At 38.1% G+C, this 261032-nt stretch overlaps 11 protein-coding genes, 3 non-coding genes and 1 pseudogene across 15 annotated transcripts; 12 read left to right on the forward strand and 3 right to left on the reverse strand.

Moving 5' to 3' along the window:
• Positions 1-14348: 14348 nt before the first annotated feature.
• LOC131991738 (U2 spliceosomal RNA) lies at positions 14349-14535 on the forward strand. The gene has a single exon (XR_009396170.1). It is a non-coding gene; the product is annotated as a U2 spliceosomal RNA (small nuclear RNA).
• A 2628-nt stretch (positions 14536-17163) lies between these two features.
• Positions 17164-17350, forward strand: LOC131991739 (U2 spliceosomal RNA). Its single transcript, XR_009396171.1, has one exon. It is a non-coding gene; the product is annotated as a U2 spliceosomal RNA (small nuclear RNA).
• Positions 17351-76298: 58948 nt separating this feature from the next.
• si:ch73-91k6.2 (alpha-1,6-mannosyl-glycoprotein 2-beta-N-acetylglucosaminyltransferase) lies at positions 76299-80451 on the forward strand. The gene is made up of 2 exons (XM_059356770.1): positions 76299-76390; positions 76495-80451. Exon 2 carries the CDS (start codon positions 76772-76774, stop codon positions 78029-78031), a length of 1260 nt encoding a protein of 419 aa, XP_059212753.1. The 5' UTR covers positions 76299-76390; positions 76495-76771; the 3' UTR covers positions 78032-80451.
• Positions 80452-83281: 2830 nt separating this feature from the next.
• Positions 83282-95076, forward strand: brox (BRO1 domain and CAAX motif containing). 2 transcript variants are annotated; one of them, XM_059356812.1, is made up of 13 exons: positions 83282-83420; positions 83932-84033; positions 84323-84429; positions 85511-85607; positions 86084-86179; positions 86301-86373; positions 86598-86703; positions 87814-87903; positions 89251-89336; positions 89468-89549; positions 91148-91298; positions 92283-92442; positions 93226-95076. In XM_059356812.1, the coding sequence occupies exons 2-13, from the start codon at positions 83933-83935 to the stop codon at positions 93307-93309; spliced, it is 1233 nt and encodes a 410-aa protein (XP_059212795.1). In that variant the 5' UTR covers positions 83282-83420; position 83932; the 3' UTR covers positions 93310-95076. The 2 variants fall into 2 exon arrangements, with proteins under 2 accessions (XP_059212795.1, XP_059212796.1); XM_059356813.1 differs by having other exon boundaries at positions 83343-83420; positions 83914-84033.
• Positions 95077-97332: 2256 nt separating this feature from the next.
• Positions 97333-100799, forward strand: LOC131991203 (protein FAM177A1). Its single transcript, XM_059356536.1, has 5 exons — positions 97333-97615; positions 98153-98314; positions 100063-100117; positions 100230-100324; positions 100407-100799. The coding sequence occupies exons 1-5, from the start codon at positions 97595-97597 to the stop codon at positions 100617-100619; spliced, it is 546 nt and encodes a 181-aa protein (XP_059212519.1). The 5' UTR covers positions 97333-97594; the 3' UTR covers positions 100620-100799.
• A 317-nt stretch (positions 100800-101116) lies between these two features.
• trnas-gcu (transfer RNA serine (anticodon GCU)) lies at positions 101117-101198 on the reverse strand. Its single transcript has one exon. It is a non-coding gene; the product is annotated as a tRNA-Ser (tRNA).
• A 12379-nt stretch (positions 101199-113577) lies between these two features.
• mep1a.1 (meprin A, alpha (PABA peptide hydrolase), tandem duplicate 1) lies at positions 113578-119560 on the forward strand. The gene is made up of 14 exons (XM_059356691.1): positions 113578-113637; positions 113720-113744; positions 113830-113874; positions 114004-114044; positions 114677-114752; positions 114879-114996; positions 115173-115348; positions 115453-115674; positions 116438-116584; positions 116688-116903; positions 117949-118413; positions 119058-119231; positions 119306-119388; positions 119464-119560. Exons 1-13 carry the CDS (start codon positions 113578-113580, stop codon positions 119353-119355), a joined length of 1815 nt encoding a protein of 604 aa, XP_059212674.1. The 3' UTR covers positions 119356-119388; positions 119464-119560.
• Positions 119561-121291: 1731 nt separating this feature from the next.
• On the forward strand, positions 121292-134935 carry mep1a.2 (meprin A, alpha (PABA peptide hydrolase), tandem duplicate 2). Its single transcript, XM_059356928.1, has 14 exons — positions 121292-121354; positions 121450-121474; positions 121562-121615; positions 123615-123652; positions 123722-123797; positions 123900-124017; positions 126017-126192; positions 126660-126881; positions 127096-127242; positions 128702-128917; positions 129989-130435; positions 131094-131267; positions 133175-133379; positions 134443-134935. Exons 1-14 carry the CDS (start codon positions 121292-121294, stop codon positions 134591-134593), a joined length of 2112 nt encoding a protein of 703 aa, XP_059212911.1. The 3' UTR covers positions 134594-134935.
• Positions 134936-134955: 20 nt separating this feature from the next.
• On the reverse strand, positions 134956-156946 carry adgrf3b (adhesion G protein-coupled receptor F3b). Its single transcript, XM_059356929.1, has 18 exons — positions 156840-156946; positions 153106-153171; positions 152036-152048; positions 151560-151706; positions 150452-150604; positions 150300-150361; positions 150134-150192; positions 148399-148523; positions 146727-146948; positions 143038-143277; positions 142708-142848; positions 141747-141937; positions 140850-141035; positions 137655-138980; positions 137066-137107; positions 136837-136866; positions 136684-136754; positions 134956-136306 (listed from the first exon to the last, which is right to left on the reverse strand). Exons 2-17 carry the CDS (start codon positions 153157-153159, stop codon positions 136692-136694), a joined length of 3054 nt encoding a protein of 1017 aa, XP_059212912.1. The 5' UTR covers positions 153160-153171; positions 156840-156946; the 3' UTR covers positions 134956-136306; positions 136684-136691.
• A 5172-nt stretch (positions 156947-162118) lies between these two features.
• Positions 162119-203890, reverse strand: LOC131991475 (uncharacterized). Its single transcript, XM_059356930.1, has 22 exons — positions 203813-203890; positions 180530-180617; positions 179948-180054; positions 179735-179786; positions 179495-179641; positions 179217-179396; positions 176530-176586; positions 176095-176250; positions 175776-175943; positions 174176-174205; positions 171883-172055; positions 170762-170771; positions 169437-169511; positions 169033-169248; positions 168422-168619; positions 167828-168009; positions 166662-166832; positions 165210-166577; positions 165055-165096; positions 164524-164574; positions 164359-164425; positions 162119-162292 (listed from the first exon to the last, which is right to left on the reverse strand). Exons 1-22 carry the CDS (start codon positions 203888-203890, stop codon positions 162246-162248), a joined length of 3663 nt encoding a protein of 1220 aa, XP_059212913.1. The 3' UTR covers positions 162119-162245.
• A 3706-nt stretch (positions 203891-207596) lies between these two features.
• Positions 207597-208598, forward strand: LOC131991476 (trace amine-associated receptor 1-like; annotated as a pseudogene).
• Positions 208599-214626: 6028 nt separating this feature from the next.
• LOC131991477 (trace amine-associated receptor 1-like) lies at positions 214627-215589 on the forward strand. Its single transcript, XM_059356931.1, has 2 exons — positions 214627-214915; positions 214988-215589. Exons 1-2 carry the CDS (start codon positions 214720-214722, stop codon positions 215587-215589), a joined length of 798 nt encoding a protein of 265 aa, XP_059212914.1. The 5' UTR covers positions 214627-214719.
• Positions 215590-231776: 16187 nt separating this feature from the next.
• Positions 231777-232778, forward strand: LOC131991478 (trace amine-associated receptor 1-like). The gene is made up of 2 exons (XM_059356932.1): positions 231777-232104; positions 232177-232778. The coding sequence occupies exons 1-2, from the start codon at positions 231777-231779 to the stop codon at positions 232776-232778; spliced, it is 930 nt and encodes a 309-aa protein (XP_059212915.1).
• A 4712-nt stretch (positions 232779-237490) lies between these two features.
• LOC131991480 (trace amine-associated receptor 1-like) lies at positions 237491-238492 on the forward strand. The gene has a single exon (XM_059356933.1). It carries the CDS (start codon positions 237491-237493, stop codon positions 238490-238492), a length of 1002 nt encoding a protein of 333 aa, XP_059212916.1.
• A 10062-nt stretch (positions 238493-248554) lies between these two features.
• Positions 248555-249547, forward strand: LOC131991481 (trace amine-associated receptor 1-like). The gene is made up of 2 exons (XM_059356934.1): positions 248555-248873; positions 248946-249547. Exons 1-2 carry the CDS (start codon positions 248555-248557, stop codon positions 249545-249547), a joined length of 921 nt encoding a protein of 306 aa, XP_059212917.1.
• The last annotated feature ends 11485 nt before the right edge of the window (positions 249548-261032 follow it).

Here is a 261032-nt window from a genome sequence, read left to right on the forward strand (position 1 = left end):
ACAGTTCTGGCTGGAGAGTCCAAACCTGCAGAAGCTTTGATAGCTTATTAGCTGTGTGGCACCATACACTTTCAGTATAAGCCTGCTCCACAATAGTGCAATATTCTGCTAAGACTGTCATATCCCACAAAAGTGATCCCATAGGTTGTTTGTACAACATCGGCAGGCCGATATATCGGGCCGATATTTGCGTTTTTTACTTGTATTGGCATCGGCCAATATGTGCGTGCGTTCGCCGATCAATTAGCCCATTTCACTGAGCCAACACCAGGCAAGGCTTGGTGCAACATCTGTCATTCTCTGGTCAGCTGCTGCTGATACTGGAAAAAAGAAAAACACATAAAATATGTGGACTCATCAGAGCTGCACCACCTCGAGGCCTAGAACAACATACACATTGTTTGCTATCCAACTGTTAATATGTTGTGTTTGTTTTGTTAATAAATGTTTCTTTTTTGTTTAAATTGAGACTATTGGCTTCAAGAATCGGCCCAAAAAAATTGGCAGCACATTTGGGGATCGGTTAAGACTGATGTCAAAATAATTGGTATCGGCATTGGCCTTTAAAAACCCATATCGGTCGACCACTAGTTGTTTGTACAAACAGCTGATTACAACCCTCATGTAGTGTTTAATTTAGGCCTCAAGTGGTTGCAGTAATTACAAAAAGGAGCAAGTCAGGTGACCGGACAAGACTAATCTCAAACTTGCTATTATATAGCTTCACATAAAAAGGCAGCAAGACGAATTTCAAGCTGGTCTTGTTGCTGTTGGACTAACGTTAGTAGGTAATATTAGCTAGGTTGCTATGTCTTGTGGTGCTGCACTTGCTTGATGTTTGGCTTTGTTGAGTAATTTTTGATAATAAATAACGTTATCATAACACATGCATGTGTACTGTTGTTCATATTTTATGAAAGCATTGTTGAAATTAATTGCACTCTGAAACTGTACTAAATCACAAAATGTAATGTGTCTTTAGTTATGTAAAACATGTCTTTTTAAAAAAACATCGGTAATGCTTTATAATAAGGTCCTTAATAACCATTAATTAACAAGTAATAAGGCATTGTTCTCGCTTTAGATCCGGTAGTTGCAAAAAGCATAGTTAACTTATAGTTAACTTATAATAGATGAGCGATAAAGTATATTTTAATATCAATAAGAAAACAAAATAAGATTAATAAAGGCATGGCAAAAACATAATGGGTGGCTAATGGGTGTTTGTAAAGCCATTATTAACACTTATATAAGCTTATAAACACAATAATGTTAATAAGCATCTTGTAAGGACTTACAAGGGCCTTATTACTTGTTAATTAATGGTTATTACAAGGACCTTAATACAAAGCGTTATCAAAACATCTTTTACAGAGGTAGTGTTGTGCCAAAACCGAACCAAGTTACAACATTAACCACATATTTAAACTGCACTTACTATGCTTAGGTGCTTAGGTTTGAGGACATGTTGATCTCCTGCTAACTGTAGGAGCGCTAATTTGGTAGGTATATAGGAACAAATGACAAATGGCCTATGTGCTTTGATGGGCTGGTCTTGTTGGGGCTACAACTAACCTAACCTTTCAAGTAAAGTTTCATTGTCACCATCTAAGGAGGAAAAGGGAGGTGCTTCCATGTCCTGGATGAGGATAAAAGCAAGGAGAGCTGAGGTTAATTTTCCAGTGGCCTTATGCACACCTACATTCATATCATCCTATCTGCACCGACAGACGCAAAGAACATGTCCGGCATGTGAAAAAAGTCAAACACACAGACAGACACAAGTGTAATGCTTTAGTTTACTGCCATGTGCCACCCACAGCCGGAGGAATTGACTGAGCTCTGTTACTCATGGGTGGTACCAGTGGACAGATATAGAGCACATGCCCATCCAGATGACCTTTCCTATGCCACACATCCTCTCTAGGGAGCGGTTGCTCACACACACACACACACACATACTGAACACTGAAACTTACGAGTACAATTTATGAGTTTCCATAAAAAATTCACAACTTTCTGTTAAATGTCCAAAAATGATTTTAAAATTGCAGCTATTCATGTTTTGTTTTTACATGTTATGGTTTATTTAAGGTTTGAATCATTTTGTAAAAGTTAGTTAGGCCATGTGTCTATATAGAAAAGCTCTATGACACAATCCTACTTTATAAATGCCTTGTACACACAGGTAATGTTTCTTTTCCATTTTCACGGCATCACAACGCAGCTCGTGTCTCTGGACTGAGAATAGCTCAGGCTGTACTTATTAACAGTTCATATAATATCCAAATTAAATGAAATGCACTAGAAAATGTTGTCTAGTGAAAAACCATGTAGGTCCCTATAGTGCAGGCCGGATGTACCAAACAAACCCTGTGTTAGTGTCCCGTGTGTTTGGTCGAATGCTTGTCTGTCAGTCCGTCTGTCCGAGGTTAATCCCTCATACTGCTGGAAAAATCACCCTAATACTTCTTGTGCACATTCATGATTCACAATATTTGAAAAAACGGTTTTGTTGATTGTTTGATGTATGGACTGATTGTTGACTCTTAACTCCAGGGCCACAAAGGATCAGCTTGTTACACAGCAAATATATTTCTGGCAATCAGAGATACTAAGCCTTACCTAGTCTATTTCAGGCAACACTCTGCCCTCTGCAATGCACATGCACACATGCATTACAAAACCTCATGCTTTTCATTTTACAGCACCCACTTTGACTGAAGGATCATATTTGTGTTTATTCATATTTCTCCATGACACGCACCAGTGTAAACAATGTCGTCATTAACATTACTTTCTGTCATCAACCAGGGACGAAATAAACATATTAATAAATAATAAACAGTATTGCTGCTTTTCTGAAGTCCCGAATATTTCTAAATACCCCAAGCTGCCATGATTGGATTATGATACAATAATATAATCTGAAAGTTCACACAGCTCCACACACAGTTCCTTCTCCAGGAACTGTGTGTGGATGACTGCCAGTATGATGCTACTTTAGCAGTATGAACCCAAAATAAACTGATTTTGCTGTGATTTAAATGCAATAAATTGAACAAGGATGCCATAATAACAACATCATAATGCAGATGTGTAAAAACAGATTTTTTTTTTTGTCATGTCTGTCCGCAAGACAACAAGCAACTTTAAAATGCTTGTTTTCTGAACAGACTTCAACTGGATCAGAACAATGCTATGCAGGATATGTCAAAATACTTTGGCCACTCTTCAATCCTCTCTCAGCTAGTCCTCGTTTTGAAATTCTGGCAGTGATGCGTCTTGCTTTCCCTCCCCGACCCCCGCTGACCTGCAAGGAACTTGCTGTGAGGATATTGTGTTTCACCATCTGAGACACACAGATAAATATTGGCAGTGTAAATCATGTCCTTGTTGGGGCGCAGGGGTAAAGGTAGATTCAAAGCCTCAATGGCAGGAAATGCCCCCTCGGGACTCCTCCTGGTGATATCACAAACCTTCAGGTTAAACAAGCAAAATAACATATTTGTCATCTTTAACATCTTTGTTTTCATTCCTGATTGAATGTGTTTGGAACATGAACTACAATGAAACAAAAGACCAAACAGGAAAACAATTATAAACTCAAACTTTATTTATGTTTTTAAGGAAACTTCAGTTTCATTCTTATAATCACAATTATATTATTCGTGCATTGACAGATCATTTAAATGCTAAAAATGAATTAAAGTGTCAGGATTAAATTCTCTGTCCTTGTATGAATGACAGTGATGGACTGTATTGGCTTCAGAACAGAGGCTATGCCGGAGGTTATGAAAAATATTTTGAGCAGAATACAGGAAATTACTGCATGGAAATATCTAGCTTGGGTTTTCCTGTAAAGGTCAAGTTGAGGGTTTTGTACCCCACTCATCATTTGTAATTAGTTACAAAATAGTGACCTAAAAATATATTTGAATGATCATTAAACAAACAAACATAAACCATTACAGGTCTGATTTTAAACTCCCTGTTTTAGATGTGTTTTGCTGTAATCATCGCTGCAATATTTCCCCTCACCTCAGGCACGAAAATTTAAATCTGTATTACATGACTATTAACCTCACAATGGCAGCTCAACCAACTTTAGCTAGGTCTCCATCCAAATGTATCACGATTTTGAGAAAATCCACACAAAAGGCAAATGAATACTTCTTTTTATCCACTACTGTTATGTGGATATTAGAAGGTGTTTCATTGAGATAAGCAGTAGGTGGGCCAATTGCCCTATCTGAAAACCAATATACTGTTGTAGAGGATTACCAAACTGTGAAAACCAAGAATCTATTAAGAAAACTGGATACAGTGATGGAGGATCATTCCAAAGGTTCACTTCTGCGAATTAAATTACTCAGATCATCTTTGGCGCTTCCACACTGTGGGACCCTTAGCTCTAACTTCCTTCTAACTTGGGAATGAAATTATTTAATTGTGTGGCTCTTCTCAACTTTCCAAATACTATTAGACAAATTGATTCAAATTCAGACAGCGGATCCACTGATTTAATGATGTCTCATGTCACAAAGTAAGTCTATGGGAAAATGTCAGTTTGGGCCCATGGGCATCATGTGATGGACCCGGCAGTTATAATCCCAGAACTAAAATTGGCTCCAAAGCCCAGTGCCCCTCCTGGGGGTTTAGAAAAACAATGCAGAAAAGTCAATGGAAATAGGACATTCTTTTTGTATCATGCATTATTGTGTAAAAATGTACATCAGATCTGGATCTGAGGAGACTAATCTGCTGCTACTTTTTCAGCCTCAGCCAATCTTGGAAACCATACCTAAACCACACTACCACATAGGTCATTTGTTGCTGCCCTCTACGACCCACAGAGTGTTTTCTCCGACCTAAACGCAACGCTTTACCATTTTAAACATGTGGTTAATATGTAAAAGGTGAAGTTTGATTAGATTGAGGCAACACAACTACTTGGATAAGTTTAGGAAACAAAACTACATGGTTAGGCTTAGGAAAACAAAGTTCGGTGTAGAATAACTATAGTAGGACATGCAGTTGATGTGCGTTAGGTTGTAAGTTACATAGGTAATGTAAAATGTGACAAACAATGTCATTTAGCCACGCAGGGAAGTTAAATTACATCGATTTTTGGTTTCACATAGGACATGAACACCGGTGTACTGGGTGAAAGTCCCTTGCTGTGTTCCAATACCCATACTTCCATGAGTACACTTAAACGCAGTACACTATCCGCACTTACTAAGCATGCAGATTTCTGCAGGTGAGTGTTGTTCCAAATCTAATACTCCGTGGTGCACTTACCGTAAATGATGCTCGCAATGGCTGCCGCGGCTCGTCACCTGCGAAAAACTTCCGGCTTTAAACGGCGAAAAAATTATCCTTTGTGTTGTTTAATCTTTACTTCTACAATCCGGCAATATGGCTCCATTAACGCAGCAAATGTGGAGAATGCGCTGGCGTCGTCTGAGCGGCTCTGCCTGGCTCCGCCTCTTCCGCTACGTAGACAAGATGGCGGCCGTTGAGTGCGTATAGTGTACATCGTTCCACACTCAGCGTTTTGACCGTTATGAGGGCAACATCCGGGTCCTTTAGGTACACTTCTTTTCGCCGCGATCGGAATCGGAACACCCTGCATACTCAAACAAAGTATTGTAAGTACGGGAAGTATGGAACACAGCACCTGTCTCCCATCCATCTTAATGAAGTACACCTGTGTACACCTATGGCAACCAGAGGACGCTGGCCAGCAATAAAGGTAAATATGGGTAATGAAAGGCTTCTGTACAAAACACACAGATTCATTGTTGGGGAGAGGACAGTCTCGTAAGTGCAAATTGTAATTTTGCACATCTGATGGAAACATATTGGTGTATTATCATCTTATAAGTCAAATTTGTTAGCAAACAGCTGGTTGGACAGATGATTGACATCCAGCAGACAGAATTTATTTTGAGCGCTCATTCTCTAGCTCTGTTTTTGGTCTTCACCAGCTCCTGAGAAAATATAGCTGCTTAAATGCTACTATCACCACCAGCTAGTCTCTAACTGGGTCTGTACATGGTACTGTAAGTATATGAGGGAGTTTGTACTGAAAACAGATGCCTTCTTAGTTTAAGAAGTAGATCAAACTTTATGCATATGTAAACTAAGTATGGAGCTTGTTAAATAGTCGTTCCACCCAAGAAATCTTTAATAATATTTTATACCTTTCTGTTGAGCTATTTTTTTTCAGTGGGAGAATCGAAAGCACGATTAACCTGCAGTAAATATGCATATACAGTTCTGATCTGTGTAAATAACTATATTTGATGAATAGTTACACGTAGAGAGCGTTAGTAACTGAGTTCATTGTGGAAACTGTGCTTCTATGTTACATTAAATCCTTGCAGATGCTCACTCTTCATACCACAGTTAACTGCTGGAATCTCCTGGACTGAACAGGCACATGATGGAATGTGTTCTTCCAAACACTCAGAAGCTCCAGTCCCATCATTGCCTCCTTCCAACAGGAAATCTCAGTAAGACGTTGAAGTTTATTGTCTGTTTTCCTTCACGGCTTGAAAAACATTGGAGGGGCGTTTTGGACACAATGTAGATTTATTGGCACATGTCACTGTTCCCTCCATTTCCTGCTATTGTGTTTCATGTCAAAAGGGAGCGATGTAAGTCGGTGATATAACACGCTGTCTAACACTCTGTGCAGCATTCATTATTCACAGTGTAAAATATCACAGTTTATATGTTATGACGTATGGACAGCAGTGTTTAAAATAAATGTATCTTTGCTATAACTAAGACCTTATCTTGGGGCTTCCTCGCCTTACTGAAATGTTGGGATGTAACATTTTTTATAGTAGTACTGCCACAACTACAGTGAGGGAAATAGGTATTTTGATTTATAACTTTTATAGGATGTGATTTTCTGGATATTTTTTTTTATATTCTGTCTCTCACTGTTATAAAATGTTATAAAAATAAACCTACCATTAAATTACAGACCATTCATTTATTTGTCAGTGGGAAAATTTAGCAAAAATCAAAAAATCTACAGGGGATCAAATAATTATTTCCCTCACTGTATATTTTTCTATTTTTAATGAATTCATTAAAAAAGTTGAACCAACTCTAGTTATCATGATCTGGAGTGTTGCTCATTTTAATACACTGAGGAGTCACTTGGCCTTTGTTTGGCAATTAGCTTTTATGTCGGCTCTTCTAAAAAAAAGTATATTATGTAGCATTTTTCCATTGAAATATCTAACAATAACTACACCTGGTATACATTTTGTTAAATTGAAATGCCAAATGTTGCTACCAATTTTCAAACAGAGAACTCTGGTCTTATCCCCATGTGTGAGCGGTGTGGCCGTCTGCCGAAAGATGTCACAATTTGACATTTTATCCAGTTTTAATCTTGATAATTTTTCTCTTTATATTTTAAAATGATTAAAAGTGAGAGATATTTTGACTTCACTAGTCAACTAGTAAAGTCAAAAGACACTGGCATTTTGTCTTGCTCTAGTTCACTAATGGAGGATACTGATGTCTGATATCAAGGATAAATGCTCAAACAGCTTTCCATAGAGCAAATGCTAGCTGTTAGCAGTACAACGGGGCCAGCCCCTCTGACAGTTTGAGCAGCATCGAAGAATTTTCTTTCATTTATTGTATTTACCGGTTTTATTAAGCAGGTCTGTTTGTTTTGGAGTGGAGGAGACCTCTATTGATAGACCTCCAGCGAACTCTGAATTAATTCTAAGTGTGACTGCAATGACGATATCGCTCCATCTTGTTGTTGTTTTGTTTCAGAGACAGAAAATCACATACGGCATACTTGGGGGGAACGGTGGCGCAGTCGCCTGATAAGGTCCTGGGTTCGATTCCTGCCAGGGATGCTGTGGATGTTGGAAATCCAGAAATACTTGGAGCAGTGTTGCTAGCCACTACTGACTTTAAAGTTTGTTTCATTCGCAGAAGAAGAAAATCAAATCCAAAAAAACAGTAATACTATCAACTGAGTCTTTAATTCATTTGTTGCATTTGGTCATTGGGTTGCATTCATTCAGTCAATGGCATTGACTTTCTCAAACCCTCATTGTCAATCGAACTGTGGCCAAACAAAAACTAAAAACAAAAATGTGTCCCCACCTCCATGTCTCCAATGCCCGTGGGGCTGGTTGGGCCTTTCTGTGTGGAGTATGTTCTTCCCTTGTCCCCCACTCACAAAAACATGCAGTGATCCTGCTTGCTAAAGTGCCTGATGGATGGGAAAAAGAACCGGTGGGAATAATGTGATCTTCCCACGTGCATTGGGGTAACTCCCTGTTAGGTGAAGAAGCGGTCTGCTCACTGCTTATGTATCGGAGGAAGCATGAGTCTAGTTCAGGCTGACAGAGACTGTAATTGGCACAAGGTGAAAAATAAATGGGTTACAAAAACCGTGGGATAAAAATGTATTAAAAAAACAAAAACAAACAAAAAAAAACAACATATGGCATAATGTCAGTAATGTCAGCTACCCTGCCTTTTAACGGACATAGATACTGTATGACTCTTAACGTGAACTGACTTTAGCATATCACTGATCAACATTTTAATGTTTTGTTCACAACAAAAGGTAAACCATCCTACCTCAGCAGGATTATGATTGTTTTCTGCTGATGGTTGAAGTCCACGTTCTGCACTCACCAATAAATATATAACTTTTTTTTTAGAACATTGCACAGCAGCAGAGGAAATAGACACACTTCACCTATTGGCTTTCTTCAGTTCCTCAATGCTGAGAAACTTTCCTTAGTGTTTCAATGTTGAGAAACACTGAGGAAAGGGTTTGAGGGTTGAATCTTGTCCGTTTCCTCTGTTGCTGCGCAATATATTTTAAAAAAAATGTTATTTTTTTTTTTATCAGTGAGTGCTGGTAACTTCATTACCACTTGATTTGTGATAGATTCATGATATTTGGGTTGGCACCTGTTGGACTCACTTACACTTGAGTTAAGCATGCAGCTTCCTTTGTTTAACAATTTCACTCAGTCAGATTAATGATGATAACTTTAAAGCTGTACTCATCGATATGTTCATATTAACAATGAAAAGTGTTTTGTGAAGAGGGTCACTCATGATGAACAGATGATTATTATCGGACTGTGCACTTCCCTTCAGCTCTATTAGGGCACCTTTTAGCTCACTTTCTGTGAGGTTTTCTGGCTCACAGTCGGAGGTATTTAGCTCCAGACAACACATTTACCAAGTTAGCGACTAGATGGTGAACTTGGTAGATTACTTATCTGCTAAAGCAGGGGTGGGCAACCTTTACTAACTAAAGAGCCACTGTTGGCCAAAAAAAAGAGAGAAAATTGCTGAATGGAGCCGCAAAATGAAAATTAAACAGCCTAATAAGTCTAAATTAGCCTACCAACATTATTAATAGTTATATTGAGCATTTATTATTATGATTTTGAAAACTTGTCTATCGAGGGGAACTCAAAACTAAACTCAAAGTTGGCAAAACTTAAAGGTTAAGGCGCCGGACCGGAGACTTTCGTAAGCTATGAAGCACATTTTAGTTGACTTAAACGTCAAAACTTTTTTAATATGCTGTAAAAAGGCTATACAATTTTACAGTTGAAGAATACAAATAGTTTTTGGTCTACACCATTGATAAATGAAAGTTTTAATGTAAAAATATATATATAATTTTTTTGTCTCAGCCACGGGGAGCCCCTGCAGGCGGCCTAAAGAGCCACATGAGGCTCTGGAGCCACAGGTTGACCACCCCTGTGCTAAAGAGTCCAATATTTTTCACTCAGTGACGCTTTATGGAATGTGCAATGTGTGATGTCAAACCTTGGAGGGAAATCTTACCGTATAATCCTTTTTTTGTTTGTTTAAAACACAATTGTATTCTATTAGCTAAACAAAAAGAAATAGTACATTAACCATTGTCAATCAAGGATTGGGCTAAGACTGAGAGGGGGACATGAGGGATATTTCAATGGTCTGCCATAGTGATAATAATAATAATAATAATAATATAATAATAATACATTTTATTTATAATGCACTTTACATGCACTGTACATCAAAATGCTACAGGTTAGAAGCATAACAGTCTAATTATAACAAGGATTAAAAAGGATAAAACAGCTAAAAACAGAAGAAAAAGTATACATATATATATGTATACTTTTTCTTCTGTTTTTTTTTAGATACATACACAATCTAGACGGGAGGAACCAAAGGTTTTGCTAAAAAGTTAAGTTTTTAGTCCTTTTTTAAAAGTGCCTATGGACAATGGGGCAATGCATTTTGGGGGCACATGCTATTTATATGAGAAAGGAATTTAGTTTTGACATGAGTGAACAGTTTTGGGAGAGATATGAGCTTTTGTAAGTGAACTATGGTGCTGTGCTGAAACTGTAATACTTAAGAATATTATTTTGGTTAACAAAACCATAGCATAACCTTTGTTTTGTATTAATAATTATTGTTGTTCCAACAAATCAGGCTGAAATTATTTGACGATTTGGATACCTCTTTTGAAACTTTTTCAATTATGTTTCTTTGCAGAAAAGTACAAAAAAAACATCAAAATGTAAAGCTTCTGCACACCTGTAGGTTGACAGGTGCATCGGAGAAGGCTGAATGGAGTAGGTCAAAGGAGAGAAACCTACATCATTCCCAATAAATCTCCATTAAATGCAATTGTACGGACAGTGTGCAGAGGTCCTTTGTTCTTTGCAGAAAGGTACAAAATCTTTGCGAAATAACTCTACAAAAACAGGACAGTAGCTTGCTTTAACTTGTATTTATTTGCCAAAAAATGCTGATCTCGACAGATTTATTGCAAGGAAAGTCCACCTCATTGTGTTTGCGGTGCTGCACACTCAGCTTCCCATGTGCCTCTTTACAAAGCCCAGCGTTTCCCCTCAGCTTCCCAGTTCCACCTGCAACACCGCTGCCTGGTGACTGATGGATGTATGGAGGGATGAACAGGAACACCCCTCCTCTGCTCTCTCCACTATGCTGTAAATAAGACTGCCCCCTGAGGAGGCAAGCTTGGCATGCTGACAGAAATATTCTGAACTTCCTGTGACCCCAGAAACAAGAACAAACACCCTGGACCCTTGTAAGTCTCACTCTCTCACACACACACACACACACACACACACACACACACACACACACACACACAGTTTCCACGTTATAACTGTCTGGCTGTTTCTACTTTCCATGTTTTCCCTTTCCCTGTGCTATATCCACTCGTGCACACACACTTTTATTTTCTGGCTCTTTACACAACTTTGTTCTTCATGTGAACACAGAAATGCGATAACATTCCAGTTGTTGATTCTCACCAACAGATTAAAAAGGGAAACAATATTTTCCAACAACCTGTGTCCTATTTTTGTAAACAAGCAACTTCTATGGAAACAGCACAATCATGGCGAGAAGTAGGGAGTATTTCAAAATGCAGTATAATACGGTTATAATTCCATAAATAATAAAAAGAAACAAGTAAGTTGAATCATGAATACTGATAATTTATTGACCAAAATAAAATAGAATATATCTATATATGCAACATTTTTCCAAGTGCCCAGAAGTGTTACTGATATTGTAAAAAATAAAAAATCTGAAGACTCCACATGCTTTTGACCTGTTTTTACAGCCTCTTCTTACAACTGTTCTTGTCCTTTCCACTCTGCTCTGTGTAAGAGAGAATTTATGTCATGTGACTGTTAGTCTCAGTTGACTTTATACTGAAGTTACGCGGAAATGCACAATTTAAGTTTTTTACACAGTGTGGTTAGTGCAAATGATTTATTTCAAATTAGACATGTAGAACAAAATTATTTTAATGACTTAATTTAATTTGGTTACTCGTCCTGAGGGAAGCATTGTAACACATGATCTGTTCATGACATGTCAGAAAGTTTGGTGGCGTTTTAAAGAAAACATGCTTTTCAAACCTGCTGCTGGGTTTTGGTGTTTAGTCCACTGCAGTGATGATGACAGCAGATGTGTGAGTGGCAATGAGGAGACTCTAACTTCTTCAAATTAATACATGAAACATTCAGGCCATATATCTATGTTACAATTCTTACGTCTGACTGGTGCTGTTAATTAGGTCATCATCCTCTAGAGTGGTTTAATGTTGACTGAAGACATTTGCATTGAATTTGTTTTGCTAGTATTTTTGCTATATTTTCATGCTTTACTTCTACTATTTTGCTATACAGTACCTGATATGAAAATAACATTTTTTCTTAAGTTTCAATTGAAGAACACAGGTAATCTGGGGGTTATGGGTGAATCTGCAGAAATTAATTTTATTAAGAATTAGCAGCTTATGTTACTGTAAAACAGCTTTCATTGGTAACAGTGTGTTTGACCTCATTATTCAGCTGACAGTGGTCTGGAGTTGTGTATGTGTGTATGTGTGTGTGGTGGTTTTGGTGTAGAAGTTCATCTAGCAGGGAGCTAATCGAGCATGTATTTTCCATGGAAATCGAGAACAAATCATATTGACGCAGCAGATTGTGACCTCATGCTGAGCAACTATTCCCCCACATGTTGTGCTCCGGTTTACATAAGAATGTTTCGGAGGAAAGCTGATTTTTCTTTTAGTGAGAAATGACCCATCTACTTGGATCAGGTCACACAACAAGCTCCCTGAAGTCACTGGAGAACAAAAAACATGTGGGGAAGCCAGTATGCGCTCTTGGTGGCATTTACCCCCCCCTTATAAACCCCCTGTGTAAAACAACGTTTTCCCTTAAGCTCCGACCTACATGTCGTCTGGTCTCTGACTCTGGTTGTGTTAAATATCTTGTTCGTGGCATTAATTTCAAACAAATATGAGCAGCAAGAAAGTAACCTGCAGTGTAGAGTGGTCCCTGTCCAGAAAGTGTTTCCCTTCTGCTGGAAAAGTGTTTATCCATAACAAAGAGTAAAAGTAAAGAAACAATACATATTCACTGTCACTCAAAAGAAAAAAGAAAAGGCTGTTTAGCGGTTTGGTCTCATAACTTTGACCCTTTCACACTGTATTTTCACTTAATGACAGTTTTTTGTTGTTGTTTTTTTTTTTTTTTTACATTTTGTTCATTAAAAATGTCTTGTTCAGCATTTGGTTGGACTAACAGACACTCCAAGGAGTCGCTGTTCAGTTTTCTGAGGTAAGTAATGAACATCTTGTCTTGTGCTAGCCAAAATGAACATCCCAGTTAATGTTAACATGAATTAATAGTGATTTCGCTCAGTCTGGTTCAGGTAGAAAGGCGTGTGGTCAGATCATAGACGGTATATAAATAATGGACGTAGTCACGGTGACATCACCCATTAGTTTGTGGACTGCCTGTTGGAAGCATCGAGTTCAGCGTTACACTTGTAGCCATCTTGCATCACCATCTTGTTTCCGATACGGGGAGCAGATCATATTTGGACTGAGGAGCGAGAGGGATCTGATCACTGACTACACGCCTCTCTACACCTCAACCCGACTGAGTGAAGCCACTGCTAATTCATGTTAGCATTAACTGGAGCATGAACTGGGAAGTTCATTTTGGCTAGCAAAAAAACAAAAACAAAAACAAAATGTATGTTACTTACCTCAGAAAACTGAACAGTGACTCCTTTGAGTGTCTGTTAGTCCAACCAAACACTGAACAAGACATTTTTACTGAACGAAACGTTCAAATAAACTGTCATTAAGTGAAAAGTCTGAAAGGGTCAGAGCTATAAGACCAGACCGGTAAACATCCTTTTTTATATCTATATAACGTTATGTATAACTTTATTGACACGTTGCCATGGATACACATTGCTGCTTCTCTCCTGATGACGGCTCGCCTTGTTAGTGACCTGTCAATCAAAGGTAGCCACGCCCCAAATCATACGATTCTTTATCTTCTATTTTCTTCAAAATGGGGCCATTATTTACACTTTTAGCATCAAATTGTCTTGAAGAACATTTATTACTAGCGATTGAGACCATAGTGTTGTCCTAAAATTTTTTTCTGAGAAATATAAATCAAGTGAAAAGTTTTCTCATTTTGTACTGCAATGAATGGACAGTATTTTTTTGCAGCCAAACTCAGCGCCCCCTGCTGGAATTTTCGGTAGAATGCAGGCTTAAGGCACTTCCTGGTTTGCCTTCATGCTCAGACATGAGCTGTGTCCCAATGTCAAGGATCCTTCCTTGGTAGGATCCTTCCTTCAGAGTCGGGTCCTCCGAAGGCAAGGCAAGAGTCCTTCCTTTGACTGGTGTAATGCACAAATGGGACAGCCTTCGGAGTGTGCAGCTGTGCGTCATTGCGTAATTGGACGTCCTGCTTAACTTCAGCGCCGCTCTCGGACCTTTGGCTAAGATCAAGTGTAGTATCTGTTCTTATCAGTTTAATAAAAAATAAATAAATAAATTCAGCGCCGCAATTTCAAAATCAGTTCACGACATGAATGTGTCTCTGGCATCAGCACTCTGACACATATTTGTGAAAATGGAAGAAGATGCTTTAAGGTTGAATCTCCACGATTTATCAAGTAAAAACCATAAAGTGGATTAAACCTGAATATTTAACTGATCCTGGCTGAATTCGGCCGCTACTTAGTGTCATGAATGCAGCGGCGCATAATTCATCATGGAAATATATTCTGTGATTTTTTATTTTTTATTTTACAGTACAGTACAATAACAGTTATTTATAAATAACAATAACGGATAATAGCGGACTTTCGGTCCCTGTAAACACAATCAAGAAATGTATAACTTTCTGAATGGCACAGTTGCACATAGTACATCATCATCGGACACATATAAATTAATAAACAACTTTAGCGACTGAGACGGCATTAATTAACTTAACCGGCAATGTATCAAGATGACGTTTATTATCTTTAGACAAATATTCTGGCATTTTTTTATGTTTATGTTTTTGCTTGACTTTGAACACACGATTTGTAAGTTATGTGACAACATTCAGTGTAAACTGTAAATACTTATTTAAATGCATATTGCGCCACTAGCGTCGCTGTTTCTACGCTCGCCATTTTTAAATCTCCCGGTAGACCGGTGTGCGCAATGCTTTATGGGTAATGGGAGCGCACGGAGGATACACACATGCATCCTTGGAATTTGGGCAGAAGAAGGACTCTGTCCTCCGGAGCATCCTCGACATTGGGACAGTCCTTCGGCGGATGTCGATGACGTGGCATCCTTCAGCTGACAGTGGTCTGGAGTTGTGTATGTGTGTATGTGTGTGTGGTGGTTTTGGTGTAGAAGTTCATCTAGCAGGGAGCTAATCGAGCATGTATTTTCCATGGAAATCGAGAACAAATCATATTGACGCAGCAGATTGTGACCTCATGCTGAGCAACTATTCCCCCACATGTTGTGCTCCGGTTTACATAAGAATGTTTCGGAGGAAAGCTGATTTTTCTTTTAGTGAGAAATGACCCATCTACTTGGATCAGGTCACACAACAAGCTCCCTGAAGTCACTGGAGAACAAAAAACATGTGGGGAAGCCAGTATGCGCTCTTGGTGGCATTTACCCCCCCCTTATAAACCCCCTGTGTAAAACAACGTTTTCCCTTAAGCTCCGACCTACATGTCGTCTGGTCTCTGACTCTGGTTGTGTTAAATATCTTGTTCGTGGCATTAATTTCAAACAAATATGAGCAGCAAGAAAGTAACCTGCAGTGTAGAGTGGTCCCTGTCCAGAAAGTGTTTCCCTTCTGCTGGAAAAGTGTTTATCCAGAACAAAGAGTAAAAGTAAAGAAACAATACATATTCACTGTCACTCAAAAGAAAAAAGAAAAGGCTGTTTAGCGGTTTGGTCTCATAACTTTGACCCTTTCACACTGTATTTTCACTTAATGACAGTTTTTTGTTGTTGTTTTTTTTTTTTTTTACATTTTGTTCATTAAAAATGTCTTGTTCAGCATTTGGTTGGACTAACAGACACTCCAAGGAGTCGCTGTTCAGTTTTCTGAGGTAAGTAATGAACATCTTGTCTTGTGCTAGCCAAAATGAACATCCCAGTTAATGTTAACATGAATTAATAGTGATTTCGCTCAGTCTGGTTCAGGTAGAAAGGCGTGTGGTCAGATCATAGACGGTATATAAATAATGGACGTAGTCACGGTGACATCACCCATTAGTTTGTGGACTGCCTGTTGGAAGCATCGAGTTCAGCGTTACACTTGTAGCCATCTTGCATCACCATCTTGTTTCCGATACGGGGAGCAGATCATATTTGGACTGAGGAGCGAGAGGGATCTGATCACTGACTACAAGCCTCTCTACACCTCAACCCGACTGAGTGAAGCCACTGCTAATTCATGTTAGCATTAACTGGAGCATGAACTGGGAAGTTCATTTTGGCTAGCAAAAAAACAAAAACAAAAACAAAATGTATGTTACTTACCTCAGAAAACTGAACAGTGACTCCTTTGAGTGTCTGTTAGTCCAACCAAACACTGAACAAGACATTTTTACTGAACGAAACGTTCAAATAAACTGTCATTAAGTGAAAAGTCTGAAAGGGTCAGAGCTATAAGACCAGACCGGTAAACATCCTTTTTTATATCTATATAACGTTATGTATAACTTTATTGACACGTTGCCATGGATACACATTGCTGCTTCTCTCCTGATGACGGCTCGCCTTGTTAGTGACCTGTCAATCAAAGGTAGCCACGCCCCAAATCATACGATTCTTTATCTTCTATTTTCTTCAAAATGGGGCCATTATTTACACTTTTAGCATCAAATTGTCTTGAAGAACATTTATTACTAGCGATTGAGACCATAGTGTTGTCCTAAAATTTTTTTCTGAGAAATATAAATCAAGTGAAAAGTTTTCTCATTTTGTACTGCAATGAATGGACAGTATTTTTTTGCAGCCAAACTCAGCGCCCCCTGCTGGAATTTTCGGTAGAATGCAGGCTTAAGGCACTTCCTGGTTTGCCTTCATGCTCAGACATGAGCTGTGTCCCAATGTCAAGGATCCTTCCTTGGTAGGATCCTTCCTTCAGAGTCGGGTCCTCCGAAGGCAAGGCAAGAGTCCTTCCTTTGACTGGTGTAATGCACAAATGGGACAGCCTTCGGAGTGTGCAGCTGTGCGTCATTGCGTAATTGGACGTCCTGCTTAACTTCAGCGCCGCTCTCGGACCTTTGGCTAAGATCAAGTGTAGTATCTGTTCTTATCAGTTTAATAAAAAATAAATAAATAAATTCAGCGCCGCAATTTCAAAATCAGTTCACGACATGAATGTGTCTCTGGCATCAGCACTCTGACACATATTTGTGAAAATGGAAGAAGATGCTTTAAGGTTGAATCTCCACGATTTATCAAGTAAAAACCATAAAGTGGATTAAACCTGAATATTTAACTGATCCTGGCTGAATTCGGCCGCTACTTAGTGTCATGAATGCAGCGGCGCATAATTCATCATGGAAATATATTCTGTGATTTTTTATTTTTTATTTTACAGTACAGTACAATAACAGTTATTTATAAATAACAATAACGGATAATAGCGGACTTTCGGTCCCTGTAAACACAATCAAGAAATGTATAACTTTCTGAATGGCACAGTTGCACATAGTACATCATCATCGGACACATATAAATTAATAAACAACTTTAGCGACTGAGACGGCATTAATTAACTTAACCGGCAATGTATCAAGATGACGTTTATTATCTTTAGACAAATATTCTGGCATTTTTTTATGTTTATGTTTTTGCTTGACTTTGAACACACGATTTGTAAGTTATGTGACAACATTCAGTGTAAACTGTAAATACTTATTTAAATGCATATTGCGCCACTAGCGTCGCTGTTTCTACGCTCGCCATTTTTAAATCTCCCGGTAGACCGGTGTGCGCAATGCTTTATGGGTAATGGGAGCGCACGGAGGATACACACATGCATCCTTGGAATTTGGGCAGAAGAAGGACTCTGTCCTCCGGAGCATCCTCGACATTGGGACAGTCCTTCGGCGGATGTCGATGACGTGGCATCCTTCAAATCCAGCCGTTTGAGCATCCTTCCTTGGCATTGGGACACAGCCATGGAGATTGCCGCCTGGGTCAGATCCCTCTCGCTCCTCCACAGTCCAAATATGGTCTGCTTCCCCTTTCCGAAAAAAAGATGGCGACACAAAATGGCGACACAAGATGGTTAGGTCACTACGTCCATTATTTATACAGTCTATGGTGCATCTGCGCTGTTGGCAGCTCTGCACCTTTATTGCAGCTTTATCACTGTGGCAGCATATTTTACCCATATACACTATTGTTGTGAAATCACAACCTTACAAGTCCTGACTGATTTTTTAAAGACATGAACACGATATGAACACGAGCTGTGTGCATTTCTCTGTGGATTGAGAGATTTGATATTTTCATAGTATTTATAAAGCCCCTAAAGCTGCTTTATGATCAAAACACAATATATGGGACCTTTAAGTATGACAGGATATTTTTTATTCACAAAGGATGACCATATCCAAATTAATGCATTGTCAGAAAAGAAGAAGAATAGATTCATATAGAGAGTACAGATTGTATAGGTCACATTCCATTCAAGTATGGAAAATGAATAAATCTGAAGAGATATCTCTGGAATACTCCCCTATCCCATGTTAGACTGCATTTCTTCATACTCCTCTAAATTATGAATAATATTAGTAATTTAATCAAGGATACACAGTCTAAGCTCAGGTTTGAAGGACCTCATTACCCAGAAAACATGCACTGAACTCTTCTTATTTGGGGAAGGAACATGAAAGCAAACTAGAAAAGCATTTCATGAAGAAAGTGTGTTTTTTGTAATTAATATTGGATGCTGATTGCCATTATTACAACATTATGAATACATGAAAATGCATTCTTTTAAGGCACTGGTTGTATTGACTCTTAAACTATATGGGTTTAGGATGTAATGCATCATATAAGTCACAACAACATAAAACTGTGTATGTCATCATACTGTACTTATGATCAGTGAAGCATAGAACATATTTTATACTATCAGGATTTAGTTTGTACTGAATGCAATGACTGAGATATTTAAATACAATCAGAGTAAACTGGGGTCCATATCACTTAATGTGTTATTTAACTAACAATAACTAATAAACTGTAGATTACATCATATTGACCTCATGCACAGTAGAGCATTGGGCAAAAATTAGCATTTGAAAATGTGTATGGCATTTGTACTGCATAATTGGTGCAGAGAGAGTTATGGGACTGAAAGGGCTTCACTGAGCAGCATTAAACTTGATGTTGAATGAGTATGTATATGTGTATTCTGCAGCTTTGCTTATCTTAGTTATATACACAGTGGTTGTCTACACTCAGATATAAAGATTTGCCATTTACAACTAACAAAAACTTGTTTGCCCAGCAAATGTCTCTCTATCATTTACCAAATAGGTATTTTCAAAACAGGTTTGATTATTTAACTTAAATTCAACTGTTTATGCCAGTTTGTAGCTCTATCTTCCTTATTGTCACCAACCTGATTATTCTATGGGGGTTACAACTAAAATAATGTGTTAAAATGAAAAAGGAGAAATGCATTATACATTTGCAGAATGAGATAAAAGTAAAAACAGAGCTGCTGGTTTTAGTTCCTGAAAAATAACATTTTTAAGAGACTCAGTGTCTTGTTCTTAAAATAGCAAAATGTCTTGAGGCAAAATGGGATGATTACAAACATATGCAAAAACATTTTCAAGTAAAGAGGAATATATTCATAATGTGTAATGATAATGACAAACATGCAATACAGCATCACTTAAACCCTTCTTTTTCTTACACAGTTTGTCTTCATGGTTGATTAAATGGGTGTTTTCTTACATAAACATTCTCAGGTTCAAAGGTGGAGGCAACAACATTCAGTGGGCATAAAGAAATGGAAATCTTGAGCAATAGTTTTGGCTTTGTTGCAGCAGTGTGAAGTTAAGCAGAATAAATGTTGTGCTGGAACACCCCTAACGGACTGATAGCACCAGGAGAATGAGCTCATGTCGGAAGAGGCATGATGTGATAAGAAGTGAATACGGGCTGAGAGGACTGCTGTTTGAAAAAAAGCTTTATTATTAATAACTTATGCAGGGTTATATGAAAATGGCATGGGACTTACTGAGCATTTGAGCAGATACTTCAGGGTTGGAAAAAAAAAACGGATTAATGACATTGCTCAATAGCTTTCATTTTGGATACTCCAGTGTCCCTGAAGTAATAAAGCAAAGAACGGAGAATTCCTGTAAAACGCATTAGATGCTGATGAAGTTTTCCTTCTCAATATCTTTGTTTTTAGAATTTTTATTTTAATAGATGCAACTTGATGAGGACAAAATGGCCATTCCTGAAGTTATAGGCCTCTAAAAAGTTTTGACACTGTGGAGCTTCATTGTGGTTAAACAGCGGTGAGTTTTCAGCCCATATTTTTCCACTCAAACAGCACATCTGGAAAGAGGCTACAGCTCTCAGGAGGACCCCGAGGCGAGTGGCCTTGTTGCTAAGACCCATTTATGAATTGGTTTGATGTCTCGTTTAACTTAACTAAACCCCAAAAAGTCTTTCTTCTCTTCATATTCTGCTGACTCAATTTCATTTTAGTGCTCTTAGCTCTTTAAGAAGCTAGAAAAAGTTTAAAGAGCACTGTGGAGCTTAAATAGCTAACAATATTAACACATGTTCACCTTTATTAGAGCTAAAACAAAGCAAACAGTTGCTTATTTATACACTCATACTTAATTAATCCAAGCAGCCATCACAGGGTCTGAAATGTAAAGGCAATGTGAAAGTGCCTTAAACCTGCATTCTTTCTAATGGCCAGCAGGGGGCGACTACGCTTGCTGCACTAAGAAGTCACACTGTATGGTAGTCTAACAGAAAATTACCTTCTCCCCTAATTTATTATCTCAAGAAAATTTTACCTAAGAAGTTTATTGTCACGATCGCTAGCTTCGAGTCTTTAATAGCACATGATGTTCATGTAGTAAATTATGGTCCCATTTTGAGTAAAATATACAATAAAGCAGGGTATGCTTCAGGGGCTAACTTCATCAAAGTTTATTGTAACTTTTTGTTTGCCAAATGTCGTTAAGAGCCAGAGTCTGTGCAATAGGGACAAAGAGTGAAACGCACTGTATCAAGTTCCCGCCCAAAAAAACACCTGACCAATCACGAGTGAATTACAGCTGTCATCATGATGTTACAACCCCGTTTTATAGAATTATGAATGCACCTTGCTAACCAAGCTAGCTAGATGGCCCTAGCGTTAGCTGATAGTAGACCAGTTTTAAGTAGAAATCCCAGTTACTGGTCAGCTGCGTGCGCATACTGATGGCAGAAACAATTGCATTCTATGAAAGCAATAAGAAAATAGAGGGAACAGAAGAGTTTCAGGGGGCAACGATGTCTGGCTGTGTTGTTGGATGTTAAAACAGAAATGGTAATTCTTATTGATTACTTTCGCCAAAAATGCCTTTTGAAGATAAATGGAGACGTTTATGGTTGCAAGCCATTAAAACGGACAGACTGGACAGCTGAAATCTTCAGAAATTCTCTGATATATATTAAATATGTGATTGTCTAGAACTATCGTTGACTTCAAATTGCTGCTCTGATGTAGGCTAATCATCACAGGTTGAAGTTGCACTGCTGAATAAGGCCTTTTTAAAAAAAAATTTTTTTACTTTTCCTGGCGCAGACAGACATTTTTACTCCTGAAGCTCTTCTATTCACCTCTATTTCCATATTGTTTTCATAGATCGGTTGTTAATAGTAGTTGTTTCCCTCAGAGTTTCTGCCGACTTAAAGTAACATTTACAGGCATAGCAGCAGTACTTGTGTCCGTTACACACAGAAATTCTCAGACGACAATGTTCAGCCACTCTAACTTTGGCCATATAATGCTATTTTAGGTCCTTTACCATCAGACAGTGAATACAGGTCAGGAAATCTCACAGCATTGTTAATGGTTAGCTTACTCATGTAAGATAACCTGTTTTTTGCTAAGAAAGAATGAAAATAATCAGGAAAAACATCTGGACGCTTGCAGTGCTGGAACCAGCAGCTGTCACTTTCTGCAACCAGTTAGATGGTAGTAAACAGTAAGTTGGTCTATTTAGCGTCCTCCTTCCCAGCCCCAGCCTCCCGTCCAAATAAAGTCACTTCTGGCTTCAAAAAGCCAAGATGGCAACGGCCAAATGCCAAACTCAAGGCTTCAAGATGTAGTCCAAAAACCGGTGGGTGATGTGATGGTGACTACATCTATTATACAGTCTATGGTAGCAATATTAAATTATATTTAAAATAATAAAAAATAAGTAATAAATATTAAATAAATAAAAAAGGAATACAAAAAATACACAGGTAAACCAATAATAATATTTATATAATTATTTTATTATGTATAATAAAAATATATAAATATGAAATAAAAGACAAACTAAAATCTAGATTTAAAAAACCCAATTGAGACAAAGAAAATCAATAATAATAATATAAAATAGGGTAAAGAAAACAAAACATAAATACAATAAAGTTTGTGAGTAAAATAATGTAAATAATGACACTCCCAGCTGTTCTCGGATCCTCAGGTGGACTGTTACAGCTAAAAGCTGAATCATCGAAGGTTTTAATCCTGCACTATGGAACAAATAACAAACTGGTGCCAGATGACTTGAGGGCCCTACTGGTTCGTTTACGCTGTAAGCATGTGAGACATAATAAAGCAGTACGAGGCCGTGAAATGCTTTCAAAACAAGTAATACAATTCAAAATCAATATTAAATCTCTATGGAACCTGACAGACATTACAGGACACAGTACTTATCATTTCATCGTAGATCATTTGGCCTCTAATTTGAGGTTCCCCCAGCTTTTATTAGTCTCATCCCATATTTACCAAATGTGTTACAAGCGGACATCTTATGTAAAAGCAGATGTTCTATCACACTTTATTACTGGCCAGCAACTAAACCTCTACATAAGTTTTATGCTCTTTTAAATGCTCAGACTTTGTTTGAATGTGTGTTCTGGCCTGTTCTCCTGGCAAGTAAACACACCACTTCCTGGTCCAATTTCCTTCTGTTTAGGTTCTTGTCTGAGAGCCACAGGAGACTGGGACACTGAGAGCATCTGAGAGTTGGCTCAGAGAGCTGAAATGTTATATGTAATAATAAAAATAGTAGGTTTGAATGGAGGAAATGACAAAGAAGAAAGTTCATCTCATAAATAAACATTGGGGCGCTGATAAGATTGTTTTTGCTTTCAATTAACTTTTGAAGGAAGTGATGGATATCTAGCTAAAAATATTTTCAATAGCAAAGGGAGAAAATTCTGTGAAACTGGCAACAACAGTATATGACCCTTTGAAGGGACCGGTGGATATAAGAAATGTTCTTAATGAGACAACTTGAGCTTGCAGGAAAGGCAGCTGGTGTAAAATAGCAAAACACAGGCTGGGCAACTAATGCGTTATTATTGCATCAACACCAATAATTATTTTTTATCTCGCATTAACACAGTTTTTTATTATTATTTTGAAAGTCCATTGCTCTCTGGCTCTGAATACACATTCAGACAAACCATGGGTCACAGGAGGGGATGATTGTTCAATTGTAAAGCACATATTTCATTAGCAAAGTGCATTCAGTAGAGTGCAGATCAGAGTTGATAGAAGCAAAGTTATGGTAACCACTGCAAAGTTGAATTTTCTATCACCAAAGTACTTTGAGTCTGAAGTATCACTTTAAATCCAATACACACCGTTGATGCCAGCAAACCAACCTAAACAAACAGTGATTATATTAATGAGTAAATGAGGGTTAATTCAGTGAAAGTAAATTAAGGTCATTAATATAATTGATTATCCATCTCAGTAACTGTTTATATGTCAGGGATTTGCATCGTAAGATGTGTTGACAAAATTAACAAGTAACTAGTTCATGAGTTCCAGTCACCACTGGCCTTCTCTGTGCTTCCAGTCAGAGACTGACTGCAGGCTCCTTATTCCTCTTGACACCAGGAACCTTATGTAGTCAACAGCTGCTTCAGTTCCATAGCAAAGGCATTTCTTGCAATCAGCTAAGCTAAAAGCATTACCTAGTGTCTTGCAGGTCTTTGTTACAGCTCAGACACTGACAATTGAATCTTATAATTACTTCCATATATGATATGTGATGATTCACCAAAGAGTTACGCACAATAAAAGATGAATAAATCCCTGTATTTGTTATCTTTGCCACCATCTTGTCCAAAACGAAACTAGGACACATACTAGTCAATCACAGCACACTAGGGTGGGACCATAGCAGAACACACTTGAGAAAAGGAAAAATGCAATCAACTGGGACAAGTGAGTAATATCCAGTTTTGTTTTGTTTTTGTAGGGGAGAGGGAGCATGGACGGAATTTTGATTTCAGAGGTGGGGTGGACACAAGTATCTTTAATAAAACTCAAACTCTTTCAGTTCACTGTGTTTTCTAGTAGTTCCTCTAGTTTTCTATTGTTACTTTTAAGTTTACTGTTCCCTTTCTTGGTTTGACCTTTTGTAAAGCATGTAGCAAAACATTATCACCCAATTCTGTGTTTCACCTTGTTAGTGAACTTCTCTCCAACTCTGTACCACCAGTTTTACACTTTTGGAATATATGGTAAACAGACTTCATTTGCATAGCACCACCCACCTCCTCCAGCCTCTCCTGCTATGTCTCCACTATCCATCACCTGACAAACATATTTTGATGCATGACATGATCAGTGTGACAATTTGCAGTGTAACAATCATCAATTTTGTTGATACGGTTATAGAGGTAGTATGGATGTATAAAATCACATTTGTCATCCACGGTTTTATTGCATTTTCCCCTAAATCTTTCATTGTTGGTGTCTTTTTAAACAGTTGCTGCCTTTCAACACACATGGAAATAATTAATAAAAATAATCAAAAGTGTATCTCTTTGGCATTAAATATAATTTTTTTTAAATATCTGCATTGTTGAGGTTCTACAATAATAATAATAATAATAATAATAATAATAATAATAATAATACATTTTATTCATCAGCACTTTAGAAGATTACTGAGATCTTTGTAATTGATGAGGAAGGTCTTGAAGTGGATGCTGCTTTATTGGGAGCCAGTGAAGGTGTTGGAGGATGGGTGTAGTTTGAGTAATTTACGTGAACCAGGCAGAAAAAACGGCCAACATGTTAACAACAATTTACAGCGGCAGATTAACTAGCAGACCGGTGTGCAAATCCTTACGTTGTTTACAACCTGATGGAGTGACAGCGGAGACGGCCAATCACACAAGAAACGGCAGAGCCAATCGAGGAGCTTGTGGGCGGGTCTAAACTAAGGAAACAGGCTTCAGCTTGAGCGGCCGTTTCCCGCTTGGTCCTAGTGCCTGACACTTCTATTTCGGACGGTAAAAACTGCAGGGAACAAAAACAGCCATTTGAAAAAGTGCAAAATCCCCCCCAAAATTATGTCCGTGAGAGGGAGACATGCATGGTTAGCAGAGATCTGCACTCTACTGAATTGAACAAACTTGTGGAAATGTTGTGTCCAACCCATCTGTACGTCTAAAATAGCAGTTAAAACTCTTCCAGTAACTCACAAATGCGGCCACTTCCTGTCAACTAAATCAGTGGAAGATGACACATAAGGAATATCAACTTTAGGGAAATATATTTTGATATACTGTGGTACTAGCCCGGCTAAAGCAAGACTATATCACACAAATGAGATATAGTCTGGATACTACCTATTCATCTTTCCATAGAGGAGGCGTGGTTTATCATCCAGCCGTTTATTGGGCGCTACGAATGTAAAAATAAGCGTCTGTACGTAGCTCTTATCTAGTCTTATCTTATCTACTAGCCAATCGTATCAGTTATACCAGATGACGTATGTAGAGCGACCAAAATTCGAGGAAGCATCGAGCAAGAAGACGACTGATATTTACATAGCCAGACTAGCCCATCTCTACTTTGAGACTAAAATGCTCAATTCTGCTTCTGCAACGTTTTTCTGCAGCATGTTCTGACTCTGGCTGCTCTGTAGTTTCATCTCACAGTCTACCGGGTGTGTTGGTGTGTGTGTGAGAGAGTGTTGCTTGCTGCTTTGCTTCTACAGTTCTCACTTTCTGCAAGATTATTTATTTTTACGCCTTATTCCCCCCTCATATCATTCAGCCACACACATCCACTGATTTCATGGGCAACAGACGAGCTGCTGCGGGTCTCTGGGCGGCTTCACTCTCCCCCGGCTCGTAGCGAGATCACCAGCGTTACAGCAGCGAGCGGTAGCGGGGCTAGTTGGTAGATTAGGCTTTTGCCAAATCCTGTCGGAAACAAGGCAAAAACATCCTTTTTGGTGTTGATAAAGGAGTGTAAAGTCAAACGTTTGCCTTCTTTTAAAATAAACTTTTGCTCCGAACTACCTAGAACACTGTCTACAGCTAGATCAAAAGATGCTTCGCGTCTGCTGCAGCCATGTTGGATCTGTAAGAAAACCACAAGCTTCCGTCTGTCCAATAGTACGCATCGTCGTCTTGCCGTCCCTCCCCGTTCTGTGATTGGATCCCTAAAAGAGGGCTAAGATTCGGCCATGGACTCCAGACCCTTTCGCAGTTTGAAATGAAATCGAGCGCGCAAGGAAGTATCGGGTATACCCAGGCTACTGTGGTACAGTAGACATGGGCAGTTGGATCGTTCCAGTGCTTGGTGGAATGAGGAAAAACTGTGGCTTTAACCCCATCAAAGCATTAAATTGAGTTTGGACAAAGGTAATACATATTGATGGCAAATGAGTTGGTGGCCATATTGGAGGTTCTTCACTCTTGCAGACCAGCTGGTCAGACATGTAACATATCTACTTACTGTACACTAATGCTTCGACATGGCGGGTCTACTTTCTTTTTGATTGTTCTCTCACAAAACATCAGAAAGTGAAACTACTACATCATTTGAAAATGATAGTCTGTGAAATCAGGTGGGATTAAAAACATACTAGTGGCCATAGGGGACGACAAAGTTGAATAACCATTATTGGAAAAGTCTGCAACATAATTTAGATAATAGAATGACCATAAGCTCAGATTTGGCTTCTCACTGTCCAGTTCATGTCCAGATATTCGGACCAATGTAGTGTAGTGTAGTGTGTAATATGGGTGTCACAGCATAGTGATGACAAAGGATTCAATCCGGATACAGACTGGAAAGTCCACTCAACTTAAATTGTGAAAGTCTTCGGAAGTCGTATGTACTGTTTGTCATTTTTGTCAGCCCTTTCACTAATAGACCTCTGTAATGGTGCCAGACATGGTTGCTAGGGAATTTATGATACTGCACATCCTTTATGACGCAAGAGTTTGCTTGTTAGATGACTGTAGTACAACACCAGCTTATGACTCACTGACGCACAGCTGCTGTATGCTGTCACCATTGAATCAGTGGACTCAGTCAACCGCAGACACATGGTGCTTTTCCTTATGCTATCGTGTCTCCCTGCTTACCTGTTCTGGAGACGTCAACTCTTCTTAGTTCCTCCCAATGAGGATGTGAAAGAGAAATGCAAGAAAGAGAAGTGAGGATGAAGGAGCTGAATCTACCATATCAGCTTGGTGAACGTTGATGAGATCAGTTTGTTAGGTATTTCTATCAGGACAGAATATGTTATTGCCATGTGCACAGAGAATCATTAAGTGTCTTTGGCGATTAGACCCCATTATGATGTCATATATATTAAGGGGGTAATCACAGCATAAGCAGAAAAGGAAATGCCCCTATAGAGTCTAGACCCTGGTGGTGGTGATTGTGATGATGAAGATACCGCTGATGAACCCTTTTTTAATAATTATAGGTAGGTAGGTGGATAGATAGATAGATAAATAGATAAAAGGGCATGGCTCAACATTAATTAAGACTTGGGGAATCTTGTATTGCAAAAATGTAAGTTTGACATCACAATGCCCAATGTGGGGACATTTGTGGTTTCCACGACACGTTATGATTAATACCAGGATGTATTAAAATCATACCAGTGACGTGCGGTGAGGATCATGGCTGGTGAGGCACTGAACTGCCTGCCTCACTGAGTGCCTTTTCACTTCCGTTGTAAGATTGCTGAGCACATGAAACAGGTTGCCAGCTTATATCATATGCATCAGCTAAACTATGAAAAGTCAGGGGAGCATATATTAAAAGTTTTCTAAACATTTGATTGGTGACATATAGAGAGACAGGAACATGCTCTCATTGCATGGCAGAGCACAGCTTGTCAGGGATTGCGCAATCCAAGGTGAGGCTCAGCTTGCTGCTGCTGCACTGCTCGTCTCTTCCCCGTATTTGAACGGGTTAAATGGTTTAGTTAAATGGAAAAGTAGTTTAAAGTCCAACTATTTCATAAATATAATTTAAATCATTTATTTGTGTATTTTATTTTTTTTTCCATGATGACTCTCCTGACCGCACATCCCTGTGTCATACAGTGAAGTGCACAGCTGTCATGGAAATACTTGTCATATCATTGCAGAATCTTCTTCAGTGTTGCTCCAATGTTTACCATGCCGTCCAATACATTACCAATACAATACATACAACTGGATCTCAACAAGTCCAACTTTATAACATATTGCAGTGAGACTTAGAGATCCACTGGTTTATACTCTTAGTATGTGGGTGACCAGAGGAGTGGCCTATTGTGACTATTAACACCACTGTTATAAAAATTGAAGTTGAAATAATTTAATATGAAAGCTACAATATTCTAAGTAAAAAAAGGCTTTTGAATGAAGTTTTGGAGCACTCTGTATCCAATTTAAAAAGGTTTTGGTCCTTTAAATCTGACCCCTAGGAAACCCCTTAGGCTTTAGAAGCTGATCTTCTTCTAAAGTAGAGGAAACAAGAATATTATATCGAGTGACAAGTTCTTGAAAGTTAAGGTTGGTGTTTGATTTGATTTCAGGGCTTCTTTCCCCTACCCTACCGAGTTAAACAACATCCTCATGCCCATTCATTATCAGAGCCATACACATTCTAGGTCAAAAAAACATAGCTGACTCTCTTTATCTTTTCTCATTCCAGAAATTGGCGCCAGGCACCAACCCTCCGGTCCCACTGTTTTTCGGCCGCCATTTTCAACTGACTCCACAGCTGGAACACCTAGTTTCCACTGCCCAAGCACCAAAACTCTCTCCTCGTATTTCACTGGTTGGAATTAGTTTAAAGTTTCCCACGCATCCTACAGCCTGTCAGTTCCATTCCCCGATATTCAGATTTTTATTCAATTTATTACATACTCCCACTCCACTCAAAAGGTCTTACATCAGTGGCATTACCTTCCTCATTAAACTGTCCTCTGGGGTGCTCTGTGCCCTGCCCTGTTACCTCTAACCTCCTTACCCGCTATGTCCAGACTCTCCTGTCTCCTGTCATCGATGAAGTCCTGGAAGCCATGTTCCTCCTAGCTTTTTCTAGCTTGTTTACAACATCTACCTTTAATTTCCGTCCTTCAATACTGCAACCTCCAACATTTCTTTTCATTCTTTGGACATCATAGTCAGCCACCTCAGACGTAGTAAGACTAACCCATCCGGTCCTCCTTAACATGTCTATGTTTTCCAACGCAATTCATGCCTAAGCCCTAACGAACCTGTCTGTGACTATGTAAGCCAAAGACTTTCCACGAACTCTTTGCCCAGAGACACCTTGTTAATCTCAGAAACAGAGGAAGTAGCCACTTCATTCTGGTTCCACCGCAACATCTAAATCAGGTCCGAAATCTCCTCAGAGCATTATTTGGGGCATGAATTTCACACTGGAGCCGCCTCCCTTATCATATCATTAGGATCCTTGGTACCTGGTCGTCTCCCACATAACTTAACTACATCCGCCAAGCCCAGTACGACCCCCCCCCCCTCCAACCCTCTGGTCAAGTGACACCGCAGCTGGAACACCTAGCTTCCGCTGCCAAAGACGGCATCCTCAATAGGGTAGCGCCAGGAACTCTCTACTCATATTTCACTGGTTGGAACCGCTTTCTATGCATCCTACGGCCTTTATTGACCTTTATTAATTTTATTACATACTCCCACTCAACTCAAAAGATCTAATCCTCCACCATTAACCCCTGGATTCCACTGGATGCGTAACGGCTGCAGATCCGTCGTCGGAGCCGTTACGCACCCATTATAATCAATGTGTGACATTCCTGCAGATCCGCTGCGTAATGAGTCCGACAACGCATGGCCATCCGACAGCCCTCGCAACACTTGCGCAGAGCTTCTATTTTTGTCAGACGACGGAGCACGACGCATAAATTCAGCACAGAACAGATCGTTTGGGACAGGAAGTTGTGCACAGACACAAAATAAAACATCCTGTATATTTTCAAAATAAAGTACCTCGGGTTCACGGCGGATCGTATTTCATAACTTGAAGACCTGAAATCAACAGGTTAGAGGTTTTCACTCGTCTTTTCACCCCACTGACACCGCTCACTCCAGTGCTTGTTGTAAACAAACAGAGATCACTAAGGCTTGTTAACAAGAGGCTCTTGTTAACAAGCCGGCCGACCTCGTTAGCGCTCGTTAAGACGGAGTCGCTGAATTTGTCTCCAGTCATTAACGAGGAGATGTTGATTATCTTCCAGTTATATCAATTGATTAGGCGTGAATTCGCGAGATCTCGTGCGTCCTCGGGACTCTACTGTCCGCAACAGCTCCGACACAGACGGATCCGGTGGGTGTTGACGGTCTGCGTAGATACGCAGCCGTTGCGGACAGACCCCTTTTGGAGTCGTTACGCATCCAGTGGAATCCCGGCGTTAGTCTTACATCAGTGGCATTACCTTCCTTATCAAACTGTCCTCAAGGGCTCTGTGCCCTGCCCTGTCACACACGCACATTAGCCTGCTAATCAAAGTCCGAACCTATTCCCTCAGGAATTCCCTGCTCAGAGTTTACTTTATCGACCCTTAATTTCTGTCCTTCAATACCCGCGACCTTATCTGACATTTCTATTTATTCTTCGGACTTCCCTCGATGTTCTGACCCTTACTAACTTTATAACGTGCTCCCACTCCACTCAAAAGATCAAATCCTTCACCATTAAGTCTTACGTCAGTGGCATTACCTTCCTCATTAAACTGTCCTCCGGGGCTCTGGTCCCTGCCCTGTCACACTCACATATCAGCATGCTAATCAAAGGACTTCGCAATTTTGCCCGCTGCGGACAGGGGGTCACGATGGGCTGGGATCCTCTGAGGGTTGGACGCCAAGAGGAAACTTGGGAAGTCCCGTCTGGGTGTGGGGGCGTGCTCTGGGCGAGCCTTGGCACGGGAATAGTCACCAAAAAGTACTTAAAGCAGAAAGGCGCTTTTTTTATGTTATAATGGTCTTGGCTGATATAGCTAAGTAATGTAGGAGAAAAACAGCGACTTAGGATCTCAATGATATTACCAGGGATTCCCTGCTGGCTCTGATGCGAAATTAATGCCCCAAATAATGCTTGGGGGAGATTTTGGACCTGACTAAGACATTGCGGAGGGTGTGGTGGAAGCAGAATGGAATGGCTACTTTGCCCATTTCTGAAATAAACAGGGGGTCTTTGGTTGGTCTTGTTACGTTTCAGGAGGTAGACAACGGTGTCCGAAGAATGATTAGAAATGTCGTATAAGGTCGCTTGTATTGAAAGACGGAAATTGAGGGTAGATGTCGTAAACCAGGGGTCTCAAACTCCCGGCCCGGGGGCCACTCCCCCGCTACACCTGGCCTGCATCTTGACGTAAAAAGTTAAATGCAATTTAGCCCTTGAAGTTTATTTTTTAAAATTTGTTTTCCACAATTACACAATTACAAATTCAAATTGATTTCACAGGAAGTGCTGGCGACATGAAAGAGAAGCGCAGAAGAAGAAAAGGGAAATAGTATGAGAAGAAGAACAAGCTGAAGATGTCGCTCTCCAAACGTAAGAGAAAAGTGGGTGACGAACATAGACAATTCCAAGAAAGATGAACATTACAGTATTTTTTTCTTGAGTTCGGTGGAAATGCCATCTGTCTAATTCTTCTTAAGGAATATAATCTCAAGCGACATTACGCGACTTAACACGGAGAGCAGTATGAGAAATACAGCGGAGATGACAGGAAAAGCAGAGCCGAGCAGCTACAAAGAGGACTGTTATCCCAGCAAGAACTTTTCCACAAAGCTGGTAAGGACACGGACTTTGGAAGAAATGGAAGCATCGTATGGTGATGTACTGTATTTTACTGAGGTGCGCTAGCTCAGAAGGGGAAATGTGCTGAAGAGATTTTTTTGAGTTAAGAGCTGAAGTGAAGAGATTCATGGAAGATGGCAGACTAGATGTTCCTGAACTAGATGATCCAAAATGGATAATGGATTTGGCATTCCTTGTGGATATAACACAACAACGATACATCCTGAACTTAAAGCTGCAGGGTCCTGGTCAGCTCATCACAACAGCCTATGAGACTGAGACTGTGTAAAATTCAACTGTCTGCAAAAAACCTCCATTTTGCTGCATGCAGATCTTTGGCGGAAGAGAGGACAGTATTCAGTGATGTATTATATGTTATTATAAGTTATTTAAGGTAACAATTTCACTAACTGTTCAAATGTGCACACAAAGCTAGAGTTCCTTTTGTGTTGTTATTTAAAATTAAAGACAATATGAACAGAAGTGCTGTCAGTTAATTAAAGGCTTTGATTAGTTTCTTAAGAATGAGGCCAAAAACATTTGCACTTACTGTAAATTTAATAGTTTGGTAATATTATCATACAATATTTTAAAATAAACCCCGTTTTCAGAAATTTTAGATTTTTTTGATACTCGAACACTGACGTGAGATGACAGTGCCAGCAGTGGCCCCCAGCTCATTTGAGTTTGAGACCCCTGATCTCAAACATGCACAATCCAGTAAATGTTTATCACAGCACAATGAACAGCATTTTGCTCATGGAGCAACCTTTTCCTTAACACTGACAGTTATTACATTCTGACGACATTAATTGCCTTCCTTCATTTTCTTTTAAAGATACGACTTTATTCTCCAAATACTACTAATATTAATTCATATTAGTGTGTATTATTGAAATCACAGATGCATGTTGTCCTGTCAGTGGTCCTTTCTTTGGAAATTCCAAACAGTGCAGTGCAGTTTCTTTCTTTCTTTCTCAGTTTCTTTCCCATGTGAGCAGTTGGCATCATCAAGTTTGACTTTTCAGTTGCAGGGCACACACATTTCCATGTGCGTCGTGTACTAATGATGATGACGAAGTCCTGGACAGTGAGCAGTATTTGAGTTGGCAGTCATGTCAGTCCCCTCTGTGATAGCAGTGGAAACATAGAAATTAAGTGATTTGTAAGGGAAGAAGAATTTCCCCAGTGTGAACCTTACTGGCAGGCCTTTGCCGTCATCTGTGACCGGTTGCTTCTGTCTGGTCTTGGTCACTGGTTAGTGTGTGTCAGTGAACGCTGCTTTAGTCTGAAAGAGAGAGTGTGAGAACCAAGAGAGAGTGTGAGTCAAGTGAAGTGTGTGTGAGTGAATATAAAAATATTTCTTTAGACGTGTTGTACTAAAAAGAACAACTGTGGTTTAGTGGTATATCCGTCAGACAGATGACTTGACGTCATGAACTACATCAGGACTGTTTGGGACGCACTTCCTTTATAAGAAAAGTCACTCCCACAGATATTGGACATTTTATGAAGTGGTGTGCTTTATTAGTCAGATAATGATTGATTTCCCACTCCAGATGTAACACAAAAAAGTTCATTTTGCCACAAGGGATTCTGTTGACCTTTGAATCAGGAAAGTTCATGTAAAAAGCTTCTGGAGTATCTTCTGGGAAACCAGTCTACTGGCAGCAAGCATGAGACAGTTCAATTCAGTGTCAACCATTCAGATAAAGTTTTTTTTCTGGGGTTTTTTCTCCTTGTAATGCTTCAGTCATACGTACATGTTGAAGTAATAAACCCTAACCCTTTTGGTCGAGGATGACGATGTGCAACAAGCATTAGAAATGCCAAACCCTGGAATGACTAAAGTTGGGTCTTATTTTTTGAAGATTTGCACTACAAAGCATTTATATTAGTTATATTATTATACTAACCAAAGCAGTCTCTGAGATCTCAGAACATGGCGTTTGTTGTATACACAGACTGTAGTCCAATGAACTACTTTCAAGTTCAACCGGCACCTGAAACACTCACAATGTTGAATTAAACACATGGAGCCAAGTGCACAATCATACAAACAGCATTGTGGCCAAGCTCTAGCCTGAGACATTAAGGTTTCCAAACTAATGTTGAGACTTGTGGTTTAAAGGCTGCTAAAATGCAGCAAACGGAGGATCCTCCTTCCTTAATCCAAAAAAGAAGATGGGACATCACACCTTCCCTAAGGAGCTTGCAAGATGTAAGTACAATATTGTATTCAAAATAGGAATACAGAGAAGTGGTACAGCACAGTGACTCAAGTGATCCAAAGGTGATGGGAGCATGGATCCAGGTGTGGACTGACAGAAGAAGCTGTTCAGGAAGCAGAGTCAAGGCTGTGTTACATGGGAGTGTTTACACAAGTTCGAGCTGGACTAGAATCCTTTCCAACTCCCCAAACAGACACCATCAGAGTGAAGGAGAGGCGTCGCCTGGTTCAGGAGAAGGTGAGGCAGTAATAGTTATTATAGTTATTGAAAACTAAAGTTAATAACATATTTATACTTTATTTTATATTATTTTGTTAATAACAAAAAATATAATTGAAAAGACATTTCAACTGAAATAAAAATATAAAAACAAGACTGAAACGGTATTGTGTGGTTACAAAATTCACTAAAACTAACAACAATAGTGGTGAAAATGTCCTTCGTTCTGGTCTTTGTCAACTCTTTTCATACATAAGCCTTATTGGTTGATATAAAATCTGTTTATTTGGCCCTTCCCACACCGTCTGACATAATAGCATCCGCAAAAGTCGGGAGAAAGCGGCAGAGTCCTATTTGGGATTTAATCCAGGCCAGGCAGCACGGAGAAGGAATACGAGACAACCATATCCATAATGGATTGCCTCCAGCGACCAAATAGCTGCTGGTTAGTGAACATGCAGGAACACGACAAGCAAGAGGAAGCATTGGTAAATATGTTTATTGAGACTGGGATGTCTACGTGACTATGTAGTCCCGACCCTACAATAAACTACACAAAGCGATTGCCTTATGTAGTTTATTAAACGAGGTTCAGGAACAGAGACCACGCCTCAAACAGATCCCACTTCCGCACAAGCAGGCTATTTAAGCACACCTGATTCATTGCCTTCCACTCTGACTCCATTGTTATAATCTGGCCCCCCCAAATCCCCTTTTTCTTTTTTCAGAGCTCTCTCTCTCTCTCTCTCTCTCTATGTAATTAGAGGAACCACTGGGGGCACGATCCATACGCTTGCACAAAGAGAAGGCTCCCCCACTCAGATTCTCGACTCCCTTGGTTCCCTTCCGTGTCCACGCCTCAAGCCGGCCCGAGTCGGCATTGCTTCGCCATCTTCTTAGCCTCATCTTCCCTTCCCCCATCGACCCTCCATCCCCCTACCCTCGTCCTTTCATCCGGTACCTTGATCCTCCCCTGTGACATCATCCCAACTATGCATTTAATCTTTTCTATACTCAGTTCCATATTGCAGTGGTCTTTGTTAGTGAATGCAGAGCTGGAGAGCTGCCAAATCCCACAAAAACAACATCTACAGACCTCTGCAAGAGACTGGCAGCTGTTGGTAGACCACAAACGACAGCTGAGGTTCCTCAACCACATTGCGGCCAGACATTGTCCTGGTGTCTGAGTCCACCAAGCAAGCTTTGCTGCTGGACAGGGCCGGTTCTAGGCAGCATATATGAGGGGGCAGTCAGAAATGTGAAGGGGGCATCATGTGTACACATCATGCTCCAGCACTTTTTTTCTGTGCTTATAATAACGATGCTTTCTGTTTGTGTGTCCAACCCCAACCTGGAAAAGTGGACTGCACTTTGTCAGGCCTCTACCTTCAGACCTGTCCAGGTGTCCCACCTGAAGACTAGGCTCCTGCTGGTTTAGCTCTTAAGGTCACTGAGGCACGCAAACCCCCTGACCACAATAAGGTGGCAATCCCTCAGGGATGAATAAAATAAAATAAAACATCCTTCATCCAGATTTCAACCAACAATCGTGTATCTTGTGTCCCTTTTTCAGCAAATTTTCCACTACTGCAGATACTTTTGTCAAATTGTAATGTATATTAATTTTGTGAGTATATTAAAATGTGCTTTCTCAACTTCTAAAATTTTGATTTGAGGGGGCAAGACCTTTATTTAAGGGGGCCCCCTCTTGCCCCAGCGTAGAGCCGGCCTTGCTGCTGGAGCAGACACTCCTGTGGGAAAATCGATTGGAAGAAGATAAATAAGACTGTTACCAAGTTCAGGGAACCCTAATGCAGCATTAATAAAACAAAGTATAATGTTCAGTGTTAAGAGGACAGAAGTTTGACTAACAATCCAGTGTTGTACTAATCAGACCAAACAATTGCCAGCCCTTGTTAATTCCGTTTACCACACATTTCCATGAGTTACAGTCAAAAGCTCTTCCATCTAACTATTATAAATATGTCACCATTCACAGTGTTCTTTGTATTATTTTGGCATATCAAGAAAACCCATTAAGTGTGTGACCTCTTGAGTATTTTCAGTCGTTGGTTCCACATTGTCACCGTTGGCTCCCTCAGTGGCCTTGAGCCGTTATCCGCAATGCATGTGCCAGGTCTTGTCAAACACAAAGTGACAATAATTTTTCAATGCTTGTTAGTTGACATATTCAAGGCCTTGGGACACTGCCCCTTCCCTGACAAGGTACGTGATTCACACTAACACACAGTACTTGGATGTGTTTTTTATTAGCCGATGATTTGAGCGGAAAATGTGTCTTTGTCCACACATCCCCTTTGGCAACATTGTTGTTTGTGTCACTATGGAGATCATTTAATTGCTGCGGCAATGATATCATAATGAAATACACCACTAATACACTAAGTCATAAATCTAGTACAATAGTAGTTTGCTGCACTGCCAGTTCTATTCTGTTCCATGTATAGATGTTCTCCTTCGTGTGCTAGCGGGATGATTAGGTTCTTCCAACAATCTGAGGCCATAGTTGCTGAAACCACACGGACGTCAATGTTTGACTGTTTTGGGGAGGTACTCCATAATGCATTTACAACAAGACAAACCACAAAAAGAGTCATTACAACAATCTCACATTGAAGTTGCTTAGTGGAATAATCACCAGCAAGTGCTAAGTTGGTTTACACAAAAAAAAAAAACCCCTGCTCTTTAAAGTGCAGCTTTTGGTTAAATGTCACGATGAATGTTCTTATAAAACTTACTGGAACACCACAGCTTTGGAAAGAACTCTGCTCAGTCTCTGGGCCAGTATAAAGTCAATGCTGAGCTGATTCCCATCCATGTTTAACCATCCAAAACAAAGAGTCCAGTAAGAGTACCTTTTCAAGAAATTATTTAAAGTGACAGGAACCTGAGCCAGCCTTAATTTAAAAATGAATGGAAGCTCTTTCACTTCCTTGTTAATTTCTTGGGTTGGATTCAAGTATATTTAAATTAGTTTGATTTGTATTAGTTCCATGACTTCTTCAGAGGCCTTTAAAATTGGTTCAGTCTGTTTAGTGACCTCTTTTTGACTTAAAAGCAGAAAGCGATTTAATGTTCTGACACAAAAAGCTTCACTTTCACAGAATACCAGGGCTCATGTCTCGCCTCCAACCAACAATGAGTGATGCAAAACAACAACAATAATAATAATAATAATATTAATACAATTTATTTATAGGCGCCTTACTTATCACTCAAGGTCACCGTACAGAGTCAGAGTCAAATTTTCATAAAAACAAAAAACAACTAATAAATAATAATAACTGAAGAACTTAATGAACAGAATGGGGATATTTACATTAACATCACAATCTACCTTATTTACTGACTTGTTGGTTTATCATTTAGAGATTTTAGAAATTTTGGTGCCCAAAGTGAGTCCATGATGAGTTGTTTTAATTACAGGGAAACTTCGCTGATTCCCAATCAACTTTGTATCGCTGCAGTGTTGGTAGTTTATGCATGAAAAGTGTTTGGCTTCCCTACATGCTGCCAGCACCTCGAATTCCATAAACTTGGAAAGTCGGACCAAAACAGCTGTAATAGAGTGCACTAAGAATATAGACTTTTTATTGTTGGAAAAAATGTGCGTCGACAGCAAAACATAGCTTAGCTTCTGTGCCAGTACTGTAAAAGTACTCCTGTCTGCTTCTCCAAATTGACCACCATCTACTGTAGGTTTCAGAAAAAAAATTCCAAACTAGACCTTTCACAATGGATCAAATGACTGATGAAATATGCAATGTGAAAGTGGTCTGTTGTAGTGACCAAAACCCAGAATCAGAATCTGCAGTAACTAATTTTATTGGCTATGGGAAACAGTTTTTACAATGTAATTTGATATAACTGCAATAATATCCATTTTGCTGCTTGTTAAGTGTCAGTCAGGGATGAAAAAGAAGGTTTGTGAAGATGAAAAGGCTTAAGAATGCCCTTTCTCGTGTCTTTACATACATTAACCTGGGTGTAGACTGTCAAGTGACTGGTCTTTGAACCAACACATGCTGAACTCGTGACATGATGAGAACCTTGTGATAGAGGACAGGAACATTGGGCTAACTTTATTCAAGGCAACAGTTGTCAAGGGCACAAAATCAAAAGTTCATGTAAACAACTTAACCCTAATATGCCCTTTGCTGGAGTGTGGCCAGCAGCTGGGTCACTGCACGCATGTGAGTAGAGTCCTTGTAGCAAAGTGGATTAAAAATAGCTGCAGTTCTATGGTATTCCAATAAAATTATATCTTATTTTTCCATATTTATTTATAATGATTAATAGGATTTGGAAGTAGTGAACATTCAGTACTCGCATGACATTAGCAGCAGCTGTGGTCTGTGCTCTGCTCTGTTATGAGATCTGGAGAAGAGAGAGAGAAAGGAAAAAGTATGTCAGAAGGTTTGCAGCTTGAAAACACCCTTTTGACTTCTTCATTCTATCCATTTTTTCCCCGTTTTCTGTAGGAAGTGCTGTTCTGTTTCTCTGGGTGACCTGACCACCAAGTTAATCAAATTCAATAATAGTGGAACTGAGAATCTTCGGCATTACTCACTATTCAACCTCGCCAGATTCAAATCATGTGGGAAAACCAGACTCAGTATTTAATTGTATCATTCTCTCGGGTGTGGGCCTGACCAATGGAAACAAAAATGTACGGTAATTGTACCAAAGCCCTCACTGACTTACAGTCCACAGTTATGCAACAAGAGTACAACTCCATCCAGAGGACAGTTTGGAGTTTTTACCTTCCGTTGCCTTGCACTTTTTAAATCCTCACATAAAATGTGGCCCTGTAAAACAACACCACCACATGGTTTACATTGCTAGACTCCGGTCAGAATGTGCTGCACAATCCAGGCAGAGAAGGAGAGTGCATGTCTTGAATTCCAGCCTCAGGGTTTTTCAGCTTATTTTTGAAATACTTCACACTATTATCAGATTTGTTCAAATGTTGAATGACTGCGGTGATACATTCCATACAACAAACTTTAATGTCAGGAATTAAACTTAAAAATTGAGAATTTGTCAGTTATGAAAACAAAACCTAAAGAAACAAATCATGTCTAATCTCCGTCACCACCAGTCTCCGTCCCTGGCCTGCTGTCAGTACATTCACTAGAATTATCCGTGGAGTGATAATTAATCCTCAACTGAAGCCTATAATCACTGTGAGCATTCCTTCATTGTGGCTCCATGAACAGAAATGATTCTCAGGAGCTTGTCCAGCCCACAGAAAGTTGGGATCCTGCTGATGTTTGGCAGCCTCCCTGTCTAACCAGTTATTAATAATGATGTTATGTTCCTTTTAACAGCAACGACACAGGATGAACATATTTGGTGTTAAACACAAGCTGCTCTTTGTGTCTCTTCTTCTCTGTCTGTGTCTCTGGATGGTAGATTAAGCACAGTAATTTGGGGTGGGGGGTGTTCACATTGTTTTATAAATGTGGTTCATATCAGACTGCGTGTGAACTTACAGTCCTGAATTGTGACCACTGTGAAATGCGACATGACTGTTCAGCCTGAGGTCGCATTGGAAAACATCAGATCTATATCCGATTTAGGATCACAAAGAGACCCGGTTCTGATTTGAAAAAAAATTTGATTCCATCTGATCTATGCTGCATACTGTACAAAACAAAAACAGATACATATATGCAAAAAAACAAAAAACTGATTTGGGCCACCTTTGCTTGCAGTAGCCCATGTTGTGTGACAATCTGCCATAAAAATGGTCTGCTTTATTTGAATCTATATTTTAATGTTCAAAATCCACACCCCAGTCAACTCTCCCTTGTTAAGCCAATAGGAATCTGGCATTCATTGACTTTCTTCTTTAAATACTCGGCAAAAAAAGATAGCTGTGTAATTTACCATACCCTGGACCAGTAGTTCTCAACCTTTTTGAGTAGCGACCCCAAATTTAACATGCATGTTGTCTGTGACCCCCCCTCACTGAACAGAATCTCACAGTTCAAATCATACAAACTCAGTTGATGCGACAAATTTTGGACAAATAATGAAGCAGAGAACAACTAAAACATCTCTCTGTCTGTGCATTGATATATTTTTTGTATATTTTATTGTTAGTTTTAATCTAAGTCCTTTGCTATAAGTTTAAAAGTCCATTCTGACCTCCCGAGTATGGAACAGTCCGCTTCAAGCAAGAGACTCCTTGGAAAGTAATAACTTGCTACTTTGGGATTTGTCACAAAATTACCCAAAAAAGAATCAAATTGACCTCAAAATTACACAAAATGAAAAAAAGAAAGACATAAATTGACCAAAAAATTACATAAAATTAAGCAAAAGGGGACTCAAATTGACTACAAAATGATAAAAAAATCACCACAAAAAGACACAAAATTGGAGTGGAGACAAAGCTGACTTCCAAAATGATTTGGCGACCCCCAGCAATCATCTCGCGACCCCAAGTTTGAGAATAGCTGCCCTGGACAACAGGCTCCCCGTGGTGGTAGCCACAAGAACATATTGAATTCTTCAGACCCCGGGAATGAGAGGTTCGCTCAAACACAATGGCTCTAATTGATATTTATTTATGTGATGGTGACTCTCTAACTGCTCAGTTGTAACCTCCTGTCCCTTGGAAGAATTGCAACATTCAGTTCACAAACTAGAAGTTATGGTGTGGGACATGAAAATTTAAAAGGAAAATATACCATAGTTAAATCAACCTCTGATGGAAATCAGACATGACATTAATGACAGTCAGGAACATGGATACCGGAATACAAAGGAGTTTTTGGTCCAAAATACAAAGTACCTTAGAGATCAGCTCAGAGACAGTATGAAATGGCTACAACAGCATCACTCAAAACTCTTAAAGATATACATTGGGTTCTATCCTCCATGGTTGAGATAATCCGCCGGCTGCAGGAAGAAATAACTTCTTGTAGCCTTAAGCTACACAGTGTCTATGAGGAGGTTACTGCAGTAAGACAACCACTCTACATGATTTTACTTCAATCCAATCCACTTTATTTGTATAGCACATTTAAACAACAAAAACATCTCCAAAGTGCTGTACATAGAATCAACAATAAAACAAACATTTCCATATAACAATCAGCAATAAATAAAAAGTGTATAACTCTAAAATGATGCTATAAATAAAACAATAAAAGTAGTTTGAAGTAGTAAAAGAAATAAAAGACACAGAGGACCACAAAACTCACGCAAAGTTAAAAAGCCAGGGAATAAAAATGGGTCTTAAAACGAGATTTAAAGCACTCCACCGTGGGGGCTGTTGGGACATGGAGGGGGAGGGCATTCCAAAGTCTGGGGCCCACCACAGAGAAAGCCCTGTCCCCCCTGGTTTTAAGTCTCGCTGGAAGTCAGATATCAGAGAAGGTAAAGAAGCCTCTTTCATAGTGCCGTCCTGCAAATGTGCTGCTATATTGCTGGAAAGATCTGTCCCAGCTTTTCGCCTTAGGGCCTTCATAGTGATCCCACAAAGGCTTGATATTCGTGCCCTCTCATAGTGCAGTCCAGCGTCGTGGAACGAGGTGATCCATGTTTTGAAGCTGCCATCCGCTGTGCCATCTTGGAACTCCTTCAGATGAAACCATCTACATACCAGGATGTCTCTGAGAACTCCTTCCTGGAATGTTTTATGAGAATTCAATATCACAAAATTGTAACAATTGTAACAATAATATGCAACTGTAAGTGATCTGAACTAAATTAATTTGCTAACTTAACTGTCCCTAGACCAGCATAAAAAGCTAAACTATACAAACTAAATACTCTACTATAAACCTAACCTACTCCTAACCTAACCTAAATATAAATGTGCAAAAAATATGAAAAGTTAGCTTAGTCGGTCTTGGAGATGCTGGACACAGGAAACCTGGAAATGTCAGAAAATGCAGTGACTTCTATACTATATATTGAGGACCACAAGCTGAAAAATCTGCATAATGTGAAATACAACAAACAACAACATGATGATGGCTTCTCAGGTTTTAGCCTACAAAATAAATAAATACAACATGTTAATGAGACAGCAATACTCAATTAGATGAGAGTTTGACCAAGTGTCAATTAATGAATGAGCATTTTTGTAACCAATTGTTTTTACTAGTTACTAGTTTTTGTACTAATAATATATTTTCCCCCCATTCTCTGATTTAAAAATAAATAAATACATGAATAATACTAATAATATTGATTATCCCAAATACACCGTTCCTTCAGATATTTTTGTATATCACTATACATGACATCACAGAACAGTGGTTGAAAGTTCTTTATGAATAATAATTTCAGTGTTTCTCAACATTACAAAAGCATTTTTTTAATTGCTTACCTGAAAAGGTGAAGACAAACAACTGAATGCTGAAGGTCAACGAAGAACTGGATACTCAAGTCTCTTAGGTGAAGTAGTGTTTATCTAGAACAGGATGACAACCGTGAGCATTGCAGCAATGTAACAATAATGTGTTATTAATGTTTTAAATAACTGAATTAATGTATCACTTACTCATAAAAATCAGTATGAAGCTGAATATAATCATTTGAATTAAATACACACATAGCACCTCTAGACATAGCAAAATGTTCAGCATATGTGCCCCTCTGCATCCTTTATAGATAATATAAATTTTTAATCTTCCTTCATACATTTTTATGTGTTTTATACATTTTTATAGCACCCTTGGTCCTCAGGGATCAAAAAGGACCTCATGACATAAGACTGGTTTTAGGAGATGTAGAAAAAAATATTACCAACTTTTTTTTCACCTTTTAAGGTAACTCATGACCAAAAAAATTATATTTCATTTTCATTTTTTTTTCATTATTATTGGTCAATTTTATTCAAATATACAAATATCAAAACATAAGTTTCACTAAAAGTTGACATGACCTACTCTGTGCATTCCAATCAAGAATTGTTTTTTTTCCCACTATTACTATTGAAAAAAGTATTCAGGTTTTTTTTAAAACTTTTTTCTCTCTTGAAATGAGGCCTAATTTTGAATTTTTGACTAAAATTGACCAATAATAAAGAAAAAATTATGAAAATTATACATCAATCAATCACTTTTTGGGGCATGAGTTGCCTTAAATGATAAAATGATTTAAAAAAAAAAAAGTTGGTAATATTTTTTTTCTACATGTCCTAAAAACAGTCTTGTGTCATGGGATTCTTTTTGACCCCTGAGGACCATGGGTATATAGTCGACGGGAGGACCACACAAGGGTTAAAAAAAATAATACATAATTTATGAAAGTAGTTTGTTAATAACAGTCTTTGACAAACACTCACCAGTAAATAAATGGTCAAGCTGTAAATTTGTGAGGTGAAAAACAGGATTAAAGCTTGCAAAGAAGATGAATCTGAATGGATAGGTTGATAATTCTATTGACACCACAGCTCGGTAACACCATGGTAATAGTTAGGTAATAATCTGATAATAGTGGCGAATACTTTCAAAAGCTTTCAGTGTAATAGTACCCAAATGCACCCTATACTAAATTTAAGCCATTAATGGCTATGACTCTGGTATTACAAATACACCTTATTACATAATAACCTCTATTATCAAAATAGTACTGCAGTATTAATAGAAGAAAACAGGATTAAAGCCTACAACGAAAATGCTTCACAGCACCACTTGAGGACACACACACACACACACACATAAATTTATTTATTAAAATAAATTTATCCTACATTTTCAACTTCCAATAAATCTCTCTCTCTCTCTCTCTCTCTCTCTCACACACACACACACACACACACACACACACACACACACACACACACACACACACAGTACATAAATATTAGTCACAGGAGCACATACTTCAGGTACCAGTTGACATGACAAATTGGAAAAAAGAAATGGTAATAGTTTGGGTAATAGTCTGCTAACAGTAGTGACTAGCATTGACATTGACACAATGTAAATCTTAAATGGTGAAGTAAACTACCAGTTCATCATTACAGTAAATTTTTACACCCCTGACTCCATGGTTAAATGTATATCCCCATGATTACCTTTTCTTTTTAACCTCTCATTACCAAGTGACATGAGTTTCAGTTTAATATTATCCAAATACACCGAATTTTCAAATTTAGCCATTGATGAGTATGACATTGGTATTACTATTACACCTTATTACATAAGAATACCAAAACATCCTCACAAAAAACAGGACTATTATCAAGAAGCTACCATCAAAATCCATATACAATTAGCTACATATATCACAGTTAAAAAAAATTAGTCAGGCCAACATTGTACACAAACCCTACATTAAAAATGGCATTCAGACAACATTAATCAAGAAAAACAGCATAAGCTAGCAATTTTTTAGCATTATTATATTATTATTAGCATAATGACACCTTCCCAGATAGACACAAGACAAAACACAGCAATCATATACTGTTGTGGCCTAGATTATCAACCCACAATGCATTATAGGCTGTCTGTCAGTAACATCAAATCAGTCAAACTATGCAATGCACTCTTAGAATCAATAGTGTTTGCTAACACCAGACACATCTACTGTTATAACAACTGTTAGCATCATGGTAACTGTAACATGGAGTAATTTCAATTACCAATACCAATTTCAACACCTGTGTATGAACATTTATTTTTTTATTTAACATAAAACATTCATTATTTAACATATAAAACATTCACAACAAGAACATAACTTAAATTATTTACATTTACATTATTAACACCTGAACAGTAAAAACAACGAAATAGATCAATATAAAAAAAGTTCATTTTCTTGCCAGCCTCTCCAGGATGGCCAAGAAGCGCTCCTCCCTGGCTGCAGCTTCCTGGTCCCTCCTCTCATCCCTGGCTCTCACCTCCTCTCTCCACCTTTCCTCCCTGGCCATTGCCTCCTGGTGGCACCTCTCCTGCCTCTCAACCATTTCTCTGAACCTCCTCTCTTCTCTTCGCTCTCTCTCAGCTGCCTGCTTGGCCTGTTCTGCCTCTTTCCTCTCCTCTCTCTGCCTCTCTTCTGCTTTCATCTCCCTCCACTCCTGCTTATCCTGGCTCCACAGGTCCTGGAGCACCTCCACAACGTCCACCCGCCGCCTTTTGGGGGTGGACGCTGTGGAGGTTCTGGAAGTTGTGGGCTCCTCCTCTGCTGCCTCAACACTAGCCCTTTCTGGTGTGAGCACAGTGGGGGGTGTGAACACTACCGCGCCCTGGGCACACGTGGCAATGAGGACAGGTGGCGTCACAGACGGCCTGTCCCCAATTGCCTCGTGCATCAATTCAAACCACTTCCAGGACGCGGCAGTGGTCTCACCCCCCTCTGTGCTCACACCAGTCGGGGGGTTCTTAAGATCCTATGTAGTAAGAACAACAAAACAAAACATACAGCAACACCGTTGAAAAGCTCATAGTTCTGAAACCCTATGTTGTAGAAATATCTTAAATATCTTCAATAATATATTACATCAGTGCCCACAGAGCTAAAAAATAGTTTTGGTTATGATCAATTTCATGAAGAAAAAAAAGGTTATTCATACTTTTGTATTTTTCAGTTCAACTGCTATGTAGAAATGACTGCTCAGAGAATCTGTAAAGCCAACAAGGACGTAAGGCATGATGTGAAAACAGACAAACCTTGTATTTCTGTTTGAGGTTTTCCCACTTTTTCTTTAAGAATGCGGTGGTGACCCTCCCCACCAGTCCTCTCTCTTCTAGGAACACTCTGGTTAACATGTAATAGAGGCACATAAACACAATAGTATTAGTACAACACATCGGTCTACAGATTGAGCAGATAACAAGCGATTTACATTTGATAAATATACTGCTAGACTATCAATAGGTATAGATACACTGTGTACGTTTGCATCAAGCATAATCACAATAAAATCGTATCGTGGGGCTTCTGATGATTCACATTGCTAAAAAATAAAATAGATCAATGCTGAAGTGTGTGTGCATACACTGCAAAAACCAACTGACAAAAAATAAGAAATAAATAAATAACTAGAATTTAGCAAAGAAATGCTTGAAACAAGTCAAATTATCTGCCAGTGCAGTAAGTAAATGTTTCTTTGTAAGAATTCTTTAAATAAGTAAAAATATCTAGAAACTGGAAAAAACAACGATGTCTTGAAATAAATACAAATATACTTATTTTCAGCAATTGTGGCTTGAAAAGTCAGACTGTAGTAACATTAAAATAAGCCGGAAATACTTGGAAAAAAAACAACTCACCATATTCAACAGATGAAAAGATTGAAAAGCATGAAAAAGCTCACAATGTCAATCCTAAAAAGAACTCTTTCAACAATAAAATAATTAAATAAGCACATAAAGCTATGGTCAGTAGGTAAATTATACTCAAAACAATATAATTAAGATACTATTGCTGGATATAGGAAGAAAATACTTGTTAAGGTTCATGATTTTTGCAGTGTATTGGTAGGTGGAATCGTCACACCAATTTCTCTGTGGAAAATGTATCTCAGTGGATGTTTTCCTGAGCTGTAGCTGTTGAATGAAACAGTTGTTTTGGCGTGATAGCAGACGGAGCTTTTTTTTGCACTTACCTGTATCCAGCATTGGTGGTTCTCCCACCACTGAATATGCTGCTGTGGGCCACACGCCACCGCACAAATAATACGGTGTCCTCATCAGTCCCTATACCAATAAGAAAATGGTTTGTCATCTAAGGGACTCTAAACTTAAGTTTCACATTTCCATACCGCAGGGTAGCTAGTGCTAACGTGATCACGAAAACCCAGCTGGCGCGGTGACATGTCTTCAAGACCACTAATGTTACTACTGTTCAAGTGAAATAACGTATTGACTTTCATTTAAAGTCGCATATGCAATTACTATCAAAACATTTACAAAAACATAACGCATCCACAAGAAAAATACCGAGGAAAATCACAACTTGTTTGCTATATTTCGAGCTAGCTCAGCTCAGCTTCAGCTCGGACACCCTTCAGGGACGTCCTCTTCCCGGCACAGTACTCCAAATGTGCGAACATTTGTTACACATGCTTCACCACGCATGGTATGGTCCAGGTCAGCCTCCTGACAGCAGATAGACTCAGGACACACTGACACCAGGTGCTGCCGACCCGCTCCGGCTCCACATCCTCATCTCTCCGGACCACCGCTCCAGTCTCTGATCAGAAAGTTTTCCAATGTTTGTGGGCTGTCTGAGAAGACTGACGTAAATTAAGACGACCGCCATCCTCTGCTTCAGAGGGACAGCCTGCACCGCTGGACTGCAGGTCTCTGCTCCGTGTCACGGCAAACCCATTTAGAAACAAGAAACAGCATTTTTTAACCTTTTTATTACCAGTGATGAAGCGTAGAGTTGTGGTCGTGAACGTCATGAAACAACCGTTGTTGTTGTTTAGATGATGCCGCCGGTACCAGCTGTCAGCAGTAAACTGAAAATGCACCCACGTGAAGGGCTGGAAAATGACCAATCATAAGAGGCCCGGGGGTCAGCCTTGGCCCCGCCCCTAATGTGTCAAAAGTCCTCCCTCCGCGCGAGCAGAGCTCAACCGCGGGCGAGCACGGGGGAGAATCTGCTTCACTCGGTTGCTGAATATGTGCGCGAAGATCAAACAATGACTCAAATATGACGCTATAGTCCACCTCTGCCTGCTCACTGTGGCGGAACTGTCTCCACCAGCAGTTAATTTCAGTTGATTGCTCTGCTCTGATTGGTCAACTCCACCTGGCCACCTGGTTGCTTAGCCTCCCCCCTCCTCCAAGACAGACATTCTAACTTAACAGACATGGTGTTTTTTCATAAAGCATGAGACCTTATAACTTGACCATACATTGTCCAATCTGCCTCAAACTTGTCATGCATGATGATTGTTCATCACTGACCAGTTCTACATAGCAATATTTAATAAATCCCCGCCCCTTTTGATTAGCCACGCCCCCTTTTAGTAACTAATGAACCATTTGTCCAAGAAACTTGTATGAAGTGTCTGTGAACTCAGGACAGAGTCCCTGTTTAACTGCTGATTTAAGCAACGAGAAGCAAGGGCCAGAGGCAAGCACACAATCAAAATTTCTTTAGAAATTTTCTAGTTATTATTATTACTCTATACCAAAAACATTTTTTTGTCCAGATGTCAGTAATTGGCATTAACAAAGCACATTTACTTGATTGCTGTATTTAATGTCTATTTTTTTCAGTACTTTACTTGTTTCGTTAGGTGTGCGTGTTAAAATTAAAATGTCAATAGCTGTCCTTTTTTAATTTCTATGCTTATAGGCATTTTCTATCTGCTCTGCGTAGCAGAGTGGTTCTTCAAGCAAGTTAGAGAGTTACAAGGGATTTTACAACTGTAAATGCAATTGGCTACAGCAATTTATTGAAATTTAAGTGATATCTGTTCAAATTAGTCAAAACAGCGCTAAATTTGGCTGAATTAAAAGGTATAAGTGGTAAAATGAAGAGCCACTTGGGAGCCGAAAGAGCCGGCTCTTCTTGGTGAGCTGAGCCAAATGATCCGGCTCACTAAAAACAGCCCAAATTCCCATCACTAGAACAAACCCATTAGCTCTCTCAATTGTTTATTTACAACACATGCACATGCAGGACTGTAAAAAAGGGTCTGGTTATCCCTTGAGGTTTTGCAAAGTCATTACGTTGCAGCATGAACATGATAGTGTATGTTTTTATTTGAAATGCCTGGACTACGTAACTGAAATTCCAAGATTCCACTGGTGTCTCTTATCCAACCAGTTCTCCAAATGAAACAAGTGTCCATGCCAATGAATACAGTACATAGAAATATTTCTGATGCCCCATCAACAGGACATTATTTGTGCTTGCCAAAACTGTTGCAAACCACAGCTGAATAATATTTATCTGTTTTATGATGTGACGCTATGATTAAGGTTTGGTTTGGTTAAGGCACAAAAATCACAACTAGGTAATTTAGGGTCAGATCATGGTTTGAGTTAAGATTACTTCTTTGTTAAGGGTAAGGGACCTTGTGTCACAATGAACTAGACACATGGTAGAGGTTAGGGAATGATCACAGTCATGCTTTTAAAAAAACAAAACTGGATGTGAACAGAGGATGATCGTACATGGAATCCGTCACTCTGTAACAAGTCAAAACAAACACTAGGAATATACAGCATATCCAGTGGTGGACTCAGGCTGCCCCTCAGACAGCCTGAGTCCAACATGGGAATATGTTTTAATGTATGTACGTATATGTATGCATGTTGCATAACCTGCCATATAGCCTTCTAATAATGGACCAGTTTCAGATGTTATCATGCCATCACCTCATATTAGTAGCCAAAGTGCAGAAGGCCTTAGTTAGCAGCCTATAAATAAGTCATGCTATTGTAGCATCTACACTGCCCTATTTTCACATTGTTGTTTAAAGTAATTAGTCCATCTATCTATATAAATATATTCTAGTTTACAAGTAAATTTAGTTGGTTTAGGAGATTTAAGTGACTTTGAACGTGGCATGGTTGTTGGTGCCAGAGAAGCTGATCCGAGTATATTACAAACTGCTGATCTACTGGGATTTTCATTTTTCACACACAACCATCGCTAGGGTTTACAGATGGTCTGAAGAAGAGAAAATATCCAGTGAGCCTTGATGCCTTGTTGATGCCAGAGGTCAGAGGAAAATGACTGGTTCCAGATGATAGAAAGGCAACAGGAACTTGAATAACCACTCGTTACAACCAAGCTATGCAGAAGAACATCTCTGAACCACATCATGTCTAACCTTGAAGCAGATGAAGACCACACCGCCACTTTATTAGGTACACCTTGCTAGCTAATAAAGTGACCGGAGAGTGTAGCTTATTACTTACTTGATAGTTTAGCAGTTTATATCACTCAATCACTGTGAAAAAAAGAGGATCAACCAAAACTGGAATTCAAGTTTGCTTAGTTGTCAGAGAGATAGAGATACTATTATTAAAGTCAGCCTTTAATCCTTTAACTAAAAATAACGTGCTTCAGATTCACATTTTAATAACCCCTGGTACCTCAAAAGTCAGGACTGAAACAACAAAAATCACACGAGTGCAAAGCAAGTATGGGCACACAGACTGGATAACCCCTGCTGTGTTGTTTGGTAGCTGCTATCGCCTTAGTAATCTTCCAGCTGTTTTCTTTAGTTGGATCAGTCAGTTGACTGATCTGATCTGATCTGCCTGTCTCCGTCTGTCTGCTCAGACTGTGGGAAGATCCTCCTCTAAAAGGTCCGCCACAGTGAGAAACACATGCATGTTGTCCTAAAAAGGCTTCTTTTATTCTTGGAAAATGTGTCTTTCATGTGCTAATATTGCTGTTTTGGATCACATACTAATAAAATGCCTGTGAAACCAGGCCTAACAACTCGTAGACTTTACAGCAGTCACGGTGTCACGGCAACTTCTCTCAGGTCAGGCTTGATTTGGAGACGCATCTTTCAAAACTTTTAAGCAAGAAAAGATGAGCTCCATGTGTGCTCATAACTTCTGGCTTGTTTCCATAGTTATATTTTAGGACACTGCACTGTCTAGAGAGACGTCTGTTTATTCAAACTGAAAGACAACTAGAGTTTTTCCTGCCAATGTGTTGAGCTTCTTTATTGTTCTTATTCACAATGACAGTTTTATGTTGTCTGTGTGAATGAATATGTCTGCTCTGTGCTTTGATTATGCTCTCTGACTCAGAACACACATTACTGTCCAACGAAGACATTAACCAGACTACAATTGATCAAATTGATTGATTTTTACGTTTCTTTTATGATTTAAAGTACAGAAAACTCTGCACATCATTCGTTTTAACCATCAAGGGTTAAAAAACAAAAAAAAATGAAATTATCATTCCTATTGTGGTCCTCTAGCATTGGGGACACAGGGTATGGTTGCAACAGTTTTTTGCACCAATAACTTGCTGATTTTTTATGTTCGGCCTCTCGTAATTTTGTGACAAAGTACCTTACATAATTTAGAGAGTACAAGTAAATGCAAATACATAATAGGAGGCAGCAACAATAGTTCATTGATTTTTTAATATTTTACAGGTGTGAGAGTCCAAAAAATCCCAGCAGGAAATAGCAGAGCAGGCTAGGTTACAGGCCAACAGGTCTCAGAAATAAACCCCAGATCAGGAAACACAATGAAGACAAACCAATGAAGAGCACAGAGACTAAAATAATGAGGGACAGGTGACAGCAGGGCTGATGAGGAAGAGGTGAAAAATGCAATCAGCTGGTTGTGAGCTCTTTGCAGTCACTGAAATAAAATGAACCCATGTAGCTACTGTAAAAAATGGCCTTGTAATGCGTTTAGTTTTGTCTTGTAAGTGGCTGCAGGAGACATTACTGATTGCTAAGTGATGTACAGCAGGCAGTTTATTTTAAAGAGTCATTAAGTTATAATAATAAAGTAATTATCTACAATCAAGTACCCATCTTAGAGACTCACAGATTGCCGGACAACAGGAGCTATAGTAACTGTTACTAAAAACAAACAACCACACGTTCCTCCACTTGTTTCCTCAAGTGTTGGTGTTGATTGTTCAAGAACTCCCCAAACCCAACAGCAGCACAGCTTGCAAACACTTCCTGGTCCGTCCACCGGCACCATCAATCACACTTCATTTGTTTCCAAGTATTCCTTCCTTCGGTGACTCATAGCACAGGGCTACAGTTCAACATCTCTCTGCCATACAGCTGTCTGTCCAACTCTTGTAGCTTTACCATATGGGAATCAGTGAACACTCTTGACACAGGGCCTGAATCCCCTCGAAGTGATCCAAAAAGCCTGAAACCAGATGTGGAGCTTCCGTTACACAGTGTCCTATCTCACCATCATACCATTCAGCTGCGCCAACAAATACAAGACTTACAACCCTGAATGTTTGATTTGCTGATGACAGAAGTGAGTGGTTGTCATGGAAAATGTAAGTTCCCTAATCCACATACTCTGATAAAAGCCCCCCTGTTTTTGCATGCATGCTGACTTTCCACAGCTGAGTATCAACTGTGTTTTCAACTGGGACAAACTTTGTTAAGCCTAATTGGCAGGGTGGACCGAGAAAATGCTTTGTGAATGTTTGTTGTTGAAAGTGGATGGATATAAGCTGTTGTGTGTCTGGTAGACTCCAGATAATCAAATTCTGCTCAAATGGACAATTGCACATTTATTTATGTGTCTGCTGCTGCAAAAATCAAGAGAATTTGGGGATTTGAACCAGCGACCTGTTTGTCTAGCCTCTAGGCCAAGGGCTGCCCATGTGAGAAAAAAAGATAATGAAACTGAAGCAGAGAGAAACAATCTATAATGTCAGATAAAGCAGTATATCTACAAATAGGCGAAAACTACCTTACTCTGAAATATACATATTTTATTTTTCATTGAGTCTAACAATGTATTACGCAAAAATGTCCCAAAAGATGTGTCTATTTTAAGACTGACAATTTAATGTAGTTTGATAGTTTAATATTTTAAATTTGTGAGTAGAAATAATAATCTAATTTAGTTAGAGTCCGACCGAAATGTGTGTGTGTGTGTATATATATATATATATATATATATACTGTTCGTTAACGTAAATATCTAATCAGCCAACCACATGGCAGCAAATCATTACCTTACATGTCATTTAGCTGACGCATTTAGCTGACGCTTGCGCTTATTGTAGCTGACGCTACAATAAGTGCATTCAACCTGAGGGTACTAGACTTAGACCACAGGAATCAAGTAAGTGTAATCGCTACAGGAGTGCTACGTTAAAGAAGAAAAGAAGAGAAGAGAGAAGAGCATTTAAAAAATATATATTATATATTTTAATCTACATGTCTAAATCAATACATTTAAACATGTAGACATGGTGAAGACGAGCTGCTGAAGTTCAAAGCAGCATCAGAATGGAGAAGAAAGGAGACTTAAGTGACTTTAAACGTGGCATGGTTGTTGGTTTGAGTATTTCACAAACTGCTGATCCAACCACCATCTTTAGGGTTTACCGAGAATAATCGGAAAAAGAGACAATATCCAGTGAGCCTTGATGCCTTGTTGATGCCAGAGGTCAGAGGAGAATGGCCAGACTGGTTCAACAGGAACTCAAATAAACACTCGTTACAACCAAGGAATGCAGAAGATCATCTCTGAACCACAACACGTCCAACCTTGAAGCCGATGAAGACCACACCACCACTTTATAAGGAACACCTTTCTCGCAAATAAAGTGGCTAGAGAGTGCAGCATAACTAGCAACACTCATACACAATCAAAAGTCCATACATAAACAGATACAACAACTGCAAATAGAAGGAACAAATTCATACAGTTTAACTAAGTAAGATGTTGATAAGTAAGGCAGTAATATTCAGGTGATGGAATTAAGCACATATAGTATAAAATAAATGGAAGTACATATAAATTAATAAAATGATAATATTACAAAGGACTTCCAAATTATGCTTACTAATAAAGTGGCTGGTGAGTGTAGGTTGACCAATCGTCTTGGCTGTAGGAAATTTTATAAACTTTAATAAACTGGTTACAAACCATATAATGCTGTGCTTGGGGTGTTTTGTTTCTTTTGGCTGTAGAAATCTATCTTGTATGTACATGTACCTTGTGTTGAGAGTACATGAATGTTTTTGTTGATCCTGATCCCGACCCAAATAATAAATATAACACAGATGGAAAAAGATAACGTAATAAAAGGGATCCTGGCAAAACAACAACCAGATGAACATGAAGAAATCTTTTAAACCTGGAAAATAATATTTCTGATTAAATATTTCATATCTTATTTTCAGAAAATGAAGGTGTTGTAATAGCTCGGCTTTACAGGCTTTGAAAGCAAGATAAATTGCTTGTAATACACTCCTAGAAAACTTAACTGCACTTTTGCAATGTTTAGATATGTCAAGGTTTACAAGCCCCACACCTTCTTTTACAGAAGGACAGAGGAATTTGAAAGGGTGGTTTGACCTTGTCGCTGACCCCCCCCCCCCCCCCTGCACTGATCACAGAATATTCTTGGCACTAGTAGAAATTCTCAGGTTGACTGAAATATCCGTTGTTTTTGACAAAGGTGGTCTTGGAAATCAACCTAAATCCACAGTTGTTTGGCTTCACAGTTGGGTCAGTGGAGCCTCTGGAGGAGGATGTGTGAGGTCTTCTGTGTTATTTTGATACAAAATATGCTCACAAAGTCTTTTTATGCACTAAAACAGACTATTATTTGAATGTAGGGGAATAAAAATCAATGCTAACAGATTTGAAACAACTTACTTACAACTGACAGTTGTGTCTGATAAGAGAAAGATTCCCCCCTTCCACACCACCAACTCCACATTAACACACACCCACACAAATGCACACATATACACACACATTCTCTCATTTCCTGGCATGAAAGACAAGCTGAGGTGTCAGAGGAGGGCGTTCTCGCATGACTAGCGTGCTCTCATCTGCTTTCACTTACTTCTCACCATCTCCATGTCATGACCCTGGCACACAGCTCTGGCTCAGAAACTCGCTGCGTGGCTCGCTGTAGATGTTTCCAAGTCTGGATTTCCTTGTTCTGTAATGATTTTCTTTTTCTTTCTCTTTTTTCCTCCATTTTTTCCCCCTTCTTGTTCTGTCATATCTCTTTCTCAATCATCCACCATACAACACATTCGGCCTTATTTGAACAATGTACAGGGCATGGTTTAAAACAGTGTTTCCCAACCCCCTCCTGAAGTACCACTTGTCCACTTGTTTTACTTCTCTGCCTGCTCCAACACAGCTGATTCAAATGATCAACTCGTTATCAAGCAACTTCAGGAGTTCCTAACGAGTCGATCATTTAAGTCAGCTGTGTTGGAGCAGGCAGAGATCAAAAACATGCAGGATTGGGAAGAACTGGTTTAAAGTTCATGGAGCAAGATCATTTAGGCCGCGTTCAGACTGCAGGCGAATCTGATTCAAATCAGATTCCTACTCAAATCAGATTTTTAGGGCTGAGTGTCCAAATCGGATATGGCTCTGTTCAGACTGGGCCACATTATTGACTGATCTGACAGGTTGCTATAGTAACGGCGTCAGAGCGTCTGACGTCATATAATTGCGACAGCGACAAGAACAACAACAACAAACATGATGGAGGCAGGTCACCTCAGTATATTGGCCTTATCACTGTCCAGTAGAGGTGCAGAACATCTCAGACGCACCAGGGGAGAAACCGGGGGGATGGACGCCCCCGTCGGGCCCGCATGAGTCGGGCGCGGCTGCCGGTGGACACCTCGTCTCCAGAGTCTTGTCTAGAGTGACGTCACGGACAGTCAAAACCGATCTGAGTGTTTGGAGCGGTTCAGACTGAGACGCATCTGTCCAAATGCGATCTGAAACTACCTCCCGAAGGTGGTTTCGATCCGGTTTGCAAAAATCGGATTTCATGTTATTTGTGACTGTTCAGACTTCAAAAGAGCCATCCAGTTCCAATCTGGATGGGCTAAATATCGGATTTTGGCTGGCAGTATGAACGCGCCCTTTAGATGTCTGACTCCGTTCTGTTCAGCTTGCTGCAGCTTTGTTGACTGTTCTGTGATTATATTTGTGACCGTTAAGAAATAAATATTGAGTAATTTAGTTGATATTCTTTTTATGTGTAAATGAAAGAATTTCAACAAGTTGCTGTATTAGATTTGTAAGAAAATTTCTCTCCAAAATATTCAGGCAGACAAGCTATGGTGCTATAGTACACCATTTCCAAACCGCATGGAAATATCTGCATTTTCCCTTCGTGTAAATGGGGCCTTAGTGTGGAGTGGAAGTGATTCAGCTGGCTTATATTACTTGAAGCACCATCTCAGTGTCGAATTATTCTCCTCAACACCCAGTGAATAAACACAGAAATATGACACAAGTGTCCTTGCACTGTGAAAGTAGGCAAATCATACTTTAGACCAGGTTTTTGTTGGTCATTAGCAACTTACTACTTACACTTACTAAGTTGTTAATATTCATCTCCAGTCTTGGTGCGGCTTTAACCACCGCTGGTTAAAGAAATTCTCTAGTGTTTTAGTATTACACTGTGAAGGTGTGTACCGGTAACTAAATGTGGGCGACAAAGGATATCAACCAAAAAATGGCTGCAACAAGTTATGGGACATAATTAATCATGGGAATGGACTTTATAAATATATATCATAATGTTCTAAGCCCTTATAAACCATAATCATATTAATTAATTGATTAATGAGTGTCATTTTTTTAAATTGAAGATTGATGACAAGAACAACTTGACACACAGTGCTGAGCTCCATCTCAAGTTAATCTTCAGGTTCCAGCTTTCAGATGATGCACACCACCTTTTTGTGTCTACTGTTGACCTGATATCTCCCCCTAAAAATGCCCTGACTCTCATTCTCTGTACAATTGGGCAGAGAGGGTTAAGGGTTAAGCAGATCTGACATGTTTTGAGCTCTTGTGTTTGAATTTCACCACATTATAAAATAATGACGTTTTAGTTGAATAGAGACAAAGCCAGGGAAAAAAAACTCACAAACTCAAAACAATCTTAGCCTCAAGTTTTTCAGCACATTGGGAAAAATGATTTAAGACACATTCCTAAATGTTGAAACAGCAGGACAAGATTTACCATTGTACACAATACACATGACAGATTAAACCATGTTAACTTCATTGTTTCCAAAAGTTCTTTAAAGAGAGATAAATAGCTGAAAACGGATCCGTCAAGATTGTCCAGAGACACTCTGAGGCCTCAGTGGGGGATTACATTCAAGCTTACACACACACACACACACACACACACACTGAGGAGGTTCCCCACTTTAACCCTGACTGTACCTCCCTCTGATTACATCACACATGTATTCACTGTTACATCAACACTCAGGGCTGTTTTGAGGAGCATGAGGAAAGCTTTATGCTAACGTCCCTGCCAGTGAAAGTATTATGCAGACCAACAATGCCTCTTTGTATATACCTATAAGACAATGCAGAGGTTGTTTTTCTAGAGTAAGTTTGTAATATAACTAGTTACTAGTTACTCAGTTGATGCATTAATCAATATTTTTGTTTTTACAATCAAGTCATGAAAAAAAAATCAAAAAAATGTGCAGTATGCTGGCGGCACATCACCAGACACTCACAGACAAGGCTAGCAGCTAGTTAGGGAGCATAGTTGAGCTTTTAGCAGCTAAAGAGCACAATAACAATTTTATTCTGTGTTGCAGGTGGCAGTCAATACGTTCCTTGTTTGGAGGAGCAAATGGCATGGAAGCTAATGTGGATGCTACGTGAGTCGCACACATAGACTGTATAAATAATGGACGTAATGACCGTGATGTCACCCATTGGTTTATGGCCTGTTGGAAGCATCAAGTTCAGCGTTATACTCGTCGCCATCCTGTGTCGCCATCCTGTGTCGCCATCTTGTTTCCGATACGTGGAGCAGACCATATCTGGACTGTGGAGGAGCGAGAGGGATCTGATCACTGACTACACTCCTCTCTACACCTCAACCTGACTGAGAGAAGCTGCTGCTAATTCATGTTAGCATTAACTGGAGCATTAACTGGGATGCTAGTTTTGGCTAGCAAAAAAAACAAAAACAAAATGTATGTTACTTACCGCAGAAAACTGAACAAAGACTCCTTGGAGTGTTAGTCCAACCAAATGCTGAACAAGACATTTTTACTGAACAAAACCTTCAAATAAACTGTCATTTAGTGAAAATACAGTGTGAAAGGGTCAAAGTTATGAAACCAAAACGCTAAACGTCCTTTTTTATATCTATATAACGTTATGTATAACTTTATTGACACGTTACCACATAGTTCTGCTTCTCTGCTGATGAAGGCTCGCCTTGTTAGTGACCTGTCAATCAAAGGTAGCCACGCCCCAAATCATACAATTCTTTATCTTCTGTTTTCTTCTAATTGGGGCCATTATTTGAACTATTAACATCAAATTGTCTTGAAGAAGATTTTTTACTAGAGATTGAGACCACAGTGTTTTCCTAACAAATAAATAAATACATAATACATAATAATAAATACATAAATTGAGTTGAGTTTTTTTTCTCATTTTGCATTGAAATTAATGGACAGAAATGTTTTTGTAGCCACAGTTAATGCCCCGTGCTGGAATTTTTGGTAGAATGCTGCTTAAGGCACTTCCTGGTTTGCCTCCCTGCTCAGACCCGGAGGTTGCCGCCTGGTCGCACACAATAACACAAACAAACTAAACAATCAAGGCAGCAGTGGATCAACAACTCCAGTGTTCTACAAGGTAGTCTGGTGTATATATATATATATATATATATATATATATATATATATATATTCGCAGAACATGCCGGTGGCTGGTCTAACGTTATCGGCATTCCGTAAATTTGTTTGGGTTACTGTGTGAGTTTTTGGATGAAAAGTAAAGTTGAATCCAAAGCACTATATTTTGTGCTGTTATTTCCAAACATAGCACAGTTCATGCGTAGTAAGTGCTATCATTCACAGCTTACTGCGGGAACTGCTATTTGCTATGGCTGAGCGAACGTTTCCATTTCAAAAACCCAGAAAAAAACGCAGATGAAGTTGACCTTTTAACTTTGTGTCAAAATTGTTGTCAGGGCAGTCTTTGGCCTAGATGTTTTAGAATCGGGCTTGTAACCAGAGGACTGCTGAGGTGCCCTTGAGCAAGGACCTAACCTCCCACTTCTCCCCCAGTGCAGTAATGTACTGCTCACTTAGCATGTTAATGTACAACACTGCAAATCTTAACTCCAAGGAAAGTAAATATTTCACAAACTTGTGAAGATGTACATTTTTGCAAACCAATTTGCTATATCAGCTTTATAAGTTGTCTTTACACTGTCTTTGCACTGCCCTCAAGTAATCAAAAAACCTAGTCATTATGTGTTACAGTATCAAAACTTAAATTGTAACTTTCTTAGCTGCTTCACCACAGTTTTCTTCTGCTCATGATTTGCAGCTCACTGTGTTTCAAATGGTCGTATTCACTAAAATATGAAAGATCTTAGGTGGACTGTCACTTTAAAAGTAACTGCCCACATTTGCCAAATGTTTGTGGTTGTTGTAATTGTCAACAGTTGTTTTCTGAGGTAAAACAGAATGTCTTCAGTGAATGAACAAAGTCTGGATTCAGCTCCTCTGATTCATCAGGAGTTGACATAGCAACCAGGGGAATAAAAATTAACAGCAGAATGTGACCAATCCCAATCCCATTGTATAATTTATGTAAGCATCCCTTGCGTGACGGCCTGATGATAAAACAGATGACCTCATCGTTCAAAGCCACAACAGTGAAACTCAGCCCTGCTGGGGAAGAAGTGTGAGCTAACTGCTAACATCACGTGTGGAGATCACACAGACACAAAATATGTGTGTTCTTGAATTTTTAAATAAGACAGTTATACTGGTCAACATACCTTGAAATGTCTGTGAAGGTTGGGGCTTGTTATTAGTGCTTAGAGTATGTCATGAAGTGTAGTTCTCTGTAAGGGCATTATATACTTGAACAATATACAAAAACCCAGAGAGACAAGTGAGTCTGGTTATTCCTTTTCTACGTCTGATCCATATTGTTATGATTTGGAAATGGGAAAATGTTTGCCAGGTGTCAACTTGGCAAACCATACTTAAGGAGTCACGTCCCTGGCGATCTTTTTCGCCGTGACACCTCAAGTGGACGTAGCAGCAGGTTGTGGTGAGCTTTGCCTTGTTACCTTTTGCACAATTAGCATAATTCTTTACCATTTGTGTGCAATAATTACCCTCAGTGTACTCAGTCCGTGTCTGTGTGTTTCTGTGTGTTTCTTTGTGCAGGCCGTTAACAGCGGACTAACGAGCTGGCGATGAGCTGACGGACCCTGCATCCCTGACCGTGTGTCTCTGCCCTCATCGGAAACACACACCTGAATTTACTCAGTCAATCAATAAATTCATCTCATATGCGTGTTAATTGCAATGCACTAAATATTGGGGTAACGGCAAGCCTGTCGTTACACCAGGTGAAAAAAAAGTTAGGCAAGGATAGTTTTTCAAAGTTACTTTTTACCATTTGAGATCATAGCTGTGTTTCCTTTAGGGGGAAGAGTGGCCGCTGGGAAAGTCTCACTCAGCGTGTCTCCATTACAAAAAAGGCCCCAGAGGGATTCACGAGACTCTGGAGGTGACTTATGGTTTTCGATCGTGGTGTAATGGCTTAGCAACAGTTTCAACCGTGATCACATAGAGACACAACTGTTGTTGCCTTAGCTAATGTCCACCGCTGATCATAAACAAACCAGCATGGCTAATTATGCACAGTGTCTTCGATCATAAACATTGTGATTGTGAATTAACCAGCATCGCTAACTGTGCACAGAGTGTCTGGTGCTTGTTGTAAACAAACAGAGATCGCTAAGTGAACACCTCCTGCAGCAATAGCACATACACACTGTACTGCTACAGAGCTAACTGTTAGCCTATTAGCACTGCGCTACTGTGCACCTAGTTCTGCGAAGCCGGACTACACTATGAAAGGGCAAAATATCACGCCTTTAAGGGATCACTATGAACGCCCTAAGGCAAAGAGCTGGCACAGATCTTTCCAGCAATATAGCGGGGATTTGCTGGACCACACTATGAAAGGGGCTTATATTTGTTGTCGCTTGTGACTATTCACTACTTCGCTGGCTTTTACAAATGGTGCATATTGTTGTGGCGTCGAGTACTACGTCACATCCTGCTTAGAGTTCTATCCAATCAGCAACCAGGCTTTTTTCAGGGGAGGAAAACAGCCCTGCTCTTCGATAGGGTCAAAAAAAGTCAGGTCAAAAGACCCTCAGGATGGCTCATATTAAAATTAGGGGTGTTTTGGCAAGTGAGACCCACCTCATTCCAGGTATTGCACTGGTTTGTTTTTGTAATACTCATTTTGGCCACAAGGTGCTATAGTGCACCAGGTGAGCATTCATTTCTTTCATAGTTCGAATTAAAATAGTATAGGCACTGATTTTTTTTTAATTTTTTGCCAATTTCAAAGCTTCAAGTTTGGCATTTTGGCCATGGACATCTTGCTTTTTTTGTCATCACCATATTATTTTTTTGCAGCCATACGCAGAAGCGATGCTACGTCATCAGTTCCCATGACCCCTCCAGCTGTCAACCAACGGTTAAGAGCTGGTCCACTTTTACATGGCCTGGATTGTTCCTCTTGAATCCAAGGTTTGACCTATTCAGTCCGTTACAATCTACAACCTCACCACTAGATGCTAATTACTCCTACACACTGCTCCTTTAAATTTATAAAAAAATGGTTTGAAGTTGGGGTTTCACAGAAAAGGGTCAAAATGTAATAATAAAATAAAGTTTTTTGTTTTTTTGGCTTGTTTTGACCATTTTCTATGGATGTCTGCTGTTTTCTATGCATTTCTTAATTTTGGCTCTCTGTCTGTATTTGAACTACTGTTGAATCAAACACATTTTACAGCCATGCACTACATTTGGTGCATATGGGAATACTAGCTGAGGATACAACTGTATAAATGTACACAACTGTATAAATGTTACATATGAATGCATCATGATGAAGCCTCACTGAAAGAACTTTTTATAATCTTTGTAATGCCTGTGAATGTTGTGTAAGAGAGTGAAAGTTCCCTGTCAAAGGCTAACAGCTTCTGACTTGAACACATTTGTGTCACAACTCACAAATGCAGTCTGACAAGATTTATAACAGATGGGCTTTGATTACCTCGGCATACTGTACTGTACTGTTTATGTTATCAAAATAAATGTTGCTCCCCGCCTCTGGAATCCACCACCACCCCAACTCAGAAACATGACTCACTCCCGCATTTCTAATTCACAACTCAAAACACATCTGTTTAAAACTGCCTATTCCCTGTGATGACAATTGCCCTTTCCAATGTATTTTATTGTATTGTTCTTAATTCTGTATATTTGTTGTTTCTTTTTCTGTCTTTTTGTACGGTGTCCTTGAGTGCCAAGAAAGGCACCTTCCAAATAAAATGTATTATAATAATAATAATAATAATAATAATAATAAAAGTAAATGTATCTCTTAAAATTGATAAAGATGTAAAAGTGCATGATGTAACAATTGAACCTATGTAGGCCACCTGGACACAATAAATATCATACATAATATGATAACCTGCCAAATGTAATCACTTATAAAATAATGCTTAATGGCATGTTTTTCATTATAATATTCACATTTATTATATTGTGTGATGTAATTATGATGTGATATGAGTTCATACATGGGGCCTGAACATGAGTGCCAGAAAATGGTTTCACATGCAGGTGGTGAGACCATGTGCTTTAATTTGATATGGACACAGAGAGTAGCAAGGTTACATAATCCAAAAATATTTCCACACTCATATCCTGTTGTGCCCTCAGTCTTCACTTTTTTTCTGCAGCAGAAGAAGACATGCACATCAAAATGACTCTATCTTGTTTTTGTGGGCAACAGTTATAGAGGGAGGGTGTGTCTTTAGGGATTTAAAGTTACTGGAAAAGTGTTGCTCTAATGTCAGAAACTTTAAACACACTGTATAGTTTAATGATTACTTGGCATCCCGTTGTAGCCTGTTAGAGGAGACATTTACATTTGGTCATTCCGATGTGGAAACCTCCCTGCAGAGGAATGCTATTTATATACTGGTCACCATGTAAGGATACAGCAGCATATATGCTTAACTTTGTGTTTGAAATGAATCCTTTAACTCTGCTTATCGTGAAATGTGTCTAAAAAAATACTTTTCAGTTGCTTTCTTATTGAAAATCGTGTTGTTGTTTTTTATCCAAACTTCAATACTAAATTGTAAAAAGACAGCCTTGAAACCTGAATTATAACATTGTTGTCAGTTGAACTGCCCTCATATGTCTAGGACTGTTGAAGGAAATATGCCTGTGGTGGATTATAACAGTATGAAGATGGTTTACCACACTGTCTTCAAAGGCAAGGCGAGACCTTAAGGCCCAATGATTTTGTATTATTGGAAAAGTGGAATCCAGTGTTTTCAGAGCTTAACCTGTACTCGAGTCTAAAAGGTCAGAGTATCTCAGACTCTGCTGCTCTGATTCTTTGTTCTATCTTTCAGGTTATGAGACAATAAACCCCTTGGCACAGACAAGTAAAAGGCAACTTACCACTCCTATGTAGGAGAAGACACCGGCATGGTCTGTAGACATTTTGCATCCCTTTGTCTTTCTAGTCATTTTGAGTCTCTCTGTAGTTGTTCTGATTTTCATTGTTGTCATTTTGAATTAATTAATTGTCATTTGGTAACTCTTTATAGTAATTTTGCATCTCTTAGTAGTCATTTATTGTCTCTTTGTAGCTGTTTTCTATGTCTTTGTAGTTTTTGTATCTCTTTGTGATCATCTTTTGTCTCTTGGTTGTTTTTCATCTCTTTGATCTTTTGCATTGTTGTAATTTTTTCATCTCTTTGGTAATTTTGCTCTCTTTGTAGTTGTTTTTGTGTCTCTTTGTGGTTGTTTTGCATCTCTTTGTCCTTTAGCATCTTTTTTTTTAGTAATTTGGTGGCTCTAATATTTTTTCATCTTATTGAAGTCATTTTGTGTGTCTTTGGGATAGTTTTTTCTGTCTTTGTACTGTAGTTGTTTGGTGTCTTTTATGGTCGTTTTCATTGTGGTCTCTTCTTGGTTTTTTAACCTTTCTTTGTTGCTGTTTTGCATGTCTTTGTGGTTTTACATCTCTTTGTAGACTTTTTGCATCATTTTGTAGTCATCATGTGTCTCCTTGTTGTTGTTTTTTCCTTCTTTATGGTTGTTTTTTTGTCTCTTTCAGTGACATTATGCTGACTGCTGTCCAAAGCGTTATACCACAACACTATCAACACACTAACACCTCCCCAGCACTGAATGGATAGTAAATATAAACCATTATAGGAAACCATCCAAGAAAGCTTGAAATACAGCTGTGACATTAAGAAAAAAATTAACAAACACAAATATTTGGATTTGGAAAAAACCCACAATCAGGACATTTTACTTTAAACTGAGCTCTGTGGCTTTCAAACCAGAAATGTTAGCATTTTCTGATTTATTGTCTTGAGGATCCCTGACCATCTGAGCCCCTAGACCTGTGCCCAGTAGGCCTGCTCAGTAATCCATCCATGCTTTGTCAATTGGTGTATTTTTAGGCCGTGGATCACCAACATGGTCTACTCCTCATTTTAGGGCATATCAGTAATTCACCAGAAGTTATTCAACCCAACAGCAGATGGTGCCACACTGCAACCAAAAATAAACTAATTTACTTTGAATAACAGTGACTTGATGACATCAATAAGTGTCTGGTTTTAAACTGACTCGTGATTCGGTTGTGAAAGAATTGGCTGTCTAAACTCAGGTGAATAAAAATACCCCAATTAGCTTTTTGTTTTGAGGAGTTAACAGGAGAAGAGCAATGACCCAGTGTGCCTGTCATGGATTTGTGCTGCAATAAATATCAAAGCAAAACAACAGTAAAAACTACAAACCGTGTCATGGTATCTTGTTGGGAAGGGGGCAGAATAAAGCTCCAAATTTAGGATAAAATGTAATGTTGGAAAAACTGACATGGCCATTTTCAAAGAGGTCCCTTGACCTCTGACCTTGATATATCTGAAATAAAATGGACACTATGGGTACCCACAAGTCTCCTCTTTACAGACATGCACACATACTTTATGCTAATGCCATGAAGTCTAGGGGAAAAGCTGCAGTACATGAGAAAAACTATGGTATCATATTTGAATATTTCTGCACTTGGCTGAGACTCTCATGGATTCAATGAGCCCTATTGTATTCATGTGTGATGTTAGTCCCCATAGTAGCATTTCATTGTTAGAGCATTTTCAACAACTTGAGCTCACTGTATAAAATGAGCTGCTGTGACCTCAATGATAATCACAGCCTCATGAAACTTTACAACTAGAGACCAAAATGTCAAAAGTTTTTGAAACTGAATCCCAGCATGGATTTTTCTTGATGTCTTGATGTGATATTTTGGAGGGATATTTTTTATATTTTTTATTTCATTTCATTTAAAAATATAAAAACTTTAGCACCAAATCTGTATAACAAATGGGATCAACCTAAAACTAGTTCAGAGCATAGAAATGGCCTTCACATAATTCTATCATGATGTTCTAAACCCTTATACACATGAATCATTTTAATTAATACATTTTTATGACAGATTAGAGTAGAACAACTTGAAATCTACTGCTGACCTGCTATCTCCCCCTGAAAATCCACTCCCCCCACCATTAATTCTATATTAAAAGGGGGGCAGAACACTAAGGGGTTAACAAATTTACAAGTTTTTTTATACCATATGGATGTTTTCTCAAATGGCGTGTAAATCTAAGGCATGACAAATGGCTCGCTTCCTTGCTTTAACCAAAAGGAAGAGAGTGGATGCCATCTATTGATTAGTTCCACATTCTTTTTGTTTAGAGGATGAGGACATAGTGTACTTTTTAAACACGCAGTACGCAGATGAATGGTTCCTATCAGTGTTGATGAGAAAAATTCTGATGATGTACAGTGTATTCATTGCTGTTGTTTGTGCCTCTGCGTTTTTATTTCTCAAATAAATCTGTTTATGTGCACTGTGCAGTGTCTGCCCTTTGCCTAACACTGTGGTTTGTGGAAATACAAAAACAGCGTTTCTTGGAATGCAGCCAATTGCAACTCACACAGAGTATTATTTGTTGAGAGCCGGCTGGATGAGACTCTGATCCAAATGTCAGATTGGAAAAAGCTGTTGAGTGGGAAGTACAAGTCACACAGGAGCCTTCAGTTCTGTTTTAGTGACGTGGCTTCCCTACAGTTAATACATGTACATTCAGAAGAGTTTACATCCGTTAGAAATGGGAATAACAGTATAAAGAAAACCTGTTATTTCAGAATTACAGCAATCTCTCTCTCTCTCTCTCTCTCTCTCTCTCTCTCTCTCTCTCTCTCTATATATATATATATATATATATATATATATATATACACACACACACATATATATATATATATACACACACACACATATGTATGACACATATATGTCACATATGTATATGTCACATATGTACAAAAAGCAAAAGGTGGCTACATTAAAGAATATAAAATATAAAACAAATTCTGGTTTGTTTTGTTTATTCTGGTTTGTTTAACACTTTTTGTTCACTATATAATTCCACACGTGTTCCATCATAGTTTTGATGAAATAAAATAAAAATAAAGAAAAAATTGAGTGAGAAGGTGTGTGTGTATATATATATATATATATATATATATATATATATATATATATATACACATCACTGTCGCCTTGGTCACAACTAGAAGACTGATATGGTGCTCTGCAGCTGACTGCTACCATCTAGTGGCTGCAATAAAAAAACACACTGAGTGTATGACTCATGTTTGGAGTGTGTGACTCATGCTCCCTTTATCAGTTACTGGTGTTTATCTGCCTTGCCTTAAATTGTTAGTTGGTAGAATGAAGAGCGCAAACAGTACGATTCTGGTGTGTTCCATGAGTTATAATTATAACACGACAATAAGTCCTGTTGCATTCAAGAAGCATGACAAATATAAGATTCAGAGATTCATAATCATATTTAATAAATAAAATGTGTTCGCATGGAAATGAAAGCTATGTGCATATCAGTCTGTGGGGTGAATTTGTGGAATGATTTGGAGCAGGAACTAAAACATATATGTAGATGAGGAGGTGGGTTAAGTGTTGGGAGCCCCCATTTGGACAGGGGCGGTGGGTTTATACTGTACTGTACTAGGGACAGTAATTCAGGAAATGTTCCTGTGCATGGTATTAGAGGGTAGGAACAAAGAACCTATGTATGGGTGGGAGGACTTGTTGCTTGCAGATGCTTTATGCAGTTATGCTTTTTTGCGATTCACTCCATGCAGAGAACATAACAACTTCTGATCTGTCATAAATGTGAGTCACCTCAGTTATTACTGACTTTAAGAGAGGCTCAGAGAAGTAAAGTAAAGGCCCACAGTTGCTTTTAGTTCCTGCTTTGGCTTGATATAATCAACACAGTCTATTATACTACTTTTAGTTTATGCAAAAGGCTGTCGTGATTTGCACAAACGTCTGCAGACAATGAAGCTACGTGACTTAAACTCCCTCCCTGGGCAACAACATTCATTCAACACAGAAAAACAGAAACACGGAAACTAAAAAAAGAACACAAAAATGAACGGTGAGTGATGGTTTTGGCCCTGGTCTTTTGCCATCCAACAAGGGAAGTAGGAAAGAAAATAATTAACCCAGACTGTTTTTATATTTTTATGACTTAATGGGCGGGGCTTGCAGAGAATTAAAAGAAACAAAACATACCCTTGCATGATTTGGAAAAAGAGGCCCTATAAAGACAGTTTTGTGTCCATGGATTGGCTCTTCCCACATGTTTAACATCCCTGAACTGTAGCACTGTCTCAACACTCCTCCAGTCATGTGGGCCACAGATGAGAACTGACAGCTTCTTTCTCGAACAACAGAAACCAAGTGTCATCTCTGAGACTGTTTTATTTAACTGCAATGTGTGCAGAAGGCCCAAAGAGTCATATTCTACAAAGCAGGTGACACACTCTGCAATTAACTAGAATTAAAATATTGGTAACGCTTTATATTAAGGTCCTTGTAATAACCATTAATTAACAAGTAGTAAGGCCCTCGTAAGTCCTAACAAGATGCTTATTAACATCACTGTGTGTTTATAAGCCTATATAAGTGTTAATAATGGCATTATAATACAACTAATAGCAGGCTATAAGAGATGTATAATAAGAACATTAATAAAAGCCTCATGAGTATCATATAATTCTTCATAATAGCATTACAAACACCCATAACCCACCCATTATGCCTTTGCCATGCCTTTATTAATATTTTGTTTGCTTATTGATATTAAAATATACTTTATTGCTCATCTATTATAAGTTAACTATGCACTTGTTAACAGTTAACTATGCTTTTTTGCAGCTAAAGGGATCTAAAGCGAGAACAATGCCTTATTACTTGTTAATTAATGGTTATTACAAGAACCTTAATATAAAGCGTTAACAAAATATTTAGTTATACTATGGAGGTTGTTTGTGCTCAGCAGAGAAGTGTGGAAATTTTTCCTGGCTGAGGTTCAGAAGGCTGTTGATGCTACACAAGGGGCCTGTTACAGGACATGAGAAAGCCCATTCACTATGGGCTGCCAGGGTATGACTAAAGCCTGAGAAACACTGAAATAGTTACAACAGATGCACATCCTGATTGAAGTTATATTCTATTCCATGGATTTATTGATTTACAAACCTCCATTACATGTTTGGACTATTTCAGACAAGCTGTAAGTGAAAATCAAAATGTTTATCTGCAGTCTGATTAAATGATGGTGCCATGTGTTTCTGCTCCATTCACTAAGAATCACATATCAAATCTTATTATAGTAATTAATTTGTCATTTCATGTGCCAAATGCCATATTTGGATTAGGAGGTTTGTTTAAAATGAGCAATTTTGATACATTTTGAACAGGTTTTGTCCTTAGTTTCCCTGTTGTCTTTATGATCTTGAAATACAATCATCTTTTGATTTTAATTTCATACATATTTATAGGCTTCTTTCTTGACATATATGTATTCACTTTTTTCCTTTCCCTGATGTTTGGCCATTGTTCTATTAGCTATTTAACTATTTTAACTGTGTACCTGCTCTCAAATACAAATGTACAATATATACAGTCTGGTTTAATGAGAATCCACTGTATGATAACAACAATGGCGGATTACATCGTCTCTTTACAAATGTTGCTCATGGCTTTGTGAGCCTACATTGGCATCCAAATGTGATTATGTTGTTATTAACACTGAATGTAAGATACTGATGTTAGACTTTAACGCTAGCCCGTATCAATCAATGCAGTTAAACAAATGAAATATAAAATTAATGATAAATGGTTTAGTTGGTCTTATTAGTCAATATTGACATAAGTGGTTTGTGGTTGGAGACCAGCAAAGAGTTGGTGCCACTCTGGAACCAGTTCTCTGGATGAGAGCCAGTTCTTTGGCAGTCGAAAATCGAGGAACTGGTTCAAGACCAGGCACCAGCACTTCAGCAAAAATAAGCATATTTACAACCTGGTACAAAAAAAAGCAACATGTGGCTCTTTAGGCCATCTGCAGTGGCTGCCTGTGGCTGTGACAAAGAAATGAATGAAACGAATAAATGAATTAAATTAATTAATTCCTTACATTTTAATTTTCATTCATCATTGGTGTAGGCCCAAATCAATTAGTATTCTACAACTGTAGCTTTATACTGCTTTAAAAAATGTTTCAACAACTAAAATGTGCATCATAGCTTACATAAGTCTACGGCCTGGTGCATTAACCTCTAAATATTGTCAACTTCATGTCTTGTTTTGTGTTTGCTGTTCGATTCTAAATCTCCTGAGACATTTCTTTGGTGTCCAGCCTCTCATTTGCACTCGTGTCCTCGTTGCATTCTGACAAGATCGTTGCATACGGTCAGCCTGGTCTCATTCCTAACTCATCCCAACATTTGTCACAGCCCTTGGCATCTGAAAGCGACATATAAAGCACCTTCTAATGTCCGTATGAGATGCACCAGGACGCAAAGGTCCCTTTCAGGTGTGTGGAAGGGCGATGGATGTGTGATATATGTGTCAGGGCTCTGACCCAGGTGACTGTTGTTTGTATCCTGTATGAAACCAAAACTAAGTGTTGTTATTCAAATTCAACCCACATAACCATATGTCAAGTAGTTAAGTTCCAAAGTAGTTGCTTTGAAACCCTTTTCTTTCACTCTAACCTTAGTCCAGTGGTTTTATTGCCTAAAGTTAACCGTTTCCTATGAACAGAGACATTTATTTTGAAAAGCCATCATGCATGCAACTGATGGAGAGTGTACACAATGTTTTTGACACAGCCAAAATTGACATAAAATTATGCCTTGTTTTCAGTATCAGGCACCAAGGGCTGTGACACAGCATTGGTGTCTGATAAGTTGTCATGAGAATACTTTTTTTTTTTTTCAACAATATATTTATTGAGTTTTGATTTACAAAATTGACACATAGGTCACAAGAAAAAATGACAAACATGCCAACATACAAGAACATGGCGGCCAAAGGTAGGATAATTTAAGAACAAGAGTCCTTGAGGATCCATTCAAAAAAAGAGTACACGAGTATAGAGCAAATGAAAAGAAGTATAAATATGCAGAGGGTAAAAATATTGGAGAATACTTTGTTAGGGGGACACAGGACCAAGATGGTGACGACCAGAGCCACTGGAGCCATACGCTTTGAGCTTCATTTCAGTTCTTCAGAAACCAATGGGTGGCATCACACGGATGTCCATTGTTACTGGATATGTGCTTGTGATATATGCCACTGGGTCAAAAATAATGTTTAAACAAAATTATCATAAAAAAGTTACGTATGTATCAAACAATCTTAAGTATGTTTTTGAGCAGAGTGACACAACATTAGGGTTAAGAGATCATAGAATCGGAAGCTTGATCATTAAGAGATATCCGATTACTTCAAATGAATTTACTGATATTATTTTTTAGAGGCAATTGTTTACTTCGCCTGAATGTTCATGACAGGAAATGGGGAGAGACAGAAGGGGATGAATGAGCATGTTGCAGCTGACACAGTAGTCTCCTACACAGTCACGTCACAGGAAGTGTAACAATTGAACATTGTCTCTATTTCCTCTATAATTAGTGTAAAATAACAAATAATTTATAGTTATATGTCAGTTCGTTTTCAGGAAATTATTAGGAAACAACAATTTGTAAAACAATGCATTATGTTAGTGATATCTAGGCAGCTGCCCCTGTGACAATATAAGGTAAAAGCAAGTGTATCGATGGTTGGTTTTCATGTTTTAGTAAGCATCAACACATAGTTTAATCCCATAAAAGTATAAAATCAAAACTCAAACTATACTTTTCCAGATTGCATTTAGCCTAGCTGTGCGGAAACTGTATTGGCCATGGTTAATCATTTCTTTTTGTTGCACTTCAAGTATAAAGAGCCTTTGGTTTTGTGGTAAACAACATGGTTTATGGTATCTGCTGTGCTTCTGACCAACCACAGGGAGGCATCGCTCTATCTGTAGTTTATATGAGATATGAACATACACAGCAAAGCACAGGAGAACAACTCAGTTGTTTTTTTTTTACATTTAGGACACAATTACAAATGGGAAGTGGTTGACACTATTATAACATATGCCATTTCCATTTAAAGCCTGGTGTATGTTTTGCTCACATTAATGTGGCAGCACAGTGTTTAAAATGTGCTGTGTGTTGTTTTGTGTCTCTTGGTATATGTCATTGTTGCCGACACTATTTCTTGGCAGTTGAGCTGCTCTCTGCACTGCGCTTATGGCTGATTTGAATGATTTGAATGTGGAATCATTTGAAGGAAGTGTGACAGTTTATCTCACTGGGTCACACACCCAGTCTGTTTGTGCTATCTGGAGGAAGTGGCCCAGCAGCCTCAGCAGCAACAGGCATACAGTGGTGGCCCTTTATTAACCATGAGTGGAGCATGACAGCCTCCAGGGGACAATAAAGAAAAAATGTCACACTTAATAACAGCCCTCTATTTACATTCTAGCAAAAAAAGAAAAAAAAAACACAGCCAGTCATGTGATGGAGATTATAAAATCAAACATTAACAGTGACAGGGTTTAAGACATTCAGCCCAGTGCTGAAATGGAGTTCCAGGGGTCCGTATACCAATGACAAACAGAATGAAAGATGTGCTCGCCTTCGCAACTCTTCTTGTTGCTTGTATCTAATTTAAAATATTATTATACTTTATTTATTTACTCTTACTTATTACTCTTTATCCAAGTGTGTTTATTTTATTTTATTTTTTACTGCTGCTCATTTGGTGTTGGTAATCCCTGTAAAGATATTTTGTCATATAATAATAGTCATTTGTATAGGCAGTTGTCTGACTGACACTGACAGAGTTTATGTAATTTAAAAAGTGTATGATGTAAAAAAAGAAGAAAAAAAATTAACCATAAAAAAACAATAACCCATAAGAACCCAGACCTACTTATCCTTGAAGGAAAATTATGGGGGATATACCACAGACGAAGTGGACCACATAAAACACATTTATGATGTGGTTTTTAAAAAAAAATACTACCCCTAAATGTCAAAGATCTGTGATGTGACATATACGTTACATTGGGCGTTTATGGAATTTATGTTTATGATATTTCTTATTTTAAAATAAATAAACTAAACACGTTTTCTGCTTACAGAAACACAAATTTGTCTTTTTCTTTGCATCTCCACAACATATATCAAAATTCTGACAGGATAGGATAGGATTAATTTTTGTTTATATTTGGTCATTTAAAATAATTTAAACAGTGAAAATCATTGAGTAGCCTATTACCATTTTTGTTATTGTGACGTATACGTCACATCAGGTTTTCGATTTTTATGTTAAAAGCCCGATGTGACGTATACGTCACAGCGATATTTTTGTTAATTGTTTTATATTAATTTGTTCAGGAAATATGGTCAAAACAGGTTAAATGCAATACAGGACACCCTATTAATGGATTATATATGTTAAATTGGTTTAAACAATTAAATTTAAACAACCTAGTTACAAAAAATAAGCTTTTTGAAATTAGCTACTTTTTCACATTTCTGTTTCCAGTCACACCCACATTTTGGAGAAGTCTTGCTTAGGGATTTAATGAGTTAATGTGAAACATAAAGCTGAATATGGGAGATCCTAGAAGATTTAAAGTGTTTGTTAGAAGCGTGTCATCATGGGTTAAACCACATATAGGGCAATAGTACAGAGGCAAAAGTGCAGTTACTTAGAACTATAATAACAACGATGGGAATAAAGAAAGAAACAAAGAAATCTGTGAAAATCTAAAATATGACATACAATGGTGACATGAGATGTCATTTTATACAATATGATGTAACACATTTTAACAACAAATGTTGACTGAGATGAGGGACTTCTTGCAGGGCCGATTTTTTAGAAAGTGAGTGCCCTCTAGGCTGTCCTTAAATGAAAACACGTGATAAAGTGCCCTTCAGGATGCCCTTCCAGTGAAGAAAACATTAAAAAGACCCTTTATGGGTACCCTTAAATGAAGAAAACATAGGACGCATTTCAAGTGAAAAATGTCTGCTGTGAAAAAGCTCAGTGTGAACAGTGTATATTGTGAAATGATCAGAGTTTCTGCCATAATGTTTCAGGGGATTTATTGCAATTTTGGATTTTATTTTATTGATAAAATATTTCTCAATTGACTTCCCATTGTATTTACTATGTCATGATGTATACTAATACCATTAGGTAAATTTGGATACAAAAGGATCCCTATCAGCCTGTCCCAGTGGCTTTAGCTAGTCTTCCTTCCTTCACTCCATCATTGTGCCTATTGATCAGCTGTATAAATATTACATTATTAAATGTTTTTGATAAAGGACTGTATTTCTGTATATGTGAATGGACCAGTTATTTCAATGACTGATGGCACTATATGACTGCATTCATTTCTGTAGTCATCACATAACAGCCTCTAGTTATTAAGAAGTAGAAAAAACTAATTTGTCTTGATGAATCATCACCCCTGAATAGCCTATCTGCATATTATACATAGCTGAACAAATAACACAGGTATTCTCTGAGCTGACAGTGTCCTATTTAAGCCTGGTACTGTCCCAGTATCTGATACCAGTCTCTGCATTTCTAGTGTCATCTCCTGCCTAAAGTTCCCTCCTATCAGGATATCAAGTTCTTCAGTCTTGTAGTTTCAGGTATTATACAACACCCCACACCCCTTTGTTGTGTGTTTATGTAAGAATTCAACAAAACAGATTCCAATTTAACCAGTTGAACCTGAACAGGTAACTTAAAGGGCAGGTTGGGGGATGTCTGTTGAAGTACAGGAAGCTTCCTTTCAAAAACATTTATCCTTTAGGGATTTCATTCTCATTTCAGCAGTGCAGCTCAGGGTCAAAATCCATTTTGATGCCAAGACACTAGGTCTAAAAGGCAGGTTTAATATCAACTTGCCAAATAATTTGGGAAATCATATAAATGGGATAACAAACGTCCTATAAACGTCCTTTTGATCATTTTGACTGGTCTGAGATAAGTAGGATTGATGGAGGAAAGATTTTAAAAGAAATAGTAATAGTAGTAAAAAGTAAATAGAGTACTGATGCTAAAACAACAAAGGGTTTAACACCAGAAATGGCTTTATGGCTGTATGCTACAATGTATTAACTGTTTGACCTTTTTTTCTTTACATACACTTTACTTTTTATAGGAAGGGGTTTTTAATGGTATCAGTATACATCATGATGTAGTACTGCAATTGCAATAAATCACCTGTTGATGATTTGAACCATTATGGCAAAAGTTTGATCATCTCACAATATACACAGTTGCTCATAAAGTTGGAATAAACTATTCTTTTTCTTTTTTTACCTGTGCATTTCACTCATTTAGTTAGGTGGCATCAGACAAGTGCCTCAAGTCATTTCATCCAAGTCACAAGTCATTTTGTCTAGTCTAGTCTTTTGTTAAGGAAAGCCAAATACCAAAACATCAACAACAAGTTCCAGATTTAAATGTGATCAAAAATCTTAACTTAGAGATTGGATTTCAACAAATGCATAGTTTGCAGAAATGTCATGTTACACCAGGTGACAACAGATTGTATCTGTCTAAAGTGATCTATATCTCCTCATGACGCCAGCCACCTATGGTATAATCACCTACATCCTCAGTTGATCAGATCATGTGATTTTTTATCTTTAAGATAATGGCCTATGTCAAGTGTGTGACTTAAGCAGATTTATTATGCCTAAGTCAAAATAAAATGTGACTTAGGCAATTTTTGAACATGCCTTTGTGACTTAAGCAAGATATGGTAACACTTTATTTTGAAGGTGTCTACATAAGAGTGACATGAGCGTGTCATAAATATGACATAGGATGCGTCATGAACATTAATGAGACTTTAAAGTAACATTAATGCTCATGTTTCTGACAGGCTTGTGTAACTCTTATGTAGACACCTTCAAAATAAAGTGTTACGATATCTTGCTGAAGTCACAAAGGCATGTTCAAAAAATTGCCTGAGTCATTTATTTCTCTTAAGTTATATAATTTACACACAGTGTTATTACTATGCCAATAGCCATCCTTTGTTACATCCTTTTTGAGTGAAATGATCAATAATGTCATATGTAACACTTTTGGTGAAGTTTTTTGTGTTTCCTGGAAAACTTGAAAAAACGAGTTAGGCGAATATTTTAACAGGGTGACGATACGATATTTCCCCACTGTTCACTATTCAAAGTGCCTGATTTACATTTCCTTCTCATATTACACAACCATAGGTAGGACAATGATTCGTTGAGCAGCAGCTCAGTGTCTCCCCCGTTGGCTGGATTGTACACGTCAGCAGTCAATAAGTTTTTACCAAGGATGTATCATGGTCATATCATCCTCTTCCTGGTACGAGCGTGTTGACACATTACACCTAGTTTGGGTAAGTAACCGCGGCGACAAAGACAGTTTTTAACGCCGAATTAACACTTAAAGTGTTAATAACACGCACTTACTCCGTTCGCTTTGTTCTACTTTTTTCTACAGGTAGTAAAAACAAGCGGCTGAAGCGACTGTTTGGCAAATGGCTCGGTTTTCAAGTGGAAAGACAGTCCTGCGAGAGGAAACGCAGCCATCAAGAAACGTTTGACATTTGGTTTGTCACGCGCCGTTGGACTTATTTCCAGTTATTACAAGAGTTGGAGATCCATTGCACGAGGAAACAGAGACAAGTTTACAATGAAGGCACTCGCGATAAGGTGACTGAAAGCCATTGCTGTTGTATTCCAAAGTCTTTTTGTTTGTTTTTGTTTTTCTAAAAAAAATGAGGTTTCGGCTGCTCAAAAGGAATCTGCTCGCGCTGTTGGGTGTTTCCTTTATAGTTGCGACTCTCCTGTTTTCTACACGTGTATTATTAGTTTCCGATAATGACACAACTGGACCTAGTAAGGTCGTTCCGGGAAACCAGGGCACGCATTCTGATGACATGGCGAAGTTTAAGTTTGGTTCGCTTCCAGAATTGACTCAGTCCGTTTACAATGCCAATTACAAGCAGTGTATTCACAATGTGGATAAGTTTCCAGGGGAGCCTCAACTGGTGCTGCTTGTGCAGGTCCACAACAGGCCTGAATACCTCAGACTGCTCATAAAGTCACTGGAGAAAGCTGCTGAGGTCCACAGCTTCCTCCTTATCTTTAGCCATGATTACTTTTCAGAGGAAATGAATGCCATTGTGCAAGGGATAACTTTCTGCAAAGTCCTGCAAATTTATTTCCCCTTCAGCACTCAGCTATATCCCAATGAGTTTCCTGGAAAGGATCCACGGGACTGCCCACGAGACATATCCAAGGACAATGCTCTCAAAACAGGATGCCTCAACGCAGAACACCCTGACTCCTATGGACACTACAGGGAGGCCTTCATCACTCAGACCAAACACCACTGGTGGTGGAAATTGCACTTTGTGTGGGAGCGAGTGCAGGCGATGCAGGGCTACAGCGGCTTTGTAATCTTCCTGGAGGAGGACAACTACATCTTACCTGACTTTTTCCATTTTTATAAATCAATGATTGAGTTAAGGAAGAGCAAATGCCCAGATTGTGACATGCTGGCTTTGGGTAACCACAACAGCCTGACTGATTTCACCAGACTGTCCAATAAAGTGTTGACAACTGGGTGGATGTCCACTAAACACAACATAGGCATGGCCATCTCCAGGGAGATGTACTACAAACTGATGGGCTGCAATGAAGAATACTGCACCTATGATGACTATAACTGGGACTGGACTCTGCAGCGCCTCTCGGGAACCTGCATATCAAAGGCCATCAAAGTGCTTGTGGCACAGGGCTCCAGGGTCCTCCACACAGGAGACTGTGGCCTTCACCAGAAGGAGAACTGCAGGCCAGAATGGGCTGCGCAGAAGGTTGAAGAGAGCCTTAAAACAGCCAAGGACGGCCTCTTTCCTCCATCTCTCGACCTTACTGCTGCAGAAGCAGTGGAGCACAAGGCTCACATGAAGAACGGAGGATGGGGAGATATTCGAGACCATATTCTATGCAATAACTACGCCAAACGTCTTTGAACTGTAACTTTTCTATAATAATTATGGACAAAATGTTCATTGGTATTCTGCAGATGTGCCATTCATACATTCAGGGTTTTAGATGCTGCAGTGGGTTGCCTTTTCACTTAGGGCTGGGCAATATGGAAAATGTAAAATATCACAATATTTTTGACCAGATACCTAGATATTAATATTATGATGGCATTGTGGGGTTGTCTTATTGCTTTTTGATAAATAATCACTCGCGTTGTGAATATTAGGTGTAAAGAGAGCTCATTATATGTATCTTCATTCTTTCAACCAACAAAATGATTTGTCTCTGTATCTGTATTCAGATATAGTCTGGGAATTGGCGTGGTTTATACCAGAAGTGATGTTTAATTTGACAAATATTGTATATCCTAACCTTGTGTTCATAGAAAATGCAATTTTTGCACCTTCAAAGCATCAGATTAATTTAATATTGGCTTACAATCTATTATAAAGTGTATTTACATAACCTCATACTGTACTTTTAGTTATTTTAAAACTGGCTGGTACACAGACATGTTGATGATCTTTTTTCCTGAATAACAAACTACTTTGGATAGAAAAAAAAACATCTGTTTCCGTCACATTATATTTGCTTTCCTGAATAAAGTATTCAGACTCGGGTCCATCCCGAGTGGATAAAATGACTCAGTAGGCAAAGGCAATTAATGGAACAGCTAGAACAGTCTGTGGAGTTCAGAAAATTACATAACTTCATTGCAATGCAGTATTTAAAACCAGAAACAGACAACACTTATGCCATGATATCCAAATCTAAGACAATATCTCATGATGTAAATATAATATCGATGTATTGCCCTATTTTCACTTGGAAATATTCTCTTCCTGCAAGGTCTTCCAATGGTTAGTACCAATCATGTCCAAAAATGCTGCATGTACACAGCTAGACTTCAGCTTGTTTTTAGGTTGTTGTTGTTTTTTTAATCACCAAAGCTGCACATTTGCCAAAGACTTTCTCCATGTTTGTGTTGTGTATAATGCAAGCTCAGTCATGCTGTTTAATTTCACCAGGTTCGTTTATCTCTGGGTTGTCACGCAAGCCAAAACATGAGCATAGTGGTGGGAAAGTAAACTTTATCAGAATGTGCACATACTAGCTAATTTGCAAATGTATTTCTATTCACAAGAAGTTCAATGTGTTAGTGTGTGGTGACTGTCACTGCTACAATGCTTCTTACATGTGCTTTTGATGGTACGATTTTAAGTGCAACAACAAAAAGGCAAAAGTACTGTACACACAAGGCTCAATCAATATGTGTATGACAATCACAAGAAAGTTGTAGTTTATACAACAACTGCCTCTCCGACTGTTGAATTTAGGGTCAAAGTAATTTCATGCACATAATAAACCAGGGGTCTTTTCCTTAGAGGTGAGGTCACCTGACACCACTTACCTAATCAGTTTCCTCACTGTATTGACCTCTGGTTGCAACACGAGCCGGCTTTATTGATTTTTTTTTTTTCTGATAGTGACTGTATTTGCTTTCTGATGGGTAAAAAGTGACCTTTTGGAATCTTGTTCACATATGTTTGTTCTGCAAACACAAGGGTCATCTGTGATTCTATTTTACTATGTGTGCACCTTTTGCGTTAGAATTTATTTTGGGATATAACATTTAAATGAGAACATTATGAGTTGCATTGAAATTTTAAGAAAAGGTGTTGCTGTTCTTTTTTTTAAATTCATCAAGTAGTTTTTATATATCACTACAGGTGACGTTTCCTCCTTACAGTGTGAAACTGAGAAAATTAACACATCCATATTGATGCTATCATTGCCTTAAAACTGACCAAAAGTGCCTTTTGATTGTTACTTTGTGCCTGAACTTGTTTAAAAAGAAAACTATGGGGCATTTATAACATTGTTGATGACCATCCATGCACTTGTCAGTGCTGGGTACACAGAGTTCACCTGATGTATATTTTTGATTGTGTCTTTCTTCATAAGATGTTGAGGGAAAATGGAATGTGAATGTTGATTTCACAAAAATCTTTTTTGCAGAATTTTCAAATTATCATGTCAAATAATGGCATCACTGTAACGTGGCTCCAGATAAGTGGTTTAATCTGATATTGGTGTGGAGACTCCTGGAAATTAAATATGAAATGAATGTGGTCATTAAATAAATAGTCTATTTTATGATGAAAAGCACAATGGATTCTTAAGGAGCGGAGGAAAGATGGCCCAATACACAAATATGTCCTTTGTAAAAATGACTTTCTCTGATGTGTGTATGTATGCGGATTGTTTGATGATTCCTTAGCTGGTTGGGAATGAGACCAACTTTTTTTGCTTGTTTTCTTTCTGATAATCACTTGAAATCACTGTTTATTGTGTACCTAATGTTTGCCAAATGGGGGAAAAAAATAAAAGGCCTTTTTTTTTAGTTAGTCTCATCATGGATTGAAAACATTTTATTTTATTTAAAACAGACATATAGACACAAAGATTTAAAACAGAAAAAAGATGGAATTTAACACACACACACACACACACACACACACACACACACACACACACACACACACACACACACACACACATATTTATTTTATTTTTTCCTTTTTGTTTCTTCCTGAGAGTATTTACATTCACAGATGTTGCACATTAGAGAAAAAAATACATATTTAGCATGTGAACATCAATTAATAAATATATTGTTAATATATAAAGTGCTTGACAAAGGTATTAGACCACTGGTTTATGTCAGACCTGTCCTAAATTAACAGCATTAGTTATTACCAGAATATTTTTTATGTTAATGGTTAATACACCAGTATGTAGAAGCTCTTTAAACCAAATTATATTTTAATGCTAAAATATAATCATTTTTGTTTTCCATGAATTTTAAAATTTACAAAACAACAGCAACCTGTAAGGTACATTATTATTTCTTGATTCAGATGTCAAGTTATAGTTATTTACTTGCATTCCTGAACAGAAAATGAGTTTTAGTGGTTGAATGTTATGTTGATTCATTTCAAGGTGAATTCAGTTTTTTGTTTGCCAAATAAATAACATAACATTTTAGTTTTAAACAAGCTTTTGAAGGTTTATAACATATTAAAGTTGTCTTGTTTTGATTGATTGATTCTATGTTTCATTTAACTACTGTAGATGTTTATGGCTCTGCTAATTTCAGGGGTAGAAGACGTATTCAGAGCAATACTACACTGTAAAAACACAAGTAACAGCCTCCTGTGTTCAAATCATTTAATACAATAATACAATCATTTATTATTGTATTGTATATGATGCATTAATGTGTTCATCACTTCACTGTTGCAGCTAAAGGTGGAGCTCATTTAAATTACTTTATATACTGTGGAGTATTTTCATCTATAATAAAATATGTTATTATATTTTTTATCAATAATTAAATCTGTAATGTTATAAAGATTTTTAAAAAAGTGAAAATTGCAATATTTTTCTGTGATGCTGCCAAGTGGAGTAGAAGTTCAAAATAACAGAATGAAGGAAAATACTCATGAAACAAAGGCAAAATTGGACCCTATTTAAGAACAGTATTGAGTAAATGTACTTGGTTACATTTCCCTACTAAGGTAGGTAATTACACAGGAGGATAACTAAAAATACAAAAATGCTAAATATGTCCACACATATTGCATACAATTCTGATCTTTTTTGTCAGAGATCTATTTTCTTGGTCAACAACTGCATATGGACACAAGAAAAATAAACTAAAATATTTCAGACCATTGCTTATGTAGCCTACTACAAATAAACTATTTCAACTAAACAGTTTTAGGAAATCATGACAGAAGCTGTCAAATAAACATGACCAACATACCCAGTTAGGCAAAACGGGAAATGTATTCCAGACAGAATCTGGTCCGACAGCTGTTAGGCCCTTTGTGTCCCCCAAACTTACTTGAATAAAAGGAAACCACAAAATGCATTTTGAAACCATCAACTTACAGAACAAGCTATTTATTATATTTAATTATTGTGCAAAAGAAAATAATTTTAAATTTGATATTTTAATGGGTTGTCCTAGTACTAGACAACAAACATGTCCTCGCTAACCATTATTACATTTTCACTGAAACAAAAATTGCAATTAATACCAATATTTTGCTATACTATAATAATCTTGTTTGCCTCCTTAAACTAGATATCATTTTTTTAACAAAAAGAAAATAATTATCTTTGAAATTGCAGTATTGACACATGTCTTCCAGTTTGTTTTAAATATAATTTGGCCCCATCTTTTCTTACCAAGATTGTATTGTTTCTATTGTCAGATTGAGATTGAGATTGATGAGCCAACACCAGGCAAGGCTCAGTGCAACAGCTGCCATTCGCTGGTGAGCTGCTGCTGATACCGGAAAAAAGAAAACACATCAAATATGTGGACTCATCTGAGGTGTCACCACAAATTGTTTGCTATCCAACTGTTAATATGTTTTGTTTGTTTTGTTAATAAATGTTTATTTTAGACTTGTGTAACATTTGTTATCATTGTGTCATTTTTACCATGTAAATGGAGGGATAAAAAGCAATATCGGCTTCAAGAATAGGCCCAATAAAATTGGCAGCACATATCGGGGATCAGTTAAGACTGATGTCAAAATAATCGGTATCGGCACCGGCCTTAAAAAACCCATATCGGTCGACAACTAAAATGTATTTTCTGAAAGGTTCCGCTAGTCTACTATCAGGTGTAGTGATCAGAAATACTAGTATTTGATATATTTAAAAAAAGAAAATCCAATCCAATCCAATCCACTTTATTTATAAAGCACAATTTTAGCAAACACAAGGTTTCCAAAGTGCTGCACAAACAATAAATACATAATACAATACAAAGAGATGTAGAAAACAATAGAACAGTAAAATACAATAAGATAAAATAAACTTTAAAAAAGGGTAAAAAAAATAAAAAATAAAAAAATGTAAAATGTACTGCCCGCACAAAATAAAATATACATGTATACAAATAAAAACAAAAAATCATAAAATCAACACTCTACGTGGTGTTAAAAGCCAACGAGAAGAGGTGGGTTTTCAGAAGAGACTTAAAATGAAATAGTGATGAGGCCTGTCTAATGTGCAGCGGCAATTCAACATTTCAAAATGGATATTTATGGTAATATTCCTGTATGTTGGCCTTTTAGAGCTCCTGAACCCTGAACCATAGACTGTATAACCCTGAACAAAAGAGAAGCTGATCGGAGATCTGAGGTTTCTCCCGGACACACGTCATATGACTGAATCGCGTGCTCTCATTGGCCAGCTTATACTCCGTGTTTATTTCCGGAAGTAAGCTGTTGTTGGTGTCAGACTTTCCTTAAGGACTATTTAAAGCTCAAACCTACAGCAGCGCAACGACAGGTAAACAGTAAAACGTATAATTTATTGAAAATAATTCCATAAATGTATATAGCCATATAATAAGTCAGTTGTCACATCAATTCAATTAATCATGTTTACGTTTCTAGCTGTAGCCAGTGTTAGCCATTAGCTGTTGCTCTGCATAGCTTACGTAACGGACTTTTGTACACAACAGACAAACAAATAATTGTTACAAACACCATACATGACAAGCCAAAGTAATGTCAGAGGCTTTGTTTAAAAAGTGTCAGCTAGGTAGCTTTGGAAAGACAGAAATGCCCCACGACGCTAGCTTTGTAGCGACCGTATCGCTAAAATGACGTTAGCCAAGATGACACATAAGCTAGCTAATGCTGCCTACTTAATAAACACCCCACTAAAATATATTAACTGATTTATAGGGCATCCATTCTATTGAATCCAAAATGTGTTAATACCTGAAATAAAACAAATTCATTAACTGCTTGTCACCGTGTATTTTCAACCTTTTAAGGTGTGTCCTCTTCCACAGGATGGCACATTGGTTTCACAGAAACCCACTGAAAGCAACAGCGACCGTGTCCTTCAATTTTTATGGAGTGGCAGGGAGCCCCGCTGCCAATAAGATATGCAAGTAAGTCTTATCTCCGTTTAATACACTGAGATCAGTGTTATCGAAATGGACTGTGACTGTGACCATGATCACGTACAGAGCTACCTTGTCCCCTTACCCTCCTTATGATGATGTAATGTCCTATGGCATGATACTGTCCCCTTAATTTGATCACAGGAACCCCTTTGCCTTACAAGATGGTAATGCATTGTTGCATATAATCACCCTGAATACTGTTATGATCCGCTTATTTTTAGAGCTTCAATTGATATAGATATTGATATTGATTGATATTTGTTTGAATTTTCAGTGACCTGAGGACAACCAGGGCTAGACTTCTGGAGATGTTCACTGATGTCACCTGCAACCCTGAGATCATGAAAAATGCCACAGATGCATACTTCTCCCTCCTCCAAGGTATGTTTACATGCAGCAAAATGTGTGATCATATCTTATCTTATCTTCAATTTATAAGGTGCCCCTTAAAATGAATCAATCCATACCAACTCTTGCTGTTCAGACAAACATTGTTCAAACAAAAATAACTTTATGTTAATTCTTTTAGAAATCCCAACTTTTTTTTGTAAAAGCAATGTGTATAAAATGATGTGCAAAAGCCAGCAGGTTAATTGTAGATGCCACATAGAAGTGGTGGATATAGCTCAGCATTGTGTGTCAAGTTGTCAACTTGTGTTTTGGTTAGGCGCCTATTAAAATTTTGAAAGTTTTGCAATGTAAGTGGTAAGAATATTATGAGTATATGAAAGCCATTCTCATTTTCAATTATGTATCATCATGTGTCGCAGCAATTATTAGGATAATTCTATTTGTGACACAGATTTCATGGAAATTTAACAACTCCTGTCTGTTCTGTAAACTGCTGAGAACCCCCCTAATTGTCAATATACCTAGGGAAGCTATACATATTACTAGGTCTCTAGTTTGTGTTTTAAAGTTTTATGAAGTTGTGATTATCCTAGAGGTCACAACAGGTCATTTTATACAGTGAGGTCAAGTTTCAAAAATGCTAACTATGCGGACTTACATCATCACACATGAATAAAAGTTTGCTCATTGAATCCACAAGAGTCGCAGCTTTTAAGTGATACCTAATAGCCCAAACCCATTTCCATTCCGATATCTTGAGCACAGAGGTTAAGTAATGGCTTTTAAAATGGGCATGTCACTTTTCTCTTCGCCAAAATGTAGCCTAAATTCAGAGTGTTGTTAAGTCTCCTTTCCTGACAAAATATCATGACCTGGCATATGACCCCAGTCATCAAGCCTTAAGACTGAGCCCTCTACAGCCTCTGAAAGACAAAAGTCAGCCCGGAGGGGTAAAAAAAATCGTTGCAAAATGATATTCTATTGTTAATTATTGTAAATTCTGTTTGTCTTTGTTTGCCTTCTAACATGGCATTCATTTTTTTAATTTTATTTTGCTTTGCACCTAACCCCAGCTGCTTCTCTTTTTCAATATTGGTTTATGATGCAATAGGATTTATCTCATCCTTGGATGGAACTACACAGGAGAACAAGATGAGGTTCATCCAGAACTTCAAGTGGACTGACACCTTACAAGGAAACACACCAAGGTAAAAACACACACGGAGTACTTCCCGTCTCATTGGTGTTGGTGTTTGTATGGTTGCACTGTTAAGTGGATGGGTTGCAGTCAAAAGTGCTGTAAAAATCAGATAATTCTGAATGACAAATTCTGGGCAGAACTGATTACAAAAACACAAAAAGCAGACTATTGTTTGTAGTCTTACTAATGACTTGAGTGGCAATTGAGTGAACACACAGATATACATACATATCTGACATCAGTGCTAGCTATCATCCCATTGGGTCTAATTCTCTTTCAAAGTCCTCACAGTACACATAACCCAGCTCTATGCAGCTCATCACATTCTTACCAGACTTTCTGATCAGATTTTTTACCTTCTAAAATCACAGGCAGCTAGAGTGAGCTTTGTCTTGTAGGTGCCCATTTTTATTTACTGTCATTGTTGACTTGTGTGCCAATTTCAGACTGATTAATCCACCATTCCTCTGTCCTCTATTCCAGTGCCCAGCAGGATGCAGTCTTTGAACTGGTCTCTATGGCCTTCAATGTAGCCCTCTGGTACACCAAGTTTGCCTCAAGACTAGCAGGAAAAGAAAAGTATGCATTCTTTTGTCTATATTGTTGTTTTCAATCAGTCGTTTATTGACTAATCTAAGATTTTTACATTGCTTGTTCCTATCCTAAATATTTGTTACTGTCATGTTTTCTTATTCAATAGCGTAACAGAGGCTGAAGCGAAAGATGTTCATCGGAGCCTAAAAGCTGCTGCTGGTATATTTAAAACCCTCAAGGTGAGCTGCAACTACAATCTGTGTCAGACTTTAAAAAGCCCTGGTCTTAAGTATAAAAAGTTTTCCAAAGATCCTGAAATGGCAGAATGTCTTGTTTCTTTACTTCCACTGCCTCAGTCAGATTAATATAGCCTCTCTAACACAAAAGTAAAGCAATGCATAGATTAACAATTAATAATTTAAATGCTGATTTTAAGACAAACTCCCTGCTATGTTTGTTACAGGAGGTCCACATCCCTCGTCTCATCACTCCAGCTGAAAAGGGCCGAGACCTGGAGCCCAGAGCGATTGATGCATATATCATCCAATGCCAAGCAGAGGCACAAGAAGGTACAGTCACTCCATGCTTCACAACCCGATTCCAAAAATGTTGGGATGCTGTCTAAAACATAAACGGGACACAATGAGATAATATGATAATCCTTTTTTAAATCTATTCAATTGAAAACTGTACAAAGGGAATATATTTAATGTTTAACATCATCATGGGACACCTGGTAAACGGGTTCATTGGTAACAGGTGATAGCATGATGATTGGGTATGAAAGGGGCATCCTCTAAAGGCTCAGCTGTTCACAAGCAGGAATTGAGTGAGGTTCAACACTTTGCGAAAAATTATGTGGGCAAAAAAATCCCCAAAAAATGTTGATGAACAATGTTTCTCAACACACAACTGCAAGGAATTTAGTGATTTCACCATCTACAACCCATAACCTCATTAAAAGATCCTGAGAATCTTTATCACCACCAAGCCTTGCTTCCAACAGGATTTGGCAAAAGCCTAATCTACCAACTAGCCCCGTTAATGGTTAAACTAATGGGGCTTAGCAAGACCCCGGCCGTTGTGGTTGTTTCTGTCGCTCTACATACGTCATCTGGTATAATTGATACGATTGGCTAAGAGCTACGTACAGATGCTTATGATAGACATTCATATCGCCCAATAAACCAATAAATGGCTCTGGACGATCATAAACCATGCCTCCTCTACGGAAAAATGAATAGGTGGTCTCCAGACTATATCTCATTTGTGATATAGTCTGGTGTTAGCCAAGCTAGGTGTGTTAGTGCCCATGGCATAATTTGTAAATGTCACATCTGTGAAGGCTCCATTAATGCTGAAAGGTACATACAGGTTTTGGAGCTACATATGCTGCCATCCAGACTTCTTTTTCCAGGGACGTCCCTGCTTATTATAGTACGACAGTAGTCCTGTCTCCATTAGCTAATTTCTCTGCACATTTTGTAGATTTGCATGAAAAAAGCTTGATGGAAACACCAAAATTTACTAAAACTTACTAAAAAATATATATATTTTTATATTATTTATAAAAAATAATAATGATATTAAATATTATTTTTTCGAAAGATTCATAATAATCAAACTGTATTCATTTTCTATCCATATTTATTTTCACCATCTCTTTCTCTTTGTTACAGTAACCATTGCCAGAGCGATTGAACTGAAGCACAACGCCACGCTCATCGCAGCGTTGGCATTCGAGACAGCAAACTTCTATCAAAAAGCTGGTCAGTATGTGCGATAATGTATTATAGGGCTCATAAAATATCAGCTTTGTGTGGAACACTGTGTAATCATTCCTTTTGATTTGCATGAAATGGAAATGTGGCAGCAGACACAATAACAAACACTGTATGCGTCAGTACTTAAGGAATACTACACAACACATTGGTTTTGCAACCTAAAAAAGGTTCAATATGAAACCCACAATATAGAGAGCAAACGAAATGACGTATTTTTGTAGGCCAACCCGGAAATAGCATCTCCAAGGGGTCTATTGAAAAATCTCCTATGGGATTGTTGCATTAGATTTCAGATTGTGGCAGAAAATAAGCTCTGTGGCAAACAGAAGGATAATCTTCACAAATGAACACAACTTGCATTATATTTGAAGTGTTAATGCAGCTGCTGAAAGTAAAAAGCTAACGCTATGCTATAGTGAACTACAGCCCTGTCACATGACTTGAAAATCACAGCCCCTATGCTTCAGATGTTCTCCGACAAGCTGACAAGCGGTTTTGACAAGCTAGCGAATCCATAGCCTAATAAATTGTTTGTTAACATAATTTACAATCTACAAGTGTTTCCAAGAGCTCTGAAAAACACGTCTAGAGGCTGTGAGGCGGACTAGTGAGTGAGTTCCTGTTCGTGTCCGAAGTAATGACGTTTAATGTCCCCGACAAACCACTGTTGTCTCATTTAGCCACTTGTTAGCAACCTCCTTTTTAAGGACACATATAAACTCATACAAAATATATCGTACCACAAAACACACACATCTCTTCAGCTTGTGTTAACCACAGACCGCATTTCAGGCTTCTAACAAAAAACCCATTCAAAATCCTCACTAAGTTTGAGAGGTCAGACCCCATGGTGCTGAAATGCTAACTTACTTCCAGGTTTAAGAACTCATTCCTGTGGCACCCTATTTTGCACTACTTTTAAATGGTTGTACAAACACACAGCAGAAAAATTTAAGTTTATTTCATCATTTTCACTTCACAAAGCCATAGAAAATAACAACTCTGATGGTTTTGTGACTGTTGGCACCTTTTTAATAGGGGAGTAGCGTCATGTTGTGTTAGGAATGCCTTAATAGCTTCTTTCCTCCTGTAACTGAAACTGTGAGTATTCCCAGCCCTTTATTTCACTGTATTTAGTCAATTCATTTAGTTTAATCATCAACTCAAATACTGTTCAGTTTAATAAAAGACCCATAAGAGTGTTGCTGCGCCACTTCAACACCCCATGTGACAGCTGATGGTAATAACACATCAGTTATCTGTCACCAAGACAGTGCTTAAGCCTTAACCATTCAGTAGCAGGCTGTTAAAGGTCAGCGTTTTTGTCTGCAGATCACACATTGAACACCTTGGAGCCAGAGTGCAGTAGCAAATGGAGGAAGTACCTTCAGCTGAAGCAGCACTTTTACATGGCATATGTAAGTTCATGCAGTTCACACTAGATAAAGAAGTCTTACCATGCATTTGGGCCTTAGATAAAACGTACTCTTCTTTACAAAGACAGAAGATACATCAGATTTGAGATTATACTGGTATATTGTGTTTGCAGGCATACTGCTACCATGGACAGACACTGCTGGCGAGTGACAAGTGTGGTGAGGCTATAAGGTCTCTCCAGGAGGCAGAAAAGTGTATGTATGTTTTTGAGTTATGAGTTTGGTGTTTGTTTCATAGATTGCTCCTAAAAACCTTTTTCATGCAAATACAGGTGCATCTCAATAAAACTGGAAAAGTCCATTTTCCAGTAGTTCAAGTCAAATGGCCCCAACCAAGTATTGAGTGCATATAGATGGACATCCTTTTCAGAGGCCAACACTTCCATATTAAACATACTTCTTAAAATTGGTCTTTTGTAATATATTTTTTTTGAGACACTGAATTTTAGGTCTTCATTAAATGTAAGCCATAAACATTATAATTAGAAGAAATTAAATAAATTAAGACATGAAATGTTTCATTCTGTGTGTAATGGATCTATATAATGTGTTATTTCCACTTTCTTAATTGAATTACTGGCATAAATAAACTTTCTATAATATTCTAATTTATTGAGATGCACCTGTACTACATGAATCCATGTAATGTTTATTCAAGTACATACAATTTTTAAATGTTGATTTTAAATGTTTTTGTGTCTAAAACACTCTCCTAAAAAAAAAATAGAAAGAAATAAGAAATACTCCTTGGGAAAATATCTTTAAAAGTTTTTTTTCTCCTCTGAAGCTACAGTGTATTCAGAAAGCATCCGACACCTTCACTTTTTCACATTTTGTTATGTTGCTGCCTTATGCAAAAATGATTTACTTCATTTTCCCCTTACATTCAATACACCATAATGACAAATCATAAACAGAATTTTAGAAATTCTGCTAATTCATAAAAAGGAAAAACTTATCACATTGACATAACCCATGTACTGTATGATATCAGCACATGTATTGTTAAGTTTGACTTATTTCAAGTTTGAAGTCAACCATGTAAGATAGACCTATGCAGTACTGTTAGCCCTCTGAAAATATGCTCACCAGTGTTCAGTTGCATGTAGTTGAAGTAGGGGTGGGCGATATGGCCCTAAAAGAATATCACGATATTGAAGGCTATTTTTGCGATAACGATATTTTTGACGATATTAGGAAATATTTAAAAAGATATAGAAAACATGATTTTTTTTAGTCTTTTTTTTTTATCTAAAATGTAGTTTGAAGTGCAAATCTCAGCAGTTGCCAAATACAAAAATTTTTTACTCTTGAGAATGAGCAAATAATAAAAATAACCATTTAGGGGTTCCGGGGGCATATTTTAATGACATTTTGTAAAGGGGAATAAAGGTTCTTGTATGTTTTATTTAAGGCATCTTATTTTGACAGTCTTCTTGTAAATTCTGTGGTGTATTCTCTTAACACACCGTGCTCTTATTTTGAAAGCTGCATGTGTTTAGCGACAGGGAGTAAGTAGCTTTTTGTGATTAAAACAACTTTTACCACTACATCAAGAAGTAGGAACGTTGCCAATATCATGATATGCATATTTTTTAACCATAAAAAAAATATACCGATATTATCGTGAACGATACGATATGGCACACCCCTAAGTTAAAGCATATAGGTCATCACACAGGTGTTTCCTGCAGTATTCTGAGCACATCTCATCATGAAATGAAGTGTTTCATTGCTTCCTTTGCTTCACTGCCTGTTTTTTTTTGTATTAATATGAAGATGTCTCTTTTTAGGTTACTCCCGTGCTGAGGCGCTGTGTAAAGAGTATCGTCAGACCAAAGGCCCCGGCACCACAGCCAAACCTTCAGAGCAGCTGTTCTTCCTCAAACTGGGCGGCCTCATTAAAAACACACTGGAGAAGTGCCAGAGAGAAAATGGCTTCATGTGAGTCAGTCAGGGCAGACACTTCTTTGCTCTACATACAGTTGTTCTTCCATGGAAATATCTGTCTCTGATAAAGTGGCAAACACAGTCATATCTGTGTGGAAGCTTAATTGTGCACATCACATTTCACGAATTCAATGGTGCGCATCAAGTTTGTAATTGTTTTTCATTTTCAATCACCTTTTATTTGATTATTTTAATTCATTTTTTTGAGATTTCAGAGTGGGTAAATAAGTTTCAGCTTTTAAGCTTTTAAATATTTGTTTTTGCAGAAGTCTTTCTTTCTAGGGGCAGTATAATCCCTCTTAAAATGTGTACTACTGTTTATGAATTGCCATGATGAATCCACTTTTTCACAACCACACTCAAAAAGAAGAATTTGTCACCTGCAATTTCATCCCGACCCCAGTTGATTAATATCAGAAATGAGTTAAATGGCATTTGACCTACTATCGTATTGAAATCATGTTCTGTTTGTTTTATTCTACAAGAGTACACTGCAGTAGTCGTTCATGGTGAAGCAATTGTGACATAGCGCCATCTCCTGGAATATCAGGGCTGTTTCATTTCTGTGCTTCAATGTCATGATGGAAATTAATGCACGTCTTTTTTCTGTGCAAACAAAAAAACCTGAAATTGTCATTTTTATTTGATTTTCATTGGTTTTTGTTTGTTTTTTGTCAAAGAACATCTTTCAGTTTAGTTTAAATTTTTCTGAAAGGATTTAGTTTTAATTTAATTTTGGGGAATTATATACTGTTTTTTGTTGTTGTTTTTAGTTTCAGCTAATAACCCTAGGACAAAATACTGAACCCCAACGCTATACAAATGTAATCCATTTACGACTTCTCCCAGTTATTACTATTTATCTATTTATATGTAGGTGCTACACTAAATCTGTTGTTATCAAAACTTAAAAACTACCTTTTCCAAAGAAGTCCACTCTTACTATTATCATTTGTAACTCTCTATATGTTTTCTCAGATACTTCCACAAGATCCCAGCTGAGGCACCCCAGCTGGAGCTGAAAGCGAGTTACGGCCTGGCTGAGCCAATTGCCTTTGAGCTGCCGCCTCTCAGTGAGCAGTGCACTGCTGAAGTCTATGCCACCTTTGACCTGACCAAGGGAGCCAAAAATGACAAGGTACCAAGTTTATTGCAACATTAGCTGCTTGACACTACGCCCACAAACCCAATGATGACTTTGTTCCATAGACTGTATATAAATAATGTCACGCGGTCACCGTTACGTCACCCATTGGTTTGTGGACTGCCTGTTTGGAGCATGAACGTCGTTGTTACGTCCATTGACATCTTTGTTTTTTTTAAATCCGGGAGCGACCATATTTGAACTGGGTAGTTGCGAGGACGGGTGTATCTAAAAATAAACTCTTAACGCTAGAACAAACTGTATCTTTCTTACGGAAAAATAAAAAAAACGACTCCTATAGTAGAACTGAACGCTGTGAAACACACAGTGAAAGGGTCAAAGTTCTGAGACAAAAACACAACAAGTTCACGGCTTTTTAGAGTTACACAGTGTTATGGATACACATTGTTTTGCTTCTCTCCTGATAGTGGCTTGCCATGTTAGCAACCTGTCATTGAAAGGTAGCAACTCCCCAAATCATACCCTGCTTAATTACCTATTTCCTTCTAAATGGAACCATTATTTACACAGTTAACATCATATTGTCTTGAAGAAGATTTGAAACGAGATGTATAGGAACGGAGTTCTTTTGAAACTGGTGTTAGTGACCCATTTTCAGAAGAATGCAGGCTGAAGGCACTTTCAAGTTCGCTTCACTGCTCAGACCCGGAGGTTAACAGTCTGCTTTATTTTGAGGAAAACCTTATCCTTAATAGTTTCCATGTGTTTTTGAGGCTGTGTTGTTTAACATTGGTGTTATTGTTCCTTTAACTTCAGGCCAAGCCCAAGGAGGAGGAGGTGAAACCAGTGAAGGAGCCAGATCTGAAGCCTCAGAAGGACACTGGCTGTGTCCTCTCCTAAACTGTCCACAGATTCCATTTTCAGCCTCATGCTATTGTAACGATGGCATCCATATTTCTCTTCATGTAAACCTCCATAGGAAAAATTTATTTTTTTCTAATATTAATCCATGGTGTTTTACATTTATGCTGAAACGTGTATTGTATTTAGGTATGACAGCCATTACCCCTGCATCCAAGCCAGAGCCAGTCCTCTTAACAGCTCACAGCTTCTCATAAAGTGAACCTATACTACAGATTATTGTTAGTAAATACATATAAAATGAAATAATTTCTTTGAATTGAGTTTTTTCAATTAGGTTATTTTTCAAACATTTTTCAATAAGCCTTATCGGTAAAGTAGTCCTATTAATGGTGCCTTTGGCGGCAATGTAAACCTGCTCACTGTGGCCTCTTACAGAAGTGTCAGGTTTTTAGTGCTCTGGTTTGAATATAGATGACTCAAATAATGGAAATTGGGCTGTATTCTGAAATTGTCCTCAGAAAATGCACGCACACAAAACATGCAGCAGTACCATCTAAGAAGATAAAAAATAGGTTTTTATATTGAATATTTCCCACTACAGAGAATAAGATGCAACCATCCAGAATGAGAAAGGTGGGAAGCTGCATTTTCACAATCATCTTGTATGATTTGTTCAGAACTTCCTCCTGAAACAAACTTCTGATAAATAACAGAGTTGAAATCCAAATCAATAGAAGGATAGACAAAATGAACATGACTGCGTGTGTCGTTGCTGGTGCATTTGGTTTGTTGTAGCTGTAGGAGTTTACAATCAATACTTAATTTAGATCACATATGTACTGTAGTTCTTTTTGTACATGACATGAGGGTTTTTTATTTTATTTTTTTTATTCTTCTATTCATTTAAGAAAACTTTCTTACTGGATGAGGCTGAATCATTCTTTAACATGCTAAGGGATTCTGTGATATATCCCTGATAATTTATTTCTATTGTTACGTAATGATATTTTAGTTAAAAACACTTCTGACAGTTGTATGTAACTCAAATCATATGTTTTTGGTGATGATGATTTTCACTTTTTCAGTGGCTGCATCAGAATATCCGCTGATACATACAGTAAAGTGCTTACTCTTGTAAACTATTTGGTTGCTGAGAGAGTGCTGTTGTCAATAGCTGACACAATGTATGTACTGTTCATCTATTGAGTGTTATCCCTTTCCTTTGAGACAAAGATTAAGGCATTAGTATTATCAGATCTGGGGTTGAGATGACACGACTTTCGTGTCTAAAGTTGTGTGCTGCTGAGGAGCTGCTTCACAATTGTCAAAACACTCCTGCTTTAAAAAATAAAGTCAGATTAATCAAAGCATAGCTATCAATTGCTGGAAACTTGTATAAACTGTAATATACTGCTCACGTATACTCATTTATGCCCCTACATGTATATTAGCTTACCTGAGCTACTCCAACAGTAGTGAAAAGCAGACAAACTACATTTTATTATAGCACATTGTAACACCTTTGCACTTTATATTCAGCTGTTCATTGATTTCAACGGGGATCTGAGGGAATTTTGTGGCCCAGGCATGTAACCATTGTCCATTATACCTGGAACAGCAAGTTTAAATGAGCAGGAACCCCACCAATGCTAGTTCTTCATTCTTTTTAAGGCAACTGTTTATTACAAGGGTGTGTCACTTCACTATTACAATATACACTCCTGTAGCTCATTATTCCTCCTCTAATTGTGCCCTTCATGTAAAATGTATTTCTAAAAGTATTAAAACATCCATAAAACTCCATTCCTCCATGTCTTGTGCTCATATGTGAAAACATAGTTCAAGCATCATCCCTAATATCAATATATTTAAGTGGCACTCAACCAGTTTTACTCATGATGTTCAGTGTAACTAGTCATGGCAAGTACAAGTAAAAACAGTTACAGACGATCTGTATGAAGTGGATATCCAACTGCTAGTTACAAGATATACAATCTGGACGCACCAAAAAAAGGTGCAATGGGCAAAGTGGTTATATTAAGCCTCTTAATCACTCATAGGTGTGTTTTGGGCATAACTTAAATTAAACCAATCAGTTGTATCTCTCCATTCCTTTTAAAAACCAGGTGCACCTGTAATGCTGCTAATAGGAATGTGAGGATATCTGAATCATTCACGCAAATGAATTATTTTCAATTGTTTAAAGACCCAAGCTCAGATGGACATTTCATTCCCCCTCTACCAAACAATGTTGCTTTTTAAATAAATTAATATATCAAGTTTAATGATGACAGAAACTGATTTTAGTAATTTTAAAGGTTTTTATGTGCACAGTAATGTCACTGCAGCAAATATTGACATTAAAGTTTAAAAGTTCAAAGTTTATTGTTGAATGCACAGTAGGAAAACATATTTCTCTGTACAATTAAATGATTTAATTGCTGCCCACAACGAATGCCAAACAATAAGAATAGAAAAAAATGCCAAAACAAAGCAACTGTAAAAGGCAGCATGTGAAAAAATACAATAGAAATATAAACTATACATACATACATACGTATACTTTTACTGCAAAGTAGTTTGTGCAAAGTAGTGTGCAACTGTGCAAACTAAAGAAAAACAAAGTACAAATGCACGAGGTAGACCATGATATTAGACTCCTGTCAGCTGTTAAGAGTTTAAGTTAAAGCAGCAAAACTAAAAAACGTGGGTAGTAACTTAAGAAACAGAAACTTTTCTTGACGTGTGGAAAGACGTATCAATTATTATTTCACCCCTAACCTATCCGCTATAATCAGGATTTTATTTTTCATGACCCAACTTGCTATGCCCACAGATATAACTGCAATCTCTGTTACACCAATGTGTAATGTGTGTGGCAGTCTGTGACCTAGAGGTTAGGAATTGGGCTTGTAACTGGAGAGTTGCAGGTTTGAATCCCAGTACTGACTAGTACTGAAGTGCCCTTGAGCCCTTGCATGGTGTGTTCACTTTTGTGTAAAAAAAAAAAAGGATGGCTTAAATGCAGAGGTTGAATTTCCCCATTGTGTGATTAATAAAGTAATCTTCTTCTTCTTAACAAGCATAAAGTGCACACGCTGTGAACCCTGTGCCCCCTTTAAAAATACTGCAGCATTGACTTTAGACCACGTTTTTGTCAATGGTGGGTTTTAAAAAGGCAATAACAGTTGCGCTGCACTATGCCCTGCTTTGCATCAGACATAAGACTGTGCCCACCGTGTCTTTTGTGGCTCTGGAGGAGATGTGTGAAGCTCTGCTTCAGAAAGTAACTCAGGTCATATAAAGCTGCATTCTTGTGTTCCACGGATGGTCTCGTTTCTAGAGTTTGGAATCCTCCTTCCTACATTTGTGTGTTTATGAGCTTTATATCGTAACATTGAAACAACATTGACCACACAGAGATGAGTTGTAATTTATTGCTCACAGTGTTTAAACAACACAATAGCTGTTGGCCAACAGATATTGTGTTAGCTGACTTGTTATCAGAGTTAATGCTCATAAATAACTTTTATCTAATCTAGCTCACTCTATGTGGACTGCAATGGTTACAACCTAATACAATATTACAAATAAGTTTAGCTGTCAACCCAACATTTACTTTCTTCTGCCATGTTCTGTGTAAAATTATGTCAGATCAAGTCATTGACCAGAACTTTTGCAAACGTTTAAATTGTTCCATTTTGAGGGGGCATCAGTTTAATTTGGAAATGTATTTTTCCAATTATTCCCACACCACTTGAATGCAGCATACTTTTAGTTGTTTATGCTTTAATATGTGAGCTGGTTGGGCAGGCATTAACAGTAATTTATTATTATTTTTTTTACATTTAAGTCAAGTTCTTACAACACTATAAAAAAAGTGAAACATCCAAAACAAGAGGTCTCCCGGATTTGAAGAGCATAAAGTTTGCAATCAGACACCAAGTGTAGATATATCAAACAGTGTGTAACAAATGTTTTTTTCAGACTTCCAGTCCACCTAAGGGACAACTATCAAGTGAATATTGGAAACATTAATGTTTAGGTTGCTAATGTTGGCAGTAAACCTTGACATTCTACACAGCTCAACAAGCCCAGCCCCTCACGCCCAAGAATGAAACTGAGTGCATTACAGTGACAGCTCTCTAACTACCTACCAGTGATGAGGTTTTGCACTGCTGTATTTGGCGTCTCAGGTTTCAAGAGTGCGACTATATCCTGTATTTGTTTTTCTCCACAAAGCAGAGTCAGCGTGGATGGACATACAGTACAACTGTGAAAGAAGTAACGACTTGGAACAACAAAGAAAGACTTATGAAGTATGAACAACAGCCATCAGGAAGTAAGTGTTGTAATAATGCAGCAAGACAAACAGACATTATAGCCTATGTTGTGTTCAGGAACACTGTAGCAAAGGTGTGAGTTAACTTTTAACAGCTGTGTGTGATCAGTGTTGACTCTGGAGCCTGGTGTCGCTTGTACATTAAAAAGCCTGTAAAATAACAACATGCTGGACATAGATAATGTGACATAGAAACGACTTGTCAACACAAACCGGCTGTACATCTTCCACCGCAGGCTGAAGACCTATCTCTTCCAACAATACCTCGGTTAAATCATGGTCACCTAACATATATATTTTAAAAAAAACAACAACCCCTTATTCCTTTCTCTTCTTTTCTTCTTTAACATATAGCACTCCTTTAGCGATGACAGTTAGCTCTTAAAGTTATGTACTTACTTGATTCCTGTGGTCTATGTCTAGTACCATCAGGTTGAATGCACTTATTGTAAGTCGCTTTGGACAAAAGCGTCTGCTAAATGACATGTAATGTAATGTAACAAACAGAAGCTTGTGTAAATTCCTGCACTCTGTCAGACATCACCGGACATACAGGAAACAGAGTTTGGAGATCCTGCCCTGTCCACACAGAAGAGGGTCATCTACTTCTCCAGTGGTGAAACTCTGGATGAGGAAGACAGTGAGGAGGAAGAGGAGCAGTCTTCAAACCGGCCTCCTTTCAGAGAACCTGCAGAGAGGGTAGGATACTGGTTAAGGGAGAAGTTACTTATTAGATGTCATAGTTTGGATTTGTGGGGTTATATGAGTTATCTATAGTCAGTGTATTACTACAGTAGATGGCAGGCAGCATGCACCAAGTTTGGAGAAGCAGGCAGGAGTACTGGCAACGAAGCTAAGAGATGTACTGCTGCGAACGCAGGCAGCTAAACCTATTGTAGTAAAAGAGGTGCAGTATATGAACTGGACTCTCACTCGTCAAATACAGATGCTTTGGGTGGTAGTCTAGACGGATTTCAGAAAAAAGGCCTTCTATAAGAACTGAGGAGCATTTATGGGTACAAGTCGGGAACCGGCCTATCTTACATATCTCAAGGGTGCTGAGTCCCAAAAAAATGGTTCCCAAGCGAAATTTTGAGTTTTTGACCTTCTAATTTGTATATCATTTGTATGTCATTGGACCTTTTCCCCTTAGTTTTTTTGTAAGTAGGCAATCAAAGATGAGGAAATTAAGTTTCTAGATCTATAGTCTAGGGTCAGAGCAAGGATATAGTGGAGGCTCAGTGCCTTTTTTATGCATATATGTATATGCAAAATACCAACTGGAACATTTAAAAGTGATATTGATTGAATATTTGTCGGCCTTAAAAAAATTACACAAATAATGCTTAATTTCAATGCTTAAAAGTTGGTATTTTGCATATATATATGTATATATATATATATATATATATGGGTGTGCTATCATGGGTCAGTGACCCAAAATGACCTGGGAAAGAGACTCCATTTCACACACTGCACCTTTAAGTGTACCTTATATTATGAATATTTTCACAGCTTCACCATGCCGTCAGACAACCCAAGTGTTTGCAACACGGTAATAATAGTTTGGGATTTTTCATTAGTTTTAGTTTTAATTTCGTTGTGAAGTTGTGTTTTCAAATTCAGTTAGTTTTAATTAGTTTTTAGAGTGAGTTTGCTAGTTTTTATTAGTTTTTATGTTATTTGAAAATGCTTACTTTTAGTTTAGTTTTTATTAGTTTTAGTGTGTATCCATCTAAGTCCCAATAAGTTTATTAACTCGTAAAACCGGATGGATGAAATAGATTTCATATCAATCAAAAAGGTTTATGTATGAAAAAAGTTGACAGACGAAAACGTTTTCACTATAATAGTAGTTCATTTTAGTTAGTTTTGTAAACATGCAATACAGTTTCAGTTAGTTACCTTTTTTTTCTTAAAAACTATTTTTTTTACATTTTAAATTCAGTTTACGAGAATGTGTTTTCAAATCTAGTTTTTGTTATTTTGTTAGTTTTTGTTAACTATAATAACCATGGTTTGCAAAGCTATTATGTGCTGTTATTGTGTGACTTAAGTGTTTTAAAGTGTTGGTTCACACTCACCAAAGTCCCACAATAACAGAAAAACAAACTAAGTAACTGAGGCAGCGGTACACCAGCAGTTCCTGTGAACTGCAAAGTAAAATTATTGTATTTGTCAAAGGAGCCTTGTGGCTTTGAGTAGGCCTTTGTTTAAGTGTTTAATATTAGTATAGCTGCCTCCCTGGTCCACAGCACTACATTGTTAGCTTACCAGTGCCCCTGCTCATTTCTCCATACTGGGGACCTGCCGACCACAGTCTACTGTTGGTAATACACTTGACTATGGATTAATACCTGACACAACTGGACTTTAAAAAAAATCTGAACTATCTCTTTAAGTGGCTGTCATATCATCTGTTTGTTTTTTCGTCTCTTCCTTGTCAGTCTCGGTTTTCATTCAAGAATGTGGCCATTCTAGTTGGGAGGGTTTCACTGCTGAGTACGTAATGTTATTACTAAATGCATTCAAAGCATACTAAATCTACAATAGGCCTAATTATAACCATGACGAAAGTCTCACGAAACGATTATGTCATTGTTGCCAAAATTAGCTTGTGATTTCCTTGGAGAGAGACTAGCTGGTGCACTGGGACTGAATGCAGCCAAATACCAGTACGCCATAGATCAACATCATCGTGACCACAAGGTAACATAAAATACACTGTGAGGCAGATGGATGGTTATTCCCTTGTATTTCACTCTCTGTATTTCCTCCATCTCACTTATAGAAAGCAAGCAGTGAAGCCACAGACCTCCACCTCATGGAAGGACAGGCAGAGACGATCCACCTCTCTCCTGGACTGGATGGGAGTAATTATGGAGCTACTGGAGATGTACAATGCCCTGCTAACTCTCAGGAGAGAAATATTGAGACACATAAGGACAGAAGTGAAGGATTTCACAACAGAGCCTATCAAGAAGATGAGCATTACTCAAAATGAAACTAAAGGAGAAAAGCAAAGGAATGAGGGTTCTGATTCAATGTGATTGATCATTTTGATAATTGATTAGTTTGACACATTTTTTAAGAAAGAAAAGTCAAACTTGTATTATTCCTTCTTCAATGTGAATATTTTCTGGTTTCTTTATACCTCTATGAAAATAAACAGAATATCTAGAGTTCTGGACAAAACATGTTTCAAAATGTTTTTTTTCCAAATTTTCAAGACAAAGCAACTAATCGATTAACTGAGGAAATAACCAACAGATATATTAACAATTAAAATAAGCATTGGTTACAGCCCAAGTTTGCAGAAGTATTGGTACTACTATGTTACTATGGTAACAACAAACAATGTGAAAAAAACATACCGACAAACTTAACATTCCAGGGAAGAATGAGACAGCCTGGTGGCTGATGGTCATATATTAAACGAGAGAAGAAAGAGAAGAGAAATAAACAAATCATTTCATAACTTAAGAAGAAAACATAAATTTTCGACGAGGATGGGATTCGAACCCACGCGTGCAGAGCACAATGGATTAGCAGTCCATCGCCTTAACCACTCGGCCACCTCGTCAATGTACCTACGTAGATGAATGTGAGCCATTATAAGGATAGCTCTCTAAGCGTGACAGCGATCATTTACTTCATACACCGATATCCAGATATACTTAATGACACTATTCCAACGGAAGACGGAAGACACCCAATTAACCCTGCTCGGTCTGGCATGTACCTTGCTAACGTTAGCTAATGTGCTAGTAAACCGTGCTAATGTGCCAACAAGCGAGGCTAACGCTAACTAACGTCAAGGCTAAATTGCTAAACATTCTGTGTTACCTGTTTCTACTTTTACAAGACAGTTGTTACATTTGAGAAGCTTACGTCGTGATGTCGACCCGTATAGGTAATGCTAACATTAGCTAAAGTTTTCTGACCACCACTAATAACTTAAATGATGCCATGAAAAAACAACGTCCGTAAACCTAAACAGCATTTATAATATCCAATACCAATTATGCTAAGTGATAAGTGAAGTCATAAGTGAACTAATATTCTGTTTGAGTGAGATTGGGAGAGTTGCTCTTTTCGGTTTTGTAATAACCTAACTCAAGGGTGGGCAACTGGAGGCCCGGGGGCCGCATACGACCCGCAGCCTCACTTGAAGTGGCCCTCATTACAACTACATGCATTTGAGCACGAAATCTTAAAAATGCACAAAATTACTTATTGCAATTAATGTTGGTCTGCTGTTCTTGCACTGAAAAAAAGAATATCACAGTAAGTGGTTATTTTTTATTTGTTTCAAACCTTTTGTATTCCTATTTATACTGTTAAACATGCATGAAATATCTTGAGTTACTGCACTGTTAACATATTTAAAATTGCAGTTTCATCATATCAAAACCTTTATGGACCAAAAAAAACAGCAGTGGACGGCTCCTCACTCTCCGTTGCAGGACGGAGAGATTTAAAAGATCCTTTGCTCCCTTTGCTCCCACAGCCATCAGGCTGTCTCATTCTTCAAGAGATTCTACCAGACTAACTGAATTTCCCCTCGGTGATGAATAAAGTAATTTTTTTACGGTCCTATATGTGGTCCTGTGTAGCGTCGATGAAAAATTGTGCCCCCCTCCAGCATTTAAGTTGCCCATCCCTGACCTAACTAGAGCCCCCTTTATAACACATGCTCATCTAACAGTTGACCCTAAGAGCACTGAATGATGTATTAAGAACTAGAAAAAAACGGGAAATGTAGAGTAAAATATATTTCAGCTAAATATGAACCTACAACCACAAACTACCTGCTGGTTAAACTTACCTCTTTGCAGCCTACTTCGCTTCAATGTTATACTCAAGGATCTGCTTTTGAAATAAAGGGGGGTTACAACATAGCACTGGAAATAAATAATAGTGCTGAACTGATTATTTGTTGCCATCTAGTGGTTGAATTAGATAATTGTACAAACTGACTGACTCAATTCTTTACCTTCACCTTATTCAATTTTATATTGAATAAAAAAACTGCAGAGTTTTGTGCTTTATTACGGTAAAAACGACCCTCTCTTGCATTATCTATAATGTAGTTTATTAATTTCCACTTTAATATATTGTCTGTAACTGGCCCCGGGCTGGAGGAGGGTTTGAACAGAGCAGATTGACTAAACATCATTAAACTGTGAAAGATCTGGACGTCTCAACGGTAAAATATATAGAAAACAATGCAGATTTTCACAGTGTTAAAATCTCACATTTTCAATGATGGAAGTCACTTTCCTCGCTGTAACTTTTGACTTTGGGTCTTTAACTCTTGACAGGATGCAAAAAAAAAAGAGTTCAGAGTTGAAGAGATCATTTCAGAGAAATCGTCGAGTGAAAGTTCAGAAAGGTTTTTTTGACCGTCTGAGAAATTGTTTGTGTTTAAATTCTGATCTTATTTGAGTTTGAGTTTATTTATTTAAAAAAGGGACAATACATATTAATGAACATATACATGTAAATATGTAAGATTATAGCCAACGGCTAATTTCCATCTTTAGTCCCTTTAGCAGGTTGATGTCAATACCATAAGACAATAAAATCAACTAGAAAATTTCCTCTGGGGAAATTCTGACGACCCCCTCCCCCTCTGTGTGTTGTGGCATGTTGTATTTGTCTTCCTTTGTAGGAGGGGCCACAGGTCAGGCCACTCCTCCAATCTGCAGAGGCTGGAGAAGCACACCTGAATCCAGTCTCAATCACTGAGGCTATATAGAGGGGCTGAGGTCTCAGTTCTCCTCTCTCTGTCTCTCCTCCACAGCCACCAACTTGGTCTGTTTTAGTTGGTCTGTTTTAGTTTTAGTTACTTTCAGCTTATACACAGGGCTGCCAAGTTTCAGAAAATGACAAGAGTGAGACTCTAGCACCATGATGACTTTGGCCTTTTAACGTCGATTTATTCCTTAAGACTGATGTCCTCACCTACATGCAAGCGGCCAGGGGCGAGTCGAGGGTCACCACACACCCTCAATCAACAGTCATTAGAATTGATTAGATTGAACTTTTTTGTCACTGAACAAAGTAACAGCTACTTGGACAACAAAATGCAAAATATAGGCCATCTTTCTCTCTTTCCCTTGGCACTTTTTTTGGTCATTTTGTGTCTTTTTTAGTTATTTTGTGTCTTTTTTAGTTCATTTTGTTTCCTTTTTAGTTATTTTGTGTCTTTTTTCTGTCATTTTGTGTCTTTTTTAAGTAATTTAGTTTTTTGTCATTTTGTGTCCTTTTTAGTTATTTTGTGTCTTTTTTTGTTTTTTTTGTCTTTTTTAGGTCATTTTGTGTCTTTTTAAAAGTAATTCAGGTTTTTTCTGTCATTTGTGTCTTTTTTAGTAATTTTGTGTCTTTTTTTCTGTCATTTTCTTTCTTTTTTTTAAAGTAATTTAGGTTTTTTTCTGTCATTTTGTGTGATTTTTTTAAAGTTATTTTGTGTCTTTTTTTTTTTATCTCGGACGTCTGGTCACTTATAGCATATAAGAATATTCAATTACTGTTAAGCCAACTATGAATAATAAAACATGCCAAAACATGTGTCCTTTACATAGACTGTATAAATAGGTCCTTTATCATAGCTACACGTATGACAAAAAAACGCTGAAAATCAGTAGTATTCAGTGAGGTAAGATTAATTAAATGCGCTGACAGTTATATGCTCCTGTCAAACTAATTACACTGAGTCGAGCGGATCACCACTCCAAGACGGCGGCCGAATTTCTCGCGTCACAGCAGCTGATGCTGCGTCTATTTGTCTATGGGCGTGTCTGCTCCGCCTTCCGCCATGTTTGCCAAAAGAGAGAGAGAGCGAGAGCGCGAAGGAGAGAGATTTAATATGAAATATATTTAATGTAAAATATTTAATATGTTTGTATTAATATTTAATGTATTGTATTAATTGTATTGTAATTGAATTGCATGTCTGTATGTATGTTCTGCTTTTGGCAACAAAGGTTGATACCATTCATGCCAATAAAGCTAATTTGGTTCCATTTGTACACTGTCAGAGTTAAGGATAGACCTTGAAATTTAGAATTTTGAGAAACACTGCTTTAGGGGGGTCTAAATTGATATTCACAAGTCTGTAACTCTGACATACACACAAACACACACATTGAGACTAACGTTAGAGTCTCTTTTTCAAGTGTGAACTGGTCAAGAGAAGAGGCAAATAAATGTTACACAGCTCTGCAACAAATGCAGGACAGTGATAGACTTATAGCAGCCTTAAAACAGTACATATTAACTAGGAAACTCAAGGAGAGACAGTGAATCAACTGTCAACAAAATTGAGTAGTTAATTACCATCTGTCTTCAAGCAACGTCGAGTGGGTTTTAAATGTCGGCGCTGTTGTGTGTGAAAGAAAGTTAGAGACGCCAAGACCCGCCTTTCGTTGCTTCTGATTGGTTTATATTGCGTGGTGCCTTCCGCGGTTGGTTAGATTTAGGCACAAAGGACTGATGGATTGGTCTGGGATTGGTTATCTCGGTCAGTCAATCAGAGTTACTCGAGATACGGCAAGCCGCGAGGGCGAAAGTTTATTATCATGAAAAAAATAAATACAGAGTATTGAATGGGGAAATATAAGCGTGAGAAATGTCAAGTGTGGCGTGTGGTGTGAGAATGGGTTAAATTGCGTGACTGTCACACTCAAAGCGTGACACTTAGCAGGTCTGTTATACACCTGCATTTCAACACATTGCATGCATGCACACACCTCACCACTGATACTGACTCACATAATTAAGGTTCTTTGTGTTTTCAATTACTTAAATAAAGATTATTTTCTTATAACTTGAATACATGTGTGGTCTCCCTTGTTTTGTCGTGATCTATGAGCCGGTTCATGACAGTACCCTCAATTAAATTAACTGCCAAACCCTCCCTAAAATATCAGAAATAATTTAATGGTATTGAGATGGTACAACTCATTTCATTGTTGGTAACAACAAGGGACAAAGAATTTCAGTTAGTGTTCCTTAATTTTCACCTAAATGTCTTAATGGAACCATAATTTTAACTAGAAAATTTCCTCTGGGGAAATTCTGAAAGGGCCACGGGGCCTACTGCCGGTATGTGTACACTATGATGAGATTCTTCAGAGATTTCAAACTATGCCCTTTAACCTTAAAATGTGTGTGTGTGTGTGTGTGTGTGTGTGTGTGTGTGTGTGTGTGTGTGTGTGTGTAGCGAAAATCGCATAAAGTTACGCGTGTGTGTGTTTGAAGCATATGTATGCATGTGTGAGGAGTGTGCGCGCTTACGCGCATGTGTGTGTGTGTGTGTGTATCTGTAACTGTAATCACATCAGAGATCAAAGGCACCAAAGACCAAATTACCTATCATTACCTATCATTGTTCCGACTTCACTTTGAGCGTCCTAAGTTCTTCCTGAACGTCTACATATGATTTTTTAAAGAAAAATGAAAAAATAGCTTTGTTAGAGCGATCTAAAAAAACTTTTACATCTCCCTTTTTCCGAAATCTTCCTGCGTTTTTAATATGGGAGCCATTGAGGCTGTTGGTGCATGTTGGTGGCGCATCTGTGCGTCCTATGCCCAAACTATAACTCTGACAGCTTTACCAGAGGATTGTGAGGAGAAGACAAATTTTCCTACGTTTCTATGTATAGATTATCTGTGTAGAGTGGAATTTGCGGCCTGGAGCGCAGTTTTCAAATTTATTTTTCGACAATTTATTCTCTCCCTCTACACACTCTGGCGATGATCACACACTGTGACACGAACATTCCGTGCAATACACACCCATTATAATCTCAGAAATTCTCCAAAAATGATCATGGTCAATGAACAGGGATTGATAAAAAACTATATGACCTATCGAAACGTGGATTAATACACCGATACACAAGACTTGTGTCTACTGTTTAAAGTTTAAATAGAGTCTCTAAGTGAAATTATGCCGGAGAAGTAGACGTTTAAAAATCTCCAAATATTGTTCTTTCTCGCTCATTTTTTGTCGGCCGTCCCATTAATTTCACGATTTATGTTGCGAAAAAATCGTATTCTTTAGAGAAAAGTAATAGCACACCGATCCCGATCAAACCGCACGTTTTGATATATTATTTGTCCTGCAACTCTTCAACAGCTATTGCTGTATGGGACCAGTGCTCGGTGCGATTGCCCCGAGGCCCTAATAAAACAACGATAACAACAAGTAGAACAGTTGGCTTTCATGGCCAGAATGAGCAGGAGGACTAATTACCAAGAGAGAAAACGTGTCCTTGAACAATAGAACAGAAAATAAAAATAAAAGCAAGAACAATGAAAAGTATAGTGGATGATGGAACATACAGGCCAAGGGTCAGGGGACCATACAAATGCTAAATTTAGATATCAAAGGGCTGATTGTGCAGAGTGCTAAAGTGTTAGGTGCGTAATTATATTGCAGATTGCCCGATTGCACAGTAAATTCAAAGTGCTATTTTAAATGCACAATACTTAATACACATTACATTAATTAAATACCAGCAATGGTAATGATATGATATTGGGAGTACCCATTTTTAAGATTGCGGATGGTACCCCAACAATTAGCCAACATTAAACAAATATACAAGTTAAGGCACGGTTGTGGCAACAGTGTTGTTCTTCCAATAGCCAAGCTTTAACATGTTTGCTAAAAGAGGTCAGAGTGGAGAGTTCACATGTTGTGTTTGGTATTGAATTGAGAAAGTGGCTTGACTATAGGCACTTTTTACCTCTACAGGCAGCTCTTGTTGATATGTTTGAGTTTTTTTCCCCACAAATTCTTGTAATTGAGGAGGTGCTTTGCCATGGAAGATTTTGTAAATCAAGATGGCGTCGGTGTGTTTAACAGTGTTGTCCCAGCTTAAGCGTTCATATTTTTAATGTCTGACAGAGATGGTACGTTTTTGTTATTTTTGTCTAATACTTTCAGAGCTTGTTTAAAAACTGTTCCAATTGGCTTTAGTGTTGTCTTACAGGCTGATTCACAGTGTTTTTTATCAAATCAAATCAATTTTATTTATATAGCCCAAAATCACAAATCACAGATTTGCCTCAAAGGGCTTCACAGACTGTACATGGTACGACATCCTCTGTCCTTAGACCCTCACATCGGCCAGGGAAAAACTCCTTAAAAAACCCTTTTAGCAGGGTAAAAAGAAGAAGAAACCTCAGGGAGAGCGACAGAGGAAGGATCCATCTCCCAGGACGGACAGACGTGCAATAGATGTCGTTGTACAGGGCAGGTCAACAGAGTAGAATAGAGTAGATAGAGGTTGGGGGGGGGGGGGGGGGGGGGGCAATAGAGAGAGAGGGAGAGAGAGAGAGAGAGAGAGAGAGAGGAGCAGTTCTGGGGGGGGGGGGGGGGGGGGGGGGGGGGGGGGGCACAGCAGCAGGTGATGAAGCGCCACCATTGGCCAGTAGTGATGGTGAGTGGACCAGGAGAGGAGCATTCCCATCTGGGGCCGAACCAGATCCACAGCAGTGAGACCAGCAGGAGTCATGGAGCAGGACCACAGCTCCACACCCTGTTATTTAAAAAGAAGTTGTGAGTCAAGAGTGATTCCTAAGTATTTAAACTCTTGTACCACCTCAATTGTTTTACCTTGCACAGAAACGTTTGGAATCACTGTCAGTATTTGCTCTTTTTGAGAAGTACATACACACAGTCTTGGATATGTTCAAGTATAGTTGGGATTTCTCAAGCCAGTTGTACACATTTCTCATAGCATATGTCAGTTCTTGTGGAGCGCGATTTTTATCCTTTGCATGGACAGACAGAACAGCATCATCGGCATACATTTGACAGGTGACATTCAAAGAACAACAATTTGGCAGATCATTCATAAACAAACTGAAAAGCAGTAGACCTAGGACTGACCCCTGCGGTACCCCAAGATTGTTGTTACGTAATGTTGACTTCATGTTCTGTATCCTAACATACTGTGATCTTGCAGTTATATATGATTCAATCCAATTGAGAGTTCTTGGGGAGAAGTTAATAACAGACAGTTTGGTCAGCAGTATCTGGTGGTTAATGGTGTCAAACGATTTTCTAAGATTGATGAAAACAACACAGATGACACCGCCTGCATCCAGCTTTGATTTTATATTTTCCAGAAAGAAGCAAACCGCCACCTCAGTAGAATGATGTTTTCTAAAGCCAAATTGCATCCTGTTCAAGGTATACAGACTGTTGTTAAGGTGATCTACAATTTGCTCCACCACTATTTTTTCCATGACTTTGGAGACTGCCGGAATGCTTATCGGTTTATAGTTGCTGGTTACTGCAGGATTACCTGATTTATAAACTGGTGTGATGACAGAGCACTTCCAGGGTTTAGGGAAGGAACCTTTCGTTTATGGATTTATTTATAATAGTAGTTAAGTGTGCTATGAAAGACTCGAAATGTCACATCCATACAAAATGCATCTTTGGCTTTAGGCCACACACAGTTTTATGAACTTGTGACTGCGACACTACTACACACAAATTAAGAAAGGTTTTGTCGGCGTTCAGTGGCATTGGTGAGTCTTATTCTATCTGGGGGCTGTAGCTTTGAGTCAGTTCTTTAACTGAGTCTATAAAGTAGTCGTTCAAAGTTGTTGCAATGTCCCTTGGATCATGGATGACTTTCTCCTCTAGCTGCAGCCCCCTAATTTCTCTGTGCAATATACTATTTACCGTTAGTTTTTAAATATTTGTCCAGATATCTTTAGCATTTCCTCTTGCAGTACTAATTATTAGATAGATTCAGTATGTCCCAATACCACTTGTTATATGTAACAAAGTACATTTACTCAAGTAGTACACATGCCTAAAAATGTACTTGAGTATTTCCATTTGATGTAACTTTATACTTTTACTCCACTACATTTTGAGGCAAATATTGTACTTTTTACTCCACTACATTTAACTGACTGCTTTAGTTACTATTCAGGTCGAGATTTAACATAAAACACATGACACATTTAATTTGATTAGACATTTTTGTTTAATTAAACCAGTTTCACTATATTAAATAAAAAATAAAATCAGTATATTAAGTAAATAAAATGAGCCCCATCTTTACAAAATGAAAATGCTACAGTAAAAATGTTCTAGTAATATATTTGGAATATATATAACAAGCTGAGTGGGGCCATTCTGCATCAAGAGTACTTTCCCCTTCGATACTTTAAGTACATTTTGATGCTGATACATTTGTACATTGTAATTTCACAATGTGGTATTAGTAGTTTTACTTAAGTAAGGGATCTGAATACTTCTTCCACCACTGCACAATACACAGTATGTTAAATGCAGTATGCCAAAAACACCAGGATGTCCTACTGCATCAGGTCACATTCTGCAGCATGTAAGCCAGCGGGCTCTCCTGGCTCTCCTGACCCACAATCCTCTGCACAGCATATCTATAAGCCAGAGGGTAATGGTAAATGGTAAATGGACCTGCACTTATGTAGCGCTTTTCTAGTCGCTTTGCGACCAATCAAAGCGCTTTACGCTACAGACTGCACTCATTCACCCTTTCACACACACATTCATACTGGTGGCAGAGGCTACCCTAAACAGTCCCACCTGCCACCATTGGGAATTCATTCACAACGCAGCATCGGGAGCAATTTGGGGTTCAGTATCTTGCTCAAGGACACTTCGACATGTAGGCTGCAACGGTCAGTGATCGAACCACCAACCCTTCGGTTAGGGGCCAACCAACTCTACCAACTGAGCCACAGCCGCCAGGGTCAAAGTTCAAGGTGCAATGTTATGATAAAGTCCCAATTTTATTCATACTGCATGCAACCAAAGGTTTAAAAAAGTACTGTGTCTGTCTACACCTAAATATCTGTGTGTGTGTGTGTGTGTGTGTGTGTGTGTGTGTATGTGTGCGTGTGTAGACACTGCCTGAGCAGATGCTGTATTACACGTTCTACTGCCCCCTGCGTCGCTCTACACTCTGAGCACCAGCAACTTCCTGGACCTCTTCATGGCAGTCATAATTTTCATCAGTGTCTTGATGATGGCTTTCGAACATTATAATCAACCTCCAGTAGATGCACACACGCACAATCTTTGTCCACAGCTCAGAAATACCACAAAAAACAACTTTGTATCGACTCTCCGAGGGGTTAGAAATAAACCTGTGTGTGTATGTGTATGTGTTCTGTATATAGACAAGCTGACCGAGTATTCGTACTACACGTTCACCGTCATCCTGATTGTCGAAGTTCTGCTGAAGCTTGTGGCATTTGGCATACGAAGGTTCATGCAAATCAGGTAGCAGACGAGAATGACAGACAATTAAATTTCCTCTTTTGTTGTTGTGTGTGAGGTGTTGTCAGTATCTGAATTGTTGCATGATGTTGATGTGTGTGTGTGTGTTTAGTTGGAATCTGCTGGACGTTGCTGTTGTATTGATTTCCAGACAAACATGGCACACAGATTCCCCATAAATCCCAGCATCCTGAGAGTCCTGAGAGTACTCAGACTGGCACAAGGTAAACAAACAAATCTTATTGGTATTAAAGTTGTCTTCGGGGTGTCTAATGAAGTGTGTTTGTGTGTGTGTGTGTGTGTGTGTGTGTATGTGTACATGTACAGCTGTAAGTTATTCATGACGACTCGTGTGTCTATCTTTAGTGCTGAAGGCCAAAAAGATACGAGTTCTGCTGAAAACCATCAAGACGCTGTCACAGGTAAACAATGTATATTGTTTTATGTGCATTGTTCATTATAAATGATTTTGTTTTGTGCAGGGATAAACATGCATAAATGCATTTGTGCTCCAGCTGTTAATATTTGAATGTCTGAGCCCTTTACAGTGTGCAGAGAGTGAAACTGAAGTATCTCGGTTTGCAAACATTTGAAATTCTGCACAACAGCCCCTTTTATTATTACATTTTCATTCTAATAAAATGTTTTTTTTTGTTTTGTTTTTTACTTATTTATTTGAAATTTTCTTCCCTTTTATTTATGCATATGTTGAAATATGTAGATATGTATATGTATATGTATATGGGATAGCCCTGACTATTCAAGTGTATACTGTATGCACATCATTACAATAATCTACTCTACTTCATTCTTTCCTTTTTTTCTTTCTCTTTCTTCTTTTCCAACCTTATTATTCTATTAAGTTATTCATCTAATTGTTTATTCTAAGTTTACAATTCTAAGTTACTCACTATAAAACAAAACATACATATTTCAGGAATACAACAAGTATGAAGAACATTATATGCAAACAAGTGTAAATGTGTGATGTGTATGAATAGATCTCTGCTCATATAGACCCCAATCAGAACATGAGAGGCAGCCTACCCTTTGATTTTAGTGAATAGCATAAAATATAGACAGGCGGACGGCTCTTGCTGTGGTTCTGATTGAGGGTAAGAGGCTGTGAAGAAAATGCTCAATGACGTCACTGCTTTAACAGAATTGAAAGTATTTACATTGTAGCTTTTGTTGTGTGGAGGTAGTAACGTGCTGCATTTTCGATTCCAGGTCGGAAATATTTGTCTGCTGTCTTTTTCATCTACGCGGTGCTGGGAGTGGAGCTCTTTGGCAAATTAGGTCAGTCATATATACACTACAGCTACAAATCAAGCCAGAAATCTTCAGGATCAGAAGCCAACCTTTTTGAAGGGGACATCTTAATTCCAGTAAGTCTTTTTAATTTATTAATTATTTTTTTTAGATAAATGGGTGTCACTTTCTGTAAAAAACATCTAAAATGCATTATAATCTTCTTATAGCACAGTATAAGTATAGTTACAAGTGTATACATATTTATAATGCTTTATGCAATAATTATAACACATTGTCAAGCATTTTAGAATTATTTATGAATGAACCAGTATAGTATTTTGATACTTGACCTTAAAAGTAAAAAAATAAAATTCTTCATAATGGGTTAGGGTTATTGTGCTAAATTATTATGAATATTTATGAGTGCTTATAACTATAATTATACAGTGTATTAAGCAGATTATAACATTACATTACAAGTATATTTATATGGCATTACAGACATGAGTATTGTAAAAGGTTCTAATGACAACTAATTTTGTTGAATCATTGCTTATTGCTGATTGGTTGTTTTATGGTTTAGTAAGGTAAAGTTATCCTCTGCAGGTGATGCAGACAGGGTGGACCACTGATGCTCAACATGAGAAGACACAACTGGACTCAAAAAGACATCAACAACTTATCAGTATCTCAGGTTACATATTGATGTTTTTATAAATGTGTAATTTGACTTAACTCTGTTGCTGCTGTAGTGTTTAAAAGTTTTTGCATTAAATCATATTATTAAAAGAACCCGTTCATCAGCTTCCTGATTGTATTCTCACATTACTGAAATTAGACATCCATCCTTTGGAAAAAGAGTGGAGCATTAATGCTAAATGTTTTATCTGTGTTGTGTTATTATATCCTAAATTATAAATCTAACATTTTCACTCAGTAATGAAGACAAAGTTAGCTCAAATGTAAATATAATTTATTGAAATGCATAAAACACAAAAAGGTGGGTAAAGACTAGAAAATGTAGAGGAAACTTCTCCATCATGGTGAGCAGCTTGACTTGCTGACCTCCCCAATGCTGCTGCTGCTGCTGTCACAGTGGAAGAAGAATACATGGAATTTTACTTGTAGTGGAGTCATTTTACAGTGTGGTATAAGAACTTTTACTTAAGAAAAGGGTCTGAATACTTCTTCCACCACTGCAGATAACAGGCATACTGCATGCAAAATGCATGCCGCTGCAGACATATGCACGTGTACAAACCAAAACAGCTCACCAATCAGTAACAGTGTTGAGACAAAGTCCTTCAGTTACACTTTATAACCAGCATAAACTTCATCAAGGGGCTAAAGGTCATATCTTGTCAAAATGCACACTTAAAGCAAAGCAGCAACAATTACTTGACACAGCATGATGATGGAGCGAGTCCTGCTATTGTTTGGACTGGTGGCCCTAGCCACATCATACACTGTAAGTATTTCTTTATTCATGATTTAATAAGCATGGTGTGATGTTACCACTAAATGACTTACACAGGTTTTGTTTTATTCAGATACCTTTCTCCCCTGAGGTGCATGGTATGTAAAAAAAACTTTAAAAAAAATGAAATAACAGTTGTTGAAAGGCTGTGAAAAGAGTCTGAGCCATGTGTTTGTGTTGCAGAGGTGTATGAGAATGGTGAAGATGAGAACCCCATCCTTAACCTAGGTAAGCTACATTATTCCAGTTGTTTATTGCTCATGTACGTGGACTTTCTGGTATAATATGTTAATCATTTAGTAAAACTCTCTTAGTAACTGTTTTAGATGCATCAAGTTGTTTGTTCCTGTGTTGCAGGATCAGAAGCCAACCTTTTTGAAGGGGACATCTTGATTCCAGTAAGTCTTTTTAATTAATTAATTATTTTTTTTTAGATAAATGGGTGTCACTTTCTGTGAAACATCTAAAATGCAGTATAATCTTCTTATAGCACAGAATAAGTATAGTTACAAGCGTATACATATTTATAATGCTTTATGCAATAATTATAACACATTGTCAAGCATTTTAGAATTATTTATGAATGAACCAGTATAGTATTTTGATACTTGACCTTAAAAGTAAAAAAATAAAATTCTTCATAATGGGTTAGGGTTATTGTGCTAAATTATTATGAATATTTATGAGTGCTTATAACTATAATTATACAGTGTATTAAGCAGATTATAACATTACATTACAAGTATATTTATATGGCATTATAGACATGAGTATTGTAAAAGGTGTTAATGACAACTAATTTTGTTGAATCATTGCTTATTGCTGATTGCTTGTTTTATGGGTACCTTGGTTCTAAACGGTTGTTGTGCAATCACGTTTGGCTGTTGTTCCTCGTTTTCTTGGGCTAACTACAGTGTTATATCTATTTCAGATAACAAGATGGGCTTTATTGTGTGTGTTTTATTCACCATGATTACTTTTATTGTCATAAGTGGTTAAGTCCTTTTTAAATACCTCTCTTATGCTACAGGAAGGAAGGAATGCCCTGGTTGACAAAAGATACAGATGGAAATTTCCAATCCCTTACATTCTGGGTGATGATTTGGGTGAGTTTGTGTGAAAACACATAATAAACATTGCTTGAGCCTATGGTGGTTAGAATCCTCAAACACTCTTATAACCATCTGGGTAATAGAAAATATTCTTATGTGTCTGTTTCTTTCACTCCTCAGATCTGAATGCCAAAGGCTGTGTCCACCAGGCTTTTGAAATGTATCGGCTGAAGTCTTGTATTGACTTCAAACCCTATGAGGGAGAGAAGACTTACATCAAGTTTGAAAAGAGAGGAGGGTATGGCAGTATTTCCAGAATATACTGTTAATGGCTACCATTAGAACCAGAGTTTTACTTTCTGCAAAATTCAAATTATTATTATTATTTTTTTAAAACGTTTTTGATTAATATAAATCAGCTTTAACAATGGATTCAAGTTGAAGCTAACTTCAGTCCTGCTCCCACTGTTATAGGTGTTTCTCCAGCGTTGGGGACCAGCAGACCGGCCAGATTCTGTCTTTGGGGTCAGGCTGTGACCACAAGGCGGTCATTGAGCATGAACTACTTCATGCTCTGGGATTTTACCATGAACAGTCTCGCACAGACAGGGATGACTATGTTGACATCTGGCTGGATCAGGTTACACCAGGTATGTCTAGAAACTAGATGGTCCATTTTCTAGATTTTGTCAATTAAGCTGTAAAACACTATGTTATTATTAGGAGTAATGCTATTAAATGTAATTTTCCTTAGGACTGGAACACAACTTCAACAAATACAATGATGACTTCATCACCGATCAAAACACGGCGTACGACTATGAATCCGTCATGCATTACAGGCCCTTTTCCTTCAATAAAAATGAATCCATCCCCACCATCACCACCAAAATTCCAGAATTCTACAACATCATTGGCCAGTACCTCGACTTCAGTGAGATGGACACCCTCAGGCTCAACAGGATGTACAATTGCTGTACGTATATGTTCATGAGTACATTTCCTATGTTGATCTGTTTTCCTTAAAAGTTAACAGAATGAAATATTATGCAGAAATCCCATACTCACAACATGAACATTTTGAAAAGAATCCTCTAGAAACTATAGTCAGTCAGCTAGTTATGATGAAGTGGTCCAAAACATTTGTCTTGTGTGCCCCAGCTAAGTGTTGAAACAAGTAAAACATGGGCATATATGTCTTTAAAGATACCCATAAGAATCCAAGCTATACAATATCTGGATTAAGGGTTGAAGGAAAGACCACTCTGACGTCTTACTATTTGACATTAGTTAAGTGAAGGTGGGGAATATGTAATTTATAACTTGTCACAAGTTAACAATGCCTTGGCTTGCAGTGTCGATGCTAGCTAATGCTAACGCTAACAATAGCTAACGCTAACTGGTACAGTAGGCAAATGTCCAAAATTAACAATCTGGGTGCCAGTGGCCTTTTCTTCATCATGTAATGTAATCTTATATCATTGCTGTATATTTTGGGGATCTTTATTTCAATTGTTACAACACTTAATTTTAGTGCGCATGGGTCAAATGTTTGGGGCACTTCCCCATAACCAACTGACTGACTATAGTTTACGAGAGATTCTGTCCCACCCTGAGTATGATGTAAAAGCATAATGGCTGATGTGTAAAAATGGTGAATTATTAGAGCCTTGAGGGAGGCGTACAAAAACCTGCTTCGCAAAAATAGTCCAAACTTTTAAATTACCTTAACTCCCCAGCTGGTCCTCTCACCCTGCTGGACCAGTGTGTCTTTGAGTATGCAAGCATCTGCGGGATGATCCAGGCCTCTACTGATGATGCTGACTGGGTCCATACCAAAAGCAGTGTGGAAGCAGAGGATCACACACTCCTGGGAAGGTGCAGAGGTCAGAGTTGAAAAATCTCTCAGTTACTGATTATTTTCAGTTCAGACTCCATGGAAGAAATGAGCAAAAATGCTGTAAGAGCTTGTCTGTCTTCACCATCTAGATGCTGGATACTTCATGTACTTTAACACTTCGACTGGGAATCCTCAGGAGTCTGCACTGCTGGAATCCCGCACCCTCTATCCCAAGAGGAAGCTTCAGTGTTTGCAGTTCTTCTACAAGATGACTGGAAGCTCCGAGGATAGGCTGGTGATCTGGGCTAAGATGGACGATGGCACAGGCACCATTCGTAAAATGAAGAAAATACAAACATTTAATGGTATTTATGAAGCCGGCATGTTGCTGGAGGGCACATTTCACAGCAGCTATCACACAGCTTTGCATTGAGGCAAATACTAATTTGAATATTTGTTTAGCTGCCCAGTAGTTTTACATTTTTAGTCAAATCGAGTTATTTTAAGACACCATATAACATACAAGTTAGACAGTGACTAACTACCAAAGCCAGCAGACTCTGTTGACAAAAACTGTAATTTTTCCTTGCAGAACACATGGGTGGTTTGTCCACTAATGTTGTTAGTTAGTTGTTTGTTGTTATTTTATGACTTTCAGTCATTAATCCAAACTACCTGGCAGCCATAGCAGTACATTGCTTAGCTTCCGTGCGTGTAATCCTTCTTCAAACAAGGAACGTACCTATCACTAATAATACACACTGGCAATGGATGAGGATATGTAGCAACATCATCCAAAAGCCTACGTCAGGTCTTTGCAGGAAAACGTTTTTAGAGGTGTCTGGGTAACTAGCAGTTTGACGTTAAAACATAGATACTTCAACCAAAATAAGAACATTTGGTTGGATTTGTAAACGTAAGGAACACAACTGGGAAAGTTACAGAAGGATATAAAAACCTCAGTCATTTAAAAAAGAAAACAAAAAAAAACCTTTGGACAGAGCCAGGCTAGATGTCTCCCAGAAACGATGGCTCTAGCTTCATACTTCAAGGAAACATACAGACAAGCGATAAATTAAAGGAAGAATGAATGAGTGACTGACTGACTGAGTGAGTAGAAAAATAATGAATGCAAATGCAATTTATTTCTTCTAAAAAAAGTCTGTTTTTTAGATTACCAACTGATCCAAGCGTGGCCTAGGGAACACTGTGTCATATTACCCTTTAACCTAAAGGGAAACTTCCTTATCAGCAAAAAAATAATAATAATCTAAAGTAATTACTGTACCATGAAGGCTGAGGTCTAATGTTAGACAAAGCGTCATGACTTTACTGTCCCACTACTTAACATACAAATTATAGTGCCACACGTGGTAAAATGTGTCATCTTGTCTTTTCCCTGTGACCCAGCGGATGATGACCAAACATGGAAGATCGCCCATGTCCCAATGGAGATTGGGGTAAAATTCCGATATGCTTTCCAAGCCTCTCGTGGTGATCCCATTGCATCAGCTGGGGGCATCTTCATCGATGACATCAGCCTGACTGAGACACGATGCCCTAATGCGGTGTGGAGGATCCAGAACTTCTCTCAGATCATGGAAACATCTAACAACGACACACATATTGACAGCCCTCGTTTCTACAGCCCTGAAGGCTATGGTTACGGTGTCCGTATCTTTCCATTATCATCTTACACTGATTTCACAGGAAATTACGTTGGGTTGTACTTCTACCTGGTCAGTGGAGAGAATGATGTGGTGATGCAGTGGCCAGCCGTAAACAGACAGGCCACCCTGGTGGTGATGGACCAAGATCCAGACATTAAGCTGAGGATGTCCACTGCTCGCAGCCTCACAACTGACATGAGGCCAAGTAAGTGCTTGTTATTAATTTTCCCAATTGGGATAAAGGCACAATAAATAATCAGTTTAATAACGCATGTTGGAATCCGGCTTGCAGCTCTTATGTGAGGAGTTTTCATGTGTGAGCCTGAGTTTTTTCTGGGTCTTCCAGTTTCCTCCCACACTCCAAAGACATGGTTACTCTAAATGTATCATAGGTGTGAATGACACACATGACACATGTGTGAATGGTTATCCGTCTATGTGTCAGTCTGGCGACCTGTCTAGCCATACCCAGTCTCTTGCCAGCTGGGATCGGCTCCAGCTCACAGCAACCAGATATCTAGATAATGAACTATAATGAAGGATAATAAATGAATGATAACTATGATAATCATTAGGTGTGTTGCAACCATTGGACATTGGCATTGGACTGTGAAACATTATTTTGTGAACAAATAAACCTTCATGACCCATTAGTTGTATTTGTTGACCCCTCTAGATGGTGTTTTTGGTATAAAGGCTAAAGGAATAGCACTTTAGTGTGCTTTAAACCCTTTGTTGAACAGAGAGCAATATCTAGTGGGCTCAGAAAATAAAGAAATTGGTTCAGTAAGCTTTAGGATCACTGGGATCACTCTTCACATGGCAGCTCTGTCTTTTTGTGACCTCTAGCATCAGATGGAAAGCTCTTTTGGGACAATCCCTCCAAGGTGGGGAAGCTGGACTCTTCCTGTAATTGCTACAAAGGTCCGTCATGGGGCTGGAGGAACTTTGTCAAGCACTTTGACCTCAGACGGCGCAATTACCTCAAGAATGATGACCTCATCATCTTAATCGACTTTGAGGGTTAGTGCTTCTTGTTTAATATTGTTTGTGTGTGCAGATGCAGACATGACGAGAAAATATTTCTTTGTCCACAGATATAACGTCAATGATCAAAACTGAAGTTCCCATAAAGCCAAAGGAGTAAGGTCTCCCTGGATAATGTCATGATTGACTGCAGGTAGGACATTAGACACTCTTCTGTTTCACAAATTATATACAACTTGTATTTGAAGATACTTTTTTTTCCATTTAGAGAAATCAGATGCAACATACAGCTGGAACAACCTGTGAAGATGAAGAAAGGATGGACAATTTATGTTTTGACACAAAATAAGAGTAATGCAAAAACTTAAAATGTAAAATTATTTCATTATATAATCTATACATAAAGGTTGAAATACATTATGCAAAATAAGCTTTTGAAGGGTGGCATCATTTTGATCAACAAAGTTATTTTGCATTGAACTCATAATAAAAGCTATTAAAGACCAAGTCTCTGGTATGTTCCTTTTGTTTTGTGATGTAAAACTGGCTGCCATATGAGTTACCATTAGAGTTACAAAAGCAATAAGTTGTCCGTGAAGGTTCACAGTCATTCAGGTCATCGAAGTCCAAGAAAGGGTTGAATTAAGGGGCAGCTGGACTGGTTGAGCTGCCTTTGATTCAACCCTTTCTTCAACACAAGTTAATATAATACAATAATAAGCAGTTTGATTTACACATTGAGATCAGTTTGTAAAAAAACAGTTGTATGAAGTTTACTGAGGGTCTGGAGGAAATGTGTCCACTCAGGAAATAACCCTGATGATGACATCAAGGTCTCACTAAAAGAAGCTATTGGTTGCATTATAGAAAATGCAGGATCCAGCTTTTTAGGAACATTACCTTAGCCTTGGTTTAGAACTGTGAAGCACACCCTCCATCTTTGACCCAATTGGTGATTTAAACAGGTCTGGGGTTGTGCCCATTGATTCCTGTTTGCAGAGGTTTGTAAACAATTGACCAACTAGGATTAATGAAAAAGTGGAACATAAGCATCTGAAATAGTGACCAAAATGGTGACATATGTGAATAAGCACATCTGTACATAATAGCTATTTGTGAAGCCACACAGCTCCTAAATTGTTGTATTTTTTTGATCAATGAGATTTGTAGTATTGTAGATTTGTCAACTTGACTTCTATGGGATGGACACACCACTGAGCTCACTGCTGAGCTTGAGTCACACTGGGGATTTAAATTCAGGATATTTGTCTTGTTAATCCCTGAACTTAATGGATGTGCAATAATAAATCACTCAAGTTCTCCTTTTGTACCAACTACACGGTCGCCCATGAAGTTGGAATAAAATATTTTTTACCTCTGTACATGAAATGATTGTGACAATGTGATTTATTCTTGACAGATAAAGTGTATATCTTCTCAAAACTTTATTAATCAATCTCTTCCAAGTATATCACAGTGAAAATGAAACCACAATTAACAGAGGATTGTGTCTGTAAACAAAATTATTCTAACTTTATATATATCAGCTGCATTGACATTTGATACATAAAATCAACTTATCAGGTATTAGTTGTGTTATGGAATTACAGATTGAGGTGTCAGCATACCTTGAAGGCATTATACACACAATAAAAAAATCACTACAGGACTGTATGGGACGTACAAAAGTTCTTTACTAAACATGGAGGACATGGGTTTAAAAATAAAAATAGACAGTGTGTGCTTTCTGAGGAGCTAGTCTCCATGACTTGGTTAAATACAGCTTTGCACAGCCAAAGACAGGACAGAGGTCATACCCATAAACAACACAATTGCCTGTTTTATAAGACTTAAGATTAGAGTCTATATTAATCATTTGTTGATTTTGTTGTCAAGGCCAACAGCTAATTGCCCTCATTACCTGTGCATGCCAGAACTGACAACATGTTAAACTTAAAGGAGGCAGTGAGGACACGTGTGAAATGCCTGTTACTCATTAAACACCATAATCATGATCAAAGTTCTCCTCAAGCTGCTGTCTTTATGGACATGTTTACACTGGCATCAGAGAAACACGTTTGTGTCTGGATCACGACATGGCCTCTGGAGACAGTTTGAAGAAAATTGCTGCGCTGATTGGAGTCTTTGTGGTTTTGAAGGTAGGGAGTTTTTAAAGACTTTGAAAATGAATCATGTTGAGAACAGAAAATGTCTCTGTAGAAGGGTTTACATTTAGACTCTTTTTGTTTGCTAGGTGCAAGCTGTCCCGACACTTACCGGTTGGTCCCTATTAACTTTATTGATCATATGCACATAAAACAAGCTTGATTATGACTTTTTGCTGTAACAAATAATGTATCTTCCAGGTGATTATGCAGATGCTGGTGAACTGAGGGATGACATACCTGAGATCAATAGAGGTAAAGGTTTTAATTCCTGACTTCTATGTGATTGTGTGCTTTGTTAAATGATATTACATTACCAGTGGCAGATTTAGCAATTTGGGGGCCCAAGGCGAATTTAGCTAGGGGGCCCTTCAAATCCTTACTTTTAACAAAAAGAGTTTTATGTTATTTAATTCTGTTGACTTTTTTTGCTCTATATATATATTAACAGCATATATACACACACACACTGTAAAAAATGTTTGTAGAAATTACAGTAAAACACTGTAAAATTGCATCTGAAATAGGTCGTAAACATTGTACATCACCCTAGTAGATACATTTAGTTACTGTAAATCAAAGAATAGTATAAAACTTTAAATTCTACAGCCATAAACTGTAGAAAAGAAAGTAAAGTTGTAAAGTTAATGGAGAAATACCATGATGAACGTGGTTAAAATCCTGCTGCTAGGTGAGCACCATGGTGACACTCACCTGACGCTGTTTACGCACTGTTGGAATGTAACTAACAGTGGTGGAATAAGTATTCAGATCTCTTACTTAAGTAAAAGTACTGATACAACACTGTGAAATTACTCCACTACAAGTAAAAGTCCAGCATTCAAAACTTACTGAGGTAAAAGTAAAAAAGTATCAACATCAAAATGTACTTAAAGTATCAAAAGTAAAAGTACTCATCATGCAGAATGGCTCCACTCAGATTGTTTTTTACATATATTATTTGATTATTATTATTATTGATAGATTTATGTAAGCAGCGTTTCACTGTTGTCAAGATAGGGATCATTTCAACTATACATATGTATACATATAGGCTATATACACTGTAAAAACAAAAATCTGTTTAAATTACGGTAAAATACCAGCTGTGGTTGCCAGAACTTCACCGTAAAAATACAGTGAGCGTATGTAAATGTAAATATCAGCAAAAACTGTAATTTTATACTGAATAATCCCATTACTTTTAGGATAATTGTGTCATCATGGTATTTCTCCATTAACTTTACAACTTTACTTTCTTTTCTACAGTTTATGGCTGTAGAATTTAAAGTTTTATACTATTCTTTGATTTACAGTAACTAAATGTATCTACTAGGGTGATGTACAATGTTTACGACCTATTTCAGATGCAATTTTACAGTGTTTTACTGTAATTTCTACAAACATTTTTTACAGTTAGTTACTAGTTTGCAGTTTACGTTGACAGTCACTGAAAACGTTGGGCCACAACGCCGGATCATCTCCGATGATGACAACACTTTCGTGGTGGTCAACAGAATCAGGACTGCTACTCACCACCTCCTCATTGTTGACATCTCTTCTGTCAGAGCTCGAGCATGACGCGGTTACTATGGTTACCTCCTCCCCTTCTGAATTAGCCGCTGCCTCCTGCTGCTCCTCGACAACCGGCGGTGTTGTCGAAACATTAAAAAATGTTGTCAACTTCGGGAGTGTGTCATTTTTTGATTTCGCCTCCTCCCGCTTCCTTCTTTTGGTGGCACCACTTGGGTAGTTTCGCTTCATTTTCCAACTGTTGATATCAATTTCACCGCTAACGTAACGTCTTCCAAACTTCCCTCCACTTCCGTCACATAACTTTGGAACTCTCGTGATCATGGCCTGGATGGAATAGTCCATTATAACACGAAATGGGAGGGGGTGTAGACGGATACTTTATTTCTTTGTATTTTAGTTTGTTGTCTTTGTTTCCGATTTAAATATACAAATTTACATTTACATTTAAAAACGCAATGGCTGGGGATCACTGAGGGCCCCGATTCCCAGCTGAATGGAGAGTGGGCAGCTGGTCTGGGGGCCCCTGCAGTTCGGGGAAGTTGGTGGGGCCCCAGGCAGTTGCCTACCTTGCCTCTATTGTAAAACCGCGTCTGTACATTACATTACATGTCATTTAGCAGACGCTTTTGTCCAAAGCGACTTACAATAAGATATATCTTTTCTTATATATATATATATCTATATCTTTTCACCCTAAATGTGTTTTTTGCATTTTTAGAGTTAACACACCTGTTTGAGGGAGACATCGCCGGTGATGTAAGTACATGAGTCTGAGTAAAGATTAACTTGAAAAGCCTACTCTTATAATTTCAATGTGTCTTGCAGCCCAGCAGGAATGGAATCCTTGATGAAAAAAGAAGATGGAAGTTCCCCATTCCCTACATCTTAACTGATTCATTAGGTACACTCTGCAGAAAGGAATACATATCCACCAACAAATAATATGATGAGTAGGTTAATGTCATGCACTGATCTGGAATTTCTGTTATTCTGTTATATACAGAACTGAATGCTAAAGGTGTGATCCTCCAGGCTTTTGAGGAATACCGTTTGAGATCTTGTGTGGACTTCAAGCCCTATGAGGGAGAGAGCACCTACATCTCCTTCACCAAGCTGTCTGGGTGAGCTGTAGTTATTCACACTGACTCAGAAATAATCTTAGCTGTTGCACAACTTTATGGGCCATGCTGTCAATTCATCAAAAGCATGTAGGGCGCTTTCACAACCCAGAGTTTAGTCCGTTTCAATCGACTAATGCGGTAAAATTCTTGTTAAAGTTCATTTGGTTGCTTGTGAATGATCCAACCGTACTCTGGTGTGGACCAAAACAACCGGTCCAAGACTACTTGCAAGAGGGGTCTTGGTCCGTTTCCAAATGAAGTGCTGTTCGATTGCACTGTGAATGTAATCTGACCCAATTAAACGAAATGAACCAGAATGCAGCAGATTGTGGCTCCTAATCAATTTGCAAGGCCCCCGTCATAGCACTCTGTGGTCTACCACTGAGCCAAAGCAGAATTATCCTATTTCTTTGTTTGAAGTGAAGTGTATCAAGGCTTGACTTCTCTGAATATACAGGTGTCTGATCGCAGCTTGTTGGAAAAAATGGATCGACATATTATTGAGGACCTGGAGGGTCAACAGCCGCTTATTCTGAACATTTATTTACAAATCTGTTTGGTTGGAACACTAGAGCAGGACTACAGCCAGTATAATCAAAGGTACTTGGGGTGTGTTCAGCTCCATGTTGCTTTACTTATTTCCATGTTTACATTTTTCACCGCCAACTTTCCAACCAATAAGAAAAAAACCTGAGTGTATTTCCAGCCCTCTGCCTTCGTACACGCCCCTACACAAATCATTTTTTATTTGGTCCGCTTACATTTCTGCACTGTGAAAGCAAACCAGACTAAATACAAAAGCTTTCACACCAACAGCAGTTGTTGCAAACTAAACAGTCCATTCGGACCAAAAGCTCTTAGTTCGGTTCGTTTTCGTCGGTGTGAAAGCATCAATCGCACTCGGGTGCGCACTAAATCAAGCGGACCAAGACCTCCAAAAAGAGGTGGTCTTGGTCCGCTTGATTCCGCACCAAATGCCAAAGCGAATCTGGACCAACTCAGGTCTAAACGAACTATTCGAAATGCATCAGTGCTTAATTTGCGTGCTGCGTCTATATTCCCCTACATTTGGCTAATTTGAATATTCAAATTTATTTGAATATTCAAATTAGCCATGTGTTGTGCTGCTGCTGAAATAATGTCGGGGAAATACTGGTATGAAATTAATTTAATCTAATATAGGCCTACATGTTTCATTCGGTACAACCTCATACATTTCAAAATCCTTCTCAGAGTAGCATACTGATAACAATATCATCCACTGTGTTCAATAACTGTCTGAATCTCACCATGTCTCAAACCAAGCTTAAAGTAGAATTTAATTAAATCTTCCAAAGGAGCCATAGCCTATTCTTGCTTGTCGTTTTGTTTCGTTATTAGGGCTATATTATTACGTGACAGTATCTTGTTATAACGAGAAACATTCATTATCTCGAAATAACGTGATAGTATGTCATTATAACGAGATAAATGGAGGATATTTTTATAAGGGTGGCAGCAATATGCTTCCGTAGTTAATTGATCAGCTGTGTTGTGTTTTACCGGCACACAGCTCGCTAACACACACGTTTACATGTTTTAACCTATGAAATCATTAATCAAAATACTTCACTTAAATCTGAGATTCAAACATATGCTGGGAAAGCTAAATTAGGTATGTCACTACTTTGGAAAGCCAATCAAAAGACACTTGAAACCTACAGCGCTGAGCTGACTCAGAATAAAAACTGAAAACAAACTACTTCATCAAAACCGATATTAGCCCATTCATGTATCACAACCACTAATGCTGTGCCAGCCACTGCCAGTGACAAACTAACAAGCTAACAAACAAAATAAACAAGCTAAAGGATGCTAACGCTACTTAGCATCCTGATGCGTCTGCGATTGAGAAAATAGGGCAGATGCCGACATGACCACTGCAGTCTTTTAAACATATCTGGAGGCAGTCTTTAAGTTGATTGTGGTGTTAATTGAATTTTCTGTCTTGTCGTTTCAGATGCTGGTCCTTTGTTGGAGATGATAAAACAGGCCAGAATGTGTCCATTGGGGAGAGGTGCGACACTAAGTCTATTGTGCAGCACGAGCTCCTTCATGCTCTAGGCTTTTACCATGAACAGTCTCGCTCAGATAGAGATGACTATGTCAAAATCTGGTGGGACCAGATTATAGAAGGTGCGTCACAACTATTTCATCTTATTTTTCATTCACAGCCATGGCCAAGATTTTAGAAGTCCAAATTCCACCATCTGCCAGAATCTTCCAGAATCTGTAACTTAAATATTTAAAATAATAACAAAATAAATTGATATTTAGTAAAACAATTTTAAGTTCACTAGTGCAGATTGGTTGAAGAATATATGAATACAAAACCGTATACAGTGTTGGAGGCAGGGTCCCGTTCCCTCACCCCTCCCTTTCCAAGCAAGTAGTAGAACTTATGGTGGTCTTCAGGTAACCTAAAATCATGAAAGGCCCTCATTGCTAAGTGGTTAAAAAACGAAATACACCACAGTAAATTAAAACAAATATTTTTGAAAGGAATGGAGGTTTTATAGCATTTACATTTACATATGTTAATCTGGGAGAACTGTTTGAGGAAGTGGATATACTGTCACATGACAATGTAACTTTCTCCTCAGGGATGGGACACAATTTCAACAAGTATGAAGATGACTTCATCACTGATCTAAACACACCGTATGATTATGAGTCCATCATGCACTACAGGCCGTTTTCCTTCAACAAGAATGACAGCATCCCCACAATCACCACCGCCATTCCATTTTTTAACGAGGTCATTGGCCAGCGGCTGGATTTCAGTGCTGTAGACATCACCAGGGTCAACCGCATGTACGACTGTGGTGAGTGTCTCCTTTATTCTGGCAGAGAAGGCAGTTAAGAAGTGTAAAATCCAGGTGTGTATATGTATAAGTTTGATTAAATAGTTCTCACATTGAAGCTAATCAATGCAGCTTCAGTAGATCCATACTTCCCCAAATTAATTTGGAGCATGCACTTTCTCTGTCTTCTGTGTTGTGCTTTGTTGGTTAACTACTGATAACTACTCTGTTCCAGCCAACACACACACTCTCCTGGACCAGTGCTCCTTTGAGCTGATCAACATCTGTGGAATGATTCAAAACGAAGAGGACAATGCAGACTGGGTCCAGACTCTGAGCAGTCCAGCTGATGCAGACCACACCTTGGCAGGGCGCTGCAGAGGTACTGAGCTAATCTGCTAGGTATATCATACATTTTGTAGTGATGTGCCAGTGAAACCTCATAGTGCTTTAGGTGTAAAGAAAAAGGTTCAAGCAATGTTAATTGAGTGTGCTTTCTATCCTTTGTTATACAGAGAGCACCATCTATATAAAAGGGCTATAAAAAAGAAGATAAATAAATATGTTAATAATAGACAAACAAAAAAAAAATGAAACATTGATATCAAATGTCACATCCATGAGGTGATAAAGTGGTCCCTCTAGAACAAAATCACCCATTCTTGAATAAAATGCAAAATAAATGATTCAATTTTACTTATAAGAATCTATTAAAACACTTTAAATAAAGCTACACATATTAAACATTAGCTAGTTGCCCATAAGCATGCATATTAGAAGCATATTGGCTTTTATGAGTCATTATAAAGCACTTTTTAGGCCATTGCATTTTCTCTTAAAAAAAACCTTATTACTGCTTATTGTTAATAAGTAGGGAAGTTGTTGTGCATGGGCCTTATAAGGTCGTAGTACCACAACAATTGTCATTCTCCCTTAATTACATGGAATAATATTTTGACTAATTTCTGTGTAACATAACATAAAACTACAAGTATTAATAGTGCCACTCCATGTTTTACAAGCATTAGCTAGTTAGCTCTGTTAGTTATGCAGCTAGCGGTCTGACCTGCAGACTCAGGTCCACTTTGATACAGTATTTCCTATCAACAAACAGCCCTCCATTTGAGGCTGTGTTCGACCCTTGTCCTGCTGTGTTGACTTTGAGCTTCCAGTCCAGGCAGCGTCAGCTAATGGCACCGCTATTTGCATGACAGGGGATGTAACGCACGTTCAGCAATACTCTTAATGACAATTGTAAATCATCTCAGTACCGTATTCTCAGTCATCAGACTGACCGAACATTTAATGACATCTTAATGAAAAGACCAAATGTCACCACTTATGTTCTCAGGACAACCAATGCCATCCAACCATATTTAGCAAGTACATGAGTACATGGATTAATATATGTCAAATACTGGTGAATGAGTCTACTCTAGAATGTGGAATATTTACATCATTTTGAAGAAATGTGGACACTGTTAACAGCAGTTAGTTTTTTGTTTTGTTACATAAAAATAGATAATTTTTAAAGCAATGTAATTCATGAACATCACTTACTTACTATCAATAAGCAGTCATGAAGTTATTGAGAAAAAACTCTTTTTTGTAGAATATGGTCTTGCAGAATAAAACATTAATGCATGCTTTATAATTACTAATGAAAATCCAATGTTATTCATATGCATGCTCAGGCACCTAGTTAAAAGCTAATATCTGTAGGCTACTTTATCATAAAGTATCAGTGCATCAAATATCAAATCATGGCTTAATGCTCTAATCCCAGTTGTCATTAAAATTCAGATAACACAATATGTAATGATGGCCGCTCCTCTTTCTAGATTCTGGCTACTTCATGAAGTTTGACACATCTTCTGGTACACTTGGAAGCAGCGCCTTGCTGGAGTCAAGAATCCTCTACCCCAAGAGAGACGAGCAGTGCCTGCAGTTCTTCTACAAGATGACCGGAGCAGCTGGGGACAAACTGGTGATATGGATAAGGACTGATGATGGGACAGGAAATGTACGCTCTGTCAAGAAGATCCACACCATTACAGGTATTTACCTTATGTTATCATTACTATGCCAATTAAGAATACACTACTGTCTGTACCAGGGATGGGCAACTTAAATGCTGGAGGGTGCCGCAATTTTTCATCGACTCTACCACAGGGCCACATATAGGACCGTTCACTTAACCAGATATGATGAACTGCAATTTTAAATATGTTTACAGTGCAGTAACTTAACATATTTCATGCTCAAATGCATGTATAACAGTATACATAAGAATACAAAAGGTTTGAAGCAAATTTTCATTTGTCCTTCATTTATTTCTCTCAAGGAATTATTGAGGGCAACCCCTTATTTACAATGATGTCGAGAGTACAGAGAAAACACAAAACAGTACAGACAAAACATGCAAAAACATTACAAACAGTTACAGTTAAAGGCAGAGTTATTGTTTATCATAGTTTTAAACTGGCCCATAGTTATATTTGTGGTGAGTTTGAGTGAATGTTGTAAGATGTTCCAGGTAGATGCAGCAGAAAAACTGAAAGCAGTTTTTCCAAATTCAGTATTTGTCCGAGGATCATTGAGCATTAAGCAATCGTAGAGCATGTTGGATAAATACTATGTGACCAGTTTAATAAAGTGCTGAGGTATGGTGGCATGTTGCCTATCAAGACTTAATAAATAAAAAATAACCACTTACTGTGATTTCTTTTTTTTTTCAGTGCAAGAACAGCAGACCAACATTAATTGCAAGAAGTCATTTTGCGCATTTTTACACTGCACTTTTAAGATTTAATGCTCAAATGCATGTAGTTGTACTGAGGGCCACTTCAAGTGAGGCTGCGGGCTATGCGGCCCCCGGGCCTCCAGTTGCCCATCCCTTGTCTATACTAATACCTGTCTACTGTCTAATATTTGCTATTGCACAGTGCAATATAAAATCATTAATGAAAAACAAGTTATGTAGTGTTGGGGTTTGTCACATTGTAAGACTAATATGAAACACAAACTAATCAAGCAGGCCAAAATATTTTGCATTTAATTTATTAATCTTTCAATGTATAATTAATTCCCAATGAAATTGCAATAAATCACCTGCTTCCGTCTTTCAGGTAATGGAGATCCTGCCTGGAAAATAGCCCATGCGACTCTAAGGGTGAAAGAAAAGTTCCGCTATTTCTTCCAAGGTGTCAGAGGATCATCCAACTCCTCGGGTGCCATCTTAGTGGATGACATCACTCTTACTGAGACCATTTGCCCCAGTGCTGTCTGGCAAATCCACAACTTCACTGGTCTTCTTGACACCACTCCTGTCGGCAGTCCAATTAAAAGCGATTGCTTCGTAAGCTCAGAGGGATACTCATTCGGCATCAATGTTTACCCAAATGGAAGAGAGGTTGGTTACCCGGACTATGTTGGTATGGCCTTGCATCTCTGCAGTGGGGAAAATGATGCAGTGATGGAGTGGCCAGCAAAAAACAGGCAGGCAACCATTGTTGCCATGGACAAGGACCCTGATGTAAAACTGAGAATGTCTTCTACTAGAAGCTTCACCACAGGTAGGCCCAGATCACCGGCATTTAGGAAAAAGACTAGCCAGATGAAAGGTTTGGTTAAGCTAAATTACACCCTAAAGCTATACACATAGGTTTTGTTTTATTTAGGCTTTGGATTTTTTCAACACAAATTCAGAAACATTTCTCGACAGATACTTCAGCGTCCTCCTTGTAATATCGGCTTAAAACAAACAAATAAGTCCTTAACACCAGGACTTACAGAATTCTACCACACCCTACAATTTCACATGCACATTGGCAACATTTTCTCATGCCAATTTACAATTTTTATATACACGGTCATCCATAAAGTCAGAATGAAATATTTTTTTTCCCTCTTTCTATGAAGTGATTGTGACATTGTGATTTATTCTTGACAGATAAAGTATATCTTCTCAAAACTTGATTAATAAATCTCTTCCAAAGATATCACAATGAAAATGAAACCACAATTAACAGAGGATTGTGTCTGAAAACAAAATATTGCAACTTTATAAATATATAGATTTATGAGCACTGATTTTTAAAAGCTTTCACACCCTCTTTCCTGTTTCTATTAACCAAATAATTTCATTATGAACAATCTATCTTCACATTATCTCCCAACCTGGCATCCTGTTTTTTTTTTTTTCATAACTACACCCTTGACCTCCACCCCCAGACACTGATCCCCGCTGGAACAAACCATCACTCACTTCGGAATCTGTGTGGGATGACAGCTGCCAGTGCGTCCGTGGTCGAGACTTTGGCTGGCCCACATTCATTTCTCACAATCAGCTAAAGAAGAGGAGCTACCTGAAGAACGATGACCTCATCATTACTGCTGAATTCAATGGTGAGAATCAAAAATTTGTGGTGGGAACAGCAGTTCTTTCCAGTGTACTGAATCTTTAGAATCCGTTCTTTAAAAAGATAAGTACAAAAGATTCGTACCACCAATCATTCAGTACTCAACCAGAGCTATGATTGTATCAGTACTCACCAAAATGAAACACGGCCTAGTGCTGCGTTCTGCTCGCTAACGGTCATACATCAAAAAGCCAATTTGCTGAGAATAAAGTAGGATAAAGTTTGCAAACTCAGAGTTGCAATAACAATTATAAAACACACAGTAATACAAGACTATTAAGTGGAACAAAATTAGCTTACTGTATCAAACCTTTCTTGCCTTCCTTCTCCTTCTTGCATGAATTACTTTAATTTATACCAAAACTTATTTAAACACAAAAAATAATTTAATATGCAAGATTACTGTGAAAACTAATCTTATGCCTCTTCGGGGGTGCTAAACAATAAAACATTGAACTTCTTAATGTTATCGTTACAGTTTAATCTCAGTTGATTTAGTTTTTCCGATAGACAGGAAGTCTCCTTTCGTCCTCTCAAAATAAAATCATCCGGTATCAAAACAGGCGACTCTCACAGGGCTCCAGTTCACTGAACCAGTACTTCAGTGAACTGAATGGCGGAGGCAGTACGTTCTTTGAATGTCTCACTGAGTGTGACGGAGAGCGAATAAGAAATCTCATTCAACTGCACCAGTACTTCAGTACATGAAGTGAAACACCGACTGAGATGCCAACAGGGAATAGCAGTTCCTTTGAGAGGGTGAGAGGGAGCTCCGGAGCAGAAGGTGGCGGTGGTGCACCTATTGCTGGTTGCCAACCGCAGGTAGAACACAAAATACGAAAAAAATTAATAAAAAAGAAGAAGTCTGGAGTGAGGGGCGGACTTGAGCAGCTCTGTGCTTATGCTACTTAGCAAGTACGGTCTGGAGAGAGAGACACACGAGACGGGACGGGAGTTGAGAAAAGAACTAAACTTTTCAGGAAGGGATTCAGTACCTTTTGTTCTGCCAAGTGATTTGTTCTTTTGAATGAATCGTTCAAGAACGAGACATCACTATTGAAAATATCAGCTCTATGGTCAGTCTGCCAAACATCAGCTAATTTTCTGGCTAAATTTCCTGCAAATTACTTTGATGATGATTTTTTTCATTTTACATATCGTCACACTGTTAAAATAATCGCCTAAGTCATTTTTTGGTCAAATTTTTTTGTTTTTATTGTTGCCTAAATCATCTCCTCATGATGCCGGCTACCTATGGTAAAATCGCATACATCCTCAGTTGATCACATCATGTGATTTTACCCCTTTAAGATTATCACTTCTTTGACAATTTGCCACATTCATAGGCATCAGATAAGAACCCAGCAAAGAAGAGCTAGAGGGAGATTGTTTCGTTATCAGTTTAGTTATCAGTGTTTTATTGTTGACACTAATACTGGCAACACTTTACTCTAAGGTGTCTACATAAGAGTGACATGAGCGTCTCATAAACATGACATGGGATGTGTCATGAACATTAATGACACTTTGAAGTAACATTAATGCTCATGATACGTGTCATGTCATGTTTCTGACAGGCTTGTGTGACTCTTATGTAGACACCTTCAAAATAAAGTGTTACCATATCTTGTTACCATATCAAGTCACAAAGGCATCTTCAAAAAACTGCCCAAGTCATTTATTTCTCTTAAGTTCCATCATTTACACACAGTGTTATTACTATGCCAATAGCCGTCCTTTGTTACATCCTTTTTGAGTGAAATGATCAATAAATGTCATATGTTACACTTTTGGTGAAGTTTTTTGTGTTTCCTGCAAAACTTGAAAAAATGAGTTAGGCTATTATTTTTACAGGGTGACGATGTCCATTTATTAACTTTATTTTTGTCTAAGATTTGACCCACCTGATCAAGACTGAGGTACCTGTCGAACCAACTGCACTAAATGATGACATCACAGATGAGAAGCCAAGCAGCGAGGAAGAAATGAGACCGGACACTCCAAAACACAGAGAAGCACGTGCCGCCAACCCCTGTCATCCCAACCCTTGTTCTAACGGAGGCGTGTGTGTGGAGAATGAGGGGAAAGCCTCGTGCAGGTGTGTGATTGTGTTTGCATGGGTGGACATTTGTATTACAATTTTTTTTTAATTGCAGGGATTTTAATTTTAGATTTTAAGGTTGAATTTATTGGGTCATCATAGTGAAAAATGTTTACATACTTTAAAACAGTGGTTCTCAACTGGTCTGGCTTCAGTATTCACCATCACTGCGTAATGACCAGCCGCGACCCAAATCGAGGAAAATGTTTAACTTCCCAAATGTATTTAATGAAAAGATGGTGCAGTTTGAACCTGTGATTGTACAGAATATCACTATATGCCAACTCAAAAAAACAATTTTAATGATAAACCAAAACGACCAGCAGGTGGCGATGCTAGAAAGAGATATGTTCCCTTTTATACTCAATTAGCTGCATCTTAATTAAAAACAAAAAAGAGCATCCTAGGGCCACAAATTAATACAACATAAATAACAATTCAGGCTTTTTTTGAAAAACAGATTTAATTGTGCTTTCATGCACAAACATGAAATAATAAAGTCCAACTACTGAGAAGAATTTTCAAAGACTTTCTTCTATGCTGTGAAATGGCGGCTGTCTACAAGCATTACAGGGCATTATTGTGTAAATAGACGGCACTCAACTGCATTAAAAATCCCCTTCAAAATAAAACCACAGATTTTTTGGCCCGCGACCCACCAAAACCAGGTCTGACCTACTTTTGGTTGAGAATCACTGCTTTAAAACATGTCTGGAGTGGGACTTTGAATTCTGTTTTCCCCTACTTTTAGCCTTTTCAATGCTAAGCTTTCCCTTTCCCTTACTGGCTTTAGTGTTACACTTAATGCACAGACAGTGTGATGTGGTTACTATCTTTTCAAACCATTTATGTAACTTTAATACTGGTGTTTTATAGACTACTCCCTTCCCACTGCTTGAGTTACTCCTGCTAGCCGTATGGTATATGACAATACAAATTTAGAATGAGGTTGAATCAAAAGTTAAGCCTGTATATTCATGTTGACACTAGTTTAAAACATTTTTTCATGCTTCCTGAAATAATTTTTCATAGTAAAATAAATCTGTCTTCTGATTTTCAGATGTGCATCAAGCCAGACCACCTACTATGCTGGTAAGAGGTGTGAGGAACTGAACATAGACAGAGGCATTCTGGGAGCTCTGATCGGTGGAGCAGCAGGGATAGTAGTTCTGACACTGGCCATCTTCACTGTCATTAGGAGAGCTCAGTGAAACACAAACTTCCAAGAAAAAATGTGTCCTCTGGATTCATTCAGAAGAGAAGGTGGTGCCAATACTATTGGCATTGACCTGGTATGTCCCCACATGAAAATAAGTCTTTTTTTTTTGTTGCCTTAGACTGAGCCTGGAAATCAAGTCCCAACAACCACAGATTAACTTCAACTGTCGAATTTGATGTCTTCCTAAATGAACAACTTTTTGCAGAAAAGAATGAGTTATGGGGGTTTGTTTAATTCATATGATAAAAATAATAAGTAGTTTGCTTAATTAATTATGTTATGATAAACATTTGGATAAAAAACTTCTGAATAATGCATAGTAAATAAACAATGCAACACATAATATTTCTTGTGTTTATTTCAATACATATTTGGGATACATACCCTGGTTACACACATACTATTCAGGTTATAATTCAAATCAAACAGTGTCAACTTACATACTTTCCTTTAAAACTAAATTGTCACACCGAGTCAAACTTGTTAAGAAAAATCTCTGTTCTATATACAGTCAATCCATGCACAACATCCAATTAAGTGGTTTGAGAGAGTATGGATCTAAAACTTCTCCCTCAAGCTACACAGTTACAGTTTAGTAATGTTTCACTTTTGCAGTGATAATGCAAATGCAAAAAGTGATAATGCAAATGGAAAAATAATTTATATTTTTCATTTTTGCAAGAGCATTCTTCAAACACATTTGAAAAAACACAAGTGCATAACAAGAGCATATTGCACTTTAACTAGTTCCACAGCAGTTTCTGTCCTGTCTTGTCTCATCTCATATTGTCCGTGGTAGTTTTTTTCTCACTAATTTAGCACTGCTGCTAGCAAAGTTAGCCGAGAAGCTAGCGTTAGCATTCATTCAAAACTTTGTGCAACTTCAAACTTCACACGAAGTTGGAAGTTGTTGCGTCTCCGTCTGTAATTTTTGCTTGTTTTGCATACTGGAATTCTTTTTTTATTGACAAAAGTAGATAGTTGATAGTTTCGTTTTGGTATAAAAACTATCTTTGGTATCATTTTTGCCAACCGGCACCGTTTGTTGACGGTTCTTCTTCATTGGTTGTCCTGCAATTTGATTGGATGGATGCTGTCGGATCAAAATAACGTGGCCGACAGCACACGTCAGACACACACACACAATCACAGCGAGAGATGCACACATTTACACAAAGAGAGATAGAGCGGTCCTTAACATACATTTTAATCTCTGGGTTGTGGGGAAAGTAGCAAGTCTTTTCAAGTCAAAAGGCTCAAGTCCAAGTGAAGTCACAAGTTGTCCAAGTCGAGTTGCAAGTCTCTTAACATTTTGTCAAATCTAGTCAATAGTCATCAAATTCATGACTCGAGTCTGACTTGAATCCAAGTCATGTGACTTGAGTCTACACCTCTGCCTAAATGTATGCATTATCTAGAGTTACGTATTACTCCCTGAAACAGGATTTAATTTTAAACTAAATCTTTGTCAGCCTCTCTTGAGACCATCAGTGCTACTAATCATTATAACGGTAGTTCTATCAAATCAAGAAATATTATCAAAACATCAGTTCCATATAACGAGTTTTACATGATTATAGATGAAGGAAAATTATCTATAATATCGGAGCTGTAGGAGCTATAATCTAACACAAAACAGTCACTAAGAGTTGTAGTCAAAAAGTGGAGCTGCATACATATGAGTTGCTGTTTCCACCTCCGCAATCTGAAATGAAGAGATAACAAAGTATTTAGAACATTTATAGTCACAGAATCACAATAGGTTTTTTTCTGCTCACATCTCTTCTATGGCAGCTTATGGCAGCAGTGTGGAGTTTTTCAGATTTCAAACCTTAACAATGCAAGCTTTATTTTGTTTGGCGAAATCTAACATCACTGCACAGCACTGAAAAAAAAGTGACCACTTTGGTTCAAATAATGTCAGTTACCGATGCATCTCTTTTTACAATCCAAGCAGAACCAGCAGCTTTGTCACTTTGGCTAAATTCATCTACAGGCCTAAAATGCAATGCTTTTTGAAAAATTGTGCATCAAAGAAATGTGTGGACACAAGTAAAAAGGAGGGTGCAATATAAGACTGACCTTGGTCTTCATTTGTCTTTTGTGTATGAGGTCAAATTCTTGGTGCTCTCACTTTTTCCGTTTGATTTTTTCTGAGGGTAGAATAAACAGAGTTATGATGAATAAATAATTTATTATATGCCGTCATTTTTTAATCCTCATTTTTAAACTTACATTTATGAGCTTCAACACTTCCTCTCGAACCTGTTAATAATAACACAAATTGCTTTACAAACTGTGCAACTAGTAAGTAATAAACCTCATAATCATTACTAATATTTTGATGTTGCAGGCTTGAAATTCCCTACTAATTACATTTGAATGACTTTCAATAAATCAATGAACATATTGACACTGGGAGAGCATGACCAATATCTTCCTGTTGATAAAAAGAGAAGCATACCTTCTGCTCTGCAAAACATCCTGTTATCAAAAGGAAAAGGCCCTGGAAGAGAAGACATTAGTTGCAACAGGTTTATTTTCATGCAGATACTTTTGTTTGAAAAAACAAACAAACAACAACAATAGCTGAATATTACATTGTGGGTGTGTTATGCCATGAGTAGCTCAAGGGGAGCGTTGAGCTGGTAGCCTCAAGCAATGACCAGGGGAGGAGGAGAGATAGATTTTAGATTTAGATTACATTATAGAAAGATTTGCCATCGCCATCTATTGTTATTGTTTACTGAGGATAAATCAAGTGAAAAGTAGGGTCATTTTTCCATACACCTCTATACAAGCAGACTTAGCTTCACTTTTCAAGCCAGGAGGCTCCCAGCTCATGTTCAGCACCAAGAGTCCCTAGCTACGTTACAATGCAATGATCACAATGAGTGAACTTTAACGATTTAATACTAGTAAAATTTGGGGGAACAGAAACACTAGTATCAGGAAAGGAATCAGTATCTGTACCTTAACTGAACATTGGGACAGAAAAAGTTGGATTAATGCATGCCAAATATGGTTTGGTGTGTGGGTTGCATTGAAATTACCTGGAAGGAATTGAGGATGGTAAAGGCGTAGTCAGCAACTTTGTACATGGGATCTGTATTGTCCAACAGGAGCAGAGCGAAGCCAATGATCCATGTCACTCCAAAGACAGGCGTGAGAAAGACCACCACTTTCAGGATGCTCTTGGCTGTCTCTTTGTCATCTGCCTTGCCCTCAGGGATATTAGATTTCACCAGAGTAAGAATGACAACCACCATGGAAAAGAGATTTGTCAGAATAACAGTTCCGACAGGGAGGAGGAAAGCATGTATGGAACCCTTCAAGAGTGCTTCAAAAACTAGCCAGCATCCAGTGTCTTTTGTATAGTAGTCCGTATCTGTGTACTTGCAATACACATAGCTAGATCCCACTATTAAGATTGGGCAAACATAGCCTACGATGCTGGAGAAGAACATGAAGACTCGTTTCCTCAGCGGACTGAAGACGAAGATGAGCTGGTGGACGAGCATGACACTCATGCACAGCATCCAGCTGAACATGGCCAAAAAAGACAGGTGCTTGCTTATTGTTAGAACTAGGCACAAGGTGTCGCTGAGCTTTTCAGGATCGGCGGAAGCCAAGAAACAACAGTCACCAATCAAGAGGAATGTTGCAATGTTAACTATGGCTGTGTGACGGAAATGTGAAAGGTTGCTCTTGACAACAGCGGACCACACTAGAGACTCAACAAGGAGGAAGATGAGCAGGCAGCAGATGGACACACCCAGGCCCACGGTGGTAATGATATCTAGGACTGGGTCAGGTACAGCCCCCTTGGACATGAGGACAGAGAATGAAGTCAGGTGGTTGCATTCGCAGACTGTGCCGTTTTCTGAGGGTCTGGCATTGCATCCCGATTTTGACCATTGCCTGTTTTTGGTATCCCAGAAGACGCACAAATGTTTTTTAGTGCCATTCAGCTCCGGGGGGAACACCATCTTAATTTTTAAACTCTGATCATGAGTATTGTTCTCATTGTCCTCCACAGAGGCTGATAGTAAGAGGCTGATTGCTGTTGCTCTGTCTTCAAAGTTGTTTTTTAATTTATCCATTAAATTTTTCACAGCCACAGTTTTCAACATTCCAGTGGTCCTGTTTAGATTCACATTGATGTTAAATACAGTCACATTACAGTTGTCACCTGAGCAAAATTTGAGGTCTAAATTTTGAGTGGAATAATTATTTCTGCCATAGCTACTGTTGATCTTGATATTCTTCACCAGCCCTTCCACAGACTGGAGGTAAGTTGAAGAAAGGTTCTGTGTAATAGATGCATTGACCCCATTCCAGGATTTGTTCAACATATTGCTAGCTGACTCAACAAAATCCTGAAACAGAAAAACAGAAATAGAATTTAAAATCGTTAAAAAAGTATTCAGATACCCTACTGTGAAATGACTCCCCTGTAAGTAAAGGTCCATATATATATATATATATATATATATATATATATATATATGGAAGAAATTGAGGATGGTAAAGGCGTAGTTAGCAACTTTGTGCAAGGAATTTGTATAGTCCAACAGGAGCAGAGCGAACCCAATGATCCATGTTACTCCAAAGACAGGCGTGAGAAAGACCACCACTTTCAGAAGCGTCTGTGTGCGTGTATGTGTGTCTAGGGCATATCTCGCTGACCGTTAGTCAGACTGACCTAAGATTTCGTATGTGGTTTTGTGCATGGCACGAAGGTGTGCATCCTCGATTTTGAAGATTTTTTATTTCATTTTTCGAAATATCATTATTTACGTAGGACGTGTTGCGGCATTGCACTGTTTTCGATCGAACGCTCCGCCCCATTGTGTGATAGACCTACACCTGGTCAGTAACCCAATTCACACTGGATTTCCACACCTGACTCATCTCATCTGTAAGTCTATTTAGCCTACCTATTTTTCAGAGTTTTAAAGTACGCTACAAGGTTCGATTTTCCAATAATACTCAAATAGTTTCCAGCGAATATCAATGTTCAATGTGTATGTGCTGGATGGTGTGCGTACCTTATGATAAGTAAGTGTTTTATGGAGTTGCAGACGTTGTAGTGCACTGCATGTAATGTGCAAATTCTGTCATTTGCGATTAGCATGCTAAGCAGAGATTTAGCTTTATTCCGTTCTTATGTTGAATTTCAATGTAATTCAGGGATGACATTCATGTTGCTTACCGTAATGCCCATAATAATTTGATATACCTACATGCAATATAGTATATCAGCTAATTGCGTTCATGTTAATGTACTTTTAGTGCAGCATACTGTGTAATGTGCTATCTCACGATTAGCATGCTAACAAATACATACTTCCTACGGCACTATAAGAATATAAGAAATCTACATAAATCAGAAATCTACATGTCTTGAAGATGTCATTCTTTATATAGCCATCAAATGTTTTTAACCTTAGTAAACACAGATATTTGTCTGGAATTTCTGACCTTTTTCCAGGAAATTAAACATTTCTAGGACATGTGGACCAGGAGCAGTTTTCTGTTTATATAAACCCCATGTGATTACCAAAATACCATACTGAGGTCATGTGATTACAACTAAACTATCCCAAATAGCCGTGTTTCCATTAAAGTCAAATCAAATTTTGAAGCAAAATTTTGAAATGTCGCATTAAAGAAAAAGCAAATTAAGGATGTTTTCATCAACTGGTTTAGTTCGAATAAACAAAGCTGCATAAATGTACTTTGGTCAGAGGATGGCAGTGTGATGTATTGCTGTAGGCTAATCCATCATTAAATAGTAGAAGAAGAGATTGAACAAGAGAGAAAAAATAACAAAAAATAGGTTGCTAATCGTGGCCACTTATGAGAGAAAATATGAAAATATGTTTTCAGGAATTAGATTAAATTGAGCAACTTATAATTGTTCCTTCATGTAGGCTTGTCTCGACCATCAGAGCAGAAGCAGCTGATCAGTCGTGAGTTAAATGTACGCTTCGTCAGAACTTATTAATTCATCGGTTTCCATTTCCAGTTTAGCACATACTATTTTTATGTAAAAGGCAAAAACCACATTAAGTGAATGTAAAAACTTTTTTGTTTATTTTCCAAAGTTTTTTTTAAATTTGTTGATGGAAACATGGCTAAAAGTGTGGAGGAAAGTCGTGTGTGTGTTTTAAGATTTTGTTACTTGAAACTCAGAACTCGACATGTATTACAGAAAAAAATAACAATAATGAACTGGGGCTTACAGGAAGGACATCCATTTGCAATTCAAAATTTTCTGATGCTTCGGACATCACATTAAGAACATTGACTGAAGCTGCAACGTCGGCCATAGTGTGGTTGGAATCAGAATTTGATGAAGAGCTGTTTAGAAGTCCTTCAAAAATATCCAGGGCATCTTCCTGGGTAGCCCCTAGTCCTTTCAGGAAGTTCTAGAAACAAAAGAAAACAAAAAAACAGTTTATCCAACAAACCAAACAAACAAACTACATCCTCACATAAAATGTTGATGGGAAATTATAAGGTAATTATAAGGTAACCTGTGATCTAAGTGGTTTTGAGATACTGAGGTTCAAGGTTTTTACATCCCAGACAGGAAAACATATATACTACAACTGAGTTTTCTTTATTGGTCAAAATAACAGGCATCCTAAAGGAACTCTAAAGAACTCTAATTTTAAAGTCTTTTCACACTATTGGAATAAAAAGGTTCTGTCTGCTAAGAATTTACACCAGTGATTTTGATGAAAAAAGTAGACAGTTTAATTATATGTGTTACTGGAGGGAATTATAACATGTAGAGCTATGTACACTAGACTCAGACTACATGAGTTTTAAAATCCTATCTCTTTTGATCTCTTCTGGGGTTGCATTCGACAGGAAAAACTGTACATGTTCATCTTTCTAATCTCAAACACGCACATGACACATTATAAGATTTGAAAACAACGTCACACACAACAGGATAGTCATGGAGAATGACTTTGAATAATTTTCTGTTGTCAAAGTTTTAGGGCCATTGCATAAATGCAAAAAAATCAAAATATACTTACTCGAAATGTTAAAAAGTTAAAAAGTTTGACAAAAAAAGTCAAATAGAACTTTAACATTTTAAAGGTCAAGACCTGTAATGGCACACTCACGTCTGCAGCATTTGAAACTTTTTGCAACTCTTCGTTGATGCAGGAAGAAAACACATCTTTCCAGATTTCCCGTTCACAAGTGCGTGACTTAAAGCCAACTCTGCCTGGTGGACATTTTCGATTAATCACTGTGTCTCCATCTGGGGTATTTGGCCAATCGTATCCATCCGCCTTGCAAAATTTTTTACCCGCTTGGAGAAAAATATACGGAATCATTAGTTGATCCCTGAGACATTGCAAACAAATGTAACTTTAAACAGAGTGACACTGACATAACATAATATTTATTAAAACATAAATCAGGGGTGTCAAATATAAAGGGCACCACTACAGCTGTTTATGCAGAGTGCCAGGTTTCAGGTGCGAATGTGGGTGTCCCACCTCATGTGAAATGCTGCTTCAGAGGCACTGAATTGAAAAAGGTATTTAAAGACATTGAACATTGTGCAAAATATTTCCATCAGCAGCTGTATCAGACTAGTATTTAACAATTATTAACAATTTTGGTGGAACCCTATGTGATGGCGCTGCCAAAACTTTAGATTTGTAAAAAGTTTGTAAGGCAGGAGATAGCTTAACCTGCTTCCTCAATAACTTCCACTTCAGTAGGTGTTGTGCTCAGGAAATGTGGAAATAAATGGAAAATTATTTAAAAATCATAAAAAAGTAAAATATTGAGTATGTAATTTTCTTTAATACATGTGACACCACTGTGATCTGTGAATTGTAATGCATTGTGGACAGACTGAAATTTGAAAAACTCTATTTGCATTTTCTGCCTTTGTTTATTAAAAGTTTTTTTTTTTTTTGAAGGTGTTGTTATTCATTCAATGGATTTCTGGTCCGGCCCACTTGAGATCAAATTGGGCTGTATGTGGCCTGTGAACTGGAATGAGTTTGACACCCCTGGCAGGGATGAAGTTGAAAAAAAGGAGAGGAAAAAGAATGAAAAAAAAGTTACCGTAAATTACTGGGATAGCCACTTTACTACTTTTTGTCTGGTTCTTTGAGTTCTCAAATGTGACATTAACATTATGTGCTTGGTCGGTTTCCGTGCAACTGATACTAACATCACAAGTATAGACTAGGTTATCTCCATCAGCTGTAAAAAAAAAAAAGAAAAAAAAGATGGACATTAGATTTATAGTTAGGTTTGTGGTTCATGCATTTTGAATAAATATCAATTGACATTTCCGTTAATGTTATCAATTAAAGTAGACTTTATATTACAGTGAACAGAATGGAGGAAAGAGGACAGATATATTTGAAAGACATTGTAGGTTTTTCTTACGCTTGGGACCTGTCTGTTCTGTCTGCGGTGACTCTTGATAGATCCACCCAACTTTATAGCTCTCTGTGCTGTTTTTGATGGTGGCGGTGACTTTAACAACTTGATTAGTGACCTTGTCTGAACAGTCTACAGTAAGAGGATAGGTCGTGAGGGTGATCTCATCAGGCAGGACCGCCACATTCAGTTGTGCCTTGGCTGTGTGTCTGACAGAGCCACGAGTGAATCCACACTCGTATGTGCCTGCAAGGAACATAAGGGCACATTCACACTACAGCTGACATGAATATGACTTTTTCTGTCATACATGACTCTGATCAGAAGTGTCACAGGAAGATTGTCTTGGAATTAAACAAATACAACAAGCAGTTCTGCAAAAAAAATGTCCCATGTGACTGAGACTTTTGTTAAAAAAATCTTCATGAAAATGCCAAAATGTATAATTATACGTCCATTCAGCGATGAGCTGCAATGCGCACCATAGATGCATGAAGTGGCTTTTATTTTAAGAAAGAAACAGGAAGTGATGTGTTAAAAACATTTGTTTCATATATTCTACAGACATGGACATTGAATTGAAATATAGAAACTGTTAACACCAATTTTGACCAAATTTGTACACAGGTTGAAACAAAACAAACAACAAACAAACAACAACCAGATCATTTTAATTTCAGTATTATAGTCTAGACAGAATTGTCCAAAAAGTGAAAGTGAGGAGCATTTATGGGTACAAGTCAGGAACCGTCCTACTTTACTTATTTCAAGGGTGCTGAATCAAAAAAAAAGGTTCCCAAGCGAAATTTTGAGTTTTTGACCTTCTAATTTGCGTATCAAAATGGCCACCAAATGACCCATCTTGCACAGTCATTGGACCATTTTCCCCAAGTTTTTTTGTGAGTAGGCAATCAAAGATGAGGAAATTAAGTTTCTAGATCTATAGTCTAGGGTCAGAGCAAGGATATAGTGGAGGCTCAGTGTCTTTTTTATGTATGTGTACACATTTTGTGTAATATTCAATCAATCACTTTTAAATGTTCCAGTTGGTATTTTGCATATATATATATATATATATATATATATATATATATATACACATACATAAAAAAAGACACTGAGCCTCCACTATATCCTTGCTCTGACCCTACACCAGGGGTGGGCAAACTACGGCCCGCGGGCCACATCCGGCCCGTTGGTCCTTTTAATCCGGCCCGCCGAAGATTGGTACAGAAATGCCCAAATTTAAATCATATCATAATTATGACTGCATTCATTTGACCTTGTCCTGTAATGCCTGGTGTCCCACCAGATGGCGCTCTAGGCGCAGTGATACAATGATTGATGAGCCAGGGCTGCCGTAAATGACGTCATCACGTTGGCCATACAGGTCACAGGTCAGGAGTTTACGCGGCTCTGAACCATAGACTGTAGCAATGAGTGGGTCAAAAAAAAGAAAAGTCGACAGTGAGTGCCGAGTTTTCAATAAGGAATGGACAACAAAATACTTTTTCACGGAAGTCCGGTCCAAGGCTGTATGTCTTATTTGCCAAGAAACCGTTGCGGTATTAAAGGAATACAACATCAGCCGTCACTTTTCCACCAAGCATGTCAATTATGCTAACAATCAATCAACGCAAGAACGGACTGCAACCGCTCAGAGGTTGGCAGCTACTTTGCTGGCTCAGCAAAACACCTTCATCCGACAAACTGCCATCCAAGAATCAAGCACGAAGGCAAGTTATTTGCTAGCCTTTAAATTAGCAAAGACCAGCAAACCTTTCTCCGAAGGGGAGTTTCTCAAAGAGTGTATGGTAGAGACAGCGGGTATCTTGTGTCCTGAGAGCAAGAGCAAATTTGAAAAAATTTGCTTATCACGCAGGACAGTGACTCGCCGTGTTGAGCTAATTGACGAAGACTTAGCTAGCGAGCTAAACAAAAAAGCGGAGGCATTTACATTATATTCCTTGGCGCTGGACGAAAGTAATGACGTAAAGGACACTGCTCAGCTTTTAATTTTTATAAGAGGGATTAATGACAATTTTGAGATAACGGAGGAGTTTCTGGCCATGGAATCCCTAAAGGGGAAAACACGGGGAGAGGACTTGTATCACAGCGTGTCGGGGGTCATCGAGAGGCACAAGCTGCCGTGGAGTACGCTCGCCAACGTAACCACGGATGGATCGCCAAACCTGACAGGAAAAAACGTCGGGTTGCTCAAAAGAATCAAGGAGAGGGTGAAAGAGGACAACCCTGAGCAGGAGGTAATTTTCTTACACTGCATAATCCACCAGGAAGCACTGTGCAAATCCATACTGCAGCTTGACCACGTAGTGAAGCCAGTTGTTAAAGTTGTTAACTGTATTCGAGCGAGGGGTCTTCAGCATCGTCAGTTTATTAAGTTTCTTGAAGAAACTGACGCTGATCACCAGGACTTGCTTTACCACTCCAATGTCCGCTGGTTAAGTTTGGGGAAAGTATGTCAACGAGTTTGGGAGCTCAAACAGGAGATCGTTTCATTTTTGGAGCTAATTGAGAAAGCTGACGATTTTCCTGAGCTGAGTGACGCTGATTGGCTTTGTGATTTAGCTTTTGCTGTGGACATACTGACACACATGAATGAGCTGAACGTGAAGCTACAAGGGAAAGACCTGTTTGTGCATGAAATGTACACAAACGTCAGAGCCTTCAAAACCAAGGTAGCTTTATTCTCAAAGCAAATGTCAAACAAGTCATTCGCGCATTTCCCCACACTGGCTATGCTGAACGAGGCCCCTCGACATGTGAAAAAATACAGGAAATCACTGGACGACCTGCATGAAGAATTCTGCCGTCGGTTCTCTGATTTTGGAAAAATTGACAAGTCACTTCAACTGGTGTCATGTCCCTTCACACAAAACCCCGAAACAGCTCCAGAGGAGTTGCAGTTGGAACTGATTGATCTCCAATGTGACACTGTCTTAAAGGAGAAGTTCAACTCTTCAAAACTGGATGAGTTTTATGCTTCATTAAGTGCAGCCAAATTTCCAAACATCCAGAAGATGGCAAAGAGGATGCTGGTGTTGTTTGGGTCTACATATGTGTGTGAACAGACTTTTAGTGTGATGAACACCAACAAAGCTCCACACAGATCGCAGCTGAGTGATGAACACCTCAGATCTGTTCTGAGAATTGCCACAACAAAATTAACACCGGACTTTGACACACTGGCAAAAAAGGGTGATCAACAACACTGTTCCCACTAAAAGTGAATGTAAGTATTAATACTGTAATGCCTTTATTATGTTTATGTTTGATATGTATGCATCTGGTGCTGGCCCGGCCCATCTATCAAATTTTAAAAGTCAATGTGGCCCCTGAGCCAAAAAGTTTGCCCACCCCTGCCCTACACTATAGATCCAGAAACTTAATTTCCTCATCTTGATTGCCTACTTACAAAAAAACTAAGGGGAAATGGTCCAATGACTGTGCAAGATGGGCAATTTGGTGGCCATTTGATATACAAATTAGAAGGTCAAAAACTCAAAATTTTGCTTGGGAACCATTTTTTTTGGGACTCAGCACCCGTGAAATATGTAAGGTAGGCCGGTTCCTGACTTGTACCGATAAATGCTCCTCACTTGTTATAGAAGGCCTTTTTTCTGAAATCCGTCTAGACTATTAACCCAATTTCAGGAAATCAACTTTGTACTTGCCTGACCAGATGCCTGTCACCTTTTTGAGTGTAACTGAAGTGCAAGACAGGAAATCATCACAGGTGGCCAGTTCCACCACACTGCCTTTGTTGAGCCCAAAGCGCCTATCTGCTATGGTCAGGTTCCAGCCAGCACTGTCTGACGCTTGTTCAAATGAGCAGCTAAGTTTTGGGTCAGACTCGTAGCAAACTGTCGACTCTGGAGACTCAATGGTGACCATTCCTGTGTGAGAAAGGCAATATCAACACACAGTACTATAGTAATTATGATCAAGCTAAATAGGAGGTATAACCTTTCAGTGTCAGTCCATTGGTTTGTAAGTGTTTACAGTCATCTGTCTATCAGAGATACCTCAAATGCCTTCTGGTTTAATCTAGCCTACATAGAGATGGAGCGCATTCAGGGACCACCCCCCACCAATAAAGGTACCCCATTGGCAATTATAACTGCCAGCAGACAACAGAAAAAATCCTCAATGCTGCTGTGTGGTGGGATGCCCTACGAACAGAGTGAAGAACCCATAACTACTTTTTTACAAGCTGATGAACTCCCCCTTCCAGTGGGCATAATTGATAATGATTTTTAATGTTTGGTGATATTTGATCAATTACGATTAACCTAAAAAAAATACGGTTTTCACTAAATCTGCTGTGGCAGCTCAGTCTCACTCCGAACTCATGTGTGTGTGTGTGTGTGTGTGTGTGTGTCTGCTGAAACCAAGAGTCAACATTGTTATTTGGAGTCAAACTGTGGAACTACAACAAGTAGTTATATGTGGAAATAGTTGTTTTTCAGCCCAACCCTGACCCTACTTCCAAACGAGAAATACACATTTTTGTGGAAACATTTCTTTTGTCACTCTCCCATAATTAATACATGATCACTGATGATGAATGTAAAATCACTGTCTACAGTCTCTTTTCTGTGTGCTGAAAGTCTTACTTTTCTCCGCCCTGGTGGCTCAGATTGGTTGACACTGTAAAATTTTCCACAAAAGAAATGTAGCCAGATTTGGCAGCTTCAAGGATGAATTGTCATACTGATAAGTGTTTTTTTTGTCAGTATATTTTTTTTCTGGCTAATAATATATGATTTTTAACCAACCTGGCAATACTGCAGTAGCTGGAAGGCTACTTGACCAGGGTCAGACCTGCTGGTACCATCAAAATATGTGTGATATTGTGGATGTCATATTCATGAGCCTGTGTACATTCTATAAACCATCATACTGTCACACTTTGTTGTTACAAGCACTGTTCAAAGGATTTTGTACTATCTCTTGTACGTAGCTTTGGATAAAAGCGTCTGCTAAATTACATTGTAGAATTTCCTGGTGAAAACTTTTGCCTCTACTATAAAATCTTAAAACCATTCCCCAATCCTCTAAGAAGATCATATGGTCAAATGCTCAATATACCTTGCACATGGCTGTGCATCACCATATTCCTTTTGTAGTGTGACAACAAAAAACGAAAAAAATGGAAATGGAAATTACTATATTGTGAGTTTGGCCAGCTTGATCTCACTCCCAACTTGTCAGATACTGACCCTTTGTCACAGCCCTCGGGGTGTGATACCGATGCACAACACTGTATGAGACACACTAGGCTTTCCACTATTTCCATCAGACATACCAACAGAAAACCTGACTACATATACTACTTATACTGACCTAGAGTGTTGACCCAAAGTACAGCACTAAGTTCGTCTTCCAGTTTCGTCACTATCTCTTGAAGCTTCGAAGTGTCAAATTTGACGCTGACAGCTGCCACAAAGTCCGCCACTGTGTCTTCCCCCCTGTTAGATTTGGAAAAGATCAATGAGAGATTATCCATTAGTGAAATAGAAAATATGTTTGAGATAAGATACCAATGTGTGGTCACTGACAAACCTTAGCTTTTTGATTAAACTGTATATGCAGTAGCCTATGCTCATTTTAAGGTGTCTTCTCACAGAATGCGAAGCAAATTATCACCTTATTTTATTCATACAAATTTGACTGCTAATATACCATCTGTAGAAACGTTAGCTGTAGCACCTTTTTAGCAACGTATGTGCCGACCCACGTGTGGAGCATAGACTGCAGATAGTAAGTGGACTACAGTAAGTAAGTGATGAGTTTCACACACTTGCCATTGCCATCTTGGTTTTTTTGGAACCAATGCTGACCATGTATCAATGAGAGGGTGGAGTTTGGGAGGAGGACGCTAAGTTACCAGCTACAGTTACATGGTAAGCTTGGTTAATCAGTTAAAAAAATTAACAGCCTTTGGTTGTTCTAAAAGACTGTGATGCTGTCTGCAGGACAGTTTTAGGTGAACAGAATGGGTGAATTTACTTTAAAGAACTCAAAACTAACTAAAAGAGTCAATATTATAGGGACAAAAAAGTGCACTCTGGTTGTGGTAGTGAGTTGCATTGTCTATTTTTCTGTAAATGGAACCAAAATTCACAAAATGAACATCATGCTGTATTGAAGATTTGAAACTGAAACTGAGACCATAAACAAACATGTTTATTGAGATGATAAACCATATCATAATATTGAGATTGAGTAATAAAGTTTTGAGAAGATATACATTTTGTCAGTCAAGAATAAATCACACTGTCACAATAATTTCATGGAAAGAAGTAAAAAATATTTTATTCCAACTTTATGGCCGACTGTGTACCAATTATTCCTAAACATTTAATCCAAATGGCTATAATTTAATGGTTTGATTCTGCAAACTGTCTTTTTAATTTAGAATTTCCTGTTTACTTGTTTTCTTAATATCATATATGTTAAACATTTGAAACTACGTATTTCAGAAAAGAGCACAGTTCAGGTTGGAAAGAGGTGTGCGTGATATAAATCAAGGGAAAAAAACAAAATAATTTTCTCATAGAAGTCTGTACAATCTGAGTTGTTTTTGCAACCAATGGAGTTGCCCCCTGCTGGGCATTAGAAAGAGTCAAGTTTAGGGCACTTCTACATGCCTTCCACATTTGAGGTCTCTAAACTTTTGGTTACTGTTCGCCAATAGCATACACAATAACACCATCTTGCCTCAACTGAGCCTAAAGAGTTGTGCCGGCCCCTAATGATGCCGGCCTCATGAACTAACTTCTATATTTTGTGAGACCACTAGATGGTGCACTTGGTTTAAAGAAAAAGGCTCAGGCAAAGGTAATGGAGTGTGCTTTAAGCCCCTTGTTGAACAGAGAGCACCATCTAGAGGGCTCAGAAAATAAAGAAAATGGTTCATGAGGCTTCATTGACAGATGAGTTCATGGGGCTTCATGGCACATTATTACTGTCCCCCCCAAAAATGTTCCTATTCAGTTATTTTAGTCACAAGTAGTAAAAGGGGCCATGGTACTATTCATTGAAATTAAATGTAAAAGTAATTTGCAAAGTTTAATACCTCTGACCGGTTACATTCAGGGACTCAAAGCCATTCAGACTTCCAAAGTGTTGTCGAAGCTATGAAAAGAAAGAACATTGTATCTTTGACATTTGACTTTTGTGTTACAGTGGAAAACATCTTCAAGAATGTATAAGTATACATTAGTGAAAAAAGCGAGATGTACCTTGTCAGTTTTGACAACATTCCAGGTTCCAGGGTAATTAATGACCTCTCCATTGATTTGAACTGTGTGATCGCAAACATTATCTTTAGTTTCAGTACTGATATCTGATACTGCAGAAAAGGGGGACATTTGTCAAATATCAGAACTATTACCTTGGACTTTGGCAATGCATATTGGTTCAATGTCGGACACATTTTGTTTGCATGTAGCTTCACGACAGCAGTTGAAATTGTAGCATATGTGATTGCTCCAAATGTACCCAGTGGAGCAGTCGCAAGTGGTGTCATCTCCAGTAATCAGACATTCTAGGGAGAAGCACAGTCGTCAAAACCTTAAAGTGTCTAAAAACTAATCTTCCACATTTATCAACAATATTAAATTCATAATAAATAACAAAAAGAACATAAGCCCACTCATTAACTCTGATCTGCCTTATCAAGACTGTGGGAGTGTTGCTTGATCACATTTGAAGGTCAAAACCCTTTGAGGCAAATCTGTGGTTTGTGATTCTGGGCTATATAAATAAAATGTAATTTCATTAAAATTGAATTAAATACACAAATACCTGCCGTAATAAGTAAAGAACCCCAAAATCTAAAGCAGACTTTGGTTCTTATCTTGCTAAGCTTTGAATGTATAATGGAAATATGAAAAATTTTATTTATCTAACTTAGCCCCACCCCATTCAAACCAGTGTAAAATAATAAATAAATCTAACATCAAAAAGGGAATTCATCAACTATCCGTGTACTTTTAATTTTGGATCTTTGGTTGTCTTAGTCTTTATTGTTTGCCCAAACCCACGCCTAATTGCTGTCTTTTCCCTAGCACGTGTTAGGCTCATAAGACTCTAGTTAAGACTGTGGGGTTTGTAGACTTCAGTGGCCCAGGGGAGGAGACTACAGCCTGTCTAGAGCAGAAGGACACAGATTTAAAAACTGCCAAAGAAGAGAGCAAATGGAACACCTTTGGTAGGCGCCAAAATTGGATCTTGTTGGATTTTGAAGGCAAAAGCTCCATAACATTTACATAAGCATATTTCATTTCAACCCTAACTTGCCTAGAATACTGTCTTTTCAAAACTCAAAGATATGGGGTAGTCAATTAATCTTTTTATCGCTGAAATGTCGATTTTTGTTTTCACAGTAGAATAATAGTGAATGCTGAATGGTGCTGCTAGCTCTGACCCTTATCCATTGCCACTCACTCAACTGTTTGTAATAATAACCAAAGAAAGAAGAAAATGCTTCAGCACAATACCTGCCACCAGTTCACTGTCCAAGAGAGTCACACTTTTACCATCCACTTGGAGGTCACTTGTAGTATTTAAAGCTGAGAGGATGGTTTTGGCATCCAGTGTGACATTACTTTCCACCATCATCTCGGAAATGAAGACAGCATCACCACCTACATGAGATATTTCATGTTTTCAAGCAATTTGGTTGAGTTGAGAAGGAATATAATGCATATTATAGTACCTTGATGAAAGTTGTCAAGAATGGAGAGGATCATGATAAACTGAATATACAATAATATTAACTCCATTGTACATTACAGTATAATATTATAATATTAATACGGTTGTCTCTTGTACGAACTGCCATTTTGAATGCACATCATATACAATCATTATCCTATCAGGCAGGATACATTAAAGTGTCAAGTTTGGACACATGGATGTGGCTAAAACTGAGTTCCGATCACGACGTTATGTGCAATGTAGCCAAGCAACTCACCTGCTGCAAGGACCTGCAAAAGCAAGAACAGGAAAACAACAGAATTAGTCTTTTTTCATGGGTGAAATTCAGTCCTATTTTTAAAATTAAAATATGTGGATTGTAGCTTTCGGCAGATAAACATGAATTTATACATCAATACATACAACAGTTTTAGTTTTTATCAATTTAAGGGTGCATTGTCTAAATATGGCTACATTTTTACTCTAAACTGTTAAAAAAATGAACTAACATTGACAGAGCATGAAGAAGTGACAGTTTTTACATTACTTCAAACACGTCGATATAGTGATTTATCTACGCAAATAAGCATGCTAGCTAATTAGCATGGGTAGTGAGTCACTGAAGTGTCCAGTTTGCTCCAGTTTAAAATTACAACAAAGACCCACACACACAATAGTTAAGTCCACAGAGTGTTTTGCTCCTTCCAGGTGGATATGCTCAGTAAAACCTTTTGGACACTGTTGGTCAATTTGTCCATATTTTCTTCCATTTTTTCTTTATGTGAGATATATGTTGGTGGAGATGGAGACCAACAGTTGGGAGGGGAGGAACAGGGAGCGATGCAAGAGGCAGCAGAAGTGAGACTTGGAAAGTTCACTATACATTTTTTGGGTCATTACAAGGTTCATTGGGTGTTTAACTGTAACTGATTTTCTTGCTGCATTTAGTAAATCATGTGATCCCTGCACTATAATTACACATTGCAGCCCTACAGATGGGTGTGTGTGTGACTGACTCATTGCCATTCACCTCAGAAGAACAATGCTTTTACTTTACTAATTTAATTTCAAAGGTATTTCACACCGTGAATGGATATGTCGCTGTTCGTGGGTAATACAATGGCTTTTTTATACATGTTACAGAAATAGTTATTGAGATTAACTATTCATATAACACATTGCCAACAAAATCACACTAAGGTTTTGACTTTGTCTTGTTAGTCAGTGAATGAAAAGTTTCTATACATGAAGTTATATGAATTGAAATCAAACTTTAACATAAATAATTAAACTGAAGTAGGGAAACAATAAAAATATATAACATATTAGACTGAGAAGCATTTTTACCTGATAGTAGAAGTACACAGATCCCAACAGAACGAAAAACATCCTGGAATTCATGGCTACTGTGATCTAAGAAGAAGATAAAAATAAATGAATAATAACTATTACATCATACAATGTTCTCACTGTCTGCCATCTATTTATGTGAGTCAAATGATAATTAATTGGTAAATTACAGCTCTGTATAACTTTTGAAAGCACTTTGGCCAACAACGAAATGTCTCTATATCTACTCACCCATGCATATAAATCCCTTTTATCAACCTCTAAAAACTGAAGTTGTTTCAATACATTTTTGCTTTTCTCTTTTTAAGCCTCATTCACCTGTGCTAACCAAATGTAAAAACAAATGTCCTCTGAACAAAAGCACTGAACGTAGCTGATTCCAAGGTTTGGACAGACACAATTCTTTCCTGCAAGATTTCCTGCAAGATGAGTACAATTCAATTCCCAAAAAAATGGGACAATGTGAAAAATGGTTTTAAAAAAACCAAAACAAAACCCAGAATGCATCAAATTCAGAATAAATGAATTGAATTGAAGTTGAATGTAGGTCTTTAGCTTTTCTTTAAGCAAAATAATCAGTCTGAAATGTGAATTTACAGAGACGGTTCATCCCAAGATCAAAACATTTCCCTTTTTATGATTAGTAATTAGTGTTGATCTCCTGCTATATGTAAGGATGTTAATATTAGAAATGCTCCTGTTGGTCATATTTGAGGGTAGGAACAACCACATGTTATGCTTTGGAGGACTTCTTAATTTGTGGCTTAACATGTGACTCTTTACCTGCTAAAGCTCTGCTAAGTTAATTCGCTTATGGCTAATTCAGTGGCTGCTGTATGGTGCTGGGCAATTTGTGTTCATTGGGTTTACTAGCTTTTCCCCTGAAAACAGCTTTCTGTTGCTGCTCGAAGCAGTGTTGAGGAGAGTAATGAGAGTGAATTAAGCCAATCAATTGCCAGCTATAAAACTATACAACGACCTGAAAGACAATAAAATGCTGTGAGCTGAGCTGATGTGATAATTCTCTGAGGGTTTGTCACCTTTCACAATACATGAAAGCTGTATTTGAAATCACCTACTATGGTATGCAGTATGAAACTGCATTTATTTTGTAGTATGCATGGTACAATTTCAGCTCATCTTGAAAATATGTGTTTACTGCAGTGATCTTCCCTCTACTGTATATTTAAAGTACAACAAAATATGTTAATATAAATATCTTTTTGACAGTAGATCATTACCACTTTTCCACTGTCAATACAAAATATACTTATTTATTCATATATTGTATACTACCATACATATGTACATGCACATTTTATATCGGCTCTATACTGATAAATCAACCTCATATAACAGGAGTTTTTCCAAAACTCCAACTTACAGTTATGAGTTTTGCCCTCTGTTATTGCATGAGTGCTTCATCCATATCTGAGATTTTCTTCAGGAATCAGTACTGGGCTATTTTTGGACTTCTGCATATTACATTTTAGCTAAATCAGTATGTACTGCTAGTATAATATGCAACTATAGTCATGTTTGTCAGTGTTCGTATAAAAGTTAACCTAAATCCCATGCTGGACAGTTGCTATTCAGTGAGTCATGTCTTTTTATGTGTTGGGTTTTTGTGTGAGCCAGGACAGTTTATATTTTATGCAATTGGAAAATACACATACCATGTAAGTCAGACTCTTCAGTTTTAATACATGGTTCCTTCAGAAAGCTATAGAGATCAAAAATAGCTACCAACGCAAGCCGGTTCCCAATGTTCACATGAATTTACATAGGAATTATTTACATCTATTCCATTTGAAGTTATCCTTCTGTCATAAAATTTTATCATATTTCTGTGTAAGCTTTAGCTTTAAACATCAGCCAATCGATATTTGACTATGACTCTGACAGTGGTGCAGCAAAATTTTTATAACATGTTTATCTTCCGCGTCACTCTTATCAGCAGCTATTTGTTTTTCCTTCCAAAGTATGGGAAGCTTATACAGTCTGCCAGGCTTATTTGCATCACTTTGAATTTGCAACAACAAGCTGGTTTTACTGGCCCCATCAGTGGCAGTATTATACCCAGAAGCCTGTTGGTGTACAGGTCATACCCACCTCATTTGCTTTCTGGGTTAGGACATAGCTTACTTATTGCCATTATTACACAATGGTTACATCACACTGAACCATATAAATACACTTGCACGCTGACATGTGCATACATATAATAAAGCTAATTTTCATTTTTTAAAGCTTGAGTGTGTGTTGATATGTTGTTTTGTGAGGTTTTTTAATGGTTTTCTAATTTTGACTATAATAAAAATATATAAAACAGTGGAGCCACTCTGTAAAAGGAGTACTTTTACTTTTGATACTTTAAGAACATCTTGATGCTAATACTTTTGTACTTTTACTGAAGTAAATTTTGATGCAGGACTTTTACTTGTAGTGGAATAATTCTTAAGTATGATATTACTACCTTTATTTAAGTAAGGGATCTAAATACCTTTTCCACCACTGGTCATTCTTCTATTGAGTTACATACAAACTGACTACTTTTGCAATAATTGGAGTTGCACTACATTACATTTGCCAGAGCTCCCTTCACCTACTCAAACAACAACTGCTCTAATTCTAACAGGTGATAAGAAATATGAACACTCTCATGCCAGACAGTTCACGGTGGCTGTCTGTTAAGTTCCCTATTGATTTAGAAAAATTACTTATAACTTCAGAAGCAATAAATGGCCTTGCTGCAAATGATATTGAGGTTTTATTGACCCCTTTGTGCCTGGGCGTTGCCTGAGAGTAGTGGATGCAGCTCTAGTTAGCTTGTGCACTGCAAAAAAGGTGTGTCTAAAAACAAGATAAAAACACTAAATCTGAGGGAAATTATCTTACATACAGATAATTTCACTTGACAAGATTTCTTAAATTAGGATTATTAAATCTAGAAATAAGCATGTTGAACGCTTGAAATAAGAAATTAACTCTTAAAACAAGATAAATTAAAGCTGCAAGCAGCGATGAACTGGCCCGAGCAGAGTGCACTGCCAATTATTTGTTTCTTACCAAGATTAAAAAAAAACAACCTTTAGATTTATAAGTGTTAGGTAATTTATCAGTCCTCCTTGGCCTTTTAAAAAAAAAAAAAATATCTGCTGTCTTTTTTCTGAAAAGGACCTTGGAACCCTGTTAAGAAAAGTGCTATATAAAGAAAGTGTATTATTATTATCATTATCATTATCATTATTATTATCATTATTATTACTTTTAACTTAACTGCATTTATCTGACAGCTATAGTCACTTTAGATTTGTGCACATAAAACGTGAAAATAAAATAAATTATGAAAGTTGCTTTATGTTAAACTACCTCACAGTATATTCAGGTATAGCTGATTCGTGGATTAAACAATTAGTAAATTACTGAAAATGTTTTGGCAACTATTTTAATGACAAGTCCTTTTTCATTTAACAACATTTCAGGGTTTCAACTTCAAATGTGTGAAGATTTGCTTTTTCACCACATTTTAAAGCGACAAAATGTATTTGAAAAAGAATCATCGAATTAGAAAATAATGTAATTTGTTCAAAATGAACACCTGAACAAAATACAACAGTAAAATATCATATGAGAAATAATACTGTCTCTGTGCATCGTAGGGAGATTTAGACTCTTTAAAGATCTCATCTCTTGCAAAGAATAAAGAAAAAATAATAAAAAGCTCTTACCTTGGCCTTTCATTTAGCATTATACAGAAAGCAGATGGTTGCCGTCTACTTTGCTGCAATACACAGAAATCCGACTGTCCTCAACATCTATCACATCACAGTTTGAGTCAAAGTAAGTGAGCACACCTACCAAAGAGACTGGCTTTGGCTGGGCAGGTTGTGTGTGTGTTTGTTGGATGCATTTACTATTTGACTATTTGCATTGATGGCATGTCTCCATGCCAGCTGGAATTGTCAGCATACACACAGAGCCTTTCAGCTTTCCATAGACATTTGTCTACCAAATCAAGCTTTCTCCTTCAGGAGGTCACAGAGCAGCTGCCTGTCTCATGAAACCAGTTGAGTTTGTGCCAGCTAAGTCTCATCTTTGATCATGGCAAAGGGGTTCAGAACAAACCCAATCAAAGGGGCGACAAAACTCTACCTTTTGCATTGAGTCAAGTTGTGTCATGCCTACATATTAGTTTTACTGCCCTCCAAACATTTCCTGACCATGAGCTGACTATAAATAGCGTATTCATTCAGGAATAGATGCCTTATCTTCTGTAACAAATACCAAACTCAACTGTCCCTAGTGATCTGATCCATTCTTTATCTTGGCAAACTAATACATGTTGAGTATTTGCATCATATAGCAGCAAAATTATTGAATGATCCTTGTAGCCATGAGCTCTCCTGCAAGCAGCTCTCTCTGTAGGTAATCCTGTAGTGTGCATGCATACAATGAAACCAGGAAATAGTATTTACTTGACCTGTGACCTATTGATCACTGTAACCATTTTCAGATGTGTAATCAAATCCAGAAGCGTATGTTAAATGTATGTGAATGTTTTTTGAAATATGTTGATTTGGGTTTGGTGATCATGCCTTAAAATGATATAATGGTGAAACAAGTAAACTACGGGTGTGTTGCCTATATCCCTTACAACTACATCAATATTTTGGCATTTTTCTTTGAAATCTAAAGGAACTTGCCATATTTGTAATATAAGCCAGTAGCGTGAGTTTTGGCTTGTGGAAATCCTGTGCCTTGCAGTAAAATATTTGTGACTTTTAACCCATTGACACCTGAAACTGTCTGTAAAACCTCTGGGCGATTTTAAAATAAGCCCCTAAAACCTGAAGTTTTTCTGGAAATTAAACAGAAGTGTCAACGCTTCTACTAAATAATAGATTTTTCAGCCTCTGTAGCAGATAGAAATGAAATTCAAAAAGTATTTGAGAGCTTATACAAATACTACAAAACGACGTATCCGCTTTCCAGGCTTCAATGGGTTAAAGGAAATGTTTTGGGAAAGAGTCTTATTTTCTTTCTAGACAATAGTCTAATGAGAAGATTTAAACCACTCTCATACTTGTCATTTAAACATTAGGCTAACTTACTTTAACATTTATATACTAAGTGGAAACAGGTCTTGTTCAAAAGGTTAAAATATCTAATACAAAATTTGATCATATATAGTACATGATCAGGACTTGGGGTGGTCGAGGAACTGACTGGGGATCCACAGTGGGGCCAGGAGGTTCTCAGGGCGACTTGCAGGGGATCCAGTTTTTTTTTTTAATTGACATTTTGTAATTATAACGCATTATCTGTTGAAGTAATAATACATGCAATAGAGGGCTAAAGCTAAATAATACAACTAATGTTTGTAAACAGCCTGGTTTCACTCTTTGTCACAGCTTCAAATGTGACAAGGTTTAACTTGTGCATGTGATGCATTGGGCTTTCCAGACACATGGAGTCAATGATAATATAAATAGCACTTAGTTGTGCTCAAACCACTGCATGTGTCCTGTATGGAACCATGTAAAAGAGTCATTGTTGTTACTTGGAGTCCAACAGCATAATTGCGTCCAGTAAAGTGCAGTAGTTGTTTTAAGCCCAACCCTGTTCTTACCCTAACCTTAGTCAAGTGGATTTATTGTCCTAATGTGTCCTAACTGAATGTGACGCAAGTTTGCAGCAAAATCTATTCAATTGCATTCATTTTCTGTTTTAATGTCCGAAGCAATGCAACACAATGAGGCATGTCATTTTTAACTGGACTTCAGTCAAACATATCTATATCATTCACAATGGAAAAGAAACGGCTAATTCAAAAAGCTGAAATGAAGAGTTATTGTATATCACTTAAACATGGCATCACTTGCACAATATTTTTCAGAAAATGTATCAGGCCACATGAAGACCCGGACTGTGAGCGCAGGGAACATAGCAGTAGCTCACCACAGGGATTTATCTCAGTCAACATTTTGTGGCCAGTGCAGCTGGATATAATGTTCCCATTGTTTACTCAGTAGCACTGTTGGAAGGGAGCACAGTATGCAAATCACTCAACAGACAAAAAACTCAAAAATAACCACATAAGACAGCTACAGTCCTACAACATGCTGTTACTGATGCAGTCTGCTGAACAGTGCTCTTTGAGAAAGAAGATAATAAATTAAAACTTCTTAAAGTGTCAAGCTGTGCAGTATCTTGTTCTGAAAATTAAATTACCTACACACCTTCATGTATTAATGTGACTTCATAAAGATTCCAAACTTGTCAACGCTACATTTTAAAGGCATAGTCCACCTGTTACACATCGTCAAAAAATGTTTTGGAATGGCACAAAAGAATGTGCCAGATTGACAGTGAAGCAGGAACTGACATCGAAGGTTAGATGTGTTTTTAAAAGGTTTTTAATTTTAATCACTAATACATTTCATTTGTCACAAACACATCATATATAAAACTGGATACCTATATGTTGTTTTACAAATACATCATTGCATTGTTTTGCAAAATATATAAAAGTATTTTAGCTGCAACTTGCATTATTATTATTACAAACTTAACAGCAGATCAAAATGAAGGCATGTCACAAACTACGACTAGGAAAGTGCAGAAAACAAATAAAGAAACATTCTATTTTTTGCTTTTTAATTTCTCCTCAGGCAATCAACAACTTCAGTCTGTTTGATATATACTGTAGCCTGTGGTGGCCTGAAGGGACTTCACTATAATGTAAGTATGCCAGTGGCTTGTAGAAGAGCTGTTTTGCATATGTACTGAATGCCAATGACCTTTTTTGCTACTTTCACTGTGCTGCTTTGTTTTTCACTCCAAGCTAAATAAACTATATATCTGAATACTTTTGATAAACAAGACAACACATTAACAAGGTATCTACACACGTTTTACTAAATAATTAATGAATGCTCTTTGGGGTGGGCATTGTATGTTTACATCAATAACAAGGTCAATATGGATGTTAATTAAACAAAATATAATAAACATGTCTATTGCAGTTAACTGTGTTCTTCTGTTATGCATTACATGAAAAAACAACTTACATAACTTATTTTGGAAGCTTTTGTTTTTGCTTGAAATCCTTAAATTGGACAACAGATGTTGAAAAAAGTATAAAGCAATACAATATTATTGCCCACTCCTGTGTATGTAAACACTAAAAAAGTTCTCAAAACCAGAGTCCAAGTCAGGAGTGAGACTTAAAAAGAGTTAAAAAGCTATACACAGGAGGTCAGTGCATTGACCTTTTTGATAGTGTAGCTTTGCTTGCAAAAATCTTCCCCTAAAATCATGTGACCATGCTATCAGTTGAAACATGAATTACTTATTTCTAGTGGTGTCAAATGAACACATTACTTTTTGCGATTATTTTCAAATATTTTACCCATTAGAAGAAAAGAAAACACAAAATAAGGCTGTAGTGGGCTGAGTTTTCAAATAGGTGCCTTGACCTCTGACCTAAAGATATCTGAATGGAAATGGGTTCCATGGGTACCACAAGTCTTTCCTTTACAGACAAATATCCTTAATTACCATGGACTATATAACAATAGTGGACATAGTTACCATGTTGGCTGTCACGACATTGTTTTATTTGCAGCTGGTACATATGCAGAACGGAGCGGGAGCTGGAAAACTGCTACGTCATCAGCCAATGCTAGTGCTATATAAGTAGCTTGAGGACATTAGTTCTAAATGAATAGCCAACTGAGAGTATTTTGGTCCAACTGAACACTGAACATGATACAAAACACACACACGCCCTAAAGCATACCCTACTTTACTGTCTATTTTACTCTAAATGGGACCATAACTTACAAAATGAAGATTACGTTGAATTGAAGAAGACTTTTAACTGACGATTGAGACAATAAACTCATAAGAATGTTTAGTGAGGCATTAATCATGTAAAGTAGGGTTTTTTTTTGCAACTGGTGGAGTTGCCCCCTGGTGGCCATTGGAAAGAATGACGGTTTAAGACACTTCTACACTGGTTTCACTGTTCAGGCACGGACGTTCCCCCTTAATTGTAGCAGAAAGGCCAGTATTCTAGGGCTCCTAACTTGTGCTGCATGTGCAAAGGCTGAGTTCTTTCTGCAGCAGGCACAGGTGTGATTCTGACCCATGGCCCATGACTCATGTAATCCTCTCTCCCTAACCCCCCTTTCTCTAACTTATGCTGTCCTATCAAATGAAAGAAACTGTATGGCAATGGCCATGAACTATGGCTACAATGGAACCTTTAAGAATACAGCTTTGTATCAAGTATCATTGTTTTGTCATCCCATTGGTGGAGTCCAGAGTTCAAGCACCAAAACCACATGACTCAGATACGAACAATATCACTTCTTTGAACTAATGGGCCATCAGACCAGCAGGCCATCGGAACAAAGACTTCTACCAGGTGATGTACTGCAGCAAGGTCTTTACATGCAGTGCAACAGAACTAAGTTGTGATCTGGAAGAATAGTTGTGCTATAAAAGCAGCTGACCTTGTTTTTATAAAGAGTTTTTATATATTTCTCTGTGTAATTCCAGGCAGTCACTTTACATATTTGAAAGTGCATTTGACTGATGGTCCTGTCAAGGTGAATTTGTCATTGTGATGCCACACCTTAAGTAAACAAGTTCACTGTTTTGTGTAAGAAAGCCTTGACTTAAGTAACTGATTTGATTGGCAAAGTAAACCAACTTTGCATCTACTTTGTGGATGTCCTGCTGTCTGAAGATGATGTGATAAATACTTTAAAAGGTCAAAACAAACATTTTTTGTTTTTTAATTAAAACATTTCACTGCACTACTTCCACACACACACGCACGCACACACACACACACACACACACACACACACACACACACTGCTACTACATTCTGTTTTACAACACACCTGTCATAAAATCTATACTCTCCATGTGCTCTTTGTGCTGACAACTCTGTCTACAACAATTCAATAATGCTATACATTCAATATTATTTAATACTAATAAATAATTTGGCCTTCATATCTTCAACTTGTCATGGCTATAATAAAGAAAAAAAAGAAACTTTTGTGAAACAGATGCTTTGCTTGGTCATTGTGACTGCTCAGAGCTTTCTGCAAGGATCATCAAGTGTTGAGGGACTGAGATGCACTAGATGACACATTGTAACCATCTGCAAACACAGCAACAAAACAAAGTCATTAATGGTAAGGTTAGCATGCTAACATGCTCACAAACATGATAACACAATGATCTTTATGTTGCATTCACACAATGTTTACAGAATTGGAAAAACAGGACTTGTCATTATCATGAGCAGGCACACCACATAAATAGACTTAATTATGTTCTTAGCTGTTTCACTAGTAAAACCAGGTGAAAACAAGAAATGATTATTCGGTTGTATTAGTCATCAGTGAATGCTAGTGCTAGCTAGCTAGCTTGGGGACAATTGTTCTAAATCAACAACCAACTCATAGAGTCTTTTAGTCCAACTGCACACTGAACATGACACAAAACACACACGACCTAAAGCAAACCCTACTTTACTGTCTATTTTACTCTAAATGGGACCGTAACTTAAAAAAGGAAGATTTTGTGTTGTTCTTCAGCACAAGATGTTGTGCTGTAGAAGGCTTGAAACATTGTTGACTGAATTGGAAAAACAGGACATGCTGTCATTATTTTTCCAAGATGGTTCCCTTTACTGTTAGCTTAGCAATGGACCACATGCATAGACTCAATTAGGTTTTTGTTTGTTAACATGTAAAACCAGATAAAAACAAGAAATTAACTGATTCTGTTGTATCAGTGTTAAAGGGACACTTCACCCCAAAATCAAAAATTCATATTTTTTTGTCTTCACCGTTGTTCTACTCTTCCCTTGGTCAACCTTTGAATCTGCCAACCCTACAGAGCTGAATGATTTGTCTGGCATTGTGACAGGATGTTTTTTTGTTTATCACAATATTCGACCCAATGAGTGTCACCAACGCTGAGCCAACCAGCACCATGGGCGGGACAATCAGGTCCAATTGCTGTCAAGGATGCATTGTCAGCTGTGCAATTTTGCTTACTATCCTACTCTACTTTAATAGTGTCTACAATAAACGTTAATGGGTGAAATAACAGGTCACGAAAGGATAAAGCTTTTTAATAATTTATTAGAAGGATTTTTCTGGGAAAGATTCCATTGTCTTTTTTTTTTTTTTTTTACCACCTACCCATTCGAGACATAACATCTTTTTCCATGGTGTCTTTGTGGCATATCAAGGCACTTCTTTTTTTACTCCTCTCAAGCATTCAGAATTTGTGTCCTTGATTAGCAGATAACTTTTACAGAGACGGCATGTCCTCTCTATATTTCCGAGATTATAGTTGATACTTCTCTCTGCTCCACTTGGTCTCAAGTGGTTGGCTAGAAAAAATGAAATCCACTCACATAAAAACAATCTAGTTTGGTAAATATAATTACAGGTAAGATGTAAGATAAGATGGTTTTTTGAGGTGAACTTTCCCATTAATAGTGTTTTTTATTTGTGATGTAACTGCCAGTGATCAAGACTTTGCAATTGTTGTTTACACAGTAATTATTTCTGCCGAGTGGGAGATATCACAAGTTTCAGTTTTTTGGGGGTTTTTTTGCACACAGACTGAAATAGCGAGTAGTGAATCATGCCAGCAGCTTTCTTACAGTTAGGTGCCTTGCTAAAGGGCACTTCAGTCCTTGGTCTGACAGTCTTTGGATTCAAACCAACGACCCTCCGGTAAGAACCCAATTCCTTCCCTCTAGGCCACGGACTGCCCTATCTAGCTGATATCTACAGTCTGAACAATATAATGGTGGCATTAGCCGTTTACTGCATTTAGAGCGTTAGCAAGTTTTAGAGTGAAATTTTGTCACCACAAATTGGTGGCACAACATGAAAAACAAGGAAACACCACTTTACATTCCACATTGAGATACTATGGAGAACATGACTATCTCTACCAGAATGTTGTGCCAGTCGATCTAACAATGGCCATGATATTTTAATGTAAAAGTGAAAACTTTGACGGACTTAGCTGCTTAGAGTATATGTCATGTGATCACCAAAGTCATTAGAATTCATCACCCTGGAAGCATGAATGTCTGCTCAAAATTCTACGGCAATGCATCAGATAGTGACGCTACAAAACCACTACAAAGAAATTTAGCCTGTGATCTTTGTTTCTTTCCTTTCTTAAATGTTGACATACCTCTTCCTCTTCTCCAGTTCCGGAAAAAGCCCAATCCACTTGATGAGGAGTTTCCAGCACTGGTGCTCTAAAACAAGAATTAAAGCAAAAAAAAAAACATGAATAACCACAATGTTTGACTCTGCTGGCAACCCCCCCACGCATGATTAGGCAAACTGGACTTACCCTTGTCCCACTTCTGGAACTTTGTGAAACTACTGAGATTTCAGACCGCACCTGAAAAGTTAATCGTCAAACATGAAAAAAAAAACAAAGCAGATGCATTTATTTAAAGTTGGTAAGTTAAGTTTAGGTAAACTGCTGTGCAGGGTGTTGCGTCTCATAAACCTTCTTAAAGTGTTATTTCATCTTTCTACTAGTACCTGTGACAACATATCCACAGTAGCATGTTTTATAAATGCTAGACATCTGTGTGAGTTTTACTTGAGGTATTAAATTAAGAAATTATCAAATCAAGTAAAATCATGTTTTAACAATGTCCTGAAATGTGTTTTCATTCTTGTGTGTGCCTAAGATATTCGAAACAGATGCAAAAGGGTGCCTTGTGCATCTGTATAACAAATTTTCAAATAAAGCGTCGGTATCTGCTGAGTTGAATGAGAATGCGTTGTTGGAGCCCACCTGTGAGAGGATTTGCACTTTACATTAATGAGCAGAAAGCAGTAGTTTAAACCTTTGAATTTTGAGACATCGTACCTTTTTGTCCAACAGAACTCCAAACACCAATATGAAGAAACCCTTTAAATAAGGCACACAAAGAAGCATCAGCTAAGGAGCTTTTGTGACAAAAGGCAAACTCACTATTCATAATATAGTAATATACTGATCAGTGTTATTAACTTCTCTAGTACCTGCAGTGAATTGAAGAATGCAAATGAAATATGAAGTCCTCTATTTTTTGGTTCTACCATGATTCCGAGTCCCAGAAGCCAAGTTAATCCAAAAACTGGTGTGAGCACAGCCAAACTTCTGACAATGACCACCAGAACGTGCCTCTCAGCGGCTTGTGCAGCGTCTCCTACTGCCCTTCTCCTCAACATTTTGTATATCACCACCAACAGGATCACAAGGTTTATTGCCACAATTACCAGCGCTGGGATCACAAAGGCCAGGAGAGCGTATGACGGGTCCCACCTGAGCCAGCAGACATCGTTGTCTTGGATGTACTCTTTATTGGGTGCAGTTACAGCTATAGTTATAACTGCGATTATCAGAGGTGCCCCGTAGCCGAGACTGAATCCAATGGCCACCATAGACTTTTTAGACAATCCCATGTCGAAGACACTGACTGTGCGGTAGAGCAACAGCAGAGCTGAGGCTAACATCCAGAAGAACAGGGCTAGGTAGAACAAATGGATAAAAAATGTAGCCGTATTGCATGCTTTTACGTCATTTTTTTCTTCAGAAATTGCTGCCCCAATAATAAACCAAATGTTTGCAATCAGGAGGGACACAGCGATGTTAACAATAGAAACATGTCGCAAGTAAGACGTGTTGTTCTTTCTTATTTTTCTCCATATGACGGCTTCAATTATAAGGCATATGACCAAGGAAGCCATGGATATGGCAACTCCAGCGTAGGTGATATACCTTGCCACAGGGTCATCTATACCTTTGGGTGACATGAGCATAGAGTATGAGGTCAGGTGGTTGCAGTTGCAGGTGACGGTTTTGTTTTCATGTACCAACTCGCAGCCATTGCTGTCCCATCCCCCTGCACCGTCAAAGAGGCTAAAGTTCCAGAAAACACACTGAGGGTCGTCCAGAGTATCGTTTAAAATATCAAATGTGAATGAAATATTATTGATGGTGCCACTGGACCGAACAAGTACAACTCTCCCATTGATGATGGTGCTTGATGAATTGAATTCATTTCTTGCAGGGAGTACATTATCCATGGAGGCAAATGTTACCACAGTTATGGATTTAATTTTTCCATCAGACTCTGGTATGTTTGTCACCACTGTAGAATTTCCGAATTCAATGTCGGCACTGAAAGTGTCCATGAATGTAGTTTTGTTCAGGAGAATTAAAGGCGTGATAATGTTAAAAGAATCTTCAGTAAGACTGCCTGAGAAATTTTCAAGTGACTCTAAAAATGCTGAGCTGACACTTTTAACTGTGGAGCTGTTACTGTTTTTGCTGGCATTTTGGTTTAGAAGGTTCCATTGATCCTTTGTTTCATTCCCAGTGAGGACGCTTGCAGTCTGAAGGATATTCTAGTTGACAGGGGGAAAAAAATTAGATCATTGGGAACATGTTGTATATTGTTGAAGATGTGTTAACATCAGCAGACTACCTACCCTCATTGAATTTTCAGTTATTGAAAGGTTATTACTCAGGTTGGCTAAATTGCTGAGTATGTCCACGATGGCATTAATGTTTGCAGCAGATTCAACTATTTTGCCAGAGTTATTTGTAGTGACATCACTGAGTTCTTCCAAGAATCCTGGCAGTGAATTATTAGTCACTAACTGCGAGATTTGAAAGAAAAAAAATGTGTTAGCATTACACAGTCAAGGATTGAAGAGTAAGACTTTTTGTTTGAAGAATATCCAACAATCTTGTTGAGACTTAGATACAGTCTTTTATCTGTCTTTATGCAAGCAATTATGTCGACAATTTCCAGTCATAAGCCCCTTTCATAGTGCCGTTTCATGCAGGGCGTTTACGGCTCTGTAACGTCTTGCCTCCACTATGACCGCGCCAGAAGCGGGATGCTGGGATCAAGTGATCCCACCAATTTTCCGCCTCCAGAGGTAGTAACAGAGGCGGAAAATTGGTGGGACTGTTGGAAGTGGGATGAACGGGCCATCCCGTCTAACTCACACCTCCCACTTTGTCCGACAGTCATCAAATCACTGTTCATTGCGGCCGCCATTGCTAACTTGGCATAGCACCAGCTGCTTATTGTAAACAAACCAGCATGCTAACTGCACACGTGGTGTCCGCCGCTGATCGTAAACAGTGTCCAGTGCTTGTTGTACACAAACAGAGGTTGCTAAGTGAACATATGCTGCTGCAGCACATACACACTGTACTGCTACAGAGCTAACTGTGTAGCCTATTAGCACTGTGCTACTGCTGCTCTGTCGCACGTCATTAGTGTTCTCCCACCTCGTTCCGCAACGCCGGACTGCACTATGAAAGTGCACGAATATCACTTTGCCTTCTCTGGATCACTATGAACGCCCTAAGGAGAAGCCGGCACAGATCTCCCCGGCAATATAGCGGGACATTTGCGGGGCCGCACTATGAAAGAGGCTATAGTGAAGGGTGACACAATGTGAAAGTGATGGAAAAATGCAATCATTATTATTTGTTGTGTTCAGTGGAGATTATACTTTCGTAAAGTATACTCAAGAGATGGGTGTGCACCCCTGGCTCTATTTGAATTAAGAAAACATAACATGAGTTCTGCCAATAGCTTTGTATGTAAAATCTTAAAATAGCTGGAGAAGTAGGTCACCTCAGACTGCGCGAGAAGATCCTGAAGAGGTTGTAGGACACAGTTTTCTGGTTTCACAGTCTCCCATTTACCACTGCGACAAACTGCTTCCTTTTCTCCCACCTCGTCTATTTTGCAGGGACCTTTTGCCCTGTCTCCTTCATTTCCAGGACCATACTCGCTATCTTTACAATCAAATTCAGCTGGAAAAAAAGAAATTGGTTTTGACCTCAATAATTCTAGAGGAGGACAGGAGAAAAATATAGACCTGAATTTCACTGAATGTTTTGTAACATTTGGATCCACACTTACCTCGCGGAACAAGATTAAGGGTTACAACTTTGTTAAACTTTGTTGGAAAGGCTTTCTCCTGACAAGTGAACATCTCTGTCCTCTTTGTCGTACAGTCAGTGTTTGTAAACGTATATTCAATGTCTTTGTCAACGGCTATGACAAAAAACAAAAATAACAATTGGAAAAGAAGACCAACGTATACTAACAGGCAATAAAATATGTGTATACATTATCTCATATTTCTGAGTCTGAGAACTGCAGTAATATGTAAAGGATCTCCAAATATCTGATTTTGTGCTTATATGTATGCTTTGTGTTTACCTGAACGAATTTCTTTAAACTCAACTATATAAGGGCTGTTGACAGTGCACTTCAGTACCTCTGGCTCTCCGCCACATTCAACATTCTTATTGACTGGTGTCACTTGAATTAAGGGTGTAGGTTTGAGGCTAAATGGTCCTTTGGATGTCCGTCTGAAAATAGTTTTATCGCTTTTTATCAGCCTGCATTCATATTTTCCTGAAATAAAAGATGATCAATTGTTAACATCAAACCAATGTAAAGCCAGTGTTGCCAAACAAAATATTTGAGATTACACCACCATCAGGTTACAGAAGGGACAACAATCTAAATCAGCATTACTGTATAGTCATAGAGATTTAGATATAGTGGAAGCAACATTTACCTCCAATTTCCAAATATTTTGTGTTCTAAGCTTTGACCAGACTTGACTTGAGAGTAATGGACACAGAGTGGGTGTCCGGTTTGCATTGGAATATAAATGTAATCCTCAAACCAATCAGAGTTCTACAATTACATTGAGTTAGAGCACAAGGAGAAAAGTCTAAGGCAGCACTTGCTTTGTAAATTTGTATTTCTAAGACAAAAAACAAATCATATAGTGACTGTGCCATACTGGATTTAAATCTTACCATTGTCAGTGATAAAAAAACGTTTTATAGTTAGTTTTGGTGTTCTATCCTTTGAAAAACTGTGTTGGTCATCTTCAGAAATTAACTCATTGTTACGTCTCCACTCTTGACTCCATGCAGAACCAAAATTGAGATCTTCTGGTGGTAGTTCACATGTCACAGTTACTGGTTCCCCAAAAAATACATCAGGTGGGTCAAACACTAAATTCTCTCGGCCTTTAAGAAAACAGACACAGGTCAGACAATTAATATACATCCATCTTTACAAAATCTGATCAGATATTCCTTTTCATCAGATATGAAAAAAACAATGCCCATGTTACAGTAAAAAAAAAACCCACCTCATTTTGTGTCTCTTAAAATACTGTGTGTGTGTGTGTGTGTGTGTGTGTGTTTTTGCTTACCCTCAAATATCATTGGGTAATCTTTTTTTGCCAGTTCTTTAAATAGTCCTACTGTCAGATTGCTTTTTTCCTCGGCTGAAAAAGAAACTGCCCTTATATCAAAATCACAGATGGTGCTTCCTCTCCTGTAATGCAGAATTGAAAAACAAAACAAAACAAACAGAATAAAAATTATCACAAGCAGGTACACATTGTCTGCTTAGAACCATATTATATCTGTCCTGCAAATCACCATTAGTCATCAATGAAATATTTTAATTCCATGGTCAGGCTGAATACTCAATAACGTTGAATCTTGCAATCACAACATTAGCATTCTGGCTAACAACTGAGCCAAAGGGTTCTATGAGCTGAGCGAAGTGGGGTCAAATGTTTTAATTGCAACAGAAAATTATGGAATGGTAATGTTGTTCCAAGCATTAGTCAGACCCTCATGTGTTACCAAGCAAATTAAGTTGAGACTTGTGAAAGAAATTAGATTTTTGATTGCAAAACACATGAAATTATGAATGAATAGTCTTAACCTTTTTTTTTTGGTAAGTAACTATGGCACAAAAAGCGGGTTGATGCCCTGCAAGGTGTCCATAATAAGGAATTAATGGCTGCCCCGTTGCCCCATTATGGTATTGGAGACCTCATCTGGCATTAAACCTAACCTAACCTTTTTGTGGCAAAATTCTGATTTTGAACCATCCATTAATGCCAACCATGTTGTGATATCTTACTCATGCATAAATTGAGTATGACTGAAAAGCTGACACTACTGTGGATTCACTGAGCCCAATTGTTTTCCTGTGTGATGATGTTAATTCCCTCTGAAGCCATTTCACTGCACTGAGAGCATTTTATGAAATGATGATGATGATGATGATGATGATGATGATGATGATCACAGGCTAATGGAACTTTACAACCAAAGACCAAGGGCATTCTGAGGATGAATGGCTTTCCTAGGTAAAGTCATGGAAAAAAATTAGACTTCCCTTTTATTCAATTTCTTGTTCATTTTAATGCCTGGTACAACTAAAGAGTTTAATTTAAGAGCTGATATTGAGCCATTTTGCATGGTTTTCTTGATAATAACCAAAATCATTATCAAGAAAACCATGAAAAATGTCTAGATATCAGCTCTTAAATTAAACTCTTGTGAGCTATTTATGTTGTTGTCATTATATTTGTCCAAACAAATGTACATGTAGTTGTACCAGGTATTAAAATGAACAAGAAATTGAAGAAAACAAGGGTCTAATAATTTTTCCATGACTGTATATTGGCAATAAGGCGTTACTTCCTCGACAACTTCCTTGAGGTAGGTAGGGCATTACTGTGGATGCACTGATGAGTGAGAAAGGAGATTTTATATTCAATTCTGAGGTGGATGGTGAGCCATTGGAGGGTGTGAAGAAAAGGTATGATGTGTTCATATTTCCGCACCCTAATCAGGAAGCTGGCTGCACTGTTTTGAACATAGTGGCGGTTTTTGAGGCTCTTGCCAGGGATTCCACTGAGGAGCAAAACACAGGTTAGCCGATGTGGCAGCTAATGTTAGCCACCGGCCACTTGTTGGCTGAACAAGGGCCATGGAGGCAACGGTCCTAGTTGGAGAGGAACGACTTTGAGAAGCAGCTGAGAGGCTGTGCAGAGATAAAAAACACAGTATCACTGCCTTTTGGAGAGGTTATGCCGGGGCAATGGTCTGCCTCCTAGTGTGTGCATCCCAGCTGATGGTGTAAACCACATCTGTGTGGCATTTACTGACCACCAGCCATCTCCACCGGAATATCTACTGCCTCCCAAGTAAACCCCACCCAATTCTCTATAAAATGGCACAGAACTTAAGGGGTTTATATAATTGTACTGGGATTTCAAGAGCTATTTGCTACCATTCTTTTAAGTAAATATTAAATACAAATACCATGGGACTATGCCAATATAGTAGGCCTTGGCTACAAACCTAAAAAGCACCCAAAAATAAGTATCACTGATCCAAGACAAGGAACAAAATCAAAACAATAAAATCACACTTACCTGAAATTAATCGACTCTACTGCTCTAAAAGTTAAGAACAGCCTTTTACTTTCATTTTCAATCTGTTTGAGACAGTGACAGAGCTTGCTTGTTATCAGTTCTACAACTAATTCAGGATCATTTAGAACATACATTCATTGGATTTTCACTTTGACAGAACTAAATGACTCATTAAGGCTTACAGAATTAAAAAAGTCTTTGTAAACTTGGCTCGCTGGGGTGTTGAATGATCCATCAAAAATCCTGTTCATGGAAATCGTGAAGGTCTCCACTACAGAAAAACAACAATTGTTATCACAAAGAACCTATTTTTTAATGTTATTCTCAACATTTAATGGGTCATACCCTTCGTTGTCACTGGTATTGTTGTTATTGGTGTTGTTGTCGTCATTGCTGTTGTTGTTGTCACTGGTGTTGTTGTTGTCACTGGTGTTGTTGTTGTTGTCATTGGAGTTGTTGTTGTCATTGGTGTTGTTGTTGTCATTGGAGTTGTTGTCGTCATTGGAGTTGTTGTCGTCATTGGTGTTGTTGTCGTCATTGGTGTTGTTGTCGTCATTTGTGTTGTTGTCGTCATTGGTGTTGTTGTCATCCCTGTAAAGAAAAAAACAATATCTTCAACACTATTTTCCAACCAGTGTATTCAACTTCTGCCAGGCCTGTCACAATAGCCACATTTTGTTTGACTATATATTGTGACGCTTTGCTTAGCACCGCCCCTTTGTTGTCAGCCGCTGCTAGTCAGTCAAGCTGTTGGAGCTAGCATGGAGCCCACACTGTCACTAACTGTATGCCTCAGAAGGATATATTCAGGATGTCAAACTGACTGAGCAAAATCATATTAAAAAGATAAAGATAGAAGCTAAAGCGACAGTTAACCACAACATCTAGCGACCTAGACAGAAGATTAGCTGCAACACAAGGAGCAATGAATGCTAATTTTTGGGGCAACTGTTCTGCACTGAGTGTCTGACAGCAGTAGTTAAAGGATCCCTACAATGATAGACCAATTTGTTAAAGAGTAATATTAGTCTTTACTATGTGCAGTCATCATGGCATGAACTATGTTTATCTAAGTGTTGGTCACGTGCACTATGTATCATTTTCAGGGAAGATTTCTGCTTGAACTGAGCCTTTTAATGGTCAATATAAGTTGTATAAGCCTAGATACTGTGGCTCAGTGTCTGTGTATGTGTGTGTGCAGTAGTGGATCAGATGGTAACACAATGGCCCACTGTTTCGAAGGTGGGTGGTTCGATTGCTGATAATGGCAGTCTACATGTCCAAGTATCCTTGGGGAAGGTATTTTATCCCTGAATAGTGGTTTAATTGTTCACAGATCTGTGTGTGATGTAGCGTAAAAGTGCTTTGAGTGGTTGCTATGATTGACAGAGTGCTAAACAAAGGCTGTCCATTTACAGTTTAAGAGCCAACATATGTATTCCCAAACATTATCGTTGCAACAGGAACTCCAATTGACTATACATCTGAGATTACTTCAAAAGCATGTGTCATACCCTCTGTTGTTGCTGTTGTTGTTGTCATCACTGGTGTTGTTGTGCTCATTACTGGTAAAAAGATAATAAAAAAAAAATTATGCAGCATTATCCACATCAATAATGCCTCTTTTATATCAATATATATTATACATTTTTCCAACAAGTGTCTTTAACCCCTTTAGGACTTATAGCCAATTTCTTTAGAGGATGTAGCAAACTCAATTGTAAGACTATGGAATGTATTGATATCATATGAAGCTAAAGGATCTAAGGAATCTGTTTGTACCAACAATGTCAATTATATTTTGTGGGGAATGGGGTAAAAAACGCTGTAAAAAACTGCAATTGAGATTTTCATAGGAGCTTGACTTCTGAGCTCCATCTGAATGGAAATGGGCTCTATGGGTACCTACAAGGCTACTCTTTACATACACATCCACTCTATGCAGATACCATGCATTTTGAGTCAAAAACCACATTGTTTTTCTCATCCATTTAAAATGTGTTATTTTTGCCAATTGTGTTTGAATATCTCTGCATATTGGGGTCCCTAATGTCTTGGGATTGCATAAATTGGATATCAATGGAAAGTTTAAACCTGTTGTGTGTAAAATAAGCTAATGCTGTTCACAGCCTAATGAAATGTTACAACCACAAACTAGAGAACTATGTAATTGAGAGGATGTATGACTTTTCTTAGATAAGTTGACAATAAGGGGTTTCTCAGCAGTTTATGGAACAGAAATGTTCGCCAAAGTACAGACATTTCCAAAATGTCTAAAGTGGATTATTCTATTGTGTTCCTCAGGGTCTTTGTGTCGTGAAGTGATTTTTTTTTAAACAAATAGCATCAAATTAAAATGTGTAACAACATATGTGGCATACTGTAATTGAGCATTGGAATGGCCTTCATATACTCATAACATGACATTCTAAACCCTTATATGTCTTTTTGATGAATTAATTGAATAATTAATTGAATAATTAATTAATTAATAATTATTAATTACTAAACAGCATCTTGACACAGTGCTGAGTTGCCCCTCAAATTCTTCAGGTTCTCTATGTGCAACTTTTGACCTGCTATCTCCCCTGCAAAGTCCTCTGCCCTCCAGCCCCAATTCTGTGCACAAATAGGAAGATGGTAAGGAGTGAACTATTGTAGACTATGCTGAACTTTATCCATGCAAAACAGAGTAAAAAACTTTCCCATACCAGGACTCGGTGTTGGACATTGAAGGACATCTGTGGAGAAATATTGGAGATTCAATTATTACACTACATTTTTATGCTAAAAAACATCTCATCTTTGATTACAATAGTTCAACACAAACCAAACTATGTTTATGTCAACACAAATTGGAAAGGCAAGCTGCTTTCATAACACCGCGCAAAGACCGCCTACCTGAAAGAGCGGCCCCCAAAAAAGCATAGAGGCTGCAATGACAGGCAGGTGCTTCAGTGAACATCATAAAGGCATTTTGGTGGACGTGCAAGATAGGTTGGCAGCTAGCTTGTTACCATTTGGAGTAAAATAGATGATAAAGCAGGGCATGTTTAGGGCGGGGCTACCTCATCATTTGCTGGTCGCTATCATGGTGCACTTTATTTTTAACCTTCCACTGTTTTCACTTCATCAAAGTTCATTGTTACATTCTGTAACATTCTCGTTCAGTGTTAAGTTGAACTAAAAAACAACACGAAATTAGCTGTTGATTTTTAATATTAATTGCCCATTGCTGGAGTCATCCCGCTCCTCATCTGTTCTGTGCCAGAGTCAACGCATGGCATCATGGTGAATGTGGTCAGTCTAGTTTTCAGTCTTACAGTCTAAACAGTCTGTGGCACCAAGTTGAGATATGTATCTGTGATTTTAAGTGTTTCAAGAAACAACAGAGTAGCAAAATTGGAGTTGGCTCTTTCAGTTACCCCTGATTTTGGAAGAAGAAATTCCACTCCTTTTTTCCAAACCAAGATGGCCATGTTCAAAAATCTGAAATTGATGCTTTTTGATTCCACAAATCACTGGCAGACATCACACTGACTTTGTCCACATTTCCTATAGTCTATGAGCGTACCAGCTTTTCCATTAACTCCAATGTTAACCCATCTTGTGACAATATTAGACACTTAAGGTGGGCAGACGGGGTGATGTATGAGTAAAAAAAAATCCCGGACTTTGACCCAGAAGACGGTGTTTGTGTCCCACATGATGCCAAAAGGCATTATTTTTATTTGGAGTCAACCTACGTAACTACATCCTGTAATGAAGTTTATAAATAGTTACCATGCCCTTAGACAAGTGTTTAATTAGTTACTACCTGCAATAAACTGTTTCCTATTTTGAAAAGCCAGTATACATAACAAGCAGAAAGTGACACTTTGTTACTGAAACATCCAAAACTGGAGAAAAACAGGTGATGCCAAGGGTGCATCAATATCAGATCAAGAGTTAGGTATGTGACGAGTTAGCATGAGAATGTGTTGAGTTCACAATCTGAGCAACGATTGCCTCCACATGACTCTAATTGCCAACTCATCTGATATGGATGCTTCTGGACACCAGAATAATCAGGTTCTAGATTGCTCTTCTTTTTTCCTCTACCGCCTGTTCTATTTCTATGATGCCCGCCCCCCTCTATTTGATTGGCCACAGCCAGAAGTGCAGCACTGTGAACTCTGTGTGGCTGCGCAAAATTTGTGCCTGTTAAAGTGGCTGGCTACTACTTCGTACCCCTACCACCAATGCAAATAGTTTCCTTTTTTGCAAATAAAATAAATGTCATTGAAAAAGCTACTAAACAACAATGCTTACCTGTGATTGGCTCACAGAAGTCTCCATCAGAAGGAAGTCCATTTATGCATCCACAAGTTCGACTGGTGGCATTACTGCATGGTCCATACGTGAGACACTTCTCACATGACCAAGCAAATTGATCCTCACACTGACACTGCACTCCTCCAGTGGAGTTTGGAAAACAACCTTTTAAAGAAATACAAGAAAACTTCAAACTATAGTATACAAGTCTTAGTCTAACCCTAACCCTAACCCTATTTGATAAAAAAGCATAAAACCAGCCATACAAATTACGTTAAAAAAACACAAGAACAAAGAAATCATCAAGGGTTTTTACCTGTAGTGAAATTTACATATCTGACTTCTAAAGAATCAGAGATGGTGTGTGGAAATCGGAAATTTGTCAGAATGACCCTGAATAGATTAATGAAATCTGAAGGCACACTGGAGACTGGGATGCGCAGATCCAGGACAACTTCAATGTCTACGGATTCTGTTACGGAGAAGAGGAGAAAATCCATCACACATTTTCACACACAATGTGCAGTCAGCATGGCTTGAATTAGGTTGATCAAAGTGTAGGTCATGAGCACTTTTAATGATTTTAAGGACATATTTCTGCTTGAATTGAGCCTTTACATCATTGATGTAAGTTGTATGAGCTGCAACAGAAACCCCAAGAGGGATAAAAGTGTCTTGATTTTAAAGTGGCAGTGCCAGTTTTAATAAACACACACAGAAATACTCATTCTCTACATTTCATGTGTCATACCATTTGGTGGTGTAGGTGTTGGGGGTGGTGTAGGTGTTGGGGTTGGTGTGGATGTCTCTGTAAAATTGAAAAGCAAAAACAGCAGCACTATTAGTAGTAGTAATTTATATGTTCAAAATATTCTGCAGTATAAAGATGGGGAACAGTTTAACCTTTTAAATCAAACTTTACACTTCATACAAACAAGGAAGTAAAGTTAGATGTTTTTTTCACACCAAATGGTAGCTTTTAAGAAATTATGTGGAACTGTTGCAATCTTTTCAATCACAAGGAAACCTTGTTTTATCTGTCTGCATGCCACTGATAGTACATGCAAAAAAAAAGAACTATAAGCATTTCCTTTTCACAGATGGTTCCTTGTTTCAGGTTTCAGGAATACAATAAAACAAAAACAATTTTAAATGAAACAAAAAAACAATAATGTCTTTCCACCAACAGAGCATTTAGGTTGAATATTTGTTGCAGATGTCAGCATTTAAAATGTAACCGAATGCAGCAAGTCATCATATTCTGTGTTTTGCCCATAAAATCAGAATGTGCAAGTAGTGTGGAGTATAAAGTTTGAGGAAGATAATGAATGATAGAATAGTAAAACTGAAGCCGAGAATGGCCATGCTTCCAATTATTTTTTAATGCCATTATTTTGAGATAGCACCCATTGGAAAAATGAGTTGCTCATGTGTTGCTCAATCTCGTCTCTTTAGATCAGTTTGAGCTTCTCATATTCATATCAATCTGTGATCTGTGATCAATGTGATCTGTGATCAATACTTGAGAAGTGGGATCAACTGAGGAGATCTCATACACTGCAAAAAAAGCCAACTTGTACTTTTTGGCCCAAAACAGTGATTTAAATTGGTAAAACTTGGAAATAGAAATTATTGACATTTAGGGCAATAATGTTAATGCAATAAAGTTAGCACAACAAAGGAAGCCAGTTGTATGCTCAAAAACAAGTTTGTGAGTTGTTGTTACTTATATCTTTAAGTTGGGGTTCACGACAAGGGACAATACTTCTGCTAACTCTTATTTTTTTGTTGTGAAATGTGGGAAAGTGGTGAAATTTGGTCATTAGCGAAAGCTAGCGGCTCACTGATGCTAGCGGCGCTGCTTGTTACAACTACAAGAGTAGCCATTAGTGTATCAATGCTAACTCAAAAATTTGGTCGCAACATTAGCTGACATTTCATAGCAGCGTTACAATCGTGCCAATTCAGCACATTGCAGAATTTAGCAGAAGTAAGGATAAAAAGTTATTACAATGTAAAATTATAAGTTAGTACAATTTACAGTTGAGTTGACAAAAATCTGAATTCAGAGTTGAGCAGACTTAAAAACAAAACTTAAAATATTTAGTTTAATTGTCTAACTTAAAATTTTATCGAAGTTTGTTGCCTTGAAATTTTTAGTTCACCCAACTTTTCTTTTTTTGCAGTGTAGTTGTATGCCCCTCATCTCAATTATGTCTCGGTTATTTTGAAGGAGAATTCTCCTTTGTTTGGACATTCTTGTCTCTTTTTAGCTTATCTCTTGCTCCTAAGGTGGAGTAATATTGTTTTCAGACACAATCCTCTGTTAATTGTCGTTTTAATTTCATTGTGATATGTTTGGAAGAGGCTGATTAATACATTATTGAGAAGACTTTATCTGTCAAGAATTAATCACATTATCACAATCATTTCATGGAAAGGGGTAAAAAAATATATTTTATTCCAACTTTATGGGCAGCCGTGTATTATTTCAATGATACATTATGTCATAAATTATGATAAATTTGAGTTGAAGACAACTACATACAGACACAAGGCTACATTTTTGATTACTTAAGGTGGTTTAAAACACATTGTTGCATTCAGTTCAAGATTTATATTATTATTTCAGTCAAAGGACTGATAAATTGAGTAAAAGTCTGTCTGACATTTCTACCATGAAAAGCTACAAGTAGTCAGATCTGTCCTGAGCTGAAATACATCCGACATTGTCAGGAATATAGAGCAATGTGACTTTATAGCACCTCAAATACTCAGAAAGGAAGCCACGCTATTCCAAGGTATACAGGTAAATTGAAGGCTTGATGAAGTGTCTGTGTGTCGTAAGAGATGTAATTATGAGGAATTTAACCTTTTTCCATCAACACAAAAATCTAACAATAAAGATATACAATTTTCTAATTTCCTTTTTAATTCATCTTTTAATTAATTATTTTTTTTAATAATATGGGACCCTGGTGACATGTTCTGTACTTCTTGTCAGTATAATTCTTGTAACAGAAGTTCCATATATGCATTTTGTTTAAACACTTAACACTGTTAACATCTTATCTGGAAAAGTCCCACTGTATTTACAGATAACTTTACTCGATCTGAGCGGTTTGATTGTACTGTTCCTGTCAGCTGATTTGACCCAAATATTACAAGTAACAAGAGAAACTAACCTTTTGTTTTCTCATCAAAACACGAAATAAATATCTTGTTATCTTCATTTATAAAGCTTATTTTCTTAAGATAGCAATATAATTGACTTGTGATCTCAGGTAAAGAGGATGCAATGCAAGCATGGTCAATCTCATTTTCTGTAAAATTGTACAGAATCAACTTAATGATACACATCTCACTGTGTAGTGACAAAATACACCATGTGAGCAATTGCCCCTTTGTTCTTGTGCTGTAAAAATGACTCAGGCCTACCTGTTTGACTGGTTTGTAGCTGACAGGACTGATCTTCAGTTGCAGTTGGAGGGACATTTATGCATCCACATGTTTCACCAGTGATAGCATCACAGGCACCATGGCTAATGCAGTTATTTAATGACCAAGCATAGTTATCCTCACATCTGCACTGGTATTCATTCATATTTGGTGTACACACTGTGAAAAAAACAGGAGCACTCAGAATAAAGGCCTAATGACATGTTTACTGGTAACAGTGGTAAACAATGGGGCGTCACAATGAAAATATCTTATACCTGTTGTGGCGTTAATGCTGGTAATTACAGAGGAGCTGGTGACCTGGAAAGGTTGTTCACTGAGCCGGTTCACAAACACTTGCAGACGATCCAGATCAGAGATACTGATTACAGCTTTGAGTACATACTCAGTGGAATTTATGGAAACTGTGAAGATATGAAACAAACAAAAAAATCAGATCCTTGACAGCCATGAGGAAAGGAGATACGAACTGTTGATACTAAAAAAATGTGACTCACCCAGTCTTTTTTCTCTGGCAAGAGTGTGTGATGTGTTCGTACCAATCACATCCTGGAAAATCAAATTCCATCTGATTAGTTCAATTGTAGTTTTGTTTAAAAAATGATCATGTACTTGTGTTTAAAACAATCATAGTAACCTAATACTGATTATACACAAGGGCTTTAGCACTACAAACTTTAATCTTATTCCTTAGGAATTCTTATTCTTACCTCAAAGAACACATTCAGACACTCTCTGTACCCGTGCTTCTCCACATGGTAGACTATAACAAGAAGAACAACCATGCATCCTAGTGCCTTTGGTAAGGCCATCCCAACTGAAGAGAGAAAACAAGCAACACAATGATTTCTTATTACTAAATCAACCAGAAGACATGCATATATGTATTCATTGGAGTACAAACTGTGGTGAAGTGTTGGGCAGGTTACTTTCAAAATGTAATATTTTTATTTTGCTACTTTTTTACTTTGACCAAAATAGCCGCTGAAAAATGATTAGGTGTCATAAATGGAAACAATATTGATGGAATGTTTTTTCATAACAAAGCCAAGCGTCTGTCCTTTAGCAATGACAGTTAGCTCTTAAAGTTATGTACTTACTTGATTACTATGGTCTATGTCTAGTACCACCAGGTTGAATGCACTTATTGTAAGTCGCTTTGGACAAAAGCGTCTGCTAAATGACATGTAATGTAATGTAATGTAGTGTTTTAGCATTATATGCCCAAGACTGAAACTGATGATAGCAAAGATGCTCCAATGTATTATGTATGTGTATGTACGTGCTGGTACCAGTGTTGTAGTCTAGACCACAAAACCGAGACCAAGTCAATACAAAGAGCACAGTGTATCGAGGGGTCGAGATCAAGACCAGTCCAAGCTGCCTCCGTTAGTGTTGCTTTGCAGAATTTACAAGTTGCACTGTGTTTTCTTTTATTTTGTAGTTGTGCACAAAAGATCTTTGTGGTTCAGGTAACCAAATTTTATTTCAGAGGAGTTGGCTGACATCTTCTCACAGCCTCTTCTCCTGTCACTAACTTGCACTTTTTAGGGGTGCGTGTGACAGGAGGCGTGACGGCTGACTGCTGTTAACAGTGACAGCAATTTCAAATGATATATGAGTCATGTCATTGGTTGTACTTGAAGCAATATGATTTATGCAAAATCACAGTAATGGTATTAACAAGTAAATCGAAAAATGCACAGTTGTGGTCTTGACTGGTCTTGATTTGAAATCCCGAGTTCACTTTGTCCGAGACCGACAGAAATGCAGTCGATTCCGAGACGAGACCGAGACCTTCAAAAATTGGTCTTGAGACCAAGACCGATTTCAAGTACTACAACACTGGCTGGTACTTGCTGCCAGGAGGAAAACTATTTCAAAAATGTATTGCCTCCTGAGAACTGAAACTTGTAGTTGTTAATCAAGTTTGAGGATGTGCCACTATCTACTTTGCATAATTTCAGTGTATCAGGATGTCAGCAAAAAAAAATTAACTGTCATTGTATGTTTCTGGAAACCACAGAGATGGCAGATCTGAAACGTTTTTGCCGGCAAGAAATGAAAGCAGTGTACATATCTGGAAACTATAGTTACATAAATCAATCATTAGGTTTTTTTTGTCCGGTGACAATGTTTATAGCTGCCTACAGTCGGCAGGGGGTGGATGGTACCAACAAACTCAGGACTTTAAAGCTAGAAAAGATTGGTCCGTAATTTGTAAAAATGTTTTTGTGCCCTGTTCCAGTATTTTTGTGTCTGCCATGATCATCACATATTTACAATGTGTTTCAGTTGTAATGTGTTTGCTGCCTGTTTTAAGCAGCATACTCATGTGGCACAATGAAAACGGCTGGCAGCAGTTTGGAAAGTTTTTTGTGGTTTGCAGAAACATTTTCAGCATTGCCAACATTTCTTTTGGTGACTTCGTTGATAAAAACACTTTACTTGAAGCTTATTAAGATCCAGTTTCTTGGTGGAAAATTCGAGTTACTACAAAACTAAATTACATTTTAATTAAATTAAAATGTATCGTAAATAGCATTATTTAGACTCATTTGAAGATGACCAACAAGCCCCAACAGAATTGACACTCAGTAAGCATCCAGGAACTTCGGACACTTATTGTTGAAGTTTACGCAAGTGTTTTAAGACACCAACACAACAAGAAATGTTTGGCATGTAAAAGGGAAAATGCAGAGATCATTTGAGCACTGAAACCCAAGCGTGCATTGTCATATATAAGGAATAGCCAGTCTCTAAGTTACTACACCAACCCGTCATTTCCAACTTGTTACATTTGGATGCTTGGTAAGGAAACCTTGGCCTCAGGAATACCTGCCAGACATGGCATAGGGCTGGAGTTACGTTACACCTCTGGTACTTTAAGCTGCACACCTTAACCGTGCAGCTATCAGACTTCTACTCTGCTCATTACTTCATCCCATCTCCATGTTTGAATTTTAGCCTCCATATATGTTTTTCAGCCTAAGATTGTTGAAACAAAGCAGCTACAGAGTCTCACACAGACTCTCACACTGAGCTGAAATGGAAAAACTGGGCTAAGAAGTGTCTTTCAGTTTAAAGTACTAAGTCATTTTTTTAAATCCCAAAAACCAAATAATTTCCAAAAGAAAACAATCAGAAACAACCAAATCTTTTTTTATTCTGATCCAGCCCTAGTTGACTTTGGGTACCACACAGAACATTAACAGTGGTGTCAAAGTAATTGTTTGTTTGACCCATCTATTGCTGAAAACCCAATTTGTCCGACAATATATGCACAGATGGTTGATGTTATTGACACCATCAACCCACATTGCCTTTTTTCCAACGCAGACTTTGTGTGCTCTTTATACGTCACCACCCTCTGAGTGTCACTTGTCATGGATGGGTTTACTTTGGAGTTATTTGAACGTGCGATAATAACTATTCATAAACACTTTGTTTACACACTTTAAAACCACTATGATAAAGATTGGAGCCAAACTGCTTGTTTATGGTCAGGTTAAAAAAAAAAGCAGGGTTAATGGGCAACAGTAATAAGTGTGATTTGAGCCGTACATATGTCAACAATTGAACATGCCTTGTGAATATGTATGTATATACACAATTTTTAGGCTTTTATTCCTACAAAATTTGCTCAAGGCAATACTGCCCTACAAAGCCTAACTGCAGTAACTACACAAAGGGTAAAACTGAGAAACAACTACTTGACACCTATTTCTACATGTATTGATGATGTCATTTTTGTGCTAAAAAATCATGACAAATATTTGACCTCTGACCCCAAAAATGTAGTTACTGCACTTTTAGTTTCCACTTTGTAGTTACTGGTTTTGCATCACTGTAAAAGGTTCTAATAGTAATGTAAAACCCAACATGATCTCACAGGAATCCGTGAAATAGCCACGGATTTGCTTAACTCAAAATCACTCAAATTTCCGTGAAACTGACACGGATTTCGCTACAATGCAAGTTAATGACAGTCATATCCCGTGGCTATTCCAACATACAAAGTGATTATGTACATTCACTGAGTGAATATTTAGAAAATAAAACATATATTTCTAGCTAGAAATGTGATCAAAATCAATTTTTATGCAGAAACTAAGTCAAAACATTGATTTTTTCACTAAAAATGAGATAACTGTCCGCCATGTTTTTTGTTCTGACCGCCGGGACCTTGAAAGTCACGTGACTTGGAACAAACCAATAGGAAAAAAAACCCATGGAATAGCCACGGGATATGACTGTCATTAACTTGCATTGTAGCGAAATCCGTGTCAGTTTCACGGAAATTTGAGTGATTCCGTGGCTATTCCACGGATTTTGATTTACGCAAATCCGTTACTATTTCACGGATTCCTGTGAGACCAGGTTCATAAAACCAGAGTGCAGTAAGTGTATTTAAAAGTGTTTAACAACTCTAGTTACAACACTAACAACACTAGTTACTTCAATTTTTATATCATTATTTATCTGAAATGAAGCAAAATTTAAATCTAAACCTTTGGCACGAGATTAAACAGACATCAAGGGATTCATTTTTAGTCATAAATCAATTTTGACCTAAAAATGTAGTTACTGCAGTTAGGCTTTGTTGGGCAGAATAGTAGTGTGTTAAATGTGTAGTGACATTTACTGTAATCCAGAAAAAAATTGTGGTCATCAAATTTTTAGTGTCAACACAAGCACCAAGAAAATATTTAATTCCCACACTTCAATCTACTTACTTTTGATACTTTTAATTCATTTTCATTTTCATGACTTAAGAACTAATGAAGAATTAAGAACTAAATGGACCCAATTCAGTCATGAAATGCCAACAAATATGAGATACAGTATATTTGTTTTCTCTGTGTAGCCATGTAATGCCACACAGCAAGGGTGTTGGCATCTGACTTAGTCACATCGCATTGCAAATCCTGTTTAGTCATGCTTCCTCATAACTCATGATACTGGCAGAGTAACCCTGCCCTCTTAACTTCCTGGTTAGACGCAGGAACATTCAACAAAAAGACATTCTCAAAAAAACATGCACGTGGTTTGGGCGCAAGTGAAACCAGATGTCTAATCTCGATTTGAGCAGAAGATTCAGTTCAAAGAAAATGTGACGACTCATATCTTTACAGAGCTGTTTTCGAGAGTGTTGCTAGCAAGATAGCAATCAGCAACTCAAATTGTTGTTATTGTTGTTTTCCATGTAAGAATTTTTTTTTTTAATGAAGGCAATTTCACATTCTACTGGAAGCAGGTAGTAACGAAGTGGTCAGCTGGACACCCTTGGAGATACATGATACAGACAGGAGCAAAGGGCGATGTGTCTCATCTGTTCACTTGTGCTCTAATCGTGTAAAAGTGTAAACAGAGTGTTAGAACTTTCAGATATCCCATTAGGGTTGAGATTATAAGGGTTTTTTTTTTTTAGTTCTAAAGCTTTTTGGCCCTGTAATTTATGTGCTATTACAACAAAACAATCATGAAAAAGTGGAAAGATGCAGAGGGCCCCGTATTTCAAGACTGGCTTACAGAGTTAGTCAAAGTAGCTGCTTTTGAAAGGATATCCTATAGTATAACAAATGATATTGATAAATATAATGAGAAATGGGGAATGTTTTTAAGACTATATTCTTTACAGGGTGGCTAAAATGTATCTGCATAGAAATGAAGGTGGAGGCAGACTGGGTTCATTACAGGGAAATGTTTACTGGAAGACTATTTGTAGACAGTGAATTAACATATTGAACATTGATTAATTATATCTGTCTTGGACTTCTTATGTACTTATTTTTATTTTATTGTATTATCTATTTATTTTAAATTATGTTTTATTATCATACGATTGTGTATCTTAATCTTGCCCCTGTTTTCCTTTTTTTTCCTTTTTTCTTTTTTCTTCCTTTTCTTAGTTGGTTGTTGGTGTGGTCTTGTAAAAAAATTGTAAAAACTCAATAAAAGTTGAATCATAAAAAATAAAAAAAACTGCCTACTCAACCAATGTATTTCTTCAATATATAACCGACATTTTGATTTATTCATATCCAAATATGTTTTAATATTACAATAACTTGTCTATGTTTTTAAGTAGGTAATGCCACTCCCCAAAATACACTGGAACCTCTTCCACCATTTCTTCAAATACGAGATTTGTATGAAAACATACTTTACAAAGTAAATAATAAAAGCTAAAAACATGTTAAAAACAAATATATATATATATATACATATATATATATATATATACATATATATATATATATATATATATATGACTGGATTTTGAGTAAGACCATTAAACAGTTTTTCCCAAAATCCTGTGTTCAGGATTTTAAATTCATGGCTAGATGACACACTGGAGCTTCGTAATCATAACTCAGCCATCAACAGCATAAAAGTATCTTTACCAACGGTGGCTAACATTGATACATTTACTGATAACGTTTGCTAAAGCTAACGTTAAGTCATGTCAGCACTCATAGCGACCGAAGATTACAATGTCGGCAGTAATATCCTATATATGTGCTAATTCTGGAGCATTTTATTAACCTAAAAAAAAAACTGTTATTGTCTATCGGGAGAGCCAGACCAGAGAATAGTGCTCATTTTTTCACTTTTTTATGACCTAGTTGTTTACACTTGCTGATTTTATTTCTGATTCAAATTTGGTTGGGTGTTTAATAACACATTTTTCCAGTGGTAAGAAAAACTCAAATACACACATATATACTTTGCTTTACCCATACTTTAAATAAAAATAATTTTGTAATTTTGTGTGAAAATGCTTGCATTGCTTAAAATATAATTTAAAATTACCTCATTCATTCAATTACTAAAACTTAAGTATACATTTATGTAAATTAAATAATGTTGTAAAAATGACAGTGGTGACAGGAAGCAGAACAAATCAGGTCTCGGGTCTGTTAGTAATAGGGATCTTCCCCATATGTTACCCTAACTATCCATCATAAACACACATAAAAAAACAACAACAATTTTTTCATTACTATTTAGTAAGCTATTTATATTTCTTAAGTTAGCACTGTTTGAAAATGAAAAATTCTATTTCAGATTGGTTGTGTGTGTGTGTGTTTTATATGTTTTAATAGTTTTTATTCCTGCATTAGACTAAATTATGTTTTGTTTTTTGTAAAAAATTACTTTCCCCATCTTCTATGAGTAGTTTCACACTGCACTGCGTAATACGCTCTTCTTGGTCAAGAATCGAATAATCCAAATTAATTCAAATGTGTTTGAGGAAGCCACTTTTTAACACAGAAATAACTAAAGATGGAGGTCGACCATGAGTTCTACTCTATGCTCTGTCTGACATTTGATGCATTGTCACTTAACAGCTCATTCTGCTGAAGCTAGCTGGATACAGCAGAAAGTTCTCTTGTTTCCAGTTACTGAAGATATATTTACACATTTAAACACTTACAAGTTGGGAAGTTGTCTAAAACTTACATAAAACAGAATGCAATGATTTGCTAATCCTTTGTGACATACACTGAAAAAGCATATAAAGACAATATATATACAGTCTTTAACACATTTATTAGACCACCTGTCATAAAAACGAGAAAACCTAAATATTTTATATATATTTAAAGCTTGTTTAAAACATAAATGTTATTGTTATTTATTTGACAAATAACAAACTGAATTCACCTTTTTATAGCCAGATTTGAGCCAGCTCACTGGGCTTCTCAGAGAAGTCAGAAATGAATCAACATAACATTCAATCACTAAAACTCATTTTTCTGTTCAGGAATGCAAGTAAATAAGTATAATTTGACATCTTAATCAAGATATAATGATGTGCTTTACTGTTTTAGCATTTTTTTGTAAATTGGAAAATTCATGGATAACAATAATAATATTATTTTAGTTTTTATTAAAAAATAAAATTCTGCTGTATTAACCATTACACATAAAAAATGATTTTGGTAAGAACTAATGCTGTTAATTCAGGACAGCTGTGGCATTAACCGGTGGTCTAATACATTTCATAAGCACTGAATGTTCAAATGTATACAGTTTTATGTTTGTGAATATGCACTCGACAGTCTGAATATGAAGCGTTCTGTTTTTATCCCAACTTGTTTAGAATGCAAATGTGAATTCAAATGTGAATTCAAAGTCAGCTATACTGTACGCCCCATGACCGGGTTTTTCCATTGACTTTCCAAAGAAGCTAAAACAATGAGACTGGGGGGTTTTCATTCATATTCTACCTTCAATGGAAATTTAAAGGATAAGAAGAATCTGAGAACAACTTAACATTGAAACAAAGATAAAACAACAGTTTTTTTTTACATTTAGCAACTACAGCTCCCGATAGAGTTTGATAGACTACTAAGTTCAAGAAAAATGTATTAAATGTAAAATTGTTTTGGTGTTATAGTTAATTCACAAGAGTAAAGACTATCAAAACTATGTCAAATCTGTCTTCCTCTGTATGTAGCTATAGCTTGTTTAAAAGTATTATAAGAAACAACCACCTATAATAGACATAAGTTAAGTACATTTTTAAATGGCAATTGATTTTGTTTACCTCTCATTGTCTTCTCGCTGCCAAGACGGGCTCCTGTCTCTTTCTACTGTACGTCTAATGCCGTCAGCAAACTTCCTGGTGTTCAGCTGAGTCAAAAACCTGTCTGTCAAGTTAAGTGAAGTAAAGTAATCCTGGGCATAAATCTAGATATGATGATATATTGGACTGAAGAACAATGAGATGCCATAATTATCTTTTGTGTCTACTAATTTGTGTGTCGGAGCATCTAAAGCAGTGGCAAAGTGACGAGCATTTGTAACATTTCCAATGGTTAAATCCCCTTTTTGTCATAACTATGTTTCAGGTAAAAATAATCTGCATGTAAATAATGACTACATGGGTAATGCAGTATGATTTCTCTCTCTATGATAAACAAATAAATGAATCTTGAACCTTGGTCAGAGTCTCATATACGCTTTTTGTTAAGTATACATTTATGTAAATTAAATAATGTTGTAAAAGTGACAGTGGTGACAGGAAGCAGAACAAATCAGGTCTCGGGTCCGTATCTGTTAGTGACAGGGATCTTCCCCATATGTTACCCTAACTATCCATTAGAAACACACATAAAAAAAAACCCAACATTTTTTTCATTACTATTTAGTAAGCTATTTATATTTCTTAAGTTAGCTGTGTTTAAAAATGAAAAATTCTATTTCAGATTGGTTGTGTGTGTGTGTGTGTGTGTGTGTGTTTTATATGTTTTAATAGTTTTTATTCCTGCATTAGACTAAATTATGTTTTGTTTTTTGTAAAAAATTACTTTCCCCATCTTCTATGAGTAGTTCCCTGTCTGTCAAGTTAAGTGAAGTTAAGTAATCCTGGGCATAAATCTAGATATGATGATAGATTGGACTGAAGAACAATGAGATGCCATAACTATCTTTTGTGTTTACTAATTTGTGTGTCGGAGCATCTAAAGCAGAGGCAAAGTGACAAGCATTTGTAACATTTCCAATGGTTAAATCCCCTTTTTGTCATAACTATGTTTCAGGTAAAAACAATCTGCATGTAAATAATGACTACATGGGTAATGCAGTATGATTTCTCTCTCTGTGATAAATCAATAAATAAATCTTGAACCTTGGTCAGAGTCTCATATATGCTTTTTGTTCAGTGTTATACGAACAGTTTAGTACAGTGTCAGGATCCAAATCATTTCTTATTTATCCAGACTTCAGATTGTCCTGCACTCTGACGCAAGCTGTTTCCATAATAAGGTGTGATCTTCAATTAGACTGGAATGTTTCCAACTGCCTTGTTAAATTACAGATCAAGCACACAAGCGAACTCGACACTCCTTGTGACACTAGACCAGTACAGAAAGTGATTCCTGGTGTAAGCTGCTGTTTCTTGTCCGTGCTTGTTTTGTTCCTCTTTCTTTATGGTAAGTCTAAAAGCATGAAAAAAGGAGCAGTTGAAACATGGCAGTTTTAAAAGCCTTTGATCAGCTGCCAAATCAGACTTTACTTTAATAGCGAAACAGTCAACCACACCCATTCAACAACTACATTCTTTTAGGCCACACATAAGTAGACAAATAGCCAACATGTTTGTACCCAGCTGAGTGAATAAACAAAACCATGCATTTTACCTCCAGTTAATTACAATGAAAATAAAGAAGAACATTGTTTAGACTGGGGAATGCTTTTGACATTACTATATGAGTTTGGTAGCTTAGAGCAGTAGTTCTCAACCTTTTTGAGTCGCGACCCCCAATTTAACATGCATGTTGTCCGTGACCCCCGCTCACTGAACGCAATCTCACACGCACAGTTCACCCAAAAAACAAACAATCTGACCAAAAAAAGTAAACAAAATGACCAAAAAAGACATGAATTGACCACAAAATGATCAAAAAAGACACAAAATGACCAGAAAAGACACAAAATGACCAAAAAAAGACACAAAATGACCAAAAAAAGACACAAAATGACCAAAAAAGACACAAAATGAACAAATAAAGACACAAAATGACTAAAAAAGACACAAAATGACCAAAAAAAGAAACCAAATTACCAAAAAAGACACAAATTAACCACAAAATTATTTTAAAAAAAGACACAAAATGACCTAAAAAGACACAAAATGAACAAAAAAAGACATTAAGTGACCAAAAAGACTAAAACAAATGATTTGGCGAGGTTGAGAATAGCTGGCTTAGAGGGTGTTATTCTCTCTACTCATTCATCAGTAGAGAGAGCATCAGTCAGCCTCTTTAGGCCTGTAATCTGTTTTCTTGTACAGGGAAAACTTCTCAATTACTAGGTGTATAGCAATTCTGTCTTGAAGTATTATGAAAATATACAGAAACGTAAAAAATTGGAAATTGAACCAGAGAGAACACAAGTTTCTTTTACTGATCTTGGAGTAGACCTTCACTATAACAAAAAGGCAGTTTTTTTTATCCTGAATGGATAATCTGTTGAAACAACAGGAACAGGAAATGTTAAAAGGCTTTCAATCATAGAACAAAATACTTAAAATTCTCTCACTGACATTTAAAGAGTTAAGCTTCCTCATGAAATGGATCCTACGTTGTCCTCCTTTGACAATAGACTTGTGTGTTAATATCAAACTTAAGCTTAAAATCAAAGACGGTTCCCAGATACTTGTAGGAGTCAAAAAATATTTCCTTTGATTTGTGACACATTCAGGTCAAGGTAATTATCACACCATTTACTGTAACTCTATGGAGTCATGGTCTATTTTGTCCATTTTTTAATCATTTTCATGTCTTTTCATGTCATTTTAAGTCATTTTGTGTCTTTTTTGGTCATTTTGTGTCTTTTTTTTTGGTCATTTTGTGGCTTTTTTTTTGTCATTTTGTGTCTTTCGGTGTCTTTTTGTAGTCATATTGTGTCTTTTTGGGGTATTTTGTGTCTTTTTTAGTCCTTTAGTCCAACATAAAATGTGATTTTGAATCTTTTAAAAAAAAAAAGTAAAATGAAGAACATCATCACAAACATTCATTTACATGTACGATCAATACAACAATCTGTTGATTGTAAAAGAGTTTAGTTTGTGTTATTCCATCAGTTGTCCGTGTTTTTTATGACACTGTGCTGTGACTGACAAAATGTTTCTTAACGTTAACAGTTTTGAAACGTTTTTAAGGTTCTGACAAACGGGTCATAACGGTTGTAAAAAACTGTAACAACTTCATGAAATGCATGAACCATGAACAGACTTTGAACCTTGAAGGTATAAGAGAGAACTTCACCAGAAACCTGCTCTCCTGAGAAGTTCAGCAACTGTCAGTGTACACAATAAATAGAAGGGGTGACAACACACAACCCTGAGGTGAACCTATGTTTCACACAGTCATTAATCCATTCACCCTAATCTGCTGAACCCTTTCAGTGAGAAAGTTTAAAATCAACATGAGAAATTGGTCTGGTAGATGATAGAAATGACATGCAAGTCTCCCTTAATCAGAATATGAGGCTGCATCTTAGTGAAAGCTGAAAAAAAGTCATTAATTAAAAGTCTTACACGAGATCTGGGGTTTTCTATGTGCTACAAGTTTCTCATTTATAAAAGACACAATATACAGGTGCATCTCAATTAATTAGAATATCATGGAAAAATCCATTTCCAGTAGTCAAACAGCCCCAACCAAGTATTGACTCATATAGATGGACATACTTTTCAGAGGCCAACATTTCCATATTAAGCATACTTTTTTAAAATTGGTCTTTTGTAATATCAAATTTTTTTGGGACACTGAATTTTAGGCCTTCATGAAATGTAAGCCATAATCATTAGGAGAAATTAAATAAATTAAGACATGAAATGTTTCATTCCTAAGTGTAATGGATCTATATAATATGTTATTTCCACTTTTGGAATTTAATTACTGACGTAAATAAACTTTCTATGATATTCTAAGTTATTGACATGCACCTGTACATTTTAAAATCCCATCCAAATGTTTAATCAAAAGTGAGGTAAGTGCAACAGATCTGAACTCATTTAGTGCTTTTTTTTGGATTTGAGGATAGGTATGATGGTGGACATCTTCCAGATGGTAGGTGTCTGGCCCATGGTCAACACACATCTGGAAGAGTCTGTCCACATCTGGAAAAGTCTGTCCACAAATGGCATCAGGACCAGCAACTGACACATTTCAGAGATATCAATTCCATTTCAAGGGCCTGTTTACATAGAAGGACATTTTCAGAGAAATCAGACCATTCAGAGTAGAAAATTGGCTGTGACGAGGTCATAGGTTTTAGGTCATAACTATGTTTCAGGTAAAAATAATCTGCATGCAAATCTCTATGATAACCCCATAAATAAATCTGAACCTTGGTCAGAGTCTCATATGCACTTTTTGTTCAGTGTTAGTACAGTGTCAGGATCCAAATAATTTCTTATTTATCCAGAGGCGGTTGCCAGAACTTTGTGCCAGCAGTGAACACTGAGGAACAGTACAGGTACATTTGAATGTGTCAGATCATCCTGCACTCTGGCCCAATCTGTTTCTGTAATAAGATGTTTGAATTTTGAAGTTTTTTATTTTGCACAATAATAAGACAAAAAAGAAAAGGATAAAGAAATAACAACAAAGGGAAGGTGCAAGGTAGCGGCAAGAAACCTAAAATAGCTTATACAGGCCTCTACCTAGTTAAATTCAAGTTAAATTAAAAACAAGTAACTATGAAAAAATAATTAGCATTAATTACCATAAAAATAAAGCAAAATTATATTAATATTAAAAAGTAAAATAAAACAAAAGTGTAGAAATGTGTGTGTGTGTGTGTGTGTGTATGAGTATGTGTGCTACTTAGTGACCTGAGCAATCAGAGCCACTAAACTGCTCTTGTATGTGTTCAGAGAGGAAAACTTTATTGAACTATTAAATTGATCATTCTAGAGTAATGTACCTCTGTTTTTTAAGGAAAACTGACCAAGGGTAGTACGATAGTGAGGCTGATGAAATCTTGTTAATTGTCTAGTATTGTACTGATGTAATTGTGAGTTGACATGGAAATATTCACTGAAAGCTTTAGGAATGGAGTTTGGACTATAAATATACTTAAAGATAAAATTGCATATGTTAATCGGAAAATTTGTCATTATGTTGAGTTTTTCGAAAAGGGGAGCAGAAGGATCTTCAATTAGAGTGGATGGTTCCAGCTGGCTTTTTAAATTACAGATCAAGCACACAAGCCAACCTGACCAAACTAGAATACAGAAAATGGTGTAAGCTGCTGTTTCTTATTTGTGCTTTAAGAACTACAAGCGTTAAAATAGATGAAACAGGTGAATTATACAAACGTTCGACCCCCCTCACAGTTGCCATGAATGGAGAAATGAGCTACCAGGCAGTAAACATGTTTATTTCTGTTGGGCATTTTAACATACAGGTCAATGAACATTGATCCCCTTTTGGAGCCAGTTATGGAATAGCAATTTTTGGCGCTTTGAAATTTGCTTCACTTGTCATCCCCTCAGTTGTTGCTTGCCTTTTAGGCTATGTTTTCTGTTAGAGTTTGGTTAGCAAACTTTTTTGTAATGTGAAAAATAGCTAATAGCAAAGTAGTAATATTATATAAGGACATTTTTTCATTAAACATCTCACAGAAATTCTTATAAATTTTAACTTGTGTATTTATTATGGAATGGATATTTGAATGTCAACCTAAATAGCATATGTTTTTTCAAAAATATGACCACTGTAAATACCCTGGTAGTCAAATGATACATGAGTGTATTCTATTATTAGCCAGGATTACAGGTAGTACAGATGCGACAGGAAGTAATGGAGTAGAAGGACAGGAGGCAAGAAGTCTTGAAGCATTTTATCAAAAGTCATTCGACATTTTTCATATTGTGGCTCCTAATAAGTAATCCACTGTTCTTTTCTTTGTTTCTTCGTTAATAAAAAAAAAAAAAAGTCATTCGACATATAACTGTGCACAAATATATGTTTAAGGCCCCTCTCATGTAATGCCATCAGTAAAAAAATAAATAAAACTCATGTCACAATATGCCTATAGGAAACTGTATAGGCAGCATTAGTGATTTGTTTTAAGGCCCATCAGCACCCTCTTGTGGTCCTGTAAATACTATCCTCTCCAGACACAACACTCCACTGTATAGCAGTTAAAAGGAAAACACAAATAAAGCATCTGCAAGTAGATGATAGTAGATAAAAGTAGACACAACAATGGATAGAAGTAGACAGCTTACATGTCCAACCCACTTTTGTGTGAGGCAGTATAAGGCCTCTTCACTTTTAACAGTCTGAAACATTTTATTAAAAACATTAAACACTCCTCAAAACAGTTTGGAAATATTATTTTTCTCAATTATTTCTCCCCTTTAATAATACCAATTGGTACTGTATTTTCAGTGGAGGAATGTAACTAAGTACATTTACTGAAGTACTATACTTGAGTACAAGTTTGAGGTACTTGTACTATACTTGAGTATTTCTATCTTATGTAACTTTATACTTCTACTTCACTACATTTAGCTGCCAGCTTTAGTTACTTTTCAGGTCGAGATTTAGACATTTTTGTAATTAAATTCATAATAGTATATTAAGTAGTTAAAAGGGGCCTTACCTTGAGAAAATTAAAATGCTGCATACATAAATGCATCAGTAATAATAGTCCTATAATATATTTGGAATACATAAAACAATCTGATTGAGTCCATTCTGCTTAATGAGTTGATACTTTAAATACATTTAGATACTGATACTTTTGCACTGTTACTGAAGTAAGTTTTGAATTCAAGGTGTTTTTGTTTTGTAGTGGAGTAATTTCACAGTTTTAATAATTCTACTTAGTAGTAAGGTATTAAGGGATAGTAAGTAAGGGATCTCTATACTTTCCCCACCACTATCTATTTTATATTGTTGGAAAACCTAATTAGTCACCTTTACGAGGTACAACTTGTAAGGATCATGCATTTGTGGAATGTGCCATACAGCTAAACATGTGGGCAGCGCCCAAAATAAATGTACCAAAATCCCCTGCAATATTCTCCTGTTGGTATTCACTCTTGTTTTAACCTGAGAGACCTGATTGAGACCTGAAGAGACCTGATTGGCAATTATTTGACAACACCTGTGTGCATTGGTACTGCAACTTTTTTGAGTTTGTGTGTGCTCCAAGCATCAACATGCCACGTTCGTCCGATCAGGATAAGGCCCCTGCAATACGGCAACTGGAAGCATGTGTGGCAGCATTACTTGGTGTCAGTCCTGGTACAATTTCCAAACTTAGGACCAAGTTCTGTCAGACTGGTGAAGTCAAAGACACGCTCCTGAGGTCCCTGACAGTGTAAAATTAATAAAGTGTAAAAATGGACAATATGTGTTGTTTTTTTCCCCTATTACTTTGGGAGAGTACAATCAGCAAATCCACCCAGCAACTCAAAACAAAAGTGAATACCAACAGGAGAATATTGCAAGGGATTTTGGTACATTTATTTTGGGCACTACCTATACATTTAGCTGTGTTGCTCATTCCAGAGAAGCACGATCCTTACAAGTTGTACCTTGTTGTAAAGGTGACTAATCTGGCTATCAAACTATATATAATACAACACCAACATTATATTATGTTATTGTATAATAACGTATTATTAAAGGGAATAAATAATTGAGTGAAATAATGTTTATTTTTTTTGAGGAGTTTATTAAAATAAGAGGAGAATCTACTCTCCCCTCTCCTCTCATTCAACTTGTGGTGGATAGGGTATTTTAGATCCCTTACTTAAGTAAAAGTACTAATACCACACTGCAGAATTACTCCACAACAAGTAAAAATCCTGCATTCAAAATTTACTTCAGTAAAAGTACAAAAGTATCAGCATCAAAATGTGGTTAAAGTATCAAAAGTAAAAGTACTCGTTATGCAGAATGGACCCACTCAGATCGTTTTTAGATTGAAAATATATATTGAATTATTATTATTATTATTGATGCATTAATGTAAGTAGCGTTTTACTGTCGTCCATGTAGGGCTTGATTTAACTACTTAATATATTGCTTTAGTTTATTAAAAAATGCATCATCATTTTAAATTGATAATGGTTTTCAAGTTAAATTTTGACCTGAAAAATAACTGAAGCTGTCAATGTAGTGGAGTAAAAAGTACAATATTTGCTGCTTGAATGTAGAGCAATTAAGCAGCACAATTAATTGAAATTGTATCGAAATTGCCATATGGACTAGTGCTATATCTAAAATAAAAATAAATATCTAAAATAGGTATCATATTTATTAAAAGGAAGAATTCCATTCTGAAGATGTCCTGGCCCGAAAATGGCATTCTACAGACTGATTTTTAATGTTTTTGAACTGAACTGGATTTTGTCTATATTTGGAACAAGGTCATTTTTGTCTTCACTGACCCCATCAATGATTTTTTTTTTCACCTGTATGATGTCCCCATTCTTGCATCCTGGCACCATTCCTCTGCTGATTGTGAGCTCAGCAGAGAACCTTTTTCCCATCCTCACCACCAGTGTCTGTATGAAAAATCAAATACATTTTTCCCAAAGATGGTTTCTGTCATTTTCTTATCATGTTGTTGATGTTTGTTCAAGTGCTCGTGTTTTCCGATAAGTTTGGATTTACTTAGTTATTTACTTCTGTAAAACGGTTTGCAAGGTCATGATAGACAGCTGTAATTGACTAATGAGTGGTCGGGTGGGTGTTTGATAGCAGGCTCCACTATTTGTAACTACTGTGCAGTTTCTGGCTCCGAATGAAGTCAACAGCACAAGATGGCAGCAGCCATACCAGGGATATTTTGGCTTCACTTTAGGATTACAGTGGGAGGAAGTGTAGGCTATCGTCCATTCTTTATACAGTCTATGGTCAAACCCAAAGGAGACTGGTGTCTCAATGCCTAAACTTGGCCAGTGTCAACAATGACTTTTGGTCATGTATTGAAAGCAAAGCACTTCACATGTCACATTTCATAGGAGATTATACGAATCACAATGAAAGGTTTTAGCAGGAAATTGTATGAACCTCTTCATATGAATGCATTGCACACAGCAGGGAGCCATATTGGAAGCCAACCTGCAACCATGTGCAAATTTGCATTTTCTCTTGCAAAGTTTATGGAAATGTTAAAATGATAAAATTTGGAACATGACTAATGTTGAATTATTAGAACCAATGAAGCCAATCGTTCCCCAACCTTCACCAAGGTTCTACAGTGTATAATCACGATGTATGCACAACTCTTCTGACGAATATGTTGCACACAGCAAGGCACCATCTTGGAAGCCAACATATACCAAACAATGAAACAAATAAATGTTTGCATGTTTGTATGTACAATACTGAGAGAGTATTGCAGATGCCATACAGATTCTAAAATTGAAACCAACTTTTTTTTGCTATATTAAATCAGCAGCCCTCACTCTAAACTTAACCGTAGAGAATGATAAATTGTGATTAGTTGGAATCATTTTAGTTATTGTTTACTTTTCTGTGTTAAACACTATAACCATCTGAAAACTGTTTGTTTTCTGTTGTCAGGGTTTGTGCTCAGTCAAATAACATGATGATGCAATTGGAGAAACTTGTTTGTCGCTTGTTCCTCATTAAATTGGACTCTGTGGATGTATTATGTCATTATTCAGATCATTAAGTGAACATACATTTGCTGTTTCTCCAAAACAATACGGCCCCAGGTTGAAAAGGTGAGATAATGCAGGTAGAAAAGAGAGAGTGAGAGAGCGTGAGAGAGAGAGAGAGAGAGAGAGAGAGAGAGTGAGAGTGTGTGTGTGCCCGCGCGCGAGTGGCCCAGGTGACCACTTCACACCTCTAATTGGCTGTTGAAGGGCTGTTGCATTACATCATCTAGATGGAGATATAATTCTGTAAACACAAAAGTGAGGGTATGAATCAACATATTAAACTTTTGAAAAAAATGTTAAATCAATTCAAATTAACAAGGCGAAAATGAAAATGAGTTAATATATTTCTAAGATGGAATTTATTTTACCCACCATAGCTTCTCCGGCCTGCTTGAAGTGCAAATGACAAACATTTATGATAACTCTTTTATTCCCTTCAAAGATTCATAATCACTGACAATACCTCCTTCATTTTTCCAGAACTAGCTGGCATCATTGTTAAAACCCTTATTGGTATGCACATCAAAATAACAGATATACAGATATCTATATGTAAACTCACAACCTGTAGCTAACTTGACAAGTTTTTTGATCGTGGAAGCGTGAGTCCATTTCACTGGCTGAAATGCAATCTACCCTTCCGCGTCATCCTGCATGAGATGATTATGGTGCTTTTATTCAGTGCTGAGTCAATACAGGCAGTGAATGATTCAGATAATCAGACATGCTTGAGGATTCAGTATTAAAGCTTAGTTCAGCCTGGGCTATGAAGCAAGTTGCTTCTTTTTTTCTTGCCAGCACTGACCATAATATGTTAGGTCCACCACACTATGTAAGAAACATCTCCTGGATGCATCATCAGTAATGTATCCAGGGTTCATTGTGTTTTCCGGGTCTTGCAATATTAAACACCCTCGTCCAGGCAACCCAGTCAGGGATGATCAGGACCCTACTTGCATCCCAGCCGCAACCCAATGATCAGCCCTCTTTATCCAAAGTCACCTTGTCGCTTTTTCTGCGACTTCACTTGTAGACTGAATTAACTCTTGTTGGCTGCCCCTATTACACCCAAGCGACCAAGGTCTTTGCAACGTGAACGTCCTGAAAAACCTCTGCAGCAGACTTCTATGGGCTCAAAGTTTGTTCTCCAGCCTTTGTCCCTGCACTCCTCCACCAGCTCCTGTTACTTAATGCTTTTCCTCTCGTTGGCTTCCTCTATTCGCTCTTCCCTGGGTGAGTTCACAGTGAGTTCCAGAATGATCAGATGTTTTGAAGCCTCAGAGGTTATGATTATGTCTGCCCGGAGTGATGTAGTTGCTATGTGCAGTGGTAACTTTAGTTGCCTCCTCAGGTCAACTTGTAAGGCGAATTGCCCCTCGGGGATAATAAAGATTCCTTGAACCTTACAGCTGACAGTCAGAGGTTGTGTTGAGGAGGCCTGTAATTGTTTGCAGACGTGCTCTGATTTTCTCTCTCCCGCTTTGATTAAGGGGATGTCTTCTTTGGAGCCTGATGGTGTCTGCTGATGCTGATGGCTGAGGCTAAACTCTCAGCAACTCCCTAAGCACCTGGTGATAGCGGCCATCAGCTAGAGCCTTTGGGCAGCTGCTGAGGAAGTGTTCTAAAGACCCTCTTCTGGAGCACCAGGTGATCCAGTGTTGGATTGTACTCTCCCACCTTGTCCATGCACCATGTTGCCGAAGTCCCACTGCCTTGCTCATTTGCTCTTCCTCCACGCCTGCTCTAACCTCTTCCTGGATTAGATGGTGTCTGTCCTTGCCCTGGGCTTTGCTGATCTAGGTCTTGATATAAAATGCATAGAGTATTGGTTAAATTTATTTGGTGACATTTATCAAAAGAAACTGGCAATGATTACCTATTTTTAGTGAGTAATGTAACATAATGTGTAACATAATGCAACCAAGTAAATTAAAAGGTAAAGCACAAGAAAATAATTAATATCTACTGAATTACTTCATTACAGCAACTACTACACTGTAACAAATTATTCTGTAGTCACTTTATGTAACTTAATATATTTGATAAAATGTATTCTATTCAATATAAATGCGTCCTTGATTTTGAGGCAGTTGTTTAAGTAACTTTAATATAAAAATGTTTGAGATTGAATCTACTCATTTTGATCACATAAATATAATCTTTATGTGTATGTAATTCTAAATCAAGAGAATTTTTAATGAATTCAACACAATAGAATTAGTCTGTTTCCAATTGACAGGCACTTCCTGTTAAGTTGTTATTAACTCAACTTGTAACATAGTTAGATTTAATTAATAATATTGCGTGCAATCTGTTGCCTCATTTTTATTGAGTAGCTATTGTTTGTCTTTTTTTTTTTTTTACAGTGTATAGATATATAAAGTGTTCTTAAATTTTTGAGTAAAATGATGTTTGTTTATGAAAAACAAATAGAATTTACTTAATTTGGTTAAATAAATATAACTTAAAACTTGGATGTAATTAAGTAAATGTTACTTAATATCTTCAGAACTGTTATGTTTTATGGAATGTAAAATTTACTTGATACTGGCAAGTGAGTGTTACTTGATATTGCAGCATTACATTTTACTTAAAACATTTGTGTGCAAATACTGACAATATATTTTTTAAGTAAATCTTATGAGTTATTATTTTCCCAATGTAGAGAGAAAAGAGAGAAGCAGGCAGAGAGACAGAGGCTCCAAGGCCATAGATAAGGCAGAGAGAAATAGAGCGAGAGGTCGCCTGGTGTTGTCTTTCCTTTTTTCTTTTCAAATTAACAGTTACTCACTCATCTATCACACATCATGGTATCTTTGGTTTATGTTTTGATGGATTTATTATCCTTTATGTGTTGTGTTTTGGGTGGAGGAGTTTTTCCTGCTCTGTGTGGAAGCGTAGTATAATTGTAATTTACTGGTGTACAGAATGTAACTGTAATGTAAACAAGCGTTCCCCTGTTAGGCCAAGTGGCGTTACCCCTTTGGGTTTTGTCTTGTTTGTTTGTTGTTTTACTAGTGTTGTGGTGGTCCTGGTCAGAGCATTTGTCTCGGGAGCACATCATGGTCAAGGGTAGGTCGCCAGTTTCTGGTTGCTTCCCCTCGCCATAGGCTTCAGTGCATAAGTACCCGCCGCTGGTCACCACATGAAGACTAGGGTTGAGATTAGCTAGACAGTAATGGTCAGGTAGTCAGCTAGAGGGGCGCATTGTTTACTGTCTAGGCCAAAGTGTTGATGAGTTATTTTTTTCATTTTTTTTTCATTTTTTTTTTTGTTCTTTATTTTTTATTTCTCCTTTTAGTGGAGCTTGTTGGCTTTCTGCACAAAAGAGCAGCAGTTAAAAATGGCACAACATTTTGGCCTTGACGTTGGTGACAAAAGTATAAAAGACAGAGTGAAACTTGTCTTGAAGGCCAGTTAAAAAAATAAAAAAATAAAAGAGGGGGGATTTGTCAGAAGTCCCGTCAGCTGTTGCTTGTTGTGGCAAACAGGTTTAACGTTTAAACCAGGCGGCAATCTGCCTCCATGCTCAAATGCCTGAGCATGGAGGCCACCAGGAGGTGCATAAAGCCTGCAATTCACCGAAAATTCCAGTAGGGGGTGCTAAGTTTGGCTGCAAAAGAAATCTGCCCATTCATTTCAGTGCTAAATTTGAAAACTTCTCACTTGATTTATTATCTCCGAAAAAAATTTCAGGGACAACATTATGGTCTCAATCGCTAGTAAAAAATCTTCTTCAAGACAATTTGATGTCAATAGTTCTAATAATGGCCCCATTTAGAAGAAAATAGAAGATAAAGAATCGTGTGATTTGGGGCGTTTCTAGCATTGATTGACAGGTCACTGACAAGGTGAGCCGTCACCAGGAGAGAAGCAGAGCAATGCGTATCCATGGAAACGTGTAAATAAAGTTATATATAACGTTATATAGATAGAAAAGAGGACGTTTACCGATTTGGTCTCATAACTTTGACCCTTTCACACTGTATTTTCACTTAATGACAGTTTATTTGAACGTTTTGTTCAGTAAAAATGTCTTGTTCAGTGTTTGGCTGGACTAACAGATGCTCCAAGGAGTCGCTGCTCAGTTTTCTGAGGTAAGAAAGATACATTTTGTTTTTGTTTTTTTGCTAGCCAAAACTAACATCCCAGTTAATGCTCCAATTAATGCTAACATGAATTAGCATCGGGTTGCCGGTGTAGAGAGGCGTGTAGTCAGTGTCGTCAGATCCCTCGTGCTCCGCCACAGTCCAATTATGGTCTGCTCCACGTATCGGAAACAAGATGGCGATGCAAGATGGCGAGTATAACGATGAACTCGAGGCTTCCAACGGGCAGTCCACAAACCAATGGGTGACGTCACGGTGACTACATCCATTATTTATATACAGTCTATGGTTTAAACAGCAGAGAGGGTTGCTTTAGATGCACACAGCTTCAAATACATAGAGAGCATATTTAAATTTAGTCCATTCATTATATTGCAAATATATATATATAATATTTATATAGCAAATTGCAGCCGTTTTAAATGCATTCTATTTTTACCCCATTGGTCAAAGTTATTTTATAACTGATTTTTATAATAGGCTAAAAAGTACTTTTTCAAATGGATATTTGACTCTCATTTGAATCAGCCTGAATTTATATTCTTGCCCAACATTTCTTGCAATTTATTCTCCAATACTGATTCAGTTATTATCAGTGTACTGAGATACTTTGTGATTTATTTTTGGTTTCATTTTCACTGAGTGTGCTTCACTATTCTACAGTAAATGTTTTAAAGGACCAGCCACTGTGGGTGAAAGGGGGGTGCCCCTGGATTTACCACAGTTGGGCCATGTGTCCTTTTGCTGTACACTAATTGCACTGGAAGCCTTCTGTCTACACAGGTCCAGGAGACATGAAAGCTCCAGACAGAGAACGCTCTGGCAGAGTGCAAGACCCTCTGAGTGGGTGTGGCTGAAGGTCATCAAAAGGAAGTGGACGGAACCACGTTGGGCTGTGAGAATCATACATTCATGAAAAAATCATATTCATATAATCAATTGTGTTTGACATTATATACTGCAACATTTTTTTGGATAAATATTAAAGAAAGATTGCTTTGGATACGGCTGTGTTGCTCTGCTGATACCTCTGGTTATAGTGCTCTCTGTTCTGTGTCACCTGGAGCCGAGGGGGTTGAGTGGACACAGAGTACCGTATGGTGGTAATATTATTATATTATTACTATATTATATATATAAATTGACATATTGACAACACAAGCATAGTGGTGTTGTGTGTTGTGTGTATTTCTCGTATCTGTTCCGTCTGTGTCTGCCTCATCTCCAAGATAAATCCCCTTCCCCATATCAAATAACATTAATCCACTCTAAATTTGCATGCTTTGCTGCTCACTGATACTGCTACTGTTCATAATTTTGTTTTAGTTAGTTGACCTCAGGGATGGTGAGGTCAAAAGAGGGAATTGTTAAAATAATTTGAATATTTTGTCTGTCCCTGTGTCTGTCTCTGTTCTCTGTCTCTGTGCCTGACGCAGGTCACTATCAGGTTAGCCTTGGTAAATATCTCTATGCATCTATATTAATCAGGCAATATGATTTTGATATAATGATTATGTTTGTGTGTTAATGTTAATTTAGAAACTGTGATCACTTTGATTACATATATTCCATTTGCTTAAAGTGATTAAGATTTTATAATCACAAAGAATAGTATTGTCTGTTTTCTATTTTTTAGACTTTAAAATAACAAGTAGACATTGAAGAATATTTGGGCTATTGTTATATCTCTGTAAGACATAACAAGGCAGGAGGTTTTTGTTGAATGTTCTGGAGAAGAAACCAGGTCAGGACTTGATGTCAAGGCCTTGTTCCGGGCAGCAAGATTGTTGCCCAGGTGGCATGACGTGCCGTTGTATTGATTAAGACTGGCGAATCAGCGGATGAAGAAGGCGGAATTTCCTGGAAGAAATCGACCAGCATGTTTTGTAAACAAATGTTAGTATTTTAATGGGTTCAGGGAGAGAGACGTGGGTCAGACTTCACGAACTGAAACCCGTCCATTTGTATTCAGGGACATGAGTGAACCCGGAGATCTCTGTATAATGCACATTTTTTGAAGTATTGTAAGAAAACTATGTTAAACTGAGAACTTGGACGGCCTCCTGCTCTTCATTCCCCATCAACGATCTGCGCAGAAAAATGGTGAGGTTTTTCTGTTGGTGACAGATTATTCAATTTTCAAGGTTTCCTCATGCAATTTTTCTAACAGTCTTTGGGAAGTAGCCCAAGCCTGGTCTTCCCATTGCAGAGGTGCCCACCAGGGCCTTTTGCCTTAAGCATGACTCTGCCACCTCCAATGCTTTCTCTGCCTTCCATTTCCTTCCTGTTATTACCTCAGTGCCAGCCAATGAGGTGATGGTGGAGGTGTAGAGCCAACTCGACAAGTTTGTGGGATAACGACCCGTAGACATTGGCCAGGTCTGACCACAAAACAACAAGGTCGCTCTCTTCTCATGGGTCTCTGATGAGCTGGGTGACTACACCAGTGTGCTCCAAGCAACCAGGGGCTCCAGGAATCCCACCCTTCTGCATGGAGGTTTCGATGTAGTTAAATTGATGTAGAATTTTTAGAATTCTCCTTCTTGGGAATCCAAACTCCCTAAACATGCCTCCACTGGTCAGCCACTCTCCCCCTTCGCCAAATCTCCTTCAGGGTCTTCCATAAGTTCTGTAGAAGCTCTGGGGAGTACTTGTAGACCAGACAGGGTACACTGGGGCCAGGAGTCATTGCTGAGCGCACTTGATGACCTCTTCAGCCTCCTTCAGACTTGGCTCCCTTGGATTTAACTCTGCTGTTGGGAAGCAGGGCTGATAAGAACCCATTTCTTGCTCTCTCTGTGGATTGCTGATGGAGGAAGCGATTCATTTCTTCTGTTGAGCACTCAAACCGGCCTCTGCGCTTTTCTCCAAGCAGTCATTTTTGTGAAGACAAAGGGATTGGCTGAAGGCTGCTTCCTGGTTCTCTCTCTTCCCCGCTTCCTGTGCCACTCTCTCATCAGCTTCTTCCGCAGAAGGCATTTAATGGTTGCTTCTCCTCTTCAGTAGCCTTCTTGTGCTGTTTCTTAGGGGTACTTATATCTTGGCAGCGTTGTGGTTCATGGTGTAGGAGGTGGTCTTGGTTTTGCCCTTCTCTATCTGGCCAAAACAGGCATAGCTGACATTTATGCTAGTCATTGCTTGGAGTCACCTATCAGCATCTCCTTTGGCTGTGGCTTGGATGATGTTGGACACATCCTCATCAAAGACTATTGTAAAAGTAAATTTAATCTAAGCCACTTGAGATGCCAATCTCCCTCCCTCTTTCCTGCCGCTACATCAAGGTCCTCTTTTTGTTTGATATGTGATGTCCAGACTGTAGTGATAGGTAGTGCCAGTAGGGGGCAGTGCAACCTCAAGGTGGGGCTCCGTCAGGTAAAAGGTTACACTCAGAAGGTCCACCAGACCTAGGAAGCCTCCTACAAGGCTCATAGAGGAGTGAACTGTTGAAAGTCAAAAAAAAAAAAAAAAAAAAAAAAAAAAAAGAGTTGTTGACATTGACTACTGTTTTTTAAAAAAAAAAGTAGAGAAAAACGTGTATTTGATGTGGTTATAATGAGTTATTGACTGTTAGTATTGTGTAAACAAGAAGGACAATATTGTATTACAGTGTTACAAGTTTATTTGATCTGATAACGAAGATTAACGGCACTTTGAAATACGTTTAGAGTCTATGAGCTAGACTACATTTATGTTGCACTGAATTAATACACTTTACAAGGTTCATATTGTGTATACCTGTTTGGAAGGGGGATGTAGTGATAGGTAGTGCCAGTAGGGGGCAGTGCAACCTCAAGGTGGGGCTCCGTCAGGTAAAAGGTTACAAGAAGAAGTAAGTGCGTGTTCAACAAGTTCTGTAAATAAACAGCTAGCTGGAAGCTAGCAGAAAGTTCTATCTGATTCTTCATGTAAGAACATAACACAGACGAGGTTTTCAAACCTGGAAAGGTCCTCTTTGTCTTTTAAATCATGATTTGTAGACCTAATTTTATAATTAAATTCAAGTACTGCAGGAGGCCACCCTGGGGGGGAGGGTGTCGGTGGCGGTACCTCCTGTGAGCATAGGGGTGTGAGCCACCAGGTATAAAATGCACAGTTTTCCCTTCATTTGGGGTCTTTCATCACTTTGACCGCTCGCGTGTTGAAGGCCTTTTCTTTGCAAAGAAAATAAAAACCTTGTCGGCCGGCAGAAGTTTCTATATTATACTTCACCAGCAGCAGAGAAATTTCCACTACACTATCCTATCTTATAAAAAGTTATACTACAGTTTTTTATTTTTTTGCATTGTCCTACCAATGTCAAGTAACATAAAAAATCACTTCACCTGCTAAAGTCCCTGCAGCGTGGAACCTGATTATGTAGACTCTGCGATGTGTTTTGTGAAGAATCCACACTTGCTTTTCTTTTGTCTGTTTTGTTCTTGTGAACAAAAAGGGATAATCCTGGTCAGCCATGTTGGACACAGCGCACACACCCAGTCATTCAAGGGTACACACCTCGTGCACTAACACAGTTCCAATCAATATACTTCAGCAGTAATAAACAACACCACCAACTCGACATAAAATGAAACAAATGCAAATTAAAACACAATATGTACCTGCCGAAGGGATAATCCTGGTCAGCCACTTTGGACACAGCGGACACACCCAGTCATTCTAATTACAGATGGGTAAAAGCAAATTAGCGACCTAGCATGCTAAGGTAACTGGCATGACCTAAGCACTTTTGGTACATTGCATTAGATACATACACTACATATATCTATTTGTACTCATGTATAGCTGTTATTGTTAATACACATTTGGTCTGCTCTTACAGCTATTATAAGAATATTTCTCAATTTGGGCTCAATAGGCTACATCCATTTAAGACTTTATGAGATATATCTGTTGTAGTAATTCAGAAGTAAGGCTTGGCAATGGACTGACTTGTTGGAGTATTGTCGTTTGAAGAATGATGTTTTGAAATGGGGGGAAATATGGGGACCTCAAATGTTTTTGGTTTTTCCTTGACGCTTAGGGGACTAGGCAGGTAAAAGCTCCATTAGAAGGTGCGACTAGCCGGAATTTGGACATTGTTTTGATTTTATTGTCTGAGGTCTCCATATGTATTTGCTTAAGTTGTATCCACATATATATCAATATACAATGCAATTTGTATACAAATTATTAAAGTTCCTCCTTTTAATTGGCCTGGAGTACTATGTGTGGTCGCCTAAGGCGGAGCGGTCGTGAGAGAATTTTCCTGTCTATAGTGTTTGATGGAAGTTTCAGGAAAGATGGCTGCCGGACAGGTTTTTCACTCTCACACTCCATAAATCTGCAGTATTGCTAAATATTATGCTGTCAGAAGCCTTCGTTGGAGGAATTGTTAATCATATCATAATTGTATTCATGTATGATTTATTTTTTGTTCTCCAAGACTGCATAGTCTCGAAGGGGGAAATAAGAAGTGTCTGGCCATTATGTAACATGTTAACATTGGGGTCTATAAGTTAGGGGCCTCAAATGTTTAAGGGGCTTCAGAGTAAAGGGCTAAATTCCATAAAAGGAGTGAGCCTCGCTCCCTCTCTTTCTGGTTGAATGACAGTCTGGTTACACTACAATTGTACCAACACACACACAAACACACACACACACACACACGTGTCCCATTCATGATTAGAATATAATTATGGTAATTAGATAGATGTTGTTCAGATGGTTTACCACTTCTATTTAGCATATAATCTTTATCGGCTATGTCACACGAAAAATCCACTGTCCCCCAACCCCAATACTGTGTCCAATTGGGATGAATGACAATCTTGTTACCATACAATTTGACCCACACACACACACACGTGTCCCATTCATGATTAGAATATAATTATGGTAATTAGATAGATGTTGATAAGTATAACAGTTCTGCACAGTTGTACGTGACCAAGAACAACCATCAGCACTTGTACATGGAGACGACCCTGAGGATTTAATAGGTATTATTTGATAAAACTTATTTTTTGATTCACTAAAAAAACTCTATTACTATTTATTACTAATAATATGAATTGTACTGAATTGTAGGAACCCTAAAACATGGAGCCAGAAGTCACTTTCAACAGGACTAAGACTGTGACTGCCATACATCCCTGCTATGAAATAGATAACTTCAATTTCATATTGACAAAGAGCCCTTCCATTATATGTGTATTAATATATATTTTTCTAATGTTATTGTCTGTTGTCACAATATGTGGAAACCTTCTGGTTATAATCTCTGTTTTTTATTTCCAACAGCTCCACACTCCTACTAACTACCTTATTCTGTCTCTGGCTGTGGCTGACCTGCTTGTTGGGATCATAGTGTTTCCTTTCAGCATGGTATTCTCAATCAGCTCATGTCTGTATCATGAAGGATTATTTTGCAAAGTACGAGGCAGTTTTGATATATCACTGAGTGAGGCTTCCATTCTGAATTTATGTTGTATTTCTATTGACAGATATTATGCTGTATGTCAACCTTTGTACTATAGAACTTAAATAAACCATCGTGTCGTTCTTGTCATGATCCTGGTGAGCTGGGGGGTTTCTGCTCTAATTGGAATTAGTGTTATTATTGCTGGATTAAATAATGAAACATGTGAGGAAAGGTGTTTAGTTGATGTTCTGATAGCAAACGCTATTGGACCAATTTTCTCATTTTATCTCCCAGTGATCATAATACTGTGTATCTACCTAAAGATTTTCCTTGTTGCACAGAGACAGGCTCGCAGCATCCAGAACACAACCTGTCAGGGCAAAAAGTCTGGAGCAGCTGTCAGTAAGATGGAGAGAAAGGCCACCAAGACTTTGGCTATCGTTTTGGGGGTTTTTCTTTTATGTTGGACTCCTTTCTTTCTTTGTATAACCTTTCTGCCTTTCAGTAATGATCCAGTTCCAGTTCCTGTGATTGAAACACTGAACTGGCTTACACTGTCAAATTCAATGCTCAATCCATTTATTTATGCTTTCTTTTACAGCTGGTTCAGATCAGCTTTTAGAATGATAATTTCTGGACGGATATTTCAAGGTGATTATAGTAATTCAAGACTATCTTGACTTGATCATGGTTGGCACAATAAAGATGATTATCTTCATACTCTTTCATATAACTTTATTACGCATTGTACCTAGAATTGTATTGATAGATATGTATATATTGATGGCACATTCAACCTGACAATAACAGTTTGGTACTTAAACATTGGTGCAAGACTGCACTAGACACCATGAAAGCAATTTAGTTTCTTTAAAGCGAGTGGAAACAGGATAATTTCGCATCATTAAAACTTCCATATTAATTTGAAATATAACATATACAGCAACTTTAAGTCAAATAAAAGTAAAAAAAACTAAATATTGTTTCTGTAACATTAAAGAACTAGAAAAGTGCACTCAGTAGACCACGGCCCTCTAGAGCAGCTATTCTCAACCTTGGGGTCCCGACCCCAATTAGGGTCGCAAGATGATTTCTGGGGGTCGCCAAATCATTTTGGAATGAGACTGACTGAAGCTGACTGTTACACCCTCAGGAGGTCAGAATGGACCTTTAAACTTATAGCAAAGGAGTTAGATTAAAAGTAACAATAAAATATAGAAAATATAGAAATGCACAGAGTTTAGTTTAGCTTCATTATTTGTCCAAAATTTGTTGTATCAACTGAGTTTGTATGATCTGAACTGTGCGTGTGAGATTCTGTTCAGTGAGCAGAACAACATGCTTGTTAAATTGGGGGTCGCGACTCAAAAAGGTTGAGAACTACTGCTCTAGAGTGCCCTTGCAATAAAGAAAATGTGATGAAGTGCCCTTAAACGGAGAAAACCATAAACCATGTTTTTCTATCTGCCTTTACAGTGAATAAAACATGATAAGTGCGATAGCCCTTAAATGAAAAAAAAAAAACACATTACAAAATACCCTCTATGGTGCCATACAGATGATAAAATATGAAAATTTCCCATCCTTGAGAAAATCATTCAATCAAAAATCAATCATTCTTCATTTGAGAAAACATGATGTAGTGCCATCAATGGTGCCCTTAAATGATAAAAAAAACATGATCAAATGCCCTAGCATATATTTAAGTGGAGAACACATGATAAAGTATCCTTGGGGGTGCTGGTTGTCATGTTAGCAGTATGCCAGTTCGTAAAACTTAAAAAAAAACTTAAGTCTCATTACAACAAACCCAACCTAAGTGTATAATTGGACTATAAACAATGAGTGGTCAATGTTAGCAGATTTGTGTTTTCTAGATATCCACTGGCTTCCCCTGAACCACCACAAATTAGGCACTTACCCCAGAGACTGAGTGGTCATCCAACCGATAATTGATGGGTTCCAAAATGAGCAATAAAAACACTGTTCTAAATGCTACGGTGCTATTTCTGAAGGCTTAAACACCATGTCTTCAGTTTAGTGTTTTGCTTGTGTAACCCTTCTTGGTTATATAATTTCAAAATAAGAATCAAGAATGACAGCATAACTTGGAAGTTTATTGTAGCAAGCATCCCAAAAAACCTTGTTTACATTGAAGTGACTGAGACTTCTCGTTGACAGTAGTTACTGACAAGTAATTATGACGAGAGCAAAGGACGAAATGATTGATGTATTTTGCCAGTCAATTAATAGGACTCTGAGAGAGTGTTTCTCTGGCATTTGCATTCCTACTGTAAGCTTTTAATGAAAAACTAACATCATGCATGAGACCATTGCAATGCTGCTGTTCAGTGCTGAGTCACTTCAGGCAGTGAATGATTCAGATAATCCTAATCCTAATTAGTCTACAGGTTCCTAGCTTTCAGATGGTTTACCACTTCTATGTTGCCAACTCCCCGAAAAATAAATCAGGGACACCTCATTGACAGGGCCGGCCGAGCAGATTGCCTTCACCCATCCTGGCGTGGTGAACATTTTTAGCCCCTTTTTTGTGAGTGAACGATTTGACTCAAACCTGAATTGAATTAGATGCATATTTTTGTGTGACGTCAATACATGGAAAACAAATTATTATCCAGTAATTCACTTTAATACAAAATAACAACTAGGCCCTGTTCTTCAAAGATGGTAAAATGGTAAATGGACCTGCACTTATATAGCGCTTTTCTAGTCGCTTTGCGACCACTCAAAGCGCTTTACACTACAGACTGCGCTCATTCACCCTTTCACACACACATTCATACTGGTGGCAGAGGCTACCCTAAACGGTCCCACCTGCCACCATTGGGAATTCATTCACACACCGATGAACACAGCATCGGGAGCAATTTGGGGTTCAGTATCTTGCTCAAGGATACTTCGGCATGTAGGCTGCAATGGTCAGGGATCGAACCACCAACCCTTCGGTTGGGTGCCAACCGACTCTACCAACTGAGCCACAGCCGATGTAGTGGAGTTTGCTGATAACAATTTGGTTTACCGTTTTTCCTCAATTTAAAGCCGGGCCCTTATTAATGACTGGCCTCATTTAGTAACCGGGTGTAAAAACAATTTTTAGTAAATAAAAGCCGGCCTCTTTTATAAGCCGGGTGTCTTACCGGTGTTATGTCAAAGTCTGTTCCCCCTCGTCGATATGTGTACCCCTTACCTTAACCTGCACCAACCTGACCCTTGACCCCAACCAGTCGTCCTTTAAGTTGCTTAACATGACCCCAAGTTTACCTTAACCCCAAACAGTTCTCTCTACAAGGCCTAACCTTAAACCTAAATCCTAACCCCAACCGTGGAGGTGATGCTACGGAGAACAACATTCAGGAAACATCATTTGCCGGGTAACAGATTTCGACACAACACCTGTATTTTGAAGTTTCGCCACACAAGTAAGAACTGTAGGTAAATATCGTTATTTCTCCCGCTGTCCTAGTCATTCCCTGTAAAGTTGAGCCGTTTACGCACGTTCTTCTAGGCTTTTTAGTAGTTTAGACATTTTAAATCTTGCTTACAATGAACATTCAGCGTGCTGTTCATTGTTTGTTTACATCCGAGTACTTCCAATATGGCTGACATCCGGGTAACTGGCTACAATGCGCTGTGTAAAACACTCTAAAAAGTGTTGGTCAGAGCTGCTCTGATTTTCCTTTCTTAATAAAAGCCTCCTTCAAATAATAGCCTGCCCCTATTATTAGCTGGGTCCCAAACTGATTTTTTATTAATAGAAGCCCCGGCTACTATTTGAGGAAATACGGTACTCCTTTTGTTGGCTTTTAAAATGCAGCATGTATGCAATTGAATGGCCATTTTGCAAGATTTTGGCATTCCATAATTCCAAATTGGTTCAGTAAAAAGGCATTAAATTCATGTCATGAGCACATGGGGACCTGATCTTCAAGAATGCACTGGAGTTTGCTGATAACAATTTGATGTACTTATTTCATTGGAGCAGCATGAAGACAATTGAATGGGTATTTTGGAGTCATGCAGCTGACAAACAGTCTACCGTAAAGTGCAATGTAGATGTTATTGCGCACTGTTTCCACCCAGGTGTTTCCTTTTTCCCATTCCTCAGTATTTTTGCATCCTTTTATGTTTTTTTTTCTCAAAGGAGTACTAGTGGCATTGCTGCTCGAAGGTGTATCGCCCCGTAAAGCAGTGTCGCCGTCTGTGTCACTGTCACCTACGCATGCTGCTTTGTTGTCTTCTACTATCTTCTCCTCGACCAATGGGATGAGCGTATTCTGTATCGTCATACTTGTGTGTGAATATGCTGTCAGCTCATTGGTCACAGAGCAGGACGGGGCCTAGGGACAAGTTTACCGTAAGTTTACATAAAGCGCCCTGTTGTTCATTTTTCATTGGCATTTACTAACTATTTTTTGACTGTCACAATAATACGGGAAAAAAGTGCTTCCCTTTTCACCTCAATAGGGGATGGGTGCTTTTGTTTCTAAATACGGGGATGATTCTGTTTTTCAAGGAACGGTTGGCAACCCTACTTCTATGTGGCAACTACTGTTTACCTGCTATGTCCCACTAAAAATCCACTGTCCCCCAACCCCAATACTGTGTCCAATTTGGAAAACTCTGGTGACACTACAAGTGGACCAACACACACACACACACACACACACACACACACACATACACCCCATTCCTGATTAGAAAATAATAGGGGTGTGACAAGATCTCGTTACACACAAACTTCTATTTGTGACCTGTGGAGCAGTAAAATGAAAAGAAGAGGAGAAGGAGGGAAAGCAGCAAGCAGCCAGAGTGAAGTTGCAGGGGCCGGCGGCTCGTTAAGAAGAGTAAGAAGGAATCGAAGCAGCACAGACCTCCTGCAGCAATCTCTCCCAGCTGCATAGCCGGAGTCTGCAAATAGCTAACAGGCTAATAGCTAGCTCTGTTGCAGTACAGTGTGTATGTGCTGCTGCTGCAGGAGGTGTTCACTTAGCGATCTCTGTTTGTTTACAACAAGCACCAGACACTCTATGCACAGTTAGCGATGCTGGTTAATTCAACAACGCTATGTTTGTGATAATTAGCCATGCTGCTTTGTTTTGATCAGCTGCTGATGTTGTGCAGTTAGCGACGGCGGCCACAGTTGCGTCTACCGTCTTTAATCAGGCGGCAATCTCCGTCCTTGAGCATGGAGGCCACCAGGAAGTGCATAAAGCCTGCAATTCACTGAAAATTCCAGTAGGGGGTGCTAAGTTTGGCTGCAAAAGAAATCTGCCCATTCATTTCAGTGCCAAATTTGAAAACTTCTCACTTGATTTATTACCTCAGAAAAAATTTTCAGGGACAACATTATGGTCTCAATCGCTAGTAAAAAAATCTTCTTCAAGACAATTTGATGTCAATAGTTCTAGTAATGGCCCCATTTAGAAGAAAATAGAAGATAACGAATCGTATGATTTGGGGCATTTCTAGCTTTGATTGACAGGTCACTGACAAGGCGAGCCGTCACCAGGAGAGAAGCAGAGCAATGCGTATCCATGGAAACGTGTAAATAAAGTTATATATAACGTTATATAGATAGAAAAGAGGACGTTTACCGATTTGGTCTCATAACTTTGACCCTTTCACACTGTATTTTCACTTAATGACAGTTTATTTGAACGTTTTTTTCAGTAAAAATGTCTTGTTCAGTGTTTGGCTGGACTAACAGACGCTCCAAGGAGTCGCTGCTCAGTTTTCTTAGGTAAGAAAGATACATTTTGTTTTTGTTTTTTTGCTAGCCAAAACTAATATCCCAGTTAATGCTCCAATTAATGCTAACATGAATTAGCAGCGGCTTCTCTCAGTCGGGTTGCCGGTGTAGAGAGGCTGTAGTCAGTGTCGTCAGATCCCTCGCGCTCCGCCACAGTCCAATTATGGTCTGCTCCACGTATCGGAAACAAGATGGCGACGCAAGATGGCGACAAGTATAACGCTTGAACTCGAGGCTTCCAACGGGCAGTCCACAAACCAATGGGTGACGTCACAGTGACTCCGTCCATCATTTATATACAGTCTATGTCTTTTATCCGTCGCGTATGTGATCACGGTTGAAACTGTCCCTAAGCGATTACGAGAAGATAGAAAACCATACGTCACCTCCGGAGTCTCATTAATCCCTCTGGGGGATTTTATTTTTTTATTTATCTCATTTTAACATTTATAAATTTTAGTTTTAGTTTCAATTTGTGGAAGTTTATTAAAAGCTCATGCTTACATCATGCATGTAAAGAGTTATAATAAAACATTTCAAAATGCATGTGCAACTCGGTTAAATAAAAGTCTGTTGGTCCAGTCATATATTTTGTCATTGTAGTTTTCTTAAAATCTCGTCTCGTTCCCGTGAACCCAAAATCATGTCTCATCTCGTCTCGTGAGCTGAGAGCATCGTCACACCCCTAGAAAATAATAATGGTAATGAGATAGATGTTGATAAGTATAAAGTATAAATAAGTATTGTACGTGACCAAGAACAACCATCAGCACTCGTACATGGAGACGACCCTGAGGATTTAACAGGTATTATCTGGAAAACTTATTTTATGATTCATTAAAAAAACTCTGCCTATTACTAATAATATGAATTTTATTGAACTGTAGGAACCCTAAAACATGGAGCCAGAAGTCACTTTCAACAGGACTAACACTGTGACTGCCATACATCCCTGCTATGAAATAGATAACTTCAATTTCATATTGACAAAGAGCCCTTCCATTATATGTGTATTAATATATGCTTTTCTAATGTTATTGTCTGTTGTCACAATATGTGGAAACCTTCTGGTTATAATCTCTGTTTTTTATTTCCAACAGCTCCACACTCCTACTAACTACCTTATTCTGTCTCTGGCTGTGGCTGACATGCTTGTTGGGATCATAGTGTTTCCTTTCAGCATGGCATTCTCACTTAGCTCATGTCTGTATCATGAAGGTTTATTTTGCAAAGTACGAGGCAGTTTTGATATATCACTCAGCACAGCTTCCATTCTGAATCTATGTTGTATTTCTATTGACAGATATTATGCTGTATGTCAACCTTTGTCCTATAGAACTAAAATAAACCATCGTGTCGTTCTTGTCATGATCCTGGTGAGCTGGGGGGTTTCTGCTCTAATTGGAATTAGTGTTATTATTGCTGGATTAAATAATGAAACATGTGAGGAAAGGTGTTTAATTGATGTTCTGATAGAAAACACTATTGGACCGATTTTCTCATTTTATCTCCCAGTGATCATAATGCTGTGTATCTACCTAAAGATTTTCCTTGTTGCACAGAGACAGGCTCGCAGCATCCAGAACACAACCTGTCAGGGCAAAAAGTCTGGAGCAGCTGTCAGTAAGATGGAGAGAAAGGCCACCAAGACTTTGGCTATCGTTTTGGGGGTTTTTCTTTTATGTTGGACTCCTTTCTTTCTTTGTATAACCTTTCTGCCTTTCAGTAATGATCCAGTTCCAGTTCCTGTGATTGAAACACTGAACTGGCTTACACTGTCAAATTCAATGCTCAATCCATTTATTTATGCTTTCTTTTACAGCTGGTTCAGATTTGCCTTTAGAATGATAATTTCTGGACAGATATTTCGAAGTGATTATAGAAATTCAAGACTGTCTTGACTTGGCTGGCACAATAAAGATGATTATCTTCATTATCTGTCATTTAACTTTACAATGTATTGTACCTAGAATTGTATTAATTACAGCAAAAATATTGATGACACATTCAACCTGACTATAAGCCTGTTACTTAAACATTGGTGCAACACTTCACGAGGCACAGTAAATGCAATTTAGTTTCTTTGAAGTAAGGGGAAACAGGAATATTTGCCATCATTAGGTAAAACTTCCAAATTAATTTGAAATGTAACGTGTTCAGCTACTATAAGTCCAACAAAATATTTTTTTGTGACATTACATAACTGGAAAAGTGCACTCAGTAGAGAGCGGACCTCCCAACACATTGTAAACTTTAAGAGTTAGATGAAAAGATCATTAGCAGCCCCACAAGCTGCAGGTGGGTACTTCTTCTGTCTGTTGTTCTCTCGTTTGGAATCAACAATATTTCAATGGGCAGCCAAGCCTTCAGCAATGGTGACAGGCTCAGGATTTTTAAATGACTGGAATGAAGAATTTAAAATAAATCAGGAAATCAATAACGAGTATGTTGTGATATACACAATAAAATCACATATTTATTCCATTCCTACAGCACAGCATTATGAACAGCTTGCCTCATTGCACACGTCGTTAAAAGCCACAAAGGTAAGCTCTCTTTTTTGTGGTAGTAGTGTGTTTTAAACCAAACCAACTGCTCAAAACTTTAGATATACTCTGAAGTCACATAAGGCACGTTAAATCTTGATAAAATATTTGTCTGTGTAGAAATATTTCTTCTAGTAGAGCATGCACCCCATTTACAGAGGCTGAGTGCATGCCGTAGCAGCCACTAACTCTGACCAGCCGCTCTCTAGAATGCCGTACAATATAAAAATGTAATGAAGTGTTTTTAAATGGAGAAAAAACATAAACCATGTTTTCTTACAGTGAATATAACATGGTAAGTGCAATGTAGATTGCCCTTAAATGGTGAAAAACACATTACAAAATACCCTCAGAAGAGTTGCAACGAAGGGAATCTACGATGCCCTTAAAATTAAGAAAAGATGATGCATTGGTATATAAGTAATCCTAAATGCTGGAAAAATTTAAGCTTTTTACACAAGCTGAACCAGCCATGACCCTACCTACTCTTTATAGATATACTTGTAACGAACAATAATGGGCAGAGGCAAGGAATTCCGCCAAGGTTACAATCTTTATTAAATCCACAATTTCACATATATTAAGAAGATTGAATTTATTAAAGCTAACTGGTTAAAACATTTACAAAGCTTATATAAATAAGTTCAGAAAAAAATCACACAGAATTACAAAGAGTGCCATAAATGGTTGGCTGTCGATGTAGCCTGGGACAGCAAAGGGGAAGTGTTTAATGGGGCAAAGTACTCACCAGACTCTGGTGCCTACACACACACAATATGATCACTACAAAACAATAGCCTGGCTAACACCAGACTAATCACAAATGAGATTAGTCTGGAAACCAGCCGTTCATTTCTCAATAGAGGAGGCGTGGTTTACGATCCTCCAGAGCCGTTTATTGGGCGCTTAGAATGTCTATCAAAAGCGTCTGTAGGTAGCTCTTAGCTAATTGTATCAGTTATACCAGATGATGTATGTAGAGCAACAGAAATTGATGTTTGTTGTGTGTGTGTGTGTGTGTGTGTGTCTGTGAGAGAGTGTTGCTTTCTGCAAGATTATTTATTTTCACGCCTTATTCCCCCTCATGACATTCAGCCACACACATCCACTGATTTTATGGGCAATAAACAAACTGCTGCGGGTCTCTCGGCGGCTCCCCTGTCCCCCGGCTCGTAAGGAGATCACCGGCGTTACAGTAGCGGGTCTAGTAGCGGGGCTAGTAGTTGGTAGATTAGACTTTTCCCAAATCCTGTCGGAAGCAAGGCTAAAACATCCTTTTTCGTGGTGAAACAGGAGTGTAAAGTCAAACGTTGTTCTTCTTTTAAAATCAACTTTTGCTCTAAACTATTTAAAACACCATCTACAGCTAAAGAGAGTTTCGCGTCTGCTGCAGCCATGTTGGATCCATAAGAAAACTGCAAAACTACAAGCTTCTGTCTGCCGAGTAGTACGCGTCATCGTCTTACCGCCCCTCCCCGTTCTGTGATTGGATCCCTAAAACAGGGCTAAGAAATCTCTCTGGTTGCCAGACTGCCTGGAGGTTCAAAATGAAATTTGAGCGCGCAAGGCAGTCTGGGTATACCCCGGCTAACAAAACAAGGAACAGCATGAAAAAATGGGAGGGAAGTGCAAAACTGACCACAAATTCAAATACACACATTTTACATGTTTAAAATTAGTTTTAACTCCTTTTACACACAAGCTCAATCAACACAAAAACAGATGTTAACTGGTGAATTTTCAATTGCTTTCACACGGTTTGTCAAAACAGAAAACCTCAGGTTCAAAACTAATGGATTGAATTGATCACAGCGTCTGCTCCTTTTTCTTTTTTGTGTATTTGACAATACAGCTAAATGCTGATTTTTTCCCCCTTCTTTACTCTACTGTAAGTCATTTTCATTTGCAATACAGTAAAGTGTTTACTGCAAATCCTGTCATTTACTGGCAATTCCTGTCATTTACTACTTCTTTCATAAACATTCTGTAAAGCTGCTCTGACATGGCTCGTTCACTTTTTGTACTGAGTGCTGTACAAAAAAAGGAACAAAATTCATGCCCAACAAATGAAAAATGAAGAACATCATCACAAACATTCATTTACATGTATGATCAAGACAATAATCTGTTGATTGTAAAAGAAAAAGGGAAAAAAAGACACATGCAAAGTGATTCAGTTTGTGTTTTTCCATCAGTTGTCAGTGTTTTTTATGACACTGTGCTGTGACTGACTAAATGTTTCTGTTGGAAGACAACATGTGTCCATGCTTTGGTAGATTTAGTGAGCTGTGTTAGTGTATTATTGTATTTTGGAACTGTATGTCTGTGTTAAGTTACACTGCATGATTTTGAGGTGATCTGAGGTGAACCTGTGTTTCACACAGTCATTAATCCATTCACCCTAATCTGCTGGACCCTTTCAGTGAGAAAGTTTAAAATCAACATGAGAAATTGGTCTGGTAGATGATAGAAATGACATGCAAGTCTCCCTTAATTAGAATATGAGGCTGCATCTTAGTGAAAGCTGAAAAAAAGTCATCAATTAAAAGTCTTACACGAGATCTGGGGTTTTCTATGTGCTTGTACAAGTTTTTCATTCATAAAAGACACAATATACAGGTGCATCTCAATAAATTAGAATATCATGGAAGTCTATTCCAATAGTCAAATAGCCCCGACCAAGTATTGAGTCATATAGGTGGACATACTTTTCAGAGGCCAACAAAGTATTAAACATACTTTTTAAAAATTGGTCTTTTGTAATATCAATTTTTTTTGGGTCACTGAATTTTAGGCCATAATGTAAGCCATAATCATTAGGAGAAATTAAATAAATTAAGACATGAAAGGTTTCATTCTGTGTGTGTAATGGATCTATATAATATGTTATTTCCACTTTTTGAATTTAATTACTGACATAAATAAACTTTCTATGATATTCAAATTTATTGACACGCGCCTGTACATTTTAAAATCCCATCCAAATGTCTAATCAAAAGTGAGGTCTTCCAGATGGTAGGTGTCTGGCCCATGGTCAACCCACATCTGGAAGAGTCTGGTGGAAATGTAGCTGAGCTGGTCGGCACAGTAATGCAAAGTCTGTCCACATATGGCATCAGGACCAGCAACTGACACATTTCAGAGATATCAATTCCATTTCAAGGGCCTGTTTACATAGAAGGACATTTTCAGAGAAATCAGACCATTCAGAGTAGAAAATTGGCTGTGACAAGGTCATAGGTTTTAGGTCATAACTATGTTTCAGGTAAAAAATAATCTGCATGCAAATAATGACTAGATGGGTAATGCAGTGTGATTTCTCTCTTTATGATAACCCATAAGTAAATCTGAACCTTGGTCAGAGTCTCCCATGCACTTTTCGTTCAGTGTTAGTACAGTGTCAGGATCCAAATCATTTCTTATTTATCCAGAGGCGGTTGCCAGAACTTTGTGCCAGCAGTGAACACTGAGGAACGGTACAGGTACATTTGAGTGTGTCAGATCATCCTGCACTCTGTGTATGAGTATGTGTACTACTTAGTGACCTGAGCAATCAGAGCAGCCACTAAACTGCTCTTGTATGTGTTCAGAGAGGAAAACTGTATTGAACTATTAAATTGATCATTCTAGAGTAATGTATGTCTGTTTTTTAAGGAAAACTGACCAAGGGTCGTACGATAGTGAGGCGGGTGTAATCTTGTTAATTAGGGCCTCGGGGCAATCGCACCGAGCACTACTGTTATACTGTGGATTTTTTCTTCTTCCTCTTCCAGACGCAATTTCGTCCCGCTACTAGTCCTACAACTTGAGGAGTTGCAGGACAAATTATACATCAAAACGTGCGGTTTGATCGGGATCGGTTTGCTATTACTTTTCTCTACAGAATACGAATTTTTCGCGACATAAGTCGCGAAAAACTGCCCAAAATTTTGCATTGAAATGAATGGGCCGGCCAACAAAAAATGAGCGAAAAAGAACAATAATTGGAGATTTTTAAACGTCTACTTCTCCGGCATAATTTCAGCTAGAGACTCCATTTAAACTTTAAACAGTAGACACAACTCTTGTGTATTGGCGTATTAATCCACGTTTCTATAGGTCATATAGTTTTTTATCAATCCCTGTTCAATGACCATGATCATTTTTGGAGAAATTCTGAGATTATAATGGGTGTGTATTGCACGGAATGTTTGTGTCACAGTGTGTGACATCATCACCAGAGTGTAGAGGGAGAGAAAAAACTGTCAAAAAATAAATTTGAAGACTGTGCTCCAGTCCACAAATTCCACTCTACAGAAATAATTTATACATAGAAACGTAGGAAACAGCCTCATTGGCTCCCATATTAAAAATGCAGGGAGATTTCTAAAAGAAGGGAGATGTAACAGTTTTTTAGATCGCTCTAACAAAGATATTTTTTCATTTTTCTTTAAAAAAAAAACACATGTAGACGTTCAAGAAGAACTCGGGACGCTCAAAGTGAAGTCGGATCAATGATAGGTATTATGGTTTTGCCAAAAATACTTTCTGTTCGAGGCCAGAAATTCCAGTCCACCTCTGGCTGCTGTCACTCATTAACAGGTGTCAGTTAATTGTGTTGATTGCTTTGATCTGATTGCCTTTGATCTTTGATGTGATTACAGTTACAAATACACACACACACACACATGCGCGTAAGCACGCACACTCCTCACACATGCATACACATGCTTCAAACACACACACACACACACACACACACACACACACACACACACACACACATATTTTGAGGTTAAAGTGCATAGTTTGAAATCTCTGAAGAATCTCATCATAGTGTACACACACCGGCAGTAGCCCCCGTGGCCGTTGACATGGAAATATTCACTGAAAGCTTTAGGAATGGAATTTTGACTATAAATATACTTAAAGATAAAAATGCATATGTTTATCGGAAAATTTGTCATTATGTTGAGTTTTTCGAAAAGGGGAGCAGAAGGATCTTCAATTAGACTGGATGGTTCCAGCTGGCTTTTTAAATTACAGATCAAGCACACAAGCCAACCTGACACTTCTTGTGAAACGAGACCAAACTAGAATACAGAAAATGGTGTAAGCTGCTGTTTCTTATTTGTGCTTTAAGAACTACAAGCATTAAAATAGATGAAACAGGTGAGTTATACAAACGTTCGACCCCCCTCACAGTTGCCATGAATGGAGAAATGAGCTACCAGGCAGTAAACATGTTTATTAAATTTGCTTCACTTGTCATCCCCTCAGTTGTTGCTTGCCTTTTAGGCTATGTTTTTTGTTAGAGTTTGGTTAGCAAACTTTTTTGTAATGTGAAAAATAGCTAATAGCAAAGTAATAATATTATATAAGGACATTTTTTCATTAAACATCTCACAGAAATTCTTATAAATTTTAACTTGTGTATTTATTATGGAATGGATATTTGAATGTCAACCTACGTAGCATATGTTTTTTCAAAAATATGACCACTGTAAATACCCTGGTAGTCAAATGATACATGAGTGTATTCTATTATTAGCCAGGATTACAGGTAGTACAGATGCGACAGGAAGTAATGGAGTAGAAGGACAGGAGGGAGGCGGAGAGGCAAGAAGTCTTGAAGCATTTTATCAAAAAGTCATTCGACATATAACTGTGCACAAATATATGTTTAAGGCCCCTCTCATGTCATGCCATCAGTAAAAATAAAATAAAACTCAAGTCACAATATGCCTATAGGAAATTGGCCCATCAGCACCCTCTTGTGGTCTTGTAAATATTATCCTCTCCAGAAGCAACACTCCACTGTATAGCAGTTGAAAGGAAAACACAAATAAAGCATCTGCAAGTAGATGATAGTAGATAAAAGTAGACACAACAATGGATAGAAGTAGACAGCTTACATGTCCAACCCACTTTTGTGCGAGGCAGTATAAGGCCTCTTCACTTTTAACAGTCTGAAAACATTTTATTAAAAACATTAAAAACTTCTCAAAACAGTTTGGAAATATTATATCTCATGTAACTTTATACTTCTACTTCACTACATTTTGAGGCAAATATTGTACTCTTTACTCCACTACATTTAGCTGCCAGCTTTAGTTACTTTTCAGGTCGTGATTTAACATGAAAAACATGATCAATTTAAAGTGATGAGACATTTTTGTAATTAAATTCATAACAGTATATTAAGTAGTTAAAAGGGGCCTTACCTTGAGAAAATTAAAATGCTGCATACATAAATGCATCAGTAATAATAGTCCTATAATATATTTTTAGATTGCAAATATATAATTGGATTATTATTATTATTATTGATGCATTAATGTAAGTAGCGTTTTACTGTCGTCCAGGTAGGGCTTAATTTAACTACTTAATATATTGCTTTAGTTTATTAAAAAATGCATCATCATTTTACCATTGATAATGGTTTTCAAGTTAAATCTTGACCTGAAAAATAACTAAAGCTGTCAATGTAGTGGAGTAAAAAGTACAATATTTGCTGCTAGAATGTAGAGCAATTAAGTAGCACAATTATTTGAAATTTTATCGAAATTGCCATATGGACTAGTGCTATATCTAAAATAGGTATAATATTTATTAAAAGGAAAATATCTGTCGTAATTCCATTCTGAAGATGTCCTGGCCTGAAAATGGCATTCTACAGACTGATTTTTAATATTTTTTAGAGAGAGCGGGCTGCTGGAGCACACTGAACTGAACTGGATTTTGTCTATATTTGGAACAAGGTCATTGTTGTCTTCACTGACCCCATCAATGATTTTTTTTCACCTGTATGATGTCCCCATTCTTGCATCCTGGCACCATTCCTCTGCTGATTGTGAGCTCAGCAGAGAACCTTTTTCCCATCCTCACCACCAGTGTCTGTATGAAAAATCTAATACATTTTTCCCAAAGATGGTTTCTGTAATTTTCTTATCATGTTGTTGATGTTTGTTCAAGTGTTCGTGTTTTCCGATAAGTTTGGATTTACTTAGTTATTTACTTCTGTAAAACGGTTTGCAAGGTCATGATAGACAGCTGTAATTGACTAATGAGTGGTTGGGTGGGTGTTTGATAGCAGGCTCCACTATTTGTAACTACTGTGCAGTTTCTGGCTCCAAATGAAGTCAACAGCACAAGATGGCAGCAGCCATACCAGGGATATTTTGGCTTCACTTTAGGTTTATAGTGGGAGGAAGTGTAGATGATCGTCCATTCTTTATACAGTCTATGGTCAAACCCCAAGGAGACTGGTGTCTCAATGCCTAAACTTGGCCAGTGTCAACAATGACTTTTGGTCATGTATTGAAAGCAAAGCACTTCACATGTCACATTTCATAGGAGATTATACGAATCACATTGAAAGGTTTTAGCAGGAAATCGTATGAACCTGTTCATATGAATGCATTGCACACAGCAGGGAGCCATATTGGAAGCCAACCTGCAACCATGTGCAAATTTGCATTTTCTCTTGCAAAGTTTATGGAAATGTTAAAATTATAAAATTTGGAACATGACTAATGTTGAATTATATAAACCAATGAAGCCAATCGTTCCCCAACCTTCACCAAGGTTCTACAGTGTATAATCACAATGTATGCACAACTCTTCTGACGAACATGTTGCACACAGCAAGGCACCATCTTGGAAGCCAACATATACCAAACAATGAACCAAATAAATGTTTGCATGTTTGTATGTACAATACTGATAGAGTATTGCAGATGCCATATAGATTCTAAAATTGAAACCAACTTTTTTTTGCTATATTACATCAGCAACCCTCACTCTAAACTTAACCGTAGAGAATGATAAACTGTGATTAGTTGTAATCATTTTAGTTATAATTTACTTTTCTGTGTTCAACACTATAACCATCTGAAAACTGTTTGTTTTCTGTTGTCAGGGTTTGTGCTCAGTCAAATAACATGATGATGCAATTGGAGAAACTTGTTTGTCGCTTGTTCCTCATTAAATTGGACTCTGTGGATGTATTATGTCATTATTCAGATCATTAAGTGAACATACATTTGCTGTTTCTCCAAAACAATACGGCCCCAGGTTGAAGAGGTGAGATAATGCAGGTAGAAAAGAGAGAGCGAGAGAGAGGGAGAGAGAGAGAGAGAGAGAGAGAGATAGAGAGAGTGTGTGTGTGCCCGCGCGCAAGTGGCCCAGGTGACCACTTCACACCTCTAATTGGCTGTTTAAAGGGCTGTTGCATTACATCATCTAGATGGAGATATAATTCTGTAAACACAAAAGTGAGGGTATGAATCAACATATTCAACTTTTGAAAAAAAACGTTAAATCAATTCAAATTAACAAGGCGAAAATGAAAATGAGTTAATGTATTTCTAAGATGGAATTTATTTTACCCACCATAGCTTCTCCGGCCTGCTGGATGTGCAAATGACAAACATTTATGATAACTCTTTTATTCCCTTCAAAGATTCATAATCACTGACAATACCTCCTTCATTTTTCCAGAACTAGCTGGCATCATTGTTAAAACCCATATTGGTATGCACATCAAACATCAGATATACAGATATCTATATGTAAACTCACAACCTGTAGTTAACTTGACAAGATTTTTTGATCGTGGAAGCATGAGTCCATTTCACTGGCTGAAATGCAATCTACGAGTAAATACAGGCAGTGAATGATTCAGATAATCAGAGATGCTTGAGGATTCAGTATTAAAGCTTAGTTCAGCCTGTGCTATGAAGCCAGTTGCTTCTTTTTTTCTTGCCAGCACTGACCATAACATGCCAGGTCCACCACACTATGTAAGAAACATCTCCTGGATGCACTGAGACGCATCATGTATCCAGGTTTTGTGTTTTCCAGGTCTTGTGTGACCGGGTGAGCCATTTCCCTCCTGGTCACTGCATGACGCTGTGCCAGCTGTGTGCAGGTTAATTGGGGCGGGGCGGTGTGTGTGTGTGATTAAAACAGGTGTGTTGGTCACCACTCTCCCTTTTCCGATTCTACACTGCGGCGCGTCTGGTGTGTCGGGTCGCCGTGCATGTCCGTGTCTCCTCGGCGCAACATTAAGGTAGGCATCCCGTCCTAACTGCCGTCTTGTTACTTTTATTTGGCCCTGGGGCTTCATCCTCCCGCTCCGTTGCAGAGGCATGGATCGACGGTGAGCCGGAGGGGGCAAGCAGTTCGGTCGGAGCGCGTGCTTGGGTGCAGTAGAGCTCAGAGGTAGGCTGCTCTTAATTGTCTGCTGTTGCAGTTTGCCTCTCAGTGCGCTAGTTGTGACACTCTCTCTCTTTGTCGCTGTACAGCGGGGCGCTGTAGCCAGCGTCTCCCACTCTCCTAGTTCTGCACTTATCCGTTTGGCGTCCTGGTGTGTATCCGGTCATCGGCCACCACGATGAGGTCTGCTGCTGTCCTGGCTCTGCTAAGTGTGGACTGAGAAGCTCCACTGTCTCGGGTCACTCCACGTGTCCACAGTTTCGGTCCTTTGTGGACGGGATTCAGACAAATTAAAGCCAAGTTTGGCTCGCCTGTCGCCTGTCTTTTTAATTAGTTTTCATAAGTCAATATTAATTTCAAAGAGTATATATTTTGTTTGTTTAATTAAGCTTGTTTCTGTTTAGGGTTTGATAAATAATAGTTTGGGTTATTTTTCTCATTATATTAGGTTGATAATTATATTCTTTTGTTTAATTTTTGATTTGTTTCTATCTAGTCTAAGTTGGGTTATATTAGGATTGTGTTTCTTTTGTTAATTTGTTTAGAGTTGTTGATATTTCTATTCTGTTAAATAAAATTGATTTACTTTGAAACCACGACCTCTGGCCCGTGTGTGATTCCGGACCTGTGTTGGCCTTTGTAGGGCAATTTCCTGGGTTATAATCCCAGGTGGCGTTGTTGGCAACTCACATTACACATATACACGCATACACAAACATTAAACACCCTCGTCCAGGCAACCCAGTCAGGGATGATCAGGACCTTACTTGCATCCCAGCCGCAACCCAATGATCAGCCCTCTCTATCCAAAGCCACCTTGTCGCTTTTTTCTGCGACTTCACTTGTAGACTGAATTAACTCTTGTTGGCTGCCCCTATTACACCCAAGCGACCAAGGTCTTTGCAACGTGAATGTCCTGAAAAGCCTCTGAAGCAGACTTTTATTGGGCTCAAAGTTTGTTCTCCAGCCTTTGTCCCTGCACTCCTCCACCAGCTCCTGTTACTTAATGCTTTTCCTCTCGTTGGCTTCCTCTATTCGCTCTTCCCTGGGTGAGTTCACAGTGAGTTCCAGAATGATCAGATGTTTTGAAGCCTCAGAGGTTATGATTATGTCTGCCCGGAGTGATGTTGTTGCTATGTCCAGTGGTAACTTTAGTTGCCTCCTCAGGTTAACTTGTACAGCGAATTGCCCCTCAGAGATAATAAAGATTCCTTGAACCTTACAGCTGACAGTCAGAGCTTGTGTTGAGGAGGCCTGTAGTTGTTTGCAGACATGCTCTGATTTTCTCTCTCCCGCTTTGATTAAGGGGATGTCTTCTTTGGAGCCTGATGGTGTCTGCTGATGCTGATGGCTGAGGCTACACTCTCAGCAACTCCCTAAGCACCTGGTGATAGCGACCATCAGCCAAAGACTTTGGGCAGCTGCTGAGGAAGTGTTCTAAAGACCCTCTTCTGGAGCACCAGGTGATCCAGCGTTGGATTGTACTCTCCCACCTTGTCCATGCACCATGTTGCCGAAGTCCCACTACCTTGCTCACTTGCTCTTCCTCCACGCCTGCTCTAACCTCTTCCTGGATTAGATGGTGTCTTTCCTTGCCCTGGGCCTTGCTGATTTAGGTCTTTGGGAAGTAGCCCAAGCCCGGTCTTCCCATTGCAGAGGTGCCCACCAGGGCCTTTTGCCTTAAGCATGACTCTGCCACCTCCAATGCCTTCTCTGCCTTCCATTTCCTTCCTGTTCTTACCTCAGTGCCAGCCACTGAGACTTTGCAGTCCCTGGTGTCCCTATACTGAATGGCTTCTCCGGTGTGTTCTACCATGTAATCCTCAGTGAGGCAACTGAAGAGTAGCTGCAAGGTGTTACTAGTCCCATACAGCGCAGTGCTGGTAAGGCTCCCTGGGACTAATGTTGTGGTGATGGTAAGGTCATCCATATCGGCTCTTATGTTCGGCTGTCGTACACCTGGCTTTGAAAGGGGCCCTCTGCATTCCACCTCAGCTGTCTTGACCACCATGTCCATGGCAAGAGGGGGGAAAAAGACAGAGATAGTACAGCCTATTATTATTCCTTTCCCCAAACGATGCTATTCTGATGTCACTGACCGAGAAGTCACCCTCATCCTGAAATGATTGTAGCAATCAAAGACGAGGTCCTTGATCTTACTGGGAACATGGTGGAGGTGTCGAGCCAACTCGACAAGTTTGTGCGATAACCCGCAGACATTGGCCAGGTCTGACCACAAAACAACAAGGTTGCTCTCTTCTCATGGTTCTCTGATGAGCTGGGTGACTGCAACAGTTTGCTCCAAGCAACCAGGGGCTCCAGGAATCCCACCTTTCTGCAAGGAGGTTTCGATGTAGTTAACTTGATGTAGAATTTTTAGAATTCTCCTTCTTGGAAATCCAAACTCCCTAGGAGGTGGTCTTGGTTTTGCCCTTCTCTCTGGCCAAAACAAGCATAGCTGACAATGATGCTAGTCATTGCTTGGAGTCACCTATCAGCATCTCCTTTGGCTGTGGCTTGGATAATGTTGGACACATCCTCATCGAAGACTATTGTAAAAGTAAATTTAATCTAAGCCACTTGAGATGCCAATCTCCCTCCCTCTTTCCTGCCGCTACATCAAGGTCCTCTTTGTGTTTAAAATGTGATGTCCAGATGTGATTTTGCACCTGGAAAGGTCCCGTTTGTGTTTAAAATGTGATGTCCAGACGAGGTTTTCACACCTGGAAAGGCCCTCTTTGTCTTCTTTGCTGTGGTGTCCTGGGGGGGGCATCAAAGCAAAGGACGCCAACAGACTGACCAAACTGATCAGGAAGGCGGAGTCTGTTGTTGGCTCCAAGCTTGTCACCCTGGAGGAGGTGGTGGAGGACAGGATGCTGGCAAAACTGCTGGCAGTCATGGACAATCCCTCCCACCCCCTCCACAAAACACTGGACAAGCTAAAGAGCAGCTTCAGCCACAGACTCATTCAACCCCGCTGCTCCAAGGAACGATACAGGAAGTCGTTCCTTCCTTCTGCAATAAGACTATACAATTCATCTACCTCTGCCAGAACCAACACTACTGAGATGCACTAAACCTATGCACTAAATCTATGCACGACACTTTGCTATGTTATTAATATTATTACTATTATTATTATTATATATACTGTTGCTGCCATTATTACTATTATTACTATATACTGTAATATACTACTATTATTATTATACCGGTCTTACAGGCCTTATTTATTTATTATTATTATTATTACTATTATTATTATATATTATATTACTTTACTTGTAATTACTCTATTTATATTTTTTCATTTTATTTTTATATTGTTTATTATCTACTATTACATATTATATTATATATATATATATTATATACTGTACTATTATCATTATTATATACCGTCTAGTCACTATAGCATTGTTGCCATCATATCACCAGTTTAATTATTACCATCATCTTGCCAACCATCCTACCAACTGATGATGTTCTTTTCTTAACTTCTTAAGTGTCCTTGTTCTTGTTCTGTGTTTTTTTCTATTGTTGTTTTTATTTATGCTACCTCAGTATTTTATTGTATTGTATTTTATTGTACTTGAATACCGGACTGCTGTGACAACCGAATTTCCCTTCGGGGATGGATAAAGTAATCTATCTATCTATCTATCTCTCTATCTCTCTCTCTATCTATCTATGTGTAGACCTAATTTCATAATTAAATGCAAGTACTGCAGGAGGCCACCCTGGGGGGGAGGGTGTCGGTGCCGGTACCTCCTGTGAGCATAGGGGTGTGAGCCACCAGGTATAAATTGCACAGTTTTCCCTTCAATTGGGGTCTTTCATCACTTTGAAAGCTCGCATGTTGAAGGCCGTTTATTTGCAAAGAAAATAAAACCCCTGTCGGCCAGCAGGAGTTTCTATATCATTCTTCACCAGCAGCAGAGAAATTTCCACTACACTATTGTTAGAAAAATTGCATGAGGAAACCTTGAAAATTGAATAATCTGTCACCAACAGAAAAAACCTCACCATTTTTCTGCGCAGATCGTTGATGGGGAATGAAGAGCTGGAGACGTCCAAGTTCTCAGTTTAACATAGTTTTATTACAATATGTCAAAAAATGTGCATTATACAGAGACCTCCGAGTTAAAAAACTCATGTCCCTGAATACAAACAGACGGGTTTCAGTTCGTGAAGTCTGAACCACGTCTCTCTTCCTGAACCCATTAAAATACTAACATTTGTTTACAAAACATGCTGGTCGATTTCTTCCAGGAAGTTCCGCCTTCTTAATCCGCTGATTCGCCAGTTTTAATCAACCAGGTGGCACGTCATGCCACCTGGTTGCTTGCTGCCGGAACAAGGCCTTGCCTTGCCCTGACCTTGTGCCTTGTTATGTCTTTACGGAGATCCTTCACACGGGATTTTCATTCGGCCTTCTGTGGTCATCGCTCTCTCCAGACACACATACACACACTCACAAATTGTGCACCAATACATCTGGATGTCATAATCACAGTTTCTAAATCAACATTAACACACAAACATAATCATTGTATCAAAATCATATTGCCTGATTTAATATAAATGCATAGAGAGAGATATTACACCCAAGGTTTGACCTTTGATAGTGACCTGCATCACTCACAGAGACAGAGAACAGAGACAGACAACAGGGACAGAAATCAAGCATCAAATCATTTACCAAAATAGAAAATAATCAATTATTTTAACACTATCCTATCTTATAAAAAGTTATACTACAGTTTTTTATTTTTTTGCATTGTCCTACAAATTTCAAGTAACAAGTAAAAAATCACTTCACCTGCTAAAGTCCCTGCAGTGTGGAACCTGATTATGTAGACTCTGCGTTGTGTTTTGTTAAGAATCCACACTTGCTTTTCTTTTGTCTGTTTTGTTCTTGCGAACAAAAAGGGATAATCCTGGTCAGCCACGTTGGACACAGCGCACACACCCAGTCATTCACGGGCACGCACCTCGTGCACTAACACAGTTCCAATCAATATACTTCAGCAGTAATAAACCACACCACCAACTAGACATAAAATGAAACAAATGCAAATTAAAACACAATATGTACCTGGCGAACAAGAAGGGATAATCCTGGTCAGCCACTTCGCACACACCTAGTCATTTTAATTACAGATGGATAAAAGCAAATTAGCGACCAAGCATGCTAAGCTAACTAGCATGACCTAAGCACTTTTGGTATATTGCATTAGAAACGTACACTACATATATCTATGTATACTCATGTATAGCTGTTATTGTTAATACACATTTGGTCTGCTCTTACAGCTATTATAAGAATATTTCTCAATTTGGGCTCAATAGGCTACATCCATTTAAGACTTAATAAGATATATCTGTTGTAGTAATTCTGAAGTAAGGCGTGGCAATGGACTGACTGAATTGTTAATCATGTCATAATTGTATTCATGTATGATTTATTTTTTGTTCTCAGAGACTGCATAGTCTCGAAGGGGGGAATATGAAGTGTCTGGTCATTATGTAACATGTTAACATTGGGGTGTATAAGTTCGGGGCCTCAAATGTTTAAAAATAAGGGGCTTCAGAGTAGAAGGCTAAATTCCATAAAAGGAGTGAGCCTCTCTCTCTCTCTGTATGACCAGTGGAATGATGTCATTGGAATGTGCTCCGGACGGTACACCTTAGTATCATCTAAACATCTATGCTATATATATCATCATAGTACCGGGAAGAGAAAGAAAAAATGTAATAGCCCATAACAAGAAAAAATAAATTTAGCCCCATAATCTTTATTAAGCAATTAGGGTCTAAAAAACCATTTGATTCATCATCTCAACTGGCCTTGATACAGGCTTAAATAACTGACCTGCTCTCGACCTGACACGACTCAATGACTAGAATATCTTCACACATTAAAAATTCTCAAATTAATCTACATTTTCCCAGCTTTCAGATGGTTTACCACTTCTATTTAGCATATAATCTTTATCGGCTATGTCCCACGAAAAATCCACTGTCCCCCAACCCCAATACTGTGTCCAATTGGGATGAATGACAATCTTGTTACAATACAATTTGACCCACACACACACACACACACGTGTCCCATTCATGATTAGAATATAATTATGGTAATTAGATAGATGTTGACAAGTATAAAGGTTTTGCACAGTTGAACGTGACAAAGAACAACCATCAGCACTCGTACATGGAGACGACCCTGAGGATTTAATAGGTATTATTTGATAAAACTTATTTTTTGATTCACTAAAAAAACTCTATTACTATTTATTACTAATAATATGAATTGTACTGAATTGTAGGAACCCTAAAACATGGAGCCAGAAGTCACTTTCAACAGGACTAAGACTGTGACTGCCATACATCCCTGCTATGAAATAGATAACTTCAATTTCATCTTGACAAAGAGCCCTTCCATTATATGTGTATTAATATATATTTTTCTAATGTTATTGTCTGTTGTCACGATATGTGGAAACCTTCTGGTTATAATCTCTGTTTTTTATTTCCAACAGCTCCACACTCCTACTAACTACCTTATTCTGTCTCTGGCTGTGGCTGACCTGCTTGTTGGGATAATAGTGTTTCCTTTCAGCATGGTATTCTCAATCAGCTCATGTCTGTATCATGAAGGTTTATTTTGCAAAGTACGAAGCAGTTTTGATATATCACTGAGCGAGGCTTCCATTCTGCATCTATGTTGTATTTCTATTGACAGATATTATGCTGTATGTAAGCCTTTGATCTATAGAACTAAAATAAACCATCGTGTCATTCTTGTCATGATCCTGGTGAGCTGGGGGGTTTCTGCTCTAATTGGAATAAGTGTTATTATTGCTGGATTAAATAATGAAACATGTGAGGAAAGGTGTTTAATTGATGTTCTGATAGGAAACACTATATCACCTATTTTTTCATTTTATCTCCCAGTGATCTTAATGCTGTGTATCTACCTAAAGATTTTCCTTGTTGCACAGAGACAGGCTCGCAGCATCCAGAACACAACCTGTCAGGGCAAAAAGTCTGGAGCAGCTGTCAGTAAGATGGAGAGAAAGGCCACCAAGACTTTGGCTATCGTTTTGGGGTTTTTTCTTTTATGTTGGACTCCTTTCTTTCTTTGTATAACCTTTCTGCCTTTAAGTAATGATCCAGTGCCAGCTCCTCTGATTGAAACACTGAACTGGCTTACACTGTCGAATTCAATGCTCAATCCATTTATTTATGCTTTCTTTTACAGCTGGTTCAGATCAGCTTTTAGAATGATAATTTCTGGACGGATATTTCAAGGTGATTATAGTAATTCAAGACTATCTTGACTCGATCATGGTTGGCACAATAAAGATGATTATCTTCATACTCTTTCATATAACTTTATTACACATTGTACCTAGAATTGTACTGATAGATATGTATATATTGATGGCACATTCAACCTGACTATAACAGTTTGGTACCTAAACATTGGTGCAAGACTGCACTAGACACCATGAAAGCAATTTAGTTTCTTTAAAGCGAGAGGAAACAGGATAATTTGGCATCATTAAAACTTCCATATTGATTTGAAATATAACATGTACAGCAACTTTAAGTCTAACAAAATATTGTTTCTGTAACATTAAAGAACTAGAAAAGTGCACCCAGTAGACCACGGCCCTCTAGAGCAGCTATTCTCAACCTTGGGGTCCCGACCCCAATTAGGGTCGCAAGATGATTTCTGGGGGCCGCCAAATCATTTTGAAATGAGACTGACTGAAGCTGACTGTTACACCCTCAGGAGGTCAGAATGGACCTTTAAACTTATAGCAAAGGACGTAGATTAAAAGTAACAATAAAATATAGAAAATATATAAATGCACAGAGTTTAGTTTAGCTTCATTATTTGTCCAAAATTTGTTGTATCAACTGAGTTTGTATGATCTGAACTGTGCGTGTGAGATTCTGTTCAGTGAGCGGGGGTCGGGGACAACATGCTTGTTAAATCGGGGGTCGCGACTCAAAAAGGTTGAGAACTACTGCTCTAGAGTGCCCTTGCAATAAAGAAAATGTGATGAAGTGCCCTTAAATGGAGAAAACCATAAACCATGTTTTTCTATCTGCCTTTACAGTGAATAAAACATGATAAGTAAAATATAAAAATTTCCCATCCATGCTGCCTTATAAGGAGAAAATGTCATTAAAATGTTGTAAGGTGTCCTTCATTTGAGAACACATGATGTAGTGCCATCAATGGTGCCCTTAAATGATAAAAAAACATGATCAAATGCCCTCTAGCATATATTTAAATGGAGAACACATGATAAAGTATCCTGGTTGTCATGCTAGCAGTATGCCAATTCGTAAAACTTCAGAAAAACTTAAGTCTCATTACAACAAACCCAACCTAAGTGAATAATGCAATGAGTGGTCAATGTTAGCCGATTTGTGTTTTCCAGATATCCACTGGCTTCCCCTGAACCACCACAAATTAGGCACTTACCCCCAGAGACTGAGTGGTCATCCAACCGATAATTGGTGGGTTCCAAAATGGGGAATAAAAACACTGGTCTAAATGCTACGGTGCTATTTCTGAAGGCGTAAACACCATGTCTTCAGTTTAGTGTTTTGCTTGCCCTTCTTGGTTATATAATTTCAAAATAAGAATCAAGAATGACAGCATAACTTGGAAGTTTATTGTAGCAAGTATCCCAAAAAACCTTGTTTACATTGAAGTGACATTGAAGAGACTTCTCATTGACAGTAGTTACTGACAAGTAATTATGACGAGAGCAAAGGACAAAATGATTGATGTATTTTGCCAATCAATTAATAGGACTCAGAGAGTGTTTCTCTGGCATTTGCATTCCTTCTGTAAGCTTTTAATGAAAAACGAACATCATGCATGAGACCATTACAATGCTGCTGTTCAGTGCTGAGTCACTTCAGGCAGTGAATGATTCAGTTTACCACTTCTATGTTGCCAACTCCCCGAAAAATAAATCAGGAACACCTCTTTGACAGGGCCGGCCGACCAGATTGCCTTCACCCATCCTGGCGTGGTGAAATTTTTTAGCCCCTTTTTTGTGAGTGAAATGATTTTTTAACGATTTGACTCAAACCTGAATTGAATTAGATGCATATTTTTGTGTGACGTCAATACATGGAAAACAAATTATTATCCAGTAATTCACTTTAATACAAAATAACAACTAGGCCCTGTTCTTCAAAGATGTAGTGGAGTTTGCTGATAACAATTTGATTTACCGTATTTCCTCAATTTAAAGCCGGGCCCCTATTAATGACCGGCTTCATTTAGTAACCGGGTGTAAAAACAATTTTTAGTAAATAAATAAATGTTCCCCCCCATCGATATGTGTACCCCTTACCTTAACCTGCACCAACCTTATCCCTGACCCCAACCAGTCGTCCTTTAAGTTGCTTAACATGACCCCAAGTTTACCTTAACCCCAAACAGTTCTCTCTACAAGGCCTAACCTTAAACTTAAATCCTAACTCCAACCGCGGAGGTGATGCTACGGAAAAAACCCATTCAGGAAACATAACATTTGACGGGTAACAGATTTTGACACAACACCTGTATTTTGAAGTTTCGCCACACGAGTAAGAACTGTAGGTAAATATCGTTATTTCTCCCGCTGTCCTAGTCATTCCCTGTAAAGTTGAGCTGTTTACGCATGTTCTTCTGGACTTTTTAGTAGTTTGGACATTTTAAATCTTGCTTAAAATTAACATTCAGCGTGCTGTTCATTGTTTGTTTACATCCGAGTACTTCCAATATGGCTGACATCCGGGTAACTGGCTACAATTCGCTGTGTAAAACACTCTAAAAAGTGCCGGTCAGAGCTGCTCTGATTTTCTTTTTTTAATAAAAGCCTCCTTCAAATAATAGCATGCCCCTATTATTAGCTGGGTCCCAAACTGATTTTTTATTAATAGAAGCCCCGGCTACTATTTGAGGAAATACGGTACTCCTTTTGTTGGCTTTTAAAATGCAGCATGTATGCAATTGAATGGCCATTTTGCAAGATTTTGGCATTCCATAATTCCAAATTGTTTCAATAAAAAGGCATGAAATTCATGTCATGAACACATGGGGACCTGGTCCTCAAGAATGCACTGGAGTTTGCTGATGACAATTTGATGTACTTATTTTATTGGAGCAGCATGAAAACAATTGAACGGGTATTTCGGAGTCATGCAGCTGACAAACAGTCTACCGTAAAGAGCAATGTAATTGCGCACTACAATTTAAAGTGCAGATGGTGTGACCACAGTACTGGAAGCATGTTGTTTCAGATCAGTCAGTCCACCATGGGCTACGGAAAAAGAGCGCGGGCACACCGTGCAGTGCGCTTTATAGATGTTATTGTGCACTGTTTCCACCCAGGTGTTTCCTTTTTCCCATTCCTCAGTAATTTTGCATCATTTTCTGTTTTTTTCTCAAAGGAGTACTAGTGGCATTGCTGCTCGAAGGTGTATCACCCCGTAAAGCAGTGTCGGCGTCTGTGTCACTGTCACCTACGCATGCTGCTTTGTTGTCTCCTGCTATCTTCTCCTCGACCAATGGGATGAGCGTATTCTGTATCGTCATACTTGTGTGTGAATATGCTGTCAGCTCATTGGTCACAGAGCAGGACGGGGCCTGGGGACAAGTTTACCGTAAGTTTACATATAAAGCGCCCTGTTATTCATTTTTCATTGGCATTTACTAACTATTTTTTGACTGTCACCATAATACGGGACAAAGTGCTTCCCTTTTCACCTCAATAGGGGATGGGTGCTTTTGTTTCTAAATACGGGATGATTCTGTTTTTCAAGCGATGGTTGGCAACCATACTTCTCTGTGGCATCTACTGTTTACCTGCTATGTCCCACTAAAAATCCACAGTCCCCCAACCCCAATACTGTGTCCAATTTGGAATGACAACCTGGTGACACTAAAATTGGACCAACACACACACACACACACACACACACGCATGCAAACACACACCCCATTCCTGATTCGAAAATAATAGGGGTGTGACGAGATCTCGTGACACACAAACTTCTATTTGTGATCTGTGGAGCAGTAAAATGAAAAGAAGAAGAGAAGGAAGGAAAGCAGCAAGCAGCCAGAGTGAAGTTGCAGGGGCCGACGGCTCGTTAAGAAGAGTAAGAAGGAATCGAAGTGGCACAGCAATCTTTCCCAGCTGCATAGCCGGAGTCTGCAAATAGCTAACAGGCTAACAGTTAGCTCTGTAGCAGTACAGTGTGTATGTGCTGCTGCTGCAGGAGGTGTTCACTTAGCGATCTCTGTTTGTTTACAACAAGCTCCAGACACTCTGTGCACAGTTAGCGCTGCGGTTAATTCAAGATTGATATGTTTATGATAATTAGCCATGCTGCTTTGTTTTGATCAGCTGCTGATGTTGTGCAGTTAGCGACGGCGGCCACAGTTGCGTCTCCCTTCTTTAATCCGTCGCGTATGTGATCACGGTTGAAACTGTCCCTAAGCGATTACGAGAAGATAGAAAACCATAGGTCACCTCCGGAGTCTCATTAATCCCTCTGGGGGATTTTATTTTTTTATTTATCTCATTTTAACATTTATAAATTTTAGTTTAGTTTCAATTTGTGGAAGTTTATTAAAAGCTCATGCTTACATCATGCATGTAAAGAGTTATAATTACAAAATGCATGTGCAACTCGGTTAAATAAAAGTCTGTTGGTCCAGTCATATATTTTATCATTGTAGTTTTCTTAAAATCTCGTCTCGTTCCCGTGAACCCAATATCATGTCTCATCTCGTCTCGTGAGCTGAGAGCATCGTCACACCCCTAGAAAATAATAATGGTAATGAGATAGATGTTGATAAGTATAAAGTATAAATAAGTATTGTACGTGACCAAGAACAACCATCAGCACTCGTACATGGAGACGACCCTGAGGATTTAACAGGTATTATCTGAAAAACCTATTTTTTTGATTCACTAAAAAAACTCGGCTTATTACTAATATGAATTGTACTGAACTGTAGGAACCCTAAAACATGGAGCCAGAAGTCACTTTCAACAGGACTAACACTGTGACTGCCATACATCCCTGCTATGAAATAGATAACTTCAATTTCATATTGACAAAGAGCCCTTCCATTATATGTGTATTAATATATGCTTTTCTAATGTTATTGTCTGTTGTCACAATATGTGGAAACCTTCTGGTTATAATCTCTGTTTTTTATTTCCAACAGCTCCACACTCCTACTAACTACCTTATTCTGTCTCTGGCTGAGGCTGACATGCTTGTTGGGATCATAGTGCTTCCTTTCAGCATGGCATTCTCATTTAGCTCATGTCTGTATCATGAAGGCTTATTTTGCAAAGTGAAAGACAGTTTTGATATATCACTCAGCACAGCTTCCATTCTGAATCTATGTTGTATTTCTATTGACAGATATTATGCTGTATGTCAACCTTTGTCCTATAGAACTAAAATAAACCATCGTGTCGTTCTTGTCATGATCCTGGTGAGCTGGGGGGGTTCTGCTCTAATTGGAATTAGTGTTATTATTGCTGGATTAAATAATGAAACATGTGAGGAAAGGTGTTTAATTGATGTTCTGATAGCAAACACTATTGGACCAATTTTCTCATTTTATCTCCCAGTGATCTTAATGCTGTGTATCTACCTAAAGATTTTCCTTGTTGCACATAGACAGGCTCGCAGCATCCAGAACACAACCTGTCAGGGCAAAAAGTCTGGAGCAGCTGTCAGTAAGATGGAGAGAAAGGCCACCAAGACTTTGGCTATCGTTTTGGGGGTTTTTCTTTTATGTTGGACTCCTTTCTTTCTTTATATAACCTTTCTGCCTTTCAGTAATGATCCAGTTCCAGTTCCTTTGATTGAAACACTGATCTGGCTTGCACTAACAAATTCAATGCTCAATCCATTTATTTATGCTTTCTTTTACAGCTGGTTCAGATCAGCTTTTAGAATGATAATTTCTGGACGGATATTTAAAGGTGATTATAGTAATTCAAGACTGTCTTGATTGGAACAATAAGGATGATTATCTTCATACTCCCATGATAGAATGTCTTGAAGAAGCATTGTTTTTCAGATACATTTTCCAACAAAAACTTTCAAAAAGTAAAAAAAAAAAAAAAAAAAAGTAATTACTGCAAACAAGAAGATACAGTTGATCAATTAAAGAAACAAAATGATTGAAGCCACATTCAGCAACCATAAATGTAATTTAGTTTCTTGAAAGCTCTGGGAGACAGTGGCATTATTAGGAAAAAACTTCCATATTAATTTGAAATGTAACATGTACAATAACTTTAATTCCAACAAAATATTTTTCAGTAACATTAAATAACTAGAAAAGAGCACTCAATAGGGTGGAGACCTCCCAACACATTGTCATCTTAGAGTTAGATTAGAAGATAAATACCACTGTCAAGACTGAATGTTAAGTCTGGAGTTCTGTTGCTCTGTTAATTTGAGATTTCCAGGCAACCAGCAAAAACTTCAGAAAGACATTGCAAGTTTTTGGTGCTGGAAGGTAGATTGTATTATCTTTTCACAGAGCAAGGCTAGCTCTGTTCCATGCACCTGTTTTTTTATTTATATTTTCATAATTATGGATTGAACTGAATTAAACTGACCTGAAGACAAACATTTTTGACCAGATATCAATATTTTGTAACTATATTTTAGTGGTGACTATAGTTGCTTTCACTAAATATTTACACAATTGTCTGTGTCTGCCTATTTGAGCTTATTTCTTTAACTTCTAAACCAGGGGTTCTTGCACTCTTAGATGTCCTTGGAACTATTTGTATTGTAAAACCTAAATACTTCAGACCGGTTTCATGGTGATAAACAGAAAACATTTCATTTTTAATCCTGTTTATAAAACTTATATACTTTCGACTTCAACTTTGAAATAATGTTTGCTCCTTATTGAAAACATTTACAGAAAGCTATCAATAGATCATAATAGAAGTTACTATAACAGTGTTACAGAATACATCATTGTAATTGTGGGAGAGAGGTTATACAAGTACAAGTTAATAAATAGGATCACTTTCAGTGTGTTAGGTTAAAATCAGTCAGTTAAACATAATTTGATGTAATTCATGTTCATATAAGAATAATATTTGGAGAACAATGTTATTTTTGTACCTTTCGTTCTGAGCAGTAAGGCAGGTTACTGTGACTGAGAAAAAGTGTTTTTCTTTTCTTTTTATCTTGGGCCACAGACTTTAAAGTAAGTTCCATCAGTTGAGGCTCACGGAAGGACCGAGCTACATAGTTCCCTCACCGCAGTTATAGTTATTGATAAGGGAAATCAACACTGAACACTCTTGTAAGAACAGAACAGAACGGTACGGAAGCCCTGAAAGGCCAAGACCTAAGTATAGTACACTGTAAAAAAAGATAAACAATAGCTACTCAATAAAATTGAGGCAACAGATTGCACGCAATATTATTAATTAAATCTAACTACTTACTAACTTAATAACAACTTAACAGGAAGTGTCTGTCAATTAAAAACGGACTAATTCTATTGTGTTGGATTCAGTCAAGTCTCTTGATTTAGAATTACATACACATAAAGATTCTATTTAATGTGGTCAAAATAAGTAGATTCTATCTCAAACATTTTTATATTAAAGTTACTTAAACAACTGCCTCAAAATAAAGGACACGTTTATATTTAATACATTTTATCAAATATATTAAGTAAAATGAAATGACTACAGAATAATTTATTACAGTGTATGGTACCTACGAGATAGTATCTATCGTTCGTTATCACGAAAGACGAAAAGCAATGCGTACCCACGACACTGTGTCAATAAAGGGGGGGGGGGGGGGGGGTTTGTCTCATAACTTTGACCCTTTCACACTGTAATTTTACTTAATGCCAGTTTATTGGAACATTTTGGTCATTTCAAAATATCTTGTTCAGCATTTGGTTATAATAGACACTCCCAGAGTTGCTGTTCATTTTTTCAGGTAAGTAACGTACATTTTGTTTTTGTTTTTTGCTAGGCAGAATGGGTGATGTCACGGTGACGTGCAGTCTATGGTCACAATATGCCTATAGGAAACGGTTTCATCAGAAATAGGCAGCTTTAGTAATTTGTTTTAAGGCCCATCAGCACCCTCTTGTGGTCATGTAAATATTATCCTCTCCAGAAACGACACTCCACTGTATAGCAGTTGAAAGGAAAACACACAAAAAGCATCTGCAAGTAGATGATAGTAGATAAAATTAGACACAACCATGGATAGAAGTAGACAGCTTACATGTCCAACCCACTTTTGTGCGAGGCAGTATAAGGCCTCTTCACTTTTAACAGTCTGAAACATTTTATTAAAAACATTAAAAACTCCTCAAAACAGTTTGGAAACATTATTTTTCTCAATTATTTCTCCCCTTTATGAATTGGTACTGTATTTTTTAGTGGTGGAATATAGATTTACTGAATCACTGTACTTAAGTACAATTTTGAGGTACTTCTACTTTACTTGAGTATTTCCATTTTTATGTAACTTTATACTGCTACTTCACTACATTTTGAGGCAAACATACTTTTTACTCCACTACATTTATCTGCCAGCTTTAGTTACTTTTCAGGTTGAGATTTAACATGAAAAATATGATCAATTTAAAGTGATTAGACATTTTTGTAATTAAACCTCATAACAGTATATTAAGTAGTTAAAATGAGCCTTATCTTGAGAAAATTAATAATTCCTCTAATATATTTGCAATATAAAAACAATCTGAGTGGGTCCATTCTGCATAACGAGTACTTTTACTTTGAATACTTTAAGTACATTTTGATACTGATACTTTTGTACTTTTACTGAAGTAAGTTTTGAATGCAAGACTTTTGTAGTGGAATTGTAGTCATTTCAATGTGGTATTAGTACTTTTAGTTAAGTAACTAAAGCTGTCAATGTAGTGGAGTAAAAAGTACAATATTTGATGCTAGAATGTAGAGCAATTAAGTAACACAATTAATTGAAATTTTATCGAAATTGCCATATGGACTAGTGCTATATCTAAAATAGGTATAATATTTATTAAAAGCTAAATATTTGTCGAAATTCCATTCTGAAGATGTCCTGACCTGAAAATGGCATTCTACAGACTGATTTTTTATTTGAATAAGTTTTTCAGTGTAAATAAAATAAATGATTCAGAAATTATCATTTATCAGAGCAAGTTCAGTATCACTGCACTAGAGGGAGCCTTATGTGTAGGTATCAGATGCCGAGGTGATGAATTGGGAGAGAGACCGGGCTGCTGCAGCACACTGAACTGGACTGGATTTTGTCTATATTTGGAACAAGGTCATTGTCGTCTTCACTGACCCCATCAATTTTTTTTTTTTTCACATGTATGATGTCCCCATTCTTGTATCCTGGCACCATTCCTCTGCTGATTGCGAGATCAGTAGAGAAGCTTTTTCCAATCCTCACCACCAGTGTCTGTATGAAAAACCAAAATCCAGTTACAGGTGAGTGTTGGCACTCCAAGGCGTGCTTATTTCATAAGCCTGTACAGCCTGCTGGTGTTAGGACCTAGGTTGACTATTTTATTACCCAGAAACTGGCAATGGAGAAAACTATAACCGGAGGGCTACCCTTCCCCCTTTTATGCAGTTCAAACTGTGGGTTAAACCCACAGACTATATAATGATGGACGACATGACAGCTCCTCACAAGTTCGGCCAAAACATCTGGATCATCCCCTGGTGATGGGCTGCAGTATAGGTTGCTCTGCCTGACGGCACCCACTTCCTATTGGACTTAAGTCACCCCACAGCACTCACTGATAAATAAAATTGTGATATTCTAGGTCATAAATTCTGCCCCTCCATGTTGGTAGATGGGATATGAGACAAACTGAAAACTTAAAGTCAAAGTAGAGGTCAAATACATTTTTCCCAAAGATGGTTTCTGTCATTTAAGGTAGTTCTTATCATGATGTTGTTGATGTTTGTTCAAGTGTTCATGTTTTCTGATAAGTTTTCTGATAACTTAGTTATTTACTTCTGTAAAACGGTTTGCAAGGTCATGATAGACAGCTGTAATTGACTAATGAGTGGTCGGGTGGGGGTTTGATAGCAGGCTCCACTATTTGTAACTACTGTGCAGTTTCTGGCTCCGAATGAAGTCAACAGCACAAGATGGCAGCAGCCATACCAGGGATATGGCTTCACTTTAGGTTTATAGTGGGAGGAAGTGTAGACAATCGTACATTCTTTATACAGTCTATGGTCAAACCCAAAGGAGACTGGTGTTCGTGTCCCTAACCCTTGATGGAAGTTACAGTATGTCCCCTAAACTTAAGGAAGTGGTCTCAATGCCTAAACTTGGCCAGTGTCAACAATGACTTTTGGTCATGTATTGAAAGCAAAGCACTTCACATGTCACATTTCATAGGAGATTATATAAATCACATTGAAAGGTTTTAGCAGGAAATTGTATGAACCTTGTATGAGCCATCTTAGAAGCCAACCTGCAACCATGTGCAAATTTGCATTTTCTCTTGCAAAGTTTATGGAAATGTTAAAATGATAAAATTTGGAACATGACTAATGTTGAATTATATGAACCAATGAAGCCAATCATTCCCCAACCTTCACCAAGGTTCTACAGTGTATAATCACGATGTATGCACAACTCTTCTGACGAATATGTTGCACACAGCAAGGCACCATCTTGGAAGCCAACATATACCAAACAATGAACCAAATAAATGTTTGCATGTTTGTATGTACAATACTGAGAGAGTATTGCAGATGCCATATAGATTCTAAAATTGAAACCAACTTTTTTTTTGCTATATTACATCAGCAACCCTCACTCTAAACTTAACCGTAGAGAATGATAAACTGTGATTAGTTGTAATCATTTTAGTTATAATTTACTTTTCTGTGTTCAACACTATAACCATCTGAAAACTGTTTGTTTTCTGTTGTCAGGGTTTGTGCTCAGTCAAATAACATGATGATGCAATTGGAGAAACTTGTTTGTCGCTTGTTCCTCATTAAATTGGACTCTGTGGATGTATTATGTCATTATTCAGATCATTAAGTGAACATACATTTGATGTTTCTCCAAAACAATATGGCCCCAGGTTGAAGAGGTGAGAAGATGCAGGCAGAAAAATGTGTGTGTGTGTGTGTGTGTGCAAGTGACCCAGGTGACCACTTCAAACATTCACACCTCTAATTGGCTTTTGAAGGGCTGTTGCATTACATCATCTAACTGGAGACATAATTCTGGAAACACAAAAGTGAGGATTTGAATCACCATATTAAACTTTTGAGAAAAAAAAGTTAAATCAAATGAAATTAACAAGAATAACATGTAAAGAAGTTACTCTATTGTAAGAAGGAATTTGTTTTACCCACCATAGCTTCTCAGGCCTGCTGGATGTTTAAATAACAAATAATTTATGATAACTCTTTCATTCACTTCACAAGATCCATTATCACTGACTGTACTTGCCTGTATAATGGTTCAAACCCATATTGGTATTCACTTAAAAAAAACGATCTTATAATCTTTACAAACAGATAACTACATATGAATGCACAATCTGTCGTTATCTTGACAAGATTTTTGATCGTGGAAGCGTGAGTCTATTTCACTGGCTGAAATGCAATCTTCCCTTCCGCTATTGTCTGAAGACAGTTAAGCTTTTCATTTGTTTTTTTTAAAAAAAACATTTGTTGAAAGAGATTAGCCAAAATGTTACCTGGACCTAAAATAAATGTCCAATAACAATTGGTGTCTGCAAAACAGAATCCTGCTCCCAATAGTTTTTATGTGTTAGCCAGATATGCACCGGTTTAACCTAATTTGCCTTAAAATTGGGCTTTGCCCCCAGAGGCTGAGTGGTCATCCAAGCAATAGTTAATGGGTCCCAGGATGGGCAATCAAATCACCACTTTGAGTGCTACAGCACTATTTCTGAAGGCTAAAACCCACCACCATGTCTTCAGCTTAGTAACTTGTTGGTTTAAACAGATTGGTTATATAATTACCAAACAAGACTTATGAATGACAGTATAACTTGGAAGTTAATTGCAAGTACCCAGATATACTATGTGTTTACATTCAAGTGACAAATATCTAGTTGAGTAATCATGCCAAGAACAAAGGAGGAAATATAAGTGTGGGATATATTTTGTCATTATATTTAAAGGACTCTGGTAATTGAAGCCGATAAGAAGTGTCTTTCTCTGGCATTTGCATTCTTACAGTAAGCTTTAACAAAAAGGTAACATCCAGCATGAGATGATTATGGTGCTATTATTCAGTGCTGAGTCAGTACAGACAGCGAATGATTCAGATAATCAAACAAGCTTGAGGATTCAGTGTTAAAGCTTAGTCTGTAGTCTTAAGCCTGGGCCATGAAGACAGTTGCTTGCCAGCACTAAGCATAACATGACAGGTCCATCACAGACCATCCTATCTTAACCCATTTAGGCATAAAACTTCTGGAAAAAATGCCTGTAAAACCTATGGGCGATTTTAAAATAATCCCCTAAAACCTGAGGTTTTTATGGAAATTGTTAAAATAATTTGATTATTCTGTCTATTTTGTCTGTCTCTGTGCGTAACGCAGGTCACTATCAAAGGTCACTATGTATGCATAATTCACTAAACCTTGGAGAGGTTTGAGTTTGAGTTTATTTACTTTGATTACATATATTTCATTTGCTTAAACTGATTAAGATTCTATAATCACAAAGAATATATTGTATGTCATATTTTTTAGACTTTAGAATCCATGTAAGACAGTGGGCTCCTGTTATATCTCTGTAAGACATAACAAGGCAGAATGTTTGTCCTAACAAGTTTGTTAGCAGGTCAGGGCACGGCCTTGTTCCGGGCAACAAGATTGTTGCCCAGGTGGCATGACGTATACTTGTATTGATTAAGACTGGCGAATCAGCGGAAGAAGGAAGAAGGAAGAAGGAAGAAGGAAGAAGGAAGAAGGAAGAAGGCGGAACTTCCTGGAAGAAATCTACCAGCATGTTTAGTAAACAGTTGTTAGGATTAAATGTGTTTGCAGGGAAAGGACGGGTTTCAGACTTCACGAACAGAAACCCGTCTGTGTGTATCAGGGACATGTAGTTTTGGACCCGGGGATCTCTGTAATATTGCAAATTTTTTGACGTATTGTAATAAAATGTTGAACTGAGAACTTGGACGTCCTCCTGCTCATCATTTCCCCATCAACGATCTGCACTGAAAAATGGTGAGGATTTTCTGTTGGTGACAGATTATTCAATTTTCAAGGTTTCCTCATGCAATTTTTCTAACAAATCCTACTAAATAATAGATTTTTCAGCCTGTGTGAGTGTGTTTGTGTGTGTGTGCATATATACATATACACGTGTATTTAAAAATCTAGGCCTAAGCAACAACAAAATATGTTCATAGGCCAGGCTAGATAAAATATTTATGATTTGTGGTGTTTATTTGTCTCAACAAAAACAAAACCACCTCCACTGGTCCCGACCACCAAAAGACTGGTTCCGACCATAGACTGTATAAATAATGGATGTAGTGACCGTGACGTCACCCATTGGTTTGTGGACTGCCCGTTAGAGGCATCGAGTTCAGCATTACACTCGTCCTCTCTACACCTCAACCTGACTGAGAGAAGCTGCTAATTAATGTTTGCATTAACTATACCATTAACTGGGATGTTAGTTTTGGCTAGCAAAAAACAAAAACAAAATGTACGCTACTTATCTCAGAAAAATGAGCAGTGACTCCTTGGAGTGTCTGTTAATCCAACCAAACGCTGAACAAGACATTTTAATAAACAAAACGTTCAAGTTAAGAGACCAACCCGGTAAACGTCCTTATTTTATATGTATCTAATGTTATATATAACTTTATTGACACATTGCCATGGATACGCATTGTTCTGCTTCTCTCCTGATGAAGGCTCGCCTTGTTAGTGACCTGTCAATCAAAGGTAGCCACGCCCCAAATCAAAAAGTCTTTATCTTCTATTTTCTTTTAAATGGGGCCATTATTTACACTATTAACATCAAATTGTCTTGAAAAAGATTTTTTACTATCGATTGAGACCATAGTGTTGTCCTAAAAAAAATTCTGAGGTAATAAATCAAGTGAGAAGTCGTCTCACTTTGTATTGAAATGGATGGACCGAAAAACTTTTGCAGCCGCCGTCAGCAACCCCTGCTAGATTTTTTTGGTAGAATGCAGCTAAAGGCACTTCCTGGTTTGCCGACCACCATACGGCTGGTCTGGACTACTGGGTGGCAGGTACCGACCACCTGGTGACTGATCTGGACCACCAAGTGGCTAATTCGGACCACCAGTCAGCTTCCTGATCCTGTTCCTGACCACTGGGCAGCAGGTCAAGTCAAGTCAAGTCAAGTCAATTTAATTTATATAGCCAAAATCACAAATTAAAGATTTGCCTTTACAGGGCTTTACAGACTGTACATGGGTACACACCCTCTGTCCTTTGACCGTATGGAGCTAGATTAGGGTCAAAAGTTTTGTACTTGAAAACATAAAATCTGAAACTGAAATTTCAAGCTTTGATCTTGAATTTTGAAAAATACATCAACGTATTCAAAATAAAAATAAGAGTACACATTTTTTTTCAGGTAAATACAATTATGATCAGCTCTGGTAATTCTTTTGAATGCATTTTTTTTTTCATTTTTCACCTTCATATGTTTCTTTCAGTTGCATGTTTTATCTTTTCAGATTCAGATCTTTAAAAAAAAGTCAGTTTTAGATCTGTCTTTTTCAGTTTCCGACTTTTGACCCAAATGTAGCGTGGGGGCCGTGGCATAAACTGAGAGGTGCGTGGAATCATGACAGACAGCTCAACCAAAAAGCTAGAGACCTCCCCCTATCACCTTGCCTTCAGGAAATGTAGGATCTAAAACAGGCTAAAACTGTTTTAATTTCCACTATATGGCCAAGGCTGTTAATATGTCACCTTATTAAGTTTTAATATTCTTGAATACGTGGTCAGTTCATCTAAATATCATCTTTTTGTATTTTGCTTGAGATGTGAGATGTGGACAGCTATTTTAGACAGTACTGAGGATCAATTGCAGCACATGTTTTATTTTCTAAATATTCACTCAGTGAATGTACATAATCACTTTGTGGCAAAGATCTCGCCAGAAAAAGACGATCCAATGTGTTTTATTTTGAAATCTCCCTGATCCTCTGTTTTTAACGGATCGATTGCCCATTACATGCCTTGTGTCTGGGGTTGATTTGCTGATCAACATATTATTCTGTTGCAGTGGGAGACCCTCATGTTGACAAAGTGATGACTTACGATCAGATTTGTCCGCTGTTTTATTTTGTAAGCTACCGGATGTGTGGTGCGATCCAACACAAAATCTACATCTACGCCATGAATACCACATTTAAAAATGGCTTCAGAGTGCAGCTGCATTAGCACCTTGCCATGGCTGGCAGATAATCAGTCATCTAATTTGTAAAATCTTTACATATTAAAACATTTCATGAAAATAATCCTATCTTATTTATTAAACTTGATTTGTGGACAGCCCACCGATCAAGACAGAGGCCAGCATGAGAAAGGTAGAATTCAACTTGGCCCCAATCTTTTGGGTTATTTTACCCAATATCAGATTCAGGCGGTAAATAAAGTATTTGCTCAGCCAGAGAATTTTTGGATATTGGACAAGGGGACAGTTCATGATTATGTATTTAATATTGTGTCTATACTGTGATTACTTGTGTAGTAGACACACACATATGGCATCTCACATGATGCTGTATACTCTATCTGATTGGACAAGACATGTATGCAATAATTATAGTAATGAGATAATAATAAGTAAATAGTAAGTATTAGTCCTGCGGAGTGCCACAGTAACATCAACGCCACCCAGAGGGTTCAATAGGTATAGTATGCAATGTAAAAAGAGTTAGGATAAGTAAACATAATATTTGGTCAGATAATTACCTAGAAAAATTCTCAATATAATTTATCATGCTTTAAGTATGCGTAACTAAATTAGAGGAAAGCAAAAGCATAGTAATGGAAATCACTAGCAACAGGACTGATACTATTACTGAGATACATCCCTGCTATAAAATAGATGTCTCTTATGCACTGATAAGCAATCCTTCTGCAATATGTGCTTTGTTTCATATTTTCCTTGGCTCGTTATCTGTTGTCACTGTATGTGGAAACCTTCTTGTAATAATTTCCATTATTTATTTCAAACAGCTCCACACTCCTACTAACTACCTCATTCTCTCTCTGGCTGTGGCTGACCTGCTTGTTGGGGTTTTACTTTTTCCTCTCACCATGACATTTTCCATAACCTTATGTCTTTACTATGAAGATGTATTTTGTAAAGTACGGAGCACCTTTGATGTATCATTATGCACATCTTCTATTTTAAACCTGTGCTGTATTTCTATTGACAGATATTATGCTGTGTGTGAGCCTCTGACTTATAGAACTAAAATAAATGATTACGTTGTTTTGATCATGATCTTGGTGAGCTGGGGGGTTTCTGCTCTAATTGCAATTGGCTTCATAATTGTAGGAATAAACCAAGAAAAATGTTCTGCAAAATGTCTACATAATGCTATAATGGCAAACATTTTTGGACTTATTTTCTCATTTTACCTCCCAATGATTGTAATGTTGTGTATCTACTTTAAAATCTTCCTTGTTGCACAGAGACAGGCTCGCAGCATCCACAACACAACCTGTCAGAGTAAAAAGTCTGGAGCAGCTATCAGTAAGATGGAGAAAAAGGCCACCAAGACTTTGGCTATCGTGATGGGAATTTTTTTGACATTTTGGCTTCCTTTCTTTCTTTGTACTACAGTTCTTTCTTTTAGTTATGTTTATGTGCCCCTTCCTGTGATTGAACTACTTAACTGGCTTGCACTTTCAAATTCAATGCTCAATCCATTTATTTATGCTTTCTTTTACAGCTGGTTCAGATCGGCTTTCAGAATGATCATTTCTGGAAAAATATTTCAAGGTGATTTTTCTAATACAAATCTGCTCTGACAAATTTTCTGGAGTGCTGAAAGTGCTGAATGTGATTGTGGGCCTCTCGTGGAAACTTTCATTATACGCCATTGTAGATTGCACACCAATTTAAAGATATGCAAAAAAACAAAAGGAAAGAAAGGTTTATCACTACATTCAATACTTGAGTACTGCACATGTCAACAAACTTTCGGCTTTAGAATGTGACATCATCTCTATATCAACGTGTCAAACAGCTTGATGAGTCAACGTTCCATTTCTGCTTTTAAACACATTTTCCCTTTGTGTAGTTTTTAAAAAAAATTTGCTTTATTGAAGCATGACAGAAATAGAGATGCTCACTGTATGTAAGGTAAAGCCTTATCCCTCCTTTCTTACCATCATGGTGGCAGCAATGTTTGAAGAACATCGGTGGAATTGGAAATTATACCAAATTATGTAAATTACAGTTTATTTATTGTGGGCTATATTTGTAAGAACCTGGTCTCAAAGGAATCCGTGAAATAGCCACGGATTCGCTTAACTCAAAATCCGTGGAATAGCCACGGAATCACTCAAATTTCCGTGAAACTGACACGGATTTCGCTACAATGCAAGTTAATGACAGTCATATCCCGTGGCTATTCCATGGATATTTTTTCATATTGGTTTGTTCCAAGTCACGTGACTTTCAAGGTCCCGGCAGTCAGAACAAAAAACATGGCGGACAGTTCTCTCATTTTTAGTGAAAAAATCAATATTTTGACTTAGTTTCTGCATAACAATGGATTTTGTTCACATTTCTAGCGAGAAATATATGTTTTATTTTCTAAATATTCACTCAATGAATGTACATTATCACTTTGTATGTTGGAATAGCCATGGGATATGACTGTCATTAACTTGCATTATAGCGAAATCCGTGTCTGTTTCACGGAAATTTGAGTGATTCCGTGGCTATTCCACGGATTCCTGTGAGACCATGTTGATTTGTAACCATAGTCCATATCCACTTCAAATGCAATTTTATTTGATAGAGTAGTATATTTTATGTTACATGTGGTATTTTATATTACTTTTGAGCATAAGTCTTCTGCTTTAGTTAAACTGTTTGTAGGCAGTGTATTTATGTCTGTCAATAAAAAGACACTACCAGGAATTTCGACGTGTTATTTGATATTATTTTCCTCACTCAAGAGGGGCAGTAGTATTTTCGCGACGATAGAATATCTGAAATTCTGCTATGCTCATGTACAGCCCATAATGACAATTCTACAGCTTTGATAACATTTCTGTCAGGCTGAATTTAAGTACAGTGGTGCTTTGAGCTAAATACTCCACCAAGGGAGTCATAAAGTCACACAGGTTTAAATAGTACACTAAGGCAGACGTGATCTCAATAAAAAATATATTTTATTTAATCCTTTTTAAAAAGACCTAAACAACAATAACACAGTTGGCTGTCTACTTCTCCTACAGACAACACTGAGTTGACTTCTACAGGTGATTATCAGACAAATACAATTGCAGGGAAATAAAAAAAGAGCTAAACCAGCAATTCAGAGGGAAATCAGAGTATCCCTGTATGCATGCATAAGTCTGCAACGTACACCGCAACGAATCATACGGTGCCTGTAATAGGAGGGAAGTATAGGGGAGCGAACAGCCCATCTAAATAATTTTAACTGGAATTAAATCAGTTGCAACTTACTTTAAACAAAATAATAAAGAGCAAAGAAACAAAATAAAACAAGGAACAAAACTATGGCATAAGACTATGGGATTAGAACACTGACATAAATCGCGCACTCGTAATGAGACCCGCGCGATCGCAAATCAAACATCCGTGGGCGCATTGTTTTTTCAAGCGCTTTCAAATCACTCGCAAGCTATTTTGTATCCTGCATCTCTGCTCCCTAGAGCAATATTGTAGCCTGCGAGGAGGAAAACACGATTTGCACGGTTGCGGGTCCGCGCTCCTCTGTTCGCGCGTGACACTTTCACCTGCTCGCGCGGGCCGAGTCTGCACGCGCTCGACGCAAACTCAACGCAGAATGATCTGAAAGGATCCTTGCATGATAGAAACAATTTGTAACTGTTGAGATATAGTTAATCGGAATACAAAAAAATCTATTCTCGAATATGATTTGTGTACATGAGAATAAAAGGAAAAGGCTATCTCCTCAGGATGAAGAGTTCTCCAAACCTTGTAAATTCCTAAATTTCTTGTGCTGTTTTCCAAAGCTGTTGACATGTTAGGTAATTTATATTTACTCTGGGAAGAGCTATCCAAATTTGCATCCAAGATGCTGTTAAAATCCCCTCCCCAAAAGACTGGAATATCATATTGAAGAAGTAAAAGATAAAGATCATTAATACATTTAGGGTCATCATAATTAGGACAATTCAACAGAATGACCTCTTCTTGAGATAAAAAACCTCTAACAAAAATAAATCGACCATGTGGGTCAATTTTAATTTCACCAGAGAGAAAGGTGTATTCTGACTAATTAGAATGGCAACACCTCTAGAGCTGGAAGTAAAAGAGGAATGATACACTTTAACGAACCACTTAGATTTAAGCTGACCATGGGTAGATGGTAAAAGATGAGTTTCTTGTAAATAGGCAATATCTACTTTATTTTCCTTTAAATAAGACAATATTTTCCTTTTTTTAGTAGGATTCCCCAGGCCTTTTACATTCCAACTTAAAAACTTATAACTTGGCATAGCTTATGATCAACATGATACAAATAAGTGTAGACCTGAAACACATCACAAGAAAAAAAAAAAAAAATGTACAAAACGAAACACACACCACACAACTTCCCCTCGCCCCCGCGCCCTCCCGTTAGAAGCTTCCCATTAATGTCCCGCTACATGTAGGTAGAGGTGCCACATGATGTATAATCTGACAGCTCCCCCTTCAAATATTGATATCCGATTTGAATGAGATAATAAGTAGACACTGAAGAATAGTCCAGGAGAAAAAATAAAATAAAATAAAGAAGAAAATCCATCAAATCCATACGTATACAAAAGGCTTTCTGCCTGGTTTGTCTGATGTTAAAGTATGAAAGGAAAAGAGAGAGAAAAGTCACACTTGTGCATCGCGGATAGATGGTTTAATTACCTGATCGTAATAAGCCAGTGCCTCTTTGGCATCCGTAAATGTCACAGTGTTTTTTTGATGGGTAATTATCAGCTTGCATGAATGCAGGATACCATGTTTTACTCCCGCTTCTCTTAGCCAATTTTTTACATCCTTGAATGCTGCTCTCTTCTTCAGCGTGTCAGCCGAAAAATCCGGGTAGATATGTTTCTTCTTGTCCTGGAATTTCAAATATCCAGCTGCTTCCCCGGCTTGTCTAATAATTGTTCTTTTAGTTTCCCAGCTAAACAGCCGGGCAATCATGCATCTTGAGCCGGCAGCTGATTGGGGTCCGGTGCGGTGCGCAAAGTTAACAGGTTGCGGCCTGAGTTTATCGGCACCAAACATTTCCCTTAGCATGTTGTTCATGAACGCAGTTGGTTGACCAGCTTCAGCATCAGCAGGAATCCCCAAGATCCTAATATTAAACTTACGGTTGTGATCTTCGATTTCTTGAATTTTCTCTCTCAGTGCGGTGTTTTCTGCATACAAGTTGGCATGTTTTTTCTCCATATCAGTCAAACGACGATCGTTATCTGTAACTGCATCTTCCACCTCTCGCAGCTTTGAAGATGTGTCTTTCAAGGTTTCTTGTAGAGAGTCAATTGATTCCTTTATCGGTTGCATTTTTAAGTCAAACGCCATGCCGATCTCCTCTCGAATTACCTAGAATAGTTTTTTAATACAAAGAAATCCCCCCTCATGACATGAATAAACATGGGTACAAACACACAGTTTTTGCAAAAGATTTATTGATTAAGTATTTGTTTGCTTGTGTTGCAGTCATTGTGTTCCAGTCCCTAAATCATGTGGTTCAAAGCGGGGGAGGCCAGGCCATTCCACCTTGGTTTTTAATCAGTAAGAAAATTGTAGCAAGGCTGGTGAATTGAAGAGGTGTTGCAACAGTGTGGACTAAGAGTATAGAGTGGATCTTCATCTGAGCAAACAATGTTGGATTTATTGTTTTTCTGTGGCTAGAGGGGAAGTTTATTTTTTCTGGTTTAAATGTAAATATGTATGTTAATTATTAAGGGTACTTATTTATGGGTTTAGGTGTGTATATATTTATTGATTTCATATTTCTACTTTGGTAGTGGCTTTTTGTTAATATGTACTGTATATTTATATGGGTGTGTTTGTGACCCCGGGATTCCACTGGATGCGTAATGACTCCGAAAGGGGTCCGTCCGCAACGGCTGTCCGCAGTCCGTCAACACACACCGGATCCGTCTGTGTCGGAGCTGTTGCGGACAGCGTAGTCCTGAGGACGCACGAGATCTCGCTAATTCACGCCTAATCAATTGATATTACTGCTTGTTAACAAGAGCCTCTTGTTAACAAGCCTTAGCGATCTCTGTTTGTTTACAACAAGCACCGGAGTGAGCGGTGTCAGTTGGGTGAAAAGACGAGTGAAAACCTCTAACCTGTTGGTTTCAGGTCTTCAAGTTATGAAATACGATCCGCTGTGAACCCGAGGTATTTTATTTTGAAAATATACCGGATGTTTTATTTTGTGTCTGTGCACGACTTCCTGTCCCGAACAATCTGTTCTGTGCTGAATTTATGCGCCGTCGTCCGACAAAAATAGAAGCTCTGCGCAAGCGTTGCGAGGGCTGTCGGATGGCCATGCGTCATCGGACTCATTACGCAGCAGATCTGCAGTCGGTGGAATCTCACACATTGATTATAATGGGTGCGTAACGGCTCCGACGACGGATCTGCAGCCGTTACGCATCCAGTGGAATCCAGGGGTTAGTTTACTGTCGTGTTAGCCTGGGTATACCCAGACTGCCTTGTGTGCTCGAATTTAATTTCGAACTGCCAGGGGGTCTGGAAACTAGAGGGAGATCTTAGCCCTGTTTTAGGGATCCAATCACAGAGCGGGGAGGGACGGCAAGACGATGACGCGTACTACTCGGCACTTGGAAGCTTTCTGGATCCAACATGGCTGCTGCAGACGCGAAACTCTCTTTAGCTGAAGACGGTGTTTTAAATAGTTTAGAGTGAAAGTTGAAAGGCGAAAGGTCTCTCGGCGGCTCCGCTGTCCCACGGCTGGTAGCGAGATCACCGGTAGCGGGGCTATTAGCGCCGCACCGACGGTCTCGGCGGCTCGTTGCGCCGAGCCGGTGATCTGGCCCCGAGCCAGGGGACAGCGGAGCCGCCGAGAGACCCGCAGCAGCATGTTTTTTTGCTTTGTTGCCCATAAAATCAGTGGATGTGTGTGGCAGAATGACATGAGTTGGAATAAAGCGTGAAAATAAATAATCTTGCAGAAAGCGAGAACTGGAGGAGCAAAGCAGCAAGCAACTCTCTCTCACACACACACACAACAAACATCCATTTCTGTTGCTCTACTACGTCATCTGGTATAACTGATCTGATTGGCTAAGAGCTACCTACAGACGCTTTTGATAGACATTCTAAGCTCCCAATAAACGGCTCCGGAGGATCGTAAACCACACCTCCTCTACGGAGAAAAGCATTGAAGGTGTCCAGACCTAATCTCCAATGAGATTTGGTGTGGTGTTAAACAGGCTACTGTCGTGTGGTAAATGCCAGTCATTCTGTGTTAGTGGTGGGAACACAGTTCTTTTCAGTGTACTGAATCACTAGAATTGTCTTTAAAAAGATAAGTACAAAAGATTTGTTCTCCAAATCATTCAGTGCTTAACCAGAGCTATGACTGCGTATCAGAACTCACTGAGCTGAACAGATTGTTCAGTTCTGCTGATAAGTGAACTGAGAACGGCTGTTTGTGAATAAGACAATGAGCTAAAATGAGCCCCCAAAAAGGCGATTACTTTTTCTGAAGAAAAATAATATTAATAGACAGACCAATTACAATAGGGTCCTCGCACCGTTAGTGCTGGGTCCCTAACTAGGCCTGCAAGCAGGACTGAACGGGACCGAGCAGAGTGGAGCCGTCGGGGAAGGCCACGTCGGGCGCGACGCTGTGTGCTCAGTCCCTATGCGTGCCAAATTGCGTGTCTCCTACTACTATGCTCGGGGTAGGTGTAAAACATGTTATTTCCTGTTGCCAGCAGGGGGCGCTATGACTGTGTGTCACTATTGACACGTGTGGGTGTGTTCTGGACTGGACCCTAATCACGTGTGTGAAATTTGGGACAGATTGGACAATGTATGGTCAAGTTATACAGTCTGGTGTTAGATGGCAAACTCCATATTTTGCCGCCATGCCACGCCCACATACTGTGAAGGTCAGTAAAGGTGTTGATAAATTGTGTTCCCCAAGGCCCTTTGATGGTACTGACCAAGTTTGAAGGCAATGGGATTAAATCTCTTGGAGGAGTTATGTAAAGTATGCAACGTGGTCATTTTATGAAAGGGGCCGTGGATAAAGCATAATTTACAAGTGTTAAGGGCTGGACTCTGATGAAGCATGATAAGTTTGGATCAGATCAGACAAAGAATGGAAAAGTTATAACGATCTCGTGTTTTATGGCGAGACGCCATATTTTGGCGCCATGCCACGCCCACATAGTGTGACCGCCGATAAAGCTTTCTATAACTTTTGATCCCAAAGGCCTTGTGATGGTACTGACCAAGTTTGAAGTTGATCGGGTAAAATCTGTTGGAGGAGTTTGTTAAAGTATGCGAGCTAGAAATGGCAGAAAACGCTGAATATTGCGATATTCAAACCAAGATGGCACACTTCCTGTTGGGTTTGAGGTATGGCTCCAAGAGGCTTTTTGGTGCGTTTCCACATGATTCATATGTGTACCACATTTTGTGTCTCTACGTGAAACCTACTGCTCGGGCTAGGCATAAAACATGTGACTTCCTGTTGCCAGCGGGGGGCGCTATGACTGTGTGTCAATATTGACACGTGTGGGTGTGTTCTGGACTGGACCCTAATCACGTGTGAGGAATTTGGGACAGACTGGACAATGTATGGTGAAGTTATCCAGTCTGGTGTTAGATGGCAAGATGCCATATTTTGCCGCCATGCCACACCCGCATATTGTGAAGGTCAGTAAAGATGTTGATAAGTCATGTTCCCCAAAGCCTTGTGATGGTACTGACCAAGTTTGAAGTCAATGGGATTAAATCTGTTGGAGAAGTTATGTAAAGTATGCAACGTGGTCATTTTATGAAAGGGGGCGTGGATAAAGCATAAGGGGCGGGGCTTTATGAAAAATTGTTATGTAAAAGTGTTAAGGGCTGTACTCTGATGAAGCATGAGAAGTTTGGAGCAGATCGGACAAAGAATGGAGAAGTTATAACGATCTTGTGTTTTATGGCGAGACGCCATATTTTGGCGCCATGCCACGCCCACATAGTGTCCATAAAACACGAGATCGTTATAACTTCAACATTCATTGTCCCATCTGCTCCAAACTTGTCATGCCTCATCAGAGTACAGCCCTTAACACTTATCCAGTCTGGTGTTAAATAACACAGTCTTTACAACCAGAAACACAAATTATGATCAGTAAAATCACCTCCACATTATACTACAAAAAATACATAAATCATAAACATAATCAATACCTGGACGGTCCGGATGAGCCCAGGCCCCGCCTTTTCTACCTCCTCCCGAAGATCCACAACCCTAACCCACAACTTGCTATCTAACATCACGTGTGAGAAATTTGGGACAGATTGGACAATGTATGGTCAAGTTATCCAGTTTGGTGAGGGTCCAGCCCGGAACACACCCACGTGTCAATATTGACACACAGTCATAGCGCCCCCTGCTGGCAATAGCACGTAACATGTTTTACACCTACCCCGAGCACATTGGTAGAAGACACGCAATTTGGTACGCATAGGGACTGAGCCCACAGCGCAGTGTCCGGCGTGCCCTCCTCCGACGGCTCCACTCTGTTCGGTCCCGTTCAGTCCTGCTTGCAGGCCTAGTTTTTGTTTTGTTTTTTAACAAACTAGTACAGTGCCCATTAGCGCAGGTGCATCTGCAGTTATAACGTGTTGTTTTGTGCAGAAATGCTCAGCCAAACAACTTCACATGTGATATTGTGCAACCTTAGGGCTTGAACAAAACACCTGCCATGACATAGTTGTCTCTTCTAGCAATGGTAGAGGTTATGTTTGCAGACATTTGTAATATATACTGACACAATTTAAGGAAGACCATTACAGATGACATTAAACAATATTTCATTTGAATTAAATGTATTCTACTTTTCATTGTTTTTATCATTTAATGTAAGGAAATTTTATGTCCAAAGTCTGGAATGGGTTTAATGGGTACCGAATGTACCCTTTAAGCCATGTGTGTTCCAAATAACCCCACTTCATGTTTTATTGATAGATAAATAAATGTATATTGCAAATGAATCAATAAACATGATGTAGAGAGATACAATCTCTCCATCAATAGCACTTTTTATTTTGTCTCAGCTCCTATCATATTTAGGGTAGGAGTGGCCAGTATTTTGATGTGTCAACAAAGAAAAAGCTAAACTTACAACATGTCTTCATTAAATTGTAGCCATACAGCTCTACATACAGCTAAATATATAATATATAATAAACGTTAAATACTCAAACGGAAGGTGGGACAACATTTACTAAAGATAGCAAACAGCATGCTAGCTAACCAAGGTGCCCAAATGTGTTTGGTAACAATGGTTCGTCAAATGGAAGGTGGGACATTATTTAATAGGATAGTGTCCATTTAGCAAAACAAAACATTGTCCATGTGTTGCTATGCATTTGCGATGTATGTTTTTTTACTGTTTTGATTCAGTTGTATAGCACCACAGCAAAACTTTTAGCCACAATAAGAGCTCATCTTAAGCTCTGCAAGCCCATTGGTCCTCAGCAACACACCTGCCAAGTGTTACACTTGATCAGATTAATGGTTGTTGAGAAACTTGATTCACTAACTCCTGGATTAATAGATAGATATTTAATTTTCAGCCTACCATTTGAAATGTACACAATAGATTAGGTGAGTGAGCAGTGTTATCAACAGGACAGTGAGTAGAAACTGACCGAAACTACTGATACTTACATTTTATAGAATTTAGATATTGTGCCAAATATGTTCATAAAACTTACTTGTATCATAAACCTCTAACAGTAGAAGAAAATAGAAATATTTTGTGTGTCCTGTGCATTATGTTCATAATCGTACCAATAAATATTATAATATTTGACATGATGGTCCAGGTATTAAAACCCTCTATCTACAAACATGTTTTGAGTGGATAATATTTGTGTAAAATTATTTTCAGAAATTATTTCCGTTGCTAGAATGTCCATCACTGATTTATCTGGTTTCTCACATACTGTTCTACTGTACTAAATAGCACGTTAGAGTTGAATTTTTGATGCAACCAAGAATGATCTGATTATATTTATGTGGCAATAGGTCAGGGTCACTGTGACCTAACCCTAAAAAAAAAAAGTTTAATAGGAAAAAGTGATGACATTTTATATCAGAAAAATCCAAGGTCAGCATCACTTTACATCACAAGACTTTTTGGGACATTATTAAACAACATAATATTATCCATATTATATCTAAACATTAAGACCTTTTTCCTAACCTATCCATGAATCCTGGATTTATTTTCATCTAAAAATCCCAACAAACAAAAGCTTAAAAAAGGAAGAAGTTACTTTTGTAAATTGTTAATTTGGACTCCTGTCATTTTGAAAGTTTAGTTTCCCTGAAGGGAACTATGTATTAAACATAGTTAAACATCTGCATGGGGGCGCTGTTCCGTGGCGACTCCTAACACGGCTTGTCTGAGTGTGGATTTTTCAACGTTTTATGTGTTAATTCTGGGGCATTTCTGCTCAATTGTGTGTCACATGATGTGGGAAGAAACAGTGATTCATCTGGCCATAATTTGGCTTTTGATCGCGGCTATATGGCACGTAAATGGACATTGTTTGGAGACGCCGGCCAGTCCAGGAAAACTCTTCTACTCCCGGGACCTCCTGCTGCAGCTCCGTGGCGTGTCAACAAAGCCCGAGGAGACGCTCCTCCGGAGTTTACCCCCGGAGTTACACCGCGGGCAAAAACAAAAGCGGATAAGAAGGAAGAGGGGCTCCAGAGGAGGAATACGCAACAGGTTGAAGAGGAGGGGGTGCCGGCTCCCTTTACCGGCTATCACCCTGTCAAACGTGCGATCGCTCCGGAACAAGACAGATGAACTTTCGGCGCTATTAAAGTCCGATCCAGATTACCAGCGGACCAGAATCTTCTGCTTCACAGAGACTTGGCTCACAGGAGATGTGGACTTTCAGCTGGACGGCTATAACATCATTCGTTTTGACGGAGACGCTGTCAAAACACGGAAGTCGATCGGGGGCGGAGTCTGCATGGCTGTAAACAAAGCGTGGGCTACCAACTACACGGTGAGAGAAACGGAGTGTTGCAAACATTACGAACTGACGACAGTGTCCTTCAGACCGCATTATCTGCCCAGGGAATTCACACAAATAACCCTCATTTTAGTGTATGTTCCCGGGCCGGACTACAATCTGGCTGCAGAGCGCATAACAGAGAGCTACAATGATGCTGTCACCCGGACAGGGGAGCAGCCAGTGTTCATACTGGTCGATTTCAATAAGTGTGACATCCCCGCACACCTTCCCAGCCTTGAGCAATATGTGACCACAGCAACAAGGGGACAGAACATACTGGACATGTGTTTTGGTAACATTCCTGACGCATATGTCTCAAAGCCCCGCTCCCCGGTCGGACTGTCAGACCACAACGTGATCTTGCTGCTACCACAGTACAGGTCACAGCTGAAAGCAGAGGGGCGAGTCACAAAAACCATCAGGGTGTGGAACGAAGAGACGTCTGAGACCTTAAAGGGCTGTTTGGAGCTAACAAACTGGGACTTGTTTTTCAATGACTGCGGGAGTGATCCTGACATGCTTTCTGACGTCCTTACCTCGTACATCATGTTCTGTGAGGAAAGTGTCACCCTTACAAAAGAAATAACAATATACCCTAATAATAAGAGGTGGGTTACTAAAGACATGAAAAACTGTCTTAAGGAGAAGAAAAGAGCGTTTCTCCAGGGTGACAAAGACAGGGTAAGGGAACTACAGAAAACATTCAGGAGGCTGGCTACACAGGCAAAGTTCAAATACAAAGATGCAGTGGAGAGGAAATTAACATCGGGGAATGCACGGGAGGCATGGCGGGGTCTGAACACCATGATGGGAAGAACGTCCAAACCTGAAACGGTTGACTGTCCAGATCCTGCCTCTCGTGCGGAACAGCTCAACATCCTCTTCACTTGTTTCAATAACACCAGCACAACATCAACATGGAGCCTGGACACCCACAGCCCACCTCTCCAACACCTCACCATCGATGAGCAGGCGGTAACCACCATCCTTCGCAGGGTGAATCCCAACAAG

This window comes from Centropristis striata, chromosome 18 (genome assembly GCF_030273125.1).
Source record: "Centropristis striata isolate RG_2023a ecotype Rhode Island chromosome 18, C.striata_1.0, whole genome shotgun sequence".
Taxonomy (NCBI): Eukaryota; Metazoa; Chordata; class Actinopteri; order Perciformes; family Serranidae; genus Centropristis; species Centropristis striata.

Coding starts and splice junctions, on each gene's coding strand:
- mep1a.2 (XM_059356928.1), top strand. CDS start 121,292: ATGGCCTCTGGAGACAGTTTGAAGAAAATTGCTGCGCTGATTGGAGTC. Junction 123,653..123,721: donor AGGGAGACATCGCCGGTGAT/GTAAGTACATGA, acceptor TGTGTCTTGCAG/CCCAGCAGGAATGGAATCCT. Junction 126,882..127,095: donor CAACCGCATGTACGACTGTG/GTGAGTGTCTCC, acceptor ACTCTGTTCCAG/CCAACACACACACTCTCCTG.
- LOC131991480 (XM_059356933.1), top strand. CDS start 237,491: ATGGAGCCAGAAGTCACTTTCAACAGGACTAACACTGTGACTGCCATA.
- si:ch73-91k6.2 (XM_059356770.1), top strand. CDS start 76,772: ATGAGGTTTCGGCTGCTCAAAAGGAATCTGCTCGCGCTGTTGGGTGTT.
- LOC131991203 (XM_059356536.1), top strand. CDS start 97,595: ATGAACAACAGCCATCAGGAA. Junction 97,616..98,152: donor TGAACAACAGCCATCAGGAA/GTAAGTGTTGTA, acceptor GCACTCTGTCAG/ACATCACCGGACATACAGGA. Junction 98,315..100,062: donor TCAGAGAACCTGCAGAGAGG/GTAGGATACTGG, acceptor CTTCCTTGTCAG/TCTCGGTTTTCATTCAAGAA.
- LOC131991481 (XM_059356934.1), top strand. CDS start 248,555: ATGGAAATCACTAGCAACAGGACTGATACTATTACTGAGATACATCCC. Junction 248,874..248,945: donor TTACTATGAAGATGTATTTT/GTAAAGTACGGA, acceptor GTATTTCTATTG/ACAGATATTATGCTGTGTGT.
- adgrf3b (XM_059356929.1), bottom strand. CDS start 153,159: ATGAATTCCAGGATGTTTTTCGTTCTGTTGGGATCTGTGTACTTCTAC. Junction 143,278..146,726: donor GGTGACAGGCATCTGGTCAG/GCAAGTACAAAG, acceptor TGTTCCTTGCAG/GCACATACGAGTGTGGATTC. Junction 141,938..142,707: donor GGCTATCCCAGTAATTTACG/GTAACTTTTTTT, acceptor TTTTTCTCCAAG/CGGGTAAAAAATTTTGCAAG.
- mep1a.1 (XM_059356691.1), top strand. CDS start 113,578: ATGATGATGGAGCGAGTCCTGCTATTGTTTGGACTGGTGGCCCTAGCC. Junction 114,045..114,676: donor AAGGGGACATCTTGATTCCA/GTAAGTCTTTTT, acceptor CTTATGCTACAG/GAAGGAAGGAATGCCCTGGT. Junction 115,349..115,452: donor GCTGGATCAGGTTACACCAG/GTATGTCTAGAA, acceptor AATTTTCCTTAG/GACTGGAACACAACTTCAAC.
- LOC131991477 (XM_059356931.1), top strand. CDS start 214,720: ATGTTATTGTCTGTTGTCACAATATGTGGAAACCTTCTGGTTATAATC. Junction 214,916..214,987: donor GTATCATGAAGGTTTATTTT/GCAAAGTACGAG, acceptor GTATTTCTATTG/ACAGATATTATGCTGTATGT.
- LOC131991475 (XM_059356930.1), bottom strand. CDS start 203,890: ATGTCTACGGGTCGTTATCCCACAAACTTGTCGAGTTGGCTCTACACC. Junction 166,833..167,827: donor ATCTTCTCGCGCAGTCTGAG/GTGACCTACTTC, acceptor CAAATCTCGCAG/TTAGTGACTAATAATTCACT. Junction 164,575..165,054: donor GAGTTCTGTTGGACAAAAAG/GTACGATGTCTC, acceptor TTAACTTTTCAG/GTGCGGTCTGAAATCTCAGT.
- brox (XM_059356812.1), top strand. CDS start 83,933: ATGGCACATTGGTTTCACAGAAACCCACTGAAAGCAACAGCGACCGTG. Junction 84,430..85,510: donor ATACTTCTCCCTCCTCCAAG/GTATGTTTACAT, acceptor ATGATGCAATAG/GATTTATCTCATCCTTGGAT. Junction 86,374..86,597: donor GTATATTTAAAACCCTCAAG/GTGAGCTGCAAC, acceptor TGTTTGTTACAG/GAGGTCCACATCCCTCGTCT.
- LOC131991478 (XM_059356932.1), top strand. CDS start 231,777: ATGGAGCCAGAAGTCACTTTCAACAGGACTAAGACTGTGACTGCCATA. Junction 232,105..232,176: donor GTATCATGAAGGTTTATTTT/GCAAAGTACGAA, acceptor GTATTTCTATTG/ACAGATATTATGCTGTATGT.